Here is a 226,019-nt window from a genome sequence, read left to right as displayed (position 1 = left end):
GCCCGCTCCCGTCCGCGACCTCGGCGACTGTGAGAGGGAGCGGCGCCGTCGGGCCGATCGCGCCCCGTTTATCTCCTGCCCTGCCCGCCCCTCGCCGGCAGCGCCCCCGCGCACCGCCCGCGGAGCGAAGGCAGCTGCTGCCCGTTTGTCTTCCCTCTGCTCCATCGCAACTTCTCCCCTGCTGAATCCTCCATCCAGTTGTTCACACGACTTTTCACCACATTTAGAGTGTGTCGAAATTTGGGTAATAGTTCATCCTTAACTTCCTTCTCTTTTCTTAATCATTTCCCACGATCATGTCAAAATCAGCTTCTCGTAACTCTGTGGCAATTCCTGGCTTCTTTATAAGAACAAAATTATTTTTTCTTTTCTAACATGTTTTTCTTATTAGCTACACTGGTGATAGCAGCCTGGGGTTCGGCACTGCTACTGGTCCAGGCGCTGGTGCATGTGCCTGGATAATTTAATATCTCAGCCTTGTACCCCAGCTGTCAAAAGTCACCCTACGTAGACCACAACCAACTGGTGATCAAGGGAACAGTGGAAAAGCACAGTCCTCCTGCAAATTTGTGTTTGAAGTAGTAAACGTCTCTGGAAAGTTTTTCATTTTATTTTCCACTCATGGTGACAGATGAGGTTTTAGACAAAGAGTGTCTTCACCTTTTGCTGCAGAGTGGCTATCAGAGACCATGATTTTACCCCATGCTATAATCATGGAAATGGAGAACTGTTGAGGTTGGAAAAGACCTCTGACATCATGTATGTCAAACTGTTAACCCAGTACCACCATGTTAGCACTTAACCATATCCCTAAGTACCACACCCACACCTGAACACCTCCAGGGATGGTGACTCAACCACTACCCTGGGCAGCCTGTTACAATGCCTCACCATCCCTTCAATGAAGTTATACAACAAAAGCAACAATCAAAGGCTTACAGCATGGTATTTTCCTCTCAAGGTGTCTGTCAGTTTGGGATTAAAATAGATTTACTTATAAAATATGAGAAATGCATGGGCTTAAGTTCAATTGTAACTTGCTTATGATTTAGCACGAATAGGCCCTGCACAAAACACTATAGGTGAACTTGAAATGAGTTCCCTTTGTCAGCATGGCTGGCTCAGCAGCGGAGGAAACAGAGAAGGACCAGACACTTCCAGATGAGGTACCCAGTAACACAAAAGAGAGTCCCAAGGCTGCACCAAGCTGCAAGATAAGAGCAGTTAATGGCCTGTCCGTGTGGGCATGGATAAAGAATCCAGTGAGGCGCTGGAAGATCCTGGACCATAAATTTCTGTTGATCAAGAGGTGCACATAGGGCACATGAAGATCTTGTGCACAGACTGTGAAGGTGTGAGGGCACGGGGATTTCTGTATTCAGAGTCTCTGTCCAGCAGCTTAAGCAAAAATAAACCAAGTCTGCCCCAAACCCAGGGTCTGATCTCTGTGACACCCGGGATTGTCAATAAGAATTGCAATAGCCAGTATTTCTAAGAAACACTCAAACATGAGGATAGCATAGTGCTGTGCAGTATTCATGTTTGCTTAGTGGCTCATAAGGGTTTTAGAGAGAATCTAGGTAAATAATTTAACAGGCAAACCTATTTTTCATTTTGGAAAGTTTGGGGCAAATAAACCTTTGAATTTGGTTCACAGGTTGGGGATGTGTATGTACTTTTTTTGACAGAAGCACTAGAATATGAGACTTTGGAGGAATGACATGGCCATCAGAGATCCCCCCCATTCCTGGAAGCTTTTCTCTTTAGGCAAGAGTGAGCTATTGTATGACACACCAGGTCTATTAGCCTTGATCCAGTAATGCACCACTTACCTGATATACCAGGAGAAAAATCGAAGTCTGCATTTAGAAGATAGTGTGCACATTGAGCCTTCCATCAATAAAAAGCACTAGCACATAAGTTTATGATCCTCCCCAATACCAATCCTACTTTGTACTTTTTGAATTATAAAAAAGTTTGTTTGAACAGCTGTTATTAAAAACTGGAAAGTACAGTGCTGTCAAAGTTAAGGGATTATTTGCACAGGAAAGCTTTTCTCTTCTTCAAGAACATTCTTGGGCTTTTAGCAACTAACATGCAAAAAAACCAAATTGCAATTAAATGTGTTTAGAACAATATATGCATGGTGTGGTGCCTTCTGTAATCTTGAAAATTGTTTTAGTGTCAATTTTCAACAAATAGGCTGGGATTGCTTGTGGGATGCCACTGAGGCATAGTAAATAAGCCTTTTGTGCCTTCCAAAGGTTATAAAAATTTAGGTTGTTCTAGGTCTAAGACATGTCTTCAGGTTTCATTTAGCAGTTTTTATCATTTGTTACTTCTTTAAATTACTTGTGGAGAGGTCTGTCTCTTGGTCTTGAAGCAGAGTGATAGTTTCTTAGTAGATATTTTACATGATGATAAATCAGAAAAGGGTATTTTCCCCTTTTCTTAATTTTATTTGTCTTTCAAATAATATCCTCACTATTCCTTGGACATGTTTCCTAACAATCTGTCATTGATTTTCAGTACTTTACCCTGGTGTGACTTGTTCTGAGTTTGTATGCCTTCTTTCAAGCTAGAAACAAGGACCATTTTTTAAATGAAGAAGCTTCATTTTACAGACTGTGACTGTCATGAGAAACTGTGGCTCAGTGCCTGACATTTCCAGTGAGCAACAGTATCTTCAGATCTAGCAAGTCACCTGAGTGAGAATAAATAGGAGATCAGACTTTGGGGTATTTGAACTTTTCCTGTGCAAATCAAAAAGTGTAAAATGTAAAAGAAAAAAAGCTGAATCATGCAATGCTTTTCCCTCTTTTTGGAAAAGTGTCCAAAATGAGGTTATAGAAAGAGCCACTCTGCCCCTGGAGTTGCCTATTTAAAAGTCCAGGGCAAAAGATAATATTCAGCTTCTATATCACTTTCCAAGATTTTCTGCCTTTACATAGAACCCAGCTTAAAAAAACCAAGCCCAGTTTTTGAAGTCAACATTTGCTCTTGTACAGAACTGCAAAGATGATGGTACAATTTTCTCAGTCAGCACTTTGCACCTGTCAAATCCACTTAGTGCAGAATATTAATTACCACTTCTGCAAAGAAATTAGATGTCCTTGAAACCACCTTTTTTTTTTTTTTCATTTTGCAAATCCCTGAGTAGCATAACTGAGCTAAGGGAAGTGATTCCTTCCTTTTTTTTTTTTTTTTTTCCCCAGGGCTAAAAACTTTCAGTTCAAACTGTAAAGGCATATAGATTTCAAACTGTAAATTTATATAAAGTTTGACTCCACAGGCAAATGTGCCACCTTTTCCCTAATGCATATACAGCTACAGCCTCCCCATTTTTTTTTTAAAGAAAGCACAGACTAGAACAATCATAAAGGTTAGTCTGCAATTTCATTGTTCTCTGACGTTCTCACCTATAAAGAGGCTCCTCCCATTTTATGCAGTGCAAGGGAAAGCCAAGCTCTCTTGGCTCAGGTAAGTAGCAAATAAACCAGAAGACATCTGGGTCCATGGGGATCCTGCAGATCTGAGCTGTTCCACAGAGGTGCAATCCCACCTGGCCACACCCTGCAGTGTTTGCTGAAGGATGCTCACCAGCACAGTGTCCTGAGCATCCATCACACCTGCTCAGAGGTGCCTGGGAGCCCATCCACAGGCCCTTGGCACTGACACCTCCCTTATGGACACAGACTTAGCCATGGGCACATCTCCCCTGCCCTTGTGTCCCAGGCAGAGAGCCACAGCTCAGGCAAGCAGCAGCATCCTGGACAAGCTTCCCCAAGGAGCTCTATCAGGGTGACAGCTGTCTTGCATGAACATTCATCCTAAAAGCCTGAATTCTGTACCCTAGATGTGAGATATTTTTTCCTGTATAGTGAATATCAGGCATTAGGGAAAATATTTGGATGTCAAGATTGTGTCCTGGCAAGCCACTGTACCAACTTTTCACAGGAAAATGCAAGTTGTGGTGTTTAAACTATTTCAAGCAAACATTTTGCGAATGGATATTTTGGTCTTACTGCTGCTAGTGTGCTACCCCATTTATTTTCATTCACAGTGAGCAGGTCTCCAGGTAACCCTACAGACACTGCTGTCACGTGATGACAAGGAAAAGAATTGATTTCTTTACTGAACAGGATTATTTTTTTCCTGAAGTATGATTCCAGAGAAAATATGTTTTAATTTTCAAAGTCATTATGTAGAAACCTTACTAGGTATTCGATAAAATTCTGTGAATTCTCCCTACAAATAATTCTCCCTAATAAATTTTGCTTGTATTTGTTCAAAAGTCAGATTAAAAATACTAACTCTGCATAAATGGAATCTAAGCAACAGGTATAATTCTTGAAGAAAAACTTAATGAAGATGACTTTAAAATGCTATAATTCTTTAAAAGTTGACTTGCAGCAACACACACTTCTTCTACAAGGGGGTAACTTGGATGTCTCAGAGTCATGTGAAGTTAAAACACCTTGGCCACCAGATCATCACTGGAGCTGGGCTCAAAGATCTCAGGGATTCCTCTTGCTTTTACTTCAGTGGGCAGTGTGACACCTCACAAGCTCATTTGTTCTGATGAAGAATGAAGGCAAAGAAAGTGGCTGCTGGGTCTAAGAATATAATCCCTAGCACAGCTTTCTGTTCAGACCTACTATTTTGCACAGAGAAGCATCTTTATTGTACAGAACATCTGCTCCTCAGCACCCCTTGCCAATGAAGGACAGAGTGACATCCTGTGTGACACACAAAGTTAGCCAAAAGGGGATCTCTCTCCTTCTTTGCTCTCTTCCTGCCTTGGAGAATAACAACTATAGATAGATATGCCTTGTGGACTGACATGCACACAGTGATCAATTCAAAATTGGTTTTGACTCCAAATTCCTAATCTTTAGCTTTTGGGACATCTGGCATCCTAATCAGAAATTCTTCTTTTGGATTTTGACTAGTTACATGTCAAGACTTTGGGAGCAGGGGGGACTAAGGAATGCAAGGTAGCAGTGAAAAAAGTATATAGGTATTCTCAGTAGCTTCCATAAAATCAGATTTTCAATTAGATAATAAAATAAACCAAACCAACAGACCACCTGTAAATAACATAGCGAAGTGAAGGAATAAAACCTACTCAATCTTTCCTGAATCTCTTTCAAAGCAGAACTCACACTTTCTGTATGTCTGATAGTTGGCATTTCTTTCTATCAGACAGCTAGATCATATCAATGACACAAGACTTGGGCACATGCATTTATAAAATCTGGTTAAAAGCTTTATTCTGATTTAGGTGTCTATGGCTCTCTGTACTTTCTCACTCAGTTCATGAACTGAGGAGCAAACAGCCAGAAGTTAACTCAAGTTCTCTAAAATACAGCTTTTAACCAATTAATCAGAAGAAAACCCCTTCTCTCCAGTTTACAACACATTTCAAATAACTTCTAGTTTTTATATTTCAGATGGGAGAAAACCAAACCAGGCACCTATTCAGAAATACCTCCCTTGGACCCTGAAATTTCTGAACGCTTACTAAGATGACTAATGCCAGAGAAAACCTCAAGAAAACCTGGGGTAAAGGAAAACTTTCAATTTAGGAGGATGGAGTCTTCATCTGACCGTCTATAAAATTCTGAATATTTGTATTCAAGTACTAGATGTTCATAAATAACAATATAAGCCCTAGATTTCTCCACTCATACAGCATCTTGGCATGATGTTTTCTCCTCTGCAGTCCTCTCCAATTCAGCAGGTCCTGAGGGAGAGGGACCTGTGAATCTCTTTCCCTAGGGAATAAGAAGCAGCTGCTTACAAGCAGCAGCTTCAAAAGGTCTGGTTTAAAAATTTTGCATGGGCAGGAGATCAAATATTCCTACCAGGACTGATAAATTTTCTTGTTGTCAGCTTGATCAAGGTATCTTGACTTCTATATGTGCCATGGCTCAGTGTTTTTCATACCATTTTAAGAAAATATTGTCACTTTTAGCCGTTCTCAAGTTGTTTCTCACTGAAGAAACATTCATGGTAAAGACTACCTGAATATTATTTTTTATTCCAGTCAAACAGTTGTGTCTACTGATTAATGAAAACCCAAGAAAATTGTGTCTGTGGCAGGGAAGACAATCTGGTTACACTCCTATTGTAAAAACAATGGAGAAGACTAGAATATGTGGTTCATTTTTATTGACATTTAGGTGGTTTTTATATTGCTGTAGATCCCAGATAAATGAGGATACATGGGGCTTAGAAGTGCGGCAAAAGCAAAGCTCTCAGTGCTGTTTGAAAATATTTTAAATATTTATAATCACAAGGGTTTTGCTGTTACCAGTTGGGACTGGGAACAGCAAAGGAGTTCTGAAGAGCTGCTTTAAAGTGACAAATAAAAACCTTATCTGTTATGTTGATACTCACTTTTGTAATATGTGCTAGTGAAAGTTTCATATATTTAAGCAAGTATGGAAATTTAGTAAAATTTCAGTAAGAATTCTTTAGTTGCACCTGCATTTCTCCTTGTTAAGGCAGTCAAGAAATTGCAACATTATTAAATATGAGCTTGATATGTGAAGAGAGAAAATTACCAATGTCCAAAATAGGGGCTGGCTTTTTTTCTAATAAAGTACTATTAAGTAATTCACTTTCATGAAGTAGCAGTGTGAAAAGTCATGGGAGAAGCAGGCAGTAATATGTAGGAGCACAGCTGAAGTACCTAGCGAGACAGAGAGCAACATCAGCCTGTCTTGAAATTTCTGGCAACTATTTTCTCAGCTTGCATGATGCTCATGCTCTGAAGGTGTGAAGGCATTAGCATTGGGTCTGACTTGAATATTTGACCTTAGCTAGGTGGAGTTCTCAATACTTTTAATGGTGGAATCCAAATGTGTGTAACACTGAGCAGTGAGGTCCTGAAGCTCTCCTGGTTACACAGTGAGACCTGTGTGTGATGCCAGACACTTCTCTGCTTTGTCAACTTGCATTACATTTATTCTCTGCTAGAGCAGTGTCACATGCTTGAGACTATTAAAGTTGCTGCCAAATAACACGTCACTCCTGTACAGTTGGAAAATTTAATGGCCAGACACATTGTCACTCAAATGCAGTCCCTTTTCAGACATCTATCTGCCAGAATGATAGGAATCATTACAGAAAATTTTATAGTGCCATAAGCAAGACCTTCAGCCCATCACTGTGTCAAATCTCATTTCTGTCAAAATGCCAAAGAATTTCTTCCTGTACTTCACAGTAAAAAGCAAGTTAAATAATAACCTGCTTCCTGTTCTAATCCAACACACCTAGAAAGCACTGAGCATTCCTGACCTTTTTGTAGGAACCAATACAGTCTTTGCTAATAACCTTGTAATGGAAACACCTACCTCTTTTTTTTTTTTTATTTGGGAAATTCCAAGTAATGGCTATTTGAGGAAAAGAGTTGAGTTAGTGATAGCAGTAAGATTTCTGGAAACAGTATTAAAAGGTATCCTTTTTATTACTGCATGGACTTTTTTCCTCTAGAAGTTTAAATCCAGTGGTAAAACTGTGAATTATTTCAGTTTTGCACTAGAGAGTTCTCAGCTATTCACACAGCAACAAAGTAGAAAAATCAGGTTAGTACTTTGGCACACACAGGCACATAGGAAAAACATCAGATACTCTTTCTTATATCCCCAAACGGAAAGACCAACAGGTTGCAGATTTCCTCATGACACACACACTGCTGCAGCATGAAACCAACCTGAGGAGAGTCCCATTTGCTTTCTGTTTAACAGAAAGAGGCACAGCAACATCTTGGTCCAGCCTACAGAATTACTCCAGCCAGAGCCTGCAGAAGGCAACCAGCTCACCTGAGCAGCATCAGCACTTTCATTTAGGCAGAGGCTATGGGCTGTGTCCTTGAGTGGGCAATTCCTCTTCTCTGTGTCACAGGGGTACTGGGACACACATTTCTAGAGCAGGAAGGTGTCAGATTTAGGAAAGGGGAAATTTAGAGTCTGGGATTGCTGTTTTTTATAATTATGCAGGGGAAGGCTGAGGAAGCATGAGGCCTGAGTCAAGGCACACAGAAGGCGAGTGAAAATGGGATAGGAGAATTCAGGCTTACCCCAGACTTGCACCCAGCTGGAGAGAGCACTGGTGACATCTGGGAGTTCTGAATCAGCAATTAGACTGAATCAGTCTTATCAACTTTAATAGATCTCAATTAGATCAAGTCCAATATTGAAGCCTGTAGTTATTGCAGTAATGTGACATCCTTCTTGTGTTAAGAGCTCCCCAAGCACAGGTTACAGAGCTTATTTCTGAGGTGAGCAGGTTCTTCAGGTTAGAACATCAGTTTTCCATTCCCTGAGAACAGTGACACACCAGGCACAACTGTGTGATCATGGCACAAACAACCTGCACCTCCCACAAGAAACATGCCAAACACTAATAAATAAACTTTCTCCAGCCAGCACTGCTTTTGCTGAGGTCTCAAAATTTACATCATGCCTCCTCCCCCCTACCTAGTACTTTTATTTGCTAAATATCTGAATTTGTGCTTCCAACAGTAAATTTGTCTGAGCTCAGTAGATTTGGCTCTTTGAATCCAGAGCAGCCAAATTATCTAGCAGTAGCAATTTCCATGCAGGTGCACCTTGTTTTCTACTTACCCTGCATTAGCTGTTGTTCTCTGTTTGGTGCTCTGTTCTAGGAGAACGAGCATGGTGCACAGATTGTGTGATTGAGCTTTCTCCTTTACTTGGTGTGCCCTTGGCAATGAAAACCATGCCTAGAAGGGGGTAAATTCAGGTAATTGGTCAACCTGTGGCAGGGACAGCTGCCCAGCCTAATTTTCACTAGCTCTAAGATAAGCACAAGAAGTGCTTTCACAAAATCCCAAACTCTTCCTTGCTGTTACCTGAGGAGGTGAAGAGCAGCCTGATGGGCCCCTTTGCTAAAAGGACGCTTGCTGTTCAGTAGCTGGATGAAGGAAATAGGGAAGAGTTTGTTGTATTGAGGAATATGATCTCCCATACCAAATGAAAATGCTGGGTCTGGGCTCGGTGAAGTGAAGGGGTTTTACCAGAGACAGTTTCAAGAACAGATGTTTCTTTAATGTCCTGATATTCAAAACTGGTTTTGAAGTCTGCTCGTTCTTATCTAATTTGCTTTGGAGCTCTAATTTTCAAGTTTTCTCCTTCAAGAAACAGCCTATTAGATGTTTTAAGATCGTACTGATAAATGCCAGTTTTGTTTTCCTGTGATTATCATCAGCTATATTCTCCTGTTGCTTTTCCTACATGAAAAAGAAAGATAATGGAGTTTGAAACCTGCTTATCCAAGGGGGCTGAGAGATATTGGTAGGCCCTGCCTCTCTATTGTAACCTCTACAATGTGTCAGAACAATTATTCTCATGAATCTAGTGATTTGTCTAGAATTAGTTAATTATCTTGCTAAAATATACTAATCACTCCAGTTTGTAGGGTAAAAATTCAATTTAAAAAATTTGCATATTAAAATTTCCATCCTACAGTGCTAACACATTTAAAAATACTATTTAATTTCTAATACTTTAAATACAATTTCACAGGAGCATGAAGTCATTTTGTTAGTTCAGCTGTTTGCACTCCAGCCCCTGTTCAATAGTGGAACTGTGAGCACTTCAAGGGGCACCTCAGCTGCATCATTGGCTCAAGAAAAGCCTGACTGAGGCAGCAAAAAGAAAGTCCCTCAAGCATCTCTTGCTCAGGCTGCCTGTGGTTTACACTCACCACCTCTCAAAGTTTGTGTCTGCGTTGGATTGGAAGTCATCTTCATTAAAAGAGAGAACACCAAACAGCAACCTGTGGAGTGGTGCAATGACCTCTGTTCCCTGAGTCAAAAGCAGAGGGGAGGATGGCCCAGGGCCATTTCCTGGCTGGCACTGGGCTGGTGGCACCGAGCTGGTGGCACTGGGCTGGCGGCACCAAGGCTGCTCATTCCCAGCACACACTCACCACTGCAGCCTCCTGCCAGCAGTTAAATGGTGTCTTTGGCTTCCTCAGTTGCTCTTTCCCAGGCTGGGAAGCGCTGACACCCTCTCACCTCCAGGTGTGGTGACCTAAAGAAGCTGGTTGTTTTCCAAAGGCAGGAATGGCTGGAGTGGGGAGGCTGCAGCTCAGGAGGAGGGAAGCAGCTGCAGGAAGCTGGGAGTGAACAGGCAGGGTCACACACAACCAGCTGCTTATTCCTAGGCCAGCTCCAGAGTCAGCTGAGGCAAAAGGTGCCAAGCAAAATCTAAGCTCTGGCTGAAGGGTATTAATAACCATGGAGACAATTACCCAATGTTTTGTGGGGGGAAGTCAGCTCCAGCTCTTGTAGCTCTTTTTAACTTATGGATTGCCATGAACAGAAGTCAATGCTTGGAGGACCCTGTCCTTGCCAAAGCCTCTGGGAATTGCTGGTGCCCAGGAGCACTGCCACCCTCACATCATTGAAAAGCCTCCTCAGTGCCAAATTGTAAAGTAGCTGTTCTACTTTAAACAAAAATCCTGCCTGCTTTTGAACAAAAATCCTCTACTCTGTGAAAGGTATTGGCTTTCTCACCAGCCTTCACACTTTGCTCATCAATGTACTTCTGTCCAGTTTCCAGCCCCAGGGTCCTTATTCAGAGGAGAAGCAGACATTGGAGTCCTCACCTCTTCCAGGCCCTGCAGAGACTGCTGATCATTCCTGCAAGCAGGAGCACTGCCCATCACCCCACCCAGCCATATTCTCTCCTTGGCTTGTGGTCCTTGATATTTATGGGACCCACGAACTGCAGAACCTCCAACCACAGCCCCCTGCTCCCGAGGCAGGCCCCTGGAGCATAAACACCCCAGACAGAGGCTGGAAGTGTCAGCACAGATGTGCTGTGGCATGGCCAAGGAAAGCACAGGAGCACCAGACCCCTTTGGCCACAGCAGCCCTGCAGCAGCAAAGCCCCAGGGCGGTCAGTGCCACAGGCTCCATGCACCGGAGCACAGGGAAGCAGCCGCCCTGCAGCTGGACAGCCTGGAGAGGGGAGCAGGGGACAGGGGGCTGCTCACACCCCAGTCAGGTCCACAGCAAGAGGAGGGAAAGGATGCTGTATTCTCAGCAGAACATGAACTTCCGCGGGTGTTTACAGCACAGTCTCACCCTGTTTCATATGTGCAAATTTCGGTCCTCTCTGTCACAGAGCGTGGCGGTCATGGACATTTCATACACAAATTAACCCATAAAAATTACATCATAGAGTTGAGTTCAGTCCTTTGACCTATTAGCATAACAAAAATTCATCTGAACCTTTTCCTCACTCACAAATGAATTAATAAGAAAACCACAGAAGATGAAATGTAAAGTACACTTTCGAGTATTTGCCATCTTACTTCCATGTAGTACTTCTTAAAGTTCTAAGTGCTATGATCTCACATCAAGAAATACTTGCTTCTTTTAGAATTGTAAGAACAAAAAGAGAACATAAAACTGTTTTCTTAATAACCAAAAATTTACCAAGTCAAGAATTTGGAGATTATCATCCAAAAGTATGAGCCTGACTTCTACACATAAACAGAAATCTGCTACAGGAATGGTATGTGCATGTTAATGAAATGTCATTTTACACAACTCTTCAGACAACAAGATTTAATCATTTTCACAGCAAAATCACTTTGTACCTCACCAGTGTTTTCTGATTTTCTTTAAATAGAAAACTGAACACTTTTAAAAGCAGCAGTTTATATCCACACGTTTAATGCATATTTGATATCCTTTAGAAAGGGAAAATCCATGTCTTATGTGAAATACTTTGTATTATTATAATGAAATGCAGCAAGAAGAACTTGTAGTTCTACAGTGTCCTCTCCCAGAAAAACCAACTTGGAAAGCAAAGCATTTTCACAAATACTTATTTAACCATCTTCTACAAAGCACGGGTTTTCGGACTTCTAACTTAGATTTGTAAAATGATAAGTTATCATGTCAACAGGAGGGGAAAATAATAATGTAAATTTTTTTTCTTTTGGTATCTAGTTCCAAATTCAGACTTTCATTTTCAAAAGATGGAACACTTCTGAGATGTCTGATATATTTCTGAGGCACAGCTCAGGAATCAATACTTTATTTACCACAGATACAGTAGTTTATCTCTTTCCAGGGAATGAAGAATCCAGAGCAGTTAATTCCTGGATAAATATGGCAAATGTATAACTACAAACCCAAACAGAATTCTTATTTCTTATCCCTTCTGTTCTCCTAACTCTGCTACTAACTTTACAAAAATCATGGAAGTAATGTAGAAATCCTTATTGCTGGAAAGCTATGGCAGGACTCTCATTCTTTGTACAAAAATATTTTAATGAAGATATTTAGAAATGTTACATAGGAGCATTTCAGTGATAAAATACTTTATTAGTGTTTCTGTTTGAGTACATTGAGAAATGTATTGTGACTTTAAAAAAAATTCTCAAGTTTCACTACCCTATCTTTAAATCTCAGACACCACTGTTACAATAAAAGCAGATGCTCTGAAAGAAAAAATCATCCCAACAGTAAGGTTCTGTACTGCCAGCTGAGACCTGTAAAGCCAGATTTGGGTATGGTGGAGTGTGTATTTTATATATTTGCGCATATCAAAAAGATTATGGGAACTCTGCCAACCATATGTGAATGTGACCAGCCAGCTTCATACTGCATCTCACCCAGCTCCTGGCAGGCAGGGGGGTTCATGTTGATACAGGGTGTGCTGCTGGAGCCAGCTCTAGCATTTGATGGGATGACAAGTAGATCCTTTGTGTGTGGGGTTTTGTTACTTGGAAGTATCACCATCACCAGCATCACTTACCCACTCACTCCATGCTATGCAAAAATATCTGTTATTTAAACACCTTTTAAACTTAACAGAGATTGCTGACAAGATATGAGATACTCTGTGGTTAGTTAAGAACATATGAAACCACAACCATGAAAATGTGAAATTTTGAAAGAATGAAAGCAAACAGAGAAACTGAAGTAAGCATCTGGTTTAACAAAATGTTGAGAAGACTGTCCTGCTGCAAAAGGAGGACTATGAAGTGTATCAGTCTGTAAGTGTACAATATTATATAGCAAACAATACCACATCAACAGCAAATGAAACACTGTCACACGACAGAGAACCTTGTGCATGAAATAATACAACTTTTTATTCATGTTTTATAGATTACTTTTATTTATTTTTGCTTTAATAATGCATATTCTGTTCACTCTGTGCAAAATTGGGGACAGAGGTGGGTGTTTAAATCATCTAATGAAAATCAAGCGGAGATGAACATTCAGGTTGAGGGAGAGGCCTATCCAAACCAGGAAAGCTAAAAAGCCACAGCTGCTCAAGACAAAGCTGCTCTCAGCTGTGCCCTTTTGTCCTGCCAGCTGGCACCAGCGTGCTCTCCTGGCCAGCACTGGGAAGGTGACCTCTGCCAGACACCGGGGACAGCAGGACACCGGGGACAGGAGTTGCTGTGGTGGCTACATAGGGAGACCTGGCCTCAACCGGCTCCAGTCAGTGTGTGGCAAAGAAAGGCACAAATCATTGCAAAGACCAGACTTCTGTTGGTTTGTTTCCTTCTTGTAAATACATTACTGTACACAATGTAAGTTTTAGGGGATCTGGGGACAAAAAATTGCATATTTAACAGAACTTAAAACCATAACGAAAAGTAGGCTGTTCAATCTCGAAGCAAAAATAATCCCTTCAGCCCCAACATTAACATTCATTCCTGGCTATATGAAGTACAAACATCTTAAAATCTGTGACAAAAGACAATTAAAACCCAAAAGTCAAAATCATAAAGCTTGTAAACAGATAATCTGAAATACACTTTATTTATGGAAAAATATCATCAAAATAGTACCACTATGGACTAAACTGCCTGAGTTTTCATTTCACCTAGGATCTTGAAGTAGAGAGCCTTTAGCACAAGAAGATCAATTTCAGTCACAACTAGTGCCGCACAGCACGGCTTTGGGTAGAAATTTGTTCTTGTTGGTATTTTTGTTGTGCTATCAAAAACTGTTGTGCTAATCCTTCAAATAAAGGGATGTTGAGGCAATTCTTAAATCATTTGGCACAAAGTTATTTTGGCTGGGGCATAAATTTGAGTCTCAGTCATGAAGAATAATGCAACATTCCACCTATCAAGTATTCACTTTGATTGAAGAGCTTTCTTTATGTCATTAACTTCCATCTAAAAACAGAGCAAAAAGTATTTGATTAAAATAGATGCTTTAGCAAACTGAGGCACAGTTGGTGTCACTTGAAAAAGCGTGTTCCCTCTTGTCCACAGGTGTCAGCTACAGGTTTTACACCACTCTTATTTGCACAGATTTCACAAATTGAGGTACTTCTCAACTGTATAAGATGACTATTCACAGCCTCCTCCCTCAATCATGACAAGTACAGTCATTTAATGTTCTGCAAGATCTTTCAATCTCTTTAAATTACAACTTTTACAAGCCACACAGCTCACTGCCTGGCATTACTGCAGAATGTGCATGCAGCAGAGCTGCCCTTACAGCCAGCATGGTGGTTGCCTTCTACAACCATCAAGCCTGGGCCCAGGCATCTTAAAGGCTCTGAAGGATGTGCAGCCATGCCTAAAAGGATGTGGCTGAAACCATCAGCAGCCCCAGGTGTACACTTGGTCCCTCTGACACAGACTGGAAACCCTAAGGCAGGGTCCTGGATTTATTCAAACCCACCAGTTTCAGCCTGTGCTCACCTGCACCATCATCAAGGCAGTCATTAATACATGGCCTGATAACTGTGCTACTGCATGTCTGTCAGAGCACTCTGAAAGTAAAGTAATGCTACCTTTTTTGTTAACTCTTATCTTCATGTAAATCTAATAGTGCCATCTTATCTAGCATCTAAACATTTACCAGCATAAGCAACATTCGAACTGGAGGAAAAGCATTCAGCTATAAGATCATAATTTTAAACTCATTAGTGCAGGATATAAAGATGTAAAGTTATCTCTGGATAACTCTGAATAGTCTGGCCTGATAGACTAAATCAACAGTGGCTATTGAAAATGTCCCCTGGGTTTTATCTGAATAAATTTCAGTTTAAGCTGAACAAGAATTGTGCATTATTAGAAGCCATGTTGCTATGTGGTTGGACACATAAAGTCCTTTAAGCAGACATGGAGCATGGACATTGAGGATCCCCAGTTCTGCAACCCCTTGCCATGTTCCCAAGTGCTTTACAGAGAGGGAACAGTCCAGTAAAATTACAATTCAATTTTCTATCCCTAGTTTTAAGTACAGTTGCCTTATATCATAAACATATAAAATCTAATTGATACTAAACCACTTCAAGTACATGGAATAGAAGAGTGTAGCACAGCATAGATTAGAATGGAATCATTTTGGTTAGAAGGGGCATATAATGACCCTTCAGTCCACCTGCCTGACCAAATGAAAGCCTGCTGTTAAGGTCATTGTTTAAATCACTCCCCAAACCCCTAAAAACAGGGGGCTAAATCAAATCTGACAACACATCCCCAACATTAAAAATAATTCAAGTACCTGCAATCGTAGACGGATCTTCTTCTCTTCATCCAACTCAGAGAGCAACTGTTTAATCTCTTTTCTGTTAAAAGAATGCAAAAGAAGCTTGGGATGGAAATGACCACACTAGTAAAATAGAAAAGATTATCTGTTGGAGACGTATTGACCCCACTTCACTAGTTTGTTTTTTTCTTCTGAACAACTGAAGTCAGTGTACTCTTGTATACTCTAGGCTATGGTAGAGAGAAGTCAAACTCCCTATGGGACAGTACCCGGCCCATCCCACATGGCTAATGCCTCCTTAGAGCCCTGCATCCACAGGCTTTGCTCTGGCCTAGCTGTATCAATACCACATCAGCACCCAGCTGCCTTTTTCCATACAAACTGTAGATGTATTGACTGTTATAGGTTATAGGAACTGGTAACACAAATCCTGTCCATCCTATCGCATACTTAAGCCACTTAAAAGCTGTTTATGCCAGCAATACAATGTAACCTTCAACTTAATTTTTAAGACTTAACGATCCCAAATATGGATTTTCTGCCATTCTTCTTTGTTGGGAAAGGGAACATAGCTATGAGGAGCAGACACGTTCTCATGTTCCCACGGAGTGATCTCACCTTAGGACAGATACCAGTAGGTGGAAGCTGCCCTTGCAAGAAGGGCCGGGGAGACCAGAGGAGCAGGGTCAGCCTGAGAGGCGAGGCCGTGGGGCTTGCTGGCTACATCCAGCTTGAACCATGCCCTCCCGCATCTTCTCCCAAACTCCGCACACCTCTGTTCCGCCACACGCTCTGCACGCTGCTTGCCCTTTTCCTTTTCCTGCCTGGGCTACACACAACTGACAATGTAAGGGAAGGTTTAGCTTCCAAAGCATTCAATAGTCTCAGGAACATCAAAAGTTACATGCCAGCCCCGCTTTCTCCTAAGAAATGAGCAACTTAAAGAAAACAAAGGTGCCCAAAACTAAAATAGTAAGATTCAAGGCCATAAACACAAAGGCCTTCAGAGGACCTAGTCACAATTCGAGTAACATGAGCTTCCTGGGAAAATGTGCTAACAAATCAATTTAATAACTTTACGAGCTTGGAGCAATTTGTACTACAACTATAACAAATGTACCCCTTTTATTATGATCAATGCACATGAGTTCCCAGGTAGTTATTGACAAATAAACCAAAATTCACTGCTTATAGCTTGCTAGTTAACTTTTTTAGCACCTCATAAACATCATAACACAGGAAAAAAAAGCTGGTGGATAGTGCAGGTCTTTTTTTGTGGAGGTTCTCACTCCTGAATATGTTCTGTCACATGAAAATCACTCACAAACACATATGCCAGCTGTGCAGAGTAACATCCATGAAGGCAAACTCAGTCAGAAACTGCCACCGCTATGCACGAACAGATCCATCCCACCTACAGCTGTGATTTGCAGCACTTACTTTTGCTGGTCTTTCATGGTTTCAATGATGGTTCTTAGCTCCCTAATTTGTGTTCTCAGCTCTTCCAGGGCAGTCTGACCTTGGCTCAAGTGCTCAGTCTTTGGCTTTCCTTCAGTACCAAACAGGGATGGGGAATTTGACCTGTGGCCTGTTGTTCCCATAGCAATTGAGTGAAATCCAGGTGATGGTGAAGGGGATAGTGATGGTTGTACATTACTGCCACTAGCCAGACCTCCTGGTTTTGGAGGCAAGGAAGTTTTGTTATCAGACACCTGCAACAAAAAAAAATAACATTTAATGTCTGCAGAAAGCTTTATGAAAATCAAACCTCTAACCAATGCTACGTATTTAGCGGCTCTTCAGTAATGCTGAAAGTCCAACAGTCAAACATGGACAGTCTTGACAAAAGCATGATAAATATAGTGATTAGTCATCATCTTTGTATGTGTGCTTCAGAGGGGGTCCAGTTGTGATGCAAAAGTTCAGCAACAGCATTTCCAAGATGTCAGACCTAGCAGTGAATTAAACCAGAGACAGACGCTCAGTGTTTCTCTCAGATATTTGTGAGAACATATCTCCATCCATGGATGTCTCCCACAGAGCACAAAACCACATGGCCAAGGATCCAAGTTATATTTTTTGTAATTAAATTCATAATTTCCCATCAACTATTGAAGGAATCTGCCAAGTTTTTTTTCAAAAATTAAAAAATGTATTACATGTCCCCCCTAGCATTATGAAAATAGAAAAATATTCATTAGATGCACTTGTTGGTATGACATATATAGAAAAAAATATCCTATGGCTTCAAAATGATATTAATAATAAATAAATATAGTATAATCAAAAGCTGTTAATCAAAGCTTCCATGAATCCCCATAACTACCAATAGCTCTTTATTTCTTCAGGAACTTGACAGAAAAACACATCATTAACCTATAGCCCTGGAATAATGTGTTTATCTAAAAAGGATTCCATGCTTCTTAACTGTGACCCAGTCCTCTAATTATTAGACAAGCCTCTACTCATATATGCTACATAAAGTAATATATGTATATAATGTAATATAATGTAATATAAAATTTTATACTTACTAGACAATTAAAAAATCTGCAGTTTACCAACCATACATGACCATCTACTTCACTGCATACAGAGAGCAGTGTAAAAGCACAGGTATCACAATCGCAAGTGAAGGGAATCTTTGCACTGTTATTTGGCAGTGCTGTGTGTGCATTACATGACAGCTATCAGGCATGTTTGAAAATCTGATTTGGACAAGAGTAAGAAAAAGCTCTAGGCAACCTTCCAACTCTCTTTGAAAAAGAGATATTGAAGTTGAATGGTAAATAGGGCAAAATACTGAGAATAAATGGTATGGAAATGGAAGGAGACACTGTAAGTGAGGACTTGGAGATTGGCAGGGTGGCATTAGCTGAACAAAGTAATTGAGAGAAAAGTTAGTGATGAAATGAAAATCAGGAGAAATTATGATGAGGAGAGAAGAGCAGGATCCACCAAGCTGTGCAAAAAACAGTCTTCCCTATTATACTGTTGTAAAGTTAGGTAATACAACCATGATTGAGCACAGAACCTGGTCTGGGAAAACACTGAATTCAGGAAGCATTCTGCACAAAAACCAAGTCTGACCATAAATATAAACAGAAATGGTATTATAATCACAAGAAAGTTTAATTACTCTTGTGCCTTGAAAATTTGACTCAGTGACCTGAATAGTATTCTTTTAACATTTTATCAATTACTTTGTGTATCTGGGTTGGAAGGGACGTTAAAGGTCACCCAGTTCAAATCCCCCTGCCAAGGAAATGGGCACCTTTCACTAGACCAGGTGCTCCACATCCCATCCAGCCTGGTCTTAAACATTTCCAAGGATGGGACATACACAACTTTTCTGTTTTGGCACCCATTCCAGTGCCTTGTCACCCTCATAGTAAAGAATTTTTTTCCTAATATCTAATCTAAACCTACCCTCTTTCAGTTTGAAACCATTCCATCATCCTCTCCTATCACTCCATGCTCTCATAAATAGTCCCTCTCCATCTTTCTTGCCAGTTAACTTCAGGTACTGAAAGGCCACAATTAGGTCACCTCAAAACCTTCCCTTTTCCAAGTTGAACAAACCCAGTTCTCTCAGCCTTTCCTCACAGGAAAGGCTCCATCACTCTGATCATCTCAGTGGCCTCCTCTGGACTTGCTCCAACAGGTCCATGTCCTTCCTGTGCTGGAGACCCCAGAGCTGGATGCAGAACTCCAGATGGGGTCTCACCAGAGCAGAGAGGGGTGTGAGAAATATGTAACAATAAACAGATCTTTCATGGATAATAACCCCATATATCAGTAGGTGCAAGTTTCCTTTGGACTGAAAATAAATTTCGGGCTGAGTTCAAATCTGGAGTGGGGAAGCAAGGCACAACTGGAGTCATTTATCTGAGCATCTTATTCCAGAGCTTAACTGGCTATCAACATTAAAGCCTCAAGTGGCTGTTTTCTAATAGCAGCCATCTCATTTTACAGGAACAACATCTACAGTGCTGTCATATAACTCAGAAATGTTTGCCCTGCAGCATTCCTTGGTGCAAGTGCTCCCAGAAGAGGGAGCTACATAGCAAAACATTGTCCTTATAACTTGATCACAGAAGTGCATGACTTCATCTTTCAAATACTTGTTAAACTATTAGAATGCAGTATTTTTATTATTAAAGTTATTCTTATGTATTAAAAAAGAGTTCCAACCTTTAAAGCCTCACCTACACACTCCTTTTGTAATATTGATTGTGCTATAGTAGTCTACCAATATACAGTAAGAATGGCACAAGCCTATAAAATGAATACAATTATACCAGTACAAAAACTGATTATATTGGCAAATTTAAATTAAAATTTAAATATTTCCTCTGCTCACAGACTCTTCTAATGTAAACTCAATTTAAAGTTGCAAAAAGACAGGGTCTTTGTTTCTAAAATTTATTTCCCATCTTCTGTGATTCTGTAAAATGCATTTACACAAGAAGTACTTTTTTCACAGTATGGTTATTTGACACATTTAACTGTGCAATTCACTTTATAGCTCCCTTTCAAGCACAGAACAATATTTAGTAACCTTTATCATTTTAAGCTTCTTTAAGTGGGCAGTTACCAGGTGACTGAAGAATTAAATTTTAAATATTTCAGTACAGCTTTAAAAAAAGAAGATGCATGAGATAAGGTTAAGCAGAGGCATTCCAATTAACTTACTTGTGATATTGTAACAGTTCTTGATTTCCTTGACACTTCAAGAGTTTTGTGAGTAATGGAAACATGGTCTTCCTTCTCATCTTCAGGACTTGGTGAGTCAAAGAAATCAGGGCTTGAAAGGGATGACTGTATAGACAAACATCACAAAAGAAGAAAAAAAAAAGCACAGATATTTTCATTGTACATTTTAGCTATAATTTTCAAAGTAACAATACTTAAAATAAGGACTCTTTGTCCCCCTACTCCCTCTTTTTTCAAAGCTAGCATCTTATTTTCAAAGCAAGAATGCTTTCAAAGCATTCAAGAAATAAGGTATGTTTATGAGCTGAATTCAGCATCAATTTACAGCTTTGCACTGCATGATATCACAAGATGCAAGCGGGCTCCTGTCCCAGGCAGGACGCTGAGGGCTGAGCCCTGGGGATGTGCTCAGTGCTGTGCCCTGGGGATGTGCTGAGGGCTGAGCCCTGGGGATGTGCTCAGTGCTGTGCCCTGGGGATGTGCTGAGCGCTGAGCCCTGGGGATGTGCTGAGGGCTGAGCCCTGGGGATGTGCTGAGTGCTGTGCCCTGGGGATGTGCTGAGGGCTGAGCCCTGGGGATGTGCTGAGGGCTGTGCCCTGGGGATGTGCTGAGGACTGAGCCCTGGGGATGCCAGCTCTGTCACAATGCCAGCTCTGTCACGATGCCAGCTCTGTCACCAGGCTGGCTCTGCCCTGGCTCTGCTCAGAGCAGGTCTGACCCTGCTGCTCCCCAGAAGCGCCAGCCACTGCCAGGCCCCAGCCACTGCCAGGTGCTGGCAATGCCTTGGGCTGTGCCCAAGGTAAAGGCACAAAAAGGGAGGGTTCTTTCCACCCCTTGATCCTTTCTCATAGATGAGAGGGGAAGGAGATCTCTATATTGCTCTTATATATTTCTCTACTTATGACAGCAGTCAGTTTGGAAAGCATTCTCTTTTTTGAGTTCTATTAGTTTCGCAATAATCCTTTTTGCTTCCTTCCACTTGTTTTTTCTTCAGCAACGCAGACCCAGGTAACCATCAGTAGTTGCTCTCATTCTGATATTCCAGAACACAAAATGCATGGAAATAAACAATCCCCGAACCCCAGAGAAGAAGACATTGAAAAGCTAAGCAGTGGTTTCCAAAGTATTATGAGACCAACTTGTCTAAAGATAGATATTAGAGAGTGAAATTTAAATCACCCTTGTATTTACAACTGTGACCTTAATGAGAAGAAACACATGACAGCTCAGGGAGGGCTGTTGAACACTGAATGGTCTATTTGTCCTCAAAATCTGGTAAATGTCTGCAAGAAACCAAGAGAAATGCTTCTTTTGGGAAACATTTTCAAAATCCTCAATATTTCACACAAATTAGTCTATTCCAAAGATTTTTATAAGGGATTTTTCTGGGCTCAGTCATGTCTGGCAAGGAACACTTGGCAACTCCCAAATAAGGGGGTATAAACCTTAGAAGGAAGGGAATGTTTTAAACATCAGTATTCAAAACACTGGCAGCCTTGGACAGTAATTTTCCCGATCTGCATCTCTCTGCCTCATTGTACGTGTGAAGGAATGGCTGGGTAAAAGTATAAAAACATCAAGGAACACAAGTAGGAGGGGGGGAAAATTCAGAAAAAATATTTTTAAAAATAGTTTTTAAAGAAAAGGAAAATTAACTTACAGATGTGAGAGACTGGGAGGGTGGTCGCCTGCCAGTAGCTTTTGGTCTGGTTGTAGTTGGATGATTAAGCTTCTCAGCAATTGGTATTACAGAATCAAAACCTTCCAAGTCTTAAAAATAAAATAGAATCGATTTGGTTTTCTGGCAATTGTCTTCAAAGGGAAAGAATCACATTTTTTTCCTAATTTCAAAGAAATGAAATCCCATTTTTCCCACTGTGTCACAGTGTTCTGCACATATTTAGCCACCATGATGGCACTGAAAAAACCTGGAAGTCAAAGGCAGCTGTAATCCAGTCACCCTTGCCAAGAACAATTACCCTTCCATCTCAAACACAATAAAGCAGAGGGGGAACGTGTAGAGGAGCCTTTGGCTTTGTTTTCAGCATAGTGAAAGCTAAATGACATCATGGGTTCTACAGCATGGAATAAACAGTTTCAAAATTTCCATCTGGCTACTGAAGGGGTTAGTATTTTTTTTTTCCTGAATAACTGGAGACACAAGACTTTGCACACATTGTCTCAGGAACTGTACTGTCAGCTCTGCATTGCAGTAATTGCTCAGGAGAATGCAGAATGAGAATGATCAAGCTGGAAGTGATGTGCAGGTTCCTGGACACCTGCAGCTGGAGGCACCATGGTTTCCAGGAGCTGCAGGTGAGAGGACTATCTCCCTCCAGTAGCCCAGAGGCCGTGCTAAGGAAAAGCTGTAACAGGCTCCTGAAGCTGTACAGAGTCCAGGGAAAGCAGGTCTGCTTGAAAGCTGTACCAACCATCTCCATGGCCAGTGAAAAGCTCTGGGGAAGTGTTTACTGGATCCAGCCACAGGGTAGCATGTTTACGTGAAAGAAAGATGTGGAGGCTCAAGGAATACCACAGCTCATGATCACATGGATAAATCAAATGGCTTAATACCATTCATCTATTTTTATGGGTTGTATCAGTTTCACTCACCTTCATTTCAAAATGCCCTACAGCATATGTTGAGCAGGAAGGAGTCAGAAAACACACAAGAGGTACTTTAGACAAGATAAATCAAAATTCTTCAAAATTACTTTCAGATATGAATCAAATACAGGAATGATATTCATTATTCACAGACTATTTTTCATTACACATATGTAGGAAAAAATAGCTTTTAAGTTAATAGTTCTATATACTAGGCACTTAATTTTCCAAATATTACAGAACAATAAATCTCTGATGATCCAGTTTTGTTGTCATATTACAACCAACCATTGTACAAAATTATGCAATAGAAAAATTAATTAATGGGCCTGTGCAATAAACTATATGCACTGAAAGACATTTAAATTGATTCCAAGTACTCATGATTTGTCAGCTGGAAAGTAAAAGGGATTGTATCTTCCATATTCAGCAATATCCTTCCATCTCCAAGAGATTAAAAAAAAGAAGCAGAGAAACAAGAGAGCTCTTTCAATAGCCCTGAAATAGTCTAAGGTTATTCACCTCCAAATGCTACTCTATTTTTGGAGTGACTCTTCCTATATATAACCAGTGACCCCACTGTCCTCTAGCATGTGTTTTTGTCATTGCTTTTGCAATTGACTGTTGCAGCCTGTGTGCTAAGGTAGGTCACCCACCCAGTCTGTCACTGGGATTTTGGCAATCTGAAGTCTCAGTTGTACCCAACATGTCAGGTGAGGCCACAGTGCTTTAAAAAAAATAAAATTAGTTAATTTTAGCAGATTGCACAAAACCTATATGGAGTACTACAGAACTTCAGTGTTTCAGGAGAGCAGAAGCAGAAGGAAAAATTTGTTTTCTGGGAAAAAAAAATAGCAAGCAATTATAAGAGCTGGTTTCTATTAATATCCAGTTTTAAGCTAACCCATAAGATAGCCAAATGAGTTAAGATCACAAAGCAAATATATCAATACATTAACATATTGTCTAACTTTAATCTTCACTACTGAATTACTTTGCTAAATGGCACAGCCAAAATGCAATATCATCAAAAATATACACTCCCTCTAACTGGGTGATACCCACATGTGGAGAAATGGAGGCTGAAGCAATCCTTCCATTTGCCCCAGCCACTCTCTCCTGCTTTACTCTTTTTACTTTTTTTTTTTCCTGAGCAAGCTTTAATCCAGCTCATTTTTCAGTGGCATGTGCCAAGCCATGCCCTGAAGGAAGGATCAGTTACCAGCACCACAGGACTGATTCAAGCTGCCCAAACTGAGGGGAAGAGCAGATTTCTGCTTTGGGGGCAGGAAATTGGCTGAAGTTATTCTGCAGCCTAGGAAAGCTGCAGGGCATGACTTCCCTCTCCTCATTTTCCACTTCTGTGTTCTACACAGGATATGAAAGGAGATTGGTGAGATGGGAGTCAGTCTCTTATCCCAGCAACAAGAGAGGAGGAAACAGGCTCAAGTTGTGCCTTGAAATTTAGTTAGGGGAGGTTTAGATTGGATACTAGGAAAAATGTCATCACTGAAAGTGTGGTCCAGCATTGGAACAGTTTGCCCTGGGAAGTGGAAGAGCCAACTGCTCCTCAAGGTATTCAAAGAATGTGCAAATGTGGTGCTTAGAGAGATGGTTTAGTAGTGGACTTGGCACTGCTGGGTTAATGGTTGGACTCCATTATCTCAGAGGTCTTTTCCAACTTTAAAGATTCTGTGATTTTGTAAGTGCCACTGTCCCTTTCTTGCTCTAACAAAAGGTATCTACACTCAGATGGAAAACAATCAATGAAAAAATCGTGAAGTTAAGTAATTCAATGTGTTTCTTTGGCTTAAATAAGCTACCAAATACATAGAGTTCTATATTTGATCAGAATAAAATACTCAGGTTTAAATTGTAAAAGGTATTGATAAACAGAAAATGTATAGATTTGCATCCTTGAGACCTATAAGCATTTGCAGATATAATTTGCTCCATGCATTTTATAAACACCATGAAAGATGAACATTGATGTGCAAAGCTTCTATTATCAAGAAATATTGGGAATCCTACACTTTTTCCACTTCTGAATGCATTTTTGATAGCTAGAAAAATAAGCTAAAGCAGCCCATACCTGCACTGAGTTTTAAAGAGAGTAGAACAGAGGCTATAAAGGCTCCACAGGTAGTATCTGCTGCCAAACTAGTGAAATCACAGCCATTCAGTTGATAATCTGAATGAAATTCTATTAAAGTGTAATGGACAATACTTGCTACAATAATAAAATAGTAAATCCACTTCCAGCACTGTTATATGCCCTTTTTCTCTCCATTTGTCCTCCTTATTTAGATGTTGTTCTTCCACACTATTCCACTGTGCATCTAAGATTATCACCACTTCCCACAATCACCACCTGTGGAGATATTCATTCAAGGAAATTCCCACCCAGTGAACGGGTAATAGAGCCACTCAAAGCTTCTGCCATGCTGTCATATATGCTTTGGAATCAGTAATTCACTTGTGCTGGTTATTTGATTATTTCTTGCTGGTGGAAAGCAAGGCTATATGGTTCTGCCTATATTAAACTCACTGAGGTCATTAAATGCAGGGATTTTGATTTTAGTTTGTATTTCTGCAGCTATCGGAAATTGGGAGCTTAAATTTACATACTAAAGAAAATGCACAGCCTCCCTGACAGGGCCCAAGTAGAATTTTATTAAAGAAAAAGTCCATTTTACTGTAATTACAGCCACATTAATTGTGTACAGCAACATCAGCATCCAGCAGACCTGGACTCTACACTGGTCCAGCTTTTTCTTTGTCTGGTAATAACAAACAGTAAGGAAGAGTCTAGTAAACATGTAGAACATAGAGATGTCACCCATCAATTAAGTCCCTAATTAAAAAACAGTTGATATTTGTTCTACAAATAAACAGATGCATTCATCATTATTACTGTCTCACTGATCAAGCTGGAAATCCATGAAGTAATTCATGAGATAGGGAGCAAGGCATCAGAATAATTTTAATATATCAGTGTAGTACATAAAATCTGGCTTACTGAGCAACCATACTTCCTGAATATGAAAAAATGTTAGCTGTGCAAGAATTGTTCCCTGGTATCCTTTCATGGACCTTTAGAATAGAATATTTCTCCCCATTGCTATGTTTATCTGGAAACATGGGTATTTAAAGGATGATGTTGGTATTTTATTAAAAAATGCCCAGATCCAGGAAAACAATTATTTATAGAAAAAGTTCTAAACTTATTAGACAGGCACCTTCCTGGAAAAATGACCTTTAGTCCCTGCCCCCCAAAAGACCCCAGAAATAAACAGTTAAGTGGTTATGCTTCCTTCCTTACCCCTCTTATTCCCTGCATTTACTATTCTGCCATAAAATGTAGCTAGGCTTTATCTTCCATTTTGGTTTTTTAGTATTTGGGCAAAATAATTTATACATAATGATGACAGAATTTTTTTTTTAATTAGTAGAGAGAATTCACCTTGAAAAAACTGAAATGGGAAATGATATATAAGAGAATCAACACTTTCAGAATGCTAATTGTGATGTTTCACAGAATAGAAATATGGCAGGGCTGAAGGAAATGAGGCGAAATTGGCATTCAGTTCATTTGAAGAAGATTATGTCACAAAAGCCAGAGCTGGATTTCATTCCATAATCATCTTCTATAAGTTTAACAGGTTGACAACAGGCATGTGAAATAGTATATATACTGTCTTTAAATGCAATAATCCTTAAAGATGTCAAATGAGACACACTGCAGACAAAATCTTCTGCATTAGTGCCCATTCAATATAGAGTAGAAATTTAAAAACAACTCAATAATCTGAATGTTAGTTGGAATTTTCAGAAGACTACAATTATTTTAACTATTTCAAGCATCCAGATTCTGCTACTCCCTCCATGCTGTACCCTTTGAGGAAGACGGCCATACTCCCAGCCAGGGTCCAGGCAGCAAATCTCACCCAGAATGAATCACAGACTGTTTTCTAAGGCTTGGGTAATGCAGTTTTAGGAGGAGGGCTCCCTGGCTGCAAGGCTTCTTTATTCTGGGCTGCTCCTTTATTCAGGGCTCCTTTATTCATGTGCCAGGGAGGGCTGCCCACCCAGCTCTGTGCCCTGGGGTGGAACAGCCCAGCTCACCTGGCTCCCCAGGACTGGCACTGCACAGCTGCTGTGACTTTAGGACAACCTCTCCTAAAGCACCCAATTATATTCTCCCATTTCAGTCCTGAGTTTTATCACTTTAATAGCTGAATGTAGAAATGAGTTGCCATAATGAGATCTGCTAACCACTTGCCAGTGCCCTCATAAGGATTTTATTTTTAACAATTCAGAACATGCCAAGAAAGAACTGAAAGGTCAAGAAAACTGAGGAGCTAGAAGAAATGGATATGCTGTTTTCAGGCACCTCAACTTGATACACATGGCAACCAATTTAAATTTCTAGTTTGCTGCTTTTTTTCTGGACCCTTCAGGGCAACGGCCCTACTTAAATTATATAAAGGACCATTACCATATTCCTGATTACAACATTTACAGTCCAGAACTATGTTTATGTGTGATTTTGACTCACTGATGTAAATATTACAACTTAAACCAGTTGGGCAATTCTGTTCCTTTGCATTGCCCTATTAAAATGAGCATGAATTGCAGCATAGAAAGAGGTTTAGACAGATTTTGACCTTCATTATATGAGTCACATTTTGTCCTCCAACCCTTATATTTAAAAACCAGTATTTTCTGATTTTCCAACATTCATTCTGTGTTTTCAGGCAATTATAATATCTCATAGTAAAACACCCTGTGATTTAAAGACAAATGTGCTCCATTCTACAACCTTTCCCCAGAAATATTCTCCATATTTTTCCCTAGTGTGGGCCAAATCTTATTAGATCACTTTTTCTTGCAGTCAGAGGCACAGCAATCACCTCTCCTAACAAATACAGCTCTAGAACAACTGCAAATACAGCTCAAGGAAACTTGATATACTGAAAATTTTTTCGTTTGTTTATTGGATATTTTCAAGAGGGTATTTTAAACTGTCTCTTCAGGCAAGCTAGCACCAGTCTTGCAGGGAGGGACAGAAAAAAAAGAATGGGTATTCACATGGCTTTGGCCAGGACTCCATGATCCACCAGCAAATACTCTGCAGATTAAAGTTTGAAGAAATGCTAAAAAATGGACTTGCACTGACCAGCTTCCAGGGAAGCTCTTGCAATATTTCATACCATCATTAGATGTTTCAGCAGGAATCAATGAAGGCATATGTGCCTTATGTTAGCACCAGTGAAGATTATTAACTGCTTTCATAAATACTAAGCAAAATGTGTAAAGAGCCAGGAAAAATATTGGAAAGATGTGTCCACTTGGCTCTGTGCAACTCAGTCTTTCTGCAAAGCACAGAAACTGCTTTTTGTGGGGATTAACTGATCATTTCCACAGTAGATACATTATTTTTAATTCTTTGTGGTTTATTCCTAAATCACTTAGCTTAAATCCATATGGATTTGAGTATCAGCTGATGCCAAAGCAACTCTGCTTTGGATAGACAAGATTTTTTCAGGATTCCAGAATTTCAAAGTGTGTCTGCGTGTCTGTGTGTGTAATTAGAAGATGTGGGATTGATCCTGCCTTGCAGGAATAACTCAATACTATTTTTTGGAAAGCATTAGTTTTTGATCCACTGTTTTGGTAGGTACACTGGCATTTAGTCAGTGCTCAACCCACTACATCCACTAAGCTATTCTATCTGCTAAATGTTGCTGCCATCACACTGGCCCTCATGTACAAAATTCTTTAGGAGATGAAAAAGAAACACATCACCTAAAGAAAGGTCAAGCTATGCCATAAGGCATGAATTGAAGCTGTTGAAATCAATGTAGTTCTATGTAGGAACAGCAGTTTTTGTAGAGCAGGATTTATTGCCAGTGTAGCTTGTGTTGCTTTAAAAGCATTTTCAAAGCTCAAAATGCCACTGCCAATCCAGACCAGTGTTGGGAGAGATGTGCAAACAGATGCAAGTAACCATTGTGATTTAAGCACAGCCTTGGGTACATGACCACACACTTTCCACTGAGTGTCCCTGAACACTCGTTAAATTTTTACTGTATCTATGCTGTGATTTTTTTCCACTTTCAGACTAGAAAACCGTACTAGTATGTTTCTAAATACTTTTTCACAATGAAATATATGTATTACAATTTGTGAAGACAAAATATGTCTGCAAGAACAAGTCAACGAATCCAGAGCATTGACAAACACATGTAAACTGCACATCACCTTCGTCACTAAAATTTATGATACAATAAATGATAACGATTTCTCATTTCAATACTATGATGCAAGATTTTCTGTCACAGTATGTTCAATTTCAACTTTTAATAAAAAAAAAATCTGTAATATCCATGTAAACTTCAGCATTCTATGAAATGCTTCTTTTTGTATTTACTTGTTATGCATTGTAAACTAAACCAAAGACAGGACAGAAAAGAAATGGGGAAAAAAAAGCCTTACCCTCATGAAATGAAGAAGAGTTAGCCATGGCAAAGAGATGTAAATAGGAAAAGTTGAATGCAAGATGTGTGGAAAGGAAAATAAAGACATCACTGAAAACAGGGAAAAAGAAAACAAAAGAAAAAGTGAGGAGGAATGGGGAATGGTTCCTCTTAAATAATATAATCTGAAGGCTAGTTTTCCAGTGGTTTTGTAAAGAGTGTGAAAAAAGTAAATGCATGGATAACAGAAATAAGAGCTGCCATTATATCTACAATCAGCAGCGATGTTGCTAAGCAGAATTTTTTCAAACTGTCAGTGCAGTTTGGAAAATTGTAATCAGTACTGAATTATCATCAAGAAATTTATATGTGAAGTCACAGCTCTGCTGAACATAGTAAGGAAACCAAGTCACAAGCTAATAACTTTTTTATATATGCAACTCACAGAACATTTTTAACACTATTGCACATCATCTCAGCCTTGCTCAAGCATTTGTGATTTTCCCGATTGGTAAAGTGCAGGGGAGAATGTTTTTAATGGTGTGGGGCTTTCTGGTTAGACAACACTGATCCACTTTCTGAATTTTACTCAGAAAATAAACAAGAAAAAGCCATTTCCAAGGGACCTAGACAAAATGCAAGTTTTGATTCTGGATTCCCAATTCAGCTCAGCATAGTGCTGCTCAGTTGTTGATGGCATTACTGCTTTCATTGTTGCTGATCACTCATTTGTTTTTTGAGAGATGGCATATGGAAGAGCCCTTTATCTTCTCCTTCCCCATCACAGAGGTTTTGGTCTCAACATAGTAAAGAAAAGGAACGAACTTAGAAGTCCCTAAAAAGGCTTCACAGAATAATGAACTGTTCTCCATCCAGCATTGTCTTGCTTTGCTTTAATAACCAAAACTGTCTCCATTGTTTTTTCTCCGTCTCTCTGCTCTGCAGGGAAGGAACAAGAGCTTTAGACTGGCTTTAGGACTAAGAAAGTGACAGCCACCATCCAGCTTAACATCTCTAGTGCAAAGTAGCCAGGAGGTGCTGTGGTTTTCATTTTCAGTGCACAATTTACCATCAGTACTTAGCAGAAGCATGAAAGAGGGTGAGGCAACTTGCAAGAGATTGTTGCTTTTTCCCCTGTTCTCCCTGAGAGCTCTGAGTGACTGGGAATGGTATTTGACTAATGGAATAATAAAGAGGAGCCCAGTAACCAGAATGGTCATGCATCCAAGCTGCTACAAACGCATTTAACTTTAATTTTTATTAAAGGCTACTGCTAAGTCACACCTTGTCTGCCACATAGGTTCAATCTAACTTGTTGTGTAAATCTGGATTTCTGAAAAGACACCAAATGGTAGATTTAATCAAATCCATTTTGACAGGATGGATGAGCCTCAGAGAAGCTGAGGTTATCCTTCCTACAGAGCACAAGATATAGGGGCAAAACCAGTAAGATACATCACTGTTAAATGTTAGCTGCACCCACACAGCCAGATTCAGCAGTGTTTTGGAACACACTGGACAACTCCTCTCACTCATCCATCATCTTTTCTAATAACTCATGTAGCCATAAGACTTTTCCAGCCCATTGTTCTCTTTGTAAATAAATTAAACAAAATCACACACTTACCATAAATCTCTACAATTACATTGTACCATAAACTGCTCTGAACTCCAAACCTCTCTTCATAGGAAAAGACATTAATACACTCTGAATTAGTTTTCCTTATTAAGCCTTGATTTATTGCTCTGGCCTCTCTTAAAATGCCTTTTATTTATTTGACAATATTTTACACAAGCTGTCAAAAGCTGCCTGAAAATTTATAGCAGTTCTGATCTCTGGATCCTCTTTCAATTCAAACCCGTAATTTATTTATTTTTTCTTTTAACAAGTTGTCTAACAGGCTAGAACAACATGATTTGCCCTTGTAAATGCCATTCTCGTTTGACCCTATCAAGTTATACTTATTTAAGTACTCACAGTATTTTATCCTTGAGCTCAGTAGGTTCTCTGTGTAAGTGGTAACAGGAGGACATCAGCTAAACCCTTTGCAACATGTTATGGTTTGGTTTATGGATTCTTGTTGGCTCCTATTCTGCAGCTAAAAAAACCCCAAAACAACCCAAATTCTTCCCTCTGCTACCCTCTGCTCCCACTACATGTTCTGGAAATGAACAAGAATTTTTATAAATCAGATTTCCTGCCTGACATGTAAAGAACAAAACAAAATAAAACCATAACCAACAAAACTGAAAAATACAAAACACTCTAAGTTTTTGCCCTGATAGTGATTCCAAAGGAACTAGAACAAGGAATAAAAAAGTTTACCTCCATCACTCATAGGTAGCATATGCTACCTGCACTCATAACTTTCAAGTAAGCAGAGGCTTATGTGCCTTGAAGCAAATTTGTAAACACAGTTAAGAAACACTAAATGGTAGAATTTGTCTTCATTTTCATACCATTCTTTCTAATAGTCTCTACAATAAAAATGTGCATGCAATTTATCACGAGGTTCTAGCTTTCCATGTTTAAGCCAAATGAAAATCTGGGAAAAACATAATAATTGCTACTCCAAAAGAACCATAGCAACAGCAGAAGCTTTACAAAAAGCAGATCTATGTATGCTGGAAAGCTCATAGACCTATGTGAAATGCATTTAGTGTTCTGATGTAATGTTGCACTTAAAATTCCTTTATAACCCAAAGTTCTGCTTCCAAAGCTGAGGAAGGGGAATGTTTGGTTGTTGAAAGGATGCTATTGTACAGAATGCTTTACTGATAGAGGAGTCTGGGTAGACACCACCACACCAAAATGACATTTCATGCCCTGCTGAAAGGTAGCAATGCTTACACAGGCAGGATCCCTGGCTCTGCCTGAGACAAACACGGATCTGTGCGGGCACAGCTGCGAGCGAGCGCCGAGAGGGACGGCAGCAGCTGCTGGGCTTTCTGAGCAGGGCAGGACATGGCTCTGGGGCTCATGCCACTGCAGGAGATGGCTCTGGGCTCGTGCCACTGCAGGACATGGCTCTGGGGCTCATGCCACTGCAGGAGATGGCTCTGGGGCTTGTGCCCACTGCCCTGGGACACAGCTCACTGCAGGAGATGGCTCTGGGGCTCGTGCCACTGCCCTGGGACACAGCTCACTGCAGGAGATGGCTCTGGGGCTCGTGCCACTGCAGGAGATGGCTCTGGGGCTCGTGCCACTGCAGAGATGCCCTGGCTCATGCCCATTGCCCCAGGACAGACACAGCTCACTGCAGGACATGGCTCTGGGGCTCGTGCCCACTGCCCCAGGACAGACACAGCTCACTGCAGAAGATGGCTCTGGGGCTTGTGCCCACTGCCCTGGGACACAGCTCACTGCAGGACATGGCTCTGGGGCTTGTGCCCACTGCAGGAGATGGCTCTGGGGCTCGTGCCACTGCCCCAGGACACAGCTCACTGCAGGAGATGGCTCTGGGGCTCATCCCACTGACCCAGGACAGACACAGCTCACTGCACCCTGCTCACCCAGGGCCACCTCTGCAGCAAACACCATCGCTCCTGCTTTGCCAGCTTGAGGAGGAAAGAGGGTGAGAGAAGACCAAAAAATAACCTGTTGTTGCTCCTTTCCAGGTGACTTCCTGATTAAATGGTTCATGGGTCAGGAACACAAGTTGTTTACAATAGAAATTTAGACTGCTTTTAATTAGTGTATGCAGCAAGATTTAGCCAAATTGACCTGTTCCTTTGTACTAGACAGTGTAAAGATTACTAACTGCACCAAACCTACTATCCGTTGCAGTATTAAAACCGTGGCAGCACTATTACATCAGTTAAACAAGTATGCCTTATTATTGCTGGCCTTCTCACTTGTTTCAGAGTTTTAAACATAAAGAACAAGAGCCTTCCTATTCAAAATAGCTCACTATTCTATATATATATTTTTTAAATAGAAAACCCCAACAAAACTATTTTAAATAAAGTAGAAATTATCCTTTAATCCTGCAATCTTTTAAAATCTCATATAAAAGCACTCACATTCATTGCCAAATCCTCAATCTGCCTCTTGAATCATACAAAAGTCATTAAAAAGCAGAAATTTGCACCGTAAATTTCTTAGGCAAACTGTAGAAAGCACTGTAACTTACCGATGTCATTGCTTCTTTCAGAGGAGTCTTTCTCTAGCGTGCCAGATACCGTACTGCCCACTAATTCCACTTTTGGACTATCACTCCTGCATTTGGATCAAGAAGAGGAGATGTTTTATTGGGAGATTTTGTGTGGGTTTCAGTAAATTGGTAGCTAACTTGCAATAAATAATGAGAGAGCAAAGTATTCTTCCTTTGCAGCACCCGAGTGACAGCAATGTCAGTGAGAGCAATCTCCAGCAAGTTGGCATGCTGTCCGGATTAACCTTATCCCATTTCTCCTTAACACCTGTCAAAAAAGCCTCTTTTAGACACCCTAGTGTCCGGAATAATTCTTCAGATGTTCACAGCATCTCAACACGAAGGAAATCTAAGGGCAAGGGGACATTATTCAACATCATCTTTGTAGTTTTTTGCTAATTAATTGGCTTGCACAAACAACAGCAGTGGACTACCTGGAATACTGCAGAAAGTAAGAGAACCTCAGGCTAGCACTGTGCATTTCAGCAGTTCTGAGTATTTACTTTTAAATGCAAGTCCTCCACCATGTTTTTGCACTTTTCTTATGAGACTAGACTATAAATACTGTTTCCACAGTCCAAAGAACAATGATCACCTAATTTGTCAGAAATGTCTTTGAATAGCAATGCATCAGGAGCTACTATACTTTACACAGAGGAACTATTTTAAAATCAAACAGGAGGTCAAACAAAAGCAACAAAATTATTCCTGCTTTGGAGAAAATTCTTTCCCACAAGCACTTGAGTTTACTAAAATAATTTACCTACTGAAACAATATAAAAAAACCAACCACTTACCAGTGGTAAGTGGGTAACTCAGTATTGCACAGGTCACTCAAATCTCTGATATTTACTGTGACAACAACTGTTCAGTTAATGCAATACATTGTACTTGCCATCATTGTCAGGTCACTTGACAAATACACTAGTTTTTCCACAATGACTATTCCCAATGTAACACTATAAAAATTATGGTCTATGTAAGGTACCCAACCTAGGGGTAAAGACATAGATCTGCCCCGAAACAACCCAGGCAGATGTGTACTATACATTGCAATAATTAGCTATTGACAAAAAAATACGTAGTGAGCTCACAAATCTTGTTGATTTTTTCATTGGTCTCTGCTTTTGATACCATAAGCTGATGACAGATGGCCTGAACCTCAGCTCATGGCAGCAGCTCATGAGCAAAACACAAAGTGGTTGGAAACCCTATTTCAGACTTCAGGGAGGCTGTGATAAAGAGCTGAAAATTTTTATTAAAACCCAGAGGAGGTCATAGATTAAGTGAATATATATCCCATTAAACCCTGTAATAGGGTGACCAGCGAACAAAAAAATAGAAAATCAGATTAATACCAAACTAGTCCTCCACAGCTCTCAAATGGCAGGCAGTCTGCATCAGGAAGGACACAGAAGAAATTTAACACATGCATAGAAAAATGTATTAATTGGCAAGATGATAAATAAGGGTATTTCCAAGTGATCTACCAGAACAATTAGTTTTCTTATTTTTTAGTCTTTAACTTTTTCTTATATTGCTTATGTATTTGCAAACCTATAAGAAGCAACATAGTTTCTTGGCTGACAGAGCAACGAGCATCTGACTGCATACTCTGTTTTGCACACAGTCATTTCCCAGCAATCTGAGAGCACAATGTGAGCTGGAAGCACTCTGGGAAATGTGTGAGCATGGCGTTGGAGAGATTCTTAGAATGGCACGATTTTGGGCTGAAAGTCACAACATTTACCATTTGCCTACAAAAGATACCAAGATATATGGCAACAGCCCCACAAAAAAAAAACCCAATCCTGCTGTCAGAAGAATCAACAGACTCATTGTGGCACCCTGCATCCATAGTGCTGTGAAGGGAGTGGAGCCCTCCCTTCTCATTCACAGTGTCCCTCTCTGCTTGTGCCCATACACACAGGCTGTCAGCTTGACCAGACAGATGATCAGCCTGAGAGAAACCCCACACTAATAGAAGTCCCACTGCAAATTGATTAATTGCCATCTGGAGCAACTCCCTGACCCATATGGCTGTGCAGCTGCACAAATGCCGGTGCTAAACATAAGGAAGGCTGTGGGAATGGGGTGCCAGCACAAGGAACCCTGTTAGCAGTGGCATGGACATGGATTGGTTTAAACTGATTGTAAAGATGCACCTTCCATAGGTGTTTATGGCTTGCCAACTCCAGAAAATTGACTTATCTATAAATTGTATAATCATGGTATGTGTAAGTAAGCTGTGAAGCCTTTGGAACAAACTAACAGCTATTCACGGTCCCACATATTTTTTATCTGCCCTATTGCCCTTGAAGCCCTACTCTGCCTCCAGTTAAGGAGGATTATATTTAAATGGAAAAACAATCATCACTACAAAAAGTCAGTGAGATGCATAAGATGCAAGCCACTTAGTACAGAAGAAAACCCTCTTTGGCTTAGCAGCTGCCATGGAAATCTCACAGGACCCACTTTGTAACTATAGCAATTTTCCCCTCAGGATCATGTACTGGTTTTGGCTGGGATAGAGTCAATTTTCTTTAGAGCAGCTTGCAAGGTGCTAGGTTTTGGCTTTGTGCTGAAAACAGTGTAGATAGCAGAGGAGTGTTTTCATTGTTACAGGGTGTTTCATTGAGCGGCGCTTGCAGAGTCAAGGCCTTTTCTGCTTCTGCCATCCCACCAGGGACGAGGGTGGGGGGACAGGGAGTTGGGTGGGGACACAGCTGGCCCCAATGGACCCAGGGATGTCCCACAGCACAGGTGCCACACTCAGCATGTAGAGCTGAGGGAAGAAGGAGGTGGGGGGTGTTTGGAGTTATGGCATTTGTCTTCCCAAGTCACCGCTGCAGGTGATGAAGCCCAACTTTCCAGGAGATAGCAGAACACCTGCCTGCCCATGGGAAGTAGCAACACTCTTTGCTTTGCTTGCACATGCATCATTTGCTTTTCCTGTTTTACTGTCTTCGTCTCCACCCACAAGTTTATTACTTTTTCCCTTCTGATTCTCACCCCCATTCCACTGTGGAAATGTGAGTGAGTGTCTGTATAGGGCTCAGCTGCCCACGAGGTCAGCAAAAGTTCTGCTGATTCAATTTTTCTTCTAATTGCTTTAGGTTTTTTAGATTATGGAAATGGATACCACAAGGTCTTAAAATAATTACTATCTCATTAAACGGAATGGATTTAAAACCAAAACACCTTTACTGAAGTAACGGCTTCCTCTTGAAGCTTCATATTTCTTAATTATCCAAGTAATTAAAAGTATTTTCCATTTTTTCTGTGCTAGATATAGGACCACTAAGAAAAAAAAGGTTGCTGTTTAGGTGTGCCTTTTGCCTTTGCTAACATGAAAATTGAAATATCTTAAAAAATACATGGTTACTTCATACAATTTTGTAATTAGGGGAAAAAAAGGAAACCACAAGAGCAGCAAAGTAACCTTCCAAAATTCTAAAAATTGCTAAAAATTTATAGCATGTTTAAAATATTTCAAGAAAAGGATAGAACAAAATAATAGTTACTCCATTGCATGCCTCACCAGTGAACTGAACACTGTATTGGTCTTTCCAAGACATCACATAGTGAAATCAGAAGATTGTAGCAAATATTTCTATTTCCAAGTATGCCCAGGTGATCAGCAGGTATGGACTGTATTTTGGAGCAACTGGGCAAGCATGTTCAAAGCCAGCTCCAAAAGAAGCTGTGGCAGTAGCACCTGGATAGAAGAGTAAGTTCTCAGGGATGTACTGCCAAAGCATTTCAGTAAGACGAAACGGGGATCCCAAGGCAGGAGCCTTTTTTTCTTCTCATTTGCCCCAGATTTCTCACTAAGAGCATTTTTTTATTTAACCATATGTGGAAGTATGAAGGGAATCAATGTCTAGCATTTCACTCTAACCTATACTCTAGTCTGGTATTTAATTCACCATTACTATTACTACTTGAACTCCAGTAGTTCAATAGCAGATAATTTTCCTAACAGTACAATAGTAAAAATATTTTCATGCCTATATTCTAGTTTTTCTACAAGATGCACAGCTTGCCCACTTTAGGCAACAGTTTTATTCTGTTTTTCATCTAATTCTATTCACTATGCATAAAGGAAATCTACAGTGCACAACCCACTTGCTGATGACTAAAAGGTAGCCACCTAGACCTGCTTAGGACTACAGTGAGGCCTTTAATTTCTGCAACCTTTCCTCTAGCAGAGAATAAATGGACTTGTGTTGGCAAGTCCAATTTCTCAGTGCCTCTCAGTCTTCTCAAAGACTGTAACCATCACTGATAAAAAGCATTATGTAACTGCAGAGTGACAACCAACATTAGAGAATAATTACTTGACAGCACTATTCTGCAGTGGCACCAGCTAAAAGAGCATTGAAGATGTGTATTTTGCTAAAGTTTGATCTAAAATGATCAAAGAAAGCAGACTGAAACCAGGCTGACAGTATTTGAAATGTGCATTGCCTAATGCTGTTCCTCAGCAAAATCCAAGCTTTTGTATTGACTTAGTGCCCAAGATAAGCTGCAAAAATTTCAGGTAAACTAAGAAAGTCAAGATCAGAGTAACATTCTGATGCAGGCATTTCCCACACTGTTGCAGCAACAGTAGAATTTCTGCACTGTTGCAGCAACAGTAGAACTTCATCAGTAGAAATGAGCTAATCATGAACAGAGTAAGACTGCTATTATTGAGAAGTCAGTTATGATCCAGCCAGGTGACTATAAGGATTTTCTTTTTTCTTGTTGTTCTTTAAATACAGCTTACTGTGAAATAAATCGGGACATAAACTGCAAGACCTAAATTCTTTAAATGAGTGTTTTCCCCACTGATCCCAAAAGCATTGGACAGGAGAAAAGCAATACCTTGCATGAGTCACAGGCACAACTGGTCTTTCTGGTCGTCTCGGGGGCAAGGTGCCAGGTCTGGACACAGCGTTGGCTTTGGGGGGCCGGGGTTTCTTCGGAGGTATAGCAGGAACTGAAGGCTTCTGCAAGTCTAACTGCTTTTGCTCTCTCTCTGATCTTTCTTTAAATCAATCATTTCCAGAAAAAAAGAACAGGGATATTATTAAGTGGAATTCATTTGCACTCACAAGTCTACATTCAAAGAAGAAATCTATAGATAGACTGTATACAAAGAAAAACCTTTCCATTTCTGTTCTAAATCATTCTTTATTTGATATATTTGCCACAAATCAGTTGCTCAGCCTGCCTGGCTGTTCTGCCTGGAACTCCTCAGCCAAAACATGTGTGCAGCATCTTGATGGGAATACTATTTTTTATTTTAGTAACTTACTGGTTTCTGAGTGTAAAGTACAAGAATGGCAAGAAATTACATACCATATGGTACAGCTTCCCACGAGCACAACTTATATTAAATTTTAATATGAAACAATAGTAATTTAGAAGTTTTCAAAAATAATTATGCAGAATATTCGTAACATCTCTTGGACAAACAGAGAAATGCTATTTTTGGGAGGGGAAAAAGCATGTTTCAAGTGAACAACAGTTAAGTGAAAATAAAATACAAGCAGAAAAATTTAACAATGTCTAGCAGGATGTAAACCCCTCAGAAAAATCAGACCTATTATTTAGGTTTTAAGCACAGACTTATATGCTGAATTTTTTAGCTTGCTGATGAAAACCTAGATCATTTGCAGAACAGATTATGCATAGTTAGGGAGTGCCACCATGCTAATACCCAATGCCAAAACATGCAGCACCTGTGCATGTGTAAAGTAGAATACACATTAACAACTCTTCTAAATAATGTGCTCTAAATTCCTAATAAAAAACAAACATGTCAGCATGTTTGCCACACCCCAGAAGAGCTGATTCTTCTTAAGGAAAGGACAAAACTCACCAAGGAACTAAAGTTCTGTTCTTTATATACTACTATTTCAATACCCCACTTCCCTTGACAATGCTGCCTATGATATGCTGTGAATGTTACACCTCTGTATACATCTAAGAGGTATTGGGAATGTTACAGGATATTCCTTAATGGGTTCTTAATGAGAGCCCATGAATGAGAGGATCATGGAATAAATCCCCAGAAACACAAGGCTCATTAGGTTTGGAATAGTCCAGCTAGCAGCTATTGCTCACAGGCAGTATGCTTTGAGCAGATGCACTCATTGGGTCCTCACTAACACCAAAGCTTTTCCAGCACACTGTGTAATTTTTACACACTTAATCCTATGACAATTTCTACTGCGTCAGTGTCCAAGAATCTGAATTGTATGAGGGACAGGCTGGGCAGTGTGCCAACACACAGCTCAAAGGATGTTCCTGTGCCACCCCTGCTGTCACACCACATGAGCCATTCCTGCCACTCCCTGGTAATCCTAAATGCAGGCACTACGCCTACAGCCTCTTTTCAATGTTTAGAAAAGTTACAGATATTTATAGCCCAGGAGAGTAACATATTTAAATTTCCTATGTTGTTTTAGCAGTTGGCTTTTTAAATCTTATAATGGCAAGCGAAGGGTTTTATTGCTAAGATAATCACAAGAAGCAGCACACATAACCAAAAGTAAACCTATGCAGAGAAAATAGCTAAAACACTTGTCAGATTGCTAAGATGTATATCCAGAAACAGATCTTGGTACAAAGTCTGAAGGTTCTGTCACTAAATTATAACTGCATTTAGTCATGTACATACACGTGCCTTTTAAAAGGCTGCAAGTTCAAATACTTAGACATTAAAAAATCCCATAAACAAACTTGTTCTTACAATCTAATAGTCCACTTAACATATGAAACTTGGCACCATCTTCAATTTGAGAATAGATGTAGCTATTTTCCTGAGACTATTCACCATTCACAATGAACACAATGAAACCATTAAAGGTTTAATTTGCTTGTCCCTGCTCTGTGTGGTACTGTGTCCCATTTCTCACAATGTTCAAACATGGCTTTGAAGGATTTTTTCGTTTCTTCGCTGCCTTGCCTGTGACTTTTGTGGCTATGATAATGGGGTGATTCATAAGCATTAATGACTGTATCTCCACAAAATCCCTTTGTGATGCAGGAAAACCACCAACCCAGCTTTCAACTAGAGAATCAAAGAACACAGATGTTAAGAAAAAACTACACACTAATCTGGGGTATTTTACTTGATCGAGCACCTGGGTTTTACAGAGCCCTGGGCTTTATACAGCATTTCATGTATTGAGAGCAAATCTCCCCTGGCCTTCAGTGGTGGCTGCATGTACTCAACAGCTCTGGATGGGTTCAATTGAACACCCTGAATTCGCTCCATAAGCAACAATGAGAGCCTTTCCAAAATGCCTATCATCACAGTCTATCAGAGTGGAAAACAAACATCCAAACAATACACTCAATGGAAACAGAGAGTGGGAAATGAGGATTTGGTTCTATTTCCCTCATCTTTCTGCAGAGAACAGGCAGGAAAGCACATTTCATACCTTTTTCTTCTGTTCGATTAGGAAGACATTCTGGCCTTTCGGGTGGTATCTTCTTGATTTCATGCTTTCGATCTGTGGTCCCTGCCAAAGACAGAAAAACTTGGAATTCTGACCAAGCCAACAAAACAGTGACATAAGATTTAATTCTGCAATGTCTTAGGCTTTTTATATTCCCCAATTTGAAAATGTCTTGCTAAAATTGAACATAAATTTATATAAAATATTTGCCTGTACCATAATGACAAAAAAGCAATTGGATATTTATGTCTTTATAAACAAGTTCACAGTTTCCAAAGTGTGCAATCCCAAAGAATAGACACTCACTGACTACTCTATGGGGGGAAAAAATCTATAACTGCAGATTTTAAAATGAGGACAAATCCTTTATCATCACAGACATAAATGAAGAGCGACTCAACAGTGTGCAGAAACATTAGGAAATCAATTAATTGAGCAATGTCAATAGAATGCATGATGGAGCTGACTATACAGAGATTATTTTACATTAAATTAACACATCCCTCCCCTTTTTCTCCACTACTAGTAGCTGTTCACTTCCACATATTAGAAGGAGGAGAAGAGCAGTACTGGCAGCATTGTGCATGACTATTTTAATTGACAGCTTTTGGCCTGGAGGTGTAAGCCCCTGGCTTCTCCCGCCTCTGTACTGGAGGCCCTGACATTCTGTTGCTTCAAGAAATATGAGAACTTGTGGCACCAACAACGGGAAGATTCTGCAAAAATTTCCTGGCACATACAAGATAAAATCTTCTAATCCCCACGTTATAACAAACACTTTATTGGAGATTGGCTTTGCTGCATTGGCTAACCACTAGGTGCTAATGCCATTTCAACTTAGTAGCGTTGAAAACTGCTTTAGGTAATACTATTAGCATTTCAATAAAAATTACAGTAGATGAAATCCAAGAAAAGCAGAGAAGGCAGGGCAAGGAGCACAAAGCAATTTTTTGTTCCAATTTATTCTATTATATGCAGTTCTCCAGTGCATTTACATTTTCTGAATGTGCTGTTGGACCTCCCTTCTGCAGCTGGTTCCTAGAAATCAGTCATCAGTGGTGATCACCAGCCATTGTTTCTTTACCCAAGTGTGCTGTTGGACAGGCAATAGTACCACATACCATGCCAATAAATAATACTAAATTCTCATTTATGGTTGGATTTGATAATAAGGGTCTTTTCCAACAGAAATGATTCTATGAAAAAGACTTCACTCCTGAGAGGAGAAGCTGTTGCTCCTAAGCAATAAAGCCTTTCAAACCTCAAGTTATGCAAAGTACAAGTCAATGTATTGATAATCTTGCACACACTAGTGTGTTCAAAGAGAAAGACACATAAGTCTGTACCTAATTACAGTATGATTAACAGTCATCATTAACACACAGAGGGACATTTTCAGGCCAAGTCTAGAACAATTAGCCTGCAGCCACTGAGGAGCTCCCAGACTCAGTTGTTCTTCCTACTTGCATTGTGATTAATTAATTAACACCCAGGCAGCACCATGGTCCTGCCTTAGCTCCCAGGGGACAGTCACCTTCAAGGAAGCTTTGGGAAGCTCTGTATCAGCTTCCAGAGGAACTCCAGATCATTGCCACCCTTCAGTCTGGACACAGTTGTGTTGCTTACCCAGATACCCAGTGAAATGCCAATGCTTTCCAATGACTCGTTCATTAAGGAACTTGTGCCCCTAAATTTGGCTCTCCAGTGTTCACTTGCTTTGTAAAGTGCAGCACAGATGTCTGGCTGTTTACTGCTGTAGAGATTATAAATTTCTATCTCTACTATAGTACAGACACCTCTTTACACATATGCCACATGTACCACAAAGACAAGTTCTAATCCTCTGCTTTGATTTTATGTTCTGCATCAGAAGATGCTGACATTTAATTATATCGGCTGCAACTGACAATTTAAAATTTATTCATCACACTGTGACTGGCCAAATATGCAGAAGCATTATTGAAGTTGTTGCCTTCTATCAACAGTAAGACCTGATGTGGAGATGTGGTAAAATACAGTATAATCTCAGTGAAGAAATAATTTGACAAAGTACAGGATGTCAGGATGATTAATCCTAATAAACATAGGATGATTTTCAGCTCTAGATATGTATCAGAAGAGACTCTTGTGCCTGATCAGCCAGGAGTTGTCAAAGAATGAGTATTAAATGAAATGAAAATGAAATTAAATGAATGAAATGAAAAAACTGCAAGAGTCTTGGCTTTCACATAGACTTCAGAAGGCCTTAATCAGATTGTCTGCATCCTTTTTACAGCCATTTTTCCTTCCTTCAGAAGGAAAAGTGCTATGGTGACATACTTAAAGCATTGTATGAAAGCAGGTACCTATTAAAAGTGTTATTCTCTAGTTATAGCAGTATAAATTGAAATACATAGGAAGTTTATAGAGTTTTTACAAAACACATCAAGCTTTAACATCAGCGGTCACTAAGACGTTGTTACACAGGCACCACTAGATGGCAAAGTCATACTGCTCTCTCTGGACACTGTTACTGATTTAAAGTCAAATTTATATTTCCTTGAGTCTCAAGACAGAATGAAGAACAAACCAGGGATGTCAATAAACAACACAAATACTTATGGTCATGATTCTGTAGTCAAAGAACTGCATGACAAATTCAAACTAGTTAAATTATAGCATATTAATTCACAGTAAATTGTGTATTGGTATAAGCTGCATTTCTACTAACAGTGTAAGTCTATAGGAGAGGAAAATTTACTTTTTAAAGCACCAAAAGCTGGAACACATCACAGTAACAAGAAAACTATCTGGAGATTGGACACATTTGTTTTGGTTTTTAATGTGTGCCTGCAGTGGGGGAAGCAGTAGTGCTGCTGCAGAGTTTTTACAAACTGACTGGACTTAAGGGATTAAAGAATTCCAGCCACAGTTATGTGTTCACCACAATTGCAATACAAATGAAAACTCTGAGAGCATCCCCTGCCTTGTGATTTGTATTTTTACATGAATGGAACTGGAATTTGGTTTCTGAGATCTGTCAAGTGAGTAGATTCTTTAATTGTTTCTAAGTTTCATGATAAAAATAAATAATGCAGGCACTTTTGAAAATTAGTATGAAGAGGTCCTTTTAAAATTACAAATAGAAGTATGTTCAGCTCTCAATAACTACACACAATTCAGTATAGCAGATCACAAAATCAGTTTTGATAGCACTTCTGTTTGGAAAACAGACTCAGCCCCTTAATACCTTTTCAACACATTTATCTACACAACCATTCAGGATAATTCCTTTTAGTTTTACACTTAGGGCTGTAAAAGTATTGAAAACCAAGAATCTATGGCCTAAAACCTGGAGCAGCCAGCCAGATCCAGCATTCATGCAGATCTGCAAGACTCAGATTGCAGCTCAGAGGAGGCCACTGCATGACACTATTTTATAGATATTCTAAAAAGCTCTGTGTCTCTAGAATAAATCAAATCTGTAGTGAATGCAGTTTCCTCCTGCAGGTATTGTCAGACTCCACATACTGTGTCTGTACTGAAGGACATGCACACAATCAACTCCAGTCAGGGAACAAAACCAAAACAATTTGAAAAACTGAAGTATCACACTTGCTCTGATTTAACATGATTAAGGGGCAAAACAGGTTATTTTAAAATGGTATAGATGGTTGAGTATTTAAATACATTTAAAGCCAACCAGAGTCTTTCAGGGTTACCAACTATTGTGATTTCATTAGTTGTAGTCTAGACATCTGCTTGTCAATTTTGATACAAATGAATTCTATACAGATTTGAATACACTTAATTTAGATTGAGATGTACTCACTGACACATGCTGTAAAAATTCAGCTGCACTTTACCTGATCCTTGTTTGATGACAGGAGCTGATGGAGGTGGTGGTTTCTTCGGTCTCTAAAATTTAATAACAGAAGAAAAGAGGTTGCTTCAAAAGGCCTGTAAATCTCATTCATACAGAAGTTGGACTTGATCATAAAGTGCTTAACATTAATAATTACAAGTCATGAGACTACAGACCTGTCACATATTTTTCCTGAAATAACTTCATTAACATGAATTTGAAGAGAGAAAATAGCATTGACAAATAAAATATCATTTTTATATTTGCAACTGAAATGTCCTGCTGAGGGGTTTAAAAAGTTCATTTTATGTACCTTAAGACTGGAGGAATACATGACCTTTGGTCTAATGAAGTAGTCTATTTCTTTAAAATTTAACCTTGTAAATATTCACCCATTTTGGAAAAAAAAAACAAACACAAAGAAACTCTGAGATACATGTGGCAAAACCTGATGTATTTTCAGACCCATAAATGAGGCAAAAATGCAGAACTCAGAAAATACAACAGAGGTTACTCTTTCTTCACTTACTAGGAAAAATTTAGAGTTCCAGTTGTGAAAGATCAGAATTTTAGATGTTTGGTTAAATGAAACTAGTTATTCTGACTAATCTGTCCTTTTAACACTTTTGCCATCTCTGTTAGGATGATTTTCCTTATAGCTCTGTAATGGTAAGAGTGAGAAACATGACCACCAATGTTCTGGCAGTGCCTGAACAATTCCTCTTCACCTGAGTTTGGGGGACTGATGTCTTTTCCCCTGTGCTGATGAGTGTGAATGCATGCACAGCACACTGGCAGTCACTACAAATATCTTGGACTGAGTACGGAACCAAATGGAGCATCATGCTGGATCAAACGCCATACTCTATCTCTCACTTTGAAAAAAACCCAACTATCAAGGTTATTGTAAAGAAATTCTAAGGAAAAAAAAAAAAACATTTTCCCCCCTTATGTTTGTTCTTTTTTTCTGATCTTTCCTTTGCTACAGATTGATCACAAACACTTTGACTACATTGCTGGCTATGTTGCAATGTATATTGTCTCTTGGAACAAATGTGAAATGAAATGATTTTTCCAGATATGCACAGCTTTGCCAAACTTCAATCAGCCATTTAGAGTAGTATTTTCTCTCAAACTCTTATTGATCCCTGCCCTCCCCTCAATTATTTTCTATCTATCTGCCAAAGCTTTTGAGAAAGATCAATTGCTTTGTTCACTTGCAATAATTAGTTCAGTGTCTGCCCAAGAACTCTCAGATCTTGGTCTGAGTGTTGAAAGAGAGCAGATTTGCTGTGAAAGCTGAGTGCTTGCCACATACCCTTCCAAGGAATCTCTCTCAAATCTAGCAAATATATTCATCTCTGGAGTAAATAAAATTTCAGCCCAGACATGGTAAGCCTAACATCCTGAATCTCAAAGTTGTCATCCAGCAACCTTCAATTTTCTCCTACCATCTCACCCTGACCAGATCACCTCCCATCACCAACCTGATAAAGATGTGGCCAGGAACTCAGGAGATCAGAATGATCTTCTACAGCCTGGCTGCCATGGGCCATTGTCCACAAACACTGAGTCCCTTGCATTCTCAGAGACACTTCTAGATTAATTCAGGCAACATGGTTTAAGGTTTAAATGCAGAAAAGGGAATAAAAATTTGGAAGGGAAATGAGACAGAGACAATGAATGTCCTGTGATAGGCATTAGGAGGCTGCAGAGGGAAATAGCTAGTGCTGAGGACTCAACAGTACAGTACAGGCATTTGGGGTTTTATTGAGGAGTGATCCCATTGACTGACCATACATCAGCAGCTGGAATACAAGAGATGCACTCCCTTAGCACATCTTTTGGCTTAGTTCTCTTCTGTAAGGGCTCTGTGTCCCCTGAGATGTCTTCCAAAGCATGACAGGTGCAGATGGACAAGTGACACATTCCCTATGGTCACTCCTGATTAAAACCAAAGCACTTATGTAGAGAGACACAAAGGAGAAAGGGTCTCATGGTTCATTTGACAAAGTGGCTTTAACTGGAAGCTGAAGAGGGAAATAGATTGGTTCAAAAGGACAGATCAAGGTCAGAAAGGGTGTAGGGTGAAGGAGCCTTAAAAGACTCCTCAGGGGAACATGGAGGAGCCAGAAGGATTTACAAGGATCTGTGGCTGGATGAGATAACTGAGAAAGTGATGGAGACAGAATTTACAGAAAGGAAACCGGGACTGATTGGACAAGAAGAGAACAGATCTACAGAGCAGGGACAAAGAGTAAAAGGGGAGAGGAAAAAAAGCTGTATAAAGAAATTTGGTGTAGGGATAGAAAGTAAATCCAGATGGTGATTTGGACTCAGGTAGTAAGCTCAGGGGAAAATCCTGTAATGGAGACCACCTGAGAGGTGGAGATATGGACTAGGCAGTGAATAGAAAAAACCTGGAACAAATAGGCATGTGTGGAAAAGAGTCAGGCTTGGAAAATTGGGGACTGGACAAGGAGGTGGGAAGAGATCCCAAGCTTTTGTTGAACAGACAGAAGAACTACTACAACAAATACTTTCAGACCATGGGATGGAATCCAAGGTTTCTGGATCACATCAGAAAATACCTGACAAAATCACTGGTAAAGTATTTATCTCCTTCCCTTTTAGCACTGATTCAAGCAAAGACAGATGGTCTATAGTCCTACCAGTTACTTACTCAAGTGGCCAGATCTGTGGCATTTCAAAAATTAATAAAATTTTTTTCTCCACAGTTAGAGCAAACCTAGCTGTAATTTCCAAGTGCCTGACTACCTAATTTACTTTACAAGTTATAGTCAATTGTACTCTAAAAATCACTTTAAAGATACATAATTTTTAAGTTCAAAAAGACTGAATAATTACACCACACAAAATGGACACCAATAAGGATTTTTTTCTTCTATAATAGGCTCACTATGTCTTCAGGTTTTTGATTTCTGCCTCTTCTAGAAATCACCTTCTTTCATTTTTCAGCCTTAAGCCAGGATATGCACTTTGCTGTGGAATTGCCTTTTCATCTCCCACAGTTTTTGCTGCTCTTCTCCTTTCCTTTTCAAAAATTATCATGTTAGCCTCTGTGAGTTGTTTAACAGTTGCTTTATTAAGCTTTCCAAGTTATTTAATTTTTGCCTTCAGCATCCAATTTTATTGCCAAAGAGGGAAGCTGGGTGTCAGTACGTTTTGGTTTTATCACAGAAGGCTTACACTGTCACTGTGAAATACTCATCAAAAGCCTGATTGCAAGCTTGTAATATCCCACTGATGACTCAAAAGGTTCCTAAAAATGGAATGGTCTTTTGGGGGAAGCAATCCATTACTTTATTCCAAGAAACCACAAGATTTCTAAATATTGTCTGGCAAATAACAATGCCACATTTTTCAAATAAATAGGAGCTGAAGAAACTTCTGCATAGGTTTTATACCTTCTTTTTTAGTAATTCTGAGAGGTAAAGAAACTTCTGAGATACCAAAAGCTTATTGTTTTTCAAATTTCACAGTTAAAATCTCACCCTTTTTGTTCTGGAACAGTGCTTGACTCTGTCCATCAGCATGCAGGTGATACTCAACTTTTCATATTCCATCACAAAAACAATGAAGAAGATTAAAGAATTCTGGATATCATTGCATGACATGACTCATTCCTGGGACCTCTGGTTCTTCTCTCTCTCAAACTTGTAGGACACAGGACAAAGGGCTTTCAGAGCAGCATAGTGCAGGTGGGGTGACTGGATGGGCAAATCTAACCCTTCTAGGAAACTCTGTAATATGACTTTGAGTGCCACACATTCTTTTTATGGATGCTTTCTAACTAGAATTTTATTCCTTTATGTTTTTATGTTATTAGATAAGTAAAACTTTGTCAAAATCACATATTTGAAAGAGGATTTCTTTCAACTCTACTTTAATTCTAAATTTTCAAGTGAAAATGAAAGAATATATTGCTTACCTCTTTTTCAAAGTCTGAAGGGAGTAGCTTGACAAAGTTATCTGGAAAGACACCTCGTCTGCCATTGAGTTCTCCTTCCCACCAACCCACATCAATGCAATCCTACAAAACAGTAAAATAAAATGAAAACCACAGTGAGCTGGTGCACTGAGCAGATTTTTGAGCTAAAGTACTCTCTTGCATAATGTCCTACCTGTTTGCTAGAACATGACAATTTGCTGGAGTGCCAGGTTAACAGGGTAATCTATCAGACAAAAACTTCAATAACCACCCTGCATTCTATTATCACATGGAGCAGCCAGGAAAGAACAATGAACATGCTGTAAGAGCTCAAGACCTTGTCTGTGTCTAAAACAAAATGCTTGTTCACTATTTGATCTATTAAACAAGTCAGCATTTTGATCATCCATTGACCCTATGTCTCTCTGACTTAATTCTGCAGAAAGACAATAACTTCATTAAACATCATACATCAGGAGATAAAAAAGCTCCCTTATTTCCCATACTTGCAAAAAAAAGCTTGACACACTGGAATTATTAAATTCCATTTCACTCCAATTAATAAGGCATAATGCACCTGATTAATATCTGGCACCAGCTTCTTTTTCTGCAGCATTTCTGAGCAGTGCAATGCAGAGTGTAAAACAATGTACAGCTAAATAGGTGAATAAGTAACATCAGTGAGTATAAATTATAAAAACTAGAAGTTATTTTCATAATAAATAATAACAGTAACAGAAGCCACAACATTTTAGAGAAGATTGAAATTGTTCCCTAAGTCCTTCCTCAGTGCTCCATTTTTTTTTTTTTTTTTTTTTTTTGTGTCTCTGTGTTTGCTACATAGAACACTTCCCGTTGAGATTTTCCACATTCTTTTTTCCTGAAAGCTCAAGCTGAAACAGCTCAGCTGTTTTCCAAAACACAATTACAGGAAAGTTACCCATTGTCTGCTCAGTCTTAAAACCACTTCAGCCAATTTTTGCAGTTGGCTCAACATCAGGCTGGCCAGCCTTTCCTGATTTCCATAAAATCTTTTATTTCAGTTGCTAAATGGATGACAGAACAATGCAGGTTAACCTAGTGAAGCGCGCTTAATACCAAGTCTTAAAAATATTGTTCACAATGACTGTGCTTGTTGGTATTTTTCTCTAAGTTACAGTAGACAAACACTGGATGATATTTGAGAGAAAACAGACTAACAATAAAGATCATTGCTTTTATGCTTTGGGGGTGGTTTTTATTACTTTTTTTGTTTTAGACTCTTTATTTAGCTTATTTAGTCCTCCTGGTCTCCTGAGTATGTGCTAACTAAACACACCAGCTAAAGAGCCTGCTTTCTTACATCATGTCTGTTTTGGTGCATTTGGCTCTTTCCCCCCACTATCTCAGTATTTTTTCTGATGTAATGCAGGCACAAAACAATCCTTCCATTCTTTTTTTTATAATCTTTTCTCATGGCTAATCTTTGCTTTTCTGTATTCTCCCTTCTCTTCAGCAGGGTGGCCTCCACCAGGGAGGACATTTCCTAGGCCTTCCCACAGTTACTTAGGAGGTATTTCCCAGCTCTGTAAGACCTTTTTAGGGACCAGGGCTGGTTCTTGACCAGCTGATTTTTCTAAAACATGTGCTGAGTGCCTACAGGGCTGTCAAGGACTCCAGGGAGGCCAGGCATGGGCAGGCTGTGTGCAGGACTCTGCTCTTGCTGCAGAGCCAGCACCCCTCACTCCTGCTCTGAAGGATCTCTCCCACTTGGCTCTGTCCACTTGCACAGCCCAATACTCAGGGCACTCAACTGCTCTATCACATGGTGTGCTTTATAATGCCCTCCATCCCTATGCTGCTAAGCTGAAACTGCCTAATTCAGATTTTGAAAAATATTAAGAATAATTCGAGCATCCAGAGACGCAAAGCTTGTGCTTCAACTGATTGCACAGCTTAGCAGTAGCTAATAATCCTGACTGAACAGCACAAGACATCACAAATATGCTTTTTAGGTTAGACGTTTTTATGCTCTTAGGGAACACAAATATTACTCCTACTTATTCACTTCATTAACACTTGAATTTTTTCCTTTTTTAAAGCTCATTTGTTTTCATGAAGCTGCTGTTTGTGTCACACATTCATAAATCCCAAACAGCTGCAGATTTGCTTTTTTCCCCCCTCTCCAGCTTGTCACTCAGGCTTATGCAGCCAATCACCACAGTGGAATTTCAAAGTAAGCAAATCTCTTCAGGCAGTTTCTCTTTAATTTTCTCATTTACTTCACTTGCAAGAGGAGGCTTATGGGTCACTGAGAAAGAAATAAAGAGATTTCAGAAGTTAAAAGCTGAAATCTGAAATGAAATCTGGTGAAGAATCTCCATGGTGGTACCCCTTTGCTACCCACATCTGCAGGTTTGCCATGCCCCAGAAACCTCAGGAAGCCACCCTAAGGTGCTGGCAGAAGGTAGGTCTCAATTGTGGGACAGAGCAGCACACAAGCACACCTGAGCTACACTGCACAAGCTGCCACAAGTATGATCAAAGGGCAGAGCTATGAAGCACAATCAAGAGAGCACGATGAAAACAATGTGTCTGCTTGTGAGCATTGAGCAAAAATCACTCAAATTCTTCCAGATTGCCATCAGCCATGCAATCTTAACCATATTGTCTTTTTTTTTAACACATCTTGTTAAAAAACCACATGTGTTCAAGTACAGCAAAATGGCTATAATATCAAAATGCAAATTTTATAGAAAAGCTGTCAAGCAATCCAGTATCAAGATTGACAAATCTTTATTAATAACCCAAAATTTATTAACAAACCAAATGGATCTCTGCTTTATCTCCACGTTATCCTGTCAGACTTATATAACAACTTAAACAAAAATCAGATGATGCAATATCCCCAAAGTCCTATGAAGAAAATGTAACCCAAGTACTAGAAATGCATTTTGGTTTCCCTTAAGAAAAAATCCCTCAAAAAATATTTATGAAACTGAAGGAGTAAAACATGGCAAAAAAGATACTCCAGCTCCTGAAATTCATCAAGCTAAGGGGTAGCTGTGTCAACATTTAACTACTGTAAAAATCAGCTCCTACCAAAGCTTAATTTAGAGAGTATATCCACATTGTCATTGCAGTGACAGTGCAATCAAAGACCTCAGAGAAATTACCTGCTGGTTCACATTGCCAAGCCTACTTTGATTGTTCGAGCAGAGGCAGACTCATAAAACAGAGCAATTAAAAATCTGAGGGACATTTTGGTATTTTCTCATTAAAATACAAATCTTGGTTTTGTCCTCATTTCTAGTGAAGTAAAATCATAAAACAGTTTAGGATGAAAATGACCTCTAACATTACTGAATCCATTTTTTTTGTCCCAGAACTGCCAAGTCCACCTCTAAACCATGCTCCTAAGGGCCACACCTGCATGTCTTCTAAATACCTCCAGGGATGGAGACTCCATCTCTCCCCTGGGCAGCCTGCTCCAGTGGCTGACATCTCCTTTGGTGACCAAATATTTCCTCACATCTGATTATGCTGATCCCCTGACACAGCTCAAGGCCTGTCCCCTGTCACTGGGGACAGCCTCACACTGCCTGTACCAGGGCACCTGGACAGGGGGGACAGTCACAGAGGGGATGCTCCCCCTGTGCTGGGCAGGACCTTGGTGCCGCTGCCCTGTCCCTTCTGTCCCTTCAGTCCCTCCAGTCCCTTCAGCCAGGCAGAGGGAGGACAGGGAATCCTCCATGTCCAGCATCCTCTCTGCCCATCAGGCCTGCCCAAGGGAAGGCAGGGTGTGATTCCAGCTGTCACATCCACTCAGCAACCATTCCAATTCCTCAGCAGTTCCCAAATAAAGCATAAAGAACTGAATACACCAGCATAACTAGCAACATTCATTTTGTGCTAAATATTTGGACAAAAGTTGGACAAAACATAGCAAAGGGAAAAACTAAAGTGTTGGGGAATTTTTGAGATGTTTAAACTTTATAAGAAGTAAATATTACACAAAATAGAAGGTACTAAAATGTCAGCCTGGGCTGGAACATTTACATAAGTCAGAGGAAAGGGTAAATCTGGGAGAAATGGAAAGTACTAGAAAATCAGAATATAGCTACTTTTTGTCAACATGCTGCCAAGAATTATGAGAGTATACACAAGTGAACCAAAAACATCAGTCCTTTTATTGATGTGAAGAATAAGAAGAACTATTCTTTAGGGAATTAGCAGTGAGACATGCAAGCTGTGAATCAAACTGGAAGAGAAAATCATCTGGAGAAAACAGACTTTTTTTCCAGAAGGGAATATCAAAAAAGAAAACAAAATACAAACCCAAACCAATGGTACAACAAGAAAGGTAAAAACTCAGTTCTACTCTGAAACTTTTGTCTGTGGTGACTGAAAGAGAAGGGACAGAGGAGAGGGGGAAGAGAGAGATACGTGAGTAGAGAGACCAGCCAAAAGCCATGGGGAGATATTTGGCAAAGAAAGTTTCCATTCAGAGCACCAGATTTATCACAGTGTTACTGAATGGAAGGGAAATACAGTGAGATACATAAGTAGGGTTGACAGCATAAAATCAAGGCTTAGTCACCTTTTAGCAACTGCAGTGATCCTGCAGCCACTCTCATAGTGACAAAGAAAAGTCATAAAATGGTAGAGTCATGCTTTCTCCTCTTCTCGGTGTAAGAATCATGACTTTGTTTGGTCTCTTATGCATACAGTATCCTACATTAAAAGGTTTCTTAGCAGCAGAACTACTGCTCTGTATTAGAGCAAACATTGTGCTGTTCCTTCCCATGGTGCTCTCAATTCAACAGGAAAAGAGCAGAAGATGGTGGAGATTGAAGGAAAAGCCCAGCATAAAGCACCTCATGCTCTGCAGTCTGACAAATGCTCCACTCCATGCTCAGAAGCAGCTGCACCCAGACAGAGCCCACTGACACCACACGGGCCCATGGCATCCCCCATGCAGGAGCAGCTGCCACCAGCCAAGAACACAGAATTCCCTTTGGTCAAACACCATTTCCCTGGTGGTAAAAGAGGTGACAATGCAGGTGGAAATGGCAGAGCTGTCAGTCCCTGTCACTATGATATTTTCTGAAAAATCCCTTCGCCAGGATTTTTCTCTTGAGAAGCCTCAGAAAAGAAACGTGAACAATAATTATCTGATTGCTTGGAATGTGGTCTGGAAGCTGCTTACCAACAAGTGCATCTTTGATTGGTTCCATATGAATTGTTTTTAATTAATGACCAATTCCAGTCCAGCTGTGTCAGACTCTCTGGTCAGTCATGGGTTTTTATTATTCATTCTTGTCCAGCCTTCTGATTTCTTTCTTTCCTTTCTCTTTCTTTAGTATAGTTTTAGTATATAATTTCTTTTAGTATAATAAATAAGCCATCTGAGAACTTGGAGTCAATTCCCATCTCTCACCTCATCCTTGGGACCCTCACAACACCACAACAAGTCCCCTTTAGTACCTCATACCACATTCAAGACCATGAAATTAAAAGGCTCAAGTTCATGCCTGGCAGGTATGTCTCATGCCAAGCTGTGCCCCAGGTACAAGCCTGGCTGCGACTGATCACCCCACTACCAAACCTGACTGAACTCTCCCTGCTGGAATTGCTGACAGCTTCACAGCCTTTCCCTCTGCTCCAAGGAGTTTCGTCCACCCCACAGACAGAGGGGGTTTTATTTCATATAAAGTTCTCTCTTTTAAAAAAACAGACTTGGTTATTAGAGATGGGTTTATTTCTAGCCCACACTACTATTTGTACTCTAGGCCTGAGCCAGATAAAAGGAACATGAAGGAAACCAACATTTTTTGCTGAAAATGCAAAGCAGCACTTCTCGCTGTGAACATATTTATAATAAAACTCTACTATTTGGATTTTTTTCATTATTTTACCAAGAATGAATAAAGCATGCAAGATTACTATAATTTAAATGTCAGACATGCTCCAGTGTATGTTTTCTTGCAAGTATTATACATTATTCTACCCTTTTCCTTTTTACTCTTTTATTTCTTGAAGCCACTTATAGGAGAATTACTGTGTGCTATGAGACTATTCTTAATCACTTAAATAAAGCCCTGTAGCTACCTGGCTCTGTGTATACATTATGATGTGTTCAGAAGCCCATTGGACTTACACCTCTCTCATCACTGCAGCCAGCTGCAAGTGCATCAAGACTGCTCTCTCCAGCACTAACATCTAATACTGGGAATCTACCAACAGCTGAGCAATTCCTGCAGCTTTACCAAAGCTCAAGGAGGCCTGAGAGGAAGCAGGCATCCACATCCACTGCTGCAGCTGTGCTTTCCACTTCACTTTAGGGGCAAAGGTGTTTCCTGCCTTTTCCTCCAATGCTGCCTTCAAGGCAGCACCCACTCCTCTCCTCTCCTGCTGCCTTTGGGAGGACTGACAGCCTCAGGGAGTGCCATGGCCCAAGTTCATCTCTCCACTCCCTAACCTGCCTTCCAAGCTGTCCCCAGTGAAGAGGAAGGCTTTTCTCAGTATAAGTAAATGAGAGTTATTTTCTATTCCCCAAGGTCACAAACTGAGTAATAAGCTATGTGATTATCTTCTCTCCTATCCATGGCTTGAACTGCAGCTGTGTAAACTCTTGAAGAAATACATGTGAAAAAGGCCAATCTTCTCATCTGCAAATAGGACTTCTGTTTTTCTGAGGGAGCTGATTTCTGCATCCTCTGAATATGATGGTAGTCTGCAATACTGCTAAAATGTGAAGCTATAGTTTAGATATCAACCCACAACTGCTTGATTTTTCAGCTCTTTGGTTAAAAGTTTTTGATACAGAACCATTCCACCACAGAGATTTCATCATCACAGCTAAGACAGAAAGCAACATTAAGAACAAGAAAAAGCAGGTCCCCAGAAAAGTATATGTGAAGCTTATACTGTAGCATCTGTACTGCCATACACCATAATGGTGCAGGGCTTAAGAAAATATTACTTTTTGGGAAATCTCCACTAGAAGGCATAGTTCCTTACAAAATAATAATAATAATAGTAATAGTAATAATCATCATCATCATCCCAGCAGTTGGCATTTCCATTCATTAAATCTCTGCTTTCCTTCTGCCCTTCTAAAGTTGGTTCTCATCAAGAAGAATGTTGAGCTGGAAAAACAGCATTATTCAGAAAGCCATGAATCTCTCTTATGCCTGCCCTGGGAGCTTTCATGTGTCAGCTCTGCTGTGCTGGCAGCCCCCCATTAAATTACTGCTAACCCCACTGTAAGCATCTCGCCAGAATTCTTTTGACAACAGCTAGCCAACATCATCATTGAAAGAAAAACAAACCACCTTTAATGCAAACAAAATGTGTCTACTGAGCTTTTCAAGACATCAACCATAATACACAAAGAGATACATGCAACATATAAAGGCTTCTGAATGTGAGGATTAAAGGCTCATAGAATGACAAATCTGGAGGACAAGCCCTCTGCCATTCAGGCCACACTCACAGGGCACCTCTGGGGCCGCCAGGCTTGACTGCAGCTCTGGGGCCAAGAGGTCCCAGCTCTCACAAACACCAGAGAAGGCCACTGGACAGGCTCTGTGATTGCCAAACCATCATTAAAATACATCAGATCTTGATTAATGTAACTTGGCTTTGGAGGGAAACAACAAAATCATGTTAAATCAGGGTGAAAAAACATTTTAATAATGTTCAAATATGTTTCTTTAGAAATTCTTGCTACATTCAGTGTTATGACGTTGACACCAAGACAGATCATACTCAAAATCCAAGTTTATCTTAACTGATTTTAGAATCCTCATCAGTTCTCATTAAACTTGGTAAACTATCTATGAATGAAGGAAAGCATCTCTCCAGAGGCTTACATTACACTCACATTGTGCTACCTGGTACTTCTCCAAATGATCGAGGTTTGTTACTTACTATAAGCTCAGCTACTGGGATTGAGAACTTATAGTGCAAAAAAGTGCAAAATTTGTGAAATTCTGTTAAGAAAAGTGCCATGATTTAGAGCATCTGGTTAGTAATCAGATACTCCTTGGCAGAAACATGATTTTAAGATCTGTCTATAAGACAGAATGAGTCTCTCAACAACTACCTAATATGAGATAATTTAGATAAAAGAGACAGCCCAATGGGCAATAAATTTGCCTTCTGAAACAATCCTGGAGAAAACCCATTTTCATTTTACATATTTCTTGCAAATATATGTAGATTATGAAATATTGAAAGAAAAGCATTAAAGGAAACCTCACAGTCTGGCCCTTATCCTCTGTTTGGCCCCTAACCCAGAGGCTTATCCTGCTCAAATCCTTAACCTCTTCCAAAAGCCCCAAATCCTAAATGGATCCTTCCCAGCTCCTGTCAGTTCTCATGCCCAAGCCATACAGAACCTCACACCTGTAATGCCAGTTGCATCTTTCAAAGTTTAAGGAGACAAACAGGAAAATTTTTTGTTTATCTGCAATCTCCAAGGCTCTACAAGAAATCCTCATGTCAAACTTCTGTGGAACGAAACAGGAGAGATAGTCAGAAATCAGACATTATTTCAGCTCTGGTTACACTGCTCTTTCCAGGCTGTAGTTTTTACTGGAAGGCACAACAAGGAGACACCTCTCCAGAAGAAAACGTTTGTTCAAAAATTGGCTCAAGTTATTGAATCCTGCAAAAGAGAACTGGCTGAAAATAATTAACAACCTGCAATACCCAGGACATTAGAGTAGAGGATCTAACAGAGCAGGGTTTTTTTTTCTGTTAAATATGTTTCAGGCTAGGTCTAATCTTTTGACTTTACATTCTGTGACTAAATGGTTTAATCAGTAATGAGGCTAAAAAGCTTTGATGAAATATTTGTACAAACAGGAAGAATTAAGTTGCTTATTGAACAAAACCATCTCTTCTGAGGATTCACTTCATTTGCAATGTTCAGTCAGCAGAATTATTGTGGAAAAATAAATATGTTCCACATCACAAAACTCTAACACTCCAATACTCAAATTAAAGCTAAATTAGCCAACACAAACATGAAAGGTGGTTCTAATAACAGACATAATTTATGCCTCTGATGAGCCAAGATAAAATATTTATGTAATTACATTTTCTGTATTTAGAAAGATTATAAAAACCTAGAACAAAACATTTGAAAGATTATTTAATGCTATTACTGCTTAGATTGAAGACATCTTAGGACCAGGGTCCTAATTACAATTACTAATTACTTGGCACTGTATGTGCATTTTTACTTCCCCTTGAAATAGCTTTCTCTGCCCTGAAAAGGTTGAGCTTCAGATAATACCATCAAACCAGCAGGTGAACCCAACATTCAGAATAAAAGAAGGGATGAAGCTAAGCAATGCATCTAAAGCCCACACTGTGAGCAATAATCACAGTTTTCCAGAAACCTCAGCATTTCACAATATCTCAGTAGAAAAAAAGATTCTTTCTTTTTTTATCTCAAAATATGTCACCTTTTTAGATTAGCTTGGCTGTGTTAAACATACTTACAAACAAAACGCCTTTCAAATTATGCAAATCTTGGAGCATTGCATGCATGAGGGATCCTGCCACTTCACCTACATAGCTTGGCATGAACTTGTGTTTGTCAAAATTCAAATTTGGGACTTCCCATGAGCAAAAGAATCACCTTCTTTTGAAGTCACTGTTGTAGCATCACAATTTGGGGTAACAAAACCAGGAAAAGACAACTTCAGTGTGTACTTAAAAAAAATAATATTATAAATATACTGCTTAGATCAGCATTGAAGTGCTGGCTGTTACACTCTCTCTGGACTAATCACAGGCTTAAAAGCTTATTTAAGTGCTGAGCTCAAACATTTGTGTTTCAGTAATATATCTAAAGATACCAATGAAAAGGAAGCTGCACCTGGTTCCCAAATAAACATTGTCAGGCTTTGTCTCTACAGAGACCTTAATGCCCCACTGCTAATCACAGCAGCCAAGAAATGCTGCAAGATGCGACTAAGTGTTCAAGGTTATTTATAAACATTAAAAATCCTTGGCCAAGAACAAGGTTCAAGCAGCAGACTCTACTCAGAGTAGTAGCAGAGCAGTCTGTTCCATAACTTACTGAGTATATAACATAATTTCAGAAAATGAACATTTATTTACTTGATCATCAGTGAGCCCACAAGTTTTATATAACTGCTTTAAATCACTCGTTTGAGGATGCATTCATGCTTCTGTTCAGTGACACAAGTTTTACCCCGGGCACTAGCTGCACACATTTGAGATGTGTCAAACAGGACCCACCCCAGCTGCCATCCCTCATGGCACCACGGCTTCAAACCCAGAAGAGATCCAAACCTTCTGATTCCTCTTAGTCAAACCCTACAGAGGAAAGTTTCAGGGCAGGGAACAGTGACCCTACTGCAGCACCAAGCTCTCAGCAAGCTGCTGGGACAGTCCCCCTCCTCCATCACCTGTCCCTGCTCACAGAGCCCCTCTGTGTGTGCTGTGGTTGCCAGATGCAAGGGGAGAGGGCAGGAGAGCCCTCCCTTTGAGCAGCCACCTCTCATCCATCACGGAAATCTGCACCCTCAGCATGCACAGTGTGCAAAACCATTCCTTGTATGGAGTCAGCAGTGGGATACAAGCAGGGCTCCCAATCAGAGGAGGAGGAGGCAGGATGTCTTGGGGGAAAAACTGGTGCCAAGGGAAGTAGTGAAGGGTAGAGGACAAGGAACACAGAAAGCAGATTAGGTATGGCCATTAGGCCTGGCCAGTGATGAATAATTCATGGATATCTCAGGAGCCTTTATGGTATTGTTCTTTCTGAAGGAAATACCTATTCATTTCCAGAGGCAAGAAGTGCCTTTATGACTTACATGCTTCTCTTTAAACACAAATATTCATAAAAGCTTTCTTAAAGCTATCATAAAAGCTTTCTTAAAGCTGGACATTATTAAATGTTTACTTACTTACTTTACTTACAGTATTCCTTTCAGTTTCTGTATGCAATATTGCTGCAGAAGTTTTGCACAAATGTGCAAAATATCTTGTATTAAAATCCCAAAAAGGGGCATCTGCATCACCAAATATTCAGTGTCAACAAAAGTCCATTGTGTTACTCTGACAGAAAGCCATCATTTTATTTTAATAAATCAGATCATACTTTAACTACATAACCTAATTTTTTGCATGGTTCCATTAGAAAACTATTTTCTAAAAATGAGCTAAAAGCTTGATTTTAGTTGTCAATCAAGGAAAAACAAAATTACCTGACTATCATGAAATGCGAGTAATTTTTTCCTTTCTTTCAAAGGAAGAAAGAGACAATCTTAAACTTTATTTTGAAAGCCTTAAGCTACAATAGTTCTGCTTGGAAGAATTCTATATTCTTGCCAATTAGGTGCATTTTTAATGATCTGAGATATTATCACTCTGGTTTGTTGTTACCCATAGAGGTGAAAATAGTGAAGATTTCATCTTAATAAGGAAGAATTAGTGATAGCTACCTATTAGCTCATAATTAAAGAAAATCTTATAGTTTTTAATTCCTTCACATATTTCTATAGCCAAGGTTTGTAAAATATGTGTGTGCTGTTTGTAATTAAAGACATACAGAAAAATTCAGCAATGAATAAAACCCCACAGAAACAATTTCTGGCAACCCTAGTGACTCCCCAGCCCAGCAAAATGTTCAGCTGAGTATCAGCAAGTGTCTTCTCTGTGACACTGCCTGTGCTCCTTCCCCTGCTCACGGCCCCAGCTCTCTGGCAGGATCCTTTAACACAGCACTCACCAATTTCATCCCTTCAGGAGCCTCCTGCATCCAGCAGAGCAGCTGTTTCCCTTCACTGCCCTGCCCAGATGAGTTTGCCTTGCCAATCTCTCAGCTAAAGAAAGTGCTCTGAACAATTTCCTCCTGCACCAGGATGAGCATTTAAAGGAGGTGTAAGAGAGAAAAGCAGGAGAATTGTTTTGGCAAAAGGGCCACGCTCCAGTAACTGCCTATGAATACAGGCAGGGTTAAATGAGCTGCCTTGTGGCTACCCCAAGGATTGGGCAGCATTAAAGGCTCTGCACAAGGGCAGATTCCATGCTCTTACAGGGACAAACACACACAGCACCACTGCAGCAGTGAGAAAAGGACATGATGAAAGAGACTACCAGGACTGAACTCATTGAATTGTTTCCTTTTGCTCTTCTACTCACCTGTGCTTACTTGCCTGTCTTATCACTCCACTGCACATGCTTCAGGGCAGGAAGCTGCTAAATGTACAGCATTCTGAACCACAAAACTTGCAAATCTCTCAATAAATTATTAACGGTAACACCAAAAGCAAATACAAGCTTTGTAAAAAGTGATTGCCATTGTGCTTATTTTTATAACTAGGTTTGTGGCTCTTTGCCCCCCAGCACAGAATTAAGCTCTACAAATTGGGTTGCCATTAAATATCTAGACCAGATAGTCATGTAAATTTTTCACTAGTAATTATCCTATTGTGTCTTTTATGATACCAATGCAGTAACTTTCCCAGTACTGTTTGAATAGCATGAGCAAAACCACCTTATAACTTCAGAATCAGCAGAATTGCTGCTGATATCAGTGCTGCCCACTGATAAAAAAGGGTTCAGATGAGGATATCTTTCCATTGCTGCCAGCTTTTCAAACTTGCAATGATTTTTGAAGCAGCTAATTTTATTTATCCAGACCATTTTCACTCCTGGGAACAAAGTGGTCTTTGCTGTCTAGAGCTCAGGTAGATTGATGCACTGCAATGAAATATTCTTTACATCCTTGCAGTAAAACTGCTTTTGAATGAGTGCACAGCTGCCAGTGTGTGCTTGATGTATTTGCTATGAAATTATGTATATGCTTTGAAATAGCCATTTCTATTGATCCCTCACACAGGTAATTTTCTGTGTGCCAGTGAAGTCTTCAGAATCCTATGCATTTTGTCATAATTTATCAAAGCTATTAATAAATTTGTAGAAAAGAGGCTTACAATAGCTAGATCTAAGAGGGCTGAAATAAAAAGTCCTGTAAAATTTTAATGATGACCATTGAAAATGTCACATGAATTTTCTGCTGCTTAGAAAAAACAATATTTATTACAAATACAAGCATGATAAAAGATTTGTTTGCCACTCTCCTTCAGCTGCAGCGTGCAGTGATTACCAGTGTTCTTACCCACACCCAAATGCTATCAGGAATATTTTGAAGACACAAAACAACCCCAAAAAATCAAAAACCTAAGGAACACGAATGTTTGACAATACAAAAATAATCTACAGTGTCAATCTCATGGCCTCTTACCATTCATAATTTTAACCTTATGAACATATCTAATCATCAAAATGCACAACCATCACCTTAACTGTATAAGTAATAATTACTGTATTTTGCTTTTTATTCTTTCTTTCAAACGTACGTCTTTCTTAGACTCCCTTTTTGCACAGCAAAGGTACCAGATCTTTTAGTTTATTGCCTTGAAGATGAAGTTTTTACTTTCTGTTACAATTCTGACCAATGTTTTCAGGGTTTTTACATTATTCTGCAAGAAAAAAATTAAAGGACTACTATTTGCCCACTTTGATTTCCACTTATTAATAAACAAAACCTTTTCCAGAATTTTTGGAATAGATGTATGTGAATTTTAGGCTTTTCTTCAGTCTTTTAGGTACATTTTAACTATGATATATTTGGACTCAATCTCCTAGTGTATATTTTCCAAATAATTGGCAATTATTTTTGGTTATCAGTTTTGCATAATGCCATCCTTTACCCTGTATCTCCCCAAATACACACCACTCTGACCTGTAAGTGATCAGCCTCTACTGACTTTCTTCAGCACTTAAATAAACCTTTCCAGCACATTCTCCATGTGATTAGGGAGTCACTAGTGATTTAGCAAATCTCTTCAAAGTTTTCTTTAGCTATTTCAAAGAAACCTCAGATATTAAAATTCTCCTATCACAGAGACCTATTGGGAAGCTCTGACCAGCTTGTGATTCAAGATCTCAACATCCATCAAAACAGTGAGAACTTGAAACAGAATCTGCTCTTTATATTAAAGAGATATTTCATGATCTTGATTTTACGATCTGACAAAGGGACTTTTACAACTCAGTTGAATAAAAGAAAGAGAAATCTGTTATATTCTTATCCTTTTTGTCTGTGGATACTGTTCAAATGGTGATATTGAATTCTGCATTTACTGATTCTATTCCTTTCCACAAAATTAGGTCTTAGCATTTTAAGATGAACCTTAGACAAACAGCTTCCCCCATTGTCATAGTGTGCACCTGTACCCAGGCTCCTGTAGGAACTTCCAATTTAGCTCATTTGATCCATTCCCTTTTGTCTTAGCACCTATCATGTGTTGTCTTCGTGGTTTTAAGATTATTGTAATGCATTTTACATTCTTTTCATGAGATTTCTCTCCCATTCTTCTGTCACTCATTATTTCAGCCACTCCCACACATTCTCACCAATGCTGTTGCTTTCGAATAAAAGCAATTTCAGCATGAGTTAATATTATGAATCTTCAATGCTCCTATGGATCTAATTGTGGAAAACCAGACTTGCCTAGTGACAGACATTTTATGCTGGGAGTCTATATCACTTTTTAGTTTTAGTGATTTCAACAAAATACATTATTTTACAATAATGCATCTGTGGTTGTAGGAAGTACTGTGACACCCATCTGTTTCCTTAGAAGTAGCAGTCTTCTCTCTTTAAGTCTACATATATGGGAAGAATAAATGTTGCCTAATGCTTTCCAGCATAGAAAGCAAAACCTGCAAAACAATTCATTACAAATAAATTAAAAGAAACTCTGTGATCTGATAGCAAAGCAAATCAATGATAATAATTTCTGAAGCATTCCATATGTTTCTCTTTGATGCCTCTTAGTCAGCATGGCTCGCTAACTGGTCATGTAAGTGTGGTGATTTGAGCTCCAGGTCACTCTCTAGCAGAAGCCATTGGTGGGCAGAAAGGTGGGGCTGACTTTGTTATTGCTGACTAAAAGAAAGATGACAACAGACATCTGCTTCAGAAGATCTGGACTAAAATAAAGTTCCTGTATTATGTGGTAAAGCATAAAGGAGACCTCACTGTTTTCAGAACTGTACAGCAAAGACCCTGACTCCACATAGTCAGAATTTTATTTTTTTAACTGCGTTAAAAACAGATGAAGAAACCCCACAAGTCTGCAAAGCACAAAAGGATCTGCAAAGTGACTGCTTGTTAAGCACCATTTCTGCAGTGGCTCAGATCAGTTCTGACAGTGCATAAAAAGGCATCCCTAGAGAAACTCCAGGATTTTGTGCATTGAGATCCCCCTCTCTAGAGACATGGGTTTATGTAAGTGTTCACAGACGTGACATGACACAGAAAAAAAGAAGAAAAGTAAATAAAATGTCTGCAATGGCTTGATATCACTGGAGAACAGAAGGACAGGGCTAGAGAATAGTGTATTTACTATTCCAAATCATTCTCTCTGCCTGGCTAGGAAAATTGATCAATGTGGTCAAATCATCAGCTAAGTTATTATAAAAGACAAATATCCTTCCACTGTGGCAGAGGGAAGAAGAAAATGCAAAAAAGCAAACTAATGAAATCTCACATAAAAACCTCAGTAATGTAATTGTCTTTTTATCAGTGCTTGCTGATGAACACAGCTCCACCCAGAGACCAGTGATCTTGGGGAATGAAATCATTCTGGTCAATAAAGCATAAAGTGGACAGGAGAAACCTCTTAAAAGCCATTTTCATGATCAGAAACACTGTTAAATACTCACATGAGAACATTCTAAACAGGCAAAGCTACACAGCTCAGCAAGCTAAACAAAGGTCAATGAGGGCAAGCCATTAAAATCTATTTAATGTATGCAATTTATTTTTACGTTTGCAGTTTCTCTTCCTACCACATGTGTGATTACTTTTCTTTGGTTACATGCATATTGTTCAGGACAAAGATGTCCTCTAGGATTGAAAATAGCTTCATATGTGGCAAACACAGCCCCAGATGGACTTCCCAAGATTTTGGGTTTTTTTTCACCCAGTGCCAAATTGTTCAGTCAAGTAACAATTTCTTATGACACATCAATTATAGAATTCATTATTTTACTTTCATACAAGCACAAACAAAATGTATTGTGTACATTGCTATGATTCGTCTTCCTCATGGAAAATCCACAGCTTTTTTAGTTTATATATTTTTTCCCCCACAAATATTTATGTCCAGTAATCCAAAACTTTTAAACAAACTGTAAAGTCTTTAAACAGGAGCAGGAAATTAAGTGCACCTAAATTGTAATCTGTTCTTTGTAACATGGTGCACAGCTCTTCTAAAGGAAAACCAGCTGTTTACTCATCATCTCACTCCATGGCTTTTGAAGATTTAGTATAAATCCTGGCACTGTTTTTTAATTTCTAATCTTGAATAATTACACATAGTTTTAGAAGAAACCCAGATGTAAAACTATTTATTTTCTGCTCTGTCATCTTTCTCTGCTTTACCAGAATATTAAGGGTGGCTAAATTTTAAATGTTTAGTTCAGTAAGTTAATTTAGCCACATTACTTCAATCTAACACAAAAATCTAATTCACAATGCCTACAAGAAAAATAACTCATGCACCAAAGGGAGATGTTCAAAGCTGTTGCTTTCCTGAATCTTCCAGTTTATTCTCTAAGCCATTATGTTTGTTATAGGGATCAATTTACAATTTATGTTGATCTGCCAGCAGATTCAAATTAAAATTAATTGTATAAATTTGAGTACACATTGGCTGTTCTTGCTTAACATTCGTTATCAGGGTAAGGCTCTAAAGCACAAGAGGAGGGGAGATGTAGGGCTCTGAAGTCTGCGTAATGTTTCACTGTCAAACAAGCATTGGTTTAGCAACAACACTATAAGCACAAACACTAATTTTATGGCAATTAAATTATGCAAATTTTAAAAACTGTATCACTGCTTATAGGAGAATAGTATTGCTTTTACCTTACTGATAAGTGTGACAACATCACCTTCCCGGATTGTGAGTTCATCGTCGTTCTGCGCTTCGTACGGAAATATCACTTTGCAATACTCCTTGTCTGAAAGGAAGAACATTCACTGTGATAAATTATCACTTTATAACAACTGCTTATTCAAGAGTGAATAATATTCATAAAATATTCCATTAGTGTCTCTTTGTGCTGCCTTATTTCCTTGCCATCTTTCTCTTTGTATTTTAGACCTTCACAAACAACATGAAATATTTAAAAAACTGCAGGCTGATAAGCATTCCCATACACGTCATCCAGGGAGTCAGCTCTGTAGCCCCTAGAACCATTATCTCAAATGAAATTGCTCCAGACAGCAACCTGCCACCAACCCTTTCCCTTAGAGTAAACCTGTATCTGCCACTTCCTTCCATAGTTCCACTGGTACAGCCTCCCACCAGACTGCATAAACTGGAAACATAAAGAATGCAGTAGGGTGACACAGCTTACCTATTCCCTTGTGTGCAAGAAAGCAGATGGTACAACAATAAATAAGACATAAATGAATGTAACTCCATTAATAACTAAACCACCTGTACACTCAGTGTAAGAGTTTTGAGTATTACTCCAAAGTTTCCTTGATTCTTTTTCCTTTACTGTCTATAAATAAGGGCATCATCTCAACTTTCATCTGGAAAATACAGAAGCCAGCACTCCTACTCAGAAATCATAAAAAGCAGTTGTCATGAAAAGCAGTTACTTCCATGTTGCTGTGCAACAGATGAGTATGTCAATGTGCCTTACAAATAAAAAGGGAATATGTTTTACAGCTGTTAAACTATGCATAAAAATATGTGATACTCTAAGACAGCAGGTCTAAAAGGACTAAGTAAACTACTCTACTGTTTGTAGAAGGGCATGTGATTTTGTAGAAATGTTCAGCTCCCTTTAAAAGTCTCATTTTTGATGACTTCTCTGTCTAGTCAACTTCCATATTCAATGCAGAGAAGTACTGCCAGGCCACAGAAATCCAAATTAATTTGAAATAACAGGACTTATTATTTTATCATTACTATAAAGAGAACCTGCATTATCACACTTGAGGGTATCTGAGGCTCTACCAGAGGGTCAGTTCAGCTGCCCAGACACTAAGTGCTGTTTCAGACACTTGTGAGTGTGTAAGACACATGCATAGTATGGCAGAACCTATGGAATTCCCAGGTTCCTCTGGTCTGACAGCTGGAGGTAATTCAAAACAAAATACCATGGGGGTATCTCAAAGAGCTCCAGATGCAGGCTACTGATTTCAGCCCCCAAGCTTCCGTCCTGTGTCTAAATTTAGATTCAGGCATCCAATGTTAGAAACCAACCTGGTCAGTGCACTAAAGTCAATGGAGACCAAGTCACTAAAATGAGCAAAGCCTTGAGAGCCACTCCTGACTCCAGGAGCAGACACCTACATTTGATTACCTGAACCATTTGCTCCCTGGACAGCAGTGACAGATGTGTAATGGGACCACCACCCAAAAAATCCAGATACCAAACTCATGATTATAACCCAAACTTAGGGCTCTGACACATAAGCTCCCTCCAAACTTCTAAAGTTTAGTGAGAGGAACACCAGCTGTAAAGAAGCAGCCCAGAAATGTGCATCTGAAAATTTGCTCTCTGCCAGCACCATCAGCCTGAGAAATTAAATAGCACTAGTAGGGAATAGGAAAGCTCTTCATTTCACACACACTCATTCAGAAACAGCATGAATTTTGTGTGTCATTGGTTCAAGCAAGCAAGAACTTCTTACGCTCTTCAGATTTCTTATTCTGAACACAAATATTTAAAATGTTTGATTTACCCATGACCATTACAGTTGGTTTTCTGGCCATGCCCTGTATTAGGTCTGGCTGACATGGAGTTTATTTTCTTCACAGCAGCCCACATGGTGCTGTATTTTTGATTTGTGACTAAAACTGCACTGGTTACACACTGGTGTTTTCACTGTTGCCCAGCATACCTAGACATCTTTCTCTTTTCCCCTTTTTCCATCCTCCAAGCAGGCCAGGGTGAGCAAGAAGCTGGAGAGGACACAGCAGCTGACCCAAGATGAGTAAAGGGATATTCTGTGCCATATGGCCCCCTGCTCAGCAATAAAAATGAATAATGCAATAAATGGCTTTGGGGGTGTTTCCATTCCTGGGAGACTGGCTGGACATTGATCCACTGTAGGTGGTGAATGAATTGAGCTGCTACTGAATGGTGGTTCCCTTTGTGTTGCCTCTTTTTATTTCTCTTTCATTTAATTATCAAACTGTCTTTATTCATTGATTTTCTCGCTTTTGCTTGCTCTGCTCTCTCCCTTATGGGGAGCAAGTGGCTGGGTGGAGCACAGCTGCTAGGTGGTTCAGCTCACCAAACCTCCTCTGGTGTCACTGGAGAAACAAAATTCAGGTGAAGAAAATGAACAAAAGTTTTGAGGGAAAACAAGTGAGCAAGGGGGGGAAAATCCTTTTCCCTGTTCTGAAAGCAGAGAACACTATGAAATAAACATTTGGTGACTTTTCCAAACCACTGGGCATGTGAGAACCACCAGGTCACAACTCAGATTCAGAGGATGAAATGGATGTCCAACTGCTGCTTTACTGCATTCTGAGGAAGGGTTGGGATGTCTCCTTGTGGACTTGGCTAGGTTGTTCCACTTGCTCACTGCCTTGCCTTAGAGACAGTATAACAACATTTTATGTAAAAGCTGGTAGAAAGCTCACACACGCTAACTTAGGTGGATGCAAAGCAGCATGCAGATAAATATGAGATTCAACACATTTTACACTTCAGTGGCATGCTACCTTAAATTATCATCGTGGGTTTTTTTCCTATTCTGAGTATATCCACACTCTGAAAAGCAGCTGTGCTAAATAATAGATTCAATGAATTAGCCCAGAGTTGATGTAGATGCAATACTGCATTAAAGAAGCTGAGTGCTGCACACTCAGGCAAGTCTCCAGTTACTGGGAACAGGCTTAGCATTTCTTTTTTGGGATGCAGAACTGGCTGGATTCTCAGAGGTAAACAACACCTGAGCCCCAGAAGGATGATTCCAGAACATCCCTTCTCAGACACATACATTGATCCTCCATTCAATAACAGCATCAGCTGAAGATTAAGTGGGAAGCCAAGCACAAAGTACAGCTAAAAAACTGCAAACAGGCACCACAGCATCACTCTGACAGGATGTCTGCAGTGCAGCTTCTGCTCAAGGCATGGATATATCACACAGGTTTCAGGTTAAAAAATGCTTTGGATAGCAAAGGATTTGGGTATCCTGAGTCCTGTAACAGAGAAGCCTCCCTCAGGCTTGCTAATTGAAGACTGGGTATTTGAATTGTCTTTCAGGATGAAGACCCTGATAGACAAGAGTGGAGAGAGGGCTGTGGTTTCAGCATCTGAAATATCAGTAGATGATCAGGAAGCAAGCTCTCTCCAGCAGACAGATACACTTCTTGTCCTTCTAGTTTTGGTGTCAAGAACTCTGTTGTCCCCAACTCTGTCCATTCTCCCCACCAAATTATAAACCTAAATAACAGCAAACCAAGGAATTAAACTATAGAAAATGTCAAAAATCAACCAATTGATGATGTTGTTCATAAAGAGCCAGGAGAAACTTCTGAGAGGCACAAGAGGGAGCTGGGGGAGAATCATGGCTCCCCTGTGCTCTGAATGCTGGCACAGGAACACAGAGTGAAGGAACGGCCATGGAAAAAGAATATGGTTTATGTACAGTGGAAGTCTGGACTTCCTGAGTACAATTCAGACAGACCTACACTAAATCACTGAGCCCAGTGGATCATCCTGAAACAGAGGTCTCCACATCACAGATGGGTTGGGAGCAATGTAAACAACTGAGCAAAGTCAGCTTTCAATCTTCTCCTAAGGGATACGTAAGCCAACATTATCTAAGCAAGAAAAACAAAGCCAACAGAACTCAAAATAATATGAATCTTTAAAATCAGATTAATAAAAGCGAGAGAAAAATCTAATAGGCTATGTCACATCAGGACTAAAATTGTCCTTACTCGTAGGACACAATACCACAGCAGAATGTAGAAGCACTAAATGTCAACAGTCATGTTTAAATATGAAGGAAATTAAAATAAAAGAAAAAACTAATTTCAGACACAGCATTGTATAGACCACGCTGGAATTTGCTGAATTTGGGATTTTCTGAATGAGAAAAAAAACCCCAGAAAAATACTAAAAGTCAAAACAATATGTCCTATTACATGCCTGGCAAATAAACTTAAGCCAAATTAAAACTTCAAACTAAGATACTAAGTATCCCTCTGCTATAGATGATAAATCTCATTTTTACATTTGACATCCAAAGCTGGGTTTATACATCACAGACAGTTCTTCCAGAAGCCTTTTTTTCTCCTCCTGACTTGGCAAAAATATATCTGTTAATAAATCCCCAACAGCAGATATCTTGGAAATATTAAGGAAGGAGAAAAGATGATACTCATGAGCTTTTCAGTCCTGTTTGATCAATTCAGCAGTACTTTACTCTGTCAGACCTCAGTCTCTCATTGCAAACTCACAGCTCCTCCCAACCATGGGCACTGCTCAAGGAACTGAGTGAATGGATAAAGCTAAAGGGTATGAGATATTTTATGGGGGTTGTTATCATGTGTCTTTGTGCAACACTGTCTGTCCCCAGGTTGAAAATGGGGCCTTTTTGACAAAGTCTCAACCTTTTGAAAAATCATTGTCTCAAGAGGGAGAGCAATAGCAAGGGGCTGCTTCACTACCCAGGCCATTGCAGGGACAGCGTTTCCCTGACAGAATCCAGTGGCTCAATGTGTATTTACAACTGCAGGGTTAAGAGCTGATGTCAAGCTGCAGACCTGCTCTAGGACTTGGGGTGCTGCAGTAGTATAGCAGGTAAATTGGTTTGTTTGTATTTTGAGAGACTGGTCAAATATTATACTGTTCCAACCAGACCTGAGCAAACTCCATTTACTGTATCAGCGAACCCTGCTGCACTTCTGAAGCATGACTCTTCTGTTTGTTCTCCTGCCACACTCTTAGGGTGAGCTGAGACCTTCAAGAAGGCAGTCCACAGACAAACATTCATTCCAGCTTAAATTTCAAAGGGGACAGTGATTCTGGGATTTGCTTTTCCTCTTAGGGCAGGATGACACAATCTCTTTCTTTTACTTCTATTGTTGCTTCTTTGTATGGTTAATCTTTGTGGCTTAAATATTTCCCCATCAGCAAAGTCTAACTCATACAGCAATAAATATGGACACAAACAGTAATACTAAGCAAGAAAACAAGCAGCATTAAGGCAGTATTCCTTGGGCTTAAACTTCCTCTCTTTGACTGTCACTCATAAAGTATTTCTGAAAATGCAGTAAAACATACAAAATCTAGTAAAAAATTACATAATTATTACCAAAACCACAAATCAGACAAAAAAAAAATCCTAACACTATATTCAGCAGAATTTGGTTTTACTATTAATTACTACACTCAAGACTCATAGATTTCACTAATAAATATTTTCACAGAACTTAGTAAGATGTAAACGATCAAAACACCACCTTATTAAAAAAATTAGAAACAGAAGTAACTATGGTCCTATTAATACATTCTATTAATGTCCTATTAATTCACCATGCAAAAAGATTGTTTGCTATGATCTTGGTATTCCTCTACAATAGCTTAACACAAATTTTAAATAGTGAGTGGAGTGATCAAATTAAGTGCTGTGGTGAAGACACTCTGTGACTTAGTGCTTTTGCTATTTTGTAGTCTGCTTATTTACACTCCATTAATGCAGTCTCAATAATCTGCAATAACTCTCAGATGTGGTGGATGTTTTTGTTTTGCCTAATTTTAGAATCCAACAGAGCTACTTCATAACTTAGATATATTTTCTACAACACATGCTATTCACCACAAGCCACTCACACTAAAAGTAAGCTATTTCATAGAAAACAATATATCCCACTTCAGAAATAGGATTGTAGACACTCATGCATTAATGTGCCATCCTATCTACTTGGCAGAGATGGAACTTCAAGAGCAGAATACTCCTCTAAATCTAGGAATCCACAAATCTAGAACAAATAGCTCTGCCCTTTTCTCTTTGAAGATGCATTCCCTCATTTGTAAAAGATTACTGATGTTTCCAAGGGATCACTCAAACCCTGTAAAGATTTGTACCTTCACTGTGCTCTTCCTTTGAGCAAAAAGTTTTCTTTAGCCCTCAAGAGTCAGCACAAAATCGTGAGTTTGTTTTCGGGGAGATTTACAAAGTGTATTGTTGGAAGGTGCACCTTAGAGACCACACACCTCTCCCTTTTGCTTCAGCCAACTCACCCCATTGCAGAGCTTAGCTCACCTTGCACGTTCCAGGAGCAGTTGGCACATTAAGTGCCTCACTGCTGATCACTGCCCCACCACATCAGAGAAGTTACAGAAAAAAGGAGACTGGAATCCAAGTGTGAGAAAATCAGCAACCATCACTCCTTGATGAAGCCCCATGGGCAGAGGGAAGATGCTGCTGGTGCCTGCTTCCTCTCTCTTTTCTCAATGCAACTGCATTTTTTAATCCAGTTGGCACTAAGGTGTAACATCATCAGTCATGGAAATAAATGAGGAAAATTAAAAACTGGATTCTTCCTCTCCCAACATAAGCTCTGTCCTGCCTGCAGCGTTCATCTCCAAGAGTAATCCCAAAGGAATCTAAACCATGTATCCAAAAGCTCCCCCTCTGCGCTGAACTAAGTCTATGGATCTTCTGTTTCCTGCTGCTTCCTTGGAGAATGGCACAGGGTCTGTGCTGTTCAGCAGGTAAAGACTCCAGCCAGGACTGGGACACGACCATCCCAGGCAGAAGTGAAAATACTTGAGGTCCAAGGTGGAATGACACTTTTGTGCTGAACACAGCAATGGGAACAATCACCAGTTTTCTGAGACTGCAAACTTCCTTGGGCTGAATGCCTTTTCAAGCTTGTTTATGGTTAAAAGTAAAAATTGAATTTTTGAGAAATGACAAATACTATACAGATTATAGTCCTGTGCCAAGGTCTGCTCATACTCCTCATTTCTGACTATCAGACATTAATTTTATTACGGAGAAATTATTCCTCTGCCTATATTAAACACCAAAACAGACTGGAGCATGTTTCATTTGCACTGAAAGGTTTTTCAATTTAAGCGAAGGACAACTTCAGCTGAATGAAATGTGTCTTCAATGATGTCATTTGGGGCTAAGAAAATTATATATAATTACATTACATCAGACCTTCCTATAGATGTGCTTCTCTTTCCCAAGCATGAATAGAGATGCCAAGAGTGCTACTGAGGCCTCAGAGATTCCAGAAAAGATAAAATAATAAATAATGCAGTTTAGTTAAAATGCAACAAGATACTGTGCAAATAAGTAGTCCACTCTTCTCACCAACTCTGACAAAGTGGATGTTGAATGAAGACAGTGACAGAAGGAGGATTTTTCTGCCAAAAAGGTGTGTCCTTGGGAAAAATCAAAGAAGGGACCATCCAGAGCCCAAAAGTGTTGATGGTGTCTCTGAAAAGTGAAAAGTGTCTCCCATACATTCAGCCAGAGCTAAGTGGATCACAGTAGAAGATACAGTTTTCTAACCATTGGTCAGAAGGTTTCCACACTCAATTTATAAATGTGAAAATTTGAACCTCCCATACCCTGGGATGGGATTTAGTGAGCAGCTTCAGCTGTCAGAAGTATCAGGTGATGTGGAAGAAGCAGCCTGGCTTCCACACAAGGGTCAATGCTGCAGGTGGGAAAGCCCCTGGACCTGCCCTCAGGTCAGCTTGAGCTGCTCAGCCTGCAGGCTGGCAAAGGCAATTCCAAAACACCTTCAGGAGCCCTCTTCTGCATTATCAGTTCACACAATTTTCAGTATTTCAAGTTTTCACTTCCTTAGGGCAATTGAAACCATGCAGTATTTCCCATTAGAGCCTGCTGGCATGGGGGCACAAGATGAGAGGTTGTAGCAAGCCAGTGATTGTGGTGGGGCTAATGGACAATAACTCACTAAAAGCTCTTTTAAGCTGCTTTTGCAACTCTGAGTTGAAAACCTGAGCAAACCAGTTTGCAACCACACACTTCCCTCAAACAGACTCTGCCCTGCTGATCCAGATGCTTTCCTACATATGTCTGTATGGGTTTCAGTTCTGAGACAAAATGTTATCTGCTATCTAAAAGGATAAACACATCAAGGAAGAAGGACTTGGCAATATTTAAAGAAAGTCAGCTCTGTTATATTCAGCTTCTTTTTTAAGGTGTGTCTCTTCCCTCTTACTCTTTTCCACCACAATCTGTAACATTTATTTGCAACTCTACATAAATAAAATCAAAAGATGGGGAATATACATTTATGTTATTTGGTAAGCTGATTACATATGCCTTCCTAGAACAGCATAAAGACATCCCTGAAAGATTTAATCCTTACTTCATCAGTGCTAAGCACTGAAATGATGCAAAAAAGGACTGAAGGTCAGAGAATCAGAGAACAGTTTGGATTGGAAAGAAACTTCAGGATCACCTAGTCCCAATGCCCTGCCATGGGCAAGGACACCTTTCACTATACCAGGTCTCTCAGAGCCCCATCCAGCCCGGCCCTGAGCACTGCCAGGGATGGGGCAGCCATCCTTCTCGGGGCAGCCTGCTCTGTGCCTTACTATGCACACAGCAACAAATTTCTGACATCTGATCTAAACCTGCCCTCTCTCAGTTTAAAGCCATTTCTCCTTCTCCTGTCACTACATTCCCCTATAAAAATTCACTCTCCACCTCTCTTGTAGGTCCCCTTGAGGTACTGGAAGGCTGCTGGAAGGTCGCCCTGAAGCCTTCTCTTTGATTTCCCATACAAACTATACCATGCATATAGTGTTATTTCTGCTACATAAAGAAATAAAAATAAAATAATTGCAATATTTTTTTTTTTAAAAGGAAAAAGTCAAGGGCGTTTGCAATGAGAGAAATTTTTCTATGACCTACCCACAAGTTACAACCTGAATTTGGATCTTATACAGCTCTGATTAATTCCAAAGTATCCTCAAGGCTGAAAGTTTATCACATAATTTAATTTGATTTTTGGTAACAGAAAACTTGAGGTAGGGTCACAAGAGCAAAAGCAATTTAGAGGATTCTGTGAAACAAAGCATTTTGTCTAGGTACCACCTACTCAAAGTTTATCCTAAATATATCTATCTGTATCCTGACTTTTTTACATATAAGACACTCTTTTAACCAAAACCAAAGAAAAGCATTCAGCTTGATTTTAATAGCACAAAGTGCAAAAAAGAAAAACCTATGAAACCTACTTTTTGTTCTGCTGTCCACTTCTATTTTTGTTGGCTCCTGAGTTGCTGTGGCTGGAGGTAATTTCTTCCCAACACTCTGAAAAAAAATAATTATTCTTCTTTAAAATTTGCAGGTTCAGTTAAAAGTTGGACAACATAAAAATAGTAATGGAAATACAAAATATAGGAGTAGAAAAGGGACAGTAAGGAAAAAGAGGCAAATTATAAACTGTACTTATGCTTGTTACTGGGGATTAACTTTTTTCAAAATTATAAAGAATTAGTAAAAATGTGATCCTTTAATTTCCCTCTGCTAATGTTTCTAACATTTTTAAATGATAACCCCTTAACACTTCCCTGAGTTTCAGGGAAGACTCACAGAAGTTTCACTGGTAGATTGAATATTAAGCAATCGATGAAATGACTTAGGGAAAGATGTTATTCAGTACCAAAAGTAAAGCTGAAAGAAGCAGCAGAGAGGAACTCACTTGACTTCCGTTCATACAAGGAATATTTATTTCAGTCATTCTAGTTTGAGTGTGATTTCTATATCGACGACATCTCTTTCTTATTTTATTATTTTTTAATATCTTTTTAGCAAAAGTAACAAATTTACAATTACCTACTATAATAAGAAATAATCTACTGCAGATAGGTAAGTTGAGGTAACATTGAATAAATACCATCTGCCCTCACCAAAATAAAATAGAAGAAAATCAGTGATATTCATCTTTATGTATCTTCTCCTATTATATGCATACTATCCCCTCTCTCTCTTAGCTTGTCTCCCTGTGAAGAAAGTGTTCTATCTTTAAAATCCTAGCAATGTGTAGATGGGAAAATAAGCATAATTGTTTCAGAAAAGCCCTAGCTGCCATTCCCTGCAAGGTCTGCACAAGCACCACGAAGCTCCTCCAGGCTTTCATGACCTCCTGAGCGACAGCTTAGAGAGCAGAGTGCTGAGATCCAGCCCTGCCAGCGCTGAGTAGCACAAGGTCCATAAGAAAACACTGGTCAATGTAAGAAGCAATAGGAGAAGAGCTCTTTGAGTAGCTGAATATTCCAAGGTGTATAAAGAATACTGAGAGTTCCATGTTAATAATATGCAGTAATGTGTGATAATATATCTATGGAAAGGACTCAAATACACACAGGGATTTCAGGCTGGTAAAAAGAGCACATAGGGAGGAAGGATAGTTCTGAGAGTTGTGCACAAGACATCATCAAATCCATGCTGGCAGCAATGCAGACTATGAATTGCAATACCCAAAATCATCCCATTGCAACTTAACTTGCAGGTGGAAGAAGAAACACCTGACCTTCTGTGAGCTTATAACTCTGCTCAGAATCCAGAGTCTGTGAACTGCTAAGGAAGAGAAATAAACAACAAAACTCTAGAGAACCTCCCAAACTATTTTCTGAGGCGGGAATGAAAGATAAGAGGCATTAGCTGGAAATAAGAAAAATAAGAGATGACAGATATCTGCAAATTCAGAGAGAGCAAAACAGAAAAGTTCATGACCTGGTTGTGCTGGAGAAGTTTGAAGTCAAGAAGGATGATTATAAATCTGAGATCTATCTGCAAAGCAGTGAAAATTGTACTAAAAGAGATATAATGAAGAATTTGAAGCTACCAGGCATTTGCAGTTACACAGATAGAAGTACAGAATGCCTTCAAGATGAAAGCAAGACTGGGAAGGCAGCTCCTGGTTCAGAGGCAAATGGGGCAGTTCAGGATAGCTGCATATCACAGTACATGCTCAGTCATCATCAAACCTTTATTCACTTTTTTTTATTCACTTTATTCACTTTTTTTTTTTTATTATTTCTGCTTCATGAAATTGTTTAGGAAAATGATGAATGCAGATACTCTAAACTGCACTGCAATAAAGACATGCTCACTGAAAGAATATGAAAACTCTTTAAATTAGGGAAGGTTTTGTTATTTTAAAGATTAAATTATTATGCAAGACCAGTTAATTAAAGGAAATATTTTAGTAATTGCTTTACCATACATGAATCATTGATTTTATGCCATGAAACCAAACACCATATAAACCCACAACAGGCTAAAATATAACAAGCTACAGATCACAACAAAAGAATAATGAGTAAAAAGGAAGATATTTGTGTATCCTACTGGAAAATCCATTATGCAAAGTAATTTCCTAATATATAAAAGGAGGTGCAAGAGCAATGCTTGAAAACATTATTTCATCTGCTCATTCAGAATAAATGCCTGTGTAGGTGATAAATCAGCATTGGGAACCAATTTGTGAACAGAAAAGGGAATACTATCCAAACAAGGCTGCTCTTTTATTAGGAGCTAGGAAGAAGAATTAAAATAATTTTTATGAGGGCTGCATAGGACCCACTCCTGTGAGAAGGGATATCCGAATTTGTTGTGGGACAGGGAAAGCAGAAGACAAGTGGAACTGCTACTCTTTAATTGTGAGGGGACTACACTCTAGGATTTCTAGGGGTGAAAAAAGCATCAATGACAGCAAAAAGGAATAAAAATTGATAAGTCATGCAAATCTGGTTTCAGGTGGATCTGAACTGCCAAGTTCAATTGTCCTGTTATGAGGTTCTAAAGGAGGTGGGATTTAAAAATTATTATTTATGTTTCCAATTCGTCTACATTTGCACGGAAAATGTGTCACCACTTTCTGAAAACACCTACATGAAACTTAATATAGTACTTTTTTGTTCATTAGGAAATACCCAAGATAAACTCTCCTCACTCTAAGAGATGCTGAATCCTCTTTGATCTGGTAAATCTGATGGTTTTGCTATAACAGGCTAAAAACTCCAGGATAGCTAAGACTTGGAGACCCAGGCCAAACATTATTATCAGAGCTACCAATTTTTCCGACAAGAAAACAAAAGTGGGAGACAGTAACATCTCCCATATAAGCCAGAAACTTTCCTGCCCTTTCTCCAGCTCTTCTATGTCACTCATACTCCCATACAGGTCAAATATCTACCAAATTTTTAGTGGTGGGGAGAACAAAGTAAGTCCAACTTGAATTCTTGCTGATCCAATACACATCTGCATGACATAGACTCCTCTTCTCAAAAACAGCTACCACAGGATATTTTGTTGTCTTCTTCAGTTGAAGGCCCAGTACTATTTATCAAAACCTTCACTTCTAAAAAAAGGAAACATGGGAGCAAAGAACACCCAATATGTTGAACTGAAGATTTCAATAAAATTCTTTCTTTCTCTTTCTCTGTTTTTCCTTCACATAAGAAGGTGGTCCAAGCCCTTCTAAACACATTGATCTGTTCTATAAAGTACTGATAGACAGCTCCAGCTTTGCTGTTAGTCTTTTACCTGATTAATTCTTACCTATCGGGCTCAGGATTCCTAAGAAGCAACAACATCTTAGCCCTTTGGGACACAGGCACAAAAGACTTAGAACTTGAAGGACTTTTTGGGAATTTAGACATTCCAAATGCAATACCAGGATCCTCAACCCTGTCAGCAATCCCTGACCTCTCCCAGCATAAACTGTCTCACTTCATTTACCTAAATCCATCATGTTGTCAATAATGGTTGCAATTAAAAGTCAAATGCAGCATGAACCAGAATGTCCATAATGGCATCTCCCAGTAGCGTCCTAAATACCGGGCTGCAAAGACAAGTGAAGGTCTGCATTTTCTCTCTAAAACTACCTTGGATTCTTGACTGCAGAATGGTTTCATCACCAGCAAGAAGGGCGGCATATCATTCTGTGCTCTTGTATCTCTAGCCCAGTGGTAGAGACACTCCTAAAGACACTCCTAAAATTTCAGTTTTCATCTGTCCTCCTCCAGCATGCTGATTATCATAAATCCCTTTTCTAGGTGGTGGCAGTGAGCCTTGTTCCACTTGCATTTCTCTGTATATATCACTCTGACTTGCTTAGTCTTATCACACAAGAAAAATATAGTGGAAACAGTTTGTGTTTTCTGACTCCCAAGCCTAGGTTGACACCTAACACAACAGAATATTATCAACAAAACAGGCAGAATCTTAATCCCACTATTTCTGCAAGGCGAGCATAATTAGATTATTTAGCTGTCAGACACAAATTTCATTAATCTCCTGACAAGAGAATCCTAAAGATGAAAAGGGATGAAGTGCCCTCTTGCTGCAGCAACAGCTGATAAAAGCATGAAAAATCACCATGATTTGGTGTACAGATATTCAGAGGGACAAGACAGATTTAGCAGCAAGCTGGCAGTGTTGATGCTTGGTCAATGAAGCCAATGGAGGGACAGCCCAGCACCAAATAACCAGGTCTGTGGGCCTCGATGGCATTTTGGCACACTGCAAATCTGCATCACTGCAGAGCACTTTCCCCTGATACTGAATTAACAGGGATTGCAAAAATTGCTTAGGTGGCCACAAAGTCAGGTAAATGAGGTCATGGTACAATCTGAACAGTCTTATTTTCTTTCATTTATATATTTTGTGTCAACTGCAGTCCCTGTAACAGCAGAGAACAACACAAGAGAAACAGAACATGAAGTGGACAATAAACAAATTGAGTTTTTCTCACCTGAAGATACTGTGGTTGTTCCTACAACTATTGAGCTCTGACCAGAGAGAGAAAAGTAGACCTGTGACCAAGTTTCTTCCTTCAGGATATTTTAACATTATATTTCAGGGTTTTCTGTTGTGGCCGAAAACTGACTTGTATATTTACTTTCATTATTCAGATCTAGTGTATCTAGAATATTTAATCTGAAAATTCAAATTGAATTGTCATATGTGCACAGATAGGTCAATGCAGAAGGTTCTGTTTCACTTTGCACAAAGTAGCATCCTTATCCTTTGAGGCTTCTTTAACAATACAGGCTTCTTGAAGCAATAGCTTATTTGCTCAGCATCGTTATTTATTTTGAAAAGTGTATTGAGGTCTTTATCCTAAATAAAATTATTTGGAAACTGCTGCTTGGAATACAACTCTATGAAGATATTGTTAAAGAATACATCAGACATTAAGGAATTCATAAAAAGGGGCCGTATGAGCTAGAAACATTAGGCTTAACATAGTTTGTCAGTTTGAATAGTGAATACAACAATGTGCACTGGTGCTTTGTACAAGGGAGGAAAAGGCAGTTATGTATCGTTTCAACTTTTAGAATTTCAGAAAACCTCAATGACCGGGTCAGAGGAAAAAAGTGTCATGTTTCTCTGACCACAATACTTCCTCCTAACATTCACCTAAGTATATTTAGACGTGGCTTATATGCATGAGAATTTTCTAATATAAAGGTTTATATGTAAATCCAGGGCCACTATTAGTGAGAGTATAGAAGCTGTAGCCTTCAATGTATTTTACACTCAATTTTTTAACTGAGAACATTTGTTCACAAAGAAGCAGAAATGGTTATTAGAGTCTTCTAGCTCTGAATTAACAGGAGCATAAACCATCTTCTCACTGACTATGTATAATGCTGGTGTCGTAAGGGAAAAGCCATATTAATTCTTTTTTTTCTAATATGCATCAAGTGCTTAAGGAGTGTCATCTAGTGCTCTATCCATCCTATCTGTTCTTCCTTAAAATCTGAAAAAGAGAAAAAATATAAAAACCCCAAAGACTTTCAGATGTCAAAATGCTCTCACTCTGTCAGAAATAAAATAAATGTCCAAGATTTCATTTTTTCCCATGCCACCAACATTCAGCTCCACATAAAGCCCTTTCTGTGATAGCATGATCAAGTATTGCTATCCTGAGATTTCTCAAAAGGACAGAGTTAACACTTTTCTGAAGGGTCACCACATGGGACTTCAAAGAGGGTAATGGGAATTTTAAGAAACATTTATAAAGAAAACAAAAGTTCTTGAAGAAAAGGGAACCAAACACCTGTCTAAACATTTGATTGCTTCAGTCCTCTACAGTAGCTTCTTGCTCTGTAAATACTTTCTTTACAGCTTTGCTTTGGTAGAAAGACTATCCACGTGCATGTACAATTATTGGTGGTTTTTAACACCAATCAGTTGGGAACATCTGCCCAATGCACTCCCAGCCAATACAGGGAGACTCAGTTGCCAAAACTGCACACATTTCTACTGCCAGCTCACAGCCTGGTGTGGGTGAACTCCCCTTGGCTCAGCAGGGGAGGAAACAAAGACTGGGAACCTTCAGATAAGGGTGCCCAGTCTCTGACACCCTGAGGCTGGGAGATAAGAGCAGGTAATGGCCTGCCCAGGTAGACATGGAGAAAGAATGCAGTGAGACATTGGAAGACCCCAGACAATAATTCACCCTTGGACCAAGAGGTGCACGTGGGGCACGTGAACATCTTGGGCACAAACAGGGATGGTGTAAAGGCCCAGGGATTTCTTTGTTCAGGGTCCCTCTCCAGAGGCACACAGCTTGAGCTTAAAAATAAATCAACTCTGCCTCAAACCCAGGGTTCAAACTCCTCTTTAGTAGCTCTTGCCTTTAAATCATTCAGAAGTTGAAACATGAACATCACTCAGCTCTAAATACCAGATGATGCTTCCCTAAAGAACGGTCCCCCTAACCACCACCATCTAAGCATCAGATGTAGCACAACTCAGCGAACTTTTTAGTGGGATGTTTGGTAAACATTCCACAGAATGCAGACAACAAAGCAATTAAAGTATTTTAAGCTTCATATTACAATTTCTTTTCACATAGTCAAACTATACTTTCTTCCATTCGACAAAGGCACATTTTCACACTTTGTCCGTATTCCAGCAGATTAAAGGGCAGTTTTTTCCAACTGATATCTATTTTAGATGACACTTGGACTTGAATGAACAGAGGTCTTCTGACTTACATCATATCTTTGTAAAGAAATAAGTCCTTTTTCTAATTTTGAAAAAGATTTTACCTGTGAAAGGCTTTACCCTTCTGCAGTAAGATTGCAAGCCCCCGTATTTAGATGCTGTGAAAGGCATATGAACTTCCAACATCTTAATTCTCTCTGTCTAGACAAAATCAACAATCTCTAAATAAAAGATGATCCTCCAAATAAGCATCCTGTTGTTTCAAAGCAAAAGACCAAGCCCTCATCCCACTGGAGCTCCTTGGAAATGAACACAATGAATGAACACAAGTCAAGAGTGAAGGAGTGGAGGCCCCATAAATGCTCATGTACATCAGCCCACTGGGAACTGGCCACAACACCATCAGTGCTTTAGAGGAAAGCAATATTCAAGTAGTCAACAAGAATATGCTGCTTGAATGTTAAAGGCTTTTGGAATTAGCATGCATATGCAGAAAAACTAAAGGTATTTGGGGGAAAAAGGCTTTCTAGTGTTCAATTCAGGTGTTACTTCTTGACTACAAAGAAAGAAAAAGAAAGAAAAGACAAGGTGTGTATAAAAATAGCATGTCTGTCTAAATCCTGCTACAATACCCATCACAGAGAATGGTGAACAGGTTGTGATTACATTACACCACCCTTAGCTCACTTGGTGCCCTAGAAATACAGCACTGATTGTCAGAGCATCTTACAATTACTGCATCTGTCATCCACTCTCACAGCCCTGGAATCCAAGCAGACAAGCAAGCAAGTAAACAAAGCAAAGGAAACAGAACTGAGGTCCCCAGACAAGGGAAATTTTAGAAAAAAACATTATTTTTCTGGGGCTTTTTTTTCTGACTCATCACTGATATTTATTCTTCTTATATGATTCTTTCTTACAGTTGACAAGAAGTAAAACAAGTTTTAGTCCTTGGTTAAAATGTTTAAACTACATCAAGCCTAAGTATAAATTTTTGAATGCTTAAGGAGTAGTTGCATTTTATTTTGATTAAAAGGCATTCCAGTTTTCAAAATAACTGTAACTTCTGAAATATTTAGTATAAGAATTTACTGGCGTTTTACCTAACTACAACAAAAAGTTTTTGAACATCACTTGAAGGGAAGTCCTTGAAAATCACCTGCTGGACAGAGAAGGAATTATTTATATGGTTGTGGCAAAATAAAAGGAAAATGACAAACCTGTACTACTTTTGGCATAGCACTGTGAAGGATTACATACAGAAGAAAAGGGAGGGAGAAAGGAAGAGCAGGATCATTTAATCAGTATGTGCTGACACTCCCTATTGGCTCAGAGTCTGTTACTCCAAAACTAAAGATGAGACTAAGTTCTTTGATAGATTTTCCAGGGGTATATTTCCTTTATGAGAAGGCACTAGGTCCTGCAATTAAGCTTGATTTATTGTTTTTATTTTGTATGAATCAAATTTTATCTACTGAGTATGTTACTCACAATTGCTTATTATTTTAGTGATTATTTAGCATAATTTCTTACTTAACCACTGAAAAGCTAAGAAATCTTAAAATTTAGGGTTTCATACTACCCTTTGTTCTGTTGTGACTACATGAGCCTCACAGTTTACATATAATCTGCTTATACTTCTTAGTACAATGACATTCAGCTGGTTTTGTCAAGATTTAGCGTTCCGATGTAGTTCTTCAAGATTGAGTTAACTTCATTCAAGCATCAGCTGTGAGCCAGATGCCAGACCCTGCAGGCTTCCCTTTTGTCACTGGAGGTAAAACAGTCCCTTTAGCATGTAATTCATCTTTGGGATAAAGAAAGCTCCTGCCCTAATAATGCTTTTTAGTCTTCAGACTATGAAGAAAGACTGCTTGTTTTCTACAAGCAACATCCCAGACACCTAAATTCAATCACCAGAATCTCACAATAGTTGCTATTTTTAAATATCTTTGTTGTGTAGTCCATGCATGTTACCTGCCAGGACAGCAGCCAGGTAATCTTTCTAAAGATCTGTCCTTATCTATCTGGATCTATATATCTACAGATTAGCAATAAAGCTATAAATCCAGCTACCTAATAACTAAATAATTCGATAATGATGTTGTGGCATACAGTGTTGTCTTTATACAAGTCCTGTATTATCTCTTCTATTTTGCATAGCCAATTCACAGCAATTTTCATTAAAATACACAAATTTAAAAAGCTCCTGGTTCTGGCTCCTGAAGAAGATTGAAATTGTAACCTCACTGCACATTCAAAACGAAAATTGAGATTTGGAAGAGTTTACTGTTCATCCTTTAAAAAAAGGTATTAACTTGGATAAGTAACTTATTAAAAGACAGAAAACAAAGAGTTTTATCATGGTGATCAGTGGAGCTGTTCTAGATCAAGGCTCTTGTTTCCCACACTTTCCCAGATGATCCACCAAAGGGAAAAGACAGAAACTAAATTCAGGTAGAAATAAAATGACACATTTGCAGGAAAAGTGCTATTTTAATAGAGAAATGACAGGCTTTGAAACCTATACTTGCTAATACTTTGGAAAGCAATAAAGAGCAATGAGAAGCTATAAAAATGCTGCATAAATTCATCCAACACCTTGGTCATTGTGAGCAGATCTCACCTCCTTTTGCCCTCACACACAAACCCCCTGAGTTCTCAAAGGGACTGAAAAAGACAGAAAGTCCCCAAGAATGATCAAACATATGGAACAGATCCCTCATTCTGGGAAAAAAAGATACAGGTGACACAAGTCTATAAAAATCAGGGGAGAAGATAGATACGGAGGAGTCACTCATTAACTGTTCCAGTAATAAAAATTAAGGACTCACTCATCTCTTCCAGTAATTAAAATTAAGGGCTATCAGATGAAATTAGCAGGTGCCATATTCAAAACAAACAGAGGGAGGTAACTCCTTCCCACAGTGTGTGCTCCAGCAGACTGTAACTCTTTCACAGGAGCTACAGGTGCTAAAATGTCACATGCAATGAAAATGTGACGACGTGATTTGGCAAGGAACAAAGATCCTTTATGGTTTTAATACAAATTTTAGAATTATTAGAGGCTGTTAAGACTGCCCACAGGAATTTCTTTGTGCAACATTTCCAACATCATCCCCAGGCCTGCAGAATTGACCTCTTGAGGAGGCACAATGAGATTCCAGACACAGTTCTGATCTGAACTACAGATTTCCCAAGATCCTCCAGTTTCCAAGAATTATTATCCTTTAACATAGGGAAATGGAATATTGAATACCCATAGTGGAAAACCCACTATGAATCTAAAAGATTATAAAAATCAAATACTGGATTGACAGTCAGCTATTGCAATGAAAAAGACAAATCCACAGTACAGAAATGTATATTTACATTTCCTGTTTAGCCACCTCAAACATGCTATGACCTGTAAGGTGGATTATGTCCATCACAACCCCACTAAGTGAAACCTTGTACAACTTACCAACCTCCTGAATGAACTCTGATTTATTTCCAGTCAAGCTGTCTGGAAGGGCTTTGACTGTTACCAGCTTTTGCTGAGAAACCACTAGAGATTTAAGACATCTTGAGATGCACAATATTTCAGAGTGTGAATAAAAACTGTTCTCTCAGTGATGAAATTGATGTTTATGCTGAACTGTATCGTCCACATTCATGTAATTTATATTTCTGCATTTAGAGGGGTCTCAAACCTTCATAGTGGGGAAGATTTCTAATTAGAGAGGCTGCTGCACAGACTCCTAACTTCCCATTTGCAATGACAAAACATCCCTTCAGCAATTTCTGAGCTGCTTAAATGGAAAATTGCTTCTGTTCCTGTTTCCAGCTGTTGAGCTCCATTTAGAAATGACCTGAGCCAGCACCAAATGTCTCATCCAAGCACTAAAACTACCAGGTATTTAGGAAGCCATCAGTCTTCAAACCACAGATGAAGAATATCTTCATCAGCATTATGCAACTCACCAGAGAAATCTGTGCTATCTGAAATAACATTCAAAGAAATAGGTAGGTAAACCATGCAATGCAAAGGTTTTGGTTTAACATCTTGGATGAAAGAGGGAGTAGAAACAAAACCATGAACACTGAAACATCACTCCCAGTAAAACTCTGGATAGCTTGGAGTGCACATTTTGCTTTTTGCATTGTACTCCACAGTTAAATCTGTTCTACTAAGAGGTAAGTTTAGACTCTAAAACTGTTGTAACTTCATATTTTGACATTTGAAAAAAAAATTTGAAATTGTGGGCAGGGAGGGGACTGGAGAGGCTTTTTTCCTTCCAACATGCTTGATGTGTTGGACAGGAGAGAAACCTATATACCTTAACTTGCATGCATTAGATCGTCAGTATTTCTGTAAAATTTGGACTCCTGGCATTTGATGCTGTCAGGCTGTCAGTTTCAAACCATTAATGAACTAAAAATCTGCCTTGCTAAAAGGTTAATGGTGAGAAAGTGAACAGAAGAGTTTAGATTAGATAGATGCTGCTGAAACAATTGGAGCGAGACATATTAGAACCACTGATGAGTAAAAGCACTTAAGTAAATGAAATAAAAGGCAAGCACAGAATGAAGCCCACACAGCATGCTCCCAGCTGCCTGATCTCAAAGCTCTGGAAGCGTGCACATCACAATGAGCACGATGAACAAGCTCATTTTCTTCTTTCCTCAAGCTGCAGATTTGTAATGCTAGAAGGTGCTTTTGTATCAAAAGTATTTTTTTAAGCAGAAAGCCTTCTTTCTTCCCTGGTTTATTTTTCATTCTCCTTTTTTACTTTCCTTCACATAAATGTAAAGGAAATATGCCCCCTTGCTCTCTTTGTAATGAATTTTACAATTTGCAGGTTGCCATTCACAATTAATTTCTATTTCTTCTAGGAAAAATACTGTAGTCAGTCTGCAGTGAGTGAATGAAATTCCTTCCTACTCTCCCAAGAGAACCATGCCTGTCTAGATTGCAGCTTGCAACTTGCATGATCCAGACTGCACCATGCAGCCTAAGAACATGGTTAGAAAACCTCCCTCTTTTACAACAATTATTGAACCTTACAACTGCTACATGAATCTCCACTTCCTTTTGCAGCAGTAAGGGAAGCAGTGCAGCTACTTCCATCTCTGAGAAGAATAAAAAAATCTATGAAAACATTAAGCAGGGAATGTCTCTTCTTTAATATCATCCTCTTCAAAGTGGCAACAATATTTCTTAGCTCTTTTGTGAAAGTTATGATGTTGTCAACAAACCGACAAGTAGCTGTTCAATGACATTTTTCAAATTCAATTATAATAAACAATAAAACAAACTCATATTGTCATGCAGATTATCCCAGATTTTGTGCTGAAAACAAATATTTATTCCATTTTGGAATAATACTTCTTTTCTCCTCAGATTAGTTTTAATTTTTTTTCGATTTGGGGTTTTCCCCTTCACCTTACATCACTTAAATCAGAAGTTACTGAGGAAGAATAGGGCGATATTTTTATTTTTAACACTTACAGGGAAGACTGCAGAGCAACAAGTGACTCAAAACACAAATGGAAAATGACCTCCACCATGTGTTTCAGCTTTTCTTTCCAGCAGGTGCTTTAGGCACAGAGGCTGCTGCGAGGGAAGCGTCAGCTGTGCAGGTGGAGGGCTCTGCTCTTTGTGTGGCCGTGCATGGCAAGGAGCCACCAGCAGTCCCTGCCTGGCCCCTGGGCACTGCTGCAGCAGGACCTCCCCTCTCTCCCTCTCCTTGGCTTCTATCGGGAAGCTTTCATAAAGCCCTTAGCCAACTAAATGTAATAATATGAGCTCACATCTCCAGTATTTAAGGACTATTTTAGAAACACAGAATGCCAAAAATCTCCTATAGAAACACACACAAAGCATTAAAAAGGCTTTTTAGAGACTGGTCTACAGATTTTTTATCTTACCAAGTGCCTGGCTCATCCATGATCCTTTCACACTACTTTCCTCCTTCCTCTTTTCTATATTTAAGGCAGAAAACAAGACACATGGCACATTTTAGGAGGAAAGGCAACTCAAAAAACTTGTTCCTTCATTTCTGCACACAGCTTACTGACTTTTGCTGTGAAAAGCCAAAGTTGAGGGAAATTTATACTAAGATACTAAGAGCTCCCAAAGTTTCTGCAAATAATTAACAGTTTATTTGGTATCTCTCCATTCAACTTTCTATAAAATTTTACAAGCAACAGTTGATTCTAGTTCCTTTTTTTCTTGGAGAGAAAAATGGATAATTTCCATGTAGGTTTCATTACCACGGTATAATTTTCTAAAACATTCATTCATATCCATTTTCCTCACTTGGACAAATGGCACCTCACACAGAAGAGGAATTAGTGAAGCTCTTCCTCTTTTTTCTAACAAGAAGTACAGTTTTGTCGGTGTCTTTAGGAAGGAAAAAACACAGGATGGGGGGTGGTGAATTTTCACTTACTAAGCAAACATATGAAAGAGCAACACATCCTAAAGACTTTAAAACTTGTCTTGCTTAACTCTAAACTTGCATTATTCTTTAGAGTAAGAAAATTGAAACCACATCATATAGAAACAGAAAACACGTGTGCAAGTTTAATGGCCAAACAGGCAGAAAGGAAAAAATGCAAGCTAAATAGAGCCAGAAGAGAATATGGTTTTCACACAAAAGTAACCCCCTGTTCTAATATGGACCTCCACAGCAGGAATGGATTTCAGGATCCTCAGCACTCTTTTCCTTCTTTTATTTTACCTAGCCAGCATCTCCAAAGTGTGCAGAAGAGCCAGACAACCCTACAGACGAAGCCTGTGCTATGCAGAGTATATTTTACTATGAATTTTTAAACAGCCACAGAAAGAAAACCCCAGCTAATTGTAAAATAAATACCTCCTCTCCCATTGTGAAGCCAAGCTGCCTCTCGGCAGCCGGAGGTGTCCAAGAGGAGCTCTGTAGTCCTGGCCCTGCCCTGCATGAGCTCAGCCCAGCGGAGCCAGCCCTGACACTGACTCACGGCCCGGGCCATCCCCAGGAAACAAAAGTTCCACTTGTTTGTTGCACAGGAAACCTGCACCTTTTCCTACCCCTGCTCACTCACAGCAAGAAGTTTCCTCTCCTTTCCAGCTTAGACTTTCCTGGCTTCTTGAGACCACCAGCTAAAGAAAGCAAGGATGTGAGTGACCATTTACAGAACTTGTGTGAACAGCCCAGGCAGTAAATTTCGCAAATAACTCTATTGGCAAATGAGTTTATGACAAATTCTAAATGTATTGGTCTTCCTGTTGGGGGTGGGAAGAAAGGTTGAAATTTCATGGAACTTATGTCTTTGTTTTGTTTTTAAAGAAAAATGTTCAAGAAACTGAAATATCATTAATATGATGCACTGTTCCATTAAAATCTTATAAATTCTTAATGTTGCCTCCCTAAAAACATTCAACTTTAAAATGTTTGAATAAGGTCAAGGGAGGGAAAGACACAGATGATTTGGAAGAAATTAAAGATTTATATTTAAGCAAGCCACAAGATACTATACACTCTCATTTCCATTTGACGATTAAAAAATAAACCTCAACTAGGAAAAATATAAAGAAAGAAAACATTTCAGAAAAATTCCACAAGCTAGTAAAGCTAAATAGACAACAAAAGATGAGGGCATAGATTTCACTTTAAAGGTTATATTCAGTTTGGTTTACATTCATCAACATTTTTATTTATGTAATTTTCAAAGTGGTGTAAGTAAATTTCAAGGCAGGTAATTTATTTTTTTTTGTATAACTATTTCTTCAATTTTCAAAGGTAATGTGTTTAAAGATTATCAGAAGTTATTTCATTATAATTGCTTTATAATCTTGTCAAAGTTATTAAATGCAACAAGTCAGATATAGTAATTAAAAATCAGAAATACCATCTAACAAAATCCAAATGGAGCAAGAAAGAAAAATACATTTTACTGAGAACCACCAGGATGGTTTATAAAAATGTTATCCCTAAAGTCTTCATTACACTAATTAAAATCTTTTCAGATCGATGTATATAAATTAATTTTGCTTAGGTAGATTTTATTGCTATTAATGAACATATCATATTGATTCAGGAACCAGTCCTCTTAAACTCATCAGACAGTAACTAAGCTAGCTGGCATGTCAGTACTGTCACCTTCTGAAGCATTTTCTCTGTACTGTTGAAACACGAGACAAAAGTTCCTAGAAATTCTGTTTACAGCTCCATCAGGTATCTGTGGAACTCAGGAAATCAGCTTTATTGTAAGCTACGTAAGCAAAGCATTTTGAGGTTTTTAGCAATTCTTCTTTTAGGATGCCATTGGGGTAAAAGGCCTGGTAATGGTACAACTGAAATTCAGAGATTTACAGTGACTTGCAAGCTAATGATCACCAGATGGACCCAGAGAACTTAAAACATATAGACTTTTATTGCCATCCTATTATGAAATAAAATTCCATTAGCTTGAACCTACACATCCTGTTTTTCTGACTGGAGCATCCTAAGATTTCCTAATCAAAACCATGACTGAAATAACAGTTTTCCTTCCAACAGAGCACTCCTCCAGGAGAACTCAGTCTGGCAGAAGCCCAGGGCTGTGCCCCAGGAGGACAGATCAGACCTTCCACGTTGCTTTCAGGAATAACTTGTACTATCAATATTTCTTACACTACTCTGCTTCTATTTTAAGATGTTCCTCGAGCAGCTTGAGTCAGAAACAGTTGAAAATACTTTCATGCATATGTTTGGTGTGTTTCTTTCAAATTTTTCCTGAATAAAGTCCAACTGTATACATGTAAAGTCTTGTGGCATGAACAACTAACTTGCAATTATTTAGAGTCAAATAGCTGCTTTAATAAAAAAAAAAAAAGCCTAATAAAACCTCACAGGCAGCCCAAACCCGTGTGTGAGTAACACAGTAACACACATCCTTTGTGTGTTCCACACCTTTCTGGCAATCCTTTGCCAAAAACAGTAGTGCAGGCTGATGTGTAAGCTGAACCATGTCATCGATACCTGCACAACTCTGTTCAGACAGCTTGAACATTTTAGAAACCAAAGTGGCAGAACATGAAAGCACAGAAAGGAAGGAAGCATACAGGAGATCAGGAGTCACCCTTCACTCACATTGCACAGTTCGGTGACTCAGCAGAGAGTCACTGTCAGCTGAAGATAGCGAATTTGTACCTCTCTTTAAACCTAATCTTGCATTTCCCATTCTATTCCCTTAGTACTAGGTCCTGCTTTGAGTCTGCCTCCCTAAAACAGGACAAGCTGCTTTTCAACTCTCCCCTGTCAATCTTAATTCCCCTACCTCTCCTTCTTATTCCTCCAGAATAGGGTAGTAAATAATTTAAACTATTTATTTATAATGTCCAGGCTGCCTCATGAACATCAGCCACCATTTGCAAACCTGTACTATTTTTTCACATAATGAAAGAAAAGCACAAATCCTGTTTCCATAAGGAATGGGAAGTTATACCAGCAAAGAAGAGAGACCCTGCTATAGGCAGCCCTGCTCTCAGGACAGCTGCAGAAGGGGTCAGGGCCCTTCTTCCCCTGCAGCTTTCCTCACAAGATGGCACCAGAATAAATGCTCAGGACAGTGATGCCAGACTGTAGCAGACAGAAGCTTCAAAGCAGAACATGAATGTGGCTTGAACAGATGAGTGCCTCCTCTGTTCCTACACGGAATCCGACAAACTGCTGATGCTGCCACGTCTGCTGCTGCCACTGCTGGTGGCTGTCTCTGAAGAAAGGGATGCCAGAAACCTGTGCTTTCAAGTGCAAAGTGCTGCACACACACTTGCTGCTCCCACTGTGTGCTCTCTGCCTCAGCAGGTGTTTTCCATAGTGTTGCTAGTCAGTACCAGGTGGTTTTGCTTGCATTCGTTTTTAATCTCAGGATTTTGAGCACTGACTCCAACATTTCTGTTAGGGCAGAAGCACTTCCAAAGGCATGGGAGAGGCAAAGCAAGTGGCTGTGGGCTGCAGACACACGTGGCACACACAGCCAGGGCTGGCCATGCACCATGGGTGCATCCTCAGCTGGCTCAGAAACACAGGAGTCTCCAACTTGTGTCTCTCAAAGACTTCTCTTTGAATGACAACTGAAAATTAAGGGTAAAAATGTTTCCTGCAAGCAGGCAGGCAGGCAGGCAGGCAGGCAGGAACTGTCAGAACAGGTGTGCAAAGACAGACTCTCAGCACAGTTTCTGGGTTCCCTGCTTGCTGGCTCAAAATAGAAACTCAGACCTTGCAGGCATTCAGTCTCAGAGTTTACAAATTTTTATCTTATTACAAAGGACAGGTAGACTTAATAATTGACAAGAGCTTCTAGTCCTTCTAGCCCTTGTGTCTACTTCCATTAGTTCTTCTCCATTTCTCCTATCCAAAACATACTGAATATATAAAAAAATAAAAACTCCTGTAGGAATTTAGTGCTTTGCAGTAAGGATCCCTAAAATCCACTTAACTAGATCTTACAAGTTGCTGACTCTGGAGCCATGAAAGCTTCCCCCTTTATATTAAATCATTACAGAGTCTGCAATACTCCCTGGGTTGATGGCTGTGTATATAATTTACACTAAGTTGTGGCAAACAGTACTGTGATCTCATCAAAGGATGTTCATGAAATCTAGCTCTAATCTAATCCACCATGGCTAGCCAACAATAAAAGTTTTGCCTGAAGAAAGTTACAAATACATCTCAAGTGGAAAATGTAAAAAATACTCAGTAGTCTCTTCTGAAGAAAGGACAGTTTTCAGAAAGATAAAAATAGCTTTTTAAGACATTTTATATTAATCTATCATGGTCTTTAGCATTTCCAAGCTGAAGCCTCAACTCACAAATCAAACCAATACAGTTAACTCAGACTAAGAAATGTATTGGTTGAAATAATTTTCCTGTACTTGTAGAGGTTTATTCTTAGATACAGGAGAGGAAAAAATGACAGCTTGTTAGAACAATGGAAGCACATACAGATTATATTGGAAGGAAGTCCAGCCTAGCAACAGAAGCTTTAGATAAGCTACTACAATATGAAAAAGGAAAAAAGAGAAGTAAGCATAAGCACCTGTTTAAATGTGTTTAAGCTGAGGTGAAATATGTGAGACAGGCACTTCTATTTGACCATAAATATTGTGCTGCTTCAAGAGTGTTACCCTGAATTTTCTCAGGACGCACAGCCTGTCTGCATAACATATTTCTTCTAAAAACTCATCTGTTGGTGAGTTTGACTATTACTGCACATGACCATGACTTCAGTCATGTCCACTATTGTAAATCAGTTCAGTTACATTTATCAGTAATGGAAATTTGTCAGAGCCAAGCCTCAGGCATCTGATTCTGCTTACACACTGCCAGTGGTCAACTTGTCAGCACCAACAGGCAATGAAATGGACTACAAAGCATAATAAGTATTTGATTCTTCTACTTCTCTAAAAGAGCAGAGCTCTGATAGTGCTGCTCAAACAAATCTCCCACAACTGCATCATTAACTTCCCTAGGATCATCTGCCTCTGTGATTTTAGAACAAATAACAGCTAAGCAATGAATTCTACACACCAATAAAACCAATGGGGTTTCACACAATTCCTCAGTATTGCTTTTTATTGAGAGTTTATTGATCACCTTAGAAGGCAAGGGTGATTTTACCCCACACTGTTGCCATTGAGCAAACACTTGAAGCACATTAAACTGCCTGGTGATTTACAGGAGACCCTAATGGCATCTGCTTCTGCTCAGATGGCAGCAAACCTTTCTGCCTTTGTGCTCCTGCCAATATTTGTGTAAAAGCCTTTTTAACACCCCAGTAATTCTGTGTGAAATATGATCAAAGCTTATGATTCATAAAATTGAAAACATATTAGAACACAAAGTGATAACACCAACAAAATAAGACCCTGCTGATTCCTCTGTAAATGGGACTGACATTTTACATGAGAAATATCATGTTATAAATAATCCCACATTATAAAATCCTCACAGTAGCCTACTGATGCTTTTTAAAAAACAACTGTTGTTAGGAAATATTTTAAATCAAAAAAGTTAAAATTATCATTACATCAACAATGTTTCATCAATAACTGTATAAGGAAGAAGCAACAGAAAGAGTTTTAGGGTCTCCAGACTTCAGAAAGCTTTAAAAATGTTAAAAGGGGGAATAGAAGAAAGCATTTTCACTCCTTCTTCAGAAGTTTACAAATTATTGAAAAACTAAGGGTACTTGCAAATGATAAATACACATAACAGGGCAAAGATCCTGTTAAATCTACATTTCTTGAGAAAAATATGCACGATTTGGAACTCTTCATGCATTGCTACACTTGGAACCAGTATGCAGAGCTTTCAGGCTGAATTGGACCTTGCTAATGATGGCCAATTTAATTCAGGATTCTCTTACACTCAGCATTAAATGGTAAAGAGCATGGTAATGACAAGGGAGGAATTTCTTGCAGTGGGGAAATAAGTGTTTAGGGAGGTTGATGGTCTGCAGTCCTGACAGATATCCTCTCTCTGCCTCATGTTTTGGTGCTGGCAGCAGGCAAAATCACAGTGCTGAAGCCTCTGAATGGCACCTCTCAAAGGTTAACCTAATCCTAGACAGGAAAAAAGCATCAACAGGAAAGAAGTGCTGCCTTTAGTTATCTACACATTGCAAACACAAATGATGGATTGTCTTTACAAAATGAAGCCATTATTTTCTACTAACTATGGCAATTTTAGGAGAATCTGAAGACATAGGAAGGAAGACCTGTGTTACAAGTTTCCTGAAAATTGCATATCCCATTTTTGGCTGGGTAAAAAACATGTTAGTTGTTTGTGCAAAACAAAGGTAAGACTTCACATAATTATAAAGTGGAGTAAGATTTTCCTTCAAGGAATGAGGGACACTTCATAAGGACTTTTCAACTACTTCAAATGAAAAGAGATGCTTCTGCAAAGCCCTACGTGTGAGTTAGGAAGTCCACCCAGAAACAGAAGGCAAATATGCTTTGAAGTCAGCAATGGTCAAGCAGTAATCAAGTCTAGGTTATCCTTTATTTAGATTATTCCCTACCCTCTTTATACTAAGGGAAAAATGGTCACCTGCAAAATATTAATCAAATGTCCCTCAGGGTAATTTAGTTCAAAAGTTTCCATATCTCTCTGCAGGACCTCCTCTTCTCCTGTACTACTGTAACTCAGGGTGGATATGGGAGTAGGTCCTGTGCTATAAATCAGATCACTGAAATTATCTAGGTTGAAATAAATCTTGCCAAAAAAGGCCAAAAAAGGTAATTGTTGTAGTGCGTGTTTCTACAGACAAGTGGACAAGCATGAATCAAAAGGTGAGAAGTTGCCACACCAGGTAATAAGAGCCCAGCAGCTCCCTAAAATCACCATGAGAGGTGACTGGGGGTGAAATAAAATGCATCCTGTAACTATGCCCATAGCAGAACTTGAGGCTGTGGAAGCCTCCTAATACTTGTCAGCACATCAGTAACTCTATGCAAATCTGAGTCTTCATTTAAAGGAAGGATTTCACAGACTTTTTTTTTTAAAGTTGTGACTTCATTGGAAACCATGGACTTCTTTGTTTGTTTTCCTAAAGAACATACTTGGGAGCAATTAATTTTTTTTTTTTTTTTTTATTTTATCATGCAGCTAACCTCACTGGAATCAATTTTCTGGTCTGAGGCAAAAAGAAGAAAAAGCAGAACCTTGTCTACAGAAAGATTAGGAAATGATGGCCATAAAGCTTCAAGTTATGGCCAGTGATGGATTTTAAAACTTTAAATGAAAACTTCTTTAAACCCAAGAGACAATTAAAGAAGGACACATACCTTATCTACTGGGAGGAAGTCGTTTTCAACTTCTATTGACCTTGGTCGTAGCTTTATGGGTTTGTCTTTGAAGATATCTCCAAAGCCAACACCTTTGACCTTTTTGGGTTGGATTGTCGTGCCTCCATTGGCTCCTTCTGATTTTGTACTGCAAGAGTCACCACCATCACTCTCAGAGCCTGTAGCATCTTTTAGGCCTGTGGAAAGGAGGGATGAAAGGTGTGAAACTCACTCTTTTAAGATCAGATTGTGAGTGGAAAATATCCCTCCCAGCATCCTCTAGAGGAAAATGAAACCACAAGAAACAGGTAGAGAAGATGCTCTCTGTGCCGTGCACTCATTTTGGCTTTGAAAAATGACTTTATTTCATCACATTGGTGTACTGGTTAGAAATTACACCAATCCACAAAATCACAAAACATGCATACTCCAGCATCAAAACTTCACAAATGAGGATGGTGATTCCTTGAGTACCAAGAAAATCCTCATTCCTCAGGCAAAACCTCTTTGCAAGAGACCTCAATAAAAGAGTTAAATTCAGCTGTAAGGCTCCTATTGTATAAAGCCACATAAAGCTAACAAGCAGTCAGATCAGGCATGCTGTACATTAAATCTGTGTGACTCAAGCCAATTATGCAATTAGTATCTAAAGCCATATTACCTAACTGGGAAATATAAAGCTGAAAGCTGTTCAAACAAATTTGCAATCAAATAAGCTGTATAATATGTTCCCTGCTGAAAATTAAACCTCTCTGCAGCATAGACAGCCTCATAAGAAAAGCACCCATGCACACTCTCCTCTAGGAATACAGCAGATCAAAATTGACATTCTGATTTGCATTACTTCTTTCAGTGAAGAGGAAAATTTACCTGCATTTATCTGAAAATATCTGCTGCTCGAATAACAGAGGCCACAGATGCAATAAGGTGATGTTTCAGCCACTTTACAGAAGGGTGCATCAGGTCAAACAGCCACAGGCAGCAAAAGAGACCCACTGAAGTTTCCTTCCCTAGACCGAAAACCACAGCAATTGCTGCTGCTACAGCATGAATTCTACCTAACAATAAGAAGCTCAAATCCTCACGTTTCCCTAACAAGCACTCATGATGTCACAGATGTGGATCTTGCAAGTCAAAGAAGAATTTCAAAAAAGCTTTTCTTCCTAATTACTTTTATATCAAGGCAAACAAAGAGATTGCAATTGATTTTCATCATGAAAGGCTGACAGTACAGGTGAACCACAGAAACCAAGTCCTGAGGCCTCCAGGTACATCTGCATGATCCAGCCCATGAGAGGCTCATCTGTTAAATGGGTTTCAAACCAGGGTGCTGCTAGGAAATGAATTCATGTCAGATCAGGACTTTCAGCCAAAACCGGAAAGCCATGATTTGCTGCCCTGACATTTTCCCTGACATGTACCTTTAACATGAAAGCAGTATAAAAGCAGAATTAGAGAAAGTTCCCAATTAGAAACAAATAGAAAGACTACAGACTAAACAAAACACTTTGGCCCTCTAGCCTCCTGAGTGGCTGCAGCAGCTATTGCAGAACATCAGTAACATTTCTATTTAATAAGGTATTCAGTTCAATTAACACTGAACAAGCTATTTGCTCCATAAGCTGAGCAGGATTACAATTTAAATGAATATTAAATAATTATATTACAATACTCTTCTTAAATATGCAAAAGCCTTGATTTCTTTATGTTTTATTTTTCCGAGATGGGCCTGAGAGAAAACCTCAAATCTGGTTAGTTATCATATTTATTATGGTAGCATGCCTACCATCAGAAAAGTAAATTCTGTGCACTACTTCTCTTCCAGACCTCAGGAAATCATTAACCAGAGAATTTAAGCATTGACTGTGATGCTGCTTGGAGCTCTGGAGGGCAGGAGAGGAGTGGTTATCTGCAGCAGAGCCACTGCACAGTGTTTCCAGCAGAGGCACTCGAAGATGCAAGGGTAAATTAAGGGTAAATTAAGCCAGACAGGTACAAATCTCCTTGGGCAGTGTGGCAAAGTCACTGCCCCTTTCTTGCTCCCTCCCCTTGCTCTGACCTGGGCAGTAAGTGAGGAAGCTGCAAGTTCTGCCCGCTGGGCCTTCTCCAGCTTTACAAATGATCAATAACTGGGGCTCTGGCTGAGACAGAAGGTAGAACCAACTTTATTTATCACTTCTAACTGCAAAGACAATGGTCAGCAATTGACTATGCTGAGTATAAAATCTCCACAACTCAAAAAACTCAAATTGTAGTGATTGTTGTCTTTTAGCTGAACAAAATCTCTTTATATGGAAAATTACCCTCTGGCAAAGGTTTCGACTGTCATCCTTGCCAAAATTTCAAACTATTCTGTGATGGAGGGAAAAAGCAGTGAAGATACCTCCCTCCAGAAGTAACTGATAAGAATCCACTGCCACTCCCTGAAATGAACAGAAAAGCTATCTTTAAAACAGGTTATTAAAATAGGTTCTCTGCATCCCTCATTGTGGAAGAAGATCTGAACTTTGGTCAATGGATGAAATTAAAATATGAAAGTAATTGTGAGAATTACTCAACAGGTCTCACATGGACTTCAGATCTTTGAAGTTCACATGAAAGAAAGACCAGAAACATCAAGGGGATCTAATAAGAATAAAGCTTTTGTTTGTTTCTGGGTCATCACTTGTTTCTCATTACAGCATTTTCAGCTTTTATGACCATTCTTCTGTGATGGATGAGACACCATGCTTTGTATCAGAACCTCACCTCAGGCCCACAACAGATTTCCTGAGCATCACCCATCTGTGCTTGATGATAATCCAAGAGTGGTTTGTTCTCTATACTGCCATAGAGCCGTCTCAGCATACAGTCCTCAAAATGAAAGCAACATAGGAAATAACAGCATTGCTTCTTTTTCTTTTTTGTCTTTTTTTTTTTTTTTTTTATGAGGACAGAATGGACTGAAGCTTGGCCTGACCAAAGTAAATTGCATTTGTGTGATCAGATACAAAGCTCCTTCAAAGTTAAAAAGAGTTCTTCCAGACCAACTGGGAAAATGACCTAATTTATTATTTTTGACTGACCCAAACTGAGAAGTTCTCTGTACTTCACTAAATAAATCAGTAAGAATAAAAGCCCTGCTTGTGCTCTTACCACAACATGATGGGGTCTAGAGACAAAGAGGACAAAAGAGAAGAACTGTATGCAGTGGAAACTGTAGAACAAATCAGATAAATTGAGGATCTGCAGTAATATTTAGAAAGAATAATGCATTGCTTGGGTACAGAACAGTCTTGTAGAAAATAATCTAACATGCTCTTACTATTAAAGGCATGCTCAGGAGACTCTCTCTTACCTTCCTGTCCAGGTACATGAGATACACTCTTCTGGTTTGGACAGATAAAATCTAGGAAGCAAGGATTTGGAACACTACGCCCATCCTTGCCTGATAAACTCTCTCCATTGCGTCTCTAATACATATATGTGTGTGTGTAAAACATAAATGTGTGTGTACATATGTGTATCAGTGTGTACCTATCAGCAATTCTCTTGATGCACCTGCAACCTGGCTCAGGTGATCTTTCCTCTTAAAACCAGAAAAATGTTGCTCTTTTGTTTGTGTTTTAGGTGGTTTTGGGGTTCTTTGTGTATTTTTTCATTCAGCTTTTCATGGAATTTTTTGCCACTATGCAAATAGCTTAGCTGTGTGGCAGAACACAGCTGGCTGGATAGTTTCTCCTAAAGATAAATGTAGCCCATGGACACAGCTGGGATCTAGGCAGGAACCTGAGTGACACAGACTGTCAGATTATGAAATTTTCTTCATGAAGAGCTACAGCTATCAGGGAGGTCAGGCTGCTAAGTGAACATTAAAAGCTGGAGAGACTTTCAGTGGTCACAGTCCCCTCTGTGCTGCCCATCACACCCACGCAGCCTGGGACAGCTGTGCTCTACCACAGACATGGAGTTGAGCACAAGGTGAGGCGGCAGCTCAGCAAACTGCTCTCCTCAGAAACACTGAGAACATCTTGCTCTTCTTGTCAGCCCATTAAGTCTTTCAAATAAAGCCAGTACAGGATAAAAGCTACAGCAGTCAGGCCTCTCACTATTTTTGCTGCTTTTTTTCTTTAAACAGAACTTCTCTAGAATCTGTCAGCTCGCTGTCAGTAGTTGGAGAGCTGACAAGGTAAGAACATAACATCAATAAGGTGCTCACTAACATGCTTACTATCACATCGGTCTTAATAACAGGAAAGTTTTTTAGAACTTTAATATTTCTCAGGCCATATTTCTCAAGTCTTTTGGTAGTGTCACTTCAAATTTCTGGATCTATAAGCAAAACTGTTATTCTTGGACCTTGATTTATTGTTGCTGAATCATCTGTAGCACCACAAGGTAGAGCTCAAATCTAAGCACTGGTTGCATTTTTCTAGTAAGTTCCTTGAAGTCTGAACAAAGGCACCATCATCAGCAAGGAGTTAAAATTCGCAGGTGCTGACTGTTCTCAGCTTTTGGATGGAATAAGATATGGGTCTATAGCTTTTTAAAAACACTCAGAATTTTGATTTCTTATTGATTCATTCTCCTTAAAAATGCAAACTCATTTAGTATTCATGAAGATTAAATTTTCTCAAAACTGTCTGGAGGAATTTTGCACTTCACACATTTTTCCTCTATGGGTATATAAATGAGATTAGCTTCCTCAAGACATTTCAAATACACCACACTCCTGCTATAGCAGTTACAGGTCTTTTGAGAGCAACATTCTGAAATGTACCAAAACAGATTAGCTCAAACAGGGATTAAAAAGAGACCACAACATCAGACTTAATTCAGAAACAGCCTCTCAGAGCTGTGCTGGCATCAAACCAGGATTCTAAATCAGAAAGATAGTTAGGGATGATAAAGGGCTGTGTAACTAAAGCTGTTAAAACGAAAATAAACAGCTGTGGTAAAATTAACTCCATTCAAAGCAGGAAACAAATTATTTCTAAATAGCTTAAAATGGCAGGGGAGAAAAGGAAATACATTCTAAGGTTACAGAGATTTCTATTTTGAGCTATTACTTGGCAATTTAATTTTTGTTCTTTATTCTGGATTGCTCTCTCTGCTGACAATTTATGGCCCTGGGCCACTGACACAGTAAAGGCCAGTGGTGTTCTGGCCCTCTCAGCACTTCTCAGCTTTGCTAAGCAAAGGCAGCTGTTCAGAGACACACACCTGAGACAATGCAAAGGATCTCCTGATCTGGTGTGGCAGCCAGAGAGAAACACTGCCAACTGTGTTTAATAGAACAAAGACATTTCTAAATGAAGCTTATTAGGTTTTTCTACTTTTATGGAAGGGAAGGAAAGCAAGGGGAAATATGCCTTTTCCTTCTATTTAGAGAATGACAGCATGGAACGCCCGGGTGACCAGTCTGAATGACAAAGGTGGTGAAATTATACATGGTAATTGCAGTAGATGAGACAGGAACTGTCCTTCTTCCTTTTCCTCACATACTGGTAAACACAGAACAAATACCCACATCCTATGAGGTATTACTCTTGAGCTTGCTTTCTATCAAAATCCTGTATTTTGTTGAAGCCATCCCCAACAACATTCCAGTGTCATAAAAAAATCAAAACCAGAAAATTAAATTGGATTCTAAATACTACTGCAAAAGAAAGACATGTTGATTCTGCTTATTTTAAGATTAATAAATTCATTCTTTCAAACACAAATTAATGCTTCTTTACCAAGAGTGATTATACTTATACAAATAACTGAGGCAGACTAGCTCAATATTAGTAATTATTCTCAGTCATTCCTTGAAAAAATGTAACTATGTTAGCTAAATATTTTGTCATTTGCTTACAATGTTCATTTTCCTTTGCATAACAGTTCTTGCCACATAAGAAATGCCCCAAGATTTCTATGCTTGCACAAGTGGCCATGCAAGGGGAAGGGGAGCAGTGCCTGCCCCATGTAGCAGCATGCATTGAGGGTGATGCAGCACAAGCATCTTCTTCAGCACAAGCACAGAGCCATCAGTACAGAACTTGGTGGCTTCCCCACCTCCCCAGCCACTTCCCCAAGAGCAAACAGGAACAATCATTCTTTTAGGAGCTCTGAAACTGTAGACAACCATTGTCCTCTTCATTTGGGGGCTGCTTTTGTCACCACCCTCACCAAGTACAGGCACGTTATCACACATGGAAGGAGAGATAAGCAGCCACAGGCAGCAGGGTTCTTCACCTGCCACTCACCAAGCAGGTCTTTTGTGAAACTCATGGAAAACCCAATCAACAGAAGGATTTCACATTTCACCCAGTCAACGTAAGTTTTCCACACACGGCCCCCAGTCCCGTGTCATCTGTACATTTGTTCTCCAGCAAACAGGATGCTAATTTTTAATCATGCAAATTTCCCTCCCCCAATTTTATAATTTTTCTCAATGTTACTTTTCATTGCAGCACCTGTGTATTTGATACAAGCTCTTTATTGCAAGAAAGTTGTAACAAGGTGAGGAGAAATACAAAGTTGTAACTGTCCTCTCTTCAGAACTGTTAAAATCCACATTTTGCTCATTCATTGAACTTTGCTCACATTCCAACACTCCTAAATGGGGTTTAGAATATCATAAATATATCAGCCATATTGATTTCTCGGAACTCTGACCAGCCATAATTCCTCAAGAATTAAGGAGAGGGAGACAAAAAAAAAGGGTAAAAAAAAGTGGTGGAACATTGGAAAACACAAAACACAATTGAGGTTACTCACGAATGTTTCTGTTTCAACGATCCTGATCTTCTTCCATTATATCTAATAGCTATTACTGACAGCATTGTGGATCCACATATAAGGAAAGAGAGGCAAATATTTGTCAAATCAAGCATTTTATCTGCACTGTTCCTCAGTTATTGCATCTTTGAAGAGAAAGAAAGCGAAGCAAGAAAGAGAAACTAAATCAGTAAAAATTAAAAAATTAGAAATCCAAGAAGCGTTGTTCGTGGAGGTGCAAGAAAGTTGCAGGATGAGAGAAAAGAGGGCTGTGATCAACAAAATTATAAGTTTTTTGTTGCTCTGTGTCTCTCTTCACCCAGCATATGCAGCAGCAAAGATTTTCTGACAGCAGGTTGATGAGCAGAATGCCAAAGGAGCTGGAATTGTTGCTGAGCAGAGCCTGGCACACCTCATGACCAAGAAAGCCATGTCAGCATATAAAGGCAAGGCTGGGTGTTTCTGCAGGAGATAACCTTGCATATTTCAGTGGAAGGTACCTCTAGAAGCAGCGACCAATTCAACAGCTATTACAGGCCTTGGTTAAGTAGGAAAATGCCTTTTAAACGCAGCAGTTGGAAAATGGCTTTCAAAATAAAAGTATTTAGCACTGAGCACTGAGCATGTGTTTGTGAAGTAAAAGCTCTAAGCTTAATTGCAAAGTTGAGCAACACTTCATGCAATGTGATACAGGTGAATCCAAGCATTGCCTAGGCATAACTAATCTAAAGTTATGAACTGACTCCAGCTTAATTTACACAGAAATCAGCAAGCTGAAATTAGAGCAGATATAAGTTGTTTTAACCAGACATTCCTAAATGAAATCAATTCTGTGGAATGTCTCCAAATGGTTTTCACTGGAGACATAAGCTCATGGATATTTGCCTAAAAATATGGACCATAGAGGAGACATGAAATGGAAGGAGCTGGCTGCACCACCATCAGCTTGTTCAGGAAGAGCATGATGAGTAAGTTTGCAGGGAGTGAGCTGTAAACAGATGGAGCAGGGAGAATCAGAGACCCTCCTTTTTGTCTGTTAGTTTAGGCAAGAGCATCTCTGATAGTGACAACACTGAAACCCTTGTTTTGTTTCAGACTTCCCCATTTGACCTGATTTTGTGTATTACCAATTCCTCAGTCCCAGTTCCAACTCAAAAAGCAAGAAACGGGCCATAAGTGTAGCTGGATATCTGGCCTTCTGAGATGCAGCTTTATGGAGAAAGTAACACACCTCTGCAGCATGAAAAAATATCCAAATCTCAATCAAATGCCAAGGGAGGTAGAACTGAACCTCCAGGTAAGCCAAGTCTAGGTAGTAAAAACAGATATATTTTATCAGCCTTAAAAGCAAAGTTTAGATGGGTGTTTGCCCAGAGCAATGTGAGACAATCTACTGTGGGTTAAGCTGTCTTCTTGCAGCTGGTTATCAAGCTTTCCTCCAGACACCCATCCAGTCCTGTACTCTGAAATCAGTTTGATGCAATTTCCTCTCTTTGACATGGCACAACAATGGGCCAGTATGATTAACAAGAAGAACTAAATGCAGAGCTCTGGCACAAAAGGTGACTGAATTCTTCCTGGCTTCAGTTCTTCTTACTTTAAATGACTTGAGAAGAGGGGAAGGATGATTTGGGCCTCAATGAGTAACAGGCTGGGCATGGAGAGCAGGCTTTTGGAAAACTTGGAAAGTAATGTTAGGGCAGCACTGCCCAGTAAGATTGTGAAATTAAAGGCTCCAAGCAGACCTTGAATCTGATTTGAAGCTTCATCTTTACGTCCGAAGTCAAGCATACTGGAAATGAACTTCATAAATCCTTATCATGCTTATCAGATGGGTGGATTAGAGGACATGAGGGTCTAAGAACTCTGCAAGAAGCATGAAACTTGAGTGGTTGATAAGCAGTCATGGAGATATAAGGTGAGAAGCAGCACAAAAATTTGAAGACCATCAGCCCCATGGTCTGCTCCAGCCAGAGCAAGGGCTTGGTTGGAGCTTGCAAAGAGCTGCAAAATAAATTCTGGTAGACAGGGAGATAATTTTCCACAAGGAAATACTCAGAGCTGCACACATTGACATAGATTTTTGATCAAAAAAAGGATCTGATTTGTTAAGAAAAGCAAAAAAAAAGGTGTAAGGGCAAATATCAGAATAGAATAATGTCTTAAACTGCTTTCATCCTTTGCTGTCAACATGCATAAGACAGAAGTCCCCAGAGGTAGAAGACCAAACACTCCCACCCACTAAGGAGGAGGAAGGGCAGCACAGCATGGATCCTCTCAAGAGAAAGCTCTCTGGGACAAAAGCAGATGCCAAAGCTAGCACAACATCCTGTTCACTGGAAGACAGAACTGAACATTTTGCACCTTAGGCACACCAAATGTGAATCTTCCAGCTAGATTTCTCTATGAGGAAACAGGTGGAAGGACAGATTTCTGTCTTCCTTGCTTCCTCTGTCTTGCATCTGATATAACCATTCTCTCTTTTTCTGTATTACCAGGGCAGTAAAAGAACATGAAAACAGGATGTGCCCTTCTTTTAAAAAGCAGAAGCCAAAAACCTGAACATGAAATGAAAAGAGCTTTATATCTTTTACTCTCCTTGGCAGAAAGAATGTATCAGCCAGAATGCTGTGAGTAATAACTGTCAAAGACAGAATGCCAAATGAAGAGCATGCAGTAAAAATAAATTTTAAAATCACCAAAAAAAGAAAATTTCAAACAAATCAAAATCCAAAATGTCCTTTAAGAAAAGCAAAGCATACTTTATGAGTTCAACAATCACAATGGAAACTTTACTTTTAGAACATATTGACTTTTAATTCAAAGATTAGTAGTGATTATCAACAGTCTTCTTGTTTCAGGGGGCGAAAGTGATGGGACTAAATGTTCTTAGATTCCAACCATAGCTGAGACCAAAACAAACAATGTAATTCACAATTTACTGTGGGCTTATACACAGACATTGTATGGACACAGAACACACACATGCACAGGAGGAACAGGTGCATTCTCATTGCATTAAGGCTGGGCAGTTCATCAGCAACAAACTGACTTCAGCTTACAGACAGATAATGCACGAGGAGTAGCCATAAGTGGGTAGCAGTGGCACAATTTACAAGTGTAGCTAAATCAAACAAGGTCAGAGGACTGAAGCCATTGCTGGATGATTTTGGAGCACACTCACTGTTATAACGTCTGTAGCTGTCAATCTTTGCCGGTGCCACTCTGTACAGAATTGTCCCTTCAAAGGCAGATTTTCCTGACAGCAGGCAAGAGAAGGAAAGACAAAAAAAAGGAGAAGGGGCAGGGTGGGGGTAAAGAGATCGAATGATGGTAAAAAGAAGGGAAAGGAAGAGGTTTTAATCTGTATTTTCAGTCACTGACATTTCAAAGCCTCATTAGCAAAATGACGAGAACATTAACAAACATATCTGATTGTACATGAAGTTAAAATATTCTTACTGCATGTATGTCAGATAATAGAATCTCATGATTTTGCTAAAGCTGTTATTTACAATGTCCAACAGAATGCATTCTTCTTAGGTTTGGTCTGTTGTCCATCAAGTTGTGAGACTTGCAAATAAAATTATTTGTCTGGTTTTTGCAGCCTTGCACAGGGAATGCTGAAAAAATATTATTACTGCAATGATGTACTCACAGTGGCTCAACATTCCTGCTGCAGATGTAGTGCACTTGAACAAGCACAGCTGACATCCAAACAGGGCAATGAAATACATCTCTTTAATGTACCAGGATCCTGTGAGCATCAGAAATACTGCATCTTTCCAAGATCACTTATTGGAAATATTTTGGACATGGGAACTGGTCTTAAACTGTGCTTAGTAGGAAGGATAGGACAGTAAAACCTGAATAAATCGTTTTTTCAGCTACAAGCTTCATCAGGTGTGACTTGGCATTGACATTAACAGAAGCAAAAATCTAAAATTAAGAGGAAAACCAGTAAAACTACAAAAAGCAAATCCGACTTCTCATCTAAGATACTTAAGATAACATTTTTATTACAAAATCCTTTTTTTTTTTTCATTGATAGTGAGATAGCTCATGCTCTGACATTTAGGACATGAAATTCAAGTGACGGTAAAGGCATGAGCAGCTGAAGTGTTTTGTGTGTCAGGTTAAAAAACCCAAGCAAGTCCAAGAATACACCAATGCCAGCATGTTCCAAATCCCCCCTAGGTATACCATCACAAAAATTGATGTCTTTGGTAAAATTTTATAGCAAAATAGACAGTATATGTGAATGGTCACAACACAGAATCACACCCAGTTTGGTACCAAAAATGTGTGGGGTTTTTTTTCTCCTGTATATCATTCTGTTGGACTTTCAGACAATACAAAACTATACATATTTACATATTATATTAAGCTAATTCTTAGTTTTGTTGCTGCGGTTTAATTAATAACAGAATGTTTCCATTGCCTAGTGTAATGTTTTATGTAATGAGGAAATAAAAATGCTAGAAATCCATCTTTACACTTTCTTTTTACAGGATACCATTAAAAGAGTGCTATTAAAACAGTCAAACATCAACCCACTGCTAAGGGAAACATAAGTTAAGTTTCATGACACTGTGGAGAGCCAGAGAGACAGTAATGGAAATCCAAAGTTTTAAGAACTCAAAACAGAGGAGGTTGCCTGACTGAAGCATCAGCTGATGAGTCTATCATCAGTTCTGCCTCCAGCAGCCAGGACTTTTCAGGGGTCATCACTAACAGGTTCCAAAAATAGCTGATAGATACCATGAGGCCCAGCTGTACCTTAGGAAATGCACATCAGAGACAGCAAGGTACAAAAGGCCACCTTTCAATGCTGTCATGACACTGCTGTGAACATACTAAATGCTTTTTGAAATAACCTCCTCAATGTGAAATTGTGATTATCTCAAACAGAATTTTTTTGACTACATGTCAACTTTTTGCTTCTCAACAGGCTGTATTGACAAGAAGTGGTATATTGAAAATAGTCTCAAAATAAATACTGTATCTCTGAGAAATATGGGAAATAATCTTATAATCCAAATATCTAATATAGTAATAAATTGATAAAGCATACTACCTGTTAATGTTGTAACAGCTGGCCCAAGAAAAGCAATATTTTCATTTAAGAGCATGCTTTAAAGAGCAAGGAATTATTGTTTACTCTAAGATCCTGTCTGTACTTACACTGCAAAATGCCTTTGAAGAGAAGAAATTTGGCAATCATCTTACAGCTGGGACAAATACTTTAAAATCAAAGAAACATCCCCCCAGATATTTTGATCTTGCAGTCTTGCTTTCCAGCCTGCTGAGCACACACCATGGAAAGGAGGCACAGGTTCCCAACCCTTTCCAAATAAGGTTCAAGCTAAGTCCCACAGTCAGGATTCAGAAACATTTGGCACTTCTAAAACTAGCCCCAGGCATTTTCAAAAAAGGAAATTTCTGCTCTGAACAAGCTTCTGAGGTTCGTCTATGGCAGAGCATGAAAAGAAACCAGGATAATTTCTTCTGGCTGTTTACTCTGATCTGCCATAAAATTTACATGGACACAACAAAACCAATAAAATCAGACTTTTTTTCTGTCCATTGGAGCTGGTGTAGATGGTAACAGAAGGACAGAGAAATATGGGGGTTTATTGACTTTATTCCTAAAAAGCCAAGTTATGTAATTTTTCTCTTCTGTATTTCTTTTTCTTTGAGTTCACCAAAATTACATTTGCCCTTCAAAAATTCTCTTTATAGATGGTCAGTAAAATGTGATTTAAAAATCAAGTTTAATTTAATTTAACCAAGACGTTAAATTTAATTGTTAACTTTAAAACATTCATGGGTTTGCACAGTGCCAGTTCTCCACATATCCTGTGCTATTTTCCCAGGTCTCACAGTAAATCTGCCAAGTATTACCTTATCCATTTTACAAGCTGGGCTGAACAGTTCAAGGCTGCTGCTCAAGATTGCAGAGCCAGACCCCAATCCTTTCTGGGCTCCTCTGAAAGCTGAGCAGAACCTCAGTCTGGGTCTGAGCCCAGGGTCAGACTGAGCCCAGGGTCTGAGCTCAGTGCCTGGGTACAGCCCCTCACAAAAGTGCCAACCTCATAACCCAGAATTCATATTCAGGGATTCCACCTTGCAAAGTCCTGTGATACAGACACACTCAAAGTTCCCAGAGAAACAAAAAGGAATTACTGCAGATTTAAGGTGCTGTCACATCCTGTCATCCATGGAGGAAGGAGATGACCTGGAGGTGTGAATACACACCTTTCATCTCTCTTTCTGAGTGTAACCTATAGCATTTCAGCTGTGCTACTGGCCTGATGGCCAAATCTTTCAGGGTTTACTTGTTTATTTTTTTAAATATATTTTCAGACTGAATGAGATTATCATTCCTATTCAGTTGTGTAAACTTGTTCAAATTTTTGCAGTCTCATTACAGGGATTTTCAAATCCAGATATTCAGTGTGCCTGAATAGAGCCTCATGAAGCACTATGTGTTGGAGAGCAACAGCTGTATCAATCACATCAATCAATACAGAAAAAATTGAATTTATATATATTTCCCATAATTCTCCTAGGGGAATGCAATTCTTAAATTTATAGTTTTACTTGAAGAAAAAATAAATTAAAAAACATTAAAATCCCCATAACAATCTCAGCATTCCTTGAGTCACTGTCTCTCTCTCAGGAGGTTTACAGTGTTCTTTTGATTTATAGGTATATCTAACACTTCCTCAGATAGCCACAAAGCAAATACAAGAAAGTAGGAAATCCATCTCCCACCTACAGTTACTTTCAATTTATTTAAAGATGCAAAAACAATAATTGTGTTACTGTTGTCTTCTCCACAAAGGTATCACAGGGTGGGGTTGCACTGACAGAACCAGCACACAAACCCAAGTCTGAACAAAGCACGGACCATAATGGACATCAAGAGTTAATGCTTTGTGGTTGCTTTTGCACACTCCAATGTATGTTTTTGTTTAAAGCCATTTTTAGGATGCCTATTATGAAGTATATATCACTAAATTACCTGAAAAGAAAGAATACTCATTCATTCATATAGAAAACATTGGGGTATTCCATTCTGAACATTATCACCTACCTTGTTCACTTATATAGTGCCAAACACTACAGACTCCAGAGTTGAAACTACTCTACACAATTAGTTCTTCCAAGACTCACTGTGTTTATAATTAATTAACATAATTAATGAGATCATATAAGATTATAGAAAGCAGTTTGCAATCTCACTGAAACATGCACCTTCACTTAATGGCCTTTCTCCCTCTCCATCACATAAAAATTTTAAAGTTTAAAATATGTTAATTCCAGTCTGAAGGAATGTTACATTTAAATATCTTGAACTGCACTGACCACCTACTGGTGTAGGTCACCAGTACACATTCACACATGAAAATGTACTCTATTACAAAAAAAGATAAAATATTTCCATAATTGCAAATGTCAGGGCTTTCAGGATCTTATTTTTGTGCTATGGAATAAGGGTGAAAAATTTGCCTTAAGTGGAAAAATAAGGAAAATAGAAAAAAGTGTTATAATTTTCTACCTTTTATTGACAGAGTAAGCTATAAAGGTTTTGGTAAATTTCAGCTGAAATCAGCTCACAAGGATCTTGGTAGTCCTTTGACTTCTGTTTATTCAGAGATCTCAGGAGAATGCTACATAGCAATGAACATCTGCAGTGCTAAAAATAGGAAGACCTTGGCAAGTATTGTGGAATTAGCCTGAAATATGCAAATAGAATTGGCTTCTTTTTTTTTTTTTCTCTGAAAAGTCAGATTTGATCACTGAATTAGGAAAAAATAAAGGTAATAGCTGCTTGAAGAACATAAAAAACATGAGGACCAACAGCTTTCTATTTCATGTAACAGCACACTTTTGGTTCAGGTTATTCTCCATGAGAAGTTATAAATAGGACAACCCACTCCCATGCTTATACTATTGCAAACTTAGTTACCAAACATGCTTTTCACCTGCAGCAGTACTGGCCCACTGTAAATGAGAGAACAAAGTCCATGTCCCAGTTCTGGCCCCTTTCCCTTTGGCTGCTGGGGCAGTGGGTGTCGGAGCTGATAGAAACATGCTCAGCACCTGGAGGGAAAAAGTGCTGCATGTCCCACACCAGCAATTATCAATCCTTCATCTACTGGAGTTGTTACAGAAAGCATGGCACTTTAATCCCTCCACTTTAAATAAGCCGCTTTGTACTTTCCACTTCTAAGGACAAAAATTCCCTTGTCACTGATTCTGAAATACAAATGCAGTCACCATCATTGCCTTCTCTCTCCTCTTGGTCTGCTGTGGCTCAGCAAGGCTTACACAGCTCAGAGAGCACTGACAATGCTGCAACTCAGGTAGCACTGCAGGTATACATAAAACATCATCTTCTGGCCCTTTCAGCATGAATTAAGAACATGGCATTCAAAAACACTTCCCAGTAAGAGATAAGAATGTGCTATCCTATCAATGTGTTATGAGCTAAAGACACAAACATACATACAGTACATCAATAATAAAGTTTTCCTTACTTGACTTTAGTTGCTCCTCCTGTGCTATTCCAACATCATCAGAATCAGAGAGCTCCTTTATGAAGTTGGAAGGAAACATGCCAGTCTTCCCATTGAGTATACCTTCCCACCAGCCCTCTTCCACCTGCACAGAGACAAAAAAAAATGGGGTTTTTACATAAGCAACACTTTACTGAGCACCATTATATACACTCAATAAATGACAGTAATAGTCATGAATAGTTTATATTAATTAATTTCAGGTATAAGGAGCACATGGCATGGGCTCCAAGCCAGAACACCTCTCCTTTTTTCTTCATAAGTGAAAACAAGAGAGATGCATGAACCCATCTGTAAATGTCAGCAGTGCTGACAGCAGTCAGAAGCACAGATGAGCATTAAATAAAAGGATAAAAGAGCAACTAGCGAGCACATGGTATCTCTACAATTTCAACTTTTATGGATATCCATTCAATCAGTAAATTTTCAGTGCACACCGTATGGCTATTCAAGACCATCTTAGTGGATGTGATTTGCAGATTCTGTTTGAATTCCCTAAGTAATTAATGGTGAAAGAGAAACACCTAAAAAGGGCTACTCAGAGAATCTAATTTAATTATCTTAATATAATGAAAATATTCCTGCCTTCCCCATCAAAATCAGAAATTTTGTATTTTAGAAATTCAGAATGCTGCTACATCACTCATGTGTAAATGTAAGAAACCTGTGGAGAACAAAGACCACTACTAATGCATATTTGACTTGAAATTTACAAAGAGGTACTGAAATACATAATAATACTGATAGTGTCAGGAGGAGGAAGGACACTACCTAGCCAAAACCCAAGAGAAAATATCACTTTAAAATTGCAAACTCCCTCCTCCATAACCCATTTAGGATTAAATGGTGGTGTCAGGCAGTGAAATGACAGCCCTTAGAAATGCCTTTAGGTTATAATGGCACTGCAAGACACGACTGATTATATGCATCTGCTAAACACATTCTTGATAGATAAATGTTTTTCATCTGTCAGACACTGTCCCTTCACTAAAAAATATGACAGGAGAGGACAGTGTAGGTCTGTGACACATCAGTCTCCAATAATGGTTGACTCATATCTTTTCTGCCTACCTTCTCCCCAGTTATGAAAAGAGAAAGTTAACTTTATTGTTAAAAAAACAACCCCACACTTTAAATGAACCTAGCTAATTATCACAGAAAAAAGTCTGTGAAAAGTCTTTTCACTTATCTTGTGTGAAAAGACTTGAGTCCTTAGGAAAGAAATCTCACAATAATACAACTAAATATTGCCTCAAAATATAGAGGAATGTGTGCATTTTTCTCAATTTAGCTACATGAGACATTTTAGTCAAAAAAACCCCACATTTCTTGATCTCATTAATAGAATTTTTGTTTTAATATGAAAGTAGTTCAGACCAGACTTTCATTTAATTTCAGTACTTGTCCCTGGCAAAACTTCCTGTCCCTCAATGCCTCAGTAGCACTGGTGAGCTCCAGCACATTTCTGGGAATTATCTTGTTCTTACTATCCTGCTGCTGCTTGAGAAGATAGAATGTGCACATATCACTCAATCCCTTCAGTGAGGTGCAGGTTTTTACATCACAGTATGAGAGTCTCTAAAAGGTAATATTTACCTTCTTCTCTCCAGACTAATAAAAAGCAATATGGAAAACTGAAACTGCATGATACACAGCACTCAGACTCTACAAATTATATCTCTAAAGACCATCTGATAAAAATGTTATATTCCATATAAAATTTTATTGTTATATAGAAAATACACAAAATGGCCAAGACTCTTTGAGCTATAAAATAATTCAATTTTTCTAATGTAGTATTCCCATGTGGCTATATTGATTAGAGCTAAATATTAAACCATAACTGCATTAGCTGATTGACCAGAAGATTAATGAGAGGATTTACACAGTTCCCAAGATCCCTGCTTTGCAAGATGCTGAGATTACTTGACAAATAACGTGACCAATATCATTCAGTTCCATGTTTTCCTCAAGTAATTTTCACTTGCTTACTTCTTCCAGAGTTTTCATACTTCTACTTTCTTACTATTACTTGCTTAGTTCTATTCAGGGTTTTCTTACAGTTAAAATAAGCACTTTATGCAATGTGTTGATCTATGGATCTCTATCTATATGTATAGAAATATATACATACATAAAGATCTTTAGACAGCTAAATCTAAACTGCACATGAATATGCTCAGATCATTCATTAGCATATTTTAAGCTTTTCAGCTGACTGAAAAATTAATTGTCTGAAAATACCATGTTGCATGCAATAATTCTACAAATTCAGAAAAAAATCTAAAGCAAAATCAAGGGGTTTCTTCCACATGGGAAATGCAGAATCATCTTAGCAAGACATTAGAGATTGAGGTCAAACTGGGCCTCCCAAAGGTTTATTAGGAAATTTTCATCAAAAGTATCAAAGGCTTTAAGTATTTCAAACATTAAAGCTATCTGCTACATATCCTTAAGCCTTAAAACACACCAGCTAGAGATGAATCCATACAATACAAGACACTAAAATACCTCCAGGATTTAGTTATCGCAAACTGGGGCATTCCATTACCATATGGTTTGAAAAGTTGCAGTAATTCACAGCCAATAAAACCTTACAAATGAAAATCCATTATTCATGGAGGGTAATCCATCTGGAGGCACAAACTCAAGAAAATTTGTTACCATGCTATTAAAACAAAGTGCTTTCAGAATTTATACGTTTATGTCCTGACTTATGCCCAGCATTCATGTGCTGAACCAAACAATCTAAAAAGAGGAGGGCTTCATTTGGCAGTCCATGTCCCCCATGCTGGAAAAGAAATTCTACCACCTTGCAAGAAAATCTAGGGCTGCCACAGCTGCTTGCTTACACCTTGCTATATAATTAATAGGCTAAAGTTGGTAAATGATTAAAATGTTCAGCTCTTTGGAAACACTGACCTAAAGTGTATTTCCAATAAATTCCTCTATTAGCCAGTCCCAGAAGATGCTCTACAAGCTGCAGCTTTGCCTGTTAGGCTGACAGATTACTCACAGTTTAGTTAAGGCAAATGAGGGAAGCTCAGAGTCAGGAAAGGTTTCAAAAGGAAGAAAGTCTCCATGGATTATAACAGAGTCTTTCTGAGCTGTTAAAACTAAAACACAGTCCCAGGAATAAAAGCAATGCCAGAAGCAGACAACAGGAGAGAGAGGAACTCAAGGTCAACAATTTTCTTTTGCTTTGAGAGAACTAGAGCACAGAAAGCAGAGGAAAAAAGTTCCTTTCGTTTATAAATTCTAATGGAAAACATTGAGCTCAAAGGACAAAAGCAATCACATGTTGAAAAGAAATTAAAAACATAGATTCCCAAGAGGCAAAATAAACAAATCACATCCACTGCCAATGGGAAAATAAATTTTGGAAGCGAGACCTCAAGAGAAGATGGTGCCTACAGTGCCACTTGATGGCTTATTCTGGGAGTGCATTCAGAGAGAGCCATGCCCCTAAAGGGTCAGCCATCCCTTGGGATTCTGGTACAGCAAAATAGATCTGGAAACTGTTCGATAACTCGGGTGCAGAAGAGAAAAAATAAAAATGCACAAGTACTTTGTAGTAGGGAATCTTTTCAGCTTCAGGGTTCTTTATTTTAAAGCGTCAAAATGTGCTTTGGGAATTTTTGAGTGTTTGATTTTGTGGTTTGGGTTTTTGATGGGGTTTTTTAATATCATCTTCTAAATAAGAAACTAAGGGACTGTGAAAGCAATCATGTAGAACTTGGATGACCTTATATGGACTCAGCAGTTACTTGCACCCTTATTTCCCCAAAAAAAGTCCCCTACCACATGAACTAACCAAAGAAGGAGTAGGCATAGAAATCCTCAAGAACAGCCTGTTAGAAGAGAATCTGGAATAACTGGCACAGTATTCCACAGAAAAGTAACTGAGGGATGTGAAACCCCAGCTTTCATTCCCAGCTGTTATCTTGCAATTTATACAGCTCTCTATTTGTGGCACAGACCATCCCCTCACTACAGTTAAATATTCATTCCCCTTTCAACTCTACAGAGGCCAAAAGAAGTCACTGTAAGAAAAGTCCAGGTCAATCCCCAGTTTATCTTTTTCTTGGACATGGGTTGCATCACTTTATCTGATAACAAGACCAAAAAACATCCATCTATTAATCTTGCAAATAAGAGGCAACAGATTTGTCAAAATTCAGTTTGCATTTTTATAACTTAAAAATAGTTACTGATAGGATTTGATCATGTAATATATGGCAATGTTACCTAAAAGTCAAAGAATAAGCTCAGTGGCATTACAGAAAGTCTCAGTCAAAGCCCTGTGAGCTTCACTCCATTCACTACACATTGCCAAAAAGCTGTTTGAGAAGGAGGCCAAAAGGTAAAAAGCAGCACAGCGACAGAGTAATCCCAAATGCCAGCAGCCTCAGAACTCCTGAGTGACGTGCCAAATGTCCTCACTCTCATGCTGCAGGTTAATTATCTGGCATCCCCTGAAAGTGTAAGGGTGAAACATAATTGGAATTCAAATATCTGCATTTAATAAGACAATTAGTTACAGTTGTATTTTGGAACAACCGTAATTAGAGTTAGAGCTAATGAGGTAAGAAAATGACAAGCAAAAAGCTATCAATCACACAATAAACATGAACATAAACAATGATGGAAATTCTTCTCTTGTTAGTTTTAAATGTACTTTTAATTTAAGTCTGTTAATTAATGTCTCATGGGTATCAGTGTCTCTGTAGTTATGGAAACCTATTTTAATGACAAGCATTTTATCTATTGTGCTGAATGTTTGATCTTATTATAATTGATTTCTAACTACTTAGGACAAATAGGAAGGAAATATAAATTCTGAACACGCACAACCTCTAAGGATATCCATCTGGTGACAAGTTCAAAATTCAACTTGCTGTTGTTTCAACCACCTCTAGAGCCCCAAATCACTTCTGCCACAACAGGAATTTCCATTTAGCCTACCACTACTGCAGGCACAAAAACCCTCTCCAAACATCCCATCTGCTGGCAGCAGGAAGGAGGATCTGGGTAGCTTTGGATGCTGTTACATATGGGGAGGTGGGAGAAGGGAAGGCATCCTCATCCTCAGCACATCCCCATGTGATGTCACTGTAACTTCTTTTACCTGTGAATCTGGGAAAACACACTTGGACATTGTTGGAGGCATCTGAGAATTGTGTTGCCTTCTGTCAACCCTGTGCTGCAGGCAGTGATCTTGAGGAGAAGCAGAGCACATTTCTCTAATAATGAAGTCCAATTTAGTTTTTCTTTGCAACAGGAAAAGCTTAATGAGTTGTTCAACCAGAAGCAACATTTTAACATGTTGGCTTTTTTTCTCAATAACTACATGAAGATACATAGATGGTTTTTTGACCTAAATAATACCAGTTTTATTTGCTGTAACTCAGTTTGGAATCAATTTATTTTCAACTAAACAGAAATCCATAGAGATTTTAAAATATTAATCCAAGTCAATTAAGCCAATGAATTCAACTGATCAACTTTCTTAGGAAGATTCAAAAAAATACTATCTGTGGGAATCTGAGACCTATTCATGAATAAAAAGATGGGATAAGAGAAAAGAGCAACTGGAAATGGAAAGTGAATTATCATTAATATTCCAATTACAGGGAACTGCTCTAAATGATGTGGAAGATATCATCCAGTTTTTATTCCTAAGTAATTATAAACAAAACCTGTATTTTACAAGAATGATCTCAAATTGTTGCCTATGTGGAAAGGCTTTTTTCTGGTTCTTTGGGAGGGTTTTGTACAATAACAGAGCATGACTTTGGCCCTTGCAAAAAAACCCCTCAACTTTCACAACTGAGGAAGACATTTTTTCAACAATAAGTCACTCACCCCAAATATTTATCATTTGAAATAAGAAGCATTGTATAATGACAAAACCACTATGAATTGTATTTCAATGCAATGACTCTTTATGCAGCATTACTTAAAAGCAGAAGGGTAAACAATTAAATCAGCACATTTGTTGGTGCAGCTTTCTGCACCAAATAAAGTTCCTGTTTCAAAAGACACATTCTGCTCTACTTTTTCGAGGAATTAACACTGTTATGATAACAGCAGAAGAGGAAGCTACAACAAATGTTCAACATCAACTGCTTAGCATCAACCATAATGGAAAATAAGGGTCCCACAACAAAACTTCCTGAAGCACTGAGAATTTCTATTTAATATCCTATTTCTGCCAGCTACTCTACTTTCACCCAAAAGAGAAACCTAAGTGGGTTTCAAAAAACATGCCCTTAACTACAAGCACACACATGCAAGTACATGGAATGTTTCACTTTTATAGTTCTACATTTTTCAATTTTAATGCTGATATTTTCAGTCTCTTTTGGATATAAATAAATCAGGTGTGTATAACTAAGTTTTTCAAATTTAAAAAGAGATGAGATCCATTCCATAAGAGACGCTTAGTGTGTCACCTAAATTATTTAATCATATAATTCATTCAGTAGAATTAATTTGTTGGCTGGATACTAGGAAAAGGTTTTATTCCATCAATTTACTCTTAAAAAACACAGACTTAAAACTTTTAAGTAGTATTTGTGTGGCCATGTGAGGTGAAATTTACGTCACATTGGCCAATGAAAACAGTTCATGTGATGCCATGAAACTCATCATAACGTGGAGTTTACAATATGCTCAAAATATTGTAAACTCCATTCTAACCTTGAATTCCCCCATTACAAAACTTCTCACAGACAGAATAAGGTCAGTTAAGTGACACATCATGTCTGATTCCAATGAAGAATGCTGTGCAGAGCTGGTGTGCACAGCTAGGTTAGAGCAAAACCAGAGATCACTAAGCTCCTTTCATTCAGATATGAAAATTTAATCTCTTATAAGAAAATGCTGGATACCATACAGATTACAGTAGAATTTATATTCTTTTCAAATTGACTGCTTAAGTGACAGATGAAGGAAAAAGTAAATTAACTATATATCCTAGACAAGAAAATGAATGTTTAATTACTAACTGCTGAGTTATGAGAGAGGAAATAAAATCTTATAAATAAATGATACAAACTGTAACACACATTATGTTGGCTGCCTGAGCAGACTGAGGTCTTCTTTTTAAAGCTAAGTAAATAAGTATAAAAGAGTTTAAATGTATTCTATTCAAAGGATGTACGTTATCATTTTGACTTTGGTCCTCATGCTACCAAGAAGATATTTGTAAAATCTCTAATGGAACACTGAAGGTATTGGGAGCAAACTATATTTCTTGACCCTGCAGCCAGAGTCACCCATGCAAGGAAAATCTCTGTCCCTCTGTGCAAGCTTGCATAATTTGTTCCCAGCTCGCGTGATTAATTTTTCACATCCAGTTCTAAGCAAAATAAGTGGCTCTTGAGTCTCTAAATATTTTGTTGGGGGTTTTTCTTTGGTTTTAGGGGTTTTTTTAACTGATTAAGACCAAAATGAAATTCTTAAAATTTGCTGCCAAAGATGACAAAAGGTGAACTCCAGTAGAGATTCAAGTAAATTTCTTAAATGTGTTTAACTTTGCAAAGGTGACTTTTCTTTGTGGCTGACTTACTCAAACTGGGAAAAGTTTCTTTTGCATTAATCTTTGGTTCTTCTCTGTAACACAAACTTGGAGCTCTTTCCCTGAACATAACTGTGAAACATCAACTGATGTAAAACCAACAGAAATGCTACAGGGGGGAAAAAAGGGTCACAAAATCCATAAGAAAAAAGCCAACATCCCCTAATCCCCAACAGTAACCCAAACCAGACAGGTCAGTATAGCAGAGAAGAAAAATGTCTGATTTAAGTTATACACTGAGGAGCTTAGCATGCATAAGACATGTCAGAAATGCATGTATGTATATTCAATTAAAGATGTGCTCACCTCTCCCACAACTTCAATGATGTCACCAACTTTTAATTCCAATTCATCTTCATTTTGAGGCATGTAACTGAAAGCCACCTGACATCTTCTTCTTCTGCTTCTCTCTCCTGAGGGAAATAGGGAAATCACAAAATTAAAATAAAATTCCATGCCAAAGACAAGCCATGGGAAAGTATTAAAGATGAAAAATTATTTTTTAAGTATTGCTATCAGAATGTGAATGTTTGTGACACTTAGTCTATCTGCCTAGATTTACCTTACAAAAAGAGCCCAAATTTAAATAATTGTGCTTCCTAATGACAGGATGGACAAACTTCACCCAATGGATCTTTCCAAGTGTATTCACTACAATTTCTCTTCTATGCTAATGCTCTTTACACATGGTGTAGGCAAATCTGGAAACCAGAGGGATGGGGAAGGGATCCAAAGCTTATAAGGAAATAAAGTCTCAGCTGTATCTTGTCCACAACTCTCACACAGGTGTACAAATAACTCATTAACCATTCTTTATATTTTTTTCACAGAATCATAAAATTGCTTAGGTTGGGAAAGGCCTTTAAGACTGTTTAGTTCAACTGTTAACACAGCACTCCCAAGTCCACCACTAAACCACATCCCTAAATTCCACACTAAATAACTCCTTCTAAATACCTCCAGGAATTGTGACTACACCACTTCCCTGGGCAACCTGCTCCAACGATTGACAACACTTTCTGTGGAGGAATTTTTCCTAATATCCAATCTAAATGTCCCTTGGCACAACTTGAGGCCATTTCCTCTCATCCTGTCACTTGTCACCTGGGAGAAGAGCTCAACTCCTACCTCACTGCAAACACCTTTCAGATAATTATAGAGAGTGGTGAAGTCCCTCCTCAGACTCCTTTTCTCCTGGCTAATCAATCCCAGGTCCCTCAGCTGTTCCTCATTGGACTTGTGCTCCAGACCCTTCCCCAGCTCTGTTCCCTTCTCTGGACACACTCCAGCACCTCAATGTCTTTCTAGTAGGGAAGGGCTCAGAGCAAGATATTGATCAGCTCATGTGTCTTCTTGTATCCTCATTGCCTGTGACTGGAAGGACAGAGAAGAATTCTGCTTGTGCTCCTGATCCCTTAAGCAGGTGTCCCATGGCCCTGCATAATCAACCCCAAGATTTCCCTTAGTCTGCTAGCTGCAACTTTATCACTGCCTACCTGAGAAATCAATAATGGACAATAACCTGAGGGCTGTACTAGGGTGGGAACCTTTCCATCCACACCTTCAACCCTGGCCCCAGGGAGACTGCAGAGTTCCCAAAGAAATGGGTCCTGTTGGCATATCAGGATCTCTGTTCCCTTCAGAAGACAGTCTTCCACAATGGTGACCTCCCCTTTTTTCTTTTTTTTTTTTATGGTATCAGTTTGAACAAAGGGCATAGGCTGACATCACCTTGGTGACATTGCCAAGGCAGATGCACCATTGTCACCATTGCCCAGTTCTGCTTGCAGAGCCTCACACCTGTTATGCCAAGGCAGCAGGGAGATGGGGCAGTCACAGAGATATTCCTGCTGCACCAGGCAGGAACTCACATTTATATACCATGCAGATCTATATATATATATATATATATATATATATATATATATATATGTATATATATATATATGTATATGTGTGTGTGTATGTGTCTGTGGTGTCTGTGCACACATGTATTTGTAAGGTGCACTAATGCTAGGTTAAAGAAAATAGAAGGAAAACCATTGCAATTGAGTTAGTAAGGTTAAGACAGGCTAATTTTGATAATCAGTCAGACACTGGAAATTATGTTAACAGCAATTTTTCTCTTCTAGCTTGAATGTCCAGGCTGTGAATCCATAGCTTTGAGTAAGACCCCCAACTTGACACTTCTGCCATCAGAGTTTCAAGAGAGATTAGTGAAAATGCTCTGTTCCAGAGGTTCATTTGCCAGATCTGCTGGCTTACATGTAATTATGTTGTATGAGATGAGAGAGCTTCCCTAAATTAAGTTGCTAAGCTGGCTGCTTAGCCTCTGTTAGCTGAAGTACAACTTGCTGATGCAAATCATGACGGTGTTGGACTGTGGTGGAGAAGCAGAAGGGAGGATGAGAGAATTTATTCAAAACACAGAATTCTCTAACTATTCTCTCTTCCTAGAAGGTGTGCACTGTATAAACCATGTTATTTCATATAATTTATATACTTGTATCCACACAAATATATACAGGCACTCTACACAGGTAAATGCACTTTCTCTTATGCTATTTCTCTTGACTGTTAAACATGCTCAATGCTCAAGTTGAAAGTGTAAACATATTCCAAACATGGTCTTAATGTGAAATTAAATTACAGAAGTAGATTTTATGGCGAGTCTACTTTTTGTTCTGCAACATCTCTTGATAATCCTGCTCTAGAGTGAATAGTGATAAAAAAGTTACGGAGTTACAAGTTTTTTTCCTTATCTAGTAGTTGAAACTAAAGGAAGAAGATAGAAAGGAGTCCACTGATTTTAGCTTTCTGATAATATTTTTCACTGCCACTGCAATCCTGGATGAGTGGCAGCTTTCTGAATGTTAAAATTGATACCTTAATGCAGTGTAACTAAACTCTCTCAAATTGGGTGTTTTTCCACCTAAAATGCCTTTTCATTCTTCACCATCTAAACTAAAATGCCCCTAAACTGACAACTTTACACAACTGCATTCCAAATAACTTAAATATAATAAATACCTTCTATGTTGATGGCTTCTTTGATTGTGCAAGAGAGGCTGGCTATCTGCCCTAAAAATAGCATTCCTGCTATGATTTCTAGCATCAAATAGCAACTGATATGCTGATGTTTCCTGATGTGACAGATGGCAGTTGTCATGCTATTTAATAATAAATATCACGTGGCTCTTTGGAGAATATTTTTGAGAGTAAGAAACAAAAACAATTCTGGATGTTAATAATACATCTGTATGAATCCTTCCCCCTCCCAATCCATAAAGTTATTTTATTACTGTATACAAAATCTAGTGAAAGTCTGCATTTATCTCTATTAATCTCATGGTTGTGTCACTGCTCTCCCCTCTCCTTCCAAATCTTTCTCTAAAGGAATACCTAAGTGAGGGGTAGCTAGCCAGCAAGAGACACAGATTCTATGTACCCATTAGTTGACTCCATGCACCAATTATTTGTTCTCTCTGATCTAATGCAAGACAACAGGCCCAGCAGTGAATACCTTTGGTTTTAAGGAGAAGGTGCTGAGGGTCCCTATGTGCATGCTAACGCTTGGTGCACTTGAGAAGAACATGAGATGAGCTCTACAACCCTTTTTCTACTGGTGTGGCTAGAGCAGACTAACTTTAAAGGTCTAAAGTTAGGTCAAAAGGAAAAAGGAATTATTGACTTATATTTAGAAGTTCGAAACAAAGAAGCAAACAACTAAATCTTTGAGGCCACAAAACTAATTTGTGGTATAATCTAGGTGGTGTTTGGTCGGATCCTTAAAATGGTGGTTTTGCCTCTGACAGCAGGAGGCCACCCAGGGGCTTCCTCAAGCTGTAAACATGCAAGAGAGCGCATCCTTTCCATGCATTTAAATACTCCTCTGGCATTAGCAGGAAAGAAGGGGCAATGACAGCATATTGGCATTCAGTGTTTACCTTTGTAAGCAGCATCAAGAGCTGAGGCAATGCTACACTAAAAAAAAAAAAATCGCACTGGCACTTAGGTGCTGACATCAGACCCAGAAAAGGGCACAAACTGACAGCTCATGATTAGCTGGAAAGCACAGCAGCAGCAGAAGCAACATAGGAAGTGAACTATTTCAAAGTTAACTGGAATTCTCAAACCCAACCTACCTTTTTTTTAACTCAAAACCTCTGTCATGAAACAGATGTTCATACAGACATGTGCAAGTGTCAGTGGGTTATATGGTGGTTTCTGTAGTCTAATCTTCCCTGATGCCAATGTCTTTGTAGCCTATCCTGTTGCTCTATGAGGACAAAAATGACAAGATGAAGAAATTTCCTGTCTTCTATTTCAGATTTTCCTGCACATGGCATTATCTGGCCATCAGTCTCAGTTTGACTTTCGATTCTTCCATCTTTACAGCTGTATCCGTAACTGGGGGGAACTGGTTCAGTCAGTGTCTCCTGACTAGATAAGCTGAGCTTTGATATGAGTCAGATAGAAACTAGTTCTAAATCTAATGTGTAAAAAGATAAAAAGCAACTATTGCATAACTAAAGATGACTTTTACACATATATGTGTATAGATTTTAATCTATGCACCTATATGCAGCTGCTTTGCACAGCCGGCCTTGGTGCTTACTGTATCCCCTTTTCGTTTTTTTTAAATAACTGAATTTTTTTCTTGGCTTAAGACAGTTTAAAGGAGAATACTCTAAAATGAGTTTCCCATCTTTGATTCAGCCAGTTCCTTTCTACTAATAAGCAGAAGCAAAATACGAGTTATCCATGACAACTGTGTGTATTAAAATGCACACGTTAAGAAAAAAGGTAGGACTGCAAACTTCCTTCCAAAAGTTAGCTGTTTTTAAGAAAATGACCTAATTAAGAGCAAACAGCATAAAAAATTGTTAATTTTTAAAATTACTTTAAGTATATTGAAGATAGTGTTATAAGACTTCAAATAAACTCTTAGTCATACTAAATTCTAATGTGACTCTGTCATTATCTTCCACAACACAAGAACTCCATCCTCTTATCCCCACCCACTAGCAAATACACCATTCTAATTTTAGAAGGCTCCAGAACGGTCAAGTTCCAGTTTCCTTCTTTTCCTGGAAGGCTTTGGCAGTGTAATTCTGACCTGTGGTTTGACATGTCAATTCCAACTCTCTCATCACCCACATGTTGTTATAAAGGGTGAATGGCTTTGGATGGATGACAAAAAACACCTGCTGAGGTCTAGCAGAAAACAGAACAGTCTAGCAGAAAACAGAACTAAGACGGGAGGGAATATTGGGTGGGGAAATACATACTGAGGGTGAAGATGTGTTTGTGGGAGGAGGTTGTTTAGTTTGGGTTTTTTGGTCTCATTTGAATTTGTGGCATTGGTATGCCAGAGAAGAGAAAAATAAACTGAAGGAGGTGAGGGGAAGCAGAATATCTGAGGTGCTTCCAGTACTCTTTTAAATGGCTTATGTAACGCTGCTGTGTTTTTCTACAGGCAGATGAACTGGGAATTGCCCTGCTTTGACATGTGCAGCTAAATCACAGAGACTGCAGGACTCCATCAAGCACAATTAAGCCACAATGCAGAATGGCATCACTGCTAGTAGTGCATTACTCTGAGTGTGTTAATGTTCTACTGTTACCCAGGAGTGTTTTCTCTTGCTAGACTCCACAGCAACACTTCCAACTTTCAGCCATCTGGCTGCTGCTCTGGATTTTATGGCCAAGATTTGTCTGAGAGGAATCTGAAAGGCTGGAGGACACCTTTTTTTTAACACCATCTCATTTTAACACATATGCACTGACAGAATAACAGCAAGCCTCATTGTTCAATTAATTTATTCTTTTGTTAAAAATATGCAGCAGTAATCAGGCCTTTTAATGGGTATAATTCTTTTGCATAACAGCAGTAATTAACTGAAGCAACTTACAGCAAAGACATAGTACTATTGGTCAAAAGCTTTTAGGAGAAAATTGCAAATTGACTAAGAAGTTAATTCCATATGCACAGCTGGAGCCAGGCTTGTGCGTGTGACAGGCAGAACCACAACACTAGTGAGGCTGAGATCATCACTCAGGCCTAACCCAAAGCAGAAGGAAACATCAGATAAATAACTGTAAATAAACTCAAAAGACACTTCCAGAGTGTAACCATACACTGCCAACATTTTTTCTTTCTTAATCTGAAAGTTTTAAAATGCACATAAATGGAATAGAAACTTAATCCAGAATGCAGTTAAATCATCACAAGCAAATTAGACAAAGCAACTCCAAACTAACAGGAACCCTAGGACTTTGCATGCAGGCTGCATACTTTGTAATCTATCTTTAAGAAAGAAAGTGTAAAATATAGTATTAAACTACATAGTAAATTCAACCACATGCAGAACTGAAAATGTGGTAGTTTATCAAATATACAAATTCTAGTACCTGTACCTCTTAAACTTCATCATCTAAATAGCTACAAGAAATACTGCAGACAATAGATATCTGTAGTAGCTGTATCTAAAGAACAAAAAGGCATATACAAACCAAAATATTCTTTCTTGGATGACAGAGCAAGTTTAAAAATGCAAGTACAGAAACACAGGATTTCCAAATGGCCCAAACAGGTCTTTTCTCTTGCCATTCTCATTGTATATACATCATGGGAGAATCCCAAAAAATTTTATCCCCTTAGCTAAATGTTGAGATAGTGGCCAACTACTTGGGTCTTTGCTGTTATTTTGTATTGATCTCTGGAGAAAACATTTGAATAAACCAAAAGCAAACATGAGTTGCTGTTGCATCTTTGCCACTTCTCGTATGTTCCATCCCATAATTCACATAGCTTAAACTGCCTGTACACATCAGCACTTCAAACATACAGCAAATGACATAAAATAGCTCTAAATTGCAAAACCACTGTGCATAATCAGTTTTTATGTTCTCCTCACTATAATTAAACCACATGGATTCCTACACAGTACTCTCTAAAAGTATTAGCTTTCTACTACCAGCTTGCTGTCTGGAAGCTGACTTCTGGCCAACTTACCTAAAGAGTAAAATTCACAAACACCTTTAAAAAGTGATGACTTTTTATTTAAGACTGCTAACAACTGTGCTACTTCATTTTAAGATACCAGAGTATCCATGCTTTTCAACAGATTTTCAATCTCTAATGACATTACATTGCAGGTCTTACTCTGATCTCTGTTAGATCAGCTTCAGATAAGCCTCTCTTAGCAGTGGAAAAAACCCACCACTGTCAACACTTTATTTTCATTCCAAGAGGTAACAACATGCATTAAACAAATGCATCAAGAAATGCTGAAAAGATGCAAAAGATAGAGCAATGACTTTTCTGCTTGCTGCAGTCATGAGAGCTAATACAAAATGAACACATGCAATAAATCAACAACTTAAAAAAACCCAAAACTCCTTTTCATATTTGGCATCTAGGACATCAGTCAGATTTGTAATCTAGAATTTTATTTTCCTCCAGACTATCTGTACAATCTGTTCATTTTGCCACTAAAGGCAACAAAACTAAACAAAAATTAGTAACACATCCACAAACAGCAAACATTTCACTTTCCAGTTCAGCAGTGCTCCTAAAGCCTAGGAAACTACATTAAATTTGCCTTGAAACACAAGCCCAGACACAAATCCTAAATTCTAGAAAGCTGACACTAGGAAGCCAAGAGATGCCCTGGCAAACTGGGAAAATGACTCAGCCAGGGTGGGACCAAGGGTCTCATTCTGCACCACGGACACTGAGACCCTGGGCAGGAGCACTCAGGCATGTGGCTCCCGTGGCAATTAAGCCATGACATTTCAAAACCTCATGGAGAGAGAGCTGGGCTTTGGCAGGGCTCCTCCCTGGGCTGCTGACACGCTGCAGCTCAGCGTGCAGGGTTACACAACCACCTGTCCTTCAGCTCTGCTCAGAGGAAAGAGCCCCAGGAGGAGCCCTCAATTGCACTCCTCGTGTTCAGATTTGTTATTATTTCTCAGCTACCATCATGAAAACTCTGTAATCCAAAATAGCCTGCTGTCTTTAAAGGGCATCTTATGCTATACTTTAGAATTTGAGGGCTGCACAAGAATGCAGGAATATATATCCAGAACAGCAATAAACAAATAGGATAAATTGAAACAAATCAATTCTTCTTGCTGCTGCTGGTCCTCTACCACCCCAGGCACCATTAGCTCTGTGATGGCTAAGCAGAAGGTAGGTAGAAAGGCACCTCAGTATTGCAAGTGAAAATTAACATTCTTTGTCCCACAACTTCAAAAATTAACATTGGCACAGGATCCACACAGATAGTTCCCTCCATAAGTGGAGGAGAAACACTTCTGTATCAAGCAGATCAGATGTGTATCATTATCCTCCAAAACTGAGCAACAAATGCAAAAAAAGAAACAAAAGGCTGTTTTGGCAAGTCAGCCTACACATACTGTGCAGGGGGAGAAAAGCCACCTCAGGCAAGGTTGGAGAAAAAGAGGAGGCAGTTTTGCAACACCTGCATCCAGCCAGCTCTGCAGCATTTTCAGTTTTTGGTCATGAGAAACTCTGAATGCCACAGAATTTTTCCCGTATATTTTTAGTTGTTCTCATCGGTTAAACAAGCCTCTGTGGCATTTATAAGCATTCATTTTTACTAAACTGATGAAATATTAAGAGTGATGGCTCATGGTAAGAAGGCTGCCAGCAATTTAGTTATTTAATATAGTGTCTTTTTCAAAAGATGCCACAAACAAATCAAGTTCTTTTGGTCTTCTTACTTTTTTTTCCCCAAAAGATTTTAATGCAGTCAAAAAGCTGTAATTTATCAAGAGAGTGTTTAATCAAAAATGCCAAAAGGTATAACATTCAATTCTGCCATCACTGCCTTGTAGCTTTAGTTCTCTCAAAAAGCAGGCTTTATTCTTCAAAATCCTCTGCTCCTGAGCACATTCAGAGTGCCTGGAGTGTAAGGGATTTCCTTGACTGCAATAATTAATGCTAAACCAACAACATGAACCCAGCATAAATGGAAAACCAAAACCATGGAGCATCTTACAACCTCAAGAAAAGATCCTGGTCCAAAGTGGCCCAATAAAAGGCCCAATGTGCTCAACTCAAGCACTTTTTCACAACTACACAACACTCTACTGGCCTAGTTGTTTTCTCATTGCTTCCTTAACTATTCTGTTTTCCTGCCTGAATAAAAAAGCCCCTTAAATGCTGCAAAGATGCATTTTTGTCTTTACAATAATGAAATACACCAATTTAGAAAACAAGGACACTTGGATGATAGAGATTCAGTCTATTTATGAGGGCAGAAAATGATGGGAGTGAGTTTGAGCAATACATGTATCAATCACAGTGCTTAAAAATGTCAGTACAAGAAAATGTTCTCTAGTAACTTCTTCTCCATAACTAAAAGCAACCACTGCTAGGGTATGAAAAAATTAATGCACACAATTTTTTGTAATATATTCCTAATGCTTTATTATTCTCAAGATTTACAACTACTACATACTTTTCCAGTAACATATTTCCTGTTCTGCATGAATTCAATATACAGATTAAGATGGTAGGATAACAACAGTTATAGGTTTAACTTTATTTTCCAGCTGTTTATACAGCCAGAGATAGGCATAATCAGCCTACAATTCTATTCCATCAATTTGAAAGAACATTTAAAAATGCTTTCCATTTAAGCATTATGAACACAAAAGCTTTCCTAAAAACCTTACTGCAATCTCAACCCACTGATCATTCATTACTTTAAAGACTTTTATATTTGTTACATGAAAAGCAATAGTCAAACTTTATAATTGCTCCATTAGTCACTGGAAGCACTGTCATGTCTCAGTATGGTGTTCACTCTTATCTAGAGGCCCAAGCACACTCTGGTGTCACCACACCCCTCTTCAGATGTTGAAGCTACAAAACAATACAAGAACAGCCTTACTCAGAAAGCTTCTTGACATGAAAGGAAACAGGAAAGCCCCTGACCAGAAAAGCAACTGAAATATGCTGACAGGTAAGACAGCAGCCAGTGACCCCCTCAGTACCATGGGATCAACACTTTTCACAGCCCTTTTATCACGTGCTTTCATCACTACTGCAGGTACAAATATCCACTAAAATCTTGCTTTAAAAAGATCAAAGATAATCAGCTTTTTTGATTTGGTCTGTGGTGCTGTTAGGAGAAGGGGAACAGGTGAAGTCTGCAGATTCCATTGGCAGCCTTTGAATGATCAAGGAATTTCAAATTACTTTTCCCAGCCACCTCCAGTCATGCCTTGCATTCAGCTGCATTCCCACAGCACAGCTGCAGCCACAGCCAACTTCAACTTCCAGGTTAATGCTCATATTTGTCCTCAGGGCTAAAATTATTTTCTGTGTTGTGAATAGCAGTAGCATGTTTGCTTACAGAGCTACTATGAGCCACACCATATCCTGATACAGTGATTTGTAAATATTAAGTTATCTACTAATATCAGTCTAAATATCTCTACAAAAGCCAACACCTGAGAACTAATATGAATACTGGCTGCTCTCATTGTGTGCTTACATTACTGAGTGATTAAATCCAGTAATATAGAAACCTTTATTTAAACACCTAGCAACACCTAAGAGGAAAAAATTATCAAAGCAAGTCTATGACTCCACATCTCAGAGAAAAATTTCAAATCAAATACCTCACAAAAGATAATTGATATCTTTATGCTGCAAGGAAAGATCAATATAAATATTTTTAAGGCTTGGTGTAATTCATTATCTTTTGCCTTGCAAGACAGATGATGAAGGAAGAAAAATATCTGATAAGAAAAATATCATCTGCATCTGAGATGATTCATGCTTTTTTATTTACAGAAATAGCCCTTTAAGTAACTTAATACTTAACTTTTTTTCTTGGAGTAAAACGTGCTCTTAGACCACTTACCTAGTTTTGTCATTCTGTGGTGCTCACAGATGTTCAGTATCTTACAATCCAGTAAGAGAGATGAAGCCTGCACTAAAACTGCAATTTAAACCTTTTATAAAGATAAAAAAAGCATTTATACTTAAAAAAGCGTGCACTGAGGTAGGATGATGACTCTGTAGCAACAGGCTAAAGCAAACACAGCACTGTTTTATATCCTTTTCCAGCAGATGAAGTTTAACGCAGAGCTGGAATGACAGCAAATCTGATGACCATTTGGCCTTCACTCTGAGTGTAAACATGCTCTTGAAAATCAATTTGCAATGGATATGTATGCATGTAAAAGACCTCTGAACTCCACACAGCTTAGTGAACAAAGCCAAATTTGTGTGTGGAAAGAGAGGAAGACAGAGGGTCCATCTAACTGCAGACCAGGGCTGTAGTACAGAACTTAGCACTTCATGGTGACACATCTGCTTGCAGACAAGCACAGAGTGGCCCTGCAAACACAACTCCTTGGTAATTTAACAGTGCACAGTATTGGCAGCCACTTCAGAGCCCTCAGTTCTTCAGTTTTCACTTCAGTTAGCACAGAGATATACATAAATGACAAGATATTCACCAATGTGTCTAGCCTTTCTCTTAAAGAGGGAGTATATCAATGAGCCCTTTTGAGTCAGAATAATTATTTCACATCTTATTCTGCTTCTGGTACTGTAAATGCAATGTGTTTTCAATGTAGAAACCCTCAAAGAATACACTGTCATGTTTGTTTCAGGTTGCAAAACTTTCATTGTAACAAATCTTGGTATTCCTAAAGTATTCTTTGGCATCTTCAACACAAACCTGGAGGGTGGAACTTCCCATCCCTAAAGGGCTTAGCATATTCATACAAAAATCCCACCTAGTGAACAGTGACTGCAGAGAAATGGTCCCCTACTGAAGCTGAAAACAGACTGCACTGAGCTAACCTTGAAGGATTTCATACCATTAAAGATAAGTGTCCTTTGAATTCATTCTCACCAAAGATCACAAAGTTCTGCAATAAGACTTTATTTGATGTATAGCACAACAGAAAATCAGTCTTCATGTTTCCCCAGGCCCAGCTGACGTGCCTGTAACCAAAGGCTGGATCACAATGAACAAAAGAGATTATAGTTCAAATACAGAAGAACCATTTCTCATTGAACCAAAGTGTTTGTGAGCAAATTCCTTCCTTAATACAAGAGCTTTTCTAGATTTTGAGATTCAATAGCTGATAACATATGAAGAACAAAATATTTAGACTATCAGAATACTGTCTTGGCTGCCCATTGTCTTGCATTATTTTTCCTGTGAATTCATAATCTTTAAGACATCTGTTAACTCAAGCTGGCAAAGAAAGGGATCTCAAGGAGGAGGAAAGCAAATGAATCATTTATCATCTGCCTTCTCTCCTCTGACTGATTCTCTGCTGATTTCAAATGATACAGCAACAGCTTCTTTATAAAACGCATCACTGTTATCTTCCAATTTTGCCTATGTTAAATTTTTTTCTTCTACTCATGTGACCTGCCCTTATTTCCAGGGCTGGATTTACCTCTTAGTTACCCTGCACATATTCAGATTTCTCATCACTTTATTCTTTGGTGTGTGTATATATAGATATATATAGATATATATATATATATATATATAAAATATTCTTTGATGCCTATATATGCATCCTCTGTTTTAAATGACTACCGTGCTATGAAAGGGAGAAATAAAGGACTGATAGCACATTCACCCAAGTAAATTTTTGACGATAGGCAACTGAATATTAAATTGTTCCAGTGCTGTCCAGCTGTGTGGTGTTAAAAGAAATACACATAAATCTCTAAAAGCTCCTGTGTTTGAAGTTAGCAGTTAAAGGATGCAATGCATTCCTGAGGCCAGCCCAGGACAGTCATCTGTGCCTGAGAGATGCCTAACAGGAGAGCACTGGCAAGAGAGGAAGACACTGCAGCAGTGCCCAGCACTGCAATACAGCAACATGGCTTGGACCTTCAAGTCTTCTGGCATGGGCTAATGGACTATGGGCAACATTTACTCCTGGTAACCTTTTCACCTGTGCTGTCACCCCATCCACAACCTATTCCTCTCAGCCTTTCCTGCTATCCTCTTATCCAGTCCTTTTTTTTTTTCCAGGCACAATGACCTTTTTAGTAAATATAGAGCAGTAAGTTTTCATTTCAAGATACTAGCCTGGGACACAGTGTGGCTTTAACCTGCAATAACTTACAACTTGTGCCCTGAGCATTCAAGGCTACAAGTTCCTGTCTGTACAGTATATTTCTATTTGGTCAGCAGCCAGAAAAGTAGGGAAGTAGTGCTTTTGATGGACTAGGACTGGACTAGGATCTCTGCTTAATGAACTACAGCTAACATTTTTCTTAATTTTTGTTGTTGCTGTTTTTGTTTAGGTTTCCCTACTGTGTGGATGATCAAACACTGGCACAGGTTTCTCAGAGAGTTTGTGGAGTCTCTGTCCTTGGAGATAATCAAAACCTAACTCAACACAATCCTGGGCAAGTGGCTCTGGCTGTCCCTGCTTGAGCAGAGGGCCGACCCAGACCTTTTCCAGAGGTGCCTTCCAATCTGAGCTATGCTGTCACCCTATTTTAAGGCTATTCTTTAAAATCCTTATGCCCCATGACTCTGTCTTATTTCTCTGTCATTAATCTTCCTTGTCTACAGCTTGATTGCTGAAATCCAACCAAGCCTCCCAAGCTTCTTGAAGGCATTCTCCTTCCTCTGAGCCAGCCTTTGACAGGTAAAGATACCAAGAGCAGAGTTTATTATTGCAACCAGGTGTGAGCTGTCAGCAAACCCAGAGAAATCCAATTTCATATATTTTATGCCTTTCCTTGTTTACAAAGCATGTGTTAGTGTAACCCATCCTTCAGCTTGCCAGGCTGAGCCAAACTCCCTTACGATCTTATCTGCAGCAAATGCCACTTAGGATAAAAAAGAAAATACCAGAACTGTAACTATGAGGATTGGCATTTCACTAGGGAATAGCAGACAGCCTTTCTTTAGCACTTTTCCTTTGTCTCTTTCTTCTTAACTGGTAAGGCTTCCACTAAGATAGCTGAAATACAAGGTGAAATTAAACCATCATTGTAATAAAAATACTCCAGAACAAATGTTTACTTTTATCATCATAGAGAAATCAGGAAGATAAACTTCCTCATTTTTGCTCTTTATTTTGACAAAGATGACATAAGGTGAGTGAAAAAAAGATTTTTTCGTCTGCCTAGAAATACATGAAATTTCTATATACACTTCCATGAAACTTCTACATACATCTCCATGTTATTAAATTATTTCATCTTAGCACAAAGAACATGACATCCAAAGGCATCCAATAATTCTTTCATGAGCAGCAGGACTAGTGAAGCTTGGAGAACCATGGATTTTCACCCTGTCAGGACTCATCCCCATATGGGGCACCAATTGTTGTCATTGGTGCTTGGCACCAGTTCATTATCTTACTGTAAAACTTTCATACCTTCTCTCTGTGAATTCCCACAAGCAGCTACTCACAACACTGACTCCTTTTCTCTTTCTTCTGCATGGACAGCTGACTCCTTCCTGTCCCTTGCACACCCACCTGACCCTTCCTCCTCACCGCACAACTTCCAAGTCCTCTTGAGAAGCTAACCCACTCTTTTATAGCACCCATCCTTATTGGCCATAGCTGTGGCCTGTTAAGGGCAGGGTTGTTCCTACTCTTTGGCAATCAGTACAGCTGCAGCGCCTCAGGGGTGAGATTGCCTTCAGCACTGTCTCTATTCTCCTACAATCCATCCTCCCACAGCACCCAATGCCTTCTAATAACCTCAACCTGCTCCCACCACATCTTGCCCCAGCTTCCACTTGTGTCCTACATCTGCCCAGCTGGGAAGGCAACAGTAGATGCTGGGACTGCTTCAGAGCAGCACAGGTGCTGACTGACTGGCCAGCACCCCTGTGTGGCTTGGCCACTGCCTGTTGCCTCTCAGAACTGAGGTTTTCATTCCCTTAGAAGCACTAATTCCCCTATTCCACTTTCAATTTAAAAGAACTATTGTGTTCCTATAATTACGCAATAATTATGTTCCTCGACCCTTTTGCCAACTGTAGCTGGTTTTTGAAACCTCAGGCAGAGGGTTCAAAAAACCAAGGGTGATAGGGTGAATAAACAGATGCTGTTAAAAAAGTATTTGTTCCATTAAGAAATTAGAATAAAATTCCTAGTAGCAAAGACCTCCAGAATGTCACAGGACAACAGTGTCTTTGGTGTTATGATTTCAAGGACTCTTCTCTCATATGCAAATCACTATATATGTATTCAGAAAACAACATCAGAGCCTTCATATCATGAAATGAGGTTTATAATAAGTTTCCTTCGGGACCTTAACAATTAAGTTTTCATGAAGATATACACCATTATTGAAGAATCTCTTAATGATAAATTTGTCTTTTCCTCTTCAAGGACATAGTAAAATTTTTATTTCAAAAGCAGTTTTGTCTCCCACACTACCTTTTAGGATTTGAAAAACAAGAAGAGTAAGGAAGAAAATAAAACCCTCATAGTTTTCTATATTGTATAATAATCAGTTGTCTGCTTATGGAAAACAATACCCTTCAGTGTAGTAGTAGTTTCTTGGTGTTAGGTCCAGTATTTACACTGAAAAGCTGAAAATCTAATAAAACCTTTAACACCTTACATAATGAAATAGCTGCTAAAGATCTGTCTCCTTTACACTGCAGACTGCCAGAAAGTGGTCCATTTCCACAATAATTGTTTTTGGTCCCAAAGATAATGTAGCTTGCATTATGTTTCTAAACATTAACTTCAAATAACCACTTGAGCAGTGTCTCACTCTTGCATCAAGCATTGAATTTCACAACACAAATGGTGGGAAAGCCCCAAAACACAGCAAAGGCATAGTCCAAACAAACCTATGTGCTGGATTTTAACCACTCTGCCATTCTCTGGAAATGGTGAGTTCACACTTGATTACCCAGTGTTTGGCACAGAACTTCCTACAACCTGACTGCAGAACTGTGCTGGTTGGGTTTGCAGTCTTCATAATAAAAGCTTGTCTGCCTTTTAATTTCCATAATTCTCAAAATTGCAAGTAATAAACAAACGAAATATTCTGTCTCTTATTCAAGGGATCTATTGCCAACCACCTTTCTAGTGATGTTTACCCTGTATTTTCAGCTTCTTGCTAGTTTTCACGGATTTTAAATTAGACACTGAAAGGCTTCTGTACAGAAGTAACCCTGTCTGAATACACTGTTCCAAATGCCAACTCCTAAGCTGTACTGAACTTTATGTCAAAAACCTCTGCTGCTTTGCTTGCTGCAAGTCCCTCATGCAGCAGCTAACCCAGATTTCCCCACTCCATGATACATCTGGGCATGTCACACTTGCATGACTCCTCACCTCAATCCCCTTTGGCTCTGCCTCTAGGGCCACAACCATTTCCACTTCTGCCAACTCACTGTGAGTAGGCATGACTTCATGTCAGTTCTGATCTGTGCAAGGATGAAACTTCCTGCCAAATTAACAAACCCCTGGAATCCAGCTGCACCGCTCTGCTAATTCTATCCAAGAGTGCAATGGCACGCAAGATCCCCTTCTGACCCTGCCACCAAAACTTTCCCTAATCTTTGTCTTTTCTCCCTCCTCAGCAGCATTACACAAACTACTTCTCTCCCCAGGTTTCACTGGCCACCACCCAAAACTTGCCCCCTAACTCTAAGATTCCTCAGCATCATGTAAACCAAAGTGCTGGAGCTCTCCATGTTGAACCAAGCAATTCCTTCCAGTTTACTGTCCTTTTCATATTTTGTTCTGTTCTCCTTAGACAGGAGATTTCCACACTTTCCAGATGCTGGGCAAGCAGGCAGGCTGCTTTCATACCTTACCAACTTAGTTGCCTTTTTAATGGCATCTGTACACCTTTCACTACTTTCTCCTTCTGAATCACACAGTCTGCTACAAAACTATTGTCAGCTCTTATGCTGATGCTTTTGATCAATAATATTACTTTTATGGGCAAAATGTTCTTTGTGCATTTGAAAGCACATTATCAGGTTTACTATTTTTCTGGAATTATTGATTTCCAGCTTTTCAGTGGTTTTTCATATACCACATAGGAAAATAGCAATTTGAATAGATATAAAAATGTATGTGGAGAACTACTGAAGCTGACAGGGCTGTAGAGTATGCATTAAGAGAAATTCCTTCACATTAAAATAATTATGGAAGAACAAAACCACAACTGTCTAGGTTTCAAGTGCGTAATGTCTCAACAACATTTTTAGTTTTGCTGGGATAAACACTATCTTTTCCTAAAAATAACTGTTGAGTTCCTCTTGTCTTTTCCATTACTCCTGCTACATGAATGAGAAGTTACTTCCTCAAACTTATAAGCTGTGAATAAATAGGCCTCTGGCTCCAGTCAGCTGTGTCAGCAATGAAATCCATCTCCAAAACAGTTCTGTGATTAAAAGTCATAGAATTGGCAGGCAAGAAGGCATCTGCATAAGAAGAATTCAGTATGCAACTGCAATGATGGTTTTTCTGGACAATGACCAATGCTTGTACCTTCCCAACACAAGAGAAAAGTGAAAAGCAATATTCACAATAGAAACTAGCAAGAGAGCAATTTTCTTTAGCAGTTGATTTAATTGAATGACTTCGAACCTGCTTTCAAAAAGTTTGACAAACCATCACTCTCTCATAGAACTTTTGGAACTGTTTCACCTGCAACCAAATAAAAGGCAGTAGCACTGATCCTTCTGCTCCTGCAGGTCCTGCAACACCCCTTGCCACCCTGTCAGATCAAGTGCTTGTGAAGCAGCATGAGGAGGTAGGCAAGGAACAGACCTGCTATTAAAAACAAGCTTTTCTCTTGCTAGTTTAATGCTAACCTTGATCATTCTCCTCATCTGGCCCACAATGTAGCCAAATATTTGTACCAGAACACAGGAAGAACAAAAAAAGGAAAAAATTACTCTTTTTTTTGGTGGCAATGCAAGCTTAACATCTTCATGAAACTACAGCCTCAGGCTAATATTTACATTTGTTACTTCTGTTTTCCACTACTCTACTTGCTCGATAACTGCCACACATGTGACTGAATCTTTTGGTTTTCTTAAGGTCACGAGACCTTTTTTATTAAATAATTTCCTGGAGACTTCCTGACCTCTTATGAATTCCCAGAAGTGACTGTGACCCTTATAATTTAGGATAACACTATGCTGAGTCAGTAGTCTAGCAGAGAATTCCTAGGTCTAAAAAACACCAAGCCTAATGACTGCAGTTGCAAAATGAAGCAAAAATGGCTGACACTGCATCTTGCAGCTTTTGCAGAGCTAGATACCAGACTCTATAGATCAGGGACATCTGGAATCTAACAGGAGTCTAACAGAAGCCAGAACAAAGTACATCTGGTACTAAATGTATAGTAATGAAACGTGTTAGTACAGGACAGAACAACCAGCTTGGAAATATAAAATAAATACCTGAAATCCTTAAAGAGGTCTTAACAATGGCATCAGGCTTGGACACATCATTAATAAAAATATTATCATACTGTAATGAAAAAATATATTAACAAATTGTGTTTGAAGTAACAGTATTATGATGAACAGAGTTAATGGAAAGTCAAAATAGTGTGGTATTAATCTGAGAATTGCCATAGTAGCATATTGTCAGTGCCAGGCTAAGTACTCCCTGGGTAGAGAGCTGGTAAAATCTGGTCCCTAGACAAAACAATATCAGAAACAGATTCTGATGCAGCCAAGTATTTCTTGGGGGAAAGCAGATATATCCTGGGCTGTCACAGTGGTGCCAGCGCTCTCTGGAAGTCTGTGGAACACAGTGGCAGATTCACAAATTCACAGCCACAGAAGATCCTGCAGTACAAGCTGGAGTCGTGAGGGCCTTCACCAGAGCAGTGCAGCTCAGACAGAGACCATGCCAGTGGCACATCCCCCCTGCTGACTGCAGCAATTCCCAGCTCATTTGGGCATCTGCAGGGAGCTGCTTCTCACCACGAGGAACTCTGCCCAGCCTCCACTTCTGTTTCTAAATAAAGTCGGCGCCGAAGTTGGGAAAGAGCGGCTCTTGCTGTGTGACAGATAATAACAACAGCAATAATCTCTCATATCTCAGTCCTGTGCTTGGGGCCAAGAATCAGCCATCAGCCACTTGTCAGCACTTCCACATTTCACTCCCTTGTCAAGCACAACCACCCTACCATTGAGCTTGGAAACTAACCATCATCAGCAACATGCTTTGAATTTTTATAGAGGATGATTCTACAAATTAACTGCAAGAAAGGAAGAGGCATAAACATGTATTTATAATTGAAAAGGGAATGCAATAAGATATAGAATAGGAGCTAATGCAAATGACTGGTGCATCTTAACTGTGAAATAACATTAGAAAACAGTGATATAACCATAAAAAAACAGGGTTAATGGTGCTATACATCACAACACATGACTAATAATAGCACAAGGTCCCATGCTGTGTGCACCTTGACAATGGTAGGGTAGACTGTAAAGAAGAAAATTCTGAAATGAGATAAAACATGTATGAAGCACTCAATGAATAAAATTTGGGAAACTTCAAACCAGCAGAAACTAGAAATATACCTTTGCAGGCAAACTATCTTGTTATTGGAGTTACTGCACCTACATAATACAGGAATTCAAAACCTGAATGCCAAAATAGCTAAAACCACCATCTTAGGATAATTCAGGTCATGCATTGTTAGCACTGTCTGATACCTACATGTGGTTTTCAAATCTAGTTATAGCAAAGCAAATTCCCCTAATTTCAGGGGCTTTTAACCCAATGAATCAAAGTATTCCACATAGTGTGTGAAAAATAATTAAAATGAATGTAGTAACAAGTTTATTCCAGGCATGGTGCTTTATTAGAAGACTGGTTTTAAAGCATGTATCAATTCCTGAAAGTAAAATGTTTCATAGACTCTATCATACATCATAAAAGAGCCTGAACAATGTGCCTGATGGGCATTGCTTTCATACTGTTTATTGCTACTTGCAGAGAACAGCAAAGCTTTGCTTAAACCACTCTAGAGATTGCATGTATGCACGTAGGAAAGGGAGCAGGGCAAAAGCAGAGGTGAAAAATGCCTCTGCAAAATGCATTCAGAGTTAAAGCCCCTCCCCAGACACACACTGCTGTCCAAACCCCCACAAGAAACTGGCTCAGAGGTTCCTAGGACAGCACACTCCTGAGCAGAACTCTGCCCAGCTCTCCTAAACCACCCAAACAGTGATGCTCCTTCCTACCAGCAGCCACAGGTCCTTTTTGCCATGCACATTCTAGCCACTTTCTGCAGAAGTTTGTTCCAACCTGGGTTTGAAAACACCATTCCATCAGAAGAGGAAGTCTTGAATAATAATTGTAGTTTCCTGCTGATCCAAGTAGACAGAAATCAACAGGTGTCCTACACTGAAGTGACTCAACAGCAGCAGAATAAGTCACTTGATGCAATGCAGACAGCACAAGTATGGAGCTTTTATTTTAAAAAAATACAAAGGTATATGTTTACATTAAACTTTCACCTACATCCAAAAATATTTTTACAGGGGGGCTTAATGGGTTAAAAAAGAAATTCTAATATCAATCATTTATCCAATTTATTTAGGCCTTCAATCCATGTTGCATGACACTGCCAGTTGAAGGAGACCCAAGGAAGCTGTTGACAGGCTCTGCTTCTCACCTACAACCCCGGAAATCTTCCAAAGGATTTTATGATTGTCCAGGAGCCAGAGACCTTCAGCTACCTCAGGATGCTGATTAGTGCTGTAACTTACATAGTACAGCTTACTCTTATCTACAAGCCATGGGGGAAGGATGTAAACAGCTGCACAGCCCCAGCTCCAGCCCACAGGAAAGGCTAACACCAGCTCCCTGTCTCCTCAAAATCAACACAGCACCATCCCAGCTACCACCCCATCAAGCAAAGGTGAAGAAACTCTGAGCTTAAGATCTGCCTGTCAGTGTGCTTGCACATTTACAGGGGCATATTTAACTTAGCAGTTACAAATTCATCAAGATAACAGAAGGAACAACAAAAAATGTGTTACTGACCCAGTTTAAAGTACACCTGCAAAGTTTCAGAGTTCGTGGAAAATATATTAACTTGCACAGTCAAAGTAAACTTGCACAATCAAAGTATATTCTCTTGGCCCCAAAATTCAGTCCAGATAGGGTTTTGTTCTATATTCCACAGCAGTATCCCTGCATTTCTCCTCTGCCTTCATTGTCTCTATCACAGAATAAGAAATCTAACTCTCTCCTATCACAGCTGCCAGATGTGTCTTGGCACTGGGAAAAACACAGAGATCCCAAAGTCTTGCTCCAAGGCTCAGCATCTGCTGAACCACCCTGCTCATCTTCTGCTATTCCTTAATTACAGGCGAGAAGGGACAGGGGAGAAAGGTTGATCTGGTAATTTTCAAATCAAGTTAGCCATGTTTTTCTCAAAAATCCCACACCACCCAGATGAAAGGCTAAAGGAGACAGACACAGCCAGTCTAGAGGAGAAAGGTCAGGGACAGACCTCAAGGGCAGCAAGGCCTTGCTGGGTGCCAGGTGAATTATCCAGCAGCACCGAGAGGGACAGAACTGCTGCCTGCAGGGAGACATCTATCTGCAGAACCTCGTGGAAAAATCAACAGCCACTTTTGTGGTGGGCAAAGGTAGTTTTGAGACAAGAGGAGGTTTTATTGCTGTTGTTACTTCAACAACCAGAATATTTTATTGCCTTTTGCATTCTTTAAAAGAGATTTCAATAAAAAACATTTTGCACCTGAGTTTGACAACGTTTGCTTTTGACTAGCACCTTGTGGACAGTTACCACATATTGTGATAAAGTGAGTTTGCAAATGGCTCATACAAATGATAAATTATATACCTGACAGTTTTATACTTCAGGCATGTAAAATGTATTGCAAAGCTTTTAGAAATGAAAAAAATCCTTTAACCGATTAGACAAAAGTTTTTCAGTGTTCATGAAAAAGAAGCTGCCACTCTCCACACTGTTCCTCAACATCATTTTTGAGTATGTGCATAAACATAAATTACTTGCAAAAATACTTTCTCCTCCTTATTCTTTCAACACTCCCTGTAGCCCTGTTCCATCACTTCTCTTGTTCTCTCTCACTCTCTTCCTTAAAAATTCACTTCCCTCCGCTTTTTCATTGATACAAATATAATTCTGGGTCTAGATAAATAAAAATAACCAACAAACTAAATTATGACCAGATCTGTTTCCATAACTACCTCCCTCTGTTTCATCTGGAAGCTGCTGGGAATGCTCAGCAGGAACTGCTCTCCCACATCTCTTTAGGCTCCATATGAAAAGGTCATCTTCTGCCTCTTCTCTGTCCTGTCCAGCATCCAACAGGAAAAAACTAAATTCTAAACCATTGTCCCAATTTTCTCCATACCAATCTCCCAGTTTCCAAATGCAGATCCAGATCTAAATATTTTATTAAAGCAAGCGTGCTCAGACAGCTGGCAATTGCCCAAATATGGCATCTTCTCTTCTCTTGCATTACTTTTTTTTTTAGTTCTCTGTTACCTTGTTTAATAGATACACACACAGATGTGTGTACAGTCAGCTCCTTGATGCAGCGGCTGTGGTTTTGTTTAGTGTTTCCCAGCATGGTCCATAAATGGCATTCCCTGAGCTAAATATCTGACACACAAGAGAGCCACTGAGGCAAACAGATGCCCAGAGGACAGAATTAACCTGGGATTTCACTCCAAACCCAGAGTGACTCCTTGTTTCTATAGGCTGTTCCTGCACAGAACTAGCATGCCACACCAGTGGATGGATCCAACAATTCAAAATTACAGAAACTAAGTCAGGGCTCTTCGTTCATGCATTTTGAAGACTACAAGAAAGGAGTAATTGAAAAGAAAGGGTAAGCAATTGGGATTAAAAAAAAAAAAAAAGATGGGGGCACTGCACAGTAAATAACCAGAAAATAAATTATCTCCTGGGAAAAAATACTGGAATCTGGATAGATTATGAAACCTTAACTGAATACCAGGGTAGCAAATGACCATAACACAGGAAAAGAAATTTAGATTTTATGTGTCTCAAGTCATTTTTTAAATTAAACTCATAAACAAGATGGGATTGAAAAGAACGAGTGAGCACCCATTCCACTCCTGCCAAGAAGACAGCACTGAGATGTTTCTTCCAGCCACAAAAAAAATCATGTCAATGTCACACCCACATGTCCAGCACAGAATGGTGTCTTTTCCTGCCTCTCTGAACTGAAGGCATTGACTTCCAGGGCAGTGTAGCTTACCTAAATACTGGGATAATTTCCACCCTTATTTTCAAAAACCAGTACTTTTAAAGGAAATGTGTATCATCTGAGACACTACATATGCATATGCAGATATGGTATTTAAACCCAAAGAATAAATATTTTGCACATTCAAGTTTCCTGTGCCATTAATTTTTTATGTCTCATTTTGGGTTGGTGTCATATGTTGCATGCATATTTTAACCTTAATAGGCTCAGCAGTATGTTCTTGTGCATATTTGTGTAAACTGTGTACTGATTATACACCAATTAGCAGATCTTAGAAATGAAAGGAATTTTTTTTCCCTGCTAGCAATAATTTCTCTGAAGCTGGCAGTATTTGCAAGGGAACACCAAAGCCTGTCTGTGGAAAGGGCCTGAATGTGTAAACAGCAGAAGAATAATCCAACAAAAGATCAATGCCTTCAAACTTACTGTGTTAGAAAGGAAAACCAAAGCTCAGCATACTGAGGGTCAGACACCTCATCAAGCGTGATGAAGGCAGCCACTTCCACTTCTTGGTAATAAAATATTTTATGAAAAAGATTTTGAAGTTTGCCTTGCTGTTGAAAAATATTACCAAAATCATAGCTTACATAGATTATTTAATAAAAGATTGAGTCAACACACTCATATGCTGAGAAGCCAACAGTCTGTGCTTCTAATAAACAGGGTGCCTTTTTATATCCCAATAATAAAAAAAACTATCGAACAAAATGATGAAGCATTTTTCTTGCAAAATACTTTTCCCATTTCTCTAATTTACAAAAATGGTCTTTAATCTCAGTTTTGCATATAACAGACTTGTTATTTATTCCTCAATTAAACCTATTATATCAGCAAACCTATTTACACAAAACTTCCCTTTTAGCATTGCATGCAAATGCTCTCTATTATTTAAATGTAGGCTGGAAGGTAAATTAAATAATTCTCAAGAGAACTAGAAAAAACTTTCCTTGCTCTCAGTATTTGGCTTTGATTAAGAGCATGTAACACATGATAAGCTGTTCCAGATTTGCTGGCTCAATGCAGCCTGCAATTACAGTTTATAGAAAACAAATATATCTGACAAGGCAATATATCTTTGCCTCAAAGATGTTTACTCATATAACAATTGTTGTTAGTTTACTTACAAAATACAGTTTATCAGTTCCAGTTTTGCAACTTGACCTAAGCAAGTTGGCTCTTGTTCCCAGACACACAAAACAGCACAAGGAATAAGATACTTAAAAATAGGATACTCAAAAATCAGAACAAAACCAGTCTAAAATAAGTTATAGCTATTTAACAGTTAAAGCTTATTGAAGGCAAGTTTCCATTATGTCCCTTTATACCTGAATGAAGATCATACTGAATTTATGACAGATCTGAAACAGTTGTACAACTTTGGATCTTGTTTTAGATTTTGAAAGTTAACTTAAAAGAGATGAAATTTCACCATGTTGGAAAAGCATTTAAGAAAAAAAAAAAAATATCTCTTTCAGTGTTTTCTGTTCCAGGACCTGGTTGTAATTTTCTTATGTTATTAAATAATTGCAACAATAGCAATAATTTTGCTTTTTTCAAACCATCTGAAAATGCTCTCGGAGAATAAAAGACTTTCCCATCCTGCTATTACCAACGTGCAACAATGCCAATTCTAAATAGAAAAAAAAGCCATTTTTTTAATATATTTTTTTTAAATCTCAGATTTATAAAAGTTTTAGAACAACAGTTCTATATGCCAACAAAAAAAAACTCTGAAGCAGGGAAAAGTTACACTCAAAGACCCACTTATGGTGAGGAAAGTATTTTCTTGAGTTAAGAACCATAGGAAGAAGCAAAAAACAATCCTTCCCAGTTTCTGGCAATGAATATGCAAGCCAACCAACATCTGACATTCCTGCAGCTACAGACAGGTGCCACAGCCTTTGTCCCCAGAAAAGGGAATGGACAGGGCTGGCACTGCAGCACCTGAAGCACCATCAAACCAGCCCAGAGCTGCTGCAGCCCTGGGAGCAGCCAGGGAAAGCACGAGGCCATCATGCTTCCCAAACCCCATCCCCACACTCCAGCAAATTGTCCTTTCCTGAGCCTTCCAGAGGTGAAGAATGAGCACATTGCAGTGCTAAATTAAAATGCTCAATTTCCTGGATGTTAATTGCCATCTCTACCATGTTGGAGCAGATCTCAACATCTTAATGAGGCAAGTATAAACCAGGTTTTGCCAATAGGCAGCCTAAGGCAGTGCCACCCAGAATATATGGAAGTTACTCATAAATCTGGATAAGCCACTGCAATAAATCAGAAAAAATAAAGCCCTGCCTATCTGAAAAAGCAATACATGTTAAAATACCTGACCTAGGAAGATTAGTGTGGTAATTTGGCCAACAGTTAGTGATTTAGCAAGAGTTCCATAGTATTTCCTAAACTAAATTATGTCCACGACAGAAGTGGTCACTACTGTTTTTTCCATTAGGTCACTAATATCTGTGGTCAACAAGAAACATTAAAGGATGAGACATATTCTGGTTTTACTGCCCACAGTGAAAAGCAGAAAAAATCAAATCCTTCCATCTCCTCTTGGCCTTTGTAACAAAAACCTGAGCGATTCACAAATGGTGACGTACAACCAGTTGTAACCCTCACTATGTAATGGAAGTAATAATCCAGGTAAGCTACTGCTGGTGGAGTTACACCAACTTTAATTTGTTCCTATGCTACATGTGTAATCCAACACCCATTACTGTTGTGGTTTAACCTCAGTCAGCAAATAAATATTATGCAGCCACTTATTTCAATTTACACTGATTTTATTATTAGAACCCCTAATTTCAATACAGTACTTAGAAATAATTAGCCTGAAAAACACAGGATATAAAGTTGGATCCTAAATACCTTTTTAGTTGAGAAATTAATTATTTTCCTCTTAGTTACTTAGATGTTTCTTACAAATAGTTTAGCTATTTTCCTTGAATACCACTGTTGGACACTTGTCAATATTACTCAAGGAAAAACTCTCTACAAGCCAGAAGCCCAAGAGGCCAAGATTCCTCTCCTCAAAATGTAAATGCTTGCTAAAGTGCTGACACTTAAATTAGGCCAACCAAGTTAAGTAGTAAAACTACACAATATAACACCACAGCAGTAGAATAGCATTATTTTCATCATCTTGGTCATAAAAACAATGCAGCAGCACAGAATGCTTCACTCCCACATCACCAGATCTGCTCTTAAGTTAGCAGCAGGATTACATTGACCAAGCAAATAAATAATACTGTCTACCACTTTCACTGCTGAACAGTGGCTAAAGACCTCTAGATGTGCCCCTGTCCTACTCACTTCCTAACAACAAAGAGAACAAAAGAAAAAAAACCAACCAATGAACCAAACACAAACATCCTGTCCCCTTTTTCATGTCTTTCAGGTCATATTCTGTGATCAGTAAACAGATTGAGTTAGGATTTAATAAAAATTCCAGGACAAGAACACTTGAAGAAAGCAACACCCATAGCACTTAGGGCTCCCTTTTCAATATGGCAACACTTTCCACAAGGAGATTTGCCACATAGATCTTAAAAAACTCTTTTTGAACCCAGCAGCAATTGGGTTTCTCAACTCTCCACACTTAAACAAGGCTACCATGGCACCATGCTCAAACTGATCCCAGGAAAAACGGGGTGAAGCTCTCCTGCCTTGTGCCCTGTGCATCCTTGGCTGTGGTGCCAGATCAGGGCCTCCTGCACCTGCTTCCTCTGCAGCAGCAGAAATGGCTGAGGAGAAGCAGCCAGCATGAACAGTGCACCAGCCCTGACACGATGTACAGATGGCCATGAGAAGGGCAATCCCCACCAGCCAAGCCCAATGAAACAACCTCCTCATATGAAATCTGCTACTGCCAAACCTAACCCCTGCCTCAATTTACAGGTCCTCATGTCAGACTTTGCTTTTCTCATCTCAGTAAATATGAGGGTTTGTATTCTTCAGCTAGGGACAGAAAATGTTTCTCTCCTGAATCCTTTAAAGCTTCTAGCCAGAGGGAAGAGAAAGGAGGAGAAAGTGCTCTAAGATCCATATTTGGAGTGCTATCCCCTTGTGACTGAAACAAATCTCTGTATCTGCCACAGCTATTAGCCTTCTCCAAATAGCAGCAGAAGCAATATGGAACAAACTTGGTCCCTAGATAATTTCCCAACTACTCATATGGTTCTGTATAGCAGCCATGAAAAATAATAATTCTTAGTAATTTAATTCTGCTGTTGCTTGAAAAACTTATGACCCAAAGCAGAAATTTTGGACGTGTCTCTAGACTCAAGACAACATTGCAAGCTCAAAAGACAAAATTTTCTGAGATTTATTTCCAATCTTTTCTTTAAGAGGATATCAATCCTTGCAAAAGAGGTAGAGATTAGTCTGCTTCACATTTTAAAGGAATAATACATTTTGCAAAAATTATCAATTCTTCTTCACTTGCTGCTGTAAACCTTAAGACCTCTACTGAAACTGCAGCTCAAATAAAATGCTAGCTGATAATACATAATAGGAAATGTCCATAACAGTCCTAAAAGTGTAGAAGGCACACTACAATGGAAATTACATTACAGCAATGATTAATGGGAGCAGATATTCTGTATAAGACAGCAAGCAAGGAACTGTCGAGTGAATTCTCCAGAAAAAGTTACCGCACATCTCTTGCACAGACCCAATTGTCCTCCTACAAAAAACAGGAGCATAAACATAACCTGAAGAAAAATCCAGGTTTTATATTTTCAAATTTTTGTTTGGTTCTGATAGTTCTGAAAGCAGGGCAGGGAGCTAGGGAATGACAGAGAAGATTTGGGGCTTTCATTTTAGCCACCCAAGACCCTACATAGCAATCTGCATTGGGAGTCAAGCCAGACATGAAGAGCACACATTCCAGTCTCAAATGAAAGACAGTGAAAGACACTTCCCAAGAAACTAATGCATTAAGTTGTATGTTTTCCACTTCTTTTTTCCTTTTTTAGAGCTCTCTGTCCCAGATAAAGCATGAATATGTGAATGTAGACTGACATCCCTGTGCAAAACCCTCCTTATATGCAAGCTGCCACTTCCTTACTTTAATAAGCTTTAGCAATCCCCTCATACAACTTTCCTTAATTAAATGTATGGAGGAGGGATTTCCTTAAAAAGAAAGGGATGTCTGTGCAAATTAAAGTGGAAATATTAGACATGCATCCATATATGCCAATCCAGGAGGACAAAGATTATTTTTTCTATTATTATTCCTGCCATGCCTTTTCAGTTAAATAGACCCTAGCCTTATTTCTAGAAACAAGGAAGGTTTACATTTTGTTCTTTGGAGAGTCTGAATTTAATCTGCGTTAAATGTCCATATACTATACCTTTTTTGTTGGTTCTAATAATTGTCTCAGACAACAGTAAAGGGCTTCCATTGGAAACTTCATTTATAGGCTTCTCTGGTGGTTTGTTGGCAGTATTGTCTTTCTTCATGTCTTTCTTTATTTCCTGCAGAACACAGGTAGAGAGGGAAAAGAAGAAAAAAGAACCAGTTCAAAAAAAGTTATTACAGAATATTCTAAATCTCAAGCTCCCAAGATTTCTTAAATTTTCTATGTACATACCTCTGCCTGCTCTAATGTAACCTCAAAGACTCTTACAAAGTTGAAATGCCACAAAATGAAAGCAATTTTCAGTAACCTTTTCCAATGGGCACTATTGTTTTTCTTTTTCAAATATCTCCTTGTCTGTGCATGAAAATTCTAGGATAGCTTTAAAAATCCCTTAATAAAGATCACTAAAGCTGAAAAGTGGGGGGGGGGAAAAATAGATGTTTCAGTTTATCAAGCAGTGAGTGTATGTTTGATACACAGGGCAGAACCAGCACAGTGCTCCTGATGTAGAGGCAGCTAAATCTGCTTCCCCTCCCATGAGAAGACCACAAAAACAACCACCATAGCAGGAAAAAAACTATTAACTAGGAAAATATGACAAATGTTACCATAATTGGCAGAAGCATATAGCAAGACTGCTGTCAGAGCTGTTGCTAACACTGACACATTTTGCTGCTCACTACCTTTTAAGGGGATTAAAAATGTATATCGAAAATATATATGGTGGGGTTTCATGAAAGTAAACGCACAGAAAACAGCTTCACAGTTACTGTTAGAGATGCACAGTATCCTCTCTATCAAGTGTCACAGACACGTTTTATGAAAAATCCTTTCCTTAGGATTTTTTCTCCTGAGAAGCTGAGAGGCCGCAGGAACAAAATGCAAACAACAATTATTTGCTGCTGTGGAATGCAACAGGTGCATCTGTGATTGGTCTCATGTGGTTGTTTCTAATTAATGGCCAATCACAGTCCAGCTGTCTCAGACTGTGTGGTCACACGCAAGATTTTATTATCATTCTATTCCTTTTCTATTCCTTGCTAGCCTTCTGATGAAATCCTTTTTTCTATTCTTTTAGTATAGTTTTAATATAATATATATCATAAAATAATAAATTAGCCTTCTGACACATGGAGTCAGATCCTTGTGTCTTCCCTCATCCTGGGACCCCTGTGAACATCCCCACAAATCAGCTTCTTAGGCAGACTTTAGAAGCCTAACTGTGTTGCTGTCCTTACCCACTGTGACAAAGCATCCAAAATATCATCACCTTCCATATATCTTATATGGAAATGCCACTGAAGAAAACAAAGAGCATTACCTCCACTTTCTAGACAGGTGACTGACACACTACAGAGGCTGAACCATTTGCTTATAACCACGTCCCAACATATAAGGGGAAAAAAAGAGTTTTGGCTCCAGGCTTTGTTCTAGAACCACAGATCCACTCAGGCTGAGAGAGAACTCAGAAGGTCTTTACTCCAATCCAGTTCAAAGCAGGGTCACCTTCACTGGAGGTGACCAGGCTGTTCAAGGCTGTTTGAGCAGCTGGATTTTGAAAACCTCAAAGGACAGAGGCTGCAGAAGCCTGCTGCTTGACTGACTTATAGTGACAAAGATTATACCTTGTCTAGAACTTTCTTCTCAAGTCTCATCTGCTCTCTCTCAGTGATACCAGCAGGTATCACTGTGAAGGGTGTGTCACTATCTCCTGGATAACAATTTTTATGTAGCAGGAGGTCCCCCCAGGCCCCTGTTTTCAGGCTGAACAAGCCCACACCTTCCTTAGCATCTCCTTAGGGAGCATGTACTCCAGCTTCCAGAGGTACAGAACTTGCTTCAGCTCAGCAATATTTTCCTTTTATGGAAAATTCTTATCCCATCCACAAAATAGGATGCTGCATTCTGGATGTGGACTTATGAGTGCCAGGTAAAGGAGGATTTCCATTTCCCTCAATCTGCAGGCTATTAATGCAGCCCAGGATGCTGTTCACTGTGTTGGTGCCAGGGTACAAGACTGGCACGTGTTTATGTTGCTGCCCACCAGGACCCACAGGTCCTTTTCAGCAGAGTTGCTCCCAAATTTATCAGGTTCCACTCTGCAGAGCTGCCAGCATTCCTCCTTCCCAGGGCAAGCATTGGTATTTGTCCTTGCTGGATTCCATAATGTTCCTGTCTGGGGCCCTCTGAAGAGCAGCCCCGCCTTTAAGCCTGTCAGCTGCTCCCCCAGTTTGATATCATCTGCAAATTTGATGAGGTCTTCATTAAACAGGCATCAGAGACAGGTGATGGCTTTGGATGAGCTCTTCCCATGACAAAAACCATTACCTCTCCTCCTCTCTTTCACCTCTTTTATATTCACTGCCTTCTTCTACAAACCAGTGCAGGATCAACTTCCACCACCCCACAGCACTGTACATACACAGGAAATACTGTAGATCTTATTTAGATTTTCAGCATATCAGACATGAGCACTAAAGCATAGAAAGCACATTTCTATTTGAAGTTTCTGAAGTTGTCATCTGTGAACAGCACTAAGCAAAGCAAGAATTTTTAAGTTATTCTCTGTAAGATGCACCTTAAACCTGAATCTCAGAAATTTTTTTACCTTTTATTTCCCCAAAACAATTATTATTTCAAAGCTGACTTATAACCTATACAACATTAATACAATCTTCTACATCTGCCCAAAGTATTTTCTGTGTATCAGTACATTAGCAGAGATAAAACTTTTATAAATTACTGCCTATGGCAGGTAGAATAAATCCTTTATCTACTGCCATCACAGTGGTAAAATAGTATCGAAGAGACAACTCCTCAGAGTAACCATAATAACTGAAATAACAAATGTGAATATGTGTATGAAAGGTGTGTGATATCTGTGTGATAGATGCTGCTGTTGTTAGAAGAAATATTGTTCATAGCTCTGGTAAAAAAGTGAACCATGTGAGAATTTAAGAACACTGTATGCATTTAGAAGAATATATCACTTTCTAAAAGAAGTGGACTAGACTTAACACGTACATTATTCCACAAGCTTCTTTTTCACAGCCTTAAAAATGAAAGTGTAAATAAATTACTTCACCCAGAGCTTTACATCTATTTTGCAGCTAGGTGACAAACTCTATTAAAAATTATCTGCCGTTTAAACAGAATTTGTGAGTCAAACAGCATTCTCATGTGAACAAGACCACAAGACAACATCCTACAGAAGACCCCATCTTGCCAGAACTTACTTCCTGTGTGCCATTACTGTGTTATTTTTCATTCTTTATGTCAGAATGTAATTAAATCCTCAACTCACAAATTCTGAAACAGCAGTACTAGATTTTTAATGGTAAAAATCCTTTTGCAACTTCAAAACTGACAGAGAAAACTGCCTGCTGTAACAGAAAACAATGTTGTACACTTTAGTCTCCAGCTGAATGACACTGGTGCCTTTGCTGCTGCTGACAGCTTTTTGAGAAAGCCTTGTTTGGCTGCTGAAAAAAGCAAAGGAATACAAGACAACTCCCAAACACTGGAATTTGTTTGTAGGGTGGGGAGTCTTGCACTTCCTTCTCATCCACTATTCATGGAAAGAAGAAAGGCACATGTGCTGAGTGCCCACTAAGCCAAAATTCATACAGAAGGTTTGGCACCTTGCAGTCATCAAAATTGTCCAAGGACTTCTTTTTTTGTGTGCCTTTCTAACATTTGTTTGAGCTACTTTTCATTACTGTTGCCTTTGATGCTCATGAGAAGGGCCATAATCTTTCATAGCTACTGCCCAGAGTAACATGACATGATCAACCCCAGCAACCTGAAATTGCACACCCTGGAGGGAGCTGAAAGGAAAACAGGAGAATTGTCTAAATAATGAAACAGAAATCAAGTAAAGATCAATCCAGCCCTACTAAGCTAAAATCTTATCAGAAACACATTCATACTTAGCAATACCCTATGGGAAGTCCATATCTAAGTGGCTTATGATGCATTCTGCAGTAAGCAAGGCCAGCTTTAAAACCTTTGCACATTTTTTTATTTCCTGGTCTTAGACTACAGGACAAGACTAAAAACTTGTAAACAAACCTAACAAATGCCCCAGCCTCCAGCAGCCTCACCCCTGTAGCCTGCAGCAAACACTTGTGCCAATATTACAGCCCCTCTCCTCTCTCTAGTATGTTGCTCCTGCCTCCTTTTTGTCTTTTCTGTAGTGCTCACCCTCGAGGAATTCAGGATTTTAGAACTTTTCTTCAGCTGTGGCTCAAACACAGCCAGGCACCCTTATCCTCAGGCCAGAGGGATTTTTGGTGCTATTAAATTCAGAAATATTGACATAGCCCTTTACATCTATCCCCACTCTAACCTGCTGTAAAAAAATAAATTATTACTCTAAAATACTATAATGCCTTACTCAAATTTCATTTATTCCTGAAAAATGAAGTGAAAACAAACACAAACAACTCTGGCAAAATAAATATACCAAGTAACTTTATTTTTATTTTAAAGCTCAGTTTATTTTACTGAAAAAATTAAACTGAATATGACTGCCTGCCATATTTGGTAAATGAACTACAATGGCCCTAAAAGCTTGGTGCTTTATCAGTAATAGTTATAGAAATCTCCCTATGTAACCCAGTCCTTCCAGATCTGCAAGGAGTAGAATCCTACCACATGAGGAAAGAGTAGTCAAATGAGCTTGCAAATCCATGCATATCAAAGGTGGCTTGTGGGAACTTTCCCCAGTGTATGACAAAATCTATTTCCAGTTGTGATTTCAAGTTAAAGTTTGCAGATATTATTTTTTTAAAGAAGAAATTCCATGTACACAAATAAGTAGAAAGCAAATTTCCAGTTAGGATAGAAGACCTCAATCTGCCATAAGTAGTTGAAGAACAGCTGAATTTAAATGCTAGTGGAGGATGAACAGAAACTAATAGTACAGTTTCAAGTTCAGGAACTGCTGTGTCTTGAAAAATAAGCTTGTGTAATAAAGGAGAGAAGAAACTAGACAGGTGAGATATAGGACTACATTATACTGGGAAAATATCAACCCAAAAATACTGGGAAAGGATCAACCTGCTGCCTGCCCAGCAAGGACTTCAGTGCACCTCCTGACCAGGACTTCTGCACTGGTTTCTGGTTTTTATTTTGACTACAGCAGATACATTCACACCCTGGTCAGATACAGCCGCCACTCAACCTGCCCTAGGGTGGAGCGGGGTGGGTGGACTGGTACAGCCGGACATCTGAGCCGTGCTGGGTCTCCTGCAAGGGACACATGTGAGAACCTTCACCTTGTCAGCACAGCAATCCCTGTGCTGACAATATCTGGAACAGGCTTGGCCACCTTGAGAGCCCCTCCCAGAATAAAGTTCACAAGACAGATGTCAATGGAAACCCCACAAAGAGCCTCAGGAGAAGGAGCTCAGGGGGATCCTGAGTGCAGTGCTTGGCTCTTTACCTCTCGGTTCCTGTGGGATGTTTCTGCAGAAAGAGCAGCTGTCTCGCTCACACAACCCATTTGCAAAGAGGTAGGCTTTCACAGTGCTAGCAGCTTCAAAAATATCTCTAAACCTAATCTTTGGGACTATTTGGTTCTTGGTTTTGGAGTACTGCCTGGTATAAATTTCATGGATCTAAATGATGCACTTCTTTCCCAGCCCACACAGAGATAACTGCAGGTTCAGGTTAACAGCAGATCATTTTCAACAGGCTATGCTTCAGGAACCCAACCTTTAAGTAAGTAACCTTGCATTTCAACCACCAAACCTAAAAGATGCTCTCTTGATGTCAGAAATTTTGAGACAGCTCCCACCCCCTGTCTACGTGGGTTTCAGTGTGTTTCCAATATGATGAGCAGCTCTTACTCGGAAGAAGCATCCTCAGTCTGAGAAGTACTGAAAAAAAGTAATTGTGAACTTTAAAAATAAACTAGGCTTCATTCCATGCAATATTATGATTTCAAAGATGTTATGGGGGCATAAAGGCCCTTAAAATTTGTGCACCCTTTTAATACATAAAAACCACTTTTTTGTAACTAGCATTCAACCATACTGCATAGATATCAACAGCCAAATCACTGTGAAAAGATTCTTTTCTTCTAGCAAGCTTTGAAATATATTTTCTCCAAAGAAACACAAAATCCTAAACAATACCTGAGCTGTTTTTATTTGGATTTTCTCTAATCCTATCATACACCAGTATAAGCCACAGGAAATTTGAAAGATGTTATCCCTAAGCTCATCAGCTTTACAACGTGACAAAACGTCAAATAACAACAAATTACACAGTGTGATGAAAGTCCACCACATAGGAAAATACAATATATTCAAGTATACCTGTACCCTAATAAATGGCTATTCCAACATATAAAATGTATAAATTAAACACAATTAAAATTTACTAAATTAAAATTAAGCACCTTATCTTTTTTAAGTCAAAAACTGTTACTCATTGGAATGACACATGCTTTGTCATTCTGAAGAGAGGCAAAAAGAACAGTAAGCAGCTTTCAAAGTGAAAACATAGTTTTTCTACTGGTGTTTGCAAGACCTAGCTTTTTTTCTCAGAATTGAATCACTTATTACATTTCAAGGAACATGTTTCCTCTATTTATGTGCCTTTACGTGATGAAGTTTCCGCCCCCCTCTCAAAAAGCTTCCTTGAAGTAAGAGCAAATGCTTGAATTAGGTCAGCCATAAAAGTTACAGTTAGGAAAGTACAAGAATTTCTGCCATTTTCACTACACCAAAGTTTCAAGTTTTTTTACTATAATAGTTCTGACCTTTACAGGAAACTCAACTGAAAACATTTGAGGAAATTGCAGCAACCTTTTCCATGTCTCTAAATGCAACAAAATGATTTTTGGTACTGCTGCAGGTACAAAATTCATTCCTCAAAACTGTTGAAAGACATGAAAAAAATATGAGAAGAATCACTATCAGACTATAAAGTGATTTACCTGTGGCTTCCATATGAAGGGAACAACAGTTCCTCATCCTGGGAGCAAGAGGTTTAATAAAAAATCAAAGCTTTTGAAAACAAGACACAGGCATAATGAAAGAGTTGAAAGCTGAGAAAGAATGAGTCTTTCACAATTCTAAAATCTGTAGCATGTGCCCTGCTTGAAGCCAAATCTGGGAGCAGAAATAAGAGTCTGGAATCATATACAGCAAAGAGGAAACAATGCAACACATTTGAATTATCAAAAGATGACAATGGAAATGTCAGGAGCACTTTGACCCCTCTGAGACACAGAATGCTTTTCCTTCAATCCCTTTTCTCAAAAACTATACTTTACATTTCAAGAGACAACTGCCACCTTGATTTCCTGCAGACTGTGTCTGTAACTTCAAACAATATATGAGTTCAATCATTCAATTATTAAATGCCTCAAAATAGAACTCCGCTGCACAGTACATCAATTTAATATTTAGTTCTCCGAAGTAATTTCCTGTGACATTTTCACTAAAACTAGTTAAGAGTTATTGAATAATTACAAATGTCCTTAGTCAGAAATGTGACACTGATTTTCAAGAATCTTGTAGTTCTAATATAAATAAACAAAGTATCCTGAAGTAAGGTTGGAACAAACATTCCCAGCAACTGAACTAGAATCAAGACTGAAATTATTTTCAACCAGTTGCCTGCACTAAAATCCAGTATACTTTCATAGCACAAGCTTTACATTCTGTTAAAAAGCAAAATGACATTTCAGGGAGAAATAAGAAACCATCTAGCTTTTATTTTCCAGGCTTCTGCATCACTAGCTTTTAGTTTCTCCTTCCCAAGGCAATGCCAGGTCCAAGACACAGAGGGAGGACATGGGACCCTCAAGCTCCGTGATCAAGACTGAGACCTCCCCATCAGCTGGTTGTGACAGGAGACACTCACCAGTGGCTCTGTCACCAGGCAGAGGGGGGAGGATGGTTTGGAGATCGTGCTTTGCAGCAGTGATCCCCAGCTTCTGACAGAGACACAGATCCCAAACTGCCTCTGCACACATCCTCTGGGCTCATGACAAAAGCTGTGCTCATGTTTCACTGCTGCAGGATTCCACATCCTCTCTCCTTTTTTCACTATCAGCTTATCCCAAGTTTATAGGAAACATGTTCCCAGCTGTCAGGCATGTGACAGAGAAAAAAAAAAAAAAAACAACAAAAAACCCCATGAGTTACGGTTCATGAGCCTCCTGGTTTGTGCCAGTACTGCCTGGTTCTCTAACCACAGCCTCCTAAACCTCTCTTTCATTTCTGTATCTGGCCTTTAAAATCAGGTCTATTTCCGTGGCTCACATGACTGCTATCTGATTTACAGCTTGACAGAGAAAATGTTATTTGCTCACCGAGTTTTACATACTGAACAGCAAATTACTCCAGCAGAACAGGTACCTTAAGGATGAGGACTCTGACCTGCTTTACCCTCCTTTGTTTTTCTTGTTGTGTTACATAAAACAGATGCACTGATTTGCTCTCCCCTAGCACAGATAAAGCCTTGAACACAGCCAGAAGCGCTGCTTTCATGGCTGCTCAGGTAAGCCCATAGTGCCACCCTTGCTTCTCAGATGGAAAGGCCTTTCCTGTCAGGACTCTGCTCCCCTGCCTACTGTGCACCTAGAACCAGCCTGCACAATCCTAAATCCATTACACTGCCATAGGTACAGGCTTCTGCAGCCCATCTGTCATGCACATTGTTCTTTGAACATTTAAATACTCATTTTGGTGCTAATTTTATTTATAAACTTTACTTATAGCAAAGGTCATCCCTCAGACATTTGAGACAATAGTGGGAAAATTGAAAACACCAATGTAAAACAATAAATAGGTCAGATTTAATGCAAACAATTGGCAACAAACAAATTTACTATGAAGTGGCAAACCAGCAGCTGTTATGAAAAAAAAATAACTCCTACATCCAGTGTATTCTGCATTAACCATGAAAGCACTGTGCTCTGAAGGCACAATGCAGCCTGCTCCTGCCTAACTGCTGATACTTCTCTGTGACATCCATGTCTGAACTCTCCTGTTTATCCCAGCCAAAGATGCCCAAGCTACAAAGCCCTCCATAACACAGGAGGCCACACTGTGCCACTCCTAAATCCTCTCTTCCTCTTCTACACCTCAGTGACCAGTACTCCACAGCAAACACAAACTCCTCTTTTAAAGAACCTCCACATTCTTCCTTTTTTGATACAGATTTGTTATGTTATTTGTTACATCTTTTTTATATCTTTCTGGTAAGTAAAGATCTTCTGGATAGGATTTACACTCTTACACATGTAGAAAGCCTTGTACTTCTAGAGAAATGAGTGCCTGCTTTATAATAAAATTAAGAAAACTCTCAGATTTGTTGAGTCTTGTGCAATCCTTCAGCTGTGCTTGTCTGTGAACATAAGCGTGTGTTTCTGCATTCACTCAGCTCCAGAAAATCTTGTTAAATCCCTTAGCTTCACACTTTGTACTTCAGTTCAAAAGGAGACAGCTCATATTCACCTATACCAATTAGTTTACTGTGGGGGCTTTTTAATTACTAGAAAAGAAAAGATTAAAGAAACATGATTAAAGAAACATGGAGGGGGTGGAGGGGGAAGGGAGATGGAGACTACGAGAAACTGCAAGGAATACAACAGTAAGAAATGTAGAGAGCACATTTTAAAACAAAGAATCACAAAACACCACCTGTCTCAGAGAAAGCCAGGAAGAAAAAAGAATACACCCTCTGCACATTGTGGTTTGGGTATTGGAGACATGCTTGGCTACATCAGTGATCAGCTTTACTACCACCAGAAGAAGCAATTCATTACATCTTAATGCACTCAGACCAAGACTGAAAATCATAATTAGAGCAATACAAAAAGGGAAATAGGAAAACCATGGTGTGCTGGGTGCTGGATGCTACTCCAAGCCACTCAATTCATCCTGACCTATTTTTTTCAAACGACAGCACCTCGCTCTGAGGCCTCCCAACGTAGGTGTGAGCAGAGCATAACTGATGAGCAGACACAGCAGATGGCAGGAAGCACGAAGAAGCAGAAGTGATTGGCACAGGCCGGGTGCATGAGCACTTAGCATTTTGTGCACACTGTGACAAGACACCTCCAAGGAAGGCTTTGAAAAACAGCAAGTACATTTGTTGATCTTTATGTACAGGTTACCCAAAGCAGGTGAGAAATACAAAAGCAGAAGTTTGTTATAAATTTATTAAAAGGGTGAGGAAAACCAAACCTGTCACCTTGCCACCAGAACAGAGGGACACACCATCCATGTGAGACACTTGAGACATGATGACCCAAAGACTCTAAGATTTAGAGTGGGCAACTTGCAGAGCTGACAGAGACTTTGCATTTCAGAAACCTCCCATAGAATCACACTGTATGACTGCAGCAGGTCTCTCAACCTGCAGATGAACTGGAAGCAACCTCCTGATTTCATACTGTGGAGTTGTCTGCCCATGAACCCCTGCAGCACACACTCCTTCCCAGTTTTCATCTGGGGCTGGGAATTTGTTTTGTTTTATCTATTTACCAACACATGTGAGCAGTGGGATGAAGGGCAAAAGGCACTGCTGCAGCAGGGATTGCCATGGGGAAGATGCTCCACAACCAGGCTCTCTAAATGGCATTTTCTTCCCCCACCTCTATAACCTTCATGACAATGGATGGCCAGCCAGGCTGTTATCAGCCGGAACTGCTGCCTTTCACCTGTGTTTGCCAATAGCACAGTACATCTGTGTGCCTTCCAGCTGCCCAGTGTTCTCAGCACACACACACACACCTGTGCAGGTGCTCAGAAACTCTTGTGTGCTCTCCCTGCATCCTTGGATACTGCAGGGAAGTACTGTGGGGAGACACAGAAGGTGTTTCTCAGCCATCCTCTCCCCAGAGCTTAAATTCAGCTCCAGCAGAATTAAATTACTCAAGCAGTTTCAAACAAAAGTAAATTTCTTCTCACAAAGGTTCCATTTTCATCCAGCTATTAGAAGCATTGTTAACTTTGCTTGAAAGTGCAATGTCATTCCTCATTTCTTTGAATAGGGAGTGGGATATGCCAGAATTTAGCAAGCTAAGAACTTCTCCCCATAGGCACCTGGCCTTATAAAAAAATGTAACAGACTACAGTTTTAGACATTCAAAAATGGATATTTCATGAAGTAAAAATATTTCTATTGTCAGTATAAAAAAAACCCTGTACATATTAGCACACACACACACACATATATATATATGAAACTTCTGTTGTATTTATGTTCCTTCTCACAACCATACCAATTTGAAAAGATGACCAATGCAGAAAAAAAGCAACAACATACAGCCTTAGGGAAAAAAAGCGCTGGGAGATGGGAGACATTATCACAAATTGTAACATGTTAGATAAGCAGATAAGCTATCTCTGTGACACAGACAGGTATAGAGAGAGACAAAGTAACAAATCCTTTATGCAAAATCCTATCACAAACCAGATGATCCTTAACAGCAGGATTTTCTAATGAGAACATTAACTGACTCACCCAGTATCTTGCATTCTCTGTTTAACATCATTTGGAAGGTGTTTTTAAGAAAGGAATTATCTTTTCTAAATTATGTTGTACAATGAAAAAAAAAACCCAACAACTAAAAATAAACCACACAAACTGAAAGGAAGTCATTGTGCTACACAAAAACATGCAAAATACATAAAATACAGCTTCACATAACTTCAAAATTTTCATTTCAACCCCACTTTAAAAACCCTTGGTGATGGTCCGAACAGCCATTTTTCTATCCAATTAGCAAGTAATGAAAAATTGTACAAATTTCTACAGATGTCTTCAAACCCATAATTCTGCGTTATAGAATGAAGAACTGTGCCATAAAAAGGTACGGGCAAATTTCAGACATGCCTATTGTTTTTGATAGATCTTTAATCAAACACTCTATTGAACTAACCCAATCGCTCCGCCCTCTGCAGTACTCAGTTATTAAGGTTATGCAGAGAAGTCCACTGGGCCCTGGGGAGGGCAAGTGTCAGGGAGTTCCACTGCATGTAAAATTAAAACTGAGATTCTTGAAGATGCATCACTGTTTTAAAAGACAAGTTGAGACTTTTTTCAAGACAAAAATAAAGGATCATTAAAATATTCAGAGGGAAAGATAATTACAGTGTTACAGGACTTTTAGGGCTTTGTTTGTTTGTGCAACCAGTTGTATGAAAGCTTGCAGGAATTAATGAAATAAGATCCTGGATTAAATCAGGGTTAATGAGATCAGGAATAGATGCATCATTATTCAAATCACACACCATGTGAATAGTGTGTGCTGCCAGACTTGTAAATCAGAGATTGGAATTTAACACTTTTCCTTCTGCAGTCTGACAGTTTAGGGCTAGAGGTCTCTTTATAAATATTGCTGGCATCCACCTGCCACTGTTCACAAGACAATGTATTATGATTCCAGTTATTCCTGGAGCTAAGCACCAACAATTCCAAGAGGTAGCCAATGGCAGAAGCAGTTCCTCAGCACTTCTAACAGTCATGTTCCTCAAGGCTTACAACCATTGCAGCTGCTAAGCAAAATTTGTTGTTTGATTATTTTCCATCTTAATCTGACCCTTCTTCCTGCAAACATTACAGCAGGCACAGGTTAATTCATGTGAGTTTGGAAGGGGCCATATATCTCATGGATTCCTTTTTGTCTGCTCTAGCTTTCTGAGTTCCAGCATGTTGGTGATATGCTCAAACCCAGAGGTAATTTCTTGGTGGGGGGGAAAAATGGTATGAAACCACAAAGATTGAGAACAACAATTTTAATAATCCCTATTAAAAGATGTCCTGGAACCATGGAAATCCCTTTATAAAATGTAGGTCATGTGTTTCTTTGGAAGTATTAGACTTAATTCTAGAGATTTGATATTTAGAAAAGATAGCCCCATTCATAAAGTCTTAATAGCTGGGAAATTTGACCCAAACCTTAAACAACAGGTCTCAAAAAGTCCCTAGAAATGCAGCAGCTGTCCTCTACACTTGTGACTGCTTTCTCTTGGTAGAATTAACGTCTCTGGACAAAGCTTTCCATGGTAGAATTTTTAGGCTCTTCATGTGTTCTGTCTGCTCTTTTACAGCTGTGAAAAAGGAACAAGCAGGGAAAAGGGGATGTGTTGGTCAATCTCTTCCAGCAAAACAACCTTCTGTATCTTGGCCTTATCCAAGGGAAAAGAGGTATAAAGAATGCAAATAGAAGAAATAACCATGCTCAACACTTATCCAGAACAGCAAAGAGCGTTGCTCAAGACTAAAAAATGTGTGATGGGTGCTAAAACTGCCTGAGAGTTTGATATACCATTGGTATTTGCAGGAGAGGTGCAGCCTAGCATCACAGATGGGAGAAGATTTGGTGACCACAATCCTCACCTCGAATTACTCAATCCCGTAATTACTCAATGTTTGCAAAAGAGATTGGCATGCTACCTTTGAAGTAATGCATCATACTGAAACTACCTTGGGAGTTTCTCAACCTAGTGTTTATTCAGCCAGCATGAAACTTTGAACAAACCTTCATGGCTATCAGAGCCACACAGACTCATTGGCTTGTACTACAAAAAAACCCAAAACAGTGTAGGACATATTATGGTCAAGTCCACATGCGAAAAAAATGATGTGTATCTGCCTAGCACACTCAGCATGTTTTCTGCTCACTGATGAGTTGCATGAGAAAGTATAATCTTTGTTTGGATAAGTCTACTTCCAAGCAGAGACAGCTATTTAATGGTTTCTCCCAATGTGGTACCAGAATGCTTTAGGCTCACTGTTACTGTAAATAAGATGAAGGTAAGAGAAAAGTACTGATTATGCAGTTCTGCTGAGGGGAAATGAAAGTTTAAAGATGACAGTTAAAGAAAGCAAGCAGGTGCATAGGAGTCATCAAGGATGATGAAATGGTGGTCTGACCATACATAAAGGTATATTGGAACTGCAGGACTGAGTCCTCTAAACTTGTTTGCCTTGCTGAGCATCACTGAATGCTGATGTAGATGATGCAGATTGATTCAGCAAGCAGGAACAAGATTTCACCAGCTACAAACACCCAGGGAAATTGCCTTTAAATACTTTTCAATTAAAAAAACTTAATACTTACTTTTCATTTTTACCTTTAAATAAGAATCAAGAGGGAAAAGTTGCATATGGCATACATAGAAGAAAGACCTATTTTTTGATCTAAGCATTAGCAATTCTTTTTACTCACCAATTTATCAAGAAAGGATAAATTCATTTTGAACATTTGAAACATTCCTGGTCAGAGTGTTGTAGGCTGAGGGGAGACACTGGGTGTTATTCCTCTGTGTTGAAGAGGACTCACCTACATTTCAAGTAGACTTTACTGCAACTTTAATTATTAAACTGCCATGGCTCCAATTATATATATCCAGATCTATGCCTTGAAATTCTAAATTTTGACTTACACAGTTCTCAAGATGACAGGAAAAATAACAATATATGACTTAGCTTTTGTTCCCCAAGAGCAGCCTACCTTGAAAGTAGCTGCCTGCTCTAAAAGATAAATGTGTATGCACAATAAAAATCTTAGAAAATTAAGCCAGTCATTAGATAATTAATAAAAATACTAATATCTTGAAAAGATCGGGGAGAAATCTCACTTAGCAGAAGGGAGTACCCTTCAATTTTTGGCAAATATTGAGTTTAAGCAGAGTAATTTGCAAGGCAGGTCACAAGAGTGAGGCTCTGTCTAGCCTCCCCTGAGCTGTATTTTTTACTGGGAAGGCAAAATACAACACTCCTTCTTATAGATACTCCAATATCTTCTAGAAATTACAGGATATTCTAGATGCATTTAGATTTAACTGCCTTTACTACAAAATGCTTTAAGCTCAGAAGTAGGGGTGTTTTATCTTTACAATATAAATTTTGACAGCACAGAGCATAAACCACTTGCTTCCTTTGTTTTCATTGGGAGCCATCCTTGGCACATTTACCTCAGGTCAAGGAGTACATTCACACTCAGGTAGTTCTACTGATTTTAATAGGTCTCATCAGGAAATCAAGTTTTTAGGCCCATTCCTCAGGAAAAACAAGACCCCATACCTGTCAGCACTCCTTACACTGTGCGTACACTGCTCCTCCCCTCTGTGATCCACTCCATGGGGGAATATTGAAAAAACAGAGTTATCTAGGAACACCCACACAGCAGTGGTTTAAACACCCAAAGCATAGGTGTGTTCTACTTTGTAAACAGTACAGTTTTAATCCCAAATCAAACAACAGACTCCTTCAGGAAAGCCATTAACCACTCCAGACAAGGGCTGTGGTGGACATGTCCCAGAATTCATGGGAGTGGTGGCCTGGGAACAGATATCTCTGAAAAGGAAACAGAGCTGACCACACATCATACCACACTGAAAAGTATAACAGACAAAGATATCACTTTTAATCCCAATATGAAACTGGGAAGAAACAAGGCCCATTGAGGGTGTTCTGCTAGAGGTTAAAGACAAATACAGAGCAAGCAAGCGGCAAACATTAGATCCAAGGACCTGGCAAGCAGCTTGAAATGCTCAAGTGAAAGGAAACCCCACACAGGGCTGGGGAGGTGCAGCACAGCTCTAAACTGGTTTGGATGTGTCTGTACTGCTGCACACAACACACAAGGGCTCAGGGGCAGAGGGTCCTCACTGCTGTAGGCAGGGGGAAATGCAGACATGAAAGTGAGCAGTGCCTGCATCAGGGCACCTGCTTGTGATGAGAGCAGGGAGCTGTAGCAAATTCCCATTTAGGGACATGAATTTCATTCATTCCTATAACAGTGTCTCCATTCAGCCCTCACCCATTTAAAGAGAATGGGCCAATCCTACACTTGGTCACTTTTCATCCATCTTCTGTCCCTCTGTCAGGTAAGTGCTGCACAGTCAGTGACTACTGCATTGAATTTGTCAGTATTTACAGGTATTTTCAGACCTAGGTATTTTCAACACATACTTCATTATCTACCATCAGTACTAACACAAAATTTAAGTTGGCACAGACTACAAGGCACGAGGAAAGAGCTTGTTTGCTTTGGACTGGATTCTTTCTGAAGTACTGTGCAGGGTGTGAGCAATGACAAGAGTCACATGAGCCCACTGAGCAGCTGAAGTGCTGGGGAAAGAACCTCCACCTATAAAGGTGGAGTAACTAGTCTGGTCAAACATATTTGATAATCACTAGTTAATCTGCTAAGGCAAGGTATTTTAGCAGCTACAAGAAGCTCCTAAACCAACAACTTAAATGCTCTGAATCCCAAAGAATCATATTTATCTTTCTTACTTAATGTGTCTTTTTTTAAAAAAATCACTCACATCCTCATCTAAATAGGCTTTATCTCACATTCACTGTTGCCAAGCCCACACAAATAAACATTCAATAACTGGAAAAAGTCATTTAAAAAGGCAAAAAGGAAGCTTGAGTATAATAAGTACCATGCTAGCCAAGTACTGGTCAATTCCATACTTCCTGTATTTTAAATATTTATTAAATATACACATAGATCAAAATAAATGCTCTGGTCTCCATTTATTTACACAGCTACACAAATCTTTAAACAGAACCAACCACACCTTAACATTAACACCATTGACAGTTTAATAGGAAGTAATTTATTTGTCATTTAGAAAACAAAGGTTGGAGACACAGGTAATCAAAACAAGTATTTCAGCTTCCTTTCTCCCTATTTATCCCACAATACAATATTTTGTTCTCACAGGTTCTCCGTTAACTCATGACACTGCCTTCAGTATGACAGTTGCACAGATCAGGGATGAAAAATGAAGCAGTTTGGTTTTCAATAACATGAAATTCCCTCTCATACTTCCAATTTTTTTTAATTAAAATCTATTCACAAGACACATACATGCAGTTCTCAGGGAAATCCTGTGTATTTACTCATTTGTCTTAGTTTATATATTAAGTTCTTCTTACTCTGAGTTCAACTTTCAAAAGTAATTTTCTATACAAAGATGCTTCTAAGGTCAGAAAATGAGACTCTTTCATTTAGTTGCTCAGGTTTCCTGGTCGTGTCAAAATATTTACCCAAATTTCTGAAGTGCACAAGGAAAACTGGAAAAGCATACTATTCCCTTTTCACAAAGTCACAACTCAGACCTTGTCTTTGGATATTTATTTTCATTCACTCAAAATCTGGGGCAGTTAGCCACAAACTACATTTTTCAGCTAAGTATTGTAAAAACATTGCTAACCCCAAATTCAGTAAGAATCTTTGGCCAAATATTTTTACCAGCTTTTCAAAATTTATAGTATTTTTAAAACAAGGGAAAAAAATATATTAAACAACAAGAATTATCATGTCTACTTGCATTCTTAATTCACACACACACACACACACAAAATGAGATTAACAGAAAAAACCCATAGAAAATTAGAATCAATCTCCACAACTTATTTCTAAAAATCAATAACTTTTAAAGTACCCTCTGGAGGACACAGCTAAATTTTACTTCCATTCTCTTCTCACATCAAGTTTTTAAACTTCTTTCCTCATTTTACCAATATGAGATGTACAAAAGAAAAGATGCCCTGAAGACTATTTTGAACCAAAATATTTTCCCCACTCTGCTGTTCTACAGTGAACAGTATTTTAGGACATTATTTTGTGTAAATGAATACCAAAGCTGTTCAGTGTATTTTAAAATAACAAAAATCTGAATTGCCATATTATGTGTAAAATACTTCTGATAATGTAGAAGGCAAGAGTGTAGTAAATTGACACTCATTTATACTCTGTTTAATTCTGTAAGCTTTATTTCATAAATCTAATATTATCCAGTTAAGTGGACACTTAATGCAATTATTTAAATAAGAACACTCTGATTGTTTTGATTCTATTCCCCAGTCACTGCTTGAATAGGTGTCTGCTGGATACATTAGAAAATTATCATCATCACCAGTAGAAATTCTGCCCAAATGGATTGCAAGAGAAAGCTAGCAAATCTAGCTGATTCATGACACTTGTGGAAGGTGTCCAGATTTTTTCACATCTTCTTGAAAAAGCTATCCCATTTCAATGGTACTAAACATGGAAGTGTTGATTTAGATTTTATCATGTTTAGCTCAATTCCATGCTTGTGTGATCCAGTCTGAAGCAGAAGTGGCAGCACTGACATCGTGAGCATCACCTGTAACCCTGCCCAGGCAGTGACCACAGGCAGCACCTGGCTGAAGGAGCTGAGAAGCCTTGATCTGCAGGGCAGAGAGCAATGATTCAACAGGGTCTAACAGCACAAGAAAAACTGCTTGGTGGCTCTCATCCTGTCACTTTACACGTGAAAAGCCAGTCTTATATATTTGTAAGGACATTCACAGCAGACATGTGCATTGGACATGACTTTTTGTTCTTCAGAGGAAGAAAACTCAGAGCTGCGCTATCCAGATGTCAGAGGAAACAGCAATACAAAACCCAAGAGCACCTGTATCTGACCACAGCCAGATGTCTCTCTGCCTGTTGCAGTGATATCACCACTGTAATAATCTCAACTCGTTATCTTCATAACCTTTTATGCTGCATGTGTATCCTGCTGAAACACTGAATCTCAGGAGGGCAAGCACAAAAACCACCATGAGATACTGTACCACTACAGACTGACAAGCAAAAAATAAGCCTCAAAAACTGATATACAGGTTTGAAGATGCAGGTTTTATTCACCATATAACTGTATCAAGCTGATGATCATTTCTAAAGCAGGTTTTTTTTATTACAAACAGCTGGAAATTAAAACTGAAAGATATTAGAACCCGCCCCAAAGCCTGAATACAATCCAACTTTATTTTCTGACTATCCTATTTGCTTGGGGACAGAGGAAAAGCCAACTGTGCAACTCTTAGTGCTAGGTACACTAAAGGGAGTGACATCAGCTCTGCTAACTGAACAGCCATCAAAGCCTGCAAGATTTTAGTTAACATGCAAAAAAAGGCCAAGAAATCCTCAAAATGGGGGTGGGATAACACCCAGGAATGCAGATAAATGAGGGGGAAAAGGGAACTTAGCAACATGTAGTGCAGGTGAAGAGCCCTTCAGCATCAATGTATTCCTGCCTTCCCACACAGCACTCTGCCTCCCACCCTCAGAAACTGTACAGGGTTCTCAGTAAGAACATGAAACCAACCCTGTTTGTTTTTAAAACGCAGCACATATGCTGAATTAGACCCAAGACCCACTGAAAATGTCTGAGACTGGGAAGAAATACTCTAAACACCACAACATTTGCACAAAGTAGTATTCATCTTTTATCCAATGAAGCCCAGTCAGCTTTTTCCCTGGTGTGCTGAGGTACTGTTGTAAATTCACAGCTAGAGTAACTATGCAAGAAAGCTTCCAGAGAGGCTGGGGATTGGGACAGGCTGCAAAAAAGCCTCTCTGAATTTCCTGAGACTGCAGCAGAGTCCTGTAAACACCCTTTATTATAACAGCTCCTTTACAGCCTGGAAGTATGCATTAAAATAATAGGGGGCTGAGCTGTTGAAAGGGGGAAAAAATACAAATTCTACAATTACAGATGTCCACAATAATATAGTAACAGTTCCTGCTAACAAGTTTCACCTTATTTTATGCGGTACTTGAGAAGAAATAGTTTGTCACCAAAACTCAGTATTTCTATAACAACCAAGACTTAAAAGAGGGAAAATGGGAAGTCAATAAATGAAACATGAACTGGACACTTTGAACTGGGTATTAATAATCCAGCAGGTAGGGCATCAGCTCCAGTCAAAGATCTGGCTGTGGAAAGCAAAACTCTCTCCCTTGAAAATCAAGTCAGTCCATGGATTAACTGCTAAATACAAAACATGCCCTAACAGAGCCAGAAGCCTGGCAAACCAGGCACTGGGTCTGGAACAGCAGGAACACATAAATCAGCAGGCACTGGTAGTCTAACACTCAATCTATTGTTTACAAAACTCAAAGGGGAAGGGAGGGATTTGAAAACTACTTTTCCCCTAACATAGATAGGTAAATTTTAACAAAACAAAATAAAAACCAAAAAAAAAAAAAAAAACCTCAGAAACATATGAGAGACATAATGCTTAGTAAGGACAAATTATAAACTGTTCCACATCTACATCTGCCAAGTCACTTTCCTGAGATCCCTGGTCATCAAAGACAGCACTGACAGCACTGCAAGACAGCAGCAAGTTAAAGTTAGCACCTATATTTTCTTGTAAAAATTGGTTATTGTCTGCAACTTTGTACATATGGATTAGGAGTGGTAAATACATGAAAGCTTAACGCCATTACAGTACAGTTCTGCAATGAGCAGGAGTGGCATATTCACAGCATTTTTCTCCTAGGGTTACACACAGAATATTCTCACTAGGATGTCTAGATAATTTCTGTAAGATATTACTTGAGAAAGCAAAGGTACAGGGAGTTCAGTATAGTGACCTGCATAGATTACATCCTAGCAGACCAAGTACCAAGTCACCTATTCAATAAGGTTTTACCTTTTTTTACTTTTATGTGTGCAATTCTTCTCTCAGCATATATATTGCACACCTAGTCACAATTGGTTCCCTGCCTTGGAAATGATGTTTCCCTGTCCTTCTCCTGGACTCTATGAAGTGTAACCATTGCTATAGTTTCGGTTTGACCTACAGTTTTTCAAGGTAAAAAACTAAACGCAACTCAGCCACCTCCTCTGTCACATTTAAATTATAAGTGACAGCTTAGTTGGAAGACCTAATTTAAGAAAGAAAACAGGCAATTTGAATAAGCAGAGGAGGTTGGACTTTCTTTTCTCAAAAATCCACAGTGATTTTTCCTGAGTGAAAGAGATCAAGTTAGGAGTCACCAACATTAGATAACAAGCAAATTTTCATACAAATAAATGGAAGAAATGACATTTATCCACTCAAAAAATGTAATAACAGGCTATAATCAAGAGCAAGATGGACACTGGAAGTAGATACTCAAAGTATTTCAATATTCAAAGCATCAAGCCCAGAGCTGGCAGGTTATATGCAGCACCAAAACAGAGAACAAAAATGATTTAATGGTAATTTTATGCTCCCATTTGGAGACGTAACAAGAAACACAACACTAAAGGGTTCATTCAGAGGAGCCTGTTCTTCTCAGCCGCTGGGTAAAGGGCACTGGACAGGACACACCAGGACCACAGCAGCTCCTTCATTTCAAGGTGTAACCTCTGTCTCCATGCAGGGGGGATGCAACTCCACCAACATGCACTGATGTCAGGCAAGCAGCCTGAGCTGCCTTTGCTTACCTGCAGAAGGCCAGGCCTTGCAGTCCTATCACATTACCTCCCTAATGCAGCCCTTATGCAAAAATGCAGTGATTATCTCAGTATTTTCAGTTCTTTTGCCACAGTCTTTTAAAACCTGGGGCAACCCTCAGCTTTGCACAGTGAGCTTGAAATAAGTGAGAACTAAAATCACCATGCTATATGGAAGAGATAAAATACCTTCTGTTACACATAGAAGGGAACTTCAATTGGTACAAGAAAGGAAAACAAGCATGTATTTTTAATCAAAAGTTTTTAATTTAGATTTAAATAGCTGATACCTTTTCCAGCTGCTTAAGCAACACAACAGATGACATGCAAGCCATAAACCAGGACATACATGTTTAAGCTTCCTTTTAAAATTTGCAGACTAATTTCTTATTCCATCATGCCAAAGCTCTTAAAGCATACATATATAAGTCAGTGGGAGAGCCCTGCCCTTCTCTCTTCCACAACTGGAATGTTCCCCTATGCCCAAAGAGAGCCATGTGTCTGAAGCAGCAATCTCTGTACTTTATTGGCTGTAACATGAGGAAGCAATACTCCCAAAGCTCTTCTGCTGGTCTTCAAGGCATCCATAAGACCCAACTACTCATGCAAGAAGTTTGCATGAATGCGCTAGGCCTTGTCCACTCAGGAGTTTTTGGAGGGTTTTTTAAAAGTCTTTATTACTAGTATGGAGGTTTAGATTCCCCATAGAAAAATAATTCTAAATCCACTGGGAAATGCACTCTAAGCTTTCCTGCTGCACTAGGGGTGGAGCAGCAGAGACAATCAAACTGCTAACACAGACCCAGGAACCCAATCCTACAGCTTAAAAAATGTGCTGAATTGGTGAAAGGCTGCCAGACAGCTGGAATCACTGGGAGCTGCCACGGTCATGGCTGGGTTTAACTCTGCAGGCTCTAAACACCCCGTGTACAGAACCAGCCATAGAGTTAATTAGTTACAGAGAAAGGAGAAACTTGTGTGGCAGAAGAGGAATGTCATATGGACAGTCATCTGCAGCTTAACCATATGGACTTTCCATAACCCTTTCAAAACAAGCACAGAGGATATCAAAGTTGTGGCCCATCCTTTCAGTTCTTAAGATCTATTTTAGGATGTAATCTCCAGTTTTTCCATCCCCAGACCCCCAATTACTCTACTTCAAATAATTTCTGAGGCACAACAAGGGACACCTCACTGCCTTTTCTTCACACTCCTGTCAGCACATCTGACAAATGCTTTAATAAAATAAAAAAGGAGGGGAGAGGGGGAGCTGGAACTAAAAATGGGTGAAGGTGGAGTTAAAGTGAAGTAAGATCATCATATTTTCAAGAAAGGCTCATGTAAAAATAACACAAGAAGAAATATCAAATATTTTAAAAGGTCAACCAACAGAAAATGGATTTCATCACTTATGTTCTTCACTATTAACTCATCACAGCTTTGACAAATCCTGCTCAGCTATATCACTTCTGAGACCTTTGCAGTTAACATTAGGCTGCCTCAGGACGGCCTCCTCCTCCTCCTTCTCCTCCTCCTTTTAAATTATTTTCAGAAATACCATAGAGTATGCCTAATAGGTGAATCACAGATTATTTCTACATGCTCTCAAAGACAGGCAAATTCATTTTCTTCAAAGTAATCAATCTCAGTTAAGTAAACAGACAACTCCAAATGTAATTTTCACATTTTAGGTTAAAATGATGAAAATAAATTTCTTAAGACTGGGTAAGATATCCATAAGTACATTTCATTACTACAAATGAGGAATAGAGCAACCTCTTCTTCAAAATTTAAAAAAAGGCCTTTTTTTTTTAAGACATGAATGTGGTACTTTGTGCCTAGACTACAGAAGAAATAAGGAAAAATGATGCAATTTAAGTAGTTTATCTCTTCCCTAGTACATGCTCTGCACTATCACTCCCATACAACCACAGCCACAAATTCTTCACTCAAAGCCGAGCAGGACAAACCACACATGTGCTATCACACCTGAATACTGCAACAGCCTCAACAGATTCTGAACATATTAGAAAAGGAAAAAAGAAAAAGAAAAAAAAAAACACCCTCAGCTGTCCTTCCAGCAGCACCAGAGAGTCCAGGGAATGAGGAGGAGGAAGGGTACATTGTAATTCTTTCAGTTACATGTACTTGATATTGCTATTTTGCAACTTACAAAGGTTACAGGTTGTTTTATTTTTAATACACTGTAAATGTCCCTCTACCTAGTAGCATACAGCAGAATTACCCTACTAGGTCATAGCATCAGTCTATTCCACTCAAAAGACATAGTGCTGACACAGTTATCCTGGGTCTGGTTTACTGGTAAGCTAAGATTCCATATGGATACAAAGGATTTTTCCTAAGTCTCCCTCCTTACTAAGATGCTTCAACAGATCACAGCTCAGCTGGGCTGTGGCAAGAGAAACTCCTCTCCCTCCCAGACCCAGATTCTCCATCCCTGTGCTGAGCCCTGTGCGGAGGAGTTTACATTCCCTGTATTAAATGGCAAAATATGGTGACACAGGCCATTGAAGAAGCACTAAAGGAACATGGGGGATTTAGACATCTTTTGTCTCAGAACCAGATGGGGGAGGAGGGGGGCACTAGGAGATGACAAACATTCCCAGGCTCCTGGGAGAAACTGTAAGAACGTGGAAACAACAATAATGTGTACTTTCATAAGCAGTAAGAGAGCAACCACGGAGTGTGAAACAACCCCGAACACTTTGTTATGGTGATTCAGACCCATTCACCAGCTCACGGGAAAAACAAGCATCCTATCAGCGCCAGCAAAGAGCAATCACTTCCCACCTCCTCAGCCCAAGCAGTTTGCATCATTTGTTCTAATGACATGCAGAGGTTTGCAGAGGGAGCCCATTCCAAGCCCAACTGAGGGATCCAGCAGTGACAATTCCGGGTGGATGAACACACCGTCCAGGACCTTGCCATTGCCAGCATGTCAGACAGCATGTTAGCTAGAGAGGGAAAGAGTATTAAAAATAAAAATATCCCTTCATTTCCCAAGAGGAAGCCCTCATAATGAAAAGGCTTAGAGTGATCCCCAAGTCCCCTTTCCACAGCACTCGTTGTGATGTGCTCAGAGAGGTGAATCCTTATATTAGACTCCACACTTGTGAGAAACAAAAAGATTCACAACACTGTCCAAAGTGGAAAGAAATATTTCAACTGTGCAACCAAGTATGTTTACTTTTTGACTGCCTTTAACACAAACAATTTTGATTTCATTTGAAATTAAAACTATTTCATTTCATATTAGAGAACAGCTATCAGAGCACACAAAATTCCTGATTTTAGCTTTGCTTTTTCTACTATTCATAGCATCTTTAAACAGTCTGCACCAAGGAGTAAATTCAAGCAGGATATTTGTAATGCACTTACTTCCCTCATAAGCTGTGTGCTCCTAAATCTATTGAGTGGGCTCTGGAACAGCACAGATTTTCTAAGGGTGGCTCAGTACTATCTCTGCCAAGCAATGAGCAGATATTAGATATTTCAGTCAATACTGTATCTATTTGTTGCCTCAGGAGATTTTTTTTTTTTCTTATGACATATAAGGAAATACATTCTGCTCTTTTGTGATTTTTTTTTCTTCCAGGAAAAAAAAAAAAGTAACTCAGCACTAAAAACATTTGCATTTCAAGCTGGAGCCCTCGTATTCAAGAGCTCACAGTTCAATATATACATGATACTGCACAAACTGGGGATAAAAATCTACATTATGAACAGAAAAAACAGTACAATATTTTCAGGAAATAAAATTTTAATTCACATCAGCCAACTGTACAAATATAATATTAATCAAATGAAGGGCAAATAATTATTAATTAAATGCATGATACTCTTTGGCACATGGATGCAAATCATACATAGAGGTAAGTATGCCTCCCACTAATAATAAGTTTTATACCAGATAAATAAAATTTTCAGCTAAAAATCCAATTTATCTTTAAATGCTTGTTGATACTTATTCCAAGCATCTTGAATGAAAACAAGACTATAAAATTTGGCTGAGGTAGCAGTTAAAATTTTATGGCCTTTTAATAGCTTGCTCAAATTAAAAATAGGGAAATGCTTATTTTGTACAATAACATACTTTCTTTGGTTCTGATTTGCTTAAAGCTATGTTTTAAGTTACAAGTTCAACAATAAAACTGACCTTCTTTAGTCTTCTTGAAAAATCTAACTTACACTATACAAATTTCACAGGAACCCTCTAGTACTCTCCATTATTGCAAATAACTTCCTATTATAAAACCTGCATTTATCTAGGTATTATCTTGACAATCCTTTTTAAAAAGGATAATACAAAATATTTGATATTTTAAAAAAGCAATGTCAGGATCCCCTTCTTTTATTTCCAACAAGAACCTGCTTCTGGGGATGGGGGCAGAAAGTTTAGGACAAAGTAGTCTTAACTATCCTAAAATCCTAAACTTTTGAAAAACACAAGTTTTAACACGTCATACCTTTAAATATTACCATGGGTAATATTTATGCAATGAATATGCTTTGAGGTATCCTCATAAAAAAATCTCGCAATTATGGTAAAAAATAATTATTTCAAAATTTAAAAAAATTAAAAAGTAAACAACTGGCAGATTTAGGAATAGTTGTTAGGACAGTTGTGGATTTCATTGTCACTCACTACTGTCACACACACTGGGATGCTCAAGTGCACCCACTGAAGGCTGTGAGCAGGAGGGCAGAAATCCCCTTGCTGGTGCCAGGTGCAGAAATTGGCTCCAAGCCCCAGCCCTGTGCTCCCAGCAGCCCAGGCAGTGCCACAGCAAGAGGGAATCACCAAAAATCACACTGAAGGAGCAAAAGCACTGGAGGAGGAAGAGCATTTACATTGAAATAAGGACTTGGATCAAAAACCTGTTGGGGAAGCAAACAAGGGTGAAGCAGAGCAAATTTAATGGGATAACCTGAGATGAAAAATGGGGAGAGGGAAAGGAAACAGAGCTGGGGGAAAGAGGAGGAGGCCTGGCATGGCTGGAAAAAATAAGACAAGCTGAAGAAATCCCAGAGGTGGGAGTGAGGAAGAAGCAGCCATACCTGACAAGGAAGGGAACAAATGGGAAGGGCTGAAACTGAAGAGTAGAAAGAGCCAGGAGGAAGGGGGGGAAAGCAGCTGAAACCAGATAAGGAGTCTGAATAAGAAAACTGAAGAGGCTGACTTAAGGCAGGAGCCTTGTAAAAAACTGTCTGCTACCATGTAGGTAACTCGGTGCCAAGGCTTTGCTGAAGGGCTGCACACAGTTCTGCAGTGAAGGACCAACCACACTCAGGGGGCAAAGCAAAGGGCTGGATCAATCAGTGGAAAGGACACTTGAAAGGGGAAATCAAAATAGCTTGGCCTTTTTGATACATTGAAAATATGTGTGATTATTTTCTAAAAATACATCAGAGGGGAAGGAATAGTAAAATAACAGGAAGAGGAGGAACTTTTTAATCAGAAATACAAGTCATGAGAATAAATGAGCTAAGATCTCCCAGGAATAATTTTATGCTAAACAAGTGAGGAAGTTATTTGTAGCTGGATTTTTTGGTGGTTGTTTTTTGCTTGGTTGGGGTTTGTTTTTTTAAATCATAAGAGTGGTATCTTCAATAACATCTAAAAAGAAGAAAAATAATGTGCCTTTTTTTAGATGCACAAAACCCTCAAAGCCATGTCAAGCTAACAAGCTGAAACTCTCCCTCTAAAAAAAATCCCTCCACCAACACCTTTCAATCCTTCAGAGTGGAACTTGCTGTGCTGGTGAGATGAGCTCTCAGAGCTGTGCAGGAGCAGCAGGATACTCACCCAGAGGGTTCTGGCTCTGCCCAACAGGGTTCTAAGCTGGGGCTGCCTTTCTCCTCCCCCCCAAACAGCACCACAGCTTGTAACGTGCTCCACTCAAAAATCACACGTGGTTCTGCTCTCTGCCAGCTTCACTTTTAGCCTCTTAATTTCCAATGGCTGCAGCCAAAAGCAGGGAGCCAGCAAAGCACAGTTTACTGAGACCAGCACACAAAGACAGCTTTTTGTTTGGTTTTGTTTTGTTTTTAAGCTCTGTGCTCTGTCTGACTCTGAAACGTCTGTAATACTTTTCTGACCTCTGTGTACAGCTCCCCCACAGCTGAAGGAAAGCAGCATGAAAGGGAATGATTTTTGCAATACAGAAATGTATTCTGCTGCAAGACCTGTAAACTGTACCAACAGCAGCTCTGGGTCTATTCTGGGATACAGTGCGAGTCAGATGTAACACACACACACATCATCTACCTTGACAAAAGGCTTTGTTCTGTTTTTAACTGCTATTTAATCAGCATCCCACTCACATTTAGAGTAGATCTACTCAGACTTAAGGGTGAAGCCCTGTTTCCATTAAATTAAATAGGAATTATAGTACTGAGTGGAGACCAGAATTTTACTCCAGACAAAACATTTACCCTGGAACTACAGAATGCAGTAGTTAAATTGTTTAATCTTTCCATTCAGGAGAAAAAATGATACAATACACCACAACTGAAAACATTTCATTTTTACTTAACCAAAGTGGTTCCAAAACAACTAGGCTTCCCTAAAATTATCTAGAAATTAACTACAAGAAATTCATCTCTTTTTTGCTATGAGGAAAAAGAGACACTGGCCCCACAACAGAGAACTCCAGAAAACAACTGGTTAATTGTATGTTTCATTCAGTGGTGCCTGGGCACACTTCTAGTGAAAAAAGGCACAAAGCCATTTCACTGTTAAGTCTGGCATTTTGTGGGTAGGATAGCAATGAATACTCTTATTTTGCATAATTACTTTTCCTTTTATTAGGACCTCTAATAAATATTTAAATGCAAGTAAAAACTCCAGTTAATCCATCTCCCAATGCAAGCAGACTCCAGGCCACCCACATATCTATAATCCTTTTTGCCCTAACTCTTGACACCCAGGATATTTTTTGTTATTTATGTGTAAAAAAAAAATACTTCCTGTTAAAGTCACATTGTTTACAGATGTCCTGCAACCACAAACAAAGGGCTTCAGCTCTGATCATACCCACACCTCAGAGCTTTTGGTCAAAACTGATTATTTCTTTCTCCCACTAAGAGAGCTCTGAAAGCATGACCCTCTCCTGACCAGTTGTTTTGCCCACCTGCACACACAGGCACAGTGACAGAGGCTACCCCAAACTCAGATCTTTGTCAAAAGTCAATATTAATTGTCACATGCCTCGAGAGCCTTCCCATACACCACACTGCCCATTCTTCCACAGAGGCTGGCAGTGGGAGGAGGCAGGAGACCCAGGGCACTCAGAAAGTCACCCCCTCTGTCACAGGGCAGCTTCCACCTCTGGCATCAGCGCCCTGAAACCAGATCAGCAATGGGAGTGCCTGAGTAAGGATATCCCATCACAGTGAAAGGACTGCTTAGAGTCCTCCAAACGTTCCAAATGAGAATAAATCCTTCAAAATGCACCACAAGACCCTATGCCCCAGCAAGAATTCTTTGGCATCTACTGTCTGTTTCTCTATCCTCACTTTCTGAAAGCCATTCCTATGCTAAAAGACACAGCTGCCTAAAATCATCCTTGGTTCTTGGCTTCCCCCACTCCTTCTTTGTTTGAGATCATTATTTCCCAGCTGTTGCAGCATACCATTGCTCAGGTTTTAGTATAGTTTCTTGTCTTCAAAAATGTGAAACACTCTCCCCCCAAAATTTTTTTTAAAAACCACTAAAAAAACCCCACCAAAAATGACCAAAAAAACTCCCCCCAAAAAAACCAAACAAAAAACCCAACCCAGATGGAATTCAGATTATCAAATGTTAGAAAATGCCCCTTCCCCCCAGTAAATGCTGAGAAATAAGGGCACTCAAACTTATTATCAATACTTGCTTCCCCACATCAATAAAATTAGTTTGACTTTTTTACATTATGACTAGAAAAAATAGAAAGCATGCCTTTCTAAAAAGTACAGTTCCATTTAAAATACAGCTGAAAGCTTCAAATCTAATTGTAGATTTATCCTTGTCTGCATTACCTCATTACTGCTGCACTGCTTTTTAAGAAACTGTGAAAATATGTACCATGTAGGTAAATTAATAACAGAAAATTAAAAATCACAGTATATTACATTCAGATTCAGTGAGAATCAGAGTTTTCCCTCTTGTACAGGCATTTGCTATAACACAAAGCAGCATTCAACCATTCCATCTCTTCTGTGATAAACATTAGGCTGCATTTCCATGTTCTCACTGTGGGTTTGGATCAAGCTGCTCTGGGTTCAGAGCTGCCTGCAGGTGACCACCCTGAGCAGCCACAGGCTGTTGCTCAATGGAGCGGTTTCTCTAGAGCAGAAGAGAGGAGAGCGAGGAGGAAGTGAGAAAGGGAAGAAGCAAAGGCAAAGACCTCTCATGGGTAGCAAATGTTAAGATAACACTCTTGGGAAGTTTCTACAAACTTCCGAAGCAACCTGAAGAAACTTCAGTGTGTCCAGAAGTGCTGAGGGGCCAAGAAACCATGGCAGGCAAAGCTCACCATCACCCACCAGGGTCACCATGGAGCAAAGCCCAGCAGGCCAGGCTCAGAGCTTCAAGTAAGGCAACAGGAGAACAAGAACTCTCCAGGCACGCTGATTCTCTGCCTACCAGCACTGCTGCAGCACTGTATCTTTGAGAACACTGCCCTGGATACACAGATACAGGCAGGCAGGATCCAAGCCATTCCAAGTTAGATTTCCTGTGGCAACACCCAGACATGCTGTCTGAACTTCCTGGAACCCCTCAGAACTTCAAATCACCCCACTGCAACTGGATCCCTATCCTATCAATCTTAAATGCATATTATTTCCCTAAATGCCAGGGAGAAAAGGTATTCCTCTTACAAGAACCTCGTTCACTAGCTGTAATGATAGTGATTACAAAGGCTGCAAAGGGGTCTCATTCACCAACCACACACAGCATGGATGATCATTTTACAAAGATGCTTGTACAGCTGAAGCTGTTGTGTTTATTTCAGTGTGTGAAGTGGTCAGTGCACAGCAGTAGTAAAACCAGGCAAAGGCATTTCTTACAGGAAATCTCACCCCAAAGACCAGCTGTGACAAGCATGGTTCTGTGTCACTCTTGCAACAAGAATAACACAGGAACAGGCAGGAGACAGTATTGTAAAAAGAGCAAAGAAGGTTTTATTCAAGAGAACCACACAGTTTTTATAGAGTGATATCAGAGATTTTATTTGATTGGCTAACTAACAAAAACATCTTCCTCACACACTGTCCTTGAGAAGAACAGAAAGACGAAGTAGAGAAACACCACCTGCAGATTGTTTATACTAAACAAGTTATCACATCTTTACAACTCCTTAAAAATTCTCACAAGCCACTGTGAGAAGCACTTGCAATTTCCCTCTCTCTATCCCATGGCATCCACAGTTCTGTAATAGTTAGAAATGTCATATTCTTCTTGAGACACCTACAGATTACCCTTCTCTTTCCTCTTGCTTCCACCATGGCAGACTTTAGACAGAACTGGCATCAAAAGCCGGCCAACAGGCAAGATTATGTTGATTTCTGCTTTTCCCTTTCATGTGTTTATAATTTGTTTGAATCTTTAGTATCTCTTTATCCACTTTCTTGTTGAAAGATTTGTAGTTTGTTCGATTTGCATTTAGAGAAAAACAGTGAATAATACAAAGAAATCTCTTGGCTTCCTTCACACCAAGGGATGAGGTCATAGGGCTGTTGACAATTATTTTTAAACAATCAACCATTCAGTGATGGGATTGTGCACATTCACACAGCTTGATGAAATACAGGCTTGCTCCTATCTAGAGCCTCAGGATTGCATATATGATATCAAGTTTTCCAGGGCTGGAAACATTTTCTAACAATTTCACAGACCAAAAAGAGATGCTATCTTCCTTAGTACTTAATCCCCAAACTTGAACCATTATTTCCCAGCCCTCCTATGCTCTAAAAATGTGGCTTTTAACAGATGATTCATTAAAAATATAATTTTTTCTAAATTATTTTCGTTGATGGTAAGCTTCAGTACTCTGATCATTTCTACAAGACAGCCTTTCCAGCTGCCTTTCCATTGCTCCCCCTTGGTCTCAGGAGCTCAGGCATCAGCTCCAGTGACTTTCTGTGGCACCACAGAGGGAGGGAGAGAGGAGGATGATTCATCTGTGTCTCCAACCAGATCTCTGAGGAGGAGCTTCTGCTTGAACATGAGCAAGAGAGCAGTCATTTTAAGAACAAGAAACGTTCAACGCTGACTCCTTCAGCTGCTACTTGGAAGTCAATAAAAAAGAAGTGGCAAATGAAAAAGTAACTGTCTGAGCTCCTTGAACACAGATTAAAGCAGCCACCCTGGGGGAGAAGTTGTGCCAAAACTGTTTGAGGTGTCCAAGACCCTGAAAGGGCTGTGTCTACCCAAGGAGTTAATAACACATCTTACACCTAGATTTTGGCATGGTCTCTGACACAGCTGTCAAAGGAAGGTTTAGGAGTGGCTTGAAGACCTGCAGATGTTTGACACTTCTGTGCAACCCCAATAGCCCAAAAGCAGGAAGAGGCAAACAGGTGACTTCCAGGGTTTGTGATGCTTCTCAATTAGTAAAGGCAATTTCATAAACAGTAGAAGTAGCAAAAAATCTCCAAAACTGCATTTCAAGATGTTTTCTTCACAGCCAGTTTTAAGGAGTTTCAAAACAAGGAAAGGTAAATCCACAATGCTGCATGCTAATTGCTAGTAATTTTCCACGTTGTACCAAACCAGAAGGGAGAAGATACTTTAATTCATTGATCCCTTCTAATTAGTGCATTATGATCCACAGGTTTCTCCCTCAGTATCTCATCTTACTTTGTCCTAGGGAAAAGAAACTTTATACCTGGTTTCTCATGTGCTAAACTTGGCACCAAAGGCATGACCTGAAACTACAGCTTCCAGTTTTAGGACAGTGCCATAGTGCACAAGCACACAAATTTTCTTTATAATCCAGTTTGAATTTTTGGGCTGGAAATGCAATCTTTTCAGAAGTCTGAATGCCAGCAACTGCACTGATAAAGCAGTGCCCACTGGAGAATCTGCTCCTCCAGGACCATTGGAGGCCAGACTCTGAGGAGTTCAGGTGCTAAAAGCATCCTGAGGCTCCACACAAGAAGGAGCCCTGGAAAGTGCTGACACAGACTCTCAGACACAGCCCAGTGCCCAGCACCTCCCACAGGGATCAGGAACAGGACCATGAGTGAGCTAAGCCTGGGTTTGGGACAAATTCCCAGGCACCCTCTGGCGACCTGGAACACATTCAGACCCAAAAAAGTGCAAGGGTAACTTGCTGCCATTTTGCCATGGGGATATTCCATGGTTCATAAAACCAAAGATAATTTTAATAACTACAAAAATTCAAGTTCACTGTTAAAAACAACAGAAACCCACATTTCTGCTTGCACCCATGCTCCATTCCTACTAATACAGATACTTCCTCTGAAAAAAAAAAAACAACTGCTCTGGTACCTGAGAAGGATTTTGTTCAAGAAATATAATAAATCCCTAGTGTCTCTGCAAAGATTCAAAAGCCCATTCCAGAAAGAGTAAAAAGAAAAAAATATTAAGATAATGATACACTGTTATATGTTTAAAAATCCTAACATTTCAGAAATTAATGAAAAAAGTTTTCCTAACACCTCCGCTCATTACTTTTAACATTAGTAAGAAAAATCCATGCAGCATAAGACAGTATAAATCCATTGAGACAAACACTCCCTGAGGTATGAACTGCATAATAGCTGTAGTGGAACCTATGCCAGTAACTAATTAAACTTATGCCTCAGGCTTTAGTGATGTCAATTCATCTATTCCAAATTTATTCTCTTTTTAAAGAGCAAGTAGATAGTTTTCTCCATGAATTCTATCAATTTTTGAAAATTAAAAATTCATTATTTAAGATCTTCAAAAGTAGAAATACACCCTGGAAATGTGTTTGATATGATAGGCTATCATATTTGACTAAACATGGTAAAATGCCCTTGTGAGTCAGGTGGTCAGCTCATCCAGGAATGTGGCAACTCCTTTCTTCCTGACAAGAAAAGAATGGGTACAGAAAGGAGCTTTGCTCTTGGCAAAGGCAGCTTCTAAAAGCTCCTGCAGAAAACCAGGTGCTCATGCAAGATGTTAATTTTCACCCTATATGATGACTCTTACCTCAAGAGTTACAAATTTTCATTATATTGAGGCATTTTTGGGGCTATAAAAGTCCTCAAGGTTGGGTTATTTATGACAGTAAACTACAACAACAGTTACTCTTCCAATCTCAGCAGAATGACTATAAAGCTATGTAGAAACAGCTTCTGAAATAAACTTTTGCAGCCTTTAGCTCACCATTGTTGCTTCTGTCAGCATCTTCTCATGAAAAGAGGACAGTCATGTCAGTTCTTCCCATGGTTCTTGTTACAAGGTTTGCAAGAAAGCAGCAAAATTATGACAGTAGTTCTCCTTTTTAATTGCATCAGAATTCAGATTCAGTGTCTTGATAGCTATTGGTAAATTCCAATTGATGCAATTCTGCTTTAAAGGGCCAAATAAGTTCCATATTAAGCAGAAGTTCTAGTTCATCCTCAAGCTCCACAAAGTTAACAGAGCCCTCTGATCACACTTCTTGCATAATCATTTTCGGGACACTGGGTTCACACAAACATGTTATTATTTGAATCAGTCATGTATTACCAAAAAGAAAAAAAGTGTATACCTGAAGCTCAAATCAGAAACACACTGTCATTAGCTGGCTTTGCTTTTGGCATGCTGCTCTGAAAACACAGCTACACGTTACTTCTCCTTGCATCAGATCATGCTTGAATTTATGCAAACGCTGTGTAAGTGGTCCAACTTCACAAAAAACTAAACTGCTGTTTGCCATCTGCACTGGTAGTGCTGTACTGCACAACATCAAGCTTTATTTAGCATTGTTTATACTCAAAGTGTCCCCAAGCAGTATTGATGAGACTGGTTAAGGGCTGGTGACAGAGAAGCCACCACAGCAGCCACTAAAGGGCTTACATGAGTTCAGAGTTCATGTTCCTCTTGAAGGTTCAGCCCTAATTCACTGTGAGCAAATATCAGAGGTGTCACTAAGTTTTACAGGCAAAGGGACATAAACACACGAACAATTTTAAATAATGTGGTCATTAATTAGATATTAACCAGGTATTCAGGAGAAAGAAAGGTTCATGCAGGTGGTCAGTTCTTGACATGCTGAGCACTTACAGCCCTCAGGCCTGAAGTTGTTATAATCAGCTGCAGAACAAAGGCATGCTGAGCTGCTCTAGCAGAATTCATCAGCATGAGCAAGAACTGCCCCCTGCACATTCCAGGGGTACTGTTTGCAGGGATCCCAAACACAACAAATCACAGCTGACTCTGATATTCAGATGCAGCCAAGAAAGATGGTCTAAATACCACTTGCCACAAAGAGGAAAAGAGACTTCAGAATGAAACTCAGCCTCTGCAAAAGTAAAAGATGCAAGGGCTACCTTCTGCCACCTCACCTTGATACAGCAAAGCAAATCTACCTGATTCAACTTCTAAGATTTTGTCCTTAGACAATTAGAATTATTTCTTATTAATATAATTTAAAAGAGTGAGGTTTCAAGAAAGAAAAAGGCAATAAACCAGCTCCATAGGGGTGTAAGTTTAAGTGTCAACATTGGTCCATGCAGTTTGCAGTTTTTTCTGCTTCTCCTTAGAGACTGTGAAAAAACTCCAAGTGTGGTTTGGAGATAGATAAGACACACACACATGTACAAAGTTAAATTTTAAAATATTCAAACAGTGTAAATTGAAGAGTATGCACTTCATGATTAGCAATAGGCAGTGCAATCCAAAGGGAGCCATAAATTAGACTACATGAGCTTTGGATCAGATCCATGAAGGTAACATTGCAAACCACCAATTAGGAAAGATTTCATAAAACAAAGATATATAAAGTAACTACTGATGAGTATCTGTCAAAAGTGAAACCCAAAACCAAAAAGAAAATAAAACAAATTGATTTTGATTACACAGTTTAGTGCAGTTTCAAAGGAGGCTAATTGGAGGGGAATCAATATAAAGACGCCATGGCAAGTTTGAAAACACCACAAGATAAAAATTTATTACAAACACAGATGTCTGCCTTTGCCAGTACACAGTGTCACAGGATCTTTAAATCCAAGAACTCATCACTGCCTATACTAAACCTTGGTAACCTCAGTACAAACAGTGGCTCTATGGGGTGGCTCCCAAGAGCCATTCTGCTCCACCTCAGGCCTCCAATTCTCAACTTCCCATGCATTCCATCGACTTTTACTTGTCTTGTCCCTCATCTTTATACCAAACCTCTGTGAAATAGGTGCAGTAGAGATGGTTTACAGGTGTTTATGGTCTGCAGAGAAAGCCACGGGGCATGCTTAGTAGCAAGGTGATAACTGAGGAAGAAAATGGAAGAAAAAACACCTAAAAAATGAAAAACAAACAACCCAAAAAACCCAAACCCAAAAACCCAAAAGGAAATACAGCAGAGCTGGTATGCTGCACTTGAACATTACTCTGCATTTCCTCCAGTGCACTTTCATCTTAGTGCTGTCTGGGGTTTTTTTAACTACATTTACATTTTTCAACACACTACCCTGGGTCACAGTGCCCTATTCAAGCCTTTTAACCCCAACCCACAGCTTCACTCCCTTTCAGTCACCCTTGTTAAATTCAGACCTTGTTAGCAATTCAACAGAAGTTTTTACTCTTTGCCATCCTTTTATTTCTTTATTTTTATCTGTTTTAACAGAGGTCACCAGTTTTAACTATTCAGAACAGCAAACATGGCTCAGCCATTACAATCTTCTCCCTTAACCACTCTATCATAATTTCACTATTCCTCTATTTTCCTAAATTAAGCCTAATATCAACCTAATACCAGTTTCTCACAAGTTTGTCCTAGAGAGGCAAATATTCTATTTCTAAATATAATTTAGATAATTTCCTATCCTGGCTGGCCTCTGCCAAGTGTTGCTGAACTCAGGCACAAAATTCTACTGTAGGATTTTGTGGTTTTTGTACTTCTCTCACACAGGTACAATGTGTTTAGAATATGCCTGCTGAAAATAATTTTTACTTCAAGACAGAATGGGCTGCTCAAACACCCTGTTCTGAAAACATCCTGTTCATACAAAGCTTCTGCCTTATCAGACCCCTCCATGAATGACAGAACAGGAGTGTGATTCATTTGGCAGCTAAATTATTTAAATAGTTCCACAATGGCATATAAAGCCCCATATACATCAGAGCTCCTTTTCTTTTCCCACAATAATTTTTCTTTTCCTTTTCACTCAATCATTTTTTCTCTGAATTATTAAATCCTTCTTTCTCCCCTTTGTACAGTTTGGGAATTCTATGGCTGTGAGAACTCATAAGAGAAGGTTATAATTAGCAGTAAAAGAAAGGGTTGTAGGGAAAACATGGTTCTATGGAAGTGTGAAATGGAGGCTGTTTCAGGTAAGTGAAAAACCCAACACTCTTTCCATGTATAACTTCTTCAACAAAACTCATCCCAGTCAGCACCCTGCTTTACCAGACAGCACACAGGTGGTTCTCTGGCTGACAGATAAATACAAATTAACACACACTCTCACCCACAGGCAAGATAGCAAAAATCCATTTTGGAGAAAAGGCCAAGCTGTATGTGTAGGAGCTAAGGAGAGAAAAGCAGCCCCGATGACATGAAAAAATTCAAACCAATCCTTACTGTACAGCTCAAAAAAACCCCAATATTATCATGAGATGAGTTTCAGAGACAGTTTAAGCAATTCTGAGTAGCTAGAGAAAGATATTTAAAATTCCTGTGATTTTCAAAAGACCACGGACACTTTGCTTCTCTCATAGTTTTGAGTCCATTTCACAAATACAGGCCCATTAATTGCTTCACAGGTTACTGAAAATGAGAGAAAAAAGTATTAAATGGACAATGGATGAGTCAAACTCAATATAGAACGCAATACTGAAGTTTAATCTGGGTTACAATGTAGCACTCCTTATCATGTCTTGTCTGTCCAGCACGTGGTGTAAAATAAAACACAGAGTAGTGCTGCTTGTACTCTCAGGAGAAGGAAAACCTACCTTACCACACCTTCTCAAGCACAAAGGACAAAGAGCAAACAGGATTGATGAAATACCATGGTGGGTGGAAAAACCCCAAAAGCCATGTTAACTCACAAGATGAGGAGAAAATGTAAAGAAACATTTCTAACCAGGAGAGCAAAGAGATTCCCGAGCAGCATTTGCTGGGCACAGCAACAACCCAATGAATCTTCATAGATGTGAAACATGGAGCCTACAAGAGTAAGGGGAGATCTAAGAGATGTCTTCCAAACTCCTCCCATGCCCTTGCTCTCTCATTCCTGCACCAGCCCATACACAGACACATACATGTTAAACAGTTACCTCACCCCTCCCCTCTCTAATTTGAAGGTACTCAGATACATCTTCAGTGAAGACCCATATTCATCAATACTTTGATATTTTTATTCCTTTGTTTGCAAGTTTTCTCAGCAGTTACCTTTAACCACTCTTCTCCCCCCAGACTATTTTACATCAGACAAGTCCTGAATTTGTATTGCTACCTTTCACAGAATATGGATGCTCTCTGCAGATGCCTACTTTCACAAAGGGTTACTTATGATTTATAAATTAACAACTCACCTCTTCACAGTTAAAGGTCACTTCAGAAATTGTGACATATGGGAGAAATAATGAGGGAGGAAAAGGGATGCACATAGAAGTATAGCCTGAAGAAATCTAGGTTTTGTTTAAAAAAAAAAATCAACTAGAGGAGCAGTTCACTCAGTCTATTCAAATGCTTTAAGAATCATATTTTCATAATGTTACTAAAACTTCCTTCTTCATTCTTGGCATAAGTGCATGTGTGTGTGTGTAGGCATATTTTTAATTGCAGTGTGAAAAATGTTGCTCATTGAAAGAAAAAGCATGTAGTTATAATTAGAAGTGGAAACTATAACCAACACTTAACTTGATTATACAGAAAAGGCATTGCTTACTGTCAAGATAGAGCCTCTAGGTGTCCTGTACTTGTACTAACTCTCCTGTTTACTACTCCATAGCTGAGTGATCCCTATTGAGCCAAAGTCCTGTGATCCAACTAATTGCTTTTACAGGCTGACAGAATGGCCAAGGCAGGAAGGCAGCTCTGCAGATTGCTTGGTGCAACCCACTGGCTCAGAGCAGGGTCACTGAGAGCAGGATAGCCAAGGCTGTGTTCAGCTGGCTGTTAAGTACATTCAAGGATGAAGGCTCCAAAATATCCTTGGACTGTTCCAGTGGTTGGCCAACCTCAAACATTTTCTCTTATGTTTAAGAGATTTTCCTGTATTTCAATTCATACCCACTGTCCCACCTCCTTCCACTGTATACTGCCAGGAGGACTCTGGCTCCACTTTCTGTACTCCAACACATCACGTACTCAGACACTTAAAAAGATCAGCCTGAGCCTTCTCTTCTCCAGACTGAACAGCCCCATCTCTTTCAGACCTTCCCCACACGTCACAGGCTCCAATCCCTCAACCACCTCCATGGCCCTGCACAGGACTCACTCTGCTCTCCCCATCTCTCCCTTGTACCTGAGAACCCAGAACCAGACACACAGCTCCACAGGTGCCTCAGCAGGAAGGAGAGGGCAGAAGGATCCTCCTGCTCCCAGCACTCTGCCTAAAGCAGCCCAGGGAGGCAGCAGCTGCCCCTGCACAGGCACACGCTGCTGCCTCGTGCTCTGCCTCATGGCCACCAGCACCCCTGGGCCCTTCTCCACAAAGCTGCTCCCCACAGCCCCAGGCACAGCCTCTACTCCTGCCTGGGGCTGTTCCTCTCCAGCTGCAGCACTTGGCATCTCCCTCTGCTCAGGAGCATCCTCTCAGCCCTTTCTCCAGCCTCTCCAAGCCTCCACACACAGCAGCACAACCCTCAGGGGAGTCCAACATTCGCTGGCTTTGCAGCACCTGCAGCCTGCTCAGACTCCTCTGTGCCCTGTGCTCCTGCTCATCCCTGCACACACTGAGCAGCACCAGCCCCATCTCCCACCCCTGGGGCACCCCTGCCAGGGACCAGCCTGCAGCTGCAGCTCCTGCTGCCCTTTGGGGCTGCATTTCAGACACTTTTTCCCACTCACCTCTACTGCCCCTCCTCAGTTTGTCAAGTTATGGGAGACAGTGACAAAAACTTTGCTCAAGTCAACATAAACAACATTCACTCCACCAATTTTTTTATGGTAGGAGACTAACAGATTGCTCAGACATGACTTCCCTTCCATAAATCCACACTGACTACTCCCAACTGTCTTCTTGTCCTTCATGTGTTTGGAAACGGCCTCCAGGATGTAAACATGAAGCTTGAGTTCCCCAAATTCTTCTTCTTTTCCTTCTTGAAAAGATGATCAACTTTTGCTTTCTGCTATTCCCCAGGAGCCTTGCCCAAGGTTCTTTCTGAGAAAATCAATTTTCTGTGTCAATTTAGTCTCCTCTGAGATTTTCTTCTGGATGAGGGATTATAGCAGATCTGTCTACACTATCTTTATGATGTATGAATGAAAATAACACTTGTTTTTCAGGTATCAGGCTGGGTTGCAGAATGATAGAGAATGCTTTAGAATGCTTTATACTCTGGAAGTAAATATGATCTAGAGTTACTGACTAACACTTCACACAATAAAATAGGTTTCTGAAACCCTAAATACTGCAGATAAAGCTATCTATACTTTTGAAGCCAATCATAACAGACCAAGCATTCATGTAAGCTCAAGGATAAGCAATGAAGCCATGTAAGACATAACTGTTCAAGCAATTCTAACACTCATTGTTACACAGCCATGATTAACTGGAAGACCACCTTTGAGACTAAAATGTAATTTTTAGAACATATATACAACCTGGCAGCTACAATTTAAAAAATAACCATATATTATATAAATAAAGCATCCAACTTTCCTTGGGGAGCTATTAGACCACTGGTTTTTCAAAGATGCCTGAATTTACATGGTTTGTCCTGTGCCCATTTTTCAATGTTTTTCCTATTTATTCTTTTTATTTCCTGATCAAACTTGTGCTTCTTCAAGCTTTGCTTAGTCACACCATCGTTACCACCTGCATGGAAGCAACCTAACACAGTACAAGCTGTACAGCTTTTCTCTCTGCAGACAAGGTTTTGTGCACCCAGCAGAGAGGAGTTTGCAAGGCAACAACCACTGAAAACAACTTTGGTTTTGTGCTAGCATAGCTATGGTTTCTGCAGTGCACAAAAATGCTTCATTAACATTTCAAACAATGTAATTTGATGCCTTAGCTGCATTTCCTGTAATGATCTGTACAATGAAGTTAGCTTACTATGTGTTCATCTTAAAGAAGCTTTTCCTGATACCCTGTAGGTATCCTTTTCACTTAAAAAATGCTAGAGAAACTGTTCAATCACTCCTTTCCAGTTGTCTCATCTGCTTACAGTTGAATACAAAACCAGAAGTTAATGCTAATGTTTTATGAAAAAGCAGTACTTATTTGGATATTAAATGCTGTCCAAGTACCTTGCACAGCTTCCATGGCTGTCATTATTCATTCTAACCCTTTCACATGGGCATAAAATCTGAATATTAACTACTCTCTTCCAGTCACAGAATTCAAACCTTAAACTTCTTTCTTCCAAGGCAGGCAGGTGGTTAATGACTGTATCCAAGACCAGGTACATATAACTAAGAGGCATAGCTGTAAATTCCTTAGAGAGAAGGAAAAAGAAAGATACGAAAGAAGGGGGGAAAAAAAGGAAAATAGTACAATGCAACAATGTGCTATATGTGTTAAACAACCAAAGTGGAATTTCCTAAAATGGCATCTATTTGCAAACTTCTGCCATCATAGCTGAAGCAGGAAGACCAGGGGCTGATTAGCAACTGAACCAGCAGAAGCCCCTGCCACTGACTTGGAGCAGCAGAGCTGGTTGAGCTGATTGAGCTGTCACTTACAGCCTGTTTGCTCGCTGTGCAGGGTTTTACTAGATGGCCCTGGAGCAGGACTTTGCTGTAGAGCTGCTGCATAGCAGGAGCTCCCTGGCAACACTTCACACCAACACCCTTATAACCATGAGAGAGCACCAGAGCAGGAGGTGCAAGTTCCTATCACAAGTCAGGCTGCTCATCCATAATGTTCACAAAGAGCAATTTGGGTTTTTTACTATCCTATGCTTTTTGCTCCTCATCTAAAGGAACACCCATTCAGAAAAAAAAACAAAAAGAATATTTCAAGAGGCCACAGTTAACACCAAAAAAAATCAAGGACCTCTGTTAGTGCTACCAAAAGATCCTTGCCAGACAATTATGTTGGTGTATATTTTTTGCACACTTAGAAAAGCACTTGTAATTAATCACTTTGTATTGTCACTGAATCTGTCACTGTATTGTCATATGTGACATATTTTCACAAGTCCTGTTTCCATGTATTTCTCTGACAGCAGCAGGAATGCAAAATCTTACTACTTTGAGATGAAGTTGAATAAAACGATAGTGTCACTATAATGGCAACACAGTATCAAAAATGCCATTTCAAGTTTACCTCTCCCCCTGCTACTCCACCTCATGCTCCAGTGATGCAAACTTCCCTTTTCTCTCAAGCAGTCTAACCAGCTAATATTAATTGGCTTTAACTAAAAACAATTGCCTGTAGCCAGTATTTATCTTTCATTTCATTGCTTGTTGCCAGATCTGATGAGGGGATACTGTGTGGGAGCCAAGTCAGTTTTTCCAACAACGCAATCTAGTAAGAGATAGTAATTTAGCCTCTCCCTGTAAATCCTGTTTTCACTTTATGAATGTCTGAAAACATCAGTAGAAAACAAACACATCTGTTAGCACTCATTAGCAAATGCTGGTGCTGCTGGTTGTCAAAACTCAAATCCCATCTCCCTGTCTGTCCTTCCAGATACATTCTTCAATGGCAGGACTTGAGAATCTCATTTCAGCACAGACACGCTCAAAAGAGTGACTGGGAAAGCCTCCACTAATACAACAGTCTTCAAATAAAAACCTCTCTAACACAGCTGTAATTAATACTTTCTCTCATTATTTACAGTGCTCAGTGTCATGGAGCTGCAATGTGACAGCAGAAGGGCACAGTACAGAGATTGGAGAGGCAGGTTACCAACTCATTACAAGGAACTCCAGGCATGAGCAAGGAAGCCCTGGAGGAGTTCTTCAGCCTTGGAACTTGTATGCCCAGTTTCAGCTTCATGAGAAAATAAAACCCACACAGAAGCTGTGGGGTGGGAAAGTGGGAGGAGAAATGCAACTTCTAATGGAAACACATGAGCCTGACAGAAAACTTACTGGGATACAGTATACTCAGCTAAAGAGACCAAACAAAAACTACCCTTTTCTAAATATCTGAATGTTCACTGAGGAAACAATGCAATGGTGAAAATCCCAGCAAAAAAAATGGGGTCAATATTGCAGTGTCACTGCAAGTGTCACCAGGGTTCAGAAGGGCAAGCAACACTTGCTATTTCCTTGTGCAAACCCTCATGTAGAAAAAAATCCCCATCCTTATACAATTGCTTAGTGGAGTAAAAATGGTTGAATTAATGGATACCAGAGGATAAATTCTCTTTCTTCATTTTGTATAATAAAAGTCCCTTGAAAAAAAAAATTCCTATGCCTTAACTTGTGTGTTGTGGTTTTAGACCCAGTGTTTATTTCTGCACAACACACATACATCATGCATGCCTTCTGCATGGACACATATATATATATATTTATGGACTTCTGAAAACACCTGGAAAGGGATTACACATTGAGAAAGAGCTTTTATTTTACAGTTTAATGAATCATTCTTCTCCCTCTGCTTACTCAACATTTTCCTCTGATGTCCACCAGTCTGACTAGCCTCTAAAAAGTTTTCACATTGACAGGCTGCAGAAGTTCAAACATCCTAGTAAAAACATGTGGGCTAACAATACAGAAATTAGAAAATTTTCTGTGCGGAACCACAGAGCAATTAAGAATCATGAAATGCAGTGCTCAGTCCCACAAGCACTGTTGTGTCCTCGTCATTCTATCGACTTCAGTGAACCACTGAAATGTTTCAAAGTACATATTTTTTTCTTCTGCAGGGAAAATTCCAGTTTTATCTGACAGCGCAATAATTCAAATCCTAATTCCTTCCAGGATTTACTTTAACTTCAGCATTCTGTACCTTTACAAATCATCAGCAATAAACTAGCTTTGCTTTTGAATTAACTATTACTAGTTGTGACAATCTGTTTGTGAGGGCTAATAATGCCAAGGTTGTGGGGACAATCCCCATATGGGCCATTCACTTAGGAGGTGGACTTCATGGTCCTTGTGGGTCCCTTCCAACTTGGAATAGTCTCTAACTCAAGTTCACAACTGCAAGTCTGCAGGTTCTCTCAGTTTGAAAGGACACAGTCAGAGTCAAAGAAAGGTAAATACAGCAAGTGCTCCACACAGCATTACAAATCAACTGAAAGTCGCAAAACTCATAAGCTGAGTAGGAACAAAAGTAAAATCCTGAGCAGATGTCCTATACCTGCACAACACTACATTTCAGGTAGTGCTACTTAAAAGTGGTTTATTTCATGACATAAGTTATATAGCAACTATTCAATTAAATTTTAGAATTAGACACCTCTAAAACAAAACAGGAGAATTTAAAAATTTGTTGAAAGCTACACTGAGACATGCATGCAGATTTTTGGTGGGTGAATTCCAGCTAATTTTTATTCAAGATTGGTAATGTGGTAGCTCTGAATTACAGAGACAGACATTTTCCATCCATATTTCTCTAATTCACTTTTGGAAGGAGAATAATTCAGATCAACTTAGAGGGACTTTTAAAGGAGGAACAGATTACATTTTGATAGCACAATAAAACTGAGCCGTGGGACATTGAGGAAGCATAAAGGAAACATGAAGATTTGCATTTTACTTTCTTCTGCCTCTAATTATTAGGCATTCATTGGGCCAGTGATTTGGCAGTGGCTGATGACAGTGTAAGAGCCATGTAGACAACATGACAGCACCATGAGCTAGGACAGGCAGTCTGCTTACCTGGTCCTGGGGCACCATGATTAGGAAGCTTGGGGTGAGGGAAAAAAAAATGAAAAGATCCTTCAAGCAACCAAAAAGCTGATAAACAAGTTGGCAAAAGCAAAGCTGAATGATGTAATGCTCTTGGCTCCAAGTAGGAAGAGAATAATTTTCATCCAAAAGCACTAAAAGATTTTCATTTGGTTTGTGTTATCGATTAATAGGTAAATACTGACAGATAAATCAGGCAGCCCAAACACACCAAAGCATGTCTAAAATGGAAACCAAGGCTTAGCTAAGCTAGCTGTAAGGAGCCAGCCAAAATAATGGCAGCAGCTTGCATCCTGAAGCAGTCATGAAAATTATGAAAGAAGTTTCTGCTTTAGAGACAGTATCTTTTGGAAGGGTGTTTTTAATCAGGGCTTTAGATAATACTGGCCTGTTGCTTCTGGGAAGGCAAATGCAGTCTCTCTGGAAGAACAAGTACTGACTCCATCTTTCAAAAGGTGCAGTGAGTCCTCACCAAGTGGGAAATGGATGAATTAAGGTTTTGTGAAGCACCAGATACATAAACTCAGTATCTCGCACATTCTTGAATGGCTTGTGATGCATTTATTTCTCTCGATATTCCCATTTTAAAAAAATTCAATAAAAGCAAAAGTCATTACCACCTTCTGTCAAAATGAAAGGTTTGCCTTGTTCCTTCTCCCTGGGTGGGAAGTAGCAATGTTATTTTTTAAAATGTATGCTCTACTTGCTTTCCTTCCATCCCTCACCACCTCCCTTCACAACCACTGGCACTATGTATCCATCACTGAAGTCTGAAGTCAGAGTGAGTAAATAACCCTATTAAATAACCATCCTATTTCATTATGGTCATTTACCTGCACCTTTGACTTTTTCCATGGTAACTGAATAACTAGAATGCCTATATATAAACAATGATATATTTTATTTGGCTGTAACAAAGCCAAAAAATCAGGATTAAGAGGCTCATACAGGCTCGGCTCTTTCCAGCTCTGAAGAGAACAACACGTTTTGCTCATAAACTTAAACTGCTCTAATATACTCTGTCATGTCATAATTTTACTTTTCACTAACAGTGCCAGAGAAATTCTAGTAGAGTACATAATTAGGTGACAGCAGGAAATGGCAGACCCTTTAAGGACTGTCTTCACCATCAGCTTCCCAAACAGTTCCCAAAAGATTCTAGGAGGAAATTGCAGCACTTACAGGAACAGAAAACAGATACCTAATTAGTCAAATACTACTTCCAACAGAAAATAGTGCAAGAAGGTTGTCATTCCAGTTGATATTCACTTTACAAAAACACGAAAACTGTTACATGGTCTACACATGATACTTCAGAAAAAAACAGCACTTCTGTACATAAAAGTAAACCCTAAATACAACAACAAAAATCCAAACAAATTAAAATTTAGCACAACTAAACAACCCCCCCCACACACACATATTTACTGTTAATAAATCACAGTGTTCGATCAGAACTAAAGAGTATCACTAAGTCATGGCAGCAGTAGTTATAGCAGCAATCTCTGATAGCTTTCTTTTTTTCCCCACATGTCCCTGTTGCTCTCATGTTCATTCTTTCTTACTGTTACTGTTAATTCTTAAGTAATATAAACTAAAAGACAATCAGTAGATGAAGTCTGGATACAGGCTGTATTGTTCTATGTAAATGCACTATTTGGCAGGCTAAGGCTGAAGCACAACCTTTCACCATTATGATTATTAAATGCTGTAGATATTTCACAGTCTTTCAGAATACTCATTTAAACTTTGTAAAAGTTTATTTTCTAAACTTGAAGGAGTCCATCTGAGTGCTCTTGTAATTAAACTGCAAAGAAGGTGGAAGTATTGACAAGTATTCTCACGTTAGCTTCAAACAGCAGTGAGACTGAGCTGCAATTCAATTTCTAGGAGCTTGTGTTTTAAGAATTTTAATGAGGTTTTTGGGCCTGTCAGGAAAAATCAGATACACAGCTGTACTCCCTTCAAATCCATAACTGTAGAAGTATGTTCTGCAAGACATTTGTATGCAAATGCTGCTAAGAGCCTCTACAGATTCTAGCTGCAGAGCAGAGTTTCTCACAGCAGCCTCCTCCAACAGAAAAACAATTGCCAGGCCAAGCGTGAAAATGAATCAGACCAAAATACATGGATTACTAACATACCCACCCACACACAATCTACAGAGAAAATAAAAACATCCGGAGCTTGTAAGGTTGCCAGAGGGGGGAAAAAAGAAAAGAAAACTGATTTCAGGGAAGACACAATACAAATTTATACTTTTTTAATACCTTCTCTTTGCCTCACAAGCTTTTAGGACTAGGTTGGAGAAATGCTGTGAACCATCTAATCCTGCCAATTCTATAAATCCTTATGACTACTTTAAGAGCTATTGCCAAAACCACATTGAATTCTTTGTATAACACACATTTCAAATAATAATATATAACTAAGTTCTGAATAAATTGAAGCTACCTTAAAGAATTATTATGTTATAGCTCCAAAGAAATTATATATTTGAAAACATGACTTCTAGATGACATGTTGGGCTCTTGTTTCAATCTCTGATCAGATTCTCCTCATAGCTTGGAGCTTCAGGAAGGAAAGAAAGAAAAAATAGTATTTGTTTCCCAAATTAGAGTCTTTGTGATTTACAATTTAAACAACAACATTTTTTAAACTGAAATGCTGTACTGAGGTTTTCTTAAGACTACGAAAACAATCTCAGCAAGAAAGGAAACAATTGAGTCTCCTTTGCATATTAATTGATACTACCTACATTAACTCTATTAGTAAAGCAGTAAAATGTGTATTTAAATAAGAATGGTCTTAGACCTCAGCATTTACATTGCATAAAGAATGAAAACCAATAAATTTTGTTTTCAAATTCAGGGATCTCATAAAATCACAGAATGGTTAGAGGATGGAGGGGACCCTATAGATCATTTAGCTCAATTCCCCCTGCCATGGGAGGAGCTGGATCCATGGCAGAATTTCTATCAGTCCTATCAGTATATAATTACAAGTAAGCCCCTGTCTTTTCAGAAGGTTACTTTTTGCAATATAATGTACTAGTCACAGAGTAAACACCTCAACACTGAAGCTTCACATTACTGTGTGCTCACTACACGACTGCTGCACGTACTCTTACTTTCACATACTTCATAAAATTCCCACACAACATCCAGCAGCTGACAGACCCAAACCACCACCATTTTCCCTCTTTTCCCCACCCCCACACTCCCCTGAGAAACCCCTCCCTTCTAAGCCTGCCATCAAAACACATCCAGCAGAGTGGTCACCACAGGCCAGCCAAAGCCTCGCTGCTCCCCTGGTGAACGCACGGGCTCCATCCGTGCTGCTGCCTGCCCCGAGCGCGCGTCCATCCGCCTGGGAACAGCTCCAGCTCCCCACACAGCCAGGGGGAAGAGCCTCCCTCACTGCCAGCGAGCTGCAGAGCACTGCCAGGCCAAGCACCCAGGCAGCTGCCTCCCTGGAGCTGCCTCACCTCCTCTGAATGCCGATGAACAAGTTGAGGTGTGACATCGTTTGTCACCACGCCTTGGGCACCCAGGACGGCCCCAAGTGCTGCCATTGCTCTGTGCTGAGCTGCCTCAGAACAGAGAACACAGCCAAGCCACAGATTATTGACTGGCACAAGACAGTCTTGGTCAGTCTGTGTCTTTGTGAGGAGATGGGCTGGAAAAGGGGAAAAGATTTTGTTTTACTAGTTTTGCTTTCATCATTGTAACAGTAATTACAATGGCAATAATAAATAATTGCAGCCTGTGATGTTACTTTTCTCCTCATAAAATCTTGATCACTGTTGACGGGAACAAAACCTCAGAGACAACCTTTTCATATTATTATATTTCCTTGCTTTTCACCATAAGCATAGCAAGTTTAATGGCCATACCCAAAACTTGGAGTAAGAAGTTAGTACTCCTGAGTCTCATTCAGTTAGGATCCCACAATCTAAAACAATTCCTGAAAACAAATATGTAGACAGTATTCTAATAAGATTTCCAAAAACAACAAAAGAAAAAGCTTATTAATTGAGCTGCAAATTCCTGCCAAGTGTGTAAAAAGAAGAAAAAACAAAGAATGCCAAAAAACCAAATCAAAAGTACCCCAGCATAACAATTCACTGACCCAAAAAGCAAGTTATCTTTTTAGGTACTGACAGAAATAATTTCCCTAGTCTGCATATAACCTCTGTGCCTCTGCTAAAGGCACAACTTTCCCAGAATCATGGAATATCCCGAGTTGGAAGGGGCCCATAAGGATCAAGTCCAGCTCTTGAGGGAATGGCCTGTGTGGGGACTGAACCCATAACAAGTGGCCACTGAGGCAAAGCTGACCCAGACATCACTTACCTGGCAGTGTTCAGGCTGCTGAGGAGGGCAGCGCAGGCCCTAAGAGCCTGCAAACCCCAGAGCAAGGGGGTTTGTAGGGCAGGAGGTTCCAGAGTGCCAGAGACTGCAAAAGGCTGAGGCAGAGCAGCAGGAAAGGACAGCAGGAGTTGCTCAGCTCTCTGCCCTGGTGGGTACCACGCAGAACCAAAGTGTTCTCAGACATTGGAAATATTCTCTTTTCCTACCCAGGAGACAAACCTCAGCTGCAAAGGGCCCCTGCATGTGCACAGGACCTTTTTATGTTTTAAGAAAAGTTTTATGTAAGCATGAACAGAGATAGGTAGGGGTGTGTAACAAGCACAAGGGTCTCATCAAGAAATCACTCACAGTCCCTCCACAACCTCTGGCTGATTGTGATAAAAACAAACAAATACACAGAAGAAAATTAAATAACAAGCAACAGATAAGGATCTGCACCATGATTCAGCATGAACATCTTTGACATCCTACAACTAATGTGCACTATTTAAAGAGTGTATTCTGCTTGCATAACAAGAAATCCAGATTGCTTTTCTGACCCGAGGCAGCAGTACAGTTACACAAATCCCTGCCCTGTTTCACTGATTCTAAAACAAAAGCTATACATAAGAATTCCAAAAACAACTACACTACACTTCCTGCTTGAGATAAATTTACCTCTCCAACTCTGCTAGTAATATTGGCAAGTCCTCTGGAGTACAGAGAAGCTTTCAGGTTGCTACATGCAGCAGATTCAGTTTACCAGTGCAACACTATTCAATCCCACACAGAACTGACTTTGAAAACTCAAGCCAGCAAGCATGGCTGAGCACCAGTTTCCTGCTTTCTACATCTCCATCCGCCATCAGCAAAGTCTGTCTCAGACGCCGCCACACTTACAAACAGCTTTAAACTGCAGAGCATGGATTTCAAGTTGAAGTTTTCAAGCTAGAAAGGCATCAAAACTCAACTTTAGATCATATAAATGAACAACAATGCAATCACACCTGATGCCTCCTCTTTGTCAGCTGCATAACTGAGAATCAAAATAGACACCAGGAACAGTACGTGATTCTCCATTCCTACTTCTATTTCTCTGCCTGAAAAACTGAAAGAAAACAGAAGACAACAACCAGATACACTTTTGTACATTTCTTACGATACATTCAGCACCATTTTCTCTAACAAAAGAAGGGATCTATCAAGTGTTGACAGAGGTAAGTTAGAGCTTGAAGAGACACCAAAGATTTTCCTCATATTTCTCAACAAACTTTTCCTCAAAATCTTTCAAGTGGCCATCGCCGCAGACTACTAGGCAATGGAAAAAGAAACAGAAAACAAATGTCAAATACCTTTTCTGTTACGCCTTGCATGTTGAGTTTCAGAGCCTAAGAAGGGTATGAATCCGTCTTTTTACGTCGCTATATGTATAAATACACAAAAAATTCAAAGCAGTTGTATTGTAGATTCAAGAACAGGAAGCACCTCTGCTACAACTTCGTAGAGAAAGTCCCTTGAAAAAAAAATAACTGCGTATGTAGTTCACGTATATCACTGCTACCTCCCCTTTCCTCTTTCTGTCTCACATCTGTCTTCAGATAACGCCTCTTCAATGGTCTCATAATTCGCATTTGTTCCAAGAAATTTAAAAATGCTTTTACTACAGGCAACTCCAAAAATCTTTTGCATATTCACGACCTATTTCAAATTCCCTTGAAAAATACGGCGGATTTATTTCTTAAGTAACACTTCAAATAAATTTATTTTCATAAACATTCCAATATATTGCATTTCTCTAATTTTTCTATTTCTGATTTCTACTTCTTTTCTCCCAAACTTGACGTCTAGAATCTGTGCAGAAATGTTGACAGAAACCATCCAGTACTCTCTACAGTGTTAATTCCATTATTTCATTCCAGCCCAAACATTCAATTTTTTGCAAACTCCAACAGTTTATTTGGAACATCATCATGAATTTATTCAAAAGAAAATAAAATTACAGGGAGAAAAAGCTCTTCTCCATAAGAAATTAATCCTACCTCTTGAAGGTGGAATGCAAAGTACTTCAAGAATTTAATTTGTAGGTTTTAACCTTTGAATGACTGTCTCAACTACACTTAGAACCAATTTTGACAAGAAATAGGAATTTGGAGTAGCGTTCAAGTCCATTACTTGTCTGTAGCATCCCTTTTTGCCAGCTTCTCTATTACTTTGTTGACACACGCTTTGCCAATGGGGCACAAACTGACTGCATTCACTTGTTAAAAAATTTTCCATAATCAAGAGAAATTCACAATTACTCTTACTGGGAAGAGTGATTATGCTCAACAAGCTTTCTAACAGGACTGCTGTTTTGACTATATCTCTCCATCTAGGAGATTTACACAAGGAAAACAAGAAAAATGAAAGTTTTCACTCAAGAGATTCATAAACTAATTCTACCTAAAGTGTGTATCTTCTACTCCATCTTACCCAGTTTAGAGAGAAGATGCTCGGCTACCCAAAACATCTTTGACTTTAAATTCTTCCTCATCCTCAGCTTGAACACAATGTGGTTTTTACTTGTTTAGAAAACAGCCCTGGATGTTGATAAAAAAAAAAAAGGCAGGAAGGAAAGAGCAGGGAGTGGTATTTCATGAGAAGACAAAACCTAAACCATTTACTGTTGTTTTAGAACTTTCTATTAAGAAAAAGCTATTTATATTTCAATTATGTGACAGGATGTCACAGTTTGAAGTAATTTTGGAAGAAAGAGGCCTTAAAATTAGGTATTAATGGTGCCAACTTACAAATCTTTAGATTATTATATTCCCATAACAGACATTCATAGGCTGCATTTGTTTAGAACACTAAATCAAACACCTCCTCAAATCAGCAGCAAATTTAAAATATCAGCCAGGAAAAAGCCCAGAGGAAGTCTGCATCTGTCCCACAGTTCACTTCACCAGAGCTCAAGCAGAAAAATATTACCAATACACAATGAATCCCAAAACAGTTTCTTTACCCTAGCTCAAAGTGTGTATTTTCAGAGATAAGCAAAAACTAGATTATTCATTGTCCTCCACCGTGCCATCTCATCTCATTGAGGCGCTGTCTTGCTCCTCATTTTTGCTGCCTGACACACACAGAGCTGCTCCCTCTTCTTGCCCATGACAGGAGCAAGGACAGGGTGTGTGCTGAGCCCCAGACCCCCCCTGTCCAGCCCCACAGCCCTGCTATGGGCTGGCTGAGCTCACAGCCAGGCACTTCCCCAGCGACCTGGACACACGCAGCACCGGGGACGCAAAATGGAATTACTTCATTGTGTCCATATGCCCACACACGCAACAGGCTCACACAGTTAGAAGAACTTAAAAATAAAAATACACTTATACCCTTAGAAAAGTGAAAGTACCAAAGCTCCTCAGAAGCTGTACTAAAAGATTAACATAAAATCTATGTAAATTATTGTAGTTCTTGGTCTCTTTGCCATATTGGAGAGCCAGGTTTATGGAGACTTATGGAAATTAACAGCATAGGTCTGCAATGACAAATCAAGGAGGCCTGAGATACTAATAGATGGCTTCACATGTGCAGACATATGTGTGCAAATACAGATGCTCAGTAAAAATTATGATTTCTTTCCAAACCTCTCAATGGTTGTCCTAAAACAAGGATTACTGCAAGTCATTTGATATATCAACTGAATGCAAATTAATCTTTTTTTTAAAAGGTTTTTATAGGGAACTGTATGGAGAAATCTAATAATTCTCAACTAGTTTAGCCAGGAATAAATATTCACCAAGAAAAGCTTCTATAGAACCTAAGAAAACACTCGGGAAAAGCAGAATCTGTTACAGAGAAGACAAAAATATTTAAAATACAATGGCTTATAAGTTCTAGAATAACCAGTTTGTTCTCAGACCACAAAGTCAAGTATTTTCACTGAACACCAGAGAAATGTAGGTGTAGCTTCTTTTATTTTCAGCTCGTCTTTGCAAAGCAAGTAATCTTTTCTTTGTAACACTGTCTCAATAGAACATTGCATTATATATATGCAATATATGTCTATACACAATACATGTGTATATGCAAAATATTATGGTTTTGGATATAAGAGATATTATGACATAAAGGCTGATATTTATCCTGAACAGCACAGTACATTTAACTTATACATACAACACAAGAACAGTTCCACTTTGTACTCACTCTTACAAAGTTGTCAGGGAACAAACCTCTTCTGCCTTTGAGCTGTCCTTCCCACCAGCCTCCATCATCTTTCTTGATATTGGTGATTATGTCACCGACAGTGATTGTCAGCTCATCATCGTGTTGAGCTTTGTAGTCAAACTCCACTATCGCCTCCACTAAAAGAGAAACACACACAGGCACAATTATCGACTACATTTAAGCTTTCCTGGCTTTCAGAGGCATAAGAAAACACCAATGCAATCATATATTCTCAGTGAAAGTAATATATTCAGCTTAACCAATAGAGTACATCAAAGAGGCAACATGCAATGGTAATGTTCTGTGGGTAGCTGCTACAAGAGAGGCCGAAGTGAAAGAACACACAAGAAACCCATCATGGTTAAGGCAACATGCCTTTTTCTTTATTTTTTAAAGGAAATCAATTTGTTATGCTTCAGCAATATTAATTCTGGTAGCATTACAAAGTTTATTTTTGTTTCTTGGACAAAGTTTTATCTTTTGTTCTCAGGGCTTTCAAAGCATTTTATTTGATATGGAAATAAATATGTAAAGGTTCTCAAATTCATAAGCATCCCAAGCCACTGCAACTACCTTGCTAAATACATCACTATCAACCTAAAATATATTTAACAAGAATTTTTTTCATCATTATGATGTTTACTGCTGTTTATATAGAAATGCAAAGCTTTGCTGCATGAACATGTCCTCATAGGGTTTCATCGAAGAGAGAAGATTTACTTTCACTTGTGATTATGCATCAAAGAATTAAGATTAAATACTTCTACTGCTCTGAATGTCTGTTATCAGAGTTATAAGCATTATAAACTTGCTAGATTACATGATACGTCTGTCTGTTCCCAAGAAGTCACCCCATCTTTTGAAACCATACACACAAGGAAGTCTCTTTAGAGAATTAAGGAAGTCATAAAGACAGAAAAATTCCTCCAGAGAATCAAAAATAACACATCTAGGGTACTCAACATGGAAGCCATAGTTATATTTAGTGGTTCATCAAATATTTACTGGCCAAATTGGCGAGGTCTGGACTGCCATATCTCTAAAACTTATTCCTGCTTTCTTCAGTGGAAAAGACCGTCCCAAGCCTTCCCACCAAACAGCACTTCAACCATTGAAACAGCAAAGTGAGAAATAGTATCAGGCATGTGCTTTCTGCACAAATGACTGTGCCATATAACCCTGCAAGCTCTAGCCTGCAAAAGCAAAGCCACCCATTACACCACAGGCAGCTAAAAACTTCTGCCTGAATAACAAACCCTGCATACTAAACTGAGTTAAGTTGACAGGAAAGCAGAGTTACTTCTTTCCACCCCCAAAATGTCACACAGTCACAATGCTGAATATCTCCATCCCTCCTCCAGAGCCTGCAAGTCATAGCTAAAGCAGTGTTCTGACTTTTGGATACATACCAGCCACAAGTTTATGGCTTATAATATTCCTCTATTACTTCATCTGTGAAGTCAAAAACCATTGTAAAACCAGTTTACAAGAGGCCTGCTAAACTACATAATGAACAGCAAAAGAGAAAGACTGGCACCACACACTGTAAGCTGACAGGCAAACAGAACATGAAAAATTTATCAGTGAAACTTAGCTGAAAAATCAGAGTCATTCAGGCTGAGAGGGACTTCACATGTCTAGTTCAGCTTTCTGTTCAAAGCAGGACCAGCTGTGAGGTCAAACCAGGTTACTCAGGGCTTTGCCACATGGGTCTTGAAATCCTCCAACCTCCTCCTACAGAGGCAGGTAGGGCATGCAATAGAATCTACTCCACTGCTTGACCGGGAAAAAGGCTCCAACAGACTGTAGAGAGAAAACCTTTCTTGTATCAGTTTTCACCCACTGGTCTTGTTGCCCACCCTCCACTGCAGGGCAATAACTCCATCTTCTTGATAACCTGCTTGTAAGCTTTGTAAGGCTGCTATTAGGAACTCCCAGTTTCTCTTCTCCAAGCTAGACAATCAGAGCTCTTCTAGATTCAGGTCCCTTCACTGTTTAACACATGAACTGTTCCACCAATTTGGTAGAAATCACAGATATGAGGAGAGAGCACTCCACTGCCTTCTCTAGTATTCGATAGAGACTGAAGAAGTTCCAGGACAGCCCCCGGTGGTACTTCATTTATTATCAGCTTGCACCTGCAGTACAAACCACTAACCACTGCCTAAATCACAGTTTTTGAGGTTGGAAGGCACCTCTGTAGACCAATCCCCTAACAATGCAAAAACAGCCAAAGCACAGATTGCTCAGGGCCTTATGCAGCCAAGTTTTGAGTATCTCAAAGGATGGAAATTCCAGTGTTTGATGACCCTTAAGATTAAAAATGCTTTCAGATATGTCAATAAGATCAGCCTGAGCCTTCTCTTCTCCAGACTGAACAGCCCCATCTCTTTCAGACCTTCCCCACACGTCACAGGCTCCAATCCCTCAACCACCTCCATGGCCCTGCACAGGACTCACTCTGCTCTCCCCATCTCTCCCTTGTACCTGAGAACCCAGAACCAGACACACAGCTCCACAGGTGCCTCAGCAGGAAGGAGAGGGCAGAAGGATCCTCCTGCTCCCAGCACTCTGCCTAAAGCAGCCCAGGGAGGCAGCAGCTGCCCCTGCACAGGCACACGCTGCTGCCTCGTGCTCTGCCTCATGGCCACCAGCACCCCTGGGCCCTTCTCCACAAAGCTGCTCCCCACAGCCCCAGGCACAGCCTCTACTCCTGCAGCCTCTACTCCTGCCTGGGGCTGTTCCTCTCCAGCTGCAGCACTTGGCATCTCCCTCTGCTCAGGAGCATCCTCTCAGCCCTTTCTCCAGCCTCTCCAAGCCTCCACACACGGCAGCACAACCCTCTGGGGAGTCCAACACTCGCTGGCTTTGCAGCACCTGCAGCCTGCTCAGACTCCTCTGTGCCCTGTGCTCCTGCTCATCCCTGCACACCCTGAGCAGCACCAGCCCCATCTGCCACCCCTGGGGCACCCCTGCCAGGGACCAGCCTGCAGCTGCAGCTCCTGCTGCCCTTTGGGGCTGCATTTCAGACACTTTTTCCCACTCACCTCTACTGCCCCTCCTCAGTTTGTCAAGTTATGGGAGACAGTGACAAAAGCTTTGCTCAAGTCAACATAAACAACATTCACTCCACCAATTTTTTTATGGTAGAAGACTAACAGATTGCTCAGACATGACTTCCCTTCCATAAATCCACACTGACTACTCCCAACTGTCTTCTTCTCCTACATGTGTTTGGAAATGGCCTCCAGGATTATTTCTTCCATCATCTTCCAATGGTTCACATGGGGCTGATCACCCTGTAGTTTTCAGGAAAAAAATTAGGTTCTCGCTCTTCCTGAAGACAGGAGGTGCATTCTTCTGGTTTTAATGAACCTCTTCTAATCACAGTGACTTTTTGAAGACCATCAAGAGGGATCTCCCAGTATCAGTTAGCTCCCTCAGGACATACCACACCAGGGCCATGGCTTTGCATGTGACCAGTTTGTTTAAACATTCCCTAACCTGATTCGCTTCCACTGAGGGAAAGTTTACTTTGCCCTGGACTTTTCTACTGGTTTCAGAGTCCTGAACAGGCCAAAGTCTTTCCTCTTCAAATCCAGGGTTGCCACCCTGCTATCTGCCTATCCCCTCCTCCTCTCTGGATCCTGAACTTTATCATCTCCTGGCCAGTGCCACCAAGCCACCCTCAGCCTCCAGAGCCCCAAACAGTTCACTGTTTGCAGGTATGAGATCCAGTAGACAACACACTCCAGAAACCTCCTGAACTGCTCACACCCAACCCAGCACATTAACAAGCTCCACTATCCCTCCAGCAGATATCAGGGTGATGGAATATGAGCTGTCCTATTGTATCTTCACAATCCCAATGAAATCCTAACTCTAAAACTGCATACAGACAGGTAATTCCTCTTCTTTGCATTCCATGCTGTCTGCATGAGAACACAGACATTTCAGCTGTGCTCACTTCCCAGAAAGAGTAGCAGAGTTTTCCCTGTCATTCTGAAAAGCACTTCCTTGTTTATATGGGTATGCTTGGGAAAGACCCCCATCAGTCCTGACTTTTTTTTCATTACAAGGTCTCCATTGTTTGTATCACATTTTGTTTGCCAACCTGGTCCACCACTTGCTCATAAGATAGTTAGCAGAGATGCTTTTGCCTCAGTCAGGTGAATCCCATCTTTTCCAAGCAATCCTCAAAAAGACCTTCACGATTCTAAAACTAGAATTCTGTTGCTGACACCAACTATGAAGCCAGCTTACCCACAAGATCTCTCCACTCATCCTAATGCACTTTGCTCTCACCCAAAGGACCAAGGAGAATCCAGCCAGGCTCCCACACTCTTGGTCATCACCCCAGAACCACAGAGTCACAGCTGATGATTTCAGATCCCTTCAGGCGGTATCACAAACCTACATGGGAGAGCAGCAGGAGTGGTGGTGTGAAGCCAGACAAGCTCTGGCAGTTTTACCACAGTGTTCCAGACACTGGCAGGCAACAAGCCTCCCTAGATGACAGGTCAGGTCAGGTCAGGTCAGCAGATGGGAGTCTACAACACTCACAGCAGGGAATTTCCCTACTGTTACCACTTCCCACTTTCTCCTGGTGCTTCTGCATGGCTCAGATTTACCAGCCTGGGTGCTTCACTGGACAGAGCACCCAGATCCCCATCACCTACAAAAGCACTGAATCTGTTCTTTAATTTCAGATCTTGAGGTGGAGCAGGAACCTTCCTCCTGGCATAAGAAATTATAAATTCATGTTTTCAGGTTTGCCATTCTGGGAGTCTCTAAATCCACCCCAAGAGGCACAGACTCCATCTGCCCTTTATTCAGGAAAGTTGTAGGTTTGGGCTCTTGAAACCTCAGGGATCTGAAGATCTGGAAAGCCCAACCCTCTGAGTTCAGCCAACTAACAAATTTTTACACATATTTCTAAAATATTAACTAGAGTCCCTAAATTAGCATCAATATTATCCATATATTTATATATGTGTGTGTGTGTATGTATATGTATACACACACAAATATATACACACACACATATACATACATACAGTTTACCCCAGACCAACCAGTGCATTTGGATCAGAAGTTGTATTTACACAATAGCTCTCCAAAACTACTGGATTCAAGCAGAGGCAGCAAGGTACACACATCAATGAAAATTTTTATCTCCACAGAACACAACAGGACTGTGGCTCAGAAAAGGCAAAATTTAGACTATTCAGCAGGGTATTTCCAGTTTGTTTGAACCCCAGGAAAGAATTTTGAAAGCAAGGTCCTGTATCTTCATTTTTAAGCAGCCTACTAGGATGTCCTTGCTTTCAAGACTCAAAGCTTTTTGTGTGTGTCAAGTCATTTCTCCTCCCTGCTTAGGAAGCTTTAAAATCCTATTCTGATTTTGCAGTGAGTGCAATTACATAGTGCCTTGCTCTTCCTGAGCAGCTAGGAGGTGGGCAGAGAGCTATGAGGGGAGATGACAATGCAGCAGGGATTCAGGCTGGCTCCAACCACTGATTCTTCAAACACTCCTCAGCATTCAGACTGCAGCAAGACATAATGAAGGAAGACAAACAGCTCTCCCACTCTCTAAGTCCCATATTTTTCAAGAGTTCTAGAACCTGTTGCTGTTCTTGCAGTTTTCTCTTAAGAAGGCTGAAAAAATGACATGATTAATGACAGTTTTCTTGTTAATTATGTTCTCTCTCTTAAGTTGAGGCACCAAAAGGTAGAATGGGGCTGTTGACCTGACTGCAGTGGCTTGGGTAGGCTGGAGGCACTGGAGTTAACTCCCTGAAGTTTGCACTAATTCACATACAGACAGCAGCTGTTCAATCACTTTTGTTTTACTGAGAGTTTGTTTAAACAAACAGAAAACCCCAACCCTTCACTGTTCAGACTGTTCTCTGTCTATAAAAGTTTCCACTTCTTAAAAAACACATATAAATATTTTTAAAAGCTGCCTCCTCTCAGACAATTTGATTACTGTAACATAAGTGTGTGTAAGCAGTCAGAGACATATGAGTCACCAAAGTGAGACCACACAATCGAGATGTTTATAAACTCTTCAAAGGAAACCAATAGCACAGTTTGGAAAGAGAAATAGGAGTACACCTAACAAATGTGCAGAATTGTGACAAACTGATGGGAAGGTACTTCTGAGATCATTCAAAATTCTCATTTATCACAGTAGTGAGGTTTGAAGAGCACAAGATAGCCAAAAGTGCTCTACAATTGTTAGGTTCTTGCAGTTGCAGTTTTTAAATCAAACTCATTTTCTAAAGCATGCTAAATCACAGCACCTCCTCAAACTGTGCTCTGAAAAATTCATTCTGCCACTCAATATTTTTTGTTTCTTTTGAGCTGAAACTTAGTTTTCAAGACAATCCATGGAAACTGGATTGATACTAGAGACAGCACTGATCCAGGTTTGTTATGAAAAAGCAGATCAGAGTTGTGCTTCACATCTGTAAGAACAACATACCTGACTCCTGAAGTGCTGTGCTAGATTTCTCCTCAGGAACTGGACTAAAACTGTGTCCCAGTTTGCACAATGATTCATGATGTCAGAAAACACTCCTTGGACAGCGAGCTCAAATTAATGTTATTTGTTAACCAACAAAGGTTGGTCTTAGGCCCAGCTCTGCCAAGGTAAACAGATTGTTGCATTAACAGCCAAAACTCAAATCCATTTCAAGCCAAGAGAAAAATAAACTGGCAAAACTGGGACAGGCAGATCTGGTTTCTCTTTTTAGAGAAATTTTCTTCAAATTATTGTAACTCACGATGCCTGAAAGTCAAACCTGCCCCAGCCAGCTACTCTAGCTACTCTTTCTGTTAGAAAAAGGCATTTTGTACATTAGGAATGAAATTCAATATCAAAAGCTATTCAGTTATTTTGATCTACAAGGAGAACATTTATTCTCATGCCAACAAAATCAGCCATTTCTAGTCCTGTATTAGCATCAATCCAAATTGTAACATAAAAACTCATGAAATAGAATCTAAGGTAGTTATTAAGAGCCCTGCTGGAGACTGGCACAGTACAACTCATTACTGCAATGTCAGGGACAAAGTGTTTTTTTAATTTAATGCTTAGTGGTTTGGATTTAAAATGCACAATTTGAATTGCTAATTATATGAACCAGGCATTGAAATGTAACCTAACAGCTGTATTTTTAAAAAGCACACCTAGAAAAACACCTGTTGATTAAAAGTTTAACTGGTCCTACAGTCCTACCATTCATTCATTCATTCCACAAATTAGTCTTGCACATACAGGTGAAATTATTTTAGTGATAATTATAAATATTTTTCCTACTGTTTAGTTTGTTTCCTTGCCACATTTTAAATTATAAGTAAAATCTAACTTCTTGAACTGACCTAGTAAGAATTTCTTTAATAACGCTACCAATACTTGAAGACAGAAATGTCTTCTGTTTATTCTATTTTCAGTTATTGTACAGTGCCTTTCCAAGCAAGAAAATATAAAGAAAAGGAAACAGAGATTTGCTACTGTGCAACAAAAACTATGTTATTAAATCAGTTTCTTGTGAGACATCTGAAGTGTGTAGGCACAATGGAAATGTTATTAACCTCTTTGGCACTATTCCACCCAAGTAACAGCATCCATATGGCAGCACCACCTTCTGCAGCAGTCTGCTTTCACACCCAAATGTAGACATTAAAGTGAGTAAATACAGTTAGACATGGCAGTCAAGGAGTTAAGAGCTGTAATTTTTATGTTTTCACATTTCTAAGCCACTCAGCTTCATATGAAGGATAAACACGCTTGTTGCATTGGCTTACCCAAAAATGCCAGAACAGAAACCAGACAGACTACCTGCAAATATTCTGCATTCAAGCCTCCAGTCAAAGCTCAAATTGTATTTCCCGAGATGAGAGGGCATCATGCTTTGGCATGAAGATAACATCTTACAACAGGTTAAAAATCTGACCATTGGATTCCATCTGCCTCAACTTCACAGACAAGGTCTTCTTCAAATGTTCTGTTCTATCTGAGACACCCGGGTTCAAACAGGTGAGCCCAGCACACTTTCAGAGCTGAGGGGTATCAGTGCCAAGATACCCAACAGGCGGGAAGAACAATGGGCAGAACTCCATGACATCAGAAGGCTAATTAATTACTTTATTATGCTATATTATACTAGAACTGTATTACACTAAAAAGAGCTGTCACTAACTAATTAGAAAACCCATGACTCTGCCCCAGAGTCCTGACACACACACACACACACACACACACACACACACACACACACACACACACACACACACACACACACACACACACACACACACACACACACACACATCCAATTTGTCTATGAATCCAAAACACCATCACCTGAACCCAATCAAGAAATCACCTCGGGTAAACAATCTCCAGAACACATTCCACATGGGCACAAACACAGGAGCAGCAAATGAGATAAGAATTGCTTTGATCACTCTTTTCTCTGCTTCTCTCACAGCTTGTCTCACGAGAAATCCTGAGAAAGCTAAATCTCTCTCTGTTCAGAGGGCATGTGAATACCACATATGGGCATACTTTTTTGCTCTATGAGAGGTTGTAATAAAACTCTTAGTGAAATATTAGGAACCACCAGGAGAGAAAAAAATCAATATCTTTTATTAGACCAAACAGCAAAGCATGACTGAACAATCTGAACTTAAATTTAAAAACACAAACAAACAATCAAAAATCGTAAAGACCCAAACAAACAAACAAAAAAAAAACCAAGAAAAACCCACCCAAACAAACAACAAAGACCAAAATCAAAACCAAAAGAAAAAGATATGGAAAGAAAGGAAAAGGGAAATCTCAGGAAAGGAAAAATAAAAACCACAAAAAAAACCCCTCCAACCAAAACCCAAACTACATTACATTCAATAATGCTGATTTCCTAAACTAGACCTGGAGGGCCAGAAGGTCTCAAGATCAAATACGACCTACAAGGCCACTGTTTGCTTCACTCTAAGAACACTGAGCAGCTGGCAGGCCAGTCACATGAGGGATGCTGTGGTACAGATGGCACTGAGAGAAGAGAAGGAAAACAGATCCATATTAAGTCTTATGTGGCTCTTCTACCAGAGAACAAAATAATCCATAGTTTATAAAGACTCAACTCTCTCAATGTCATTACACTTTAAGATATGAGATGAAGGAATGAGTCACTGAACAGGCCTTGGAGTCATCATTCTACCAAAATGGAAATGCCTTATAAAAAAATTGTTTAAATACCAATATACCTCTGACTTTACAGCTTAAATGTAAATTACAACTGGGATTTTTAAGAAAGCTTGAGCTGTTAGTTTTGTAGCATGTCTGTGGCATAAAAAATAAGTTCAACATTTTGTTTCTACTTGATTGCAAGCAAGATCCATAATTTCCTTGAAAAATAATTCCAAACTTTGCTCAATTTTTAACATTTTTCTTTTGCAACACTATCAGGAATAATATTCCCTGCTACAAATATTTGCAAGGGTTTCGCTTCATGAAAAAGAAAAGCTGTAGGGGAAGGAAAAATCAATATGAGAAGGAAAAGCACTACTATTTAATCTTCAAGATGTTAAATCCATGCTACATGATAAACAGCAGCTCCTCCACTTAGACAACAGCCTTCAGTTTACATTAGATTTCCTATTTCCCCTTTGCAAACAATGGGGGGGAGCTAAAGGTCATATCCTAGAATAGCATCTCCACTGCTCAAAGGGCAGAGCAGCCTCAGAAGGGGCACCTAAATCAGATTGCCCGGGGTCCCTCCTTGTGACAGCCACAAATCCTCTCCAGCTGCCCCTGGCACAGCCCCGGGAGCCACAGAGAGCTCAGGGCAGGTGGGAGGCACTGGGGGAAGCTCTGTGCTGTGAACTCACAGCCACACACGGGCACACAACAGAGGAGCTGCCAGAGGACCCCAACCATGTCCTAATCCACGGGACAGGGAGCACTTGGCCCTGTCCTGATGTGATGCTCTCTGGGCAGCAGCAGGGCTGAAGCCACTCCAGCTGACAGATCACCTGAGCTGTCCTCCAAGAAAAGAAGAGAGCTAGTTTTCTGTTTTTCAAAGAGGTGTGCTTGGTTCCAGTTTTTAGAACAAACAAACACACAGTTATTTGAGTGGAAATCACCCAGTAGGACAAGAAATACTTTATATTCCAGTTAAGCCACTTAGTATGACCACAATCCATTGAAAAAATCTCACATTTACAGTCAGGTGGAGGACAACAGTAAGTCAGTGTGTCTGTATTTTTGTATTTATGTAGGTCCTTTTCACACAAAATATACATCTCATAGCAAGTCTGCAGTAAACTACTTTAGGTAGGTATTTCTAGGAAACACTATGAATTTAATTTTTTTCCTAAGCCTATCATAGTAGTTGCCTCAAAGTGAATTTATAGTGTCACACCGTATCTCTGATACAAACTTTTTATGCAATATGCCAAAGCACATCTGAACACCAGAAACCTTGCACAGGTAACTGTGTAGTAAACAAGGAAAGATCATTGTGGTAGTTCTAGGTGGCAGCAGTAACATCTATATTCTCTCTTAATACCACTTTGGATCCAACAATACATGTTAGACTTTATTGGGATGAGTCTCCTTAACTGTTTAGAAATACTGAGATTGCATAGATACTCTTTGGCATTCATGTGGCTGTCAGTCAGAGGAAACACTTCTATTCCAATAATTAATTGATCTTTTCCTGCAGGCAAAATGGTCTTTCTGCCTTGGACAACAAACTACTCAAATCACATTTTTGCAACTGAAAGAGACTAATTTTACTGTAATCCATTGGTTCTATCAACCAGAGTGCCTCTCAACTACAGCAGATGCTCCCACTGCACACAGCATGCACAAACAAATCTACTTTAAATTCACATTGTCAAGTTTGCAGACAACGTGCATTGTGTTAACCTGTAACTAAAGAAATGTAGTGCTTCTCAGAGGCAAAAGTGTCTTGAGAGCTGTTCACCTTTGGAACTGCTCTTTCCCTTAGAAAGTAATGCACACAAGGACCCATTCAGAAGAAGTGGAAGACATTAAATTCAGAGGAAAACATTTAACATCATCATCTTGACATGAGTTCCTGCCTCCTCCAATATCCATAAAAACAATTCCAAGTTCTGAAGACTGTAAATTATTATACCCACTGCTGAGAAAAACAGAAAAGGAGAAGAGTGCTTAAGGTAAAAAAGACAAATAAGTCCCATTTGACAAACTATATCTTCATACAAACTTGTTAGTAATGCTTCTCTACTCTTGCAGTTTCTAAATCTCTTTCTCAGACAACTGAGAGGACATAGGAAGGATATGAGTTACTTCTTCAGAACAAAAAGGAGACAGATAACAGCTAAATACACCCAGAACTATTTATAAAACCACCACTAGGCTAAATTCATGAGAACTGCTACCAATTGAATGTATCACCATATAACGTAAACAGGATACAAAAGCTGATGCCATGATAGTAAGTGCTGTGTTAAATTACTCCTAAGTACTAGCCCAGTATTCTAGTCCCAAAATTGCCTTCATAATACTTATAGATGCTGATGGATGGTACTGAGGTGACAAGACAAATTAATAAAAAATTAAAAAGACAAGGAATTAGCACCTTTTCAGAGTTGATGTAGCATCATTTAACCCTCAGGAAGATGAGCAGAGATTGTGATCAACAAGTGGTTCACAGTCTTCATATTGTGCAATGGATAGCATTCGTTAAAACTCTGAGCTTCCACACCAGCAGCATCCACCTCATCTCATTAACATCAGAGAGAAGCATGAATGTGATTATGAACATGATCTCAGAGGAGCTTGGAGGATTTCACTAGATGCCTAAGCTGTTACTATCACCACACGTCTTTGCCAAAAGTAGCAACCCTTTTGCACAGGAGGAGGATGGGGAGAATACAACATACTCCTCTGCATCTCAGCCACATTTGCTGGAAGTGCTCATAAAAATGGTGTTACATTAAGTAACCAGACTGAAAAGTGGTGCACAGATACATCCTGTTGAGGTATTCTTGCTTTTGGAAGTGGCAATTTCTGCAAGAGATTGCTGGCAGCAGTAGCCTGATATAGCCAAAATCCTCAGACTATGCTACAGTCTGAGTCTTTTGCTGTGTGATGCCAGCTGCAGACAAACACGGCGTCTTATAACAATTTCAAAGTTATGTTGTTTTCCCTCAGTTTAATGGAATTCTATCATTTTTAAGACAGCAGTTGCAAAATATTTACCCCAGCAGCAACTTTTCTGATTCCACCTGTCAAGTGCTAGGACTACAAGCCAGGGCTGTGTTTTAACTGATGCACAATAAACTGTCACAGAGACGTGTGCTGTGCAACAGCGAGGAGCTGGGCTGGATGGAGAGCAGAAATAATCATCTTTTTTCTTTCTAACCTCTCACATAAACCCAAGCATTTCAAGCTACAAAACTTCACATTCAGAGGAGGGTCAGGCCCAGTATGGAACTTCTCATAATTTCTCATAGTTTCATAATTTATAAGTGAAATTAAAGGACACAGCTATTGTGCAATGGACTATTGGGCATCACAGGAGCTGTAACTTCTGTGTGTGTGTACTGGGGCTCACAGCCCTAAGAACAAGAGCTCAGATGACGGGAAATTTGCATTTCATCACTATGGTCCAAAACAACATCTACATACCAGCATCAAGCCATCTCCACTAAGCCAGCAACCACCAAACTTCCTTGATTATGTGAGCACCAATGGAAGGCAGTGCAGGAATATTTGGAGGAAGGACACATGTTTTAAAGAACACCTTTAAAACCTATCAATATAATATTTTCTTGATGAATAAAGAAATATCATCAAAGTGCTGCTCATGACCCTTAGCATCTTCTCTTTTAACATCAGGTTCTTTTATTCTCCTTAAAACTGTGGTAAGAACAATAGAACTGAAAAAAAAATGCTGTTTTAGAAATTACTGAATATATGAACTCACAAGTTCCAGACAATCCAATAAACTTCACTATTATATCAGATAACATGTGTCAGCTTATGTGCATCAAAAAACTTTCAAATTTCAATTTTAGATTTCAGGATGCAATTCTGGAGTAATATGTTTTTGATGGTATCTTTAATACCTCTGTTTTCTCAGCTCAAATCAGTTTCTGCAGGTAATGTTTTTTGGATGTCACAATAAATGGAATTCACAAAGTAACTTTTTTTCTTTTATGAACAAAAATCCACATCAGAGGCATTAGCTGGTATGTTTTGTTTTAATGGTGCTTTTCAAAATTCCATGTGTCCATGGTAGGCCTGGACAATGAGGCACTTGCATTAACATTTTTTAGTTTATTTTTCTCTTTGAGAAATTCCCTTGATTTTGAACAAGGTAAAGCCTTTCAGAAAGCAGAGACTATGCTGGAAGTAGAAGACACAGCTCTTTGAACAGGTATCTCTGCTAGCAGGTTAAAGGTCTCAAGAAGTTTCTTCCACACTCTCTTTCTTCCAAGGGATCCTCTTTAACTCTTACAATGAGAACAAACCTCCAAAAGGGAGACCCAACACAGAGCTCCTCCTCAGAAGAACAATCCTGAAAGCAAAACCTGATGCAGCCAAAGAAGTACATCTGAAAGTTTATCCCTGGCTTTCATTGTGAGCCAGAACAGCTTGTGACCCGATGATAGCCTTGTTCCAGAAGGGAATCTGAGCCACTCTGTGCTGCCTGAATGGGAATGCTCAGCAGAGCTGCTCACAGAGTGAAAGCACAAACAACAGTCAGCATTTAGACAGAAGAACCCATTGCTGCACTGAGGATGGGGGGAAAAGGGGGAGAAAGCAGCAGGATGGCTTTGTGGAACCCAAGGAAACAAACAGAGGCAATAAACCCTATTGTTTTATAGGCTGTTATTCTTCTGACAGCCTGCTCCTCTCATCCACCCCCAGTAACCAGCACTGGTACTGTCTGGAACAGAACAAAGTGTGTGGCCAGGGAAGTAACAACAGCACAGATTCTCCTCAAGACAGACAGAACTTCCTCAGGTGCTGGCACAGAATCCCTCTACAGCATCCAGGAGGCAGCAGGCAGGATAAACCATGCAACCAAGAGAACTAGAGAGGACAGGAATAAGGTGGTCACTGAATGTTCTCTACCTTGAGCACTTCTTCCAAGGCCAACGAAACAGCTCCACTTTTCCATCTAAGAAACCGTTTCCTGAATTTTATCCCCTTAGTGACCTTCCCTGGTTTGGAGCGGTACAGGTTCTCAGAGTGAAGGAAATTGGAAGCCAAAACTAATTGTAGATTTCAGAGGGTCTGGAGAGGCAAAGAGTGTTTCTTACATCCAGTTTCTCTGCCTACAAGGCTGCATTTACATCGGCTCCTTGTTTTTGGTTCAAGAGAGACACTGACAGACTTGGACAGACAGGAACTGAAATTCTACTTAAAATAGCAACATCCTGCTTTAAAGTTCTCCAAATTAAAAAACAAAAAACATTGGAACTTCACAATTTGCTTTGTGGCTTTGCCAACTTCTACAACCTGTTTTACTCCACATAACATAGGCATCACTCTTCCATCAGAAAATATCAAAAACGTGGCTGGCAAAACACAATGTGCAACACACACCTCAGCATTATTCCAGGGTAGCAATTTCAACTCTGAAAAATCTTTGCAGATTAAAGCAAGAGTCTCTAAAAGACAGTCAGTCCCTTTCCTTCCTGACATCATATTTATGGGATTCCAGCCAAAGCTTTCTTCTGTCCCTAATTTCAAATAAAATACATAAAGGATCAGCTACAATTGTGCTGTATTCTACACCAGATTGCCTTCAGAGTCCTGTATATCTTTGCATCTTAATTTAGGGAATTTTGAGACTCTAAGTGAAGTACATAAGAAAGCTTTCTAAAAAGGGAAGCAGTACATTTGAAAGACAGGTCAAAGAAGGAAAGATGAATTTGAAGGAAGTGCACATGAAAACATGGGATGACAGAGCATCAGGTATGTGAACAGGCAAAAAAAAAAAGGCTGAAGAGCATCTTTCCTGAGAAACAGTTGAGAATCTGTAATGTGGATTTATATTAAAAAGAAAAAAAAGCAAAAACACTCTGACAATCAAAAAGCACCACAACACATGAACCCAAAGCAACAAAACAGCATAACTTACAAAGGGAAAGAAGCATCCATGTACTTCTGTAAGTGATGAGAAGAGGTGCAACTGCTTTCTGACAGAATGAGGTGAAGGAATGAGAAACACACAGGAACAAACAAGAATGTTTTCTCCACAACTGTGAACAAACTATCAAATACACTGCAGAGGAATACATATTAATAGATGTCTCATGACTCCAGAACCAGTGCAGACAATTTTAAACTGTCAGAAGATAGTTCATCATGAACTAGAAGGTATCTTTATCTTAATCTTCCACAAACCACAGCCAGATAATTGAGATGTCAGCTAATCAAAAGCACTATTTATAGGTGCTTCATACACAGAAATGGTGGCCTTTAAAATAAGTAGCATGGTTAATGCAAATCAAAGTGAGCAATTCTGAAGGGCGCTATGAGCTGACAGAACAAAGAGCATTCAAACTGACCTCAGTGGTCAAAGGAAAACTGACAAGTGTATTTCTACTGTTTTCAAATGAAGCTGAATAAAGGTGTTTGATGAATGAAACTAGCAGCAGATACAAGGGGCTTTTGTATTAAGTTTCAAAGAAAATAAAGATCTTTCCCATTTTAAAAGAGATTACTGGATGGAGGAGGAAATAGCAGCTGTCCAGGAAGATGAACATTAAAAACAATCATAACCAAAGATAACAGCAGCAGGAAGATTTCTCTCCCAGTTGAAAGGCTGTTTCTTGCAAAAGAAAGAGCTGATCTTACTTATACAAATTAGCTGGCCGTTCAAGGATAAATCTCTTTACATCACACATTTAGTCAAGCAAGGAAGAAGTCAGAGAAGGATTTTGCTTATTAAGCAAACCTCCCATCAATAAAATAGCAGTTAACTAGCCTGGATGAACCAGACACACAAATCCCTTAATTAACCACATGTTACCTCTATGATGTTGGAGCAGTTCTATACAGAAAGATAAACTTGACCCACTGTGATCTACCAGACTTACAGAGAAAGAAGCAACAAAGAAACAAGCATCTGAGGAGCTGGTCAAATCTATAAACTAACTACTTAAAAGCCAACAAAATCCACAAAATACTCAGGTTTTTGTCACCTGGAAAATTAACTTTGTTGTTCAAGTCACTAACAAAAATAGCTACAAAGAACACATTTCCAACATTAAGGATACAGCAATTACCAATGAATCAAGATTAAAAGTAATCTCGTATCAGACTGAGATTAACAACTGAACTAGTTACATGATCAGCTCAGTTCAGCAAATGGCTAAGAACCTTAAAATGAGATGAAACTTAATTGTTACCATTTTCATTAAACAAATGCAACAAAAGCACAGAAGTGTATCAAACTTCAGATCTACTAAAGAGGTTTAACTGTTTAACTTCAACATCAATATTTAAATCAGAACCAAATCTGGATTTCAAGATTGCATAGCAATGAACCTTTTCTTTCCCATATGCAATCTAAAAATACAGATATAAAAAAGGAAAAGCTTGTAAGCTTTCAAATTGGTGTTCTCCACAACTGTTGGAACCCTGATGTTTCTCTGAAGAAAAATTAAAATCAAATAATAAGGTGTAGCACATGCCATCAAAAAATCTTTAATATTATAATGATTTATAAACTTGTAGACACTTTTTTTACTCTTCTGGAACTAATTTCATTTTTCATTTTATTAATGAGTGAAGTTACAAGAATTTCTTACTACCAGGCCTGCGATTCCTTACTACCATGGTGCAATTTTGTCTTCCCTGCCAGCAGGACCTGCCTGGAAGCACTGCTGCTCACTCTCAGGTGTTCAGGAATTCCCTCTGTCACAAACTGCTGGATTGTGCATTCAAGGCAAGGCTCTCAAGGTTTTCACTCTCTGCACTCATTTCTCCATCCCTTCCTCTCACCCAGCCATTTAAAGGCTGATGGAAACAAAGTCAGGTTCCTCTAGGGTTAGAATTATTTCTTTTTTTTTTTTTAGGAGTTATCTGAGGTATTTTGGCTGCCTTGTGTAAACTTTTGAGGGTTTCTTTAATGTGATCATTAAGCAGAAAAGTTGGATAGCTGTATTCATTAAACTGGCCGTTCTGCAATTTCAATGAAATTGAAATAGTACCAGGCTATTTCATGGGAAATTAAGGTGGTCTTGTCTGGGGTGAAATGCTTTCATAGGATATTTTTCCATAAAGCTGCTGATGACAATAAATAAATGTTCATAAGAAATGAATCACAAAAGAGAAAAGTACTGCAGTAGTCAATCTTCATCAACATTCAAATACTATTTATAAATAAGCACCACCACTCTTCCAAAGTAAGCCACTAATCCCTACATTTGGAAACACAAGGCCAAAGCTAAAACATTTTTTTATAAATGGTCCAAATTTAACAGCAAAGAAGTTTTTTAAACCTTGCCATAGCAAAACCTCTATATAAAGGCATCTTTTCCTGGGCACAGTTTGGAAACTGGTGTGCCCTTTGACAGTGGGAAATAGAGGAGCACTAACAGCTCAATAAGAGCTCAGTGAGACCTCACCAAAAGAACAGCAGGAATGAGAAAAATACTGAAAAATTAAGCTGAGGTCTTGCTGCTTGCCAGTTTTATATCTGTCACAAGGACAGAAAATTTTCAATGCTGCACAAGCCTATCAGGAAAAAAAAAAATCAACTCTGCCAAGTTACCAGAGTATGAAAAATGGGGTTTTTTCCAGTGGTGAGGATGAATCAGCAACCACAGATAGAGAACATGCTTAACTTAAACCTGACATGGAAGTTCTCAAAGAATGCTTTACAATTGGCTCAATAATTAAAAGTTCTTTATGTGTATACTTATATTCTGATGCTGCTGCTACCTTTAATGAAAACATTTATAAATCCAGCTCATGGGGGAAGAGAGGGCTACACACAAAGAGAGCCAGGCTGGCACAAGGAATCCATACAGCACCAGCAGTGGCACTGACCCCCAAGAACTTCTTCCCACAAAACCAACCTAAAACAAGCAAGAAAACACCCTGAAGTGACTTTTGTGTGTATTTGTTTTGAGACCTCATTATCAATAAAAAGCACCAATATGTTGCTTTTTAAGGTAACAAGCAAGTTCCTGGAAATTACAAGTAGAGAACACAACATGTTATGAGTATTCCTGTTTTGCAGGGGTGGTTTTTGTGTTTGCTTGTTTTAGGTGAGTTGGGTTTTTTTTAAATGTAAGTCACAAATTCATTAATACAAATTACCGGTGGGACATAAACCACTTAATTTTTAAATACAATTGGTGTGACCACTGAAAGCTAATAAATATTGATAGATCATTTTGAATGCTTTGGGTTGGGAGGGACCTTTAAAGGTCTAGACCTAGTCTAATTGGGCCTTGACTTGCAACACATGCCATGAATATATATTGACAGTTCCAAAAAGGCATTAGTTCCCCGGGGAGCTGTGCACCAATGCTGACTTTGATCTTCGAATAAATGAATAAACTTACACTTTTTTTTACACTGGTTTTGGTGTGAGCAGGTTTCAATTGTCAGAAGTGATTTAGCTGCACAGAGAGTGAGGTAAAGAGGAACTTTTTCCTTCTGTACAATACTTCTAATGAAATCCAAAGGCAGAGTTCAAAAGACACCTCTTTATACTGACACTACTGATTAATCAGAAGTTAGGGATATTTCTCTTGCATAAATGCTCAGCTTTCTATAATACATTATCTTTGTTGCTAAAGAGAATTTTTTCAGCACAAACATAATTTCTGATCCACAATTCTTCATACCAAATCAGAAGCACGAATTCTCAGCAGCACTGCCACTGTAACACAAACTGCTGTAAGACTGGGAACAAAGACATCCTTTCCCTTTCACTGCTTGTCCTGCAGGATGCTCCATTCTCTAAGGCAAAGTTATGTTAGGAACAAAGCACAGCCAAGACCTTGCAGCAGTCATCTCACCATACAGAATTTATGTGGATTTACCACTGCATTCTCAGGAGTTGCCTTTCTCCTGATGCTTCTCAGTTATCAATAACAAAAAGGAGGGGAAAGACAACTTCATTTGCTAACAAATCCACAACTACTGAACTTCAGTATTTGCATATTCTCTCACACACAGGGACTTCAAGCTTTTATTGTGTTTCCTCTCAGTGTGAAGCAGACTGTCAGCAATTACTTTTACATTAGCTGAATTACTGAATCTTGATACTCACCTCCTCCACCATTCCCCTCCCCCTAATATATTCTTTCATCATTCCTCAGTGTACAGAATGCAGATATGGCCTGCAGCTACTTCCTGCTTTGGCATCAAGGGAAAACATCCGCTCCCTGGCCCAGGATTTTAAAAACCACACAGATAGGAGCCATACAAAACCCATCATCTTTTTTTATAAGCTTGCTCTGTAGCAGCAGGATCAGAGCAAAACAACAGATCCCATCTCTGCAGCTGTTTTCACTCCTTTGATCTCATCAGGGCTAACCTGCTTGCAGCACGTCAGTCAGTGACCTCTAACACATCAGACCTGAAATTTCAGCTGCTCATTTCACATTCCCAAGCTCTCCTTTTTCTCCTCCTAACACACGCAACCCTTGCCCTGTAAGCAGGGAAGGAGCCAATGCATTATCTACAAGGCCAACACTGACCTCCAATACAAATCCTGATATACCACCAGCGTTCTTAAAACACCCTCTAACATCCAGTGGATAACAACTACAAAATAAACAATCTTAATAACACCAGAGATAAATTGTATATATTGTATATTATTGTGTGTTATATTGATAAATTGTATTTATTACATTAGTAACAGTTTAAACAAAAATATGTACGCACTCAGCATTCATATCAAAACAAAACTGCTTCTCAAGGAAGTGTTTTATTACATTACATTGTTATTTTTACATGCTCATTACATTCCCTCCTTAAACCCAGGCAGCCAAAAAAACCCTTTTCTAGCAGCTCTATGGTCATTTTCTACATATGAGTCTTTGATAAGCACAAAACAAGCAGGAATTCTGTTCTTTTAAGGAACCATCCATTTTAGGTATTATGTTTTTTATCACACTTCCTGAGCTAAAAGCAACAGTTAATATAAAAAACCAACTATAATGGAGAGCCTGAGGAAAGAAGAGCTACTGCAAAGGAGCAAGCAGAAGAGATGCCATAATCATGAATTATTTTTATAATCTTTTACACATACACACATGTTTACATATTTTATATTTCTTGATTTCCAACCCCTATCTTGATCCATATAGAAGGCAGCTCTGACAACCTTTTATGACAGGAGTGTCATTATCTCTTGATTTCTAGGAAAAGAAAACTTCACACCAGCTATTTTTAAATGAAACTTTATACAGATTACTGAAAGTATTTTATTACAGTTCATGAAAACTCCACTGGAACTGATATCATAAGCCACTCACAGGCTGTATAATGCCACCAAACCACTGGACATCTGATCCTGAACAGCTACAATGTAGCTGCTTTCTTGTAAGAAACAAACCTCCCAATGACCACAAAAGAATTAAAATCAGTAACACCCCCTATGAGGAGAATAAAGACTTTTTATGAGTTGGGAAGAATTTTTACACAATTTTTTTCCTATAAAGCCACTTTACAGTTGCTTAAAACCTTATTTAAAAAAAGAAATCCAAGTGAAAAAAGTCATGCTAATCATCTTTCTTATTACTTTTCCTTATTCAGCTAAAACTGTTCAACTGCCTTCAAGGATGACTGGAATGGCAAATACTATTTCCATTTTTAAAATCTCACAGCTATTTCACTGAAAGGCTCCAATATCTCCACCATTTTGGAAAGGCAACCACAAGCACACCTACCATCTTCTGTGTTCAACTTCTGCTAAGCTCAGGCCTCAAAAATTCATCATTTTAGATGGGAGAGCAGGGCTGCTGGAGCTCTCCAGCTGCACTCCCCAGGTGTCTCCACGGGGCCAAGCAGGAGTTTAGATGGCACAGCCCTGGTGCTGGGGTCAGCCTGGCCCCTCAGGCAGGAAATGTGCTCAGAGCACTCCCTCTGATGATGCTGTGATAAGAGAGAGGAAGGCAGAGGAAGCAGCAAGTCTGAAATGTGTAAAGAGAAACGGAGGAGGGGGAAAGTTGAGGGCAGGGGATAGAGAAGAATTTAGAAAATGAAAAAAAAAATTAAGAATGGTAAAAACAGAAAAAGGGATTGCAACTAGTACAGAAAAATCCCACTCTCACACAAACGGAATTCTTTTGATTGCATTACCTCTTGGTGCAATATTCCTTTGGTGTGTACAAACCAGCTGCAGTATTCCACAGCAAGCACCTTTCTCAGCCAATTATGTAAAACCACCCAGACAACAGCTGTGTGCCAGGGAAGTAATCTAGCTGCTTCTAAGGGCACAAGACTCTCTGGATCCAAACTCCCAACTGTGGTGGCAGCAGAGGTGATGGATGTGATTTCACTAAACAAAAGCAGCGCTTCCTCTCTTCCCCTTTCCAAACAGCAGAGCTTTAACAATACCTTGAAAAACATTTAGATGAAAAAATATTGATGAAGAAAGTGTTTAAGCATTGTGATAAAGGTTTCATAGCTTCATTGCAATGTTATTATACAGGACCCACAACTCATTTAATGCACTAAACTGGCTGTGCTCTGAACATGAGCAAAGCGTGCACAGCAGAAGAAACAATTTTCCTTCATTTACTGCAAAAGTTGAGAGGCAGAAGAAAGGATTTTCTTTCACAGCAGAAGAAAAGATTTTCCTTCATTCACTGCAGAAGTTGGGAGGTGTGCCTCGACTGACAGAAGGAGCTGCACAGCTGCTTTGTGATGATGGCAGTAAACTCTGCTCTCTAAAATCACACTTCTAATCTTGCATTTTCTAAATTTGACAAGCAGTACATTCCAAACCAGGTTTCCCCATATCTACTTCGTTTTCTGCACCTTCAGCTTCAGGAGCACAGTCTGATTTGTGGACACTCCATGCTCTTGCAGTTGAGACTGAGTTTCCTGACCATACTCGAGTCTAAGTAGTTTCAAAATGAAACAAACCCAAAAGCAACAACAAACAAATAAACAACCCTCTCCCACGCACAAGTCCCCACAAAACACCACATCTTCAGTTCTCAAACATTTAAGGAGGGACCAAGTTTGTTTCACTGCATTCATGATTACCTTCTTACCTTCAAGATCTTTGCTTTATCCCTCCCTTTTTCTGTTGTAGAGAACTAACACCATTATTGCACTCAACTCTCCTGAGAAGTCCATTCCAAGTGCAAATTAATTAATTTTAATGTACTCGGCCTATAATGTCATACAAGAGCTCATTAAACACCAATTACACATAGAATTTCTTGTAAGGTTTGGGGTGTGTGCTGTAAAGAAGCACTGAATCTCAGCATACAGGTATGTATAACATACACCCAATATACACACATGCACAGGGCTGGGCTTAAAACACCCTGCAGTGCCACTGAGAAAATATAAATGGTTAATATAAGAAGGCTTACAAGTAATCTAAAAAAGAAAAAAAAAGTAGGAATCCTGAGTAGGATTTGTAGTACACAAATTCCTAGTAGGAATAGTACACAAAGAATTCACCTATTCTCTTCTGCATCTGAGATACCTTACAAAAATGCTAACTATGTCAAAAATGTGCTTAATAAAACTACTTTCATTTGATATCTCTTATAAAGATTTTACTTTCATACTATGCATATCTTCACCTCCTTGCATAATTTTTCTATTTATTTGCAAACTAAGAATCACTTATCATTTAAAGATATGAACAAATATTAAATCATATCTACCTTCCCTCCACTCCCATTTTGCAAAGCAAAGTATGACTGAACCATGATGATTTGGGAAAGTCATCACTCAAATGAGCTTTAAAGAAACCAGATGTGTAGGATCACTGCCCAGGAGAGAGATGGGTGGGTAAAAAGAAAAAAGATGGCCTTTACTACCAAATTACTGTATTAAAAACCTTCCTAGAGCTCTATCAATGCAAATCACTTTGTTGGTTCTTTATTGCTTTACTTAATCTTTCAAACCATGAAGGCTAATATTTGGACTATGGAGCAAATTGAAATCAGAAAAGCCTTATTGTATCACAATACAAAGTTAGTAAGAAATAAATGCATTGGAAGAGTATAAGAAATCAAAAATTCCTACGACATGCTCTAGTGAGTACAGATGCTGCTCCATTCAGCAGTTACAAACCCTAACTCTCAATACAGCACTATGTTTAAAACCTCCTCTGTTGTGACAGAGGACAGAAGTTGAGGGCTGTGTCAGTGCGCGGCAGAGCAGCCCTGCCGAGCTCCTGCGATGCCCGGGGAGCTGCGGCAGCGGGGGATGCCGGCCCACCCTCGGAGCCCAGCCGGATCAATGGGGCCGAGCGAGCTGCACAGGGATGGGCCCATCTCAGCCACAACGGGAGGGACAACTGAAAGTCCACAGCAAAAAGCTTCTGCTTAATCTGGCAATGTACACAGGTACAGCAGCTGTGCATCGCTCCCATGGCACCCCGCAAAGTAATCTCTCAAAGAACAAAGGGGCGATTTATTTCCCACTATATTCCTAGCGTCCCTGTATTACAACAGGTGAAATGGTGTAAAATGTCCTCCCACATCAAGCATTACATTCAGTCGTTTCGGTGATGCTGCCCTTAGGTTTCCCCACAGTCCGACCGCATTTCCGCCGCCGTGAGCGAGGCGGGCAGCGGGGCCTGGAGACATCCAAGAGCGGCTCTTTCGGAGCACCGTGCGCTGCTGTCTCCAGACACGGCCGGTGTGTGCACCGAGGCTGCCCACCGACACCGCCGCTTCTTTTGTTCCCGCCTATCCGTCATTTTCCGCCGGGCACCGCGCTGGGCAGAGCCGGGGCAGCCGCACTCCCCGTGCGCATCGCTCAGCCCGCGCCTGGCACCGCCGCTGCCGCCGCCTCGCCCGCATGAGGGGACAATTCACCAATTCACGCCATCCTCCGTGCCTGCCCCTGCACAGGTGACGGGCGCTGCCCAGCCCGGCCCGGGCATCTTCTCGGCGCTGCCTCTTCCCGAAGTCCGCGGGTGACACCTCACGGGCAGCGGCAGCCGAACGCCGCCGCCTCCCGCGCCCCGGCTCCGAGGACCCCGGCAGCGGCCCCGGCGCCCGCCCCCGCCCCGCGGGGCAGTGCGGAACCGTGCGGGGCCGTGCAGGACCGTGCGGGGCAGCGACGGGCGGCGCATCCCTCCCCGCCGCAGCCCTCGGAGCGCGACCTGCGCGCCCGGCACGGAGATGCCTCTTCCCTCCGCCCGGCCCGGCCCGGTGCCACCACACCCCAGAGTGCCCGGGGAGGCCGTGCCCAGCGGGCAGGCGGCGAGGCCGGGATGCTCGGCAGGGTTCGTAACCGCGTCAGCCCCGCTAGGGAGCACCCACAGCGGCAGCCCCAAGGGGCACCCGGCCGTCGCCCCGCCGCCGCCACCAACACCGACCTCTCCGCCTGTCACATGAAAACAATTATTGCCTCGGCCGGGGGAGGGGAGGAGAAGTTAAAAGCCGTGAGGCGGAGGAGCGGAGGCCGGTGGCGGCCACCTCCCTCCCGCCGCCCCCAGAGGCACACGCACCCCTCGGAGAGCCGGGAGCCCCAGCTGGCCCCCGGCACCGCCACCTCGGCGGCCTGAACTCACCCATTTATGTCGAGCTGGGCTTCGCCTGGCAGCGACAACAGGCTGAAAGTTTGGGGCGGGTGGCCACGACGAGGAAGGGGGCGAGGGACCGCCCGAGCCGCCGCCGCGCGGAGCGGAGGCGCTGACAGAGCCGCTCCCTCCTCCGGCGGCCACGGCGCTCAGCACCCGCCGCAGCCGGGCTGCATCCTGCGTCCTGCGCCGCGGCTCCCTCGGCGTGTGTGAGGAAAAGGAAATATACAGAAATCAGGCGAGAGAAGGGGCTCAGCCTTCAGCTCCTGCAGCCACCGGGTCCCCGCTGCCGCCGGGAAAAGCAGCCCGGGGCGAAAGCGGCCGGAGGAGCGTGTGCCGCCGAGGCGCGGCAGGGGCGGGCGGCGGGCGCGGGGCGGGAGCGGCTCGGGCTCCAGGCGCGGGCAGGGCAGCGAGAGCCGCGGCTGCCGCTGCTGCTGCCGGGGCGAGCGGCGGCTCCGGCTCCGCGCTGCGGGAAGTGTCGCGAGACTGCGCCAGAGCCGCTGCGCCGCCTCGGGCCGGCGGGAGAGGAGGGCGGGGAGGGCGCAGGAAGCGGAGCCGCGGCGCGGTCCCGGCGGGGGCAGGGGCAGGGGCGGCGGGGAGCGGAGCCGCGGCGGGCAGCGGGGCGGCGCCCTCCCGCTCGGGGCAGGACTCCCCGGGCACAGGGAGGGGACGGCCGCGTCCTCGCTGCGCGCTGGGGGAGGATGCAGAGCGCTCCCGGGCGGCGGGACGGGCTCCGAACCGCGCATCCCGGCCCCGCACACCTGCCCCAGGCAGCCGTGCCCGGCCCTGCCCCCGGGGCGCTGCTTTCTGAGCGACTGCCTGGGAAAGGCAGCGGCAGCGCCGCAGAGCCCCCTCGTCTGTGCCCGGCCCACCTTCCCCGCACGCACCGCTCCAGGTTTGGGTTTAGGAGCAGGGAAGGAAGAAAGGAAGAAAAGACAAAAAGGGAAGATGAAGAGCGCCTTTGGGGTAGTGTTGATACTTCACTAAAAAGAGCAGCGTCGCACAGGAGCACGGATTGTTCGTACCGCAAGATGCGAACCCCTGCTACAGTAAGAGTGCGGACACATCAGCAACATGTTTGGACAGAAAGGCATGGAAGGAGGGGGGGGAGGCTTCTGCACAGGCACGCCTTCCCACAGGTAAAGACCCCTGGGAAAA

The 226,019-nt window shown here is 39.7% G+C and overlaps 1 protein-coding gene across 5 annotated transcripts; it reads right to left on the bottom strand.

Annotated features, from left to right (window-relative positions):
* Positions 1 to 13,142: 13,142 nt before the first annotated feature.
* On the bottom strand, positions 13,143 to 225,289 carry SH3KBP1 (SH3 domain containing kinase binding protein 1). 5 transcript variants are annotated; one of them, XM_064707594.1, is made up of 19 exons: positions 224,853 to 225,289; positions 200,103 to 200,234; positions 147,103 to 147,226; positions 118,776 to 118,882; positions 110,849 to 110,972; positions 105,487 to 105,561; positions 95,559 to 95,755; positions 75,031 to 75,106; positions 65,684 to 65,778; positions 48,721 to 48,822; positions 44,770 to 44,821; positions 40,907 to 40,987; positions 38,340 to 38,502; positions 33,450 to 33,535; positions 21,891 to 22,000; positions 20,210 to 20,335; positions 16,955 to 17,226; positions 15,530 to 15,593; positions 13,143 to 14,187 (listed from the first exon to the last, which is right to left on the bottom strand). In XM_064707594.1, exons 2-19 carry the CDS (start codon positions 200,142 to 200,144, stop codon positions 14,146 to 14,148), a joined length of 1,938 nt encoding a protein of 645 aa, XP_064563664.1. In that variant the 5' UTR covers positions 200,145 to 200,234; positions 224,853 to 225,289; the 3' UTR covers positions 13,143 to 14,145. The 5 variants fall into 5 exon arrangements, with proteins under 5 accessions (XP_064563664.1, XP_064563644.1, XP_064563655.1 ...); XM_064707574.1 differs by having other exon boundaries at positions 200,077 to 200,234; positions 224,853 to 225,288; XM_064707585.1 differs by lacking the exon at positions 105,487 to 105,561 and having other exon boundaries at positions 200,077 to 200,234; positions 224,853 to 225,286.
* Between the last annotated feature and the right edge of the window lie 730 nt (positions 225,290 to 226,019).

This window comes from Zonotrichia leucophrys, chromosome 1 (genome assembly GCF_028769735.1).
Source record: "Zonotrichia leucophrys gambelii isolate GWCS_2022_RI chromosome 1, RI_Zleu_2.0, whole genome shotgun sequence".
Taxonomy (NCBI): domain Eukaryota; kingdom Metazoa; phylum Chordata; class Aves; order Passeriformes; family Passerellidae; genus Zonotrichia; species Zonotrichia leucophrys.
The sequence above is the reverse complement of the archived record's forward strand: the minus strand, read 5'-3'. Positions and strand labels throughout refer to the sequence as shown.

What these genes read in the sequence shown, in the direction of transcription:
- SH3KBP1 (XM_064707574.1), bottom strand. An exon ending in GTGCCTGTGACTCATGCAAG is followed by an intron (nt 33,536 to 38,339) that starts GTATTGCTTTTC and finishes ATCCAAATGCAG; the next exon opens with GAGTGATAGTCCAAAAGTGG. An exon ending in CCTCCCAGTCTCTCACATCT is followed by an intron (nt 20,336 to 21,890) that starts GTAAGTTAATTT and finishes TTGTCTATACAG; the next exon opens with TCATCCCTTTCAAGCCCTGA.